Source organism: Malaclemys terrapin, chromosome 7 (assembly GCF_027887155.1).
Source record: "Malaclemys terrapin pileata isolate rMalTer1 chromosome 7, rMalTer1.hap1, whole genome shotgun sequence".
Classification (NCBI taxonomy): Eukaryota; Metazoa; Chordata; order Testudines; family Emydidae; genus Malaclemys; species Malaclemys terrapin.
Window position 1 is genome coordinate 111,027,084 of NC_071511.1, and position 265,917 is coordinate 111,293,000.

At 41.5% G+C, this 265,917-nt stretch overlaps 3 protein-coding genes across 5 annotated transcripts; 1 reads left to right on the forward strand and 2 right to left on the reverse strand.

Annotated features, from left to right (window-relative positions):
* Window positions 1-30,169: 30,169 nt before the first annotated feature.
* SEC23IP (SEC23 interacting protein) lies at window positions 30,170-73,566 on the reverse strand. The gene is given in 19 exon segments (XM_054035807.1): window positions 30,170-33,007; window positions 36,696-36,796; window positions 41,106-41,268; window positions 42,269-42,454; window positions 43,498-43,600; window positions 44,440-44,595; window positions 45,254-45,451; window positions 50,884-50,979; window positions 51,307-51,477; window positions 52,250-52,368; window positions 53,076-53,284; window positions 54,271-54,412; window positions 55,093-55,182; window positions 56,074-56,194; window positions 57,486-57,575; window positions 58,545-58,738; window positions 62,693-62,909; window positions 64,279-64,820; window positions 73,161-73,566. Coding segments are annotated over 18 exon segments (3,285 nt in total). The 3' UTR covers window positions 30,170-33,007; window positions 36,696-36,714.
* Window positions 73,462-108,380, forward strand: MCMBP (minichromosome maintenance complex binding protein). 2 transcript variants are annotated; one of them, XM_054035808.1, is made up of 16 exons: window positions 73,462-73,702; window positions 75,611-75,708; window positions 79,728-79,868; window positions 80,271-80,312; window positions 82,758-82,859; window positions 83,118-83,247; window positions 85,119-85,270; window positions 86,059-86,159; window positions 90,284-90,456; window positions 94,891-95,014; window positions 98,824-98,941; window positions 99,519-99,684; window positions 105,256-105,389; window positions 106,225-106,389; window positions 107,250-107,338; window positions 107,951-108,380. In XM_054035808.1, the coding sequence occupies exons 1-16, from the start codon at window positions 73,645-73,647 to the stop codon at window positions 108,075-108,077; spliced, it is 1,920 nt and encodes a 639-aa protein (XP_053891783.1). In that variant the 5' UTR covers window positions 73,462-73,644; the 3' UTR covers window positions 108,078-108,380. The 2 variants fall into 2 exon arrangements, with proteins under 2 accessions (XP_053891783.1, XP_053891784.1); XM_054035809.1 differs by having other exon boundaries at window positions 75,623-75,708.
* A 6,426-nt stretch (window positions 108,381-114,806) lies between these two features.
* Window positions 114,807-220,744, reverse strand: INPP5F (inositol polyphosphate-5-phosphatase F). 2 transcript variants are annotated; one of them, XM_054034309.1, is made up of 20 exons: window positions 219,402-220,744; window positions 190,079-190,159; window positions 167,928-168,064; window positions 161,089-161,217; window positions 154,755-154,922; window positions 154,336-154,392; window positions 151,262-151,460; window positions 149,585-149,764; window positions 145,739-145,806; window positions 144,880-145,004; window positions 143,586-143,663; window positions 141,752-141,872; window positions 138,579-138,707; window positions 136,205-136,322; window positions 135,113-135,311; window positions 133,449-133,520; window positions 133,203-133,276; window positions 129,563-129,691; window positions 128,669-128,756; window positions 114,807-117,533 (listed from the first exon to the last, which is right to left on the reverse strand). In XM_054034309.1, exons 1-20 carry the CDS (start codon window positions 219,496-219,498, stop codon window positions 116,384-116,386), a joined length of 3,399 nt encoding a protein of 1,132 aa, XP_053890284.1. In that variant the 5' UTR covers window positions 219,499-220,744; the 3' UTR covers window positions 114,807-116,383. The 2 variants fall into 2 exon arrangements, with proteins under 2 accessions (XP_053890284.1, XP_053890285.1); XM_054034310.1 differs by lacking the exon at window positions 219,402-220,744 and adding an exon at window positions 213,194-213,244.
* Between the last annotated feature and the right edge of the window lie 45,173 nt (window positions 220,745-265,917).

Consider the following 265,917-nt stretch of genomic DNA (forward strand, 5'->3'; position numbering starts at 1 on the left):
TTTGATTCCAAAATCAGGGTCTATCTTGCTATGTGTGCCACAAATATTTATTACCATGTAGATTGCATATTTTCACACATAACATAGGCACACGCAATTGAATGGACATAATTGCAAATGCTAAACTGTGATCATCTGACCTAGTATACGGGCCATTTGATTGACTAAAATCCTGTTACTGAATCACGATTTTAAAAGATTTCTTTGTCTACAATTCACCAATTATCTTTATTTAGGAACATTAATTTTAGTTCTTTAAGAAAAGCAATCAATACTAAAAGTATGCATCAATGTTTTAAAATAATTTGATATATACACAGGATGCATGTAATTATATAAAACATATGACAGAATAACTGATTTGACACTTGGATATACTGGCGTTTGTCTACACAGAGAAATTTACTGGCATAATTACACTGCTATAATTACACTGATATAAACCTCCCTTTGTGGACACTTTTACTCCAGAATAAGAGTCTCCATATGGGGAGTTATTTCCATATAGTTATAGCAGTATATTTTTGCTGGTATGCTTCTCTGCATTGACAAACTCTTACTAAATATTGTTGTTGGGTTTTGTTTGGTTAGAGATTAACTAGATTGCTTTGGTTTGGAACATAAAATGAGGCCAGCAGATGTCAATATTATGTGCCTGTTGTGGGCGCCACTCTGTTGAGTTTCTTACAGTGATCCATTGGATAAGTGTCAGGTTTTAAGAGATAAGAAATAACTGACTGTCTGGTTTACAGATACATGTGGAAGTGCTTGGAGGGGTTTACCTAGGCATTGGTACATAAACATTTTCTTTCGGGCTCATCTAAAGTTCTAGTACAGTGTGTGATAAGTTAAGATATTATAGTATCATGCTTGTGATGCCATCAGACCTTCCTATAAAACTCAATTTTTAAGTGTTCGTCTCTCAAACTTTTCAAATTGGCTCCACTGACAGCATAAATTGTAAGTGGTCCTTAAAGGGACCCTAACAGCTCATTTAAGTTTTCTGAAAAGACCTGATTTACACCTTTCATTATATTTTTTTCATTTCATTGAAAATTCTTTTCTGTTTCCACTTCTGCAACCCAAATATTGCAACTCTGATAATGCACAACAACCAGAAAGTGAAATTGACTAAGGTTATTTTTATTATCCAAGACAAAGAATGTGTGAACAGTAAATTGAGAGCATAATATAAAGGTGATGGATGAAAAGTAAATGAGATTTTTAAAATTATTTCAGATTTAATAACATAGGGTATTATTAGCAGTATAGGTAAGGATTTTGTTTTAATGAGATTTTTCACCTGACAATTAAAAAAAAACCATAAAATTTACAGATAGCATTTCAAACAGAAAATTTAATTTCCTAACACACATTTCATGTTTAGACCCATCCCTAGTAATGCTTAATTCAAACAAACATTCTTGTCTTGATTACAACTTATCAGTTAACCATAAAATATTTCCCTTTCATGAATCTGAGATTCTTTTGTCATGTTGTGTAACTGCTATTATTCACTGAAAACTCAGTGCCCATCAATCACTATTTTTTATTCTTGATTCCCCCCTCCCTTCCTTCTCCAGGGTTATTGGTTTCTTAGTGGATGTGGAATATTGCATGACAGTTCCATTTATATCTGATGTGTAACAAAAAATGTGAAATTTCTATTCTCTTGTAAGGCTTAAGGTACAGTACTTGCTACATATGCTTGCAGGACCAATACAACTAAACCCAGCTTCTTTCCAAACTCTTATATGGAAAAAATGTAGCTGATCTAATTAAGAGAACAAATTGAATTAATCTTAAAATTTGATGCATTTATTAGATTTTAGCTAGAAAAGCTTGAGCAAAATCCTCAAACCACCCAAACTGTTCACCAATATACAATTGCTGTGATGAGCCAACCACAGATTCTACTAGTACCAACAAGGTCAGTAAATTTTCACTCTACTACTGGTTGTAGGGTGACCAGATCACACAGGTGAAATATTGGGATGCGGGAGGAGGCGGAGCAAAAAAAACCCGGCTGCCGGAGCTCCAAGCCCCGCCCCCCCAACAGCTTGCCTCCGCTCCCTCTCCACCTCCCCCCTCCCTCCAGCACTTGCACCGCCATACAGCTGATCAGCGCAAGCCGGGGGGGGGGGGGGGGAGGAATGTGGCATGCTTGGGGAAGAGGCGGGGCCAGGGAGGGGATTTGGGGAGGGACCCAATGAGGGAAGGAGGGGGCGGAGTTGGGGCAGGGGGGGCGCGAGCCCCCTCCACTCCGCCTGTGAGCGGAGGCAAAATATCAGGACAAATCGTGTCCCAACCGAAGGTAGGTCGGGACGCGGGACAAATAAGCAAATATTGGGACAGTCCCGATAAAATCAGGACATCTGGTCACCCTAACTGGTTGACTCATACCTATGAACTTCTCTGTGCCAAGTAACTGTGCCAAAACTCACTTTCTAAACTGTCCAAATACTGTGATTGGATATAGAAAATGGTTAGGTAATTTTATCACTAATAGCAAAATGTGTAGTAAATCAAGCTCCAGTAATAAGGGCTAACCAAAATGCATTCTTCAATTAAGTCCACTGCCTATAAGGGGTTGGGGAATCAGGAAGGAATTGTTTCCTGTCCCATGTTCAGTATTGAACTACTGATTAGATGTGTTGGATTACTGGATGGGATGGACCAGTGGTCTGATCCACCATAGAAACTTCTTTTAGAAGTAGTATAGTATTAATGTAGAATGGGTAGATTAGAGCCAAAGACAGCTGTTTGTGCAAGCTATGTAAATGTTCTTTTCTAATGAATGGGTCACCACTAGAACTGGCCAGATAGTTAAAAGCATCAGGTATTTAAGTTAGGAGCACTTTTGTCTTGCAAACCAAACAGCCAAACAAGATAGCTAAACAGGTCAAAGTCCTCAGGCTGGTCTTTGCAAAAAACAAAACCAAAAAAACATCACTACCATCCCCCTTAATATCAATAACCTGTTCCTTTATTTTCTCTCTGATTTTCAGCATCATGAAAATTATCAAGGACTAAACTACAGTTCATTATGCTCTTAAATTGTCAGGACTGGCAGGAATTTTCTTGCAAAAATCTTAAAAGTTAGTAAAAGATCTTCATCGAACTGGAATAAAGAGAACCTTGACCCTGCGTCTTCTGTCCCTTGTGTTAGCAACCTTCCGCAATGTTAGAACAGCTGGTTGGCAGAGCTGCTATGTTGCTTTCAGGGTAATTGTGTATTCTGTGGCTATCTTTACAGCTACAGCTGGGATACTTTTTTTTGTCCTTTTGCTCCCAATTAATGTAACAAAATCGTCTGTGTGACTCTCGTCTGATCATTCATGTCCTTGCTATAGCTATTAAAAGTTGAAATCTCTCATCATTGTCTCCATGGTATGGGCAGAATTCCTGGTAGAAAAGAGGTAAAACAGGTATGGATCTACTGGAATCTGTCTTATTCTCCCTTCCCCGCTTTTGAATATGGCTGAAATATATTAAAATTCTAATAATATGCTTACATCCTCATTTCTGCTTATCTAGATGAGACAAATTAATATAATGGACCAAATCTTCAGCTGGTGTAACTCAGTGTAACTCACAGAGCTACGCTGATTTACACCAGATGAAGGATCCTGAATCAGATAGTAAGAGGAGAACAAACCTCCTAACTCCACCTGCATTCTTACAGCAAGTTTCCTTTTCTCCCAGGAAATGCAATCTAAGGTCCTATAACCAGCAATACACTATTCTTCCAGCACTGCACTATTCATTCAGATGCTGTGAAAAAGATATTTATTTCAATGGCTAGAGTGAACATTTTAGCACAGTTGATACCCTTGAGTGTATTTACACAAGGCCCATCGAGGTAGGCAATACTGCCTAGCGGATAGAGCACTGGACAAGGACTCAGGATGCCTGACTTCTACTCTGAGTTTTGTTGCTGGATTGCTGGGTGACCTTGGCAAGTCATTTCACCTCCTCATGCCTCAGTTTCCAGATCTTTCTAAAGGGAATAACAACGCTGGCCTCCTTTGTAAAGCACTTTGAGATCTATGTATGACAAGCACTATATGAGAGCTATGTATTTTTATTGTTATTATCCAAACCTTAGACTCAAGAAAGACCAGCTTGATAGCACTACTATTTGAAAATACCCACTTGGCAATTAAAGCCTCACTAACGAATGAGGTATTGACAGAACCTCTCACCACTGACAGCAAAATAAGGAGCCTAATCCTAGATTAGGGCAACCAACTTGAGCCTGAGAAGGAGCCAGAATTTACCAATGTTCATTGCCAAAGGGCCACACTAATATGTCAGCAGCCCTCCATCAACTCCCCCCAATCCAACCTGCAGGGCCTCCTGCCCACCGGCAGTCCCACCAATCAGTGCCTCCCGCTCCCTCCCCACTCCACCCCTTCCCCTCTCACCTGCCACGATCAGCTGTTACACAGTGCGCAGGAGGCTCTGGAGGGATGGGGGGGAAGAGCGAGGACGTGGCAGGCTTGGGGGAAGGGGTGGAGTGGGGGCAGGGCCTAGGGCAGAGCAGGGGGTTGAGTACTGAGCACTCCCTGGCATATTGGAAAGTTAGCATCGGGGCTGGACCTATAGGAGTCAGCGCCTATGCAAGGAGCCACATATTACCCTATGAAGAGCCGCATGTGGCTCCGGAGCCACAGGTTGGCCACCCTGTCCTAGATTTTACCAACAAATTAATCCCTAACCTAATTCCAACATAAATAATAACCAGGAGCTAGAATATGCCTAGCCATAGAGGAAGACACTGTCAAAAGCAGGAAACACCATGAGTGTCACCTGGCATAGTTTCAGGCTCCCAAAGGAAGGAGTTTGGGGACTAGCAGATCCCAAAGGAGCCTTAAGTGACACCCAGATCTATGAAGGCTGGAGCCATCCTACAGGGACAGATCTCCTCTGTGCTTTGACCCACCTCACCGTTGGCATCACAGCTCCTTCAGCAGGATGGAGACTCCCAGTCTCCATGGGGTTGGCAGGGGACAATGCCATGGAGAACACTGGTGCGCTGTTTCTGGCCCACCCCTACAGCTCTGCACAGAAAGATTCCATGGAGCACCAGCGCAGAGGTTTCCTCAATGGGAATGATGCTGCTGAAGAGATACTGCCCTCCACAGAGGGGTCTGCCTAGCTAGGATTCCCCCTTTGTGTAAGTCCCAGGGCGGATGAAAGCCCATGTAATGATCATGCTCCTTCATCAGTCACTGTGAATCAGACTGTGATACCCTTACACACAATAGGCAGTACCTTCCTCCACACGTAGCCCTGTTGATTCAGTGGGATTGCCTATGGTGTAAAGTAGTATTCATCACAAATACAGATGCTTCAAACTGGTCCTGTTAGCGTGTTTTTCCTGTGTTCCCTTCCCTTCCTAAACCTGGCACCCTTGTAAGGAAGCACTGAGAAATATCACATCCATGCAGTATCAGGGCTAATGAGCATGATGCACTAAGATATATAGTAACTGCACTCCAACCATTTCTTTAATCTATGTAGCACCTAGCCCAAAATTGGATCCCAGTAAAGTCAGTGGCAAAAACTCCCATCAACTTCGGCAGGGGCAGCATTTTCCCCAGTGTTGGGAACTCTTTCCACCTCTCATTTCAAAGAGCCCTATATGCTGCCGTAGCTGCTCTTGGACAGAGTCAGCTACTTTAGATACAATTCCCACGGTCAGCTGAATGTTGAGCACTAGAAAAAGCATAAAAGTGTCAAAACCCATGAAGCTACTCCAATGGCTGGTGATACTAGAAGAGATTAAAAACAAGCAGAACATCCTGGGTAAATATGCTGATGCATCATCATGTCAATAAAACTGAAAAAATGTAGGAGGCTAGCAAAGTGCTAAAACGCATGTTGTCACATCCGTAGCAATGCATACACCATCAGTGATGGCTCATTTTAAGTTCAATCTCTAAAATTCCTTCTAAACTCATCATAAAGTACATGCTCTGCTGCTGACATTTAAACCAGAGCAGCATACTAATAAATCCAGGAAAAGACACATGTTTTCAGTACCAGATTTGAAGCTTCTGTAGATTTAGCAAAACAACACTGATTTAATAGCCAGCTGCTTTGCCAACCTGTAGTCATAGAAGAATCTAGCAATTTGATTACTGGCATGGAGTTTGAGAAACAACTGTGTGGTGGCTCAGTTCCAAAATCATTTCATGTTTTTTTTTTTTCTATTGCTTCCTTTAACAAAATTGGCTATTAGGAAAATAATACATGATTAAAAACAGATTGGGCCAGATTCTCAGCTAGTTTAAATGAGCATAACTCCAGTGAAGTCAAAGCAGCTACACTAATTTGCACCTGACTCAGAATCTCCAGTTAGTTCATTTGCTTTATTTATTGACAATTCCACAGACACGCATGGGAAAGCATGCAGAGTTGTAATTCCGTGATCAGGTGGTTTCTGTGTCTCCTCCAAGCCCACAAATACGTCTCATTTGCAACAATTAACCACATAAACCAAATCTAATGTTCCTTAACAGCTGAAACTAATACAGGGTCGGGTGCAGGCTATGTATTACCACATTGCTTAAATAGAACATATAAATGGGTCTCTGTTGTGCCGTGTAGGTCAAGCCCTACAAGGGAAGTTGGTTGGAGCTGCACCACCACAGGAAGAGTTTTGGTCCCCCCAACCTGGGGCAGTGGGGCTCGGGCTGGCTCAGGCTTCGGTCCCCCCTGCTGGGGTCATGAAGTAATTTTTGTCAGAAGGGGGTCGTGGTGCAATAAAGTTAGAGCACCCCTGTGCTAGACACTATACAAACACGGAACAAAAGGGATGTTAATAGAGACTATACCCCCCAATCACATTCCCTTCTTAGCCCCACACTACTGACAACTCCAACAGACTCCAAAACAACAATATTAAGCTCCCTCGATCAACCACAGACACCCACCACCAAATAATCCTTCACTCATGGGAAAAGCCTGGGAGACCATACAGATCTTGCAGTGTGAACAGACGTGGACTCCGGAGGAAGCAAATTCTGCAGTTGAAGGTCCTTCACTCTTCAAAAATTCCCTGGCTCCATCAATCTCATGATTTAAACTAGTAGAGTTAAAGGGATTGCACAAGAACATTCATTCAAAATGATTTCAACTGCTGCAGAAGCACCCAGGCCATCCCTGGGGTAACCATAGACCAAACCCACTTAATGGGCCTGGAGTGTAGCACCAAATCCATGGCCCTCTGAACTTGGGGAAGTTTCATGTATGGGTGTGAGGTCGTAGCTCAAGCCATTTTCTCATGTTTAAACACCTGGTCTCAGTGTTGGCCCGATTAGCTCTTGCTTCTTGATATCTAGATTGTAGACGCATGGGCCTCATTAAAATATCAGCACGTACCATACTTGACTTTAACGTGTATTTGTGATATTCCTTATATTTAGAATGGGTAATACCACAAATATATTCTTGGTAAGTTTAACTACTACAGTTGGTAAATATTGATTTTTATAGTAGCCACTACAACTGTTGTTCATTTTAAAAATCCGATGCATCTTTGTTTTCTAAAAAGACTTGGTCATGGGGCATTTGGTTCACCCGCACAAGTGATTCAGGACCACAGAAGTAAATATTAAGTATGGATGTGGAAAATGGACTTTGCACATAGGAAACGCAGCAGAAACAGCTATGTATGAAGTTATAATCTTCATGGTTTGCAGGAAAGTGCCAAAAATCAAGTATAAATTGAGCAAATGAAAAAAGTTCTGATACCTAACACTATAGCTCCACCACCAAAATAGATTAGAAGTCCAGTCCTGAATTTTGACTTTAATGAGTTTCTCTGTTTTGCACTGAAATGCCTTTTTACCCTGTTTCCCCCTAAAACAGAAATCATGTCCCTTACTATAGTTATATAGACCCATGGGCCTAAAGCTAAATGCTGTATTTACCCAAAAAATCATAGGGTTTTTATCTGGGAAATCAGCCAAAAGCCAAATGTCTAGTGTTATTTCTAAATTGCATATAAATAACTGCCTATAACTGCTTTAATAATGTTAATGTTGCTGCTCCTGCCATGATATGTTATTATTTCAAGGTCGGTGTCTGATTTGAAAGGTTTTGATGTAAATCAGGAGCATCTGCCTTGTAGTTACTGGAGCGACTATAAATTTACACTCCCATAGGTGAGATCAGAATCTTGCCCCTTACGTTTTTGTAATGTACAGAGTTCTTCTGCGAATTATTTCCATTACCTTATCAAGACCCAGGAACCAAAATTCACAAACAACCCACTCTTATCATTATATCAGAAACTAGGTAATTCTTATCATCATCAAAGTGAACAAAGCAAAATTAACATTCTACAGCCAATTACAAAAATAATTACCATGCACTTTTGTCCAATTTGTGAGGAACAAGAAAGGATTTAAAACTATATATGCCAGTGTCCTAAATCCCAGAGCAAGATACTGTTATGTGATCCCCCAAATTCCTCTGCTTTTTTACATTTTCTTATTAACTTCCAATTTTCCATCCATTATGTTCCTCCTTATGCCAGCCTTGCACTTAGGTGACCCCTGTTGCAGGAGGAAAAGAGTGGATTTAACTCTGTGGGTTTCTAATTGCCAGCCTACAAACAGTGCAATGGATGGAAGTACACTGGCCTCCAGGTAGATAAACCCAGTTTTTACTCAGATGTGGGACTAAGCTATTAATCTTCCTAACCACAGAGCATAAAACACTCATCATCAACTGAGACTAATCTCTCTTGACTGTATTCAGGGCACCTCAGCTACTTGTGCTCAGGCTTTAAGATCAAAAACTGCTATGTTGTAGCTGCCAAGTTGGGATGTTAGCAGTGACTCTGCACTGCTTAAATCATCCCTCTGTCTGCTCTGGGTGCCTCCATCTGTCCTTTCACTCATTAGATCTCCCTGCAGAATTCTGAGACCAGAACAGTGCCAAGATTCTAGAGCAAGCAACACAGCGATGATCTACAGGAATGAAGGGGAAAGGGGACTGAGACCACGGCTGACGCTTGGAAGGATCTCGCCCTAAACATCTGCAGAGTTATCTCAATATCCTCCTTCAAAACCCTTCTTAAAAAACTGTCCTTTGCTATGATACCTACAAAAAATTTGACAATGGTGAGGCTGCCTGTGGCCTGAGGCCATTGCCTATCATTCTGACCAACAATGTCTCATTGTTTTCTCGTTTCTCCCATCTTTCTGTCTGCATCCTTTGGTTGTCTCGTCTTATATTTAGATTTAAGCTCTTTGGGGCAGGGACTACGTTTTTGTTCTGTGTTTGTACACCACCTAGCACAGTGAGGTCCTAGTCCATAGCTGCGGCTCCTACGCACTGCGGTAACACAACGACATAATAATAATGAGACTTAAAGAACAAAAGCACAGCAGGTGACAGAAACAGGAGACAAAAGTAATAGTTTCTGTGTGTTCATACACCAATAGGGGCCCCACACTCAGGGCCGGCTCCAGGCACCAGCTTACCAAGCAGGTGCTTGGGGCAGCCACTTCGGAGAGGGGCGGTACGTCCAGCTATTCAACGGCAATTCGGGGGACGGTCCCTCACTCCTGCTCGGAGCGAAGGACCTCCCGCCGAATTGCTGCCGCGGATCGCGATCGCAGCTTTTTTTTTTTTCCCCCCTTCTTTTTTTTTGTTTGGCTGCTTGGGGCGGCCAAAACCCAGGAGCCGGCCCTGCCCACACTCCCCGTTATACAAGCAGGTCTGCATGTTGAGTAGTACTATTTTGCAAGGAGCACACAGGGCAGTGGTAGAACTAAAATCTGAGTCCTCAGCATTCCCAGATACTGCCAGGTGCCCTCAAATGCCGCTGAAGTCAGGAGCTGCATCTCGTAAAATCCAGCTCTCAATCTGCCAGGGAGAAAATTCTTACGAATTGGCTGAGGAAGAGGAGCATGAGCTTCACTAAGGTAAATACAACTGAGGGGAAGAGAGAGGGCATCTGTTACAAGGTCATTTCGGTTAATATGCAGTAAAAGTCCAGGAGCCAAGAATTTCACCTGGGGCAGCACAAACACTAATGGAATCTAGGCAAAACTTGCTCTGCTTACTTATTAGTTAATATAGGGAGTAAGCCCACAGGAGAAATTATCAGAAGTATCCAAGGAGTTGGATATACATATTTAATGAGGAAAAAAACAGGGTGGAAATGCAGTTACTTATTCTATTAAAAAAAAGGGGTGTGCTCACCTGGGTCTTGTGAGCTTCCTTCAGTTCAGTGGGCCTAAGCTAAAGCCCATTACATTTAATGAGATGCTTTCCATTGACTTTAGTGGAGCTAGATTGAACCACACATTCCTTGGATGAAAGGTTTGTACAGTAATTTAGGCAGAGTTTGTTCTGAAGTCCCATATCTATTTTTCCCTTAAAAAAAAAGTAGTTTTCTTCTTAATCAAATTCTTATTCTTGTGTGGAAAGTATTCACACTTGGAGGAACACACGTATACCTCTCCTAATCAAAAGACCCAAGCACATAGCAAACCAATATCTTGTCCCTTCTCCAACATTTACATGTCTATTTCTATAGCTTAAAATGAATATCCTATGATGTGTCCTTTCTGTGCCGATGGGCTAGCCCTTAATTGTGTCCTCTTGTGATGGCTCTCAGGAGAATGGGGGAATTCCTGCAAGTGTGGCTTTATATTTATTAGCACTGAAAGACAGCTATTTTCAAAAAACATTCAAAGTATCTGCTCTTTGATGCACTTTAAATGGCGAGCTAATTAAAAGTTCTCAAGCAGACAGTGTTGGTTATAGTTAATCTCCATCTACTTTAAAATGCCCTTTTTTAGTATGGTCTTTTGCAAATGCTGAATTGGTTTTGTTTTATCTTGCTTTTTGCTTGCAGAAGAAATCCATTTAGACATTTTTAAAGGTCTAGTGACATTTTTGACAACACTGTGCATCTGAGCTGTATTACTGAATGGCAACTTTGCTTGGAGGAGGGAAAGAATCTTTACTGCACATCATTTTAACATTCACTATTTTATAAAAGGTGCATAAAAAAGTTAATGTCATTTTTACTTTGAGTTGCTAGCTCAGAGAGACGGGCCCAATTCGCAAAGCTCAGCTCCAGAACCAGCACTGATGGGGTTCAGATCTAGGGTTTTGGTTTGGGTCCCTTCATCTCTAGGATGTTTTGATTGAAAATACATTTATTTTACACATCTAGCTGATGAAGATCTTGGGAAGGGATTGTCTCTGCCTATTTTTCACTCATTAAAAAATTAAGGTTAACTTTGTGTCATAAATACTACATATTCCTCCTCTATTTCACCTGTGGGCACATTCAATATTAGCTATTTGGACCTGCTCCTGCGAAGCGCTGCTTAATGACTTCTTCCAGGTGCTATTGACTCCCTGTGACCCTCCAGTCTGAATTGAAGGTGCTTGGTATCTTGTAGGTTCAGGGCTTTGTAGCTTCATTGAGGGGGCATGATTCTGATCTTACTTGCACTTGTTTTACTCTGTTGTCATCATTGGAGTGACTCCTGATTTACATCAGCATTAGTGGGATCAGAATCAGGGAAGTTCTATGCTTCTTTTTTTTATTCAGATGCTTAAAGAAAGGGTCTGTTGTAGCAATTTACATTTTAAATCCCTATGCTTCAGGGTTACCCTAATTGATTCCAAAGATCTCACTAACAGAAAGCTTGACTCCCCCCGTCAAACTGGGGAAAACTTTGGTGGGCACTCTCTTTCATTATTTTCTTTGTCACAAGACTCTTATGCAACTTTTGCCTGGCTACTGGGTCAGGAGAGAAAGAGGAATGAATATATGGAGAGCAGAGACAAAACAGTCACAGAATAGGAAAATGACTAATAGGGAAATAGAAAACCACTCAAAGATGACAAGAAAATAACTACCACAGCCCTTGAAGCCTAACTGAAAAGAAACAAGAGATGAAGTGTAGATGTTATTAAGTATCAGGGGATAGCCGTGTTAGTCTGTATCTACAAAAACCACAGGGAGTCTGGTGGCACCTTAAAGACTAACACATTTATTTGGGCATAAGCTTTCGTGGGTAAAAACCTCACTTCAGATGCATAGCTATGCAGTAGGACACAGTACCTGACCCCAATAATGCATAGCTATGCATCTGAAGAAGTGAGGTTTTTACCCACGAACGCTTATGCCCAAATAAATCTGTTAGTCTTTAAGGTGCCACCAGACTCCTTGTGGTTTTTGTATATGTTATTGTTCTGATTATGGCAGGGAACGTTGGTATTTAGCAACTAAACTATTTTTATTTAATGTTTACATAACTAACACAATAGCAACCAGGGTCTTGTATAGACCGCAGCTCCATAATCTCTCCAGTTCAGAAGCCTGGCTTACAAAATGAAGAGTGATCTTTGGCCTCCGGAGCCACTACCTCCATCCTTATATAACGATATTAGCAGGCCTCAGATACATATCAGCAACAGAATCTCCTTTTTCTATTAACGGGCAGCTTTCTTATTTCCCTATCCCTTTTGAACAACGATTATTTATTGGTCTTAGTGCGGGAGCTTATAGATGCTGCCCCGAGAGTGGAGCCCCATTGTGCTAGGCACAGCACAAACACACAGTAGGACACAGTACCTGACCCCAATAATTTTACCATCTCAATAGACGAGGCAAAGGCTAGGAGGGGAGAGAGAGGCACAGAGAAGTGAGGTATCTTACCCAGAGTAACAGAGAAGGGCAATTGCCGAGTCGGGAATACAACCCATATTCCTGAGTCCCAATATAGTGCTCTATCCACTAGACCACATTGCTTCTCATAAGTAATTTCACTACCAATTATCAAAGAGGTGAAGGAGAAACTCAACCATTTAGATGATGCCCAAGGTGAACTTAGTGGTCACACTGCGCAGTAGTGAACTGCTTGGGTAAAGTGGAATGACTTGCCAGCACCACCAACATAATGTCTTAGCCTTGCTCTACAAACTTATGTTGATATTACTATGCTGCTCAGGGATCTGGAAAATCCACACCCCTGAGCAAAGCAAGTATAACAACTGAAATCCCAGCAGAGACAGCACTGTCACCGCTGTGTCAACAGGAGGGCTTCTCCTGTCGACAAAGCTACCGCCTCTCGGGGAGCTGGAGTACCTACACTGATGGAAAAACCTCTCCTATCAGCATACGTAGTATCTTCACTAAGCATTATAGCACCTTAGAGAAGGTGACCAGCTAGATTTATGTCTAAGGTTCCCCTTTTCTCTTCAAGGTGCACGAGTATCAAGGACAAAGACAACAACAAAGATCTCAATACTCTACGTCAGGGGTCGGCAACCTTTCAGAAGTGGTGTGCCGAGTCTTCATTTTTTCACTCTGATTTAAGGTTTCGCGTGCCAGTAATACATTTGAACGTTTTTAGAAGGTCTCTTTCTATAAGTTTATAATATATAGCTAAACTATTGTTGTATGTAAAGTAATTAAGGTTTTTAAAATGTTCAATAAGCTTCATTTAAAATTAAATTAAAATTCAGAACCCCCCAGACCGGTGGCCAGGACACAGGCAGTGTAAGTGCCACTGAAAATCAGCTCACATGCCAAAGACGGCACACCTGCCATAGGTTGCCTACCCCTGCTTTAAGTGCTTCTGATTAAAAAGCAATCAGTCAGTAAGGCTAGTGAAATCCATACTGTGACACTGACCATAGCAGAGCCACATGGAAAAGGCAAGTAAGCAAACCTGAGAGCAGGGCCAGCTCTAACTTTTTTGCTGCCCCAAGCAGCCAAACAAACAAAAAAGAAACCGCCCCGCCATAACAACCCCCCCTCAGCGCCGCCCCTCCCCACCAAAAACAACCCCCCCCCGCTCAATCAAAAACAACAACAGCGCCCCGCCACCCCAAGATTGGCCGCCCCTTACAAGGTGCCACCCCAAGCATGTGCTTGGTCGGCTGGTACCTGGAGCTGGCCCTGCCTGAGAAAGCAAAATTCTATAAAAGCTTCATTCTTGCGCAACACCTTGTATCCTCTCACAGGATGGAAGCTAGTGTAAAATTATGTACAAGTGATGCCTGTACAAACAGTTTCTTCTGTGACCACGGAAATGTTTCGTTTCTCTTCATTTGGAAGCTCTCAGTGCTGCTTTACCAAGCAATGGGGTACGACTCACTTTACAAAGGTAAGCAGCCCTAACAGCCACCCGGACAGTATAAGATGGAAAAGGTACTAATCCTGAATTTGGGTTGACAGGCGGTTCTGCTGAATTCTGTCTGAATTCAAGTAGTTTCCAAAAGGCTGTTGTTACCTTTTAGAATCCCCTTAGGCTTTAAAGGGCACTAACATCACCTTGGGCATTTGCTTCAACTCATTTTCCCTTCTTGCCATGCTAGCCTTGAGCTGACCTCCTGTCACGGGTTAAAGATTCCACACTAAGAGCTGCTCGCTATTTATTGCATGGATGAGCTTAAAATGTTAAAGCTTATTTCACTACCTAACTTTGAAACAATGCCGTCTTAGACGTCTCAGGATGCTTTTCTTTTCTTCATAAATAATCAAAAGGGAATATTTCTGGTCTCTACAAGGAATTGTTTGACATGCCTGGTCAGACTTCAGTAATTTCGTGTCAGGTTCTTACTTGGGAGCTTTCCAACTCTAGTAGACAAGATTCACATGCGGCTTTGTGACCTTCCAAACACAAAAGCGCAGACTTTTCTCTGAGCTTCTCTCCCTGGGTCGGGTTTAATTGGTCTCTACAGTAGCTGTCACTAAATGCAGCTGGGAGGGATACCATGGAGATTACTCATATGCGTTCATTAGCATGTGTGGAGAAAAAATTCTTTAGATACAAAGTAACAAATAGACACATTTGAAACATTTAGTACACATGCCTTCTGAGGGCCTGATTTTTTAGCATGTTGAAATCAATGGGCGTCCTTCCATTGACTTTGATGGATGTTGGATCTGGTCATTGGTTCCTTACTATACGCTCAACTAGCTCTGCATAGTTTAAAAAATAAATAAATGTGACCCTAAGAATCCCTCAATGCCAACTGGCAATAAGTTCACTCTTTTGTAACAGTAACTTCTGACAGTCCTAACTCACTACTCCCAGTACATTGCTTTCATAGTATTTATCCAAAGAGGGTCAAGTGACATCTCAAATGAAAGCTTATGTTGTTTCCAGTGTTTTCAGAACCCAAAGCAGTGGTAACTTCACTGTTTTTCTCCAGGTGGTGTTAGGAATAAATCAATGGGGACACAGTTCATCCGTCTGACATATGATTGGTACAAACCAGTCTTGCATCTGAAGAAGTGAGGTTCTTACCCACGAAAGCTTATGCTCCCAATACTTCTGTTAGTCTTAAAGGTGCCACAGGACCCTCTGTTGCTTGATACAAACCAGAGTGCTCTTACCTAAAATTACTTTTTATTAGATCTTAAGCACACACAAACGCTATCACAGTAGGTTCAGAGCACCTTATACCTTTATATTTACCAAAGTTAAAATGGTTTCAAGGAGTCAACAGCCAGGCTTCCAGGGGACCCCTCCTTCCATCTAGCTGCCTGGGAACGTAGGTGTCAAATCCTTGCTCAAAGAAAGTTTCCTCTGACTGCTCCAAAACACATGTTCTAACTAAACTTTTTATAAATTTTCTCCAAACAAAGTGCATAACTCATAAAAGCCCCTAATAGGCTAACAATTTCCCTAGCAACATCCAATAACAATTCATTATTTTACTTATCAGCAAAGCATTTCTAGTCATAACAATAGTAAAACTTACATGTCAAAGGCACTTAAAACCAAGGCTGTGCAAACATTCCTTCTGTTTTCATGAAACCTTAACTCCCTGCCACCAGCAGAAGGTTGATTTTCTCTTTTGGTGGGTTCGGGTTCTGTAGCTTCCACATCGGAGTGTTGCTCTTTTAAGACTTCTGAAACCATGATCCACACCTCGTCCCTCTCAGATTTTGGAAGGCACTTCAGATTTTTAAACCTTGGGTCAAGTGCTGTAGCTATTTTTAGAAATCTCACATTGACACCTTCTTTGAGTTTTGTCAAATTTGCAGCGAAAGTGTTCTTAAAATGAACAACATGTGCTGAGTCATCACCCAAGACTACTATAACATGAAATATACGGCAGAATGCAGATAAATAGAGCCGGAGACATACAATTCTCCCCCAAGGAGTTCTGTCACAAAATGTAATTAACGCATTTTTTTTTAACTAGCATCATTAGCATGGAAGCATGTCCTCTGCAATGGTGGTCAAAGCATGAAGGGGCATATGAATGTTTAGCACATCTGGCACGTAAATACCTTGCAATGCCAGCTACAAAAGTCCCATGCGAATACCTGTTCTCACTTTCTGGTGACATTTTGAATAAGAAGCGGGCAGTATTATCTCCCGTAAATGTAAACAAACTTGTTTGTCTTAGCGATTGGCTGAACAAGAAGTAGGACTGAGTGGACTTGTAGGCGCTGACGTTTTGCATTGTTTTATTTTTTAGTGCAGTTATGTAACAAAAAAATCTACATTTGTAAATTGCACTTTCACGATAGATTGCACTACGGTACTTGTATGAGCTGAATTGAAAAATACTATTTCTTTTGTTCATCATTTTTTACAATGCAAATATTTGTAATAAAAAATAATATAAATTGAGCAATGTACACTTTGTATTCTGTGTTGTAATTGAAATCAATATATTTGAAAATATAGAAAAACATCCAAAATATTTAATAAATTTCAATTGGTATTCTATTGTTTAATGATGCGATTAAAAAATTTGATTAATTGCAATTAAATTTTTTTAGTCAATCATGTGAGTTAACTGCGATTAATCAACAGCCCTTATATATATTTCCCAGCTGTGAACATTGTGGAAAGAGGGGAAGTAAAGGGAGTGATGCATACTGTAAATGGCTTATTTTGTCCATTCTATTGCAGCATCTTGGTCTCCTCATAAACATTAAAGGCTTGATCCAATGATCATCGGAGCCACCACGCAGCATGCCTCCCACAAGTTTTGTATAGAACATGGAAATTCTTGATCATAATCCCAGCAGGGAATAGCCATGGAATGGTGAAAAACAGTGTTAGTTACTGAACTGCAATAAAATTTAGAGAAAAGGTAAACTGCTGCTACCCTCTATGGTTGGGGCACTGCAACAGTTATTGTTTTCATACTATTAATTCCTGTAAACCATTTGACTTGGTAACCCACACATTTTGATTAAAAAACTAAAATTAACATGGCACATATTAAACAGATTAAAAACTGGCTAAATGATAGATCTCTAAAGGTAACTGCAAACAAAGAATCATCAAACAGATGCACTTCTATGTTAGTTAACATTTTTATCAATGACCTGGAAGAAAATATAAAACCATCACTGATCAAGCTTGCAAATGGTTCAAAGATTGGGGGAGTGATAAATAGTGAAGAGGACAGGTCACTAAAACAGAGCAATCTGGATTGCTTGGTGAGCTTGGTGCAAGCAGATAAAATGTGTTTTAATATGGCCAAATATAAAATCAGACATCTAGGAACAAAGGATAATTACAGGATGGGGGGTCTCTATCCTGGGAAGTAGTGACTGAAAAAAAAGTAGACATCATGGTGAATAATCAGCTGTGCTCCCATTGTGACACTGTGGCCAACACAGCTAACGCAGTCCTTGGGGATTAAATAGGGAAATCTTGAGTAGGAGTAGAGAGGTTATTTTACCTCTGTATTTGGCACTGGTGCGACCTCTGCTGGAATGCCATATCCAGTTCTGGTGTCCCAACAAGGATATTTTAAAATGGAAGAGGGTTCAGAGAAGAACCACAAGAATGATTAAAGGATTAGAAAATATGCCTTATACTGATAGCTTCAGCTCCTTGAGTCATTCTAGTTTAACAAAGATCACAGTCCATAAGTACCCTTCATGGGGAGCAGAAATTTGATAATAGAGGGCCCTTCAGCTATCAGCAAGATCCAATGGCTGAAAGTTGAAGGTAGACAAATTAGACTATCAGTAAGGCAGGCATTTTTAACAGTGAGGGTAATTAACCATTAGAACTATTTCGGGAAATTCTATGGCCTGTGTTACGCAGGAGGTCAGACTAAATGATCACCATGGTCCCTCTAGTCTTATAAACTGTCTTACAAATTGGTTGTAATTACTGGCAAGACATTAAAATAAAATACCAAGGGAATTTTAAGAGAAGGCATAAATCTCACTCATCCAGCAACATCATAAATTCTTATAGGCCATTTTGAGGGTCTCAAAAAAATTAACGTTAATAAATTAACCACACTTATATGTCTGAGACTTAAGTATTATCCACAGTTTATAGGTGAAAAAATTGAGGCTGGAGCTTTGGGTGACTTAACCAAGATGACCTAGTCTGTTGCAGAGCAGAGAACATAGCCAACTCCTGGTGAGTCCCCCGTAAGAATGCTGGTCTTCCCCTTCCTCTTTATTAACACAGTCAACTTAATCGTAATTCCAGATAAACAGCACTATTTGTTATGTCTTTGTACAGTGCATAGCCCAATGGGGTCCTGGCCTATGACTAGAGGTCCCATACACTATCGTAAAACAAATAATACCTTTATTTGTATTTATTATTTGTTTCTGATGTAATACTGTGCTGATCTCACCACCTGATAGGGGTTGTCAGGGCTTCCTCCTCACTCTGAACTCTGGGGTACAGATGTGGGGACCCACATAAAAGACCCCCTAAGATTATATTCCACCATCTTAGGTTAAAAACTTCCCCAAAGCACAAATTCCTTGCCCTGGGATGGTATCGCTGCCACCACCAAGTGAGTTAGACAAAGATTCAGGAAAAGGACCACTTGGAGTTCATGTTTCCCCAAAAATATCCCCCCAAGTCCCTTCACCCCGTTTCCTAGGAAGGCTTGAGAATAATATACCAACCAAATAGGTACCCAAGGTGAGCAGAGACCAGACCCTTGGGTTTTTAGGACACTAAGGGTATGTCTACACTTACCGGAGGGTCCGGCGGCAGGCAATCGATGTTCTGGGATTGATTTATCGCGTCTGGTTTAGACGTGATAAATCGATCCTGGAAGTGCTCGCTGTCGACGCCTGTACTCCAGCTCGGCGAGAGGAGTACGCGGCATCGACGGGGGAGCCTCCCTGCCGCAAGTTCAGACTAAGGTACTTCGAATTCAGCTATGTTATTAACGTAGCTGAATTTGCGTACCTTAGTCCAAAGTGGGGGTGTTAGCGGGGACCAGGCCTAAAAAACCAATTAGATTCTTAAATAGAGAAAGAAAAAAGTAAAAGAAGCACCTCTGTAAAATCAGGATGAAAGGTAATTTTACAGGGTAATCAGATTAAAAACCACAGAGGATTCCCTTCTAGGCAAAACTTTAATGTTACAAAAACAAAACAAACAAGAATAAATCTCCCTCTTAGCCTAGAGAAAATTCACAAGCTAAAATAAGAGAATCTAATGCATTTCCTTCCTATTACTTACAATTTGTAATCTTAGATGCTTAGTTCAAGTATGGCTTTAGGAGATGTATTTTCCTTGCCCTGGTTCCTCGCTGACCCGGAGAGTACAACAAAGAGAGACAAAACAAAAGCCTTCCCCCACAGATTTGAAAGTATCTTCTCCCCCCATTGGTCCTTTTGGTCAGGTGCCAACCAGGTTATTTGAGCTTCTTAACCCTTTACAGGTAAAGGAGGGATTTTATGCTACCCTTAGCTGTATGTTTATGACAGGGGTAGAAATTAGCATTTAAAAAGTATTTAGGAGGCTCCCAACTTCCACTGAAATCCCTGGAAGTATTTAGGCTCCTGAGGATCTGGGCCCTTGGTACTATTTCTGCCATCATTCCTCCTTCATTTCTCTCATCACAAGACAATGAAAATCAGTTAAAGTCAACTTCACTTTTGACATTATTCAGTTTTACTTTCAGGTTTTCAGCCCTGCCACCTTTAGATTATAGATCTGACAAGAAGAAGCCTGTTTAGAATTTAAATGCATCAGCACATTTCTATTGAGCTACAGTTTTGTAAAAACTTGTTTAAGTTTTAGACCAAGTTTAAAGGAACAATGTTCCCTTAACCCGAACTCCGCAACTGGAAGAGAGCAAAATAGAGAGACATGACAAATCTTTGAGGCATTTAGTTATAGAACCTTCACAAGCTTTTTATTCATCTAGAACAGTGAGACTCAGACTGAGACTCACGAGTGACAAGTGGCTCTTTGCAGCACATGATATTAAAACACTGATTTAATTATTAACCAATCTAAGTGATTAACCAATTAGGATGCTTTTACCATGTTATTAACCAACTGCAGTTGATAAAATAATACTGCTTGGGCAGTCATTTTGCTGTGAGAATAATATATACACACACTAAATATTTCCCCCATCATATTATTTAAATATGAATATATAGTACTATAGTAGAAACAATGAATTCACACTACTGCGGCTTTTTGGGGTAATGTGGTTCACTAATTAGGCTCCTGAACCACGGAGTGTGAGTAAAACAGATCTAAACATACTCTGTATTGCCCTCTTCACCTAAACAAAATGCAGATAGCTTTACTGTGGCTACGGTACTGTTTGGGGATACTTGGCACTACTGGAATTAAATAAGAAAGTAGAAAAATGTCCATTTATAAAAAAACAAAAATCTCTCATTCAACTGCTTCTTCAACTTCAAAAGGCATGCCACTTAGAGAACTTGAAATTGGCTCCCTGATCAATAGAGAGGAGTACAATGCGGAGCTCTACACCTGTTGTCTGACCAAAGAAACCAATTACAACCGTGGCTGTGCAGAAGCCACAGGAAGAATTGGGAATGACACACACTAATCAGCCCATTTCCCCTCTACTATTTACCTGCCAATCAAGAGGAGTTAGTGTTGCTAATTCTGAGAACCCATCCTCCACAAAAGCCAGAGCCGGTTGAGAACTATGTCACAAATGCTATCTGGACACAGCAATAATGAGCAAAGCAGGGAAAGAAAGAAAAGAAGCAATTAGTTTTAATAGTACCAAACGTGTAGGCAGAACTGCAACCCTATCCCCAATGCAATTTTTAAATTAAAGCTTCAAGAGGCAGCATGATCAAATAGAGTACTTGACTGGGACCCAGGATCGCTGGTTCCATTCTCAGTTCTTGGAGAGAGAGAGAGATTTACTCTACAGCCTTAGCTAACAGCCAGGGGCAATTGGCTTTTAGCTCATGAACTAAGCTCCAGACACCCCAGGTTCGATCCTGCCCACAGCTTTATAAAACCTCTCCTATTCCAATGCAAGTAAAATGCTACTTTGTTTTCTCCAATACTGGAATGTTTGCAGTGCAGGATGAAGTAACAGCCTTCCTCCTCCGGATAGTGTTAGATCTGTCACTGAATCATTAACTCCTCATTAAGAATATTTTAATGATTCCTTTGTTCTTACAGTGAGAGTTGTAAATGTTGTCTAGTAGTGTAGAAAATTCCTGGCACCTTCCACTATAATGGAAGCTATTCGCGTTGCTGAAGATAAAGTGACTTTAAGAAGGGACATGGCTGAGAGAATATTTCTGCAGTTGGTTCTCTAATTATTTGTATAAATCTAGAAGCACTACTAAAATGGCATTGTATGTTTATGCAGTTTCATCTAAGAGTGTTTGCTTTGACCCTGGCAGAGCGTTCTAGTACACAAAATACGGAGCACCAATGGATTATAAAATTGTGAATTAACCAGCATTGTGGAATTTAAGGTTGTGGCAGGAAGTAAGTATATTAGCATGTTTTAGCTCCAAAGCCTAATCTCATTTTAAGAACTCATGCAAGCATTCACTGGCTTTAAATGGCAAAGAAAACAGGCATCAAAACTGGAGTTTCACCAGAACATGTGATGCCAGAAGTTCACACAATTACAACCTATGTGGTATGTGTGACAGACAGGGTCCTGTAGATTACGCCTACTATTGGGTATTTTTGTGGTGTTCCGAATAAACTTTCCACAGCTGGCTTCCAACTCAGAAATTTTGGTATTTGGGAGAAAAATTCTTATCTGAAGAACAGACAAAAAATACATTTCTCATCTGCACTGTAGACGTTTTTGACATAATAGCAAAGCTCATAAATAACCCTAAACTTTGTAGCCTACTCAGACATCCATGGATACTTATTCAAACAATTATTACTAAATTTGAAAAAAGCATTTACTGTAAGCAAAATTTGTTAGGATGCCAAAAAAAAAAGTGTAGGGCTGAAGTCACCTGGAATAAGAATAGATTGCATATACTTAATGCACTTTCCATTTTTTGGGTACTTCTACATATATACACACACATATACACACACATATACACACACATATACACACACACACACAATATTAAATATGCCAGTTGCAAACTGCAAGTGTAAACTACGTAGAATACAAAAATAATTTACCCAAGGCTGGGCAAACAAATTAGCAAGATTTCCAATGAGAAAACTATTTTAAACCACTGAAATATGAAACAAATAGATACTGAAGAAAGGGTGACTATGGGTTCCTTTCTACCAACAACCTTACTCTGAATATTTTGATTATTCCACTGTATGGCCAAGATTTCATCAGAGCAGACAAATAATAAATTATGAATTGATGCATCGTATTTTGGCATCTACTGTAAATTCAGATGGGATCTTTCATGATGGTTTTCCAAAAGGCTGTGGCACCAATAAAATTAGACAGGATGCCAGCCATTAACAATAGGTTGCACTGATTGAGGGGATTAGAACTATATTCCTAATTCAAGTGAAACAATCTCAACAGCTATTGTTGAGGCAGTACAACAGCACAGCCCAAAAGGAAAAAAAAGTTGTTCTGAGATTTTCATTTAATTTCAATTTGATTGTGTGCACAACCCTTATTGGTGGCTTCCTAGGGTGAATAATCAAATTTTACTTGCATGAATTGTCATGAAATGCAGATTTAAGTCTGATGACTCAAATATTCAATACAAATAAATGTTGAACTGTGCATTCAGTTGGGATACTTGAAAATGTATGCTGTGCTGATTAGTTATGTATGTCATCTGGAAACAAAACCAAATACCATTGCTACAATTTACTGTACGTTACTAACCAGCAGTGCACATTTCAAAATCTAAATCCTGAATATCTAATTAAGTAAACAAATACTTACATTATAGGAATGCTTCAGACTACAAACTATTTTCAAACTATTTTTATTGGGGATGGGGTGGAGGGGAGGAAGACACCATCAAAAGTTAGAAAATTATTTTAATGAACAGATTCCAGAATTTCACAGGCTGCTCACAAACTTTTCAAGAACTGGAAAAGATGAAATTAGAGAGCAGCTTTTTTAGTGTGAGTTCTTAGCTCTAACCAATAGTTTCTCTTAATACTAAAAATCCTTGAAGAATTCCAGCCATGCATACTGAGAAAAACTGGTGGAATCTTACTTCTCATTAAAAGTGTTTAGCTTGTAAACGTCTTGGTTCAGGGACCTTCTTTACAAACTTCTCTTTAAACCATCATTCACATGCTTAGCACTATAGGCTACCAACTGTTCCACATCTGTTCCCCCCCCCCCCCCCCCAATATTGTCATTTCACATAGTTATTTGCCAGTTATTTTGTTCCAGTTGTGTCTTTTCTGGAACTGAAAATAAAGTTGGTTATACCTCCAGTGAACATTTTCAGCAATTTCTCCTTTCAGTTCAAGTTACAAACTTGAGTTCACTGAATTCTTTTTGGTTAGTCTTCTGCATTTCATTCCTTTTTAAAAATATTCTCTCATCTTCCCCACTTAAATTCCTTTACTGCTGAATGCCAATACCACCCTGACGATCATCCCTTTATTTCAGTACTGGGTTTCTTACATTGAATGCACTAATTAGCTTTTTACCATCTGACTTTCAGCTCTGCAGGATAGATCTTACTCCATTAAACCATCTTCTTCACTTTCTCCCCCTTTCCCATTTCTTCTGCCTAATATATTCCCTTCTCATTAGCCTTTTTCCCTTTTCAGTTTACCCTAGGCTGTCCATATAGATGGAAGACTATTTCAAAGTAACATATCACCCAACTTTACTTGCTATCTGGGGAAGTACCTTTCAAGACTAGTCACCAGATCCTCAGTTGCTATAAATTTGCTCTTAACTCCAAATGAGCTATGCAGATTTACGCCACATGAGGATTTGGCCCATGAATGCAGTTTCAGTTAGCTCTGTGCTTGCTGTACACTTCCCGCATTTATTTAGCATCTATCCTATTTACAGCCATTAACGTCCACTCAGGCTATTTTTTTAAAGCATGAGCTCATATGTAATCATTTGTATTTGAAACAGTCAGATTCATTATCTAAGAGCAACCGTAGGAATTTTTCAGCTGCTGAAAAAAAACCATCAGAGGTTTCATAAACAGTCTCCTTGGAATGTTAAAACACACTTGTAAAGGAAATAAGTGCCACTTTCAAATTAGTCACGTCACACCTTGCACGTTTGAGACTTACATGTCGGGGGTAAAGATGTAACCCTTTCTGAATATTTGTGATTCATTAGTGATTTAGCCCTGCTCCCACCTCCCAGTTTACTGAAGTAAGATCTGCATTTCATAGTGAGCATTTCAGACTATGTAGTCTGTTGATAAAAAGCAACATCATATGGATCTCACTCTTTTTAAAGTACATATCCATTTCCCTGGGTGCTTTCACAATAATTAAAAATGCAGAATATTAAAAAAAGATCAAGTTAATAATATAAGGAAACATCCACACTTAATTGTGACATATTGGCTGGATCCTGTAACATTTGGAACAAACCTTATGGAATTAAGACAGCTTTACTGAATTAAGTTAAATCTTATTGAATTTGGATTACATTGTATTAAAGATGCAGTTGTGTATGTGTTATTGTGACATTGTATGCATCTTCTCTAGGAGGAGAGGGATGCTAGGGTACTTCGTCCCTTATCAGCCATTGGAAGCCATCCCCCTGGAGAAGTACACAGGTACTAGTTCAAAATGGATTCTTCAGAGACCAACAGACAAAGAAAGGGTTTTTGGATAAAACAGCCTGGTTTTAAATTTTCTTCCTGTTCCAGCAAACAGACAGGACCTCTGGTCCACAGAGGGATCAGTCCTTAGGGTAGGGTCAGAAGAACTGGACCTGCTGAGGCCCCATAAGCCTGGATGCTTTTTTGTGAGCTGAAGTTGTGATGAACTTGTGACCACAAAGGAACACCCCACCTTTTGGGTTTCAAGGACTGCTCATGCCAGAGCTCATGTTAGATTTGGGGTGATAATAATAATAATAATTAATGGAGATATCCCATCTCCTAGAACTGGAAGGGACCTTGAAAGGTTGCCGAGTCCAGCCCCCTGCCTTCACTAGCAGGACCAAGTACTGATTTTGCCCCAGATCCCCAAGTGGCCCCTTCAAGGATTGAACTCACAACCCTGGGTTTAGCAGGCTAATGCTCAAACCACTGAGCTATCCCTCCCCCCATATCCAGTAAGGTTAAGTAGCATGTGTGTAGGTTATTGTATTTTGAATATGTTTTCTCTGTAGTGTTTTTACCTTAAGAATAAAATAGGGCTTGCACAGAAAGAGCTGTGTGCTAACTTATAACTGTTGACAATCACTTTCTCAGTCTCTGAAGGGAAAGCAACACAGTGAAGGCAGAGAACTGTGCAGTCTGGAAATATCTCAGTCAGAAGGGAGTGAGACATGGGTCTCCACCCAAGAAAGGCAACAGCTGGGGAGCTGGAAGCAGGTGCCCTTGCTGGACCAGAGAGAGGAAACAGGTGCAGTTGCCCTGAATTCTGATAATAGTATTAATCCTAAAATCCAGATCTCTTACTATCCACTTACCTTTAACTCACCTCCTTCTTCAAATGCCTGAATAAAAATACAGGCAGGCTTGACGGTTAACAAATCTGGGTTTCATCCCACTCCCCAAAGCATCCTTCCTTTCAATCCCCTTGGGGGAAAAAACAAACCACCACACACATTGCTATTTACCATTACCCTTTATTAGAGGCTTAAACTGGGTTTCGGTCCAGACTACTGTTGCGACTCAACTAAATCTGAATTAATTTTCCCTAGCTAGGATTGTGATACAGTTAAATCTGCATATACTACATCCACTGCATTCATCCCAACCACTAGTTTTGCAAATCAATCAGAAAAAGCAATGCAGTTTTCCTGGTTATTGATAGGGCCACTCTTTTCATTTTTGAAAATCAGGATTGCATGCGTTTCCCCTCGGTCTTCTGGTTTCTTCTCCAGCTGTCAGAAACTTTCCCTAAGAATATTTGTCAGCAGTTCAATAAATTTATTAGCCAACACCCTTAACAATATGCTCTTTTTCTTTGTAGCTATTTTAAAAAGATCTTCTAATTTTTCAGATTTCTATTCAGTTTTTCTGATCAAGCACAGACCAATGTGCTGGTGGTTGAACCCATGAACTGTGTGTTTGGGTGGGTTTTGTAGATCCAGGAGACTTACAGGTTTGCGATTTTGTACTGGAGATGTCACATGTGGTTTGACCTAGTAAAATTGGTGGTAGATAGCCTACCCACTGCTGCAAAGATAAAGTTGTCTGTGGACCCTTACCTATGCATTTCCTGGCATTCAAATGTTTATTTTAAAAGTAACTACAATATTCTGAGATGTACACTTTTTTACTATGGTAATCAGTGGAAATAAAAAACCCTACAATAGAGTCTATTTTTCTTCCTTAAATTGATAAGACTTTACAAGCCTTAAAATTTGTCTGGGAACTACCATAAAATTAGTTATTTCTATTTTTTTCCCCAACGCTATTTTTTAATAATAAAAAAAATTTGGTTACTTTTAAAATAGTACTCACCCAGAAGCCAGCACCACCCTAATTTGGGTGAAGAAAAAAACCCAATTAATGATTAGGCTTAGACACAAGTATATACTGTAGGAATGTGCTGGTGCAGAACAAAGACAGGACATGCCCGTAGCATTTTAGGAAACTTTTATAACAAGTCATATCTCTTTTTTTTTAATTTATCTCACACTTGCCTTATTCTATTATTCTAGCCCAAAACTCAAAATTCTAACTTGGCAGCACAGCACATGAGGAACGTATGACATTAAGGGGAGAGAGAGAGAGAGTCTCTCTCTCTCTCTCACACACACTTTAGGCTTTTACAAGAAAGCTAGTTGCAACCTTTACTATTAAGTTGCTACCTCTCCATGGTTGCATGGTAGTATAAGTCATTGAAAGCATATTATACCAGTTCATCAAGGGTAGTGGTTTCCTATTCACTTCTAGGTGCAATAGAAGGTGTTGACTTGTCATCTCTTAGGTGGCCAGGAAGGCTAAGTAAACCACTATCTCCTGTGTGCTGCCAGGATTATTGAGGGCACATGAAATGCTTAAGCTAACAAACCTCCCTTTTAAAAAATTCCAGGGGTTGGTGACCAGACATTCATTGTGGAGGATCCTGGCCTCTAGAATTCAATTCCTCCAGCAGTTTGACAGCATTTAAAAAAAAAATAAAAGCTGTAAGAGTGTTGCCTAGGGACTCAGGAGACCTTGGTTCTTTCCTAGCTCTGCCAATGGCCTGCTGGGTGATCTTGGGAAAGTCACATCACCACTGTGCCTCAGTTTCCCCATCTATAACAGGGATACTGACACTGACCTCCTTTGTAAAGCACTTTGAAATCTTCCGATGAAAAGCACGTATTAAGTTTTGTACTTTCATCCATGACATTGGTAATAGACAAATTTAAAATAAAAGAATCTAGGGACTTAAGGACCAGATTTTCAAATAAACTACGTATGCAAATTTGTCACATTTGCATGGACAAGTTACCATGACCGAGTGTGCCAGTATGAATACTGCATGATTTGCATGCAAAATTAAATGCCTAACTTGTTGGAAAATCTGGACTAAGAATTCTAACAAAGTTTATCACAGCAAGGCACCTGCTGTAGTGTTTTGGCCAAGATTTTTGCACTGTAAACCCCTGTGATTTAAAACCTATGGCTATACAGATTGGCCTGTTTAATCCATTAGATTGATATTTATATAAAAAAAGACTCAAAAAGGGTCAGGTGATAGGAGGGATTGAAGAAATCCATCATATGCTGTTTGTAACAGCAGAGAAACGTAGTCAAGGTCACGGATAATGGATAAGTAAACAAGAATATCATCCCTCGAAAGCTGAATATTTGTGCTTTGTGAGGAGGAGGTTAATCAGAAAGTGTTTTTGTAGATAAAGGAGGCCCAAAATAAATAGAAGATCGATCACAGTATATTTAAATTATTTAGACATGTAATGCAATAATAATGGACAGTTTTTAAAGAAGGAAACTACTTGAGAGTGACAGAGCTGGATTTCTTAATCTGCTGATCAACGCACAAGATCAGAAGATGTTTTAGGTTTAAGCTCAAGAAAGAACAGGAAGAAATAAGAGTAAATTTTCAGTACTATGTGAGACTCAGTAGTAATTCTCTGTTAGAGTTTAGCTACATGGACACTAATCCAAGTCACAGTGTTAGCTCCCTCCACTACTTGCCCTGGCAGTGGATTCTATATGCTGTGAACAGGTGGGACTTAGTGATTAGAGTATCGCACAAAGGGAACCTTTTTGCAGGTGCATTTACAATAGCAGGAAATGGTGAATACAAGACAGCAGACTAAAGGAACGTTACATACTATGCATGAAAAGAAATTGACTGGAATTGACTATTTTTCAAAAAAATCTATTTAAAAAGTGGTGTTATTTAAAGAAATATACCTGAATACAGAGCGGAGCTGTTCAGCAAAGATAGTAATAACAGAGAAGCAGACTGCATTACCTGGAAACCGGAAAAAAAAATTGAGGCCGAGTCTTAGCACTCCTTGTATCCTTTTCCTTGGGATTTTCATAGTAAAAATTGGGGATTTAAAAAAAATATATGCTGTAAAACTAGTAAATTTTGCTCCATTTTTCAACATCTTTGGAGACTGGAAATTATACAACTATATCATCACTTCAATATTAGGGCTCATATCCTCAATACTTAAATTCAAATTATTAAAGTCAATTTTTCCTCCCTTATCTTTTTGTAAAAATCCATGTCACCTTTTGTATTTTTAAACAAGTGCCTCGATGATCTTTAATCCACCCTCTATTATCAATCTCCTCTTGCTAACACATCCAGCATTCATGACCAATTTTAAGAAAATAAACATGGACACACAGTAGGGAAAAAAAAACAATAAAGGAAACTTTACAGTTCTGGCTTCCAGGTGAAAAGATATGTTAGTAACACCAGAAAAGCCTCAAAAGTCAGTAAGTCACCAAAACCAGACCACATACATCCAAGTCTCTTACCAGCACTACAGTTATTTCTAAGGAAAATTGCAACAGGCAAGTTCACACAGGTCAGATGAGATAGCTGAAAACTATACAGAGACCAACAGGCTTCATGTGACCCCAGAGAGTGTCAAGAAATTAAAGCCCAACTAGTTACAAAGCCTTTTTCTACAACTTTCTGTTTGACATCATCAAATGTTGTAACAAGCCCAGAGGTTTGGGGGAGGGGAGGGGGAACCATAATTTAGAAGGGTTGACATCATACCTTACTTAGTAAAATTCAGACACAGTACAGCCATAGGAAAGGGCCTTAATGAACTAAACACTAGGAAACAGAGACCAGTAAAAATAATTAATTAATTAAAAGGCTTAGGGATTACTATCAAGTATTCTAATATTAAAGTTTCAATATTACATGCTTTTGTGCCCTTTCTTGGTGCTAAATTATTTCTAAATTTAAGTAATGGTGCCCAGATACTTTGGTGATGGCCAACTTAGAAGCGTGTGTGATTTCTCTATCCTTTGTCAGATGCAAGTGGTACTTTTATCAGAAGACAATAGATACAGAATTAGGGGAACATTACTGAAATAGGTTAAATAATTAATACTTTCAGATTACAATGACAACCTTTGAATTATTAGATGGGTAGTTCAGTTCAAAGCTGATAATGGGATCTGAAGAAGTGAGAGTAGAGAAATCTAATTCAGGCTGACAAGACAAGTAATGTAATATGCTGAACTAGAGAATATTAGGAAGGGATTATGAGGTGGCAGATGTGTGTGTGAGCCGACTATGTAGATATAAAGAAGCAGTGAGGTGGTATAGTAGCACTGCACTAGGCTGCATGAAAGAAAAGAAAATCAATATGACAAGGTGAAGATGAATTTTATTCCATTGGGTAAAATATTTTGGAACAATAGTAGTGGAAAAGCAAACGGATTTGTATTTAAAGAAAAGTAAGTACATGGACCCCAATTCCTATCTCCATTTAAGTCCATGGAGTTTTGCCCTGGATTGAAATGGGAGCAGGACGAAGCCCATAATATAGGGTGCACCAAATATATTGTCTTGAGGATAACACTTTAATATTTATATAAACTTTTTAAATAGTTATATGTTTATTATTATTCTGAAGGAGATTTTCTATTTCAACAACTCGAGGTCCCAGTCAGGACCAAGGCCCCCACTGTGGTAGGCACCGTACACAGTCCCCACAAAAACGCCCCAAAAAGCTTACAGCCTATGTAGCTAATAATCCAGAGTTCTAAAGGAAAAACAAATATTACAGGAGTCAGCTATAAGGTAATAAAACGCCCTCTCTTGCCAGTGCCCTTTGTTCCCCATAGTGCATTTTCTAGTGGTCTGTTCTTGCCTAGATTTAAATGGCTGTTCTTCTCTGACATTATGGGGTTCCATGTTTATTGTGTCTCTGACTTCCAGATCTTTGTCCTTGGTTTACTTAGAAAGGATATTTTTGCCTCTAGAGAGTAACTCTGAAAATTGGATTTGAAAAATCAAGCTGGGTTTTCCCCTCTTCTTCTACATGATTAAAGTTTCTGCTGGCCAAATTATATCCCACTCCCTCCAAAAGTTTGTACTGTTGTGCATCACCAACAGAAATGTTTACTAAGTTACAAGATGGAACAGAATCCAGCTTGCTATTTCAGCCGAGCCAACAGGATTTAAAAGCAGAAACTTCTGTCACTGCAGTAAGCAGAAATGACTGAATACATATAAAAGAAAGCATACATACCAGATGATTAATGTGCAACTTTTAAAACAGTCACTTTTCAGAATATAATTCACATTTTAGGTGGTTCAAATGGTGGCTATTCCACATAAGTCTAAGATCCCAGTCAGAATTTTCCCCCCTGAAATAATTGCAAAAGGTGGAATTAAAAATAGTTAATGGATTTAAAATATCCAAGGTCAAAAATAACATCTATTTTAAGTGACTACCTGCTTAATCTGTTTTCAACAGTAATTTCCTTTCACAGTAATGAACAAATAATATACAAGCAAAAAGCAAGTTGAATTCCCAACAGCATCTTCCCTTAGATTCAGAGTGATAAGTCATATCAAACATCCTCTGTACATTTTTTTCATTAAATTTATTTGGTTTGCCTTTATGTACTCACTTCAACACAATGTACACATTCAACATTGTTGTAGATTCTTGAAAACCGATACGTCTTTCATTCTTTGGTATTTTATCCAGTACTATAGGCTACATGATCTGAATACCAATTATATAAAATCTGTTGGGAGACTTATCTTTAATACAGTATTTACTGAAGGGCTTGGGCTTTTCCACTCATTGTGCCATCAGCCAAGAGACCGGTCCATCTGATATATCTCGGCAAAATTTATTCTAGCTTAACAAAAAAAATTGAAGGGAAACTACTATACTAAATGTAATTCTGAATATTCAGAATGGGAGAAGTGACACCAAAAGCATCCAAGGTCCTTCTCATTAAGTGAGAGAAGGAATCATTCACGGTTGAGATAAGAACAAAAGCTTGCAGTAAAGATTCATTGGTATTACAGTATCTTTTAATTATACTAACCAAAATATACACAGAAAAATGTGTATTTTACATATACTCAAAAAAGTCACTGTGTTCCATAAGAACTTAGTATGTAAACATTAGCAAAATGTCCTTACTGCAGTAACAGAAGCAAATATTGTCAGCACTATAGGTTAGGTAATTGCATTAAAGATGCTGCCAGAAGAAAGCTACGGAAGCCCAGCGTTCAGAGAGACTAATCCAGAAGACCTCACCCCATACAACTCCACTGATTTCACTAGATGAAAATAGAATATGGATCACAGATTTTGATCTTGGCCTTGGCTGTTACATTTAGCTCCAATAAACTTGAAAGAGGCTCTACATTCACATGCCTGGGTGAGAGAAATTAATTTTCCGAGGTCAATGTCATGATTTTAGTTCTCAGGTAGAGCAGCCACTAGGCCGCATGAACAGTTAATTACCAAAATGAAACATTGTTCGACTCATCCCTCTTTGTTCTCTACATCAGTTACATTCCAAGAGATGTGAATGCTGAACTAGCTGTAACAAATCTCTATGTTTTCTATAACAAAAGATTATTTTATCTCCATTGCTAAGAAGTGAGAGGGCTAAAAAGCGTTTATAAAATCTCAGCACTGAACTCACAGTAGTAAGAAAGTCATTCTGGCTGCTGGTTTTAGCAAATACAAAAGGCTTGATGTAAAGCAGCTTATAACTAAAATTCACATTTTGTTTTTAAAAGTGGAAACGCATTTTTTAAAAGGAGCAGATTATTGCTGTGTCTCAACAAGTCCTTTCTTTAATAAAGAACATACTGCCTTCATAGAAAATACATGTTTGACACCTAACAGACAAGGTAGCTCGAGAAGAAAAATAATAATTTGCATGCCACGACTATTTCTTCATTGGTCAAAATTTGGCAACAGTACAACTATATTTCAGTAAGAAGGTTAAATGGTGTCATTCCAATTATGCTTCCAAAACTGTGGTGCTGATAATTTTAAAATTTGAAACACTCTTGAGTGAAACAAGAAGGCATTATCTAAATCAAAGAGTTCTGGACTGAAGAAAAAAATGCTGTTGTAATTCAGATTCTTGTCATGTGTGACTAAAAAAAATACTGGAGGTTCCTCAAAATGTGTTGTCAGCAAGCCTGTTGGAACATTAGATATGCTGTGCAGAGAAAAACAAAAACAAAAACAGGAAAGGTGAGACTGAACCTCGTCTTGCATTAGTACTACTATGTTAAAACTAAACACATTAATGGTCATTTTCAAAGAGAAAAAGATTAAAACTCCACACCCACTTCTCCTCATTTTATAAAAATGTAATACCCTAAGGTCTATTTCCTCGTCCTCCCAAAAGAATACCACTACCACCACCACCATGATCAGGATTCATTCTGGTGATGCGAGTTATGACTGCAAATTGGAGTGATGGGAGTACTGCAATGTTGCACTAATGGGAGATTTAGGTTAATTCCCCACAATGATGATTGAATTTATTCCTATCAAAAAAAATGAGCCTTTGATACTGGATCTTGATTTCTGATCATGGGATCATTGTACAGTTGGATTAGCTACTGTGCCCATATGTGTAAGCATACCCTTTAACTCATTTTATAGGATTTGCGGGGGCAGCTGAATACAAAGTTATATTAACTTAAGTATCGTGCACTTTGGAGGACCCATTACAAAAGAACTAAAAATACAAGTAGGGCATAAAGTTGCCTGCAAGAACTTTCTGATTACAAATATTTAGAGGACACAAAAATGACAAGCAAGTGCAAATAAACACCAAGCATACAGAGTAACATATTATGTAAAAATGATTAAATCTTAATGCAACATACATTTCTATTCAACCAGGCCATACCGGCTACACTTCTGTTATTCTAAGCATGCAAACATCCTACAAAAAATCCTGTGAACTTTACAATATTGTTTATCAAAGAGTAACTTCAAGAAGACAAAGCAGAATACTCATGTTAGATGAGAGGGCTGGAAGATTTTTTCCCATGGTTTAGATGACTTTGGTCACAGCTGACTGCCGGATCTTGGGAGCTATTCACTGATTATTATGGCAACCACTCCCAATAATAGCTAATATTTTTTATCACCAGCCCAGATAGAAGAAAAAACAAAAAACAAAAAAAACACTGGCCCAGCCTTGTCAAATAACAGCACACACAACTACACTCATACACTCACACCTCCTCGGACACTTCATACTAAACGCTCTCTTTCTACTCTCACAAACACTTCACACCAGCTGTATTGCACTGATCATTTCATAATTCACTTAATAATCACCTCCTACCTCAATCACCAACATCCTAAATTTAATTCACCCCCATTCATCCCTCTACCCACTGAGCATCATTCCACTTAATTCATCACTCTTTGCTCTCTCCATCTCTTGCAGTATCTTCCCTAATTTCCCCCCACACACACCACAATTCAGTTTCCCAAATCCACTGTCACTCAGCGGAGACTTTTCAAAACTATACTGGCCATCTCAGCCCCTTAGGCTCCTCACAGCTGCCTCAGCGCATTTCCCTAACATAGCAGTTACAGCACCAGTTGCACTCATCAGTACCTGTTTTAAGGGTTTTATTTTGCAACTATGAGAAGAATAACTGCTTAGATTCTGTAGAACATGACTGGTCATGCTGGCCTGGGAAAAATGCTTACTTTTCCTAGAGGAGCAGGATTTTGCAAAGACTTTTTAGATAGTGCAAGCAGAGAGATATTTCTTGTCTCTGAAATAAAAATAACAAATGTACCAGAGGGCCTGGACTGCTTTGCCATCCAGGACATTACTATTTGAAATGTGGTTTCATATGCTTGCTGGCTAGCCAAGCAAGGGATGGGAGAGCTTTGAGCAACTCCTGAAGCTGCTGCAACTGTACATACTCCTGACTTGCTCATTAGCAAACAGCAATAGACTGTGATATACTGTACATCCATGCTCTTTCCCATGAGTGATACTGTGCGTGCATCTTAATGAAAGAGTGTTCCAGCCTGCACACAAGAAACCAGGAATGAGTTTGTTGTAGAATGATTTGCCACTAAACAAACAAAATTATGTAGGGCTTAAAAACAACCATTCTGTAGCGAGAACAAGTGAGTAAGGATTTTAACCTATAAGGACATAATATAAGAGACAAAAGCCAAGAGTGCAACATTACAACTATGATGATATGAGATGCTGTAGATGGCATCTTGACAATTGATACAAGCAGTTGTGTTGCTAAGCAGTAGTTTCAAGTATGTTTTTCCTTTTTACTTTGGTACACTTAAAGTGCAGTCAATCAGCTCTGACATACTTCAGTGGAGCAGGACTGACATTAGGCTGGTACACTAGCCAGTTTAGCTGATTGCCAATGGGGGTATTTAGTACACTAGCAGCAGGAACATTCTGTTACAAAAATCTAGTAAGATTGTCTAGCAGCAGTACAGGCATCTGGGATACTCCTATAAAAGTTCATATACTCTCCCACAGATTGAATATTTTGACCCCCATCTGTGCTTTTAATAAGGAAGGATACTGTCCTCTCTTGATTTTCATGCACTTCTGAGAACAATGAAAGCGTCAAAAACAGCTGTCTAAAAGGGGTAGCTTTCCAGAACATTAATGCAGAATGTCAGCAAGTTTTCTGGGAGCAAAGATGATTTCTCTCTATCTATTTTAATACCTCCATATCCATAATAGTCAGTGCCTGACAATGGTATCATGTACTGCTACAGCTGTGTCGCTGTAAGGTTTCCTGTCTAGCCACTCTATGCTGACGAGAGACTGTTCTCCCATTGGCATAATTATACTACTCTCAACGACCAGCAGTAGCTATATTGGCAGGAGAGCATCACCCACCAACATAGCGCTGTCCACACTGGTGCTTTTGTCAGTGAAACTTATGCCAGTAAGGGGAGTGTTTTTTTTCCCCCCACAACCCTGACCAAAAAAAAGCTTTACAACAAAAGTGCCAGCGTAGACAGCCCGAGTCACTGCCAAAGAGAAAGAAACTATTTGTTTCATTAATTTCTACAGCTCTGTTATGTCTTGGTTGCTTTGCTTTTAACAATTAACACAGAAGCCAGGAAAAACAACAGGATGCTAACCAAAATGGTATTTCCATTATCACCTCGAATTCAGACTCTGGCTCCTAGCGCTCAGTGGAAGAAACTCTCAGAGTGAGGACCCTCATTTGGGATACTTACTACTTTCAGGTTTCAGAGTAGCAGCCGTGTTAGTCTGTATCCGCAAAAAGAAGAACAGGAGTACTTGTGGCACCTTAGAGACTAACAAATTTATTAGAGCATAAGCTTTCGTGGACTACAGCCCACTTCTTCGGATGCATCCGAAGAAGTGGGCTGTAGTCCACGAAAGCTTATGCTCTAATAAATTTGTTAGTCTCTAAGGTGCCACAAGTACTCCTGTTCTTCTTTTTACTACTTTCAAACTGTCATGTACTAAAGATATTTTTATTCTGAGATGCACAATATGCAATTTATTATTTTAGTTCCTTTTAAAATGAGCTAGTGTCTTTTGGGGAAATTATGCTGCAATTCTCAAGCTATATTGCTTGTATTTGCCAGGGCAGAACTCTTTAGAAGGTAAGTAATTCTACTCTCCCGATCCTCTCCAGACTACAAACATGCACAACTTTCATCAGTGGGTGGAGGATCATTATAGCCAGAACCACAATTCACACATTGCAACAACATTACACACTTTGTAACTGCCTTTTTTACACTGTAAGCTTGGATGGGAAAAGAAAAAGAAAATGGTCTCCAAAATCATGTTCACGAAATTATGCTGGGATTTAAGTGCATGCAGTTTATATGAAGGCAAAACTTACAAATTCAGGTGTCTCCACATCAGTGTTGAGGCTGTTCCGGACTGATATTCATAGTCCTATATATTTCTTTGAGAAGTAGCAAAGCTGTGTCTTCAGATTCCCTATGAATAAAAAGGGTCTGTTAGTTTTTTTTATAACCAACATTCTGTTGCTTGAGGCAAGTCCTAAGAGTTGTTCAAATATTGCACAAGCCCCTCTCATATCGTTTCAAACATGCCAGAAGGCAGCTGAGTGAGAGAGAGGTGTAATTATGACTATGATTATGATCTATATTAAAGGATGTTGCCCTCTAAGGAATGCTGTTTATATATTGCCAATACATAGTTAAAAATGCAACAGAAATGATGCAATTGCTCAAATATTTACAAAGAGATTCAGCATACAGGTAATAACCACATTATACCCTGATAAAATAAGCAACAACCTTTCAGGCAAAGGGATCAATGCCAGGGTTTCCTCCTCCTGAACGTTTGGCTCATTTCACTGATGTCTTCCTGAGGAAACTTTTTAATATGAATTCTTGTGTATTACCTGCTATATGCTGTGCTGATTAGGTACTTTAATATGGTTTAGTCTATTAGAGTAACAAATCTTTAGATAGAAAAAAATAACTACAGACTGCCACCTTGTGGAGAACACAAACTACACATAAATACTATTAAACAAAGGTAAAAAAATCTAGACAATGAGGGGTTGTGCAGAAGAACTCACCACTGGAATTTATATTATTATTGATTAGATTAGGGAAACTGAACCACCAGAGCAAACTGTTGATACGACTGGCATACATCAGGATTGGAGCCTTGATAAGAACACCTCCTATACAATCAACTATCAATTTACCACCATGTAAACATTATCAACATTAAAAAGCCCCATGAGATATTACTTCAAGTCCTGTGGTTTAACCACTGGACAACATTGCCTATTTCTAGACATAATTTACATTATTTCTATAGAGTTTTTACTTTCCAACAGTCAGAAGACGTTTCACTGTAGGGTGACCAGATGTCCCGATTTTTGGGTCTTTTTCTTATATAGGCTCCTATTAACCCCCACCCCCATCCCAATTTTTCATTTGCTGTCTGGTCACCCTATTTCAGTGGCACCTGATAAACTAGTGCAGTAAACTACTTGTGCTTCTACTATTATGAAAATTATAGTAAAACCACACAGTACTATGACAGGTTTCAGAGTAGCAGCCGTGTTAGTCTGTATCCGCAAAAAGAACAGGAGTACTTGTGGCACCTTAGAGACTAACAAACTTATTAGAGCATAAGCTTTCGTGGACTACAGCCCACTTCTTCGGATGCATCCGAGGTCTCTAAGGTGCCACAAGTACTCCTGTTCTTTCTTCACACAGTACTAGTTTTACTCAGCAAAAAAAAAAGGCCAATGTTTTGAAGGAACAATTTTAGTTTACTTTTGTTTTTCCAAATACCAACTGGTCTTTGCAACAAGAGAAAAAGATACAGTTAACTAATCATTTGGATGTTTGAGGATCAGTTGTTGTTCATGTTGTACACAAGTCATGTTAGCTATCACATGTGGTTTACATACATGTCAATGTCATCCCACACCCCATGTCTATTCAAATGTACTGTTTGTACTGTGGTAATAAAATGCATAAATCTAAGATACACAAAAGTGAGAAATTAAGTATGCGTAAGAGTGAACATAGATTGGCAGCTTTTTCCTTTCAACAGGTTATTGCTTCTCATGCAAGTCACTCTATATCCTGTACCATCTGAAATGCATGAAATTAGTTTTTGGTATTTTTACCTATTTTTTTACATTCGAAATCCAGATAAATTAATGGTGTTTTGCATGGCCAATTATATGATGGAATTGAAATTTCCCTTTTTATATCCTAAAAACCAGCTTTGAAACCATTGGGCACGTCAGCAGTAAAAATCATAACATATATCAAAGCTTTGAAGGAAGATGCATTTGTGGCAATTCTTTTTCTTTATGTTAAAATCTGATGACAGAGTATTAATATCCTGCAATTTCACTCCCACACAAAGTACAATAAAGTTTTGCTACTTATTGTGCTCTTTCATCATCTCTTCAGGAATGGTTTCATTTGAAAAGCTGGAGCTGTCAAAACAAATATGGTGTCCTTGCCTACCCTTGAAAATGATGTTTGCTACATTTATCTTTTTTGAGCACCAAGTTCAGAATAGGATGAAAGTCAAGGCAAAGCATTATGTGAGAGATAAGAATGTAAATTTGTTTCGTTGCAGAAAAATAGCAGTTCTTATTTCAAAAAAAAAAAAAGAAAAAAAAAAAAAAAAGATAATGCTACCTAGGTAGGTGCATACACTTTTGAGAGTGACATTCCAAGATAACCCCAGAGAAAAAGATTGGTTTCTAAAGAACTGGATGATTTCAGAATACCAAGGATCTCACACACATTCTAAAGTATCAGCTGAAATGCTAGGTGTAGTCAGTGCAAAACATGTCACCTGAAAAATAAGTCATACTAGAAATAGTACTATTCATCCAGGTACAACATGATGTCCAGAAAAAGAAGTGTTGGCCATTTAAATAGCAATGAAAACCATTCTCAGCTTGTGCAGGAGCAGAGGTGAGTGGAGGCCCATGGTGGCAGATGATTAAGGATGCTGTTATAAAAGGTTGAAGCTAAATTCATGCTATGAGATTTAATTGAAGTAGCAATGTCTTCAGAGAGACTAGCTAGATGACCTAGCAGCTGGATAACCTAAGTAGAATGTCTCTGAGCGATGTGTACAGAACTTCATGTGGCTGAACACAGCTAATACTCTAGGTTAGAAGAGTCTGTGGCTTGAAACAGAAGCTGACGCACCTCTGCTAGGGTGCTCATTAAATAGGACCTAGAAGTTGTGGGTCAGCCAAGAAGTAGCATCTTGAAGGCCTGATCTAACACCAGTGCCAAAAGAAACAAGAAACCGACAGGGGTTCTGCAGGGATTGGTCCTGGGTCTGTTCAATACCTTCAGAAATGATTTAGATAATAGCACAGAGAGTACACTTACAAAGTTTGCAGGTGATACCAAGCTGGGAGAGGTTGCAAGTGCTTTGGGGGATAGGTTTAAAATTCAAAATGATCTGGACAAACCGGAGAAATGGTCTGAAGTAAATAGAATGAAATTCAATAAGGACACATGCAAAGAATTCCACTTAGGACGGACCAATCATCTGCACACATACAAAATGGGAAATGACTCCCCAGAAAGAATTAAAGATATAGAAAATATGACCTACGAGGAAAGATTGAAAAATTTGGGTTTGTTTCATCTGGAGAAGAGAAGACAGAGGGGGCAACAGTTTAAGTACATAAAAGGTTGTTACAAGGAGGAAGGATAAAAATTGTTCTCCTTAACCTCTCAGGATAGGACAAGAAACAATGAGCTTAAATTGCAGCAAGGGAGGTTTAGGTTGGACATTAGGAAAAACTTCCGTCAGGGTAGTTAAACACTGGAACAAACTGCCTAGGGAGGTTATGGAGTCTTCATCATTGGAGGATTTTAAGAACAGGTTAGATAAAACATCTGTCAGGAATGGTTTAGTTATTACTTAGTCCTGCCTTGACAGCAGGGGACTGGACTAGATGACCTACTGAGGTCCCTTCCAGTCCTACACTTCTACAATTTTACTGTATTATCTGAGCACTGCATAATCTTTATTCCTCTTCACAACACCCCCTATAAGAAAGGGAAATGCTACTATCCCCATTTGACAAATGAGGAACTGAGGCAGAGACTAAGGGTAAAATTTTTAAAAGCACTTAACTGACTTCAGAGCCTAAGCTAATTTGTAAGAATCCCTTTGAGTTTTGTTTTGAAAATGGTTCTTTGGGACTTGCTCAAGTTCAGAAGCCTGTCTAGATTCACCAAACCCAGGTCCTCCCGAGTACCACGTTAGACTCTTAACAACTGGGCCATTCCTCCTCTTTGTAGTACTGTATCAAAGGCAACCTTTCTTTCACAACTGTGCACCAGCAAACCCATGCCAAAATTGAAGGTGCGTACTCATTAGTGAAAATCCAACATAGCTTGTATTGTTTCTAACCTACTCCAACAGATATCCCCCTTTCTACCACTCCTGGTAGAAGTATCATACTGAGGAAAAATCCTGTGTAGAACACTGCTATTTCTATCAAAAATAAAAAATAAAATAAAATTAAAAAAAAGCCTGGAAAATTAAGCTCTATAGCATGACATTTGTCAGAGTAATCTTCTGAATTTTCATAAAGAAAATGCTAGAAACAAGCAGCAGCATTCTTGTTATTGTCACGCTGGTCACAGATAAACCATACAAAATAAGACGAAGAGAACTGGTAATTAAGTAAATTGAATTAAATATATGTAACTACACTGGAAAAGCAAAATTTATGGAATTACAGAAAAGAATATATAATTCTTACCAATAACACAAGTGACTCTGTAGAGCAAAAAGGTATTCATTGAAACTTTCTATTGGTTTTTCCTGTAGAACATAGTCAATACGACGTCCTCCGTTTAGCATCCCGACCTTTACTAAGAAATCCTCTTCCTTCGAAAGATCTGGACTTTCGGCAGTCTTTTCAGCTAGAATTGATAGTTTTAACATTGAAGTCAGTCACAAGCTCAACCCTTTATTACTGCTTGATTCTATGACTATAAACGGATGTCACCATTTTCTATATTAGTTTCTGGGAAGACCGTAGTAGCCTCAACTCAACTGTGGAATAAAACACAAATAAGTCCTTTGCTGTTTTCTGTGTGGCTTATTATTACAAATGGGGGTCTCCGTTTCTTTTTTTTATAAATTTAAATAATAATGCAACCTTGAAGCAGAGTCTCTGCAAGACATTAGATAGGTAATTAAGAACTACGTCTCACTATCCATTCATATGGTTTCATTCTATCATAAAGCAGAGTGGCTAATAACCATAAAAATGAATTGTTTCAATCTGTTTCTGCAGCAGCAATGACCATCCTTAATTGATTGTGAGAGACTAAGGAAGTGTTTCTTCATTCTACCCAGAAATAAAAAAGCATACAATGGTAAATAATACCTGTCAGAAAAGTGATAGCAGGCAGGAATCAAGCCCCCAACCTCCAAGAGATTAATATTTGTAGAAGGCAATATCTATTACTTAGACACAGTGTTCATTTCAGTTTCTCTACATCCACTCTTTCTGACTCTTGTCTTATTACTCAGCTTGGCCTTCTAGGCAGTAGAGTTTAATTAAAAAGCAGAAATCCCACAGATGTTAAATATTTGTTTACTCATTTTTCTTACAGAAGAGTGAAGGCAAGACATTGAGAAACTTGCTCTTGACATCAAGCTCAATTGTAAGATTACACTAATCAAAGACTCCTTTGAAGTAGATGCTGTTAAAATTTAATTTAATAAGAGGCAAGGAAATATAGTACCAAATACAAAGTATAACATATTAGGAATCTGAAAAAGTATGTTTTTTCTAGACAAGATCAAATTGTAATTAACTAAAAATCTAACATTTCTAACGTTCATTTGAGCTTTGATGTTTCCACAAATCTGAGATTAGCGTACTAAGAAAATATCCGTGAAATGTCAACCTACCTTCTACCACTTGTTTTTCTTCTTCCTCTTTAATTTGATTAGCTACCTTTTCCAGTTCTGCTTGCAGCTGAGTTGAAGAGGTATGAGCACGTGCAAATTCATTAAGAGTCTGCCAAGCGCTCTTCAAAGAGCTGATAAAACCCTGTTTTAGATCTGATCCCATACGAGAGAGAGAATCTTTCAACTCTAAAAAGATCACAATATCAGAAGAATTATTAGTGAAAATGTTAAGTGAACACAATTTTTTTTAAGTAAGTACTAGCCAAAGGCACCAATTATTGGTGCATATGCGCCCAGGCCTCTTATTCCTCTTGATTAAAAGATGACATAGAACACAGCATCTTCACTATGAAAGCAGAATTTTGCCACCCATATTTGAAGTAGATGCTGTTAAAGTTTAATTTAATAAAAGGCAAGGAAATACAGTACCAAATACAAAGTATAACATGTTAAGAATCTGAAAAAGTATGTTGGAAATGACCACTTCATCCTAACCAGATGATTTCTTCCTAGAGCTCCACAGGAAGTCAGAACTCCCTCCAGGTCCCTGACAACCTAACTTGGGAAAAGTTCCTTACAATACTGAAATGTGTCAGTTTAACCAAGGGCATATGAGTTAGACACAAGAGTCAAGAATCCAATCCCATTGGATATTACTACTGTCCCAGTAAGCACTGTATCTTTTCTTGACTACTCCACAGTGACGCCAAGCAGAAAGGCTGGCTAGCTCAGTAGCATGAAGATCAACGTCCACCCAGGGTGGGTCTAATTTTTTAACTATATGTGGGAGTGGCAGAGTTGCAGGCATTGGGGGACAGAGTTGGGGATCCAGTTAACTTGGCTACTACTACTCATCCTCAGAATCTTAAGAAGTTAATATGAACAGGACCGTTACCTGCAACTATTAAAAATACACCTCCAATTAGTGAAGTTACTAGTTGATGACTGTTAGACAGACTTAATTAACAAAAGGGCTAATATTTTCAAAACTAAACAGAGACAGTAGGTGCTCAATTTGAGACACTTTAAACCAGCCTGATTTCAGAAAGTGCTGAGAACCTGCCCTTTGAAATTCAGCCCCCTTTAAAGCATCTCAAGTTGGGCCCACAAGAAGTAAGACACCAAAGATCATTAGTCCCTTTTGAAAATCTTGACCTACAATATTTGATGCATTAGAAAAATCATAGAATATACATATACAGTAAAATATACATATAAAAATATTTTACCGAGATGAAGTCTTTTTCTGCCTTTGTGGTGTGGAATGAGAACTGGTTTTATGTCCAAGTCTTGAATAATCATAGGTTCTACCCTATAAGCCACTGGGTCAAGCTGCAAATAAAGAGAAAGCCAGAATAACTAAAATTATTTAACGTTTAAAAATCCAAAATTTTAGTGACATTTCAGTTAAAGAAACCTGTAGATTCTGTCTTTTTCAGTTATCTCAAGTGTACTAATGTTTAGTTAAACTGTAAATCACTGCTGGTTCATTAACACAATGAATGTTTTCTTTCTTTTCGATTCAGAGACTCTAGGAGAGGGACATGACAGCAGAGATGAGCATTATTTTGCCCCAGCTCTTTAACATAATACATCCAGTGCACAAAGGATCTCTCTTGCTACAGAATTAGCAAATATCAGTAACCATTCAAAACACCACAAAATCTTGCAATACTCTACTCAACTATGTTGAAAGCAACAAAGTCAAGATAAAACTCAGATTTTCCCCAGTTTTCAGTATTTCATATAACTGGTATACTGGTTGGTAACATGACAAGATGGGGATGAAGAGAAGGATAAATCTATTGTATTTTACAATAACAATAAAGCGTTTCCAAATCTTGATGTGAACATCAGAAGTGGAGGAAGACAAAGAGCACGCTAAAAGTCAGATGATAGAAAACAGATTCTCAATAAGATTATTATTTTGGCTTTGGAAAGCGAAGACGGCAGGTGGCAAGGTAATCAGGCTAGGGATTAAGTACATGACTTGCAACCAGCTACTTATTTTCTGTAGAGGTTCAGAAATAACCACGCGTAATTGCAACATTCAGGGGATGATGACTGTTTTAAAATTACTTTTGGTGTGTTAAGAAGTTCAAATGCAATTTTCCCACCTTCCTTCCATCTAAATTACTAGAAATCCAATCTCACAGGTACTTCTCACTCACTGGATGATAAATATTGAAGAATCCTTTGCAGGTAGGAAGTCTATAGTTCTCATCAATCTTCTCCACTCCTCGTACAGAAAGGAACACACCAATTGGAGAACCCAGGGCAAAGAAATTCTCTGGTTCGAAGTCTAGCACGCTGTAAGCCACAGAAACCTAGCAGCACAAAGTAATCAAATAAAATAAATGCCACCTCAAATGTCAGGCAATTCACTTTAAGCCTAACTAAAAAGGGAAGATGGTGACTGACTCAGCAAACACCCAATAACCCGCTAGTTTACACTACAGGGTGGCAGATATTTGCTGGGATATTCTGCCCATATGGCTTACATGGAGAAGCCTTACAAAGACATCTTAAAAAACACACAGGAAAGTACATGAGGATAAGTCAAACTAACAGGAAACATTTCAATGTATATTTTTTAAATAAAACTTTAGATTAAGAACAGATCATTCAAATTTCAGGTCTACAATGATGCAGAACAAAGGTAATGTGTAAGCATCCAAAGAAAACCCAAATGACCATTCAACACCCTGGCTGTCCATGGTGCTGTGATTTAACGTAGGAGACCTTGATTTGGGAATGAAGCCAGCCCTAGCCACTCTGAAGGGGTGAAATTATTTGTGGTGGCCACATTACTGAAAGCAAAGCCTAATGCTAACTTTAACAAGCCCTCCCGCACTTATAAGGAAAAACAAGCAATACCCAAGTTCTTTTGCATGACTAGAATGAAATGGAATGTTTTTAATTTTTTTGTTTTGTTTTAGTATATAGCACTATTCTCAAACAAGATGTTTTAATTAACAATCTTACCTGGCCCGTACCAACTTCAAAATACTCATAGTCAATGTTCACAGAAGAAACGAAGGCACCAACAGGAAGTTTTCTCTTCGACCGCTCATGCAGGCTATCAGATTCTGAAGTGGCCACAGAAGTAACTGCTTCTTTTGCTTTCTGTGCAGCTTCCTGAGTTTGCACTGCTTTTATTTCTGCTAATGCTTTTTTCTTTTCCTATTGAAACAAAGTTATCAAAACCAGAAAAAGTTTATTGCTTTGGCAACTTTTCTCAGTCCCTATCTTGGGCTTTCAGATGTACCTTATGCATTTACAATTGGTCTGTTTCAGACGTCAGAAGCACACACACATCCCACCCCACACACCCTTGTTTGTTTGTTTTTTGCCTCTTTCTACCAACCTTCCTTATGGAGCACTGTGGGAACCTGCACAGAGGATTCTAGGGCACAACTAGCATGAACACTTGCAGGTAGCCAAATAAAGTACCACAGCTTGAAAACTCAGAATATGCGCCATATTACCCAATGAAGCAAACACCACATTCTTTGATTCTTCTAGTTGATGGTAACTGGTTGCCAAGTCACTGAACGTGTTAACATTTATTTTAAGTTTTTGTTAAGAATAGTGCCAGAAAACAGATGAAAGCATTCCTCCATCCATCAATCTTCAAAACAAGTATTGTTTATAGCATGAAATCCGTTCAATATTTGAATGAGGCAGTTTTGTTCATTCTCATTTACAAAAAGCACAGAAAGCGATTACTATGACAATACCAGCTTATAGTAGGAGTAATAGAAAACCTGAGAGTCTAAGTTATAAAATGATTAAACTGCAGACCACCTCATTCTGAATTAAGTGCTGTAAGAACTGATACTAATACTGAGCTACCTAGAATTAGTTGTTGGTGGCAATCTAGAATATTGTACTATAAATGGATTTTCACACTGATGATCAAGAGCTGTTCTCAAGAGTTGAAAAAAATCAACCATTTAAAGAAGGAAGTCATTTGGCATTGCTATTGAAAAGAAACACATTTTTCACAAGCACCAATTAAAACACAATCAGTAAATGAGGTTATATTTAGAACCAAGTATAAAAAAATTGAATGGCAAACAAGCAAAAAAGATACAAGCATTAATCAGGGGAGGGACTAGGGTAGAGAGAGAAACTTTCACCTCTAAGTCATACATTCAAATCTAGCTTTGACCAAGAATGACCACAAGACACTATCTGACTGCTGTTCTGTGGCCTACATTAATTTGGTGGTTCAGTCCAGCTCCCAGTCAACAGAGCAAAATCCACCACCACAACTGGCAACAAGTTTGGCAATTTGAGCAAGGATAAAATTGACAAAAGATGAAATATCCTTTCACCCTCCAAGTTAGGTATGAGGCATACTGCAGAGATGCCATGAAGAAGTTATGCACTGCAGCTACCTGTACTGTGCTTCACTCTCTCTTTTTTCCATACACTATTACATTTTATCATTGTAGAATCAAGTTAGGAAAGGATTTTCTCTATAAAATTCAGTTTTGCTTTATATTCAAAATGCCAAACCACATTATCCTGGTATAAACTCTACAGAAACATGTCATTTGTGCAGTGTGGAGATCTACAAATATAATAAAATAGATTTTTATTGCTAATACACAGAAATCAGTTTTTAAAAAATTCGATCACATTAACTCTTTCCCTTGTTAAAAATTATCACATTCCCAAGATGCTACAGATAAGACCTATAAATCTGGTATAATTAAAAAAAGATTATTTGGCATTTACTGGAAATTCTGCAGTGATTTCTTGCATTATTCTTTTGCTCATTGTTATTGAAGTTAGTGGGGGGAGGAGGGAAGGAAGGAAAAAAAATCAAAGATTCTGACAGACCCCACCTACAAGGAAAAAGCAAGAACTTGTTTTTCCCCAAAGGCTTTTAACTCATTGATCTATAGATTAGATCTTTACTTGGACAAATGAACTATAATTGTGTCTAATTTACTGAATATAAACAGGCAAAACAGTATTTAAAAATTAAGTTAGTCAGTTTCATTTCTGATAGGAGGGTGCAATATTTAAAGTCTCTCCCAACATTTAGGGCTTATCTTCCCAAAAAGGAGTTTCTTGTAGGATTCTATCCTGTCAAACCTCCTGCTTAGCAGCCACACATGTACAGTAGGAGAGATTGAGATGTTTTGAGCAGTAATATCAGCAGTATGCTGTTGAAATTTTTATTTCTACTTATCAAACTTATTTTTTGAGTCTCCTTGTTTTCTAGTTCCTGAATGAATTAGGATCCTGCATGAAAGCTAGCTGGCTTAGGATCAAACCACACAACACAGGTGATGATAGCGGACAGAGGGAAACACTTTGAAGAGTTGACAGAGGCTGCAGCTACTCCTTCATTTGAGGGGCACACCACACAGCCTGAATGGTTCACTATCTCAGGATCTTAGAGCCTTCACAGATTCTGGATTTTCAGATGATGGTGGCAGGCTTTGTACTTTTTAACCATTGTCAGTTGGTTACTACTAGAACTGTTAGAAATTTTGAGTTTAACAACATTTATAAATAATTCAGTTTCAGATGGAAAACTTGAAAATGTTTTTGTTGATGTTTTTTGAACAGTTTTACAGTTGGTTAAACTTTTTCAGATTGAATAGCTCAGCAAAATTTTGAAAAAGTTGAAATTGAAAAAACATTGCAGATTTCAAAAAATTCTCGTGCAATTCAAAGAGCTGATTGTCTACAATGCTCTATATGCTTACAAGACTGGGGTATCTGAGTCCACTTCTCTCCCCATGCCCACCCCACAGCATCTATAATCATCTCAAATCGTCTTGCTCCCTGTCAGAGTTGAATTCTTGGGAAGAGCACATTACTCTTGTTTAGTGTTTATAGCCAAAGGTTTGGCAACCTTTAGAGCACTAAATTACTATACAACAGCCAGGCACATGTACAAAAGTCAGTAATACTAAAGGCCAAATCATATCACCATATTAAAAATAGCTCCTGTTACCCTAGCCAGTGAATCCCCTACCAGATGAACAGCCTTCACCTGCTGGTCACCTATCCCTTGCTAACTAAAAAGATTGGTATGCATCAATCAATGCATCAATTCAGTGTAAAAAAATCGAAAACATGTGGGGCAAGATTTTCTGAAGTATCTAAATGACTTAGGCACTTCTGAATATTTTCTGTGATGACTAACATATTTCATATACTTTTCTGACAGTATAAAATATACGATTGTCAAGCGATTAAAAAAATTAATCACAATTAATTATAGTGTTAAACAATAATAGAATACCATTTATTTAAATGTTTTTGGATGTTTTCTACATTTTCAAATATATTAATTTCAATTACAACACAGAATACAACATGCACAGTGCTCACTTTATATTTATTTTTTATTACAAATATTTGCACAAAACAAAATAAATAGTATTTTTCAATTCACCTAATACAGGTGCTGCAGTGCAATCTCTTGATCATGGAATTTGAACTTACAAATGTAGAATTATGTACGAAAAGTAACTGCATTCAAAAATAAAACAATGTAAAACTTTGGAACCTACAAGTCCACTCAGTCCTACTTCTTGTTCAGCCAAGTTTGTTTACATTTGCAGGAGATAATGCTGCCCATGTCTTGTTTACATCACCTGAAAATAAGAACAAGCGTTTGCATGGCACTGTAGCCGGCATTGAAAGATATTTATGTGCCAGATGTGCTAAAGCAGGGGTCCTCAATGTGGTGCCCGCGGGTGCCATGGCGCCCACCGGAGCATCTAAGTGCGCCCGCGTACTGACTGGCAGACAAGCATCCGCCGAAATGCCGCTGAGAAGCAGCATCGTCCAGAGGCGTTGTCGCTGAAATGCCGCTAATTTTCAGCAGCAATGCCTCTGGATGACGCTGCTTGTCAGCGGCATTTTGGCGGTGACACCTATTGACATTGCCGCTTGTCGGCGGCATCTCGGCGGATGCTCGTCCGCCGCCACGGTCCTCCGTGGCTAGTTGTCTGGCGCCTGCTGGATGAAAAAGGTTGGGGACCACTGTGCTAAAGATTCATAACCACCATTCCAGAGGACGTGTCCATGCTGATAATGGGTTTTGCTTGATAACGATCCATAGCAGTGCATACCAGCGCATGTTCATTTTCGTCATCTGAGTCAGATGTCACCAGCAGAAGGCTGATTTCCTTTTTTGGTGGTTGGGGTTCTGTAGTTTCCGCATTAGAATGGTGCTCTTTTAAGACTTTTGAAAGCATGCTCCACACCTCATCCCTCTCAGATTTTGGATGGCACTTCAGATTCTTCAGAAACCTTGGGTTGAGTGCTCTAGCTATCTTTAGAAATCTCACATTGGTACCTTCTTTGCATTTTGTCAAATCTGTAGTGAAAGTGTTCTTAGAATGAACAACATGTGCTGGGTCATCATTTAAGACTGCTATAACATGAAATATATAGCAGAATGCAGGTAAAACAGCGCAGGAGACGTACACTTCTCCCCCAAGCAGTTCTGTCACAAATTTAATTAACACTTATTTTTTTTTTTTTTTAAACTAGCATCAGCAGCATGGAAACATGTTCTGGAATGGTGGCCAAAGTATGAAAGGGCATATGAATGTTTAGCATTTCTGGCATGTAAGTACCTTGCAATGCTGGCTACAAAAGTGCCATAAGAACAGTTGTTCTTTCTTTCAGGTGACATTGTAAATAAGAAGCAGGTAACATTATCACCCATAAATGTAAACAAACTTGTTTGTCTAAGCAATTGGCTAAACAAGAAGTAGGACTGAGTGGACTTGTAGGCTCTAAAGTTTTACATTGTTTTGTTTTTGAGTGCAGTTATGTAACAAAGAAAAATCTAAATTTGTAAATTGCACTTTCATGATAAAGAAATTACACTACAGTACTTATATGAAGTGAACTGAAAAATACTATTTCTTTTGTCATTTTTACAGTGCAAATATCTGTAATAAAAAATAGTAATACAAAGTGAGCACTGTACACTTTGTATTCTGTGCTGTAATTGAAATCAATATATTTGAAAATGTAGAAAAACACCCAAAAATATTTAATAAATTTCAACAGGTATTCTATTGTTTAACAATGTGATTAAAATGGTGATTAATTGCAACTATTTTTTTAAAATCGCAATTATTTTTTTTAGTTAATCACATGAGTTAACTGTGATTAATTGACAGCCCTAAAAAAAATATAGTTTGGCTCTAACTTTGTCTAGCATAGTACCTTTGGAAAGAAAGGAATTTACTATACCTGCATGAAGTATGGATTTAAAAAAATTGTCATACCTACTGAGTTAAGCAGTTTTAAAGCAGAGACGGGTTTTATACTATGCAGTATTGCAGTGAAAGATTCATTAATATTGCCCACAATGTCCTTCACACAGCTTTTAGGTATTTAATAGTTGAAGCAGAAGACTGTTTTTAGTGACATGCTGCATAACCCTCCTATATGCAGAGAGCTTCTGACAACCTCTAATGAGGCAATTTTATGCACTTTATATAGAGAAGTATTGAAATCATTTGGGCCATTACATAACAGTAGAGAATGGTACGTAATAGTAGAAAAACAAATAATGTTAAATAATGCCAATATAAATGCATTATAAAACCATGCGCATTTACCTGTTTGGCTGCTCTGTCTTTTACAAAGTTGGCAATTTTCTTTCTTGGTCCAAGAGGGATACCCATTTCCTTCAGGTCATCAACTGTACACATCAGCTGGAAAAAGATATATATATGCACTTCTTACTTCTTAGTGATTTACAGAAAATATGACTTAAAAATTAGTTAAGTAAACTCAAATAGTGCAGATTAAGATTTACACAGAATTTAATAAAGATCAAAGAGAGTGTAGGACAACAACAAACATACATAACAGGAGACCAACCTACTTAACTGGAAGTGTTATGGATTCACATAATATTTAATTTTAAGTATACAATACATACAATTAAAGTTTCAATTTAAAAAAGAGCTATTTTGACTAATCTCTAAAGCAAAAAAGATTGTCTGGCTCCCAATGTCAACTTAAACTGTTAACTGTACCAGAGATTCCATATCAATTCTCTCCTTTTCAAATGTGTCGATATATTCTGAGACACTGAGCATTTCCAGAGCCTTCTGTAAGGTTGGCACTTCATCCTCTACATCAGGATCACAGGGCTCCTCACCAGAAGGAGTTATCATGGGCGCCAAGGAGTTGGTATTCTCTATCACCTTGAGAGAAGATTAAAGCAGCACAATGAGATTGACAGATAGAGTGAGGAGTTAACAGCAAGCTTCAATGAACAAATATATGCTAAACCATATTTTTAAAATATCGGTAACATCTGAGCATTGTTAATCATCCTAGCCTAAGGGCTTTAAAAAAACATCAAATATCAACATCAAATTTTCAACCAATAAGAATGGACTGACGCTAAATTAAAATATTTAAAGGGAGACTAAAAGTGACAATGGGGTTCCTGGAGTTTTGAATCTCCATGGTTTACACATCAACTGCCTTTAAGGTTAAAAAAAAAAAAAAAAAAAAAAATCTACCTGCCCTCACTCCGAGACCTGAGAACTAAAGTAAACTGACTCCTCCTCATGTATATCCATCATTACTCACAAAGTTCTTCAAGCCAGTATTTTTTTACCTCTCTTTTGCAGACAGCTTTACCTCACTTTCCCTACTTGCTCAATGCCATATAATCTGTAACAGAGCCAATGTTTAGAACTTAAGAGTTTCTGGGTCCCGGCCCAATGCTTACATCCACTAGACAGAACCTCCACAGACCTTTAAGTTTATATGGTACAAGAAATCTCAAATATAGAGACTACAGAAACACAAACTGACTATTCTTAGATTGCATTTTTCCTAGTCAATTAAAATTTACTATCACATCAGGTACTGTGTTAAACTGATAAAAGTTCTGACAGCTTGAGAAACATCTCCAAAAAAATATCAGAGTGAATTCATCTCAAAATTCAGGTATGCAAGTAATACCTGCTTGTCACGAACAACCACATCATTCACAAGCCCATTAGCAGCAGTGGGAGGTCCAGATTTTCCTGATGAAGTAAAGTCTTTCTGGTTGGACAATATGTCAAATAAAATTAAGGCACCTGGAAATATAAATTGTTTTGAGTAAATATTCCAGTTTTCTTGATCCAAAAACTTAACAAATAGGACTTCTTGGGGATAGCAGTGGCTGGAGGTAGGGCGCAAGAAAGTTCACTTACATAATTTTACAGAAAAATTAAAAAACAAAAAGAAACAATGTTTAGATAGTACACTTATGTGAGAATTCCTAGCATATAGGAATTGCTTAAAGCTGGTTCACATGAACAGCAATTACAATAGCCAACATCGCCTTTACTCATTACCTCAGGTTATGGACTCTTCCTAGAGGCAGCACTGGAGGAACAGAGCCCAAACAACACAGCCAGGAATTCATAGCTTCATAATACCCATAAGGCACGCATAGTAGGATAGTATTATCCCCATTTTACAACTGGGGAAAGCAGGCACAGAAGATAAGTGACAAACCCATTGTCACAGGTCAAATTGATTTTTTAATACTAGACTAGACTAGAATGCAAGTCTTTTGACTCCCATCTCTATGCTCTAACCTCTAGATCATAATGCCTCTTAAGAATTGAGTATTATAACCTGACTATATTGACATTTTGCATGAGTAGCCAACAACACTCCAGAAAACCATTATGGTCTATCAGGCCAGCTTTCCCCATGCTTAAACGTAGTTTGCATTTTTCTCTATCTAGCAATGCTATTTTGTCCCAGAAAGTAAACAGATATGTTAGTAGATTACCTAAACTGTGCCCAGCAACAGAGACTCCTCCTTTAAAGTCTGGGTTGCGACTCATGAAAAGTGCATGTAGGCGGTTCATTTCCAGGCCTACTTTATCCACAATGGTCTGACAGTAGGTTGGGCTGTTGTAAAACAGTATATCAAGCAAGGTCTCATTGGTGAAGTGGCGCAGACGTCCAATGCTTGGCAAAGTGATTTTTTTAATATTCCTGGTGGTGCAAAAATTTTAGCTGTAGAATGATTATGTTAAAAGTCTTTATAAGAGCTTTGCAATTCCATTTTTCCATAGTTTTGAAGGTTTAACCATCTGGCAATCAATTCAGAGTACCCTAACCATAGCAGTCATGTTCTCCTCAAACCAAAATAAAACTTTCTGGTCTCATCTCAAACTCATACATTAGTGCTAATACCTTCTCTTTAAATTGTTAGTGTATTTATTTCTATGTTAAGGAATTTATATGTCTCTCAACCTTTTATGTCATGTTTATGTTTAAGGGAAAACCTGTGATATTACTTCATTATAATTTTGTCCTGTTGCCAAGGGTGTGGGGATGGGGAGAAACGACTGTGTATAAAAATAGGAGGTGAAATGAAGTACAGCCTCCTGACAGCCTGCACCAGAAAGGAAAGAGAGAGAGAGAATACAGCAAACAGGGAGGGAAGAGACAATAAGAATCGGACTACAAAGAGGGAGGTTACAAATGAAGGACAAGCAGTGACAAGAGGAGAGGTTAATATTTGAAAAGACAATACATATTAACCCTCTTTACTGCACTCAGCTGTAGAAATGATGAGTGAAATACCCATCAGGGAAATGGTTACCATATTTATTCATTATCTTCCTTCCTATTCATGATCACATAACATCTCTAACGACAACTAACACAATTGCTTATGTGGAAAAGAAACGTCAGGAAAATATTTAAGCTATTATCTTTTAATGAAGTCTAGCAGCTGGAAATAAGGGAAGTCAGCACTATGTGATCATCCAGCTTGTTCTATCACTCACTGTTTAGAAACTTCTCAACTAAAACATTACAGAAGAATCATTCTATTGTTATCAGACCATGTTTATCTACCTTGCCTTTATGATATGTAGTAATTTCTCATTCATTTTCCTTAACTCTATAAAGTACTGTATTATGCAATTTGTATGACAGACGCTGTGCATAGTGGTACCATACTGTATACAGACCTGTCTACACCTGTCGCATCCCCATGTAGAGAGCTATGCCAGTGAACCGGTAGGAATTCAACTCTGCTCACTTTAAGTTCCTCTAAAGACTTCTTAAAATGAGTCTGCAACAGTTTCAGAGACACGGTCCTAAAATCATCAACTTGGGAGGTGGTGGTGGGAGGGAAGTAACGGAAATCAGATATTAATGTTAATCAAACAAAGGCCTAACACAACAGGATTTCAAATATGTTTCTCAGCTATACTGAACATTTTTAAAGTCCTCTTTCCCCATTTAATGTTGGGGTTTTTTTTTTGTTTTTTTTTTTTAAGAAGTTACAACATTTCACAAAAACTACTTATGTAGGTATAAGAAAACTGTCAGGAAATAGTTAAATATCTAGTTCAAAGTTGTATTTGGTGTATCCCCAAATAAAACCATATTTAGTTCCATGATCAAATATATTTTTGTGGGTTTTTTTTGTTTTGATTAGAATAAATACGGAATATAAATTTATTAGGCAAAAGTCTTACCCTAAATGTTTAAGTTGTTTCAATCATTATACATGAACTTATAAAAATATGAGTTTAGTGTTGAGGGACTCATAGCAATAGCTAAAATTATCAATGACCGTTTTGAGGAAAAACCAATACTATTTTCCGTTTTTGGCTTCTTTCTCAAAATAAGGAAATATTTGCAGTTCTTAAAATTAACACATTGTTCAAATAACATTTCAAAAGCAATATAAAAACTGTCTAAACCACATTAAAGAATTCAATTAATGAAGAGAACTATAACCCAAGTTTAAATACTTAAGAATAAATCTATGATTAAAGACTTACCACATTCAACAATGCTTCTAAACCGTAAATCACACACAGGACCTATGCCATGAACCATGAACACTAAATGGTCTATTTGAGACATCTCCCCTATAAAAAGCAAAAGAACAAATAATATTAGTATCTGATTATGCTCACAGTGAGGCAGTTTAGTCATGTAGTTTCATATAACAAGTATTTAGGGGTTTAGGACAGGACAGTAATAATGTGGCCCAGGATACAATTTCACCTACAAATTTTCTTTTATAATTAAGAAAACCCATTTCTTGCCACCACTTCAATTTTACTTAACTTTTCCTGTCTTTATTATTTACAATGCCAGTGTCATTCCACATGCAAGAAAGTGTGGAATTATACAGTTATATATATATATTTATGCATGCCTCAGAACCTGCCCATCTATGGAAGTACAGTGCAAGTTCAAAGTACACAACACTTAAAAGCAATTCAAGTACCTGAGACTGATGACCATGTTGGGTCTTTCGTTCAAATGTGAAGGAAAAGTTGTAGTTCCAGCCAAAGCAGTATAAGATTTATACAATTAGCATAATACTACCATCAGTCAGATTATACTCTCACACGGTCTACATCTATTAGCAGAAAACTAAGTACTGTTAATTTTCAAAACTTTTCAGAATTATGGGATGGAGTAGCCTAAAAATCCCAGAGGCAGATTTAGGAAGCCAATTTAACTGTGAAAATGGAAGATTTATTTGTAGGCAAGGAGCAACTGACTGACCCTTACAAAAGCAAACAATGTTCTCCAATAATATGCAATGATGGTTGCACTGGTAACACTTGCTTTCCTCTTGGTTGTAAGAATGGCACTCTCCTGGAAACACTGCCTGTCTGACAAATATATTGGGGCAGAGCGCGATTGTTTTGCAAAGCTTTGATCAATCTGATTTATAAACCACAGGCAAAAAAAGAGGGATTCAGGAGGACTCTCCCACTGCAGTCCACATGTGCCCTGTCACATACCATCCGGAATTTCATCATGATCATCGTCAATGCCACGCTTTACAACCCTTGGCCTTGTCTGACCATCTTGTGTGGTCCCCCATTCATCTGGTACTGCAGAAGGTTGGAACTGAACTATAACCTGAAAAGAAATATATCGTCTAACTTTAAACAAGGAAAACTCATTTTCTAGTCTGTATACCTGAAAATTCTGGCCTTGGAATGTATGAAGGTACTGTATGTTTTAATATACTTCTCATTCACTAAATGTATCTCTTGTGACTGACTCCAATACATTTTCTGCTTTTCGCTATTATTCCTATGCTTTATTGGGTGAGTGGCTAGCCGACTAAAACTAAACTAAAACAAGACTTAAGTAATTCTTGCTGGTTTGGGGGAAGTAACTAGACAAAATAACCTTTACCAAGTTGTCTTCCATAACTGGGGGAAGTTGGCCTGCTGATTGGTTCAGGTTTGCAGTGCCCAAGAGTACCTTTCATACTTTGTCATGCCCACACTTGATTAGCATGTTAGATATTTTTCTGTCTGGAGACAGACCTTACAAAAAATCAGTCTCAAAGTGACAACATTATGATACACTTTTTCACATGGGGCAATATCTTAAGTCAATTCAGAAACCTGAGCTACTACAGAATTCAGCCATCTGCCTACTTACCTGAATTTTCAGCTAGAAGCATGTTACACCTGCATTCCACAATCTACATTGGTTTGGTGCAATTTAAGGTACAGGTTTTAAACTAAACAGCCCGTAATGGTTTGAGTGCTGCCTACCTGAAGGATTTACTAGCTGAAACGTCATAGCTTGTGTTATGTGCAGTGTTGTAGCCGTGTTGGTCCCAGGATATTAGAGAGACAAGGTGGGTGAGATAATATCTTTTATTGGACCAACTTCTGCTGGTGAGAGAGACAAGCTTTCAAGTTCACACAGAGCTCTTCTTCTAGCCTGTGTTATGCAGGAGTTCAAAGTACATGACGAGAGTGGTCCCTTCTGGCCTTAAAATCTATTGCATATCTCCTCACAGGATACCAAAATAGCCAAGGTCAGCTGAGCTGACAATCCCTCATTTAACCACTTGGGAGCTGCTGGCAGGTATTCACATCAAAAGGCCTTTGACTTTAAAAGTTGTCCCACCTCCCCAGTGGCCTAAGAACACCCAAATGTATTAACTTTGTGGTTACATTGCAAAATCTCTCAGGTTTTAGAAGAGAGGATGATTTTTATTATTTCTGATAGTTTGTTGGGGTAAGGAGAGTTTATCAACATTATTTTTAATGTACACATACCCACGGCAATGAATAAGTATATTTTTAAAACTCCACATGCTAAATTTGCATTCAACTTATGCTTTACATAAAAGCACTCAATTCCATGCTACACCGCAAAGACCTAACAATCAGATAGTTAGCATTACCTTAGGATTATGCATAACGATTGTTTCCCCATTTGGAAATTCAAGTCGCCGGTGCCACTGATTCGTAGTGACAGCTTTTTTATATTCTGCCTGCAACAATAGACAAGTTATGTAAAACCAGTATGTCTGTTTAGACTAACTACATGTAACATGCCAAGCCAAAAGTTAGGGCTTGCCTACATGATGCACTAGGGCACTCCAGCTGGGGTGTATATTCTCATGTGCACCAGTGTGTCACACATGACCTGGATGTGTGAACCCTGCTGGCACGCACTAAAAGTTCCCTATTGCACGGTGATGTAATCCTGTTTCAAACAGCACTATGTCAATGTGCACTAGGAAACTTTTAGTGCAGGACATGCTGGTGCATCCCCAGAATTTACAACCCAGTTGGTGTGCACTAATGCAGTATTTCTCAATGACTGGTCTGTGGACTGGCACCCGTGCCCGAGATCTCCCTGACACAGTTTAGGAAAGCAGAAAGCTAGTCTCTGGTATCAAAAAGGTTGAGAAACACTGCACTAATGCACCAGGTTGACAAGCTTTTAGAATATTCTAGGACACTATTCGCATAATTTTATTTACAGTAGGGAAAATGATAGGGATATACAGCACTATAATGTGACTCAAGTTATAATCTAGCAACTGCATAAATATAAATATATGAAGATATACCTATCTCATAGAACTGGAAGGGACCCTGAAAGGTCATTGAGTCCAGCCCCTGCCTTCACTAGCAGGACCAAATACTGATTTTGCCCCAGATCCCTAAGTGGCCCCCTCAAGGATTGAACTCACAACCCTAGGTTTAGCAGGTCAATGCTCAAACCACTGTTCTATCCCTCCCCTGAATATATTTTAGGCCAAAAGCACTAAGGGACAAAAGTGAGTCTTAAAGCATCTTACAAAGCCCCACTTTGTGCATTAGACAATACTAATTTAGCCCCTTTCTGTAATACAATTTCAACCAGGAATGTAAAAGCTTTCCTAGAAGAGAGATAATAGCTCAGAATTGTTAGGTTAAGTTCTTAGTTATGTTTACTTAAAAGTAATACTGACCTCTAGCTTCTCACTGAAATCCTCAGTATAAGGAATAAACCTGCTATCTTTGTCTCCCTTATAAAACCACGTACATCGTCTGACTTCAGATGGCTCTTCTTCCCAATATACAGCTTTTCTTAGTCTGTCATACAAGTAAACATCATAGCGCCCCCCATCAGTGCTCAAAACCACGCTCTCAGGATCAGGTTGAACTAGAATACAAAATTCATGCTTTGTCACAATAATAATGTGTGCTTTCCTCTTTGAAAGTTGTGAAAGTGATTAGCATTCTGACTGACATTAACCAATTAAAACAGTAATCTACGCTGTTTTGAACTCTGTTCAAAACCCCTGCTTTTATTGCTTTCCTCATAATTTATGTATTTCTCCACACTTTTAGATAAAGGAGTGAAAACATTTTCAGGAGTGACAGCTTGGAGGTACTTATTTTTTCTGTTGAACAAAGGATGTTAATGAAACACTAGTGGGGAAAGACCTGTTTGGACATACAGTGGTGTGCCACTTTCTCCAGTTGCTCCACTTCATTCCATTATGAAATTCAGTAGGCTGAGAGCAGAGTAAAATATGCCATTATCCTGATCTATGAAGTAAAGTGCCTCAAAGATAAGGATTCTACTCAGTTTCAGATGCGTGCTAGTACACTGAAATGAGTGGAGTCTGTGGAAAAGCACAGCACCACAGGATGGACAGAACAGAAAAATGAAAACAGACCACAAAAGGAAGGAGGGCAAACAGGAGGAGAAATCATATGAAAACTTGGAAGGCATTAGAACAACAGTGAACAGGCAAGTTCCTCAAACAACAGTCAAGTAGTTGCTAGAAATTCTCTACATATTGTACGCTGTATAACAATACTAATTCTGTATCCACCGCTCAGATTAAATTATCTTGCTTACTGTAGTGTGTAACACATTGAGCCCTGAAAGTTTACTCTCACTGCCTTGATTATGTGCAGCAGATCCCATTCGACTGAGTGATATTTTGCAGAATCACCAGGGCCGGGTCCAGGCACCAGCTCAGCAAGCAGGTGCTTGGGGTGGCCAAGAGGAAGGGGTGGCAAGTCGGGCTCTTCGGAGGCAATTCAGCAGCGGGTCCCTCTCAGAGGGAAGGACCTGCCGCTGAATTGCCGCCGAAGAAGAAAGCGGCTTTTTTTTTTTTTTTTCCCCGCCGCTTGGGGCCTCAAAAACCCTGGAGCCGGCCCTGAGAACCACCACCCCATTCCACCCTAATCTTCACCCAAACATACCTAGAATCAGCTAATCACTTCCATTTTTCATCAATAACTATCCTATAAAGTTGGGCCATCGGCCTGTAAAGGCTAAGATATCAAGATAAGTAAATCCATTTGAAGTCACACTCGTCTAGCATTGCTACTTTCTAATAAAAAGGTCTTTAGTGTGAGTGGAATGTTTTGCCATATTTCCCATTATAAATTTGTTTCTATCAGATCCTTGAAAATAAATTATAAACTTGACTGATTTCTTATCTCCAATTACTGGAAAAAATAAATTAGAGAGACATGGCTGTCAAGATGGATAGGGTTAATTGTTAGATCAACCATCTCTTTTCTGAAAGACCAATATGCGCTCTGCTCTATCATCTACAACAGGGTAGATAAAAATCAATGATTTAAAAATAAATAAATAAATAAAAATCAGAATTTTTTATTTAAATCGGATTTTTTTGATAAAATGCTTTTTGAGGAAAAACCTATTAAAATACATTATAGTTCAGAGATATCTTATCATGGAATAGGGATTATAAATTCTAATTCTATAGTATGAGACAATATATTAATGTAATGTTTAAGAAAGTTTTGTAAATATGTTCCAATATTATTGGATTCCAGGGGCATCTGTATAGATTATTTAGGTTAATCTTTCTATCTACCCAATTGGACTCACTGCTCAGTCTAGAAGATACCATCAGAGATGCTTAGTTTTGCAGTTCTCAAACTGTGGATTTGTGTCTCCAAAGATAACATGCTTGTTAACAGCAAAAATGTTTTTAAATAAATAAATAATGCATAGAGATGAGAAACAACAAATCTATGAATTTGTGTACACAGAGTCAATCCCGTACCTCTCTTTAAAAGTGCAAAGTTTCAAAAGGTTCAATGAATAGAAGGTTGTTGGGGGCGGAATAGATCTGGACAAGGAGAAGTCTGGAGATAAATGTGAGAAGGGAGGAACAGGCAGTAGAAACAAAAGAATATGCTGTTTGAGCAGCATATTTCAGAAGGCTTGAGGTCTTTCTGAGTGTAGCCTTCATTGATTTGAGATCTACCATACCATTCTCTCACTAGAAGGAAAAACCTATAATGGCAGCAGGCCGTAAAAAAGACCCAGTTTGGGAATGAGAACCATTCAAGAACTATATGTTTATTGATGATGTTTTAAAGAAAGTCACACCAATGAACTGATGGAAGTCACTTAAGCACTTGGATTCAAAGATTGTTAAAGTGATAATCTCACTTTCAACAGCAGAAGCTGCTTCTGCCAGTGTAGAAAGAATATTTTCTTCCTTTGGACTAATTCATTCCAAATTGAGAAATCGTTTGGGACCTGAAAAAGCAGGAAAGCTTGTTTTTCTCTTCCAGATTATGAACAAACAGGAAAATGAAGGTGAAGACGACTGACTGAGCTGCAGAAGCCAATATTTTAAGTTTCTCATGTTGACCTGGCTGACACAGTCGATTTCATTTTTGTGGGGTTTTTTTAATTTCATTTAACTATTTTAGTTAAAAACAATTTTAACAAAAACAAACCTGATTTTAAAAAAGCCTGAATGTTTAATTAAATTCAAAAATTCATATGCTTGTTTTGTTAAAATATTATGTGTTTGCTGTTGAAGAAAAAATCCAAAATACATAACGTTGTTGTTTTAGTTAAATAAAACAATTTAAATGTTTGCCTGGTGATGTTCTCCTCCTAATACAGCATGGCAAGAAATTCCTCCAAATATTAATGATTAACCTGTTGAATTGGAGATAGTTCACCTCCCAATGACTTCATAAATATCTGCTTCAATTACCATTCGTAAATAAAATAACCAAACAATCATTCATTTTCTGATATAGCTGTAAAACTGATCTGAAAAGTTTTCAAAATAAATCCCTTTAAAAATGTATAGTGTGTACCTTCTAAAAATGAAACCTACATCTATCTCTGAGTTCTGAAAAATATGTATTAAGGTTATAACAACCAACAAGAATGCACTTTTATGTAGAAATCCATGATTAAATCGAGTCTTCCTGACTAGTGATTTAAATGATTTACCGTATATACTCATTCATAAGCCGAATGTTTTTGGTAAAAAAGTGACGCATCAAAGAGTGGGGGGTCAGTTTATAAAAGGGACTACACCAAAATTTGATGATTTTAAACTCTATGGAATCATTGAGTTGAATATCCAATACATTGTTGTTTTGTTTACCTGGAGCGTCTGCAGGCACGGAGCCCCTCAGCTCCCTGTGGCCGCGGTCTGCCGCTCCCATTGGCTTGGAACGGCAAACCGCGGGCACAGGGAGCCGAGGGGCTCCGTGCCTGTGAACACTCCAGGTAAACAAAACGTCCCGACCCGGCGGCTTACCCTGACACACTGGGAGCCAAAGTTTTCCAACCCCTGAAATATAGGGTCAGTTTATGAAAGGGTCATACAGTTTTTGCTATTTTTATTTATATATCTTGGGGGGGAGTGGGGGTCGGCTTATAAACGAACGGGCTAATGAACGAGTATATATGGTAAATCAAATCCACCCTGATCTTCAACCCAAAAAGATTGATGTTTTGCCCACCCACAAGAATGAAGATGTAAGGCAGCGCTAAGAAAAAATATAGTGCATACAATCACAGAGAAATGCAGCACAGCAAGTTTGTTATCGTGGGATGGTTACATATGTATTAGACCCGAAGGCCTCAATAGTAATGATGCCAAGTAGCAAACGTCCAACCTAGTAAACTTCTGGATTAGTAGAAAAGATTGGTTCAAGTTTATCCTCTCAATATAAGCCAACACCCAACATTCTCACAGCATTCCTTCTTCATCCTTATAAATGAGCCACAGAACTCTTGCATTTATCTTCACATTCAATGGCAAGGAGCCACAATATAAGAATAAGATGTAAAGAAAGTTTCACTGCTTACCAGAGTTATAAACTTCTTCTAGTGTTACAGAATCTAGAATGCTGAATGGCATCCATATTTGCTTGTATTCCACCTCCTTGCAGTAAAACCAGTGAGGCTGAACTGGTTCATATTGGTTCTGTAGCAAAACAGGTGGTGCCTGCACCAGTGGACCTGCAGGTCTGGAAGTTTGCAGTGGTTGTGATGGTGATGGTAGTGCCGGCTGTGAATGAGGAAACTGAAAATACAGTAGTTTTATTACAGATGATTCAAGTATCTCAGTCTCAAATTATGTTTATTGAGTATATTTTATATTTCATTTAGGAGGTTTTTCTCACTTGTCATTCTCACATGCTCCCCTCTTTCCAAAATATTAACTTTTTGGCATACACCTTTTATATACAGGCTCTCTACCTGATGGCGTTTTAAAAATCTATATTATTTCAAGTTAAAGATCTGACTTTTTCCGTTCTCAGAAAAGATGGACAAGTAAAAATAGCAAAAACTGTATGATCCTTTTTCTCAGAAAAAGTAATCAACTAAAACTGCTGAAGTTTCAAACTTGTGATGGGCTAAGTGCTTTCCTTCATTTGAAAAAGTTGTTTTAAAATAAATGTTTGACGTTTGAAGATTCAGGCTCAGCATGTTTATCTTAAGTTTCTTTCCTATGGGCACCATATAAATATCTATACTCTGTTAGCTGCTCACTTAGACATGGATACACCAATGCAAGCGTTCACAGCTAACTTCAGTGAGTGGCTTGTACTTGTTGAGTTCAAAGAACACACAATCTGTGGCCCCAATCCTGCAAATGAATCTGGACAAGTGGATCCTTACCCCAGTGACTCAGGAAATTTAAGTCCTGATTCTGAGAAGCACTATGGTTCTAAACTCAGTTTAGACTTCATAGGAGTTGTGGATTCTGAAGACCTCGGAGGATCAGGCCCAAACTGCAAAAAAGGAGTTTTTCCCATTGCCATCAAGGGGACCAAAGATTTCAGCCTCATGTTAATGTGAGAAGAGGTGGCAAGATGAAGCACCCAAAAAGTCAAAATATTTCAAATTCCAAAAGTTACGGTTGTTCAGGCATCATTAGCTTGGCAATGTTACATATACCTTTCTATTCCTCTTTCCCTAGTGAGCAGAGGCAGGAAAATTTATGTAAGAAGATATGTTTAACCTAACATCATCCCTTTAAAACTGAAATCATTCTGACTACCACCAGCTTGTCTTCCAAAACCAAAGTATTTAAAAAAAAAAAGCTATCTTGAGAATCACAAGAGCTAGAAACTAATCTTTTCACCATATGAAACCCAGGCATTCAGGATTTTATCTGTTACATAGTCTAGTTGCTAAAATCATGTGGCTTTGAAGATGTCACTTAGTAGATCAGTAAACTTTCCCAAAGCACTGGTCCTAGATCAGTGAAGACATTTTGATATCAGAGGGCAAAAGGACTCAAGATTCTCTTACTCTGTTAAGGGGTAACATGAAGCAGAAATAAAACAGAGAAAATTAAGACTATGGTTAAGGAAAAATATAATTAAAATAGAACAATCTGAAATAATTCTATATTAACACCAAGAAATCAAAGATTATTTGCATACCGGTGACAATGATCCTGGAGGGGTCTGATACATGTGGATAGGTGGTACAGAGGGTGGTGGCTGCACAAGCTGGCTTGGTGTCTGACTCTGCTGCTGCAGCTGCGGTGGAGTTATGTAAGGATTAGCTCTACTGCTTAAGGTGGTATGGCGATATGGGTTATATCCTTGCTGCGACGTTCCATGGGGAGGAGTAGAAAAGTTTGCAAGTGGGGGACAACTCTCTGGAGGAGTCTGATAAGCACTGATTCCCACCAGGGAAGTAGGTGGTGCACTATAAGATGATTGTGACTTCGGAACACTTGCTGCAAAAGCATTCTGCCCCTCTTGTGATCCAGGCAAGAATGGGAGAGAAGTTAGAGCCTTGGAGAAGGCTGATGGCCCAACAGGTGGTGTCACTGTTGTTAAGGGTGGCTGCCCTATGCTTCCAAATGGATCACTGGTACTAGGTACCTGGGAGAAATAGCTAAAAGTCTGTGGTGGATTAGGAGTAGCAGAAGTCTGACCCAAGAAGCTGTCTTCTTCTCCAACATCTGTGGAATCATCTGCAATGAAACATACAGCAGTGGTTAATGGAGCTATTCTAAGGAATTCTATCATTTGCTCTATAGTCAGACACTGTGCTATAATAGTATAAACTATTTCCAATATTTTGCTTATCTTAAGTGTTTTGGCATAATTTAAGCACCACATTCATGAAGGTAGTAAGTCTCCAAAAACATTTGATTAATTTTATAGTCTATCTTAGAAACACACAGACAAAGCAGTCTGAGTTAATTAAAAATCCTAGATTGTTAGCCTTAGATTCGAATTCCTCTTATTTACAACGTGCTTATCATACCAACCCAGGTGTACTTGCACAATACAAAAAAAATTATTCAAGTAGTAAAGAAGTGACATTATAAGAACTTCACTCCCTTTTATTTTCTTCACCTGCAAAAAGAGGATCATTTGAACTCATTCCACTCCTAAGAAAAAGCCAGTATAAACAGATGTGCATGGAAGGATGACTTACTCCAATTCTATCGTATTCCAAGGGAAAGCAAGTTCCAAAGTACATGAACATTCTGGAGCAGCTTGGCAAAAGCTTCCCCTTCCCACAAGTCAACAACGTAACTTTGAGACAAGTTTCTAAACAATTAGTGACATGGTTGGCTCTAAATATGTTTAGTGTCCACACCACAACATGGTTTATACTCGATTAAGGGAAGTTGCTGCTAACTGCATGACACCCCTACCAATGTCCAATTGTTTTCCTGCAGCCAGGTCATAACATTTATTTTATTACATTAGACAAAGTTGCTTAACAGAGCTTGTATAACTGATTGGCTAGTCCTCCATCCTCCCAGCTTTCAACATAATGTTGATGGTGTTGCTTGGCCTCTGTGCACACAATCCATACTTTCCCATAAGCACAGATGCAAACTTGATTAAGTAGCTAAGGGCTAGTCTACACAACCCGCCCGGATCGGCCGGTAGAAATCGATCTCTCGGGGATCGATTTATCGTCTCATCTAGACGGATAAATCGATCCCCGAATCGATGCGCTTACTCCCACCTTGTCAGGAGGAGTAAGCGCCGTCGATGGGGGAGCCGCGGCGGTCGAGTTGCCGCCGTCCTCACAGCGGAGTAAGTCGAATAAGATATGCTATTCACGTAGCTGAATTTGTGTATCTTAAATCGATCCCCCCCCCTTAGTGTAGACCTAGCCTAAGTAGCTGTGGCCATGGAAACAAGGTCAATATAGGGTAGTCTTGTGAAACATTACGGCACAGATACAATTTAGCCATAATGAGCATGCTACAGCCTCATTACAAAAAGAACTGTAACACTACTGTAGTCATAGTCTAATCTGGGGGGTGATGAACTCAATCCTCCCAGTTTCCCAACTTTCTTTCAAGAAGCACTACAGACCAGAACATTACTCCCACCATTATTCATTACTCTGCTGCAGTCTTTGCTTGCCCGACTGATTTTTTGGAAAGGGCAAGGCTGCTAAACCCACCAAAGCAATTTTATAGTTTGTGGTTTTCATCTAAAATGCTACACACACTTTTTTTTTTTTTTTTAAATCCCCTTTACTTCACTGGCTATAGGGAGTCACCCCTTTGATGGTAGCTCCTTAGCTGTTTGTACACTTTCCTTGATTTCTTTAAACACATATTATATAAGTTGGTGTCTTATACTTTGGATTTTGGACATCATAGTCTGCAACTAAAAACTCCCTATTCCAAGAAAAATCCAGAACTTGCCTTTTCCGAGTATTTGATTATTTTAAAATAAGAAGGTCCATGCATCAGATATGTCCTTTGCCACTGAAATATGGCAATGTACTAGACTCACCCTTGGACTAAGCTATGCAATAGCTAAGGAAGGTGAGAGAAACCTTGATTTTGAAATATCAAAAGTCTGTAAAGTAACAGTACAACAGTACTAAGAGATGAAGCGGGACACCACTCTGCAGGGTATATTTGTTGGAGAGAGCTGTGGGAGAAAGAAGAGACACAAACATTCAGGTGAGTATTTGTTAATAGAGAAGCCTTAGCAGAGGGGTGAACAACATAAGGAACAAGAAGAGAGAAGGTAAAAAGGAGCAAAACAAGGGACATTTTTGCAATCTGGTTTCCTGTACGTTAGGCTGGCAGTTTTGAAGAAGCCCCTCTGCCTGAACTTGGTATGATACTGGCATGATAGGCTTTAAAATCAGAAGAATTATCATGCCCATACCCCACCTGATCTTTAGATTTTTCCCATTTTCCAGCTAATCAACGTCAACATCCTGGCAACCTCTCATTGGGAACAGGGCCCCCATGCACTCTGCTTTGTGCAAGTACCCAAGTTTCACTCTGTTTCTGTGGTCCAAAGCCAGGTTGTTGTTTTTTCAGGAATGATCCACCAATGACTTGCCCCATCTTAACCAACATCAACTCTAAATAGGATGTGTCTCAATTGGAAGGGTGAGAATTATCACATAAGCAGGAGATAAATGTGAGCATGCCTCAGATAGATAAAACGTATAGGACAAGTAAGTATATAAAGAACCTACAGTGAAAGACCACAGTAACCACCATACCAGATCAGGGCAGTTGGTCCACCTATTCAAGTATCTTATCTCTGAAAGTGACCAATACCAGTTAATTCTGAGGAAAGAACAAGGAACCTCACAGTAGCCAGTTATAGAATAAAGTATGATTGTGAAATCTTGCCTCTAGCTTCCTTATCTCCCTGCCTGCTACAAACAGAATCATTAATTTATTTACCTTTTCCTTCACTGTGTGGCATTGACCTTCAACCCAAGGCCACTTTTTTCCTTATTGGTAGGGTTTCAAGATCAACTCCAAAAGTAGCATTTAGGGACATTCCCTTAGAACAGGCCATGCCAGAAATTCATTCTGTCCCTGCCTTAAATACAAATCCTGAAGGGCTCCCACCTAACAAGTTAGCGTGTACAAAACTCACCAGTAATAGTCATTCAGTGCGTGACTGCATTTGCATAAAGCCTAAGCCATCTGGTTTTATGTGGGAGTTTGAGAAGATGGGAAGCAAAATCTCTTCGCCCCTGCACCCAAACACAGAGACAGAATGCAGATCTGTAGTCTCTCCACCCCATCAGTGCAGTGCAGTGAGGGCCCCCAGTTCTGTTTAAACCTTCTGTGCAAGACTGGTGCAGAAATTAGAGCTATGTTACAAAGGGAGTACAGGAGTCCCCACTCTGGGCAGCCCCAGCAGAGGGCTTAAGTAGCATGGAACCTTGTGCTGGTCCTCTGCATCATGTGAGTTTCATCTGCAGTGAGTACATAATAACTTTAGGGGGGAGAGTTTGCTCAGTGGTTTGAGTATTGGCCTGCTAAACCCAGGGTTGTGAGTTCAATCCTTGAGGGGGCCACTTAGGGATCTGGGGCAAAATCAGTACTTGGTCCTGCTAGTGAAGGCAGGGGACTGGACTTGATGTCCTTTCAGGGTCCCTTCCAGCTCTATGAGATAGGACACTGAAAACAATTATAAATCAAAGGCCAGACCTTCGTCCCCATAGCTCCTGCTTTGCATTGCTCCAGCAACACAAAACAGAGGAATTACCAGACACCCCAGAGCCATCTTAGCTAGCCCTCACGTGTGTGGAGAACATGTAGGGCATGGTCTCAGCATTGTTGCACTTCAGCAATCCCTTAGCAGCCAACACAATTTAGAGAAACAATGAGACTGTTCTAAGTTATACTGGGAGCTAAAAATGAGCCCCCCTTCCCCCTCCTGCAAGGCTGTGAGGAAAAATCATTCCATAAAGCCACTTTTGCTTCCGCTCCATTCAACCATAGACAAGAATGCAGCTCATATATCGGCAGCTGTTTGCAACCTCTAATAACATAGATCTATTTGCAGCCAAGAAAGGTCACAATACGATAGAGCACTGAGGGAATGGAGAGGACTCCACTGATAATCCAAAGAGAAAGAAGACTGGTTCTCAAAGGCAGCTGCCCTCATAATTTTTTAAAAAAAATACTACATGGTAACACAAACAATTGCCATCACTAAGGTAGGCTATACTGAAATGAGTTTCTTCCCCTTATAAAAGAGTGACATTATGTATTGTGGTTCCAAGCTACTTCATCTGTATTTGTGAGTTTCTCTCACCTTTGTCCATTATATTATGCGCTTCCAAAATGGAATTAAAACCAACCAAGTATGTGAACCACTATGTGGCAAAGGCCAAACTGCATTTTTAATTAAGGCGTAAGTCACGAAGTTATGCTTATATACTACTCTCAAACCATAAGTCAATACCCACTTATGCCAAACGAAGTTTACCAAAAGATCCAGGCCCTTAGTTATTGAAACTAACCATTACATTTAGCATCACTAAATCTCAATGGAAAAAGTGGTGCAGGGCACCTTCAGGTATGCGTTTCTATTCTTTCCATCCTCTTCTCCTCTGTTTTTCATCTCTTCTGTCTGAATTGGTGTGTCTGTCTCCTTTGTCATTATGCTGTACTCTTGAATTTTTATCCGTTTGTTAGCAAAGAAATGAACTTGAAAAATTCAATCCACGAGTTTCCCAGTAACTAGAACAGATTAGAAAGTTTCGCCTGTAATTTCCTGTTTTCCTCTAGCACTTTACAAGCATTGTCAATGAAGTGACACATTTCAGTATATTAACTTCCAATCCAGCCAAAAGGAACCAGGAACTCAACTATGATTACCAAGATAAGCACTATTTATGTGCAGTCTGTAGACGTGTAACTTTGTCTTTGAAAACTCCCATAACTGCTACATTTTTGATCTCTAGGTTATATTTTTAATTCCTTATCACAGGGGTGGGCAAACTTTTTGGCCTGAGGTCCACATCGGGAAATAGAAATCGTATGGCGGGCCATGAATGCTCACAAAATTGGGGTTGGGGTGCAGGAGGGGCTGCGGGCTCTGGGGATGGGGAGTTTGGGGTGTAGGAGGGTGCTCTGGGCTGGGACCGAGGGGCTCGGAGGGCGGAAGGAGGATCAGGGCTAGGGAAGGGGTGCAGGTTCCAGCTGGGGGTGCAGGCTCTGGGGTGGGGCTGGAGATGAGAGGTTTAGGGTGCAGGAGGGTGCTTCAGGCTGGGATCGAGGGGTTTGGAGAGCGGGAGGGAGATCAGGGCTGGGGCAGGGGGTTGGGGCATGGGGAGAGGCTTGGGGTGCAGGTTCCAAGCAACATTTATCTCAAGTGTGGTGCGGCCCAGTGCAAAATACAAAGTGCATCTTTGATCAGGCTTGTAGGGTTAGAAACCCATTATTAGTTTGATTCCTGGGTGGTGAGCTTCAAAATCTTACCCTGTTAGGCAAAATGGTTCAGTAGCTTGCGGTCCACCTGCAAATTTACTTGCATGACTGGGGTCTCAAAAGCGGCTGGTGCTTCAGAGGAAAACTTTGTGTAGCTGCACTGAAGTCAATAAGTATTGCACAGATGCAAGAGCCTGTCCACATGGATGCGCCAGGACCTTAGAATTTTGTGTATCCTCAATTTGTTCACACAACTCCTTATGATGGTTGAGAGGGTGTGGACCTCTTCAATATAAAAATGTTATTAGAGCTTATGTTAAAATTATATAATACACAGGTTAAGAAAGTATCAGAGGGGTAGCCGTGTTAGTCTGGATCTGTAAAAGCAGCAAAGAGTCCCGTGGCACCTTATAGACTAATGGATGTATTGGAGCATGAGCTTTCGTGGGTGAATACCCACTTCGTCGGATGCATGTAGTGGAAATGTCCAGAGGCAGGGATAAATATGCAAGCAAGAGCGAGTCAGGCTAGAGATAACAAGGTTAGTTCAATCAGGGAGGATGAGGCCCTCTTCTAGCAGTTGAGGTGTGAACACCAAGCGAGGAGAAACTGCTTCTGTAGTTGGCTAGCCATTCACAGTCTTTGTTTAATCCTGAGTGTGTATACATCTGGGTATAGTGCTTAATTTGTCCAAAAGTACAAAATTTGGTTTGAAAGTCAGAAGATACATATACAACAAGGAGTCTGGTGGCACCTTAAAGACTAACAGATTTTGTTGTTGAGGTTGATGGATTTCCACTTCATATGGCTAAATTTAGTGCCTTGCATGGTGGGCTACCCCCTGATACTTAAGATACATATAGTACATAATCTGCAGTATCCCAAATTAAGGTCAATAAATTCAGCAATACAGTTAAAGTAGTAGCATCTAAATATTTGGGTACATCACTCATAGAAGGTTATGCTTGTGGAAAGCAAATATAGCAATGAGTGAAGATTGTCCCTCACTAATTGAGAACTTAGGATAGGTTGTCCCTTAGAAAATACAATCCATCAGGGAAGTATTTCAGTTACTTTCCTGACTTTGCTGCTCTCCAACAAAAAGAGAGGACGCTAGGTTGTCTGTTAACGGAGTATGCCCAAGCCTGCCACATATATAAAATTAATCTAAACCATACCTAGGGCAAACCTCTCTTTCACAGAGTGGGGTTTTTGTAGTTCCTGAACATATGGTATTCACTTTAATACATTAATGAATATAGTGAGCTATAGTATTGTTGGAGCCAAATCTTAATCTTCTAACCCAAGTGCACTTAAACCCAATCACAACACTGCATGAATGTAATTTACAAATATTGATTTTCAGGGTATTTTTTAAAGAAAAGAATGAGTTTTGATTGATGACACTTTCAGAAGATCCATATACTACTGAAGTTATTTGAATACAAGATTTAAAAATCAAATAAATGCATTAAAGCACTTGATTGTGCAGATATTCATCTGGCACACTTTTAGGGGGCTATATAGGTAATAACAACAAAAAATAACTACAGCTCTCGTGCAGTTAATTTTGCAAGGAAATTAAAGTGTACATGCTGAGTGTGCTATTTTCACTGGTTTATAGCTTATTTCTCAACTGATTACATTCACACTTGTGGAGAAAGGGAAGATATGGGACAAGTGCCTGAGGACTACTTGTTGTACCAAGCTGGAACTTTTAAAGTAAAAACATTAGTTATTCTTGTGCATGAAAGCACCCAAACAATTTGTAATAGCTCAAACAAGCACTATTATTTTTAATTAGGTAACTGACAAAAGTGAAAAAAATGTTTCTTCCTCAAACAGCACCCTCCCAAAGCTACAGCAAAATGACACACTTCAGGGATGAGAATATGCATAAGACATTTCAGCCCAAAGAGAAGTTTTCCATAAAGTTTTTTAAGAAACTGAAAACAGGGGCTTGAAATGAAAGTTAGCACTGCAGCTCTACTACAACATAGAGAACCCGACTATGAGAAGGTGGTTAAGGCCAAACAACAACTCAGTTTCAGCAGGTCTGAAATATAGTGATTGAAGTCTGCCTTCTTGCTGTCCCTGAGGAAAGAGCAGGACATACAGTTCCGGGAACTACTACCACAGAGAGACTCTAAGTAGAAAAATGAAAGGAGAAACGGTGTCTCCCCTCTGACCACATATAAAGTGGTGCAATTTACCCTTAGTTCAGGATCACCCAGGAAAGCTTTCAACTGAAATACATACCACCACCACACCACCCCCATTTCTGCTCCTGGTGCTAACCCTAGCGAACACGGTAAGCACATATCTCTGAAGGAAATGAAGATCATCAAACTGAAAGATCCAGAGCAATTTTTAGGGAGCAGCTCTCCACGGGGTTTTTATTCATGGCACAAAAATCACATCTGTGTGTCACAGCGCAGGATGCTGCAGGACATCACTGTTGAAATAGGGGGAAAGGGCAGCAACCTGTACCAACACGGCACTAGACAACAAAAAAAGGGAGCGGAGTGGTCACCTCCCCACTCTGCTGCACCCCTGAGTCCATTAACCACAACCCCACCTACCCCTGACACTTACCCACATCTCCTACTCCTACCCACCACCCCGACACCATTTCTCCCACACGGGTCCCATCTCATCCGCCCTTCCCACCAGCTACCCCCAACTGCGTGTTCCCTCCACCAGGGCCCCCATCTCATCCCCCTAGGCACCCCCGACACTGTTCCCCCCACCAGGGCCCCCATCTCATCCCTCTAGGTACCCCCGACACCCTTCCCCCCACCGGGGCCCCAAGCTCATCTCCCCACTACCTCACCTGCTCCAATGCCTTCCCCCATCTCCTCCTCCTCCCCCCCCCACCACCCCCGGACACCATTTCTCCCACCATGGCCCCCATCTCATCCCCACCACCGCAGCTCCCCCCCCACCAGGGCCCCCATCTCTTCCCTGCTCCCCTCAGCTCCCCCCAACTCCGTATTCCCCCCCGCCAGAGCCCCCATCTCACCCCGACACTCTCCCCTCCAGCAATGCCCCGATCGGCCCCCCAACGATATGCGCCTCACCAGTATCCCCCGGCCGGCTCCTCCCTGGCAGCCCCCGCCCCCGCCAGGCCCCACGTACCTGCGCCGAGGAGAGCGGGCCCCGGGGGCGCAGCGGGGGCCTGGCTGACCGGGATGAAGGGCACAGTGAAATTGAACTCGGTAGCCGAGGAGGAGAAGAGCAGGTTGGTGCCGCTAGCGGAACCAGGCCCGGGCGGTTTCGTGGCGGCCATAGCTGCGGCTCTTCCACGTCTCCTCCCCGGGCAGCGGGAGCAGCCGGCCCGGCCCTTTCCGCCCGTAGCGCTGCCCGGCTCCAAGATGGCGGCGCCGGGACCCGCCCGCGCCTCACGCCGCAGCGTCAGGGGGAGAGGGGCGGGGCCGAGCCGGCCGCCGCCATTGCCGCCGCGGGAGGCGGCCTCGGCAGGAAGTTCGGGACCCATCTCCGGGAGCGGGCGAGCGTGTGGCTACGGCGGGGCGCAGGGCCCCATCTCCGGGAGCGGCAGGTCTGGGGAGTCCCGCCTCGCGCCTGCCCCGGCCCGCGCGGAGCCGCCCGCCTCGTCCGCAAGATGCCGTGTGTGGCCGACTGGCTGAACAGCCCCCTCAGCATCGTGCAGGGCATCTTCGGTGAGAGCCGGGCGCGGCGCCGCGGCTGCCGGGGGAAGATACAGCGGGGCGGGGCGGGGCGGGTCAGGGCTGGGCTCGCGGGAGGGAGCGCTGCATAATGGGGCGGCTGTGGGGAGGGGAATCAGTGGGGGGAGCGCCGGGCCGGGGAGGTGGGCCCCGAGGGGGGCTATGGTCACCAGGGGGAGCGGCAGTGGGGGGCGAGCTGCGGGGATTGGGGCGACTCTGCCCGCTTGGCGGGGCTCGGGGCGGTCTGTCGGCGCGCGGAAGGAGTCGAGTAACCCAGCAAGGGAGGGCAGGGGCCAAGCCGGCTGCAGCGATGGGTGTTTCTGGTGCAAGACCGAGTCTGGAAGCGGTTACAACACTGAGGTGCAGAATCGTGGTGAGGACTGTTTGGGGCCTTAAAATAACTAGAAATAGAGAAGTTGGGGAAGGGGTGTTAAAAGTGCCGGGCTAGGATTGTTGTGTGGGAGAGTTGCTGTCTGTAACTAAAGGGCTGTCAGGCAGCCGAGACAGCCTGCGTGAGACCGATTTCCAAAACGTCTCCTAACACAGCAAAATTATTTTCTCACCAAAGACTTTAAATACTACTTTCAATGAAGGAGTCTCCTTCCTAATGAGAGACCTGACAGGGCAAGACATGCACATTCACTTGTGCCCAAGGTGTGAATACACCATTACTTACAACAGTCTGTTCCTTTTGCATTAATAATCCCACTTTGCAACAATTCCTCCTCTCACAAAAAAGTCTCAAACTTACTCTGAAAAGATGCATTTGGAATGCAGTTTCTTCATGTTTATGTCTTGAATGAAACCTTTATAATGTTGAAAAAAGTATCACAAGGGTAAGAAGCGATGGCTGAAGTTCCTGAATCTGAGTCTGTTGTAATACTCCCCAAATTCTACCTTGGGCTTATCTCAAGGGGAAGGAGGAGGGATGCCTTTACCATACAGGAAAATAGGGCTATGCAATATAAAACTTTGCTGAAGAAGCAACTCAGGAAATCATTGGACACTAGGAGATATTTAGAGTGTGTACCAAGGTGAGGAGTGAGGGCAGCTAGAAGTAAAAAGGAATAATGAAGGCAGCTGAGGTGGCCTAGAAAGGATCTAATTTAATTAACCTTCCTAGTGAGGTGCATGTACATCATGTATAATCTGGGACCCTGTCTACACTGGACTCCAATTTAAGAAGTTATGCTTGTAATTATGTCCCAGCTAAGAAGGTATGTGTAACAGTTGAGTGAACTAGTATGGACAGAGCCAAAGCATGTTAGGTGTTTCTTAAATGTATTCTTGTCTAGAATTATAAACATTGTTATAATAAGCTCTAGCACCAGCCAATCAGTGTTAGAAACTGCATTTTGAAAAATGATACTTAAGCTCTGTTTGATGCCCAGCACTGCAAAGACCTTAAAATGAGGCAAAATTCTTATGAGGTTATATCCCCCTGCTGGTATCAGGTATATAGTTCTCAACTACCAGTACCACTACTTAAGGACGTACCAATGAAGCTCTTGATTTTAACCAAAACATAATTCCTGATTTCTTAATGACTGGAATAGGAGCTTGTGCAGAAATAAACACTTCCCAAAAGTCTGATCATGCATGCACAGTAAGTAGAAAGGGTAACAGATAATCCCCCATCTCTTCCCAATGGTCTCTAGTGTATTTGAAATCCATCTGTGCTTTTCCCCACCTACACAGTGGCTATATTTTCCTTATCTCTCTGTTAAGGTTGTAACAGAAAGATAAGAGGAGACAAATGGCATCAAGGTTGTTATAATATAATATACATTTGTGTAGGGTTAAAGTCCCATTAAAAATCAGTTCACATCAGCAGATTCAAAATGAGTGTCAGATTGCTGAATAAAAGTCCAGTGTACTGTACTATTGCTATTATTAATGCAGTTTGTTTTCTAGCTCAAAATGGTCCAAGTCCTGACTGGGAGAAGAAAGTAACTGAATACTTTACAGAGAAGCTAAAAGAAAATAATGCAACTAACTGGGTAAAATTAATTGAATTATTTGGTGTTTTTTTCTATCTTTACAACTCCTGCTTTCTTGTTCCTCTATTATAGTGACTTACTGCTTTTTGGCAAGTGTGTCCTTTAGAAATGCATTCGTGGAACTTGCTCATACTTATTTGAAAGGGACACTGTTGAGATTCTAGGCCAAAAAATTGGTTTATATTAAAGTTATTTAAATGTGAAAAACTGGTACACAAAGCAAAATATGTAAGGGTCTGATCCCAAGTGTGCTGAAGTCAATGGAAGTGATTTCAGTGCACTTTGAATCAGGATCTAAACTGCTGAATGCCACCTAAATGTGCTCCATTAGGTGGCAGTAGCTGACAAATGCTATCCTCTGTTGTATTTGTATAGGTATTAAAATCTGCCCTAACTAATTGTAAATTGGAGATACATTTTTGTACTCCAAATGTTTGTGGTTTCCTGCAGCATAGCATCTGATCATGATCTGTTACTGCAATACTTGACACTTGAACTGATTGGAGAACCAGCTGTTATGACCACTGCCTTTCAGTTTGGTTAGGTAAAAAAATAATTCACACCTCCCACTAACTGCAGCCTCTTGTGCCATCCAAATTCCTACGCTGTATTTGGAAATCTGATTACTACATTCTCCTCATCTGCAAATGTAAGGTGCAATACAACTTTATTCCTCAGAGTATGGTTCTTCTCTGAAAGGTGACTAAAATCAATACTACTTCTATATTTATTGGCCCTCAGGAACTTTCAGGTCAAATCTGCCCACTTGAATGATAGAAAAGATACTTTTCCCAGCCTGGAATCTGAAAATAGTTACTTTACTGTCTTATGCATCAAAAGATTTTGCAATTCGAAGTTAGTGAACAATTTTCTTGATAATACACAAGAAGGAATAGAATTCTTTCTCTCTTTCTCTATGTTGGTTCAGTAGAGTGAATATAGTAAAAGGATTAAAAGTAGTAAAACCTTATTTGCTTATTTTAAAGCAAGCAGGTCTGATTCCAAATAAACACCAGGCTTGATGTTTAGTACCATGTTTTACATGGTAACTTTTCTGATTATAACCATATTTTAATATGGTTACTTTTCCCCAATCTGGCAATCCATCCAAGACCTGATTTTTTTCAAAATCAAATAGACTTCCCGTATAGCTTGTGCTGCTGTCATTCAAGTCATGTGGAATTTGGTTTGCCTGGACAACCCATATTCTTCACTTTCCCATTGTCATGTCCTCCCATATGGAAAAGCCTCCCTTACCTTAAAGGAACCCTGTGTTTTGGCTGCCTTTTCTTGGCCATTTGGAATTGTGGATGTTTTGATAATCAGACGTGCTGTATGCAGTATCTTACTTGTTTTTGCAGTGACATGGCTGTATTCCCTTCATGTTTCCCATTACTCAGAGTTGTGCTTTTCCCCTATGAAAATGAATAAAAATAAAGATTTTTTTGTAAAAACCCCTCTGCGTGATAGGTGCAGCCCGCAGTATGTGAAACTTTATACTTGTGTTGCTTTAAAAAAAAAGGGGGGGGGGGGGCAGCCAGACCTGGTGAGATTGGAAAAAAGTCACTGCCTCATGGCATGGGGTGGCCTTGGAGTGTTTCTACTTCAGCTTACCTCTTTTCAGGGCTCCTCAGTAATTTTACTAAGGCTTTCTTGCGGCCAATAACTCTTACCAGGCTAGCTTCTTATCATAAACAAGTCCAAAATCAAGTCCTCAAAGCCAAAAGTTAAGTCAGCATATTGAAAGTTCATATATTAAAGTTTATGTATTCATCCGTTCCCATACTTCATCAATCCACTCCCAGGTCTTTCTACCTGAAGTCTTCCCTGCTTTGGCAGGCCACTCCCAGCCCTACCTTGCTGGAGTCTTTTCTCCCTTGGTGTCTCAGGGTCTCCTGCAGAATTCTTCTGCTCTCTGCATCCCTCAGCCTCTGCTCTCCTCCTGGTCTCTTGCTACTGAGGCTGCTTTCTTGTCTATCCCATAGCCTGGTTGGGTCACATGAGCTTCATTTTCCCAACCTAGGGAGGAGAGTTAGCTGTGTCACAGGTAGGGGAGAGACCCATCTCCTTCTAAAGGGCCAGCCTCCGGGTGACAGTGAGTTTTTACTATTTTAATTTTCTTATTAAATAAAATTCATAAAGTCTGATGCTTTAGAGGAGCTTCTACAAAGGATAGGTGATTGAAGATAGTGCAGGGATGGAATTAGTGTTATTCCTGAGGGCATTCTGTGCCAAAAAATTAAAAATACTGCACACCATATTTTAAAATTCTGCAAAATTTTGGAAATTTTATTTGTCAAATAAATGTGGCGGCTCCAGCATGGCATTGGGGAGCACAGGCCACTGTCTGCACAGAGGTGGGAGATCACTGCAGCTTCCTCCTACACCCCCTCTCCCCCTGGGACACGGACTCAGCGGTGAGGCTGCACCCAATCCTGACACAGCACAAGGACCAAGCCTGCCCCAGAAACACCCCAGGGCCCTGCCCCTCCCTGCCAAGTGCACCAGGTCTGAGAAGGCAGGATCCAAGTGTGGAGGGATCCAGGTGTGGAGGGGATATGGATGCACAGAGGCTTGTTGGGGGGGGGGGGTTCTGGGTACAATGGTAAAGGGACTGCATGTGGGTTCAGGTGAAGGTGGTTGGGGTTCGGTGGGGGTCTGTGTGAGTGTGGGGATAGAGCTTGGCAGGGGGGTCTGGGTGTGGGAGGCTCAGTTGGAGGTCTAGATGCTGGGGGAGTGGGGCTCATTGAGGGTGTTCTGAGTGCAGAGGGGTAAGGCTCAATGGGAGGGACTGGGTATGACGGGGTCTGGATGCCCAGGGGTTGGGCGGATGGGGGAGCAGCTCCCTGTACAGTGATCCCTCCCCCTGCAGCAGAGGAGCGAAAGGCACAAGAAGCAGGGTGGGGAGAGTTTGCCAAGATTCCTGCAATTGGGGGAGAAATCTTGGGGTGGATCTGACCTGTCCCCGGATGTCTTGCAGGGGAAGGGGAAGTCCTGTCCTCTCCAACCTAGCCACGACTAGCAGCTGAGCCCAGCGCAGGGTAGGAGCCACTAGCCGGGTCTTCCCAGTCTCGCCCTCTGCCCCACAGTGATTTACCTCTCTGTCTGCTTCCCTGAGCACCAAAACATACTGCTGGGGCGGGTCGCATCACTGCTCTTGTGGCTTCCCTTTGCTTCCCCATCAGAAAGTCATTTTTCTGCAGGGAAGCAAAGAAATCTGAAAGGGACATAAATTCTGCTCATGCGCAGTGGCGCAGAATTCCCCCAGGAGTAATAGTGTCAAGTGTGTCAAAAAGGGACATCAGTTGAAAGTGAAATCTGGTTCAAGAAACACTATCAACTTGAATTTTTTTATTTTAATTCAACAATTTAAAAAAAATGTTTTCTGATAAAATGCCTTTTAAACAGCATGTCTCTAAAATTCTGTAAAGTATTTCTACAGTGTTTTTCCTACGCCCCTGTTAAAGGTCCAAGAGCAGCACTACTAAAAATAGGCCCTCCTCCAATCCTTCCTTGTTCAGCTTCACTTTCAACTTTGCTCTTTCCCAGGCTTTGATGTAACAGCAGCAGGGTATAAGTGTAACTGACCCTCACCAAATCTGTGAAACTAATTATACACAAAGCTGTCAAATGGCCAACGTAAACAAACTGGAACAACATACAGAAATATGTTTTCTCTAATCTTTGAATTACAGTAATCTCAACTGTTACCTGTAACAACAGTAGGTACAAAAATTTCAGATGGAAATGTGATTTACACAGTTGGGTTAGGACAGATGAGCAAAAAATTACGTCTCATAACTACCTGGTGAGTAGACCAGGGTGCTTAATCTTGCTCACACTAATGAAGTGATTGAGGTGAATAATAAGGGGTGCTGGATAATCTGAGGGTAATAACTAATATATGGGATGGTATCACTACATTATCTGATTTCCTTCATGGTGCTTATGAGTATTTTATATATCGTATTTAAAATAAGGTCTAATATTAATTTAGTGTGTGTTTGTACTTTTTAAAGGTACCATCATTGAATGATGTCCCCCTACATTACCTGAAGCCCAACAGTTTAGTGAAATTCCGCTGCATGGTTCAAGATATGTTTGATCCTGAATTTTACATGGGAGTCTACGAAACAATTGACCCAAATACTAAAACACGTGTAAGTAAAACACTGATGAACTGTTAGGGTAAATGTTTGGGGTGAACTAACTTTTCTTCATTCATGTCTTTACCCTTCACTGAACTGAACCTCTTGAGTATTCAAAGGCTGCTCAACATTAGTTCAGTTTCAACAGACTCAAGTGGCAGTAGGGACATAACGTTTTACTATATTTTTATTTCTGATCTGCCACAAGTAGAGAAAATTGTGGAAATTATAACAAGTGTTTTGTGGGATCTGTGGGAATTGAAATGAATCCCTTCTCTGTTTAAATTCTGCAGACAGTAAAGTTTGCATAGTTATGTTATTGGAAGGACTTTAGCCTAATGATTTAGTTTCTATTATCAATAGTAATTCAAGATTTTGAAAGAAAGAGAATTATCATATTGCTTTTTTTGGCAGGTTTTGCATTTTGGTAAATTCAGAGATGTAGCAGAATGTGGGGTAAGTTGTGCACATGCTGTACAATGTAAGAACTAGCACTTAATTTAGTATATTAAATTTGAGTTTTTCATTCGCTCTTCTCCTCCTCCTCCTCCTCCATATGATGATCTCTAAGAAAATATGTAATGAGCCTTAAAATTAATTAAAATAAATCAGTTGATTTCCTTTTCCTTGCCAACAAGGTATCATCTCTGCCACTTTCAGTGTATTATTTTTAGAGAACAATGTGGACAAGACTTGTACCTACCTCTTTATCCTTCCCTTCTCTGCTTCCATTTTTCTGTCTTTAAAATTGTGGAAACCAGGAATGTTATAAAGATTGCTTGTCTGGAAAATGCAGTTAATATGAAAAGTATTGTATAAGTGCAGTATTAATAATTTTTTCAACCCTTCAGCTCAATTCCTGGAAATATACAGCTCTTGGGATTCAAAGTGAATTCCTGGTTTGGGGAGCATTCCTTGTTGCTCATAGGTCTTGAGCCGTCTCCATGCCACTTAAAATTAGTTTTGTGTACAGATGTTAGTTGTGGCCAAGAATTAAATTTTGGCCAGTAATCCTGTCAAGAAGTTAGGGCACTGGCAAAGCATGTTCCCTAAATGAATATACTCTTAGAACATTGATAGAGAAGTCAGTTTTAGTTTTTTTTTTTTAAATAGAACAACTTTATTAGTACTAGAATTGCAATCTCTGTTACAAAGCATTGAAAAAAATTGACTTACATTCTGCTTTACAAAATGTATCTGAATTTGCAGCTATAAGCAGCTTCTTCAGACTTAAGCCACTCTTAATGTTGAGGCACACAAGTGTGGTAGAGATACTCCTGGGGAATTCTGCGACACTGCACATGAGCAGAATTTATGTCCTCTGCAGGTTTCTTTGCTTCCCTGCAGAAAAATGACTTTCTGATGGGGAAGCAAAGGGAAGCCACAAGAGCAGTGATGCGACCCTCCCCAGCAGTATGTTTCAGGTGCTCAGGGAAGCAGACAGAGAGGTAAATCACTGTGGGGCAGAGGGGGAGACTGGGAAAACTCACCTTGTGGCTCCTTCCCTGCACCGGGCTCAGCTGCTAGTTGTGACTAGGCTCAGGAGGACAAGACTTCTTCTTCCCCTGCACAATATCCGGGGCCGGGTCAGACCCTCCACCAGTTGCAGGAATCTCTGCAATCTCCCCCCCGCCCTGCTTCCTGCACCCATCGCTCCTCCACTGCAGGGGGAAGGATCTCTGTACAGGGAGCTGCTCCCCCATTCGCCCAACCCCTGTGCTTCCAGACCCCGTCATACCCACTCCCTCCCACTGAGCCTCACTCCGCCGCACTCAGAACCCCCCTGACGAGCCCCACTCCCCCAGCATCTAGACCTCACACTGAGCCTTCCAACCCCCCCACCACCCCGCTGAGCTCTATCCCCACCCACACACAAACCCCCACCCCCGCTGAACTCCAACCACCTTCACCTGGACACCCTTGCAGAGTCCCATTACCATTGCACCCAGAATCTCCCAACAAGCCTCTGTACATCCAGATCCCCTCTGCACCCGGATCTCCCACTGAGCCGCCTGCACACAGATTGCCCCACACAGAATTCTCTCAACCCACACCTGGATCCCTCCACACTTGGATCCTGCTGTGCTGAGCCTGCCTGGTGCACCTGGCATGGAGGGACAGGACCCTGGCGTGTTTCTGGGGCAGGCCCCATCCTTGTGCTGTGTCAAGGTTGGGTGCAGCCTCACTGCTGAGTCCGGGGAGGGGGAAGCTTCAGTGATCTCCCACCTCTGTGCTCCCCAATGGCATGCTGGAGCCTCCACATTTATTTGACAACATTTGGAGAATTTTGAAGAATTTTTAATTTTTTGGCGCAGAATGCCCTCAGGAGTATAGGGAGTAACCAACTAATAATCACTCTTGCCATACGTTCTTGAATAAGAATGATTTTTAAAAATGTGAGTTTTTCGACATTGTTCATGCAATTGCATTGAGATTGCATTTGAGACCAAAGAATAAACCATTAAATTGTTGACCCATAGTAAGGGAATCCTTTAAAGAATGATTATTACTTTTGCCCACAGCGGTTAAAGTGGCTGAAAGCACCAAAAAATTTCCATTCATTTATTGAAAGAATGGAATAAATCATATCCCACTAAACTCCATGCAAAAATTGTAGAAGAATACCATTTTCTTATGGCACCAAAAATATGGTCTGGAAGATCAAACAAAATGTGGAAAACTTGTATGGAGTGCAGTTTAAAATTACCACTGGATTGTGTTTAGGTTTTCATAGTCTTAATTTTTGTGATTTAGATAGTAAATTGTTTCATTAGGAAGCTACTTCTTGTAACTCTTTATGGCTAAGTACATAATTCTACTGACAAAGTAAGGTAATGACTTAAAAACAAACATGTTCAATGTTAAAAACCTGAACCTCATGATTTATTATTGGTACCCTAGCCTCAGCAGGAAATTGATTTAAACTCATCACAAATGGTCACTTCGGAGAGACAGACCTTCTACTGTGTGCCAGTGCCTGGAGAGTCCGCGTGGGTGAAAGAAATATCCTTTGTTCAAGCTTGAAATATGTTAATTATGAAAAATGTATTTAAAGTACCTTGTACTGTGAGGGGATGAGAGGGTAATTCCTTAACTTAGATATGCCTCATCAAAGGACAGCACCATAGTACAATTTGCACACCTATTGTAATAGTGTCGTATCCAACAAGATAGCCAGGCTAATAATATTTGAATAATGCTACTTGTGCTGGTTGATTTTTTTCAAATTAGTATGATGATGTCCTTAATGCTTAATCTTACGCATATATTAGTGCAAGTCAGGCTCGAGTTAGCCCTTCAACATCCTACACTCCAAGTCGGCACAAGAGGAGTTATGAGGAAGATGAAGATATGGAGCTGCATCCATCTAAACAGAAAGAGCAGCATATGGGTAACATTTGATGATTGGTTATTTCATTACCATTCTGAACTATTTATGTATCAGGGTGAGTCAGTAGTGTTATCCCAGTGTTGATCACTATGCTGGTTGAACTGTGAATGGAAACAAATGGGAAAACCAGCAGTTTAACTTGTAAATTAGCCCAGGATAAATGTTGCATGTATAACATACCATTTGTTTTCTACTGCTTTACAAAATGCTAGTATTTTTTGGTTGCTGCAGTAGTGTGCTGTAGCTGCTGTGTGAATGGCTCCAGGCACTGAATTTAATTTCCAGTTCTGTCACAAACTTCCTGTGTGACCTTCAGAAAGTCACCTCATCTCAGTATCTCTATTCCCTATCCATAGAAAGGGGATAAAACAGACAATGGAATTGTCAGTTTAAATTGTAAACTCTTTGGGGGTAGGGATTGTCTCTTATTACATGTAGCACTCAGCAAAATGGGGCCTAAATATCAGTTGGGTCTGCTTTACTACGAACAATAATTTAGATGTCAAGAACTATCCCACCTTGCCTCTCTATCTCCAGTGACAGCCCCCCTGCCCCTCCCCCCACCCAGCTTTTTAAAGGAATATAATTGACTTGCAGTACCTGTAACTGTCTTTTGCCCTCCGAGGTTGGAAGGGAAAATGAGGAATACCAGGCATTTGTAGTCCTCTGAAAAAAGACCTAAAATCCTTTGATTTTCTGAAAGGATGGTATTTCCAAAATTGGCAAATGTTAGCATGAGGCAAATCAGGTGTGTGTGCACATCCTGCGCATTCACAAACTGATGAGAAAGTTGCCTGCCCTAGTTAATGTATTGTTTTGAGCAGGAGGGGGTTAGTTTAAAAATAAGTCCTTCATGGGCTTTATAAAAGTACTGCAGAAGCTGTTAATTAAAGCTTTGTTTGGTGTTCTATTTCAGTCAGTTGAACTGTCAGATTTTAAGGTTTTAAATATTTTTCTAATAGTTTACAGTTTAAAATACACCTTTTTCTTGTATCTGTATTAGATTTCAAAGTAAATACTCATATTGTTTTACCTTCATATGTAGCCTAAAGCAGCAATTCTCAAACTTCATTGCACCATGACCCGCTTCTGACAACAAAAATTACTATATGACCCCAGGAGGGGTGACCAAAGCCCAAGCCCCCCATACCCCAGGCAGGGGGATAGGGAGGTACAAAGCTGCCCCAGGGCTTCTACCTTGGGCAGGGGGCATGTAATCTTAGCCCTCTTGCCCAGGGCTGAAGCCCTTGGGCTTCGGCTTGGGCCCCGGGCGGTGGGACTCAGGCTTCAGCTTGGGCCCCTGCAAGTCTAACACCAGCCTTGGTGACCCCATTAAAATGGGATCGCGACCACTTTGGGGTCCCAGTTCACAGTTTGAGAACTCCTGGCCTAAAGTAAGCAGTTACAGAATGGCATTTTATCTTTGCATTAGAAAATCAAATCTAAAGAGATTCTTAAGAGATAAAGTGTATTATTTCTGTTTAACTTGTTTTTAAACACAAGATGCAGAATTTCCACAGTTCTACACAAATGATAGGTTGACTTGCAGATGACAGTGTGATGTTTAAAGATAAATTGAGTCAAGACAAACCTCCTTGGCTATATTTAGGTCTCCAAGATCAACAGATTTTCATGCCTAAAATCCTACATATTTCTCATGGTGTTAATTTTTGGTGATAGACCTATAAATATTTTATTTCTGTGAGGGACAATAAAGTAATAGTTGGTAGAAACCACTGCTTTGTTGTTCTTCCAGGATCCCTTTTTAATTCAGCATGCTTCTGTATTGCTTTCTGAAGGAAGGAAATTTGTTTGGATTTGCTGTTATGCTTAAGTAAACTGTAGAAGGCTGTCATTCCTTTATGTTGCAGGGAATATAGGTGATATCCATGGATGTGGCGAGCCAAAGCGATTAGAAACTGAAGCTTCTGCAGGACATCAGCTAATCTCCCCAAACTGCTCCCCTCCACTTGATCTAAACTTTCCACTGCCGGGAGAGAAGGGTCCTGCATGTCTTGTAAAGGTAACCAGACTATGGAGATGATGACCAAAATATGATTGCCTCACTGAGGGGATAGATTAGGGGTGGGAGAGAGAATCCTGAACCCGGAGCAGTTACAGTAAAACCTATATTATCTTGAATGTGTCCTCAAATAACAGCTCTCCTGTTTTCCTCTTCACTGCCCATGGGGATATTAGAATTGCTAACATCAGTGCTAGTAGGTGTTAAAGCATATATATTCATAGCTGTACTTGGCAAAAAGGGTTCTGTCAGTTCAAGACACCCAAGTGTAAGGATGATGTTGGCTCATGGACTCTTGAGTAAGTTGAAGATGTGCTCTTCTAGCGGAAAAAGGTGTGATGAAGCAAGAGGGAAACAATGCAATGTTTGTTTTCACTTCATATTTGAAATAGTTTCCTGTTGATTAATACCTAATGCTGACTAGGAAACTGAAAGCAAGGAAAACTCATCTATTCTGTTTCTATATTTAATATCCCATTCTTCAGCAATCTTCTTCTACATTTAGAATTTCATCCTTTAATGAACAAGTGTAGAATATGGTTGTTTACCACTTTGGCAGAAGAAGGCAGATAATGTAAATCCTACAAAAGTAGCAAGTAATTTTTCCAATCTCAGCTTCTTAAAAACTTATTTGGACAGCCTCCCAGTACAGAATCTCTTTAATCTACAGTTGTCTACTGAGATTTCTGCTCTTGTCCGATGAATGACAATCCATGCTGTCCTTGTTCTTGCAGTACATCATTCTGTTCTGTCTGCCTCCTTGTTTTATCATGCTGTCTCTGTGGCAGGTCTATGAGAGATGGGATAATTTCAAAGTCAACGATACTCTTGAGGTGTATGGCGTTTTGTCTGTGGATCCTGTGCTCAGCTTAGTGAACAATGAAGACAGGTAAGGCTTAGGCTGTGATTCTGATCTGCAGGGATTTATGAAGTTAAAAAGCAAAATGTGTTTGAATGCTTGTGCCCTAAAAATTAAGAAAGTGTCTAACCATTTGTCTGAGCATTATTCTAAAAATGCTTTTTGCCTAAATCAAAGGTAATGCTTGTGAAAGGTACTGGATTGACAGCCCTGGCAGTTGAAGTCCTTTGTCCACAGAACAGGTACCGCATGAGCAATGGCTGTACATATTTTCCAGACTGCCCCAGTATCAAACAGAGTGTTAGTGTTAGTGCTGGAACAAATTTATAAAGAGGACAGGACCAAGAGATTTGAAGAAACTTCAGAATGATGTGTGGGAGTTAATGACACATTACAATTGGCTTCTATAACAAAGGACAGCAAATGTACCTATTTTTTTTTTCAAGTGCTGGATAATTCTTGGGATTAGATTAGAGAAATTTACTTCAGGACCAGGTAAATTGGTTGGAAAAAATTAAAAATAGTTATAGACTATCTATAAAAGTATAGCAAAAGAGAGATGGTCCTGTAGACAGGCAGTGAAAATGATTGGTGGCATGGAAAGTCTTCCATATGAAAATATGAAATAATTAGGACTGTTTACTTTACAGAGGAAATAAATAGGGGCATGATAGATGTATACAAAATACTGAATTGTGTAAAGAAGTAGTATCAGATGTTCTTATTTACCTTCTCCGAATACAAGAACAAGGGAACCTCCAATTAAATTAAAACAGGTTCAAAACTGATAAAGGAAAATACTTTCTTTCAATGTAATGTACCATTAATCTGTACATATTACTGCCAGATTAGGTAGGTAGAGAGACCAAGAGGTTAGTAAAATCTAAAAAATTGATTAGACATCTAAAAATAGAAGGCATATAAAGCCTGGTATCATGGTGCAAGCCAACCACTAACTGATGAGATTTAGGAGGAAATTTCCCTAAAGGACATGTTATTTTATGATTGTCCACTTGGGTTCCTAGTGCCTTTCTCTGAATTATACTGTATTAGTCAATTTTGGAGATAAAATATCTTATTCCTGGGGGAATTCTGTGCCAAAAAAATTAAAATCCTGTGCACAATGTTATAAAATTCTGCAAAATTTTACATATACAACGCTACCTCGATATAACGTGGTAAAGCAGTGCTCGGGGGGGTGGGGCTGCACACTCTGGTGGATCAAAGCAAGTTCAATATAATGTGGTTTTACCTATAATGCGGTAAGATTTTTTGGCTCCCAAGGACAGCGTTATATCAAGGTAGAGGTGTATTATTTGTCAAAATAACACAATATAATTATGTCCCTTTCAACTATTTTGATAATTTATTTCAAAATACCTGTCAGCAAGTATGTCTGTAACAATACAGACAACACACAAGATTCAGGAAATGTTTTTTGACAAATAGATTCCGTACTAAGCCTATTAATACAGAAATTTGAGTAATAATTTAAACGACAATACTGAAACAAATTTCTGCACCCCTCAGAAGCAGCCCAAAAGCTTGGGGAAGTCTGGGGTAATGGAGGAGCTGAGGGAGAGGGAAGGAGCCTGGGAGTGAACCTTGCGGGTTGTTGGATGTGGATGGAAGAGGCATGGAACAGTTTTTTTGAGGGAGAGGGAAAGGTGGGGAGGGATTGTTAGGGATTTGGGGAGCCTCCCCCATGTCACCCTTGGATGATCCTTGCCCCTCCCATTCATTCAAGCACATGTGCCCCAATGAGTCCCTTCAGTCCCACTCCCCATTCAGCCAGGCATATATGCACATGTCCCCATGTGGCCTGTACCCCCACTCCCTTGTTACCATGTGACCCTGCATCTCCCCTCCCCCTGTATCCTGCATCCCTCATTCTCCATTCAGCCAGGCATAGCTGTCCCTATCCGCATTTGTCCTGCACCCCCACTCAGCCACCCCTTCTCCCTCCACTCCCATTCAACCCCTGGTTCAGTGTTGTCATGCCACTAGTTCCTGTGCCTCCGCCCCAGTCTGTCCCCCCATTAGCCCTTCTGAACCCCAGTCTGTGACACACACACACCCCAGCAGTCCCATGTACCCCGCTCTGTCCATTCCCCCCATATCCCATGCTTCCTCACCTGGCAACAAAGCAGGGTGCTGTGAGGAAGGCATCCTCTTTCCCTCTCCCTCTCTGCGGCTGCTGCTCTGGCCTGTGAGCCAGCTGCCCTCTCTTCTGGTGCCACGTGAGCCCCTGGTGTAATTGCAGCTTCCCTTTGTCTCCCCATCAGAATCAATTATTTGGCGGGGGGGGGTGTGAAATCTCTGGGGAACATTAATTCTGTGCTTGAGCAGTGCACAGAATTCCCCCAGGATTAGATATTGGAGTGCATGGATCACAGGCTTCATCCAATATGTCAGTTCCTGTAGTATTGATGCAGGTGTTCGGAATCTTGATCCTTTGAAAATTTTCTTTTTGGTATGTTACAGCCTTGATTTTTGAATCCTTGTGTAGAGCCAGACAAGCTTGTAAAGGTAACCCAGCAAAGCCAGCTGTTTTTACTTATAATCTGCCCAACAGTAGGCGAAGGCCAGAGTGGTGGCTCAATATGCCTAATTAAATGTATTTGATTGTTGACAGTCATATTACGGATAGAGAAAATGGTGGAATTCAGCAAGGACTTTGAACTTTAAATTTGTTGCCTGAAGTAGAAAGAGAAAAGGATGGTTACAGTCCTTTTAATGAAGAACAGATATTGCGCAAAAGGAGGAAGAGAGGCTTAGAAGATTAGTAGGACCCCACCAAATTCACAGCTCTGAAAAACATGTCGGGGACAGTGAAATCAGACCACTCCCGGGAAATCTAGCTATTGGAGTGGTTGGGGGAGAGTCAGGGCTGGGGCTGCCTCAGCCAGGTGTTCCTACTGTTCACTGGGCTCCAGCTGCTAGTCTGCTGGACTGGGGAGGGACTTGACTTCCTCTTCCCCTACACAGCCGCTCTCAGGGGAAGGGAAGGGGGCGCCAAGGAGAGATCAGACTCACCTCCAGGGACCTCCCCAGGCTGCAGGAAGGTCCGCAGCTGTGCTGCCTACAGAGTCCAGCTCTGAAGGCAGTGCAGAAGTGAGGGTGGCAGTCCTGCAACAACCCCCACCCCCCCCACCCCACACACACTCACACCAGCTTTGTGACCCCCTACAACCCTCTTTGGATCCCCACCCTTGCAAGACCATCTGAAAATGTGAAATTGACCAATTTCTGGCCAAGAAATTGATCAAAATAGACTCTGAATTTGGTAGGGTCCTAAAGATTAATAAGAAGTTATAGAGCCTTTCACTTCTGTCTTTGGTGCAAATCCAATCCAAGTCAGTAGTGACTGAAGTTTGTTGCCATCTGATGTCTGTCTCTTTGTTCCAATGTCCACATAAAAATAAAAAAACTAAAATTAAAAACCTGGGGCTACTTTTGGAAGGCCTCAGAGACTGAGAATTGAAGTGTCATGAGGTCTGACCTGTTTTCTCACCTCAAAGGGTGGTTTCTCCAAGTTAGGGTTGAAGCACACTAATGGGAATTTTTGACTGCATCTGCACTACATGTTCTGTAGCTATATAGAAAAGTTAAGTGTCCAAGACTTATAATCTGGCAACCTTCTGGAACTCTGTATCTACACAGGATAGACTTTACTTTACAAAGTTGCTTTATTTTCTCAAATGTTACAATGTCTACATTGAATACCTGCTGAAAAGAAACCTGTTACCACAAAGAATACTTAACATCTCTCATTTAAATGGTGGAATGATTTAGGGATTTGCTTCCTTTACAAAACTAAAGCCTCTATACTCCAAGTATTTTCAGAAATATAGACTACAGCCTATATTGTATAAATCCAGTTTAGTAGTTTTATATTGTCAGTGTATAGGATTTTCATGTATTTTGTATTTATAGTCTTTTTATAAATACCTAAACTCTTTCAATTAAGCTTTTATAATTAAAATTGATAAATTATATTAGTTTAAATGTAGTTTTAAGTAAACTGAAGCCGGGAATGGATGCTGCTTGTGTTTGTGTGTAACATTATTGGAATAGATTCCAGATTCATTTTGACAACAGCAGGGGAATTTGCATAGAATGTCTTTAAGCTCAGTTTAATTGACATTTACTAGGGAGAACTCATCACCACTTGATCCTATGGAGTGCATGGACACAGTAGAAGAACAAAGAGTACACAGTCCTCCTGCCTCATTAGTCCCCAGAATCCATGTGATTTTGGCACAGAAATTACAGCACATTAATCCATTATTGCCTGCCTGCCTTAATGAAGAGGAGAGTAAAAGCTGTAAGTATCTGAACTGCTGAATGGAACCTTACATTATCACAGATTAGTTCACTCTGGACTGCATTGTACTACTCCTTACTACAAAGAAGTAATTGTTTGTTGGCAGGAAAATGCAGCAATGGTAGTCTATTTAAAGCGGACTTAGAAGGGATCGGGCAGCTGCATTACTTTATACTGAGTTGCCTCAGACATGGTGATAAGTGTTTGTTTTAGGAAAAGTTACTTCTGAAGTAGTCATGATTAGAGATTTCATTCTGTAAGTCTGAAAACCCAATCTACTATTGAACAAATTGCAAGATTTATTCATTTTCAAATGAGGAATCACTTTATTTTTTAAAATTTTACTTTTATTAAAGCTTAGCTAAGCAAGTAAATCTGAAGTATGTAGACACAGGATTACCTTGTGGATATAAAATATATAATGAATGTCTCTACTGTCAAGGAGCTTAAAGGGAGATAAGTTTAAAAAAAAAAATTATGCAATTAGTTGCCCATTTGATTGTTTTTAAACATTCACCACAAACTGTGGTACATGCTTCTGTTTTTCTCTTGTTGGTATTTTTCCTCTCCATCTATGTGTGTTTCTTGGACTCTATCTGTGAACTTCCACAGCTCCTAAAATGACGGTCAAATGGAGTCCTGTATAGATATTATGTTTGACTCACCTTAAACCTTTAGGAAGTTGTAGAAGGCAGTTGGTTTTGGAACCAAATGTATAATACAGTTTTCAATTAAAAATCTGAAAGGGTTTCCAAGGAAATGTTGAGCAGATCATACTATTCCCAAGTCAGCAGTTTTTCAACAAATGGATGAGTGGGTTTTTAATTCCTACTCATATTGCTGTTTTAATTTTAAAACTTCCTACTTTTGTTATGCAGCTGTTATGTTGCATCCATCTGAGATGGAGGGCAGCTTCTTAAATATCATTAATAATAAAACTCTTGCTTATTTCCCAATAATATTTGAGGGTAACCTGGCATTTCTAACCAGAGCTAATTTTTTTTAGGCCTTGTTTTATGAACTATATTTTCTTCTACATAGACCACTTTTCTATTTTATCATTAAAAATCTTGACATTCCATGAAATTAACATGCAAAATAAGTTACTTAAATATTTATATAAAGGTGGCGATTAACATTATTGAACATCATTGAACATTGAATGTTATATCAGAAAAACAGTTTGGGAGTTAGAGCAAAAAAGCAATGGGGAGCTAAATTGGATCATCCTTTGACTTACCACATTTCAGTTTTTGTTTGACAGAATATAGCTCCTGTTCTTATTTTCATTATCTTCTCCCCCAGGAGTCTGTGGCATGGATTGGAGGAGGGTTTTCTTTATGATCATATTGAAATAATTGCACTGAACTTATGAACTGGGCTGGAAAAAAAATGCATAATTCTGAAAGACACACTTACCAAAATGAGTACATGAATGTAGCAGCGACATAGATCTATGAATCCGTTTTCTGAGTGAGTAACTGCTGATTCAGACAGTATGATCTGCTCAGCATCATCTTGGAAACCTTTCCGATTTTTAATTGAAAGGTGTATTGTACATTTGGCTTCAAAACCTGCAGCCTTCCACAGCTTTCCGAGTGTTTTAAGATGTTTCATGTATGTCTATATAGAACTCCACTTGATAGTAATTTTAAGAGCTGTGGAAACTCACAGATAGCAGAGCCCAAGGAATAAACAGAACACACACACACACACACACACAGTAGAGCCTATAGATCTATGAATCTACTCTGCTGCTACATTCACCTACTAATTTTGATAAGTGTCTTGAGATTTGTCTATTGTTTTTTCCAGCACAGTTCACATGTGGGAAAGCTGCAGAAATAATTTGCCGTCTGCCAAAAGTGGCAAGCGTTATTTTGTTTTATGAGTCACTCTAATGGAATTTTAAAAAAAAAAAAGTCTTGGATGCTAATAAACTCCTGGTTTAAAACCAAAAAATGAGAGTTGGGGAGTCAACTGGTCCAGGAGTCTCCCAGCCTTGAGGGTTCTCAGGGTCTAGGCTCTGTGGCAGGGAGCCTGGCAGCCCAGGCTTGATCAGGCTTCTCAGGGTCTAGGCTCCTAGCTCTGCAGCAGAGAACCTGGAAGCCCTAAGAGCACCCATCTGGGTCTGGGGAACCAGCTGCCCGGAGTTAGAGAGCCCCGGAACCAGCGTGCCTGGGATTCTGGAAGCCCTGGAGTCCCCGATCCTGGGTCACTCAGCATGGCAAGGCAGGCAGCATAACTGCCTTGGAGCCGCAAACCCTGGAAGTCCTGGGTTTCTGACCCTAAGGAAATCAGCATATTGGGGGAAATCAGCACATTCCCCAGCCCTAGAAGTTTAGCTGCTGGTGGCTAAAATTGACATGATTCCTGTCAGTTTTACCTATGAAATTTACCAGACTGGTCAGTTTTAGGGCTGCTGCCAGATCCCGAGGAGCATATTTGGTGTCACAAACTCCAAATGTTCATGTGGTGCCAAAATGAACACTTTATGGAATTTGTGTCCTGGGTAGATTTCAAAACAGCTGTTTTTTTATTTTTTTTGGAATGAAACCAAATATTGAAATTTCCCCACAATATGGAAAGTCTGAGTTGTGACCAGCTCTGCTTATGGCCAACCCTGGTATGCCTGTGACTTGCTTTCTTGGCTGGTAGACTTTGGAGATCTGTTGCAAAGCTGCTTAATTTGGTCTTTTGGGAGAGTCTTTACAACTTTGTCTCCCCTTAAATCCTGATCCGTAAAGCACTGCCATCTTCAGTCCTGAGAGAGGCTGTGTACACCAAATGTTTGGCTGCAGTGAAGGCGTACGGAAGGGAAATGGGAATGAACCGCATCCTTGGTATTTTGTGTTCCCAATTCTTGCTGAGGGGCTATACTTGGATACACTGGTGCTTGCTGCAAAAATTCTAAGAAGCAGAAATATTAAAATTTTCTTTTGGTAACACTTTAAAACATAGCTTTGGCCTCTGCATTGAGAGGATTGTGGATTGGTAAATGATTACTTGTCTCCCTTTGTTTTTGAGTATTCTCTAATGTTTAAAATCACCTTTGATTCCTTATTTGTTGAAAATAGCTTGTTCCATATTGGTAAGCATAGTAAACCCAGGAGTGCAAATGCTGCCAGAGGAGATTAGACAGCATTCAAGCTGAACTCTGTTTGTATCAGTGTGAGATACACCTTGATAAAATAAAAATAACTTTCTCTGAATGTGAGAATGTATATGCTCCTGTAATTCCCAAGGAGACAATATATCACTTCCTCACAACTCACTTTTTTCATAACTGTTATGAGCTTTAGGTACCTTTAAATACTTCAAATGGAAAATAACAGTCAAATATTTTGGTTGTGATGCAGGAGTACACGATAATAATTCAGAATTAGTCTATTGTAATTGGGCACAGGTAACAGAGGCTGACAATGTCAGGTGGAACTTCTATAGAAGTCACCTCTCAGTTTGTATAATATACCTTAGGATCTTCTAAATAAAATGTTCAAAACAAAATCAAGTAATGGCATTCAGATATTAAAGTGGGTGTGAGGGGGAAGATAGGCGTGCCATAGAAATCTGTATAATAAGTGAGGCAATAGTTTAGCGCTTCATAGCTCGGATGTGACTGTTTCTGTGGCAAGCAAGGATAATCGAGACCATTAATGTCTCATTTATTGTTATGACAAAAGACTTGGGCCAAGACTTTCAAAAAACAGGAGTCTAAAAGTCAGTGAGTTGCTGTTTACTTGGTTCTACAGATAGTCGGCCCACTTGTTTAGGAACCTGATTTCAGCTTTTGAAAATCTTGGCCCAAACTTGTAAATTGTGCATATAGCTGGTATCTGTAACTATACTATTGCCTTCCTGCTTCCCCCTCCCGTTTGTTTGTTTATTACATCCCCTTATTCAGGTTAATTTAGATTGTTAGCTATTTGGGGCAGGAGCTGTCTTAGCACTGCAGATCACCTAGCACACTGAGCTCTGCTCTGATGGAGGCCTCAGGGCACCACTCTAAGACGAAACAATTAAGTTGCATAAAGTTATGGTCACCAGAGTTCAGGAATGATGTGACAAAAAGCAAGATACAAAAAAGCACAACCATGGAGCGTAAAACAACATCGTGAAAAAGACTGAGTTGAATTTGCGTAGTCTAGGAAAGAAGACCCATTTGGGTAAGATCACTCTTAATTAGATACACTAAGTCTAAATAGAGGGCATTATTCCATCTCAAATCTGCAGGGCAAGGAACAGTGTCCTGAATCTAAAAAAGGTAGGAAAAGTCTAAGTAAATGAGGAAACTTCACTCGCAGAGTAAAGTGCTGTTCTTTTCCACTCACCATTCCCAATGTGTGATATTGCAACGTAAAGTAAGCCTCATTTGGAGAGGAGAGGGAACAGATGCGGAGTATTTCTGACACTTGTCTTCTGCTTTCTTGTCAGTCGTTTCTAGTTTTATGATGGAACTTTCGCCACTTAGAGCAGAGCTGCTTGGATTCCTCACTCATGCACTCTTAGGAGACAGCTTGGCTGCTGAGTACCTTATATTGCATCTCATCTCCACAGTGTAAGTACGTAGATGCCTGCTGAGAACACTTAATGTATTTGTTCTAAAAAATATTATCTGCTTGTTTTTGCCAGTCTATCAGAGTCTATGAATAACTTTTCAGCAGAGATGGTATTAGTATTTATATTCCAGTAGTGCCCAGAGAGGCTCCAACTGAGGGGACCCATTGTATTAGGCACAAATGCAGAGATTATTGTCCACAGTCCAAATAGATTTTTTAAAAGGCTAATTTCAAAGCTTAGTATCTTCCTAGCATTTGAGATGACAAAGTCCCTCCCACTTCTGTTCTCTCTCCATCTTTTTTTTTTTTAAATTCTGTCCTTAGATTAGACTAAAATCCTCAAGTGATATAACCTCTGCATTGGTTTCATATAGGTTTCCTATCTAATCTCTTCTCTGTGTGTGAGCAGGACATGCTATTACTACATTTCCATTAATAGTTTAGAGCAGTGGTTCTCAACCTATTTACCGTTGTGGGCCGCATATGCAGCTCTGTGTGTTATGTGGGCCCATCCACACAATATATATATACTACCTGTACATCTATTAAAAATAGTAATAATAAGGTTTAGGATTTGTTATGACGCCAATACCATTCATTTCAACACTGGCAAATGTCTACCAAGAGCATTTTAAATTAGCAAAATAAGTCAAAACATTAACTGTTAAAATTAATTAATTTACTGTAAGGTAGGCATGGCATATTGCCACCCTCATTTCCATGCTGCTGTGGAGCCTGTCTGCAAAGATGGGGAGCCCTGCCTGGTGTGGGGTGCCTCCTTAGCCAGGGACTGTCTCCCATTCACCCAGTCCCTCCTCATACTGCCCCCCCCAACAAGGGAATGCCCCCCATCACCCAACCCCCCTGGGACTGTCCTTCCAGCATCCAGAGACAGACACACACACACACCCCCCACAACACTGGACTGGCCCTATCCAGGGAAGAACGACCCACACAGGGACTGCTCCCAGTCCCCCATCCAGGGACTGCACCCAGTCCCCCTACTTAAGAGTCTGTCTCCCATACACTGGTAGCACCCCCTCCTAGAGTTGCCAGGTGTCCGTTTTTTTTTACCCGAAAATCGGGTTGAAGAGGGAACCTGGCAGTGTCTGGTCAGCACTGCTGACTGGACACTAAAAATCCAGCTACCAGCCTGCATCACCAGGGGGCAGGAAGAGCAGCAGCAAGAATTACAGCCTAGAACAGTGATTCTCAACCTATTTACCACTGTGGGTTGCATATGCAGCTCTCTGTGTTAGGTGGGCCGCATCCATGCAATATACAACCTGTATGGCCCTGAGGATGTCACATGGGCTGCAGCTGTGTGCTGACTAGGCCACAAGCAGCCCATGGGCTGCAGGTTGAGAACCATTGGCCTAGAGGAACTGCGCTCTGCTCAGCTGCTGACTCCTTGTGGAGAGAACTGGCTGACTCTGGGACCTGGCTCCAGCCTCTCCAGTGAAGAAGAAGGTGGCGGCGGGGAGAGCGGGAATCCTGTCTGCCCCACCGTGCTCCAATTTCCCCAGCCCCTCGCTCTGGGGACCAATAACCCCCCTCAACCCCATCATGCTCGTGCTTTCTCCTGGTATCCCACTTACCTCCGGGCTTTGGCCTCCTTCCCCCAGTGAACCTAGTTTAAAGGCCTCCTCACTAGATTAGCCAGCCTGCTTGCGAAGATGCTCTTCCCTCTCTCCATTAGGTGGCGCCCATCTCTGCCTAACACTCCTTTTTCTTGGAACACCATCCCATGGTCAAAGAATCCAAAGCCTTCTCTCCGACACCACCTGCATAGCCAGACACCACCTGCATAGCCATTCGTTGACTACCACAGTTCGACAGTCTCTGCCTGGGCCTTTTCCTTCCACAGGGAGGATGGACAAGAACACCATTTGCGCCTCAAACTCCTTTATCCTTCTTCCCAGAGCCACGTAGTCTACAGTTATCCGCTCAAGGTCATTCTTGGCAGTATCATTGGTGCCCACGTGGAGAAGCAGAAAGGGGCAGTGATGCGAGGGCTTGATGAGTCTCGGCAGTCTCTCTGTCACATCGTGAATCCTAGCTCCTGGCAAGCAGCACATTTCTCGGTTTTCCCGGTCAGGCAGCAGATAGATGACTCAGTCCCCCTTAGGAGGGAGTCCCCGACCACCACCACCCGCCTCCTTCTCTTGGGAGTGGCGATCGTGGAACTGCCATCCCTAGAGGACAGTGCATCTCATGCCTTCCAATGGGTGGAGTCTCCTTCTGTTCCCTTCCCTCAGATGTATCATCCAGTCCACTCTCCGCATTAGTACCTGTGGAGAGAACATGAAAACGGCTGCTCACCTGTATCTGTATTGCGGGTACATGGACGCTCCTCTTTCTTCTTCTGGAGGTCACATGCTGCCAATTTTCTTAACCATCCTTCTGTCCCCGCTGTGCAGCCTGCTCTGATTCCTCAGAATGTTGTGCCCGTAGAAGCATACACTGACGTCTGTCCAGGAAATCTTCATTTTCTCTTATGCAACGCAGGGTTGATGCTTGTTTCTCCAGACCTTGAACCTTCTCTTCTGATATGGAGAGCAGCTTGCTCTTTGTACAGTCAAAGTCGCTTCTGTCCTGTGGAAGAAAGACAAACATGGCACATCCTGTGCAGGTCACAACAGCCGATTGCTCACCATCCATATTCTCTTCCTTCGAAGAGCTTCCTCAGCTGGTGCAGTAACTACTCAGGTTATGGCTACACTGGCGCTTTACAGCGCTGCAACTTTCTCGCTCAGGGGTGTGAAAAAACACCCCTCTGAGCGCAGCAAGTTACAGCGCTGTAAAGCACCAGTGTAAACAGTGCCCCAGCTAATCCCCTCGTGGAGGTGGAGTACCTGCAGCGCTGGGAGAGCTCTCTCCCAGCGCTGACGCGTGACCACACTCGAACTTCAAAGCACTGCCGTGGGAGCGTTCCCACAGCAGCGCTTTGAAGTTTTGAGTGTAGCCACGGCCTCAGAGAAGCCTGCAAGATGAAAGCCTCAGTGGTTCTCCCCAGGCGAACTCCCTCTGTTAGCCTCTCTGCTGTTCGCTGCTCAGCTGGATCACAACTGGCTGCCTTTCTATAACAATCAGGCCCAATCAAGACCCACCTGGAACAAAGTACTCCCAATTCACACTTTTCAAACAATCAAGCACACGGTCAAACTGACACTGTCCCCACAACAGACACTCAGATACTCGCCAACAAAGCCCCCCCAGGCGCCCCTTTGTGACATTTTGGGGTCAAGCAGGCATTCAGCCTCAGTTTTCCAGCCAGTCTTCTGACGGTCTGCCCAGCCTGCAGTGTCTTCTGAGTTGCAGAAACGACTGCTACATCTGCGGTCTCTGTCTGTCATTTCCAACTGAGCAGGACTTTTTAAGCTCCTTAGCCCCTTTCTGCCTTGTGTGGAAGAGGGTGTGCCCCATGACGTTAGTCATAGTTAGTCCAATCTGTCCTAAATCTCTCATGGTTCGGCCACTGATCTAGTGTTAAAGGTCATAGATAAGTTGATGTGAGATTCATTTTTACATGTGCCAGCCACCATCTGTTTATAGTGCAGTAGCACCCCGTATGTTCTAGTCCTGTGTAGACACACAGGAAAACAGTCACTGTCCCCAAGAAAGAAAACAAAGATGTGAGAAAAGGAATGACGTATAAGCAAAGTGATGAGGGTTATGGTTCATACACAGCTTGTGGCTCTTTTTATGGGTGTATTTTGATTATAGAAAGTTTTTTGGACTTACCAGGGGAGCAGTCCCTGCATCAAGTGTTCAGCTGATCCATCTTTTTTTTTTTTTTTTTTTCTAGCTATGCGAGAAGAGATGTGCTTCCTCTGGGAAAATTCACAGTCAACTTGAGTGGCTGTCCAAGAAATAGTATCTTCACAGAGCACATATACCGCATTATCCAGCAGCTTGTTCCAGCAGTAAGAATGGCATTAATATACTTTAATGGATTTATGATTGGGCAGTGATTTTGGCTGTAATGTTAACTGTATTTTTGAAACAAAACTTAAGTTCAGTTTGAGGCAGGTTCCTGGTGCCTGGTTAAAGGATAGCCCAACAACTAAAATGAGGGTGGAACTTTCATCCTAGAGAGATCCTAGATTTCTCCCTCCTCTCTCCCCCAGTGACCACAAATTCCTGGAGGGTATTTCTGCAGAGAAAACACAGTAACTTGAACAGGGACCATATTGACTGGTAACTTGCAGTACTGCAGCACATTCTTCTGATATTCCCATAGCTATATATAACTATATTTTAAAAAATTTAACTCGCCATAAAATTGTTTTGCCTTTGAAATCCTCTTTCCCTTTAGGAGCTTTGGAACTTGTGGTTACATATATCTACCGTGTATTTCATTTAATTGTCCTTATAATTTTGTACGTATTATGGAATTCTAAACTTAATGATCCCATTAAAGCAGGATACTTTTACCTAACAAGGCAGGTGGAGGAGTGGGGATTTGCCTACCTAGCTAATAATTTTCTTTGTTCTTGGCAGTCCTATCGTCTGCAGATGACCATCGAAAACATGAATCACTCACGATTTATCCCACACAAGGACTACACGGCTAACCGCCTAGTCAGTGGAGTATTGCAACTGGCCAGTAACACTTCCCTTGTGATAGACGAGACCCTGCTTGAGCAAGGACAGCTGGACACAACAGGTAGGCAATGCTGTGTGTTCCTGTCTTCCCTGTAAAACTTTGACCAATACTGTGACGGGTTGGATCACAGAAACCCCCTTGGGAGCTGCCACCAGATGTGCAAAGACTACCCCTGCTTCTGTTTTCCCTGCCAGCTGAGGACTCCAGCACCCTGTCTTGCTGAGCCAGACACTCCCGTCTGGCTCCAGACACAGTCCCAGGGTCTGAATCACTTGTCCCAAAGCTGCAAGTTTACCTGAAAACAGCTCGCAGTAGCGCGCTTGTCTTTAGCACTCAGATGCCCAACTCCCAATGGGGTCTAAACCCAGATAAATCCGTTTTACCCTGCATAAAGCTTATGCAGGGCAAACTCATAAATTGTTCGCCCTCTATAACACTGATAGAGAGATATGCACAGTTGTTTGCTCCCCCAGGTATTAATACATACTCTGAGTAAATTACTAAATAAAAAGTGATTTTATTAAATACAGACAGTAGGATTTAAGTGGTTCAAAGTAGTAACAGACAGAACAAAGTAAGTCACCAAGCAAAATAAAATAAAATGCGCAGATCTATGCCTAATCAAACTGAATACAGATAATTTCCTCACCAGTTCCAGAGTGCTCCCTTTTACAGGCTAAGCTCCTTTTAGCCTGGGTCCAGCAATCACTCACACCCCCTGTAGTTACTGTCCTTTGTTTCAGTCTCCTTCAAGTATCCTGGGGGGGGTGGAGAGGCTCCTTCTTTAGCCAGCTGAAGACAAAATGGAGGGGTCTCCCACAGGTTTAAGTAGACTCTCTCTTGTGGGTGGAGACCTCCCTCCTATGCAAAGCCCAGCTCCAAGATGGAGTTTTGGAGTCACCTGGGCAAGTCACATGCCCCTGCGTGACTCAGACTTTGCAGGCCAACGCCATTGTTCACATGGCATCTTGCATGTCTCCAGGAAGACTTCTCATGTGGATTGGAGCATTCCAAGATGCATTGTTCCCTAAGTGTCTCCTGATCAGGTACTTAACCTGGCAAATTCCTTCCCAAAGAAGCTGACCAAATGCCTCACAAAACTTACTTAGAAATCAGGCAAGCATACAGCCCATATTCTTAACCTCGAGTAGAAAATGATATATATGTACAAATAGGATGAATAGATATAGTAGACCGTAACCCTTACGGAGATATGTTACATGGCACAGGCAGCACAAAACATATTCCAGTTATGTCATACGTACATTTATAAGCACCCCCTCCCCATAAAGCCTTATGGGGTACACTGTCACAAATACATTTATAGTAGACTGAATTAGTGCATTTCAAGACACGGTGATGTTAATTATGTGCCAATAGTTCAACCTTTTAATACAGTTTAAGCTATGTGGGGAAAAACCACTTTGTCCATGGATATCACAACTGATTCATGTCTCAGACTAGCTTGCTGTCAGTCTGTGGCCTTGTTATATGGAGTTGCATGCCTGATCACTGTTCAACAAGGCAGTTGTATTTTATTTCTCTTATTACTGCTTTACTGTTAGGAAGCATCTGGATATTTTGTTTTAGTTAAAATATTAAATTTAAAATATGCTATGTTTCAGGTAAAAACTGGTAGCTTTAAATAGAGCTCCTAGAGAGGTGAGAAGAGGTAGGTAATTAGGAATCTTTTCACCTGTAGGTGAGCAGTTAAAATCTAGGAGAGGGTGCAACTGACCATTGTGAAAGGCTGGTACTGCTCAGTGTGATTTCTTAGTTTCATTGGTATTTGCATTGCAAAGAACACCTGGACAACTGACTGCTTTGACACTCTCAATAGAAAAGGCCAGAAATTAAATGAAGCTGTAGCCTGAGCTATTGTCTTGTCCCATAGAAGTGGTCTTTTCAGGTCTTGGGTTAGTCACAAGTGGAGCAGTGTGGGGAACCTTACGTTTCTGCCCTTTGTATAGCACCTTTCCTATAGAAAACAGAACAACCCCGGCTGCATAGCTGACACCTTTGAGCACTGAAGTCACGTAAGGGTTTTTGTTTTTTTGTTGTTGGTTTTTTTCCCATTTGAAAAGTGAATGCTGTGTGGGAGCAAGTAGTTTTCATTTGTTATTATGGATTTCCAAAATTCATCTTGTAAACCGTGACTTGTTCTGTGTATCAAAGAAATGTAGGAGTGGAAGGGACCTTAATAAATCATTTAGTCCAGTCCCCTGCACTGAGGCAGGACTAAGTATTATCTAGATCCTCCGGACAGGTATTTGTGTAACCTGTTCTTAAAATCCTCCGATGGAGATTCCACAACCTCCCTAGGTAATTTGTTCCAGTGCTTAACTACCCTGACAGTTAGGAAGTTTTTCCTAATCTCTAATTTAAATCTCCCTTGCTGCAATTTAAAACCATTACTTCTTATCCTGTCCTCAATGGATAAGGAGAGAAACTTATCACCCTCCTCTTTATAACAGCCTTTTATGTATTTTGAAGACTGTGATCATGTCCCCCTTCAGTCTTCTCTTCTTCAGACTAAACAAACCCAATTTTTTCTTCACAGATCATATTTTCTAGACCTTTAATCCTTTTTATTGCTCTCCTCTGGACTTTCTCCAGTTTGTCCACATCTTTCCTGAAGTGTGGTGCCCAGAGCTGGACACAAGTCCAGTTGAGGCTGAGTAGAGTGGAAGAATTATTTCTTGTCTTGCTTACAACACTCCTTTGTACAAAGCAATGAATCATAACCTAGACTGAGAGGGAAGACTTAAGGTGAGCTTTGAAGAAAAGTAATTTGATAGCTGGGAGTGAGGCAGGAGGATGGGGTTCAGGTAGCTGGGCCATACAGTTGGGGTGCTTATTCACTTTTCTCCCCCCTCCATCTTCCAGGTTCAGGTAGGAGACATCAGGTTGGACCACAAGGTCAGATAAGTGAAGTGAGCAAAAACAATGTGTCTACAAACCCAAGGGGGCCAATTTTGAATTGAAATACAGATGAATAGGAAGCCAGTGAAGGTGATTATATTACAATAAAAGAAGCATCCTAATCAGCCTTATATAACAAGGGTACCTTGTCCCTCCTGGAGCTTGTGACATCAAAAACAGTCCTGATGCATGATCTTCAGTTTCACTGTTGAGATGCTCTAGTGAGTCCATACCTATTACAGATCTCTTTTCATCTTCTTTACAAGCATTAACGGTGGAATAACCAGGAACCTTAAGTGTTAATTTGTATATTTTGAACAGTTGAGACCAAAGGCCAGACACAATGTAGACAATTTTAAAACTGCAGAAGTAGCCAATTTTAGATTTCAAGTTGATACTGTGTTGCTGTAATTAACTAAGGAAATGAGAGGGGAAAGAGTCCCAAAAGAAGGAAATTATACACAGCTTGCCATCCTTTATAAAGAGTAGTTAATGACTGTCTGTCTGCTGGACTGAAAGATACAAAGCATTTGGCACAGGTGGTGGTGTTCAGGAGAAATCTGATTTTTATCAGCTAGATTTCACTATTTCAACAAACTATCTTTAAACTAGAAGTTTCAATTCCAATTTTTTTTTACTTTTTTTAGTCTATTCTAGATTGGGTTTTTCTGTTTTTGCAGGAACTTACTGTAATTTTTAAAATAAATGGGTTTGTTTGATTTTAATGACTCTAGCAGAAGTCTGGGATAACTAAACAGGTTATTCAATTCCTCTCTCCCATTTAATCTTTCTGCTGTACCTCATTTTAGTTGGCCAGCCTAATGCACCTTTTACGCAGTGAGGCGTTCTTCTCTGCTTGGGTTCTAAAAAGTGATTTGTTCTCTTATCCCCAAATGTAAAGTGGCAGTGTATTGCCATTTTAAAAGTAATATACAAACAAATAGAGGGGAGTGCTGTAGAGAATCTGTCAAAAGCTGGTTTGTTTTTTAATTTAAATGTGTAGTGCTGGTTTGACAGCCCTGCAGAGTGAAGTTGTACTTAGAATTGGAGCAACAGGGTCAGCTACAGTGGAAGCTATCCCACAACTACGAATGGGCCTGAGGCCAGAAGAGTATTCCACTTTAGGGTGAGAGAATAGTTCATGCGTGGTGAGTTGTGGTAGTGTGTTTATGATATGGTATCAGTTCTTTAGGATCTGGTCCAAAATCACCAATTATTTCATGTAAGCCCTTGGATCTGTGTGTTCACATTGCACTATTCCTCATGGTATCTGAAGATCTTGACTATTCTGGTCACTAAAGACCTTCAGGTGTAGAATCTAACCAGTGACGGAGTAAAAAGGCTCTAAAGCTCATCACCAATCCCCTAAGCCATGTGGTCTTCCAGAACTTCCCAAGGGACAAGAACACCGTCATGCTAGGCTTCTCTAATTGACGTTTTCATTTTAGCGAGTGATTTGTAATAATAGATTAACATTGTTCCCTGTTTCATTTGGCAAACAATGGATTATTCTGCCGTTCCTAATGCAGTTTAAAAGTAACATGATGACTTAGTTTGAGCAGCAGCAATATCAGAGATGCCTACTTGCTTATAATTTACTGCAATTATACAGCCAGTGGCAGAGAACAAATTGTGGTTTATGAATGTCTCATGAAAAGGTCTGTTAAATTCACTCGCCAGCTCAGCTGTTTAGGGCCAGTACAAGTGCACTATGATGCACATGATCAGCATTTGGATCCCAAAGCTTGCTGGGTTTCCTTGATGCTATGGAATGTCACTCCAGCAAACACTGCCACCTCCTTCCATGCTAAAAGCTTCTTCTGTCTGGCTAATATGATATTCATGAATGTTAGAAAGGAAGTTCTTCCATCTAAACCTGCTGGAGAGGGTTGCCTCAGCATATGGCCTTTTGAAGCTAGGAAAAATGGGTGTCTTCCTCAGCCAGTTCAATTATTTCTATACATTAAAAGTCCAGTATCTCACCTCTCCTTGGCTAGAAACTGGAGCTTGATGCCTTTGCTGGTAGTGCTGGATAAGCACTTCTGGTCTTGCATGGTCCTGGGATATGACTTGAAAGATTTGTGTGTGTGTGTGTGGTTTGTTTGGGGGGTGAGGGAACAGGGTGGTACAGAAAAGGTATGGTTCTGAGCCTCGTATATTTAAACTCCAGGGCCCTGATCCTGCACCCTTCAAGTCAATGCATTGGAGAGCTGAGCGAGCAGTGTCTATCGTCTCTAGACTTTATAGCCATAAGGATACCAAAAAGTCAGAACTTTTAAGCACATTTCTAAAATATACAGAATGCACGCTGGTGCAGTTTGGAATAAAGCATTAGCCATATTCATTTGGGATGGCTTGAATTACTCACTTGTGAGTAAAGTACCCATTCCAATCTCATGCTTAACTCTTTTTGATAACCACAGCCTTATTCCCTCTAGCAAATTTTGCATAAATATTTCTACATGTTTATAATCTGACCTTTCCATAAACTACACTCATATTAGGGCAGGTCATCTTTTATACCTGAAATCCTTCAAAGGCGCTTGATTTTGTTTAGCACCTCAGGTTATTTTAGTAACCAAGCTGTTTCCACTGTGACCAAGTAATAGTTTCTGCTAACTGCTAATTAAAACCTGAATGAAAAATCAATTTCAACTCTGGCGATTATTTACATCCAGCTGTCAGCATCTGTTTTCTTGCTTTTTCTAGGTGTACATAATGTGACTGCACTGGGTAACCTGATAACTTGGCAGAAGGTGGATTATGACTTCAGTTACCACCAGATGGAATTCCCGTGCAATATTAATGTACTTATCACTTCAGAAGGCAGATCACTCCTACCGGTATGGCAAGGTCTTCTTGAATTGGGGGATAATTACAGTTGATAGCTGCTTAATGAAAACCGAGCATGCCATTTCCAGAAATGAGTGATGTCCGGGAATTGATCTTGTTGCCCTGAGCTGCATGGGCAAACTGCTGACATGGGTTAGTGTTCCAGCTAGTGCACCTAGAAAACCTGTATTTAGTGATACTGGCCTGCAAAAAAAATTATTCAGTGAAAGGAAAAACTGACATTTCTCTCTGTGACTGCATGCTGTAGAAATGATAGCAAGAGGATGAAAAATGATTAGAGTATATGGGTATTTCTGGTAATGGAAAAGGTTGTAGACGCAGATTTATTATAAAGCAATCTCATTCCAGCGCAATAACTGCCCTTTCCTGTTTATGGTGGAGAGAGATCCCGCTTACATTCAGACTGAAAAGACTATGAATTCGGCTTGTATTTATGTATGATGGATTATGTAGATGTCTCCAGCTGTTTGAACAACTAATCATACTGTGTACTAACTACTTGTCTTCACCCTCTATGCACTGAGCCTTTGCTCTCTTGGCGGTTTTAAAATTGTGATATTGATGCCTGTTCAAAGCAAAAGTGTTCCCTTCCAAAGAGGGAGATTAAAACAGCAATAGTGAGACTTCAGACAGGGAGTTCTTCAGGAAAGAGATTTTTCATTTGTTATTAAATTGTTGATATTAAACTGATTTTATCCTGTCTTCATCGATAACATTGGGTGACACGGACGTCCACCATTGTACTGGAATCATAAATGTGTCTGACTGGAATAGAACAGACGTGAATGGGGAAAGGGATGATGTGCAACCCTTCTTGTTTTTCAGTCAGATTGCCAGGTCCACTTACAGCCACAGATAATTCCACCGAACATGGAGGAGTACATGACCAGCCTTCTCACAGCTGTGCTGCCATCCATGCTGAACAAATTCCGCATCTATTTAAGCTTGCTGAGGCTGTTGGATTACAGCATATCTGATGAAGTGACCAAGGTATGGAAGGCTTCTCTTATCCTAACACACATTATATCAACTTTACCCTCCACTAGGGAGAAGTAATTCTGTAGCGGTTGGAACAGCTGAAGTGGTACTTTCCTATCAGTAATTGTACTTAACTCCATGTGGTATTGGACGCCTTTGCAAGGGACAGGGGCTGCATTTTGTTTTGGGTGGACTTCTATCCCTAAGAAGGGTTGCTGATGCTCAGAGCACTTCAGCAAAAGGCACAAAACTATGGCTTATAAAATTGGTAATTGTAAAACTTTACCCCCTTTGAAAGATCAGAGACTTGATGCTAAGACAGGGGGTTCTCAACCTTTTTCTTTCTGAGGCCCCCCTCCCCCCCCAACATGCTGTAAAAACTCCACGGCCCACAACAACTGGTCTTTTGCATATAAAAACCAGGGCCAGCATTAGGGGGTAGCAAGCAGAGCAGTTGCCCCACAAAGCTAAATTACCCAGGCTTTGGCTTGAGCCCTGGGTGGTGAGGTTCAGGGCCCCCGAGAGTCTAACAGATCTGCTTGGCAGACCCCCTGAAATCTGCTCTCAGCGCCCCAGGGGGCCCTAACCCCCTGCTTGAGAACTGCTGTTCTAAGGCACCTTCTGAAGTACAGAGAGCAACCATTTTACTGCCTTTTAGGCAGAAGTAGCTCTGTAGCGTCCCCAGCAAGCAAGGCTGAACCTAGTCTCCCTACCTGGAGTTATACAAGTCTTACAAGAATTTTATAATCTCAGGAAACTAGGATTATTCTTCATGTAGCGCTAGGGCTGTAGCTTTTTTGAAGTTTCTCCTCTATTGCACTATGTTGTGTTCACTGCAAGAACTTAAATCCCAATGTATTGTCTTAATTCAGGCAGTAGAGGAAGACTTTGTAGAAATGCGTAAGAATGACCCTGAGAGCATAACAGCTGATGACCTTCACAGAACTCTGCTTGTAGCAAGGTGAGTAGCCTTATAACTAGTGAATCTGCTTTTTCACTAGTGACAGCTGCATGTAATCTCCTCCCAATGACACTTGTATAATTGTTTGCCTGCCTCTTCAAACGATTTCAATATATGGGAGTGTTGAAGAAAACAGCATAGGCAGGAAGAGCAGGGACAAGTTAAGTCCATTCCCATCGAGGGAACGGTCACTTATACAGGCAGAACTATTCTGTGGCTACTGAACAGTGAGGCAGACTCTTCTGCTCTACTCCCATGTCAAGGACTTCTGCTTACTTCCCATTTGGGGCTTTGCTACCTTTGAGTGTCCCAGCCTGCTCCCAGTATCTCACTGGAAGGTTGAAATGAGAATGGGGGAGACTTTACTGCCAGTAAGAGAAATTATTAAATACCTCTTCCTATTTTAGCTTAATAAGAGGTTCTAAAGCACTGACTGCTGGGATAAAGTGTGGGGGTGGGGAATGGGTGTTAGTTCATAACGACTGCTGACAGCTGCTTGACAGTTCTGTAACTTCCTGTTGTAGTGGGCTATTTCCTCTTAAGCTTTGCCATGAGAAAAAAGGTATTTGTATGAATTTTGCTATTTAACTTATACTACTTTTGCCTACCCAGGTTTCTCTCTCTCAGTGCTGGGCAGACAACACTGTCCAGAGAGCGGTGGCTAAGAGCAAAACAGCTGGAAGCATTACGTAAAGCCAGGCTCCAGCAACAGAAGTGTGTCAATGGAAACGAACTTTAATAATTCCTCCTACTATTTTGCTTACTTGTGACTATGAAAATGAGATTTGTCCTACTCCTAAGTGGAGCCAGCACTCAGAATGGGATACTGTTTATATCACAGTTTCTTGTAGATAATTTATACCAAAAAATTATGGACACTTACCCTTGAAACCTGAACCCATTTAGTTTATATGGGGTTCAGAAAGCTAATGCTGAAACTTACTGATTTTATGAAACTTTTTGGAGCTTGTTTTGTAATTGAGAATTAATAACAATGAGCAAATTGTTTGATATTAAAAGTTTAATACTGAAATTGTGTAAAGTCAAGTCTGATCACAGGTTCTAGCGCTCCAGTGGGGTTGACTACGTCACCTTACTGTACCAGCTGCAGGTCATTCCACTCACAGCCGTGGCTCATGCACTGCAGCAGGCTTGTGTATTTAAATCATGGGAAAAGAACAAACCAGTATTTTCTACACCCCGAGGAAAAAACCCTCAGATGTTGATTGCAACTACCAGGGTCGCTGCCTGAACTAATAGGCTTATTCTATGATAAATATCTGTAAAACACCCTCCACAGGAGAGTAAGAACTTTCAGAAGATGACTATGACTGAATAATACCTCTGTATTTCAACCTTTACATAACTTACCCAACTCAAGCACATCCTGTAAAAAGGGCAGAGTTGAAAACAAATGGTAGAACAGGGCAGTAGTATGCCCTTTCCATTTTCTGCTGATAAAGATAGCATTACTTTCTAGTCCACCTGGAGAAGCCAGAACCCCTTGGTCCCTCTGGGCCTAGTAATAAAGTTCTAATTTTTGCAAAGGGCATATCAAATGCATGACACCCAGATGGTGGTGCAAGTTATACTTGTTATTCTTGCACAACCAATCCTGTGTTTAAAAAAACTGGCATAACTACCTCACAGATAATCTTACAAGATGGGACAGGACTTCATTTTGAAACCTTAACTGGCAAATTGGGGTCTCTTGTAGCACTCATGTGAGACAGATTAATTCAAAGGGCTGCTTTTCACTTAACTAAACTTGTAAGCACCACTCAACCATCAATAAGTGCTAAATTTCATTAAGTTTAACAAGAGGGGCTAGTACTGCCCAAGAAGTATATCCTACATCGTCCATTTGCCTTTGGGAATACAAAGAGTGAAACATAGCTTAACTGCAATGCTATTGCTAGTGTATATAAAGAATAACTGTATACCTAATCTATAACTCTGTTGGGTTTAACCATGAAGCTTCCAAGCCACGAGATGAAGGAATTGGAGGTCTGGGTGAAGGAGGCGACCATGGTCCATGTGATCAGATCTGGGTAAAGTGGCAGTGCTATCGGGCTGTCCACAGACCTCTCCAGAAGCATGGAGTACCAATGTTATTGTGGACACACTGGGGCCAGCATGATCACATCTGCTTGGTCTCTGCGGCTCTTGAGCATCACCTTGTGGCTGAGTGGGACTGGCGGGAAAGCATTCGTGAGGTGGTTCCCCCCAAGGTAGCTGGAACATGTCCGACAAAGCCTGGACTTCCTGGTGGCGAATAGGTCCACCTGGGGAAAGCCCCATCTTTGGAAGACAGAATGTAAGCTGTCCAGACAGACTGACCACTCATGGTTGAGAAACGACCTGCTGAGATGGTCTGCAATCTCATTCTGCAGGCCTGGGAGAGAAGATGCAGAGAGTGGAGGAGTAGGCTCCACCCTGTTTATGTAAAACATGGCAGTGGTATGGTCGGACAACACCACCATGCAGTGACCTTGAAGTCTGTTCTCGAAGGTCTGACAGACTAGTCTTACTGCTCTGAGCTCCTTTATACTGACGTGGAGCAGGATCTCTGATTACAACCACCTGCCCTGTGTCTGTAGATTTCCTAGGTGGGCCCCCCAACCCAGGTCTGATGCATCCATTACCAAGGTCATGGACGGCTAAGGAGTGCTGAATGGGACTCCCTCGCAGTTCAGCCACCAGTGTAGAGTGTCTAGGATTCATCCCGACACTGTTACTACTGAGTCCAAATTGTGTCCGCCTGGGTGATAAACTAAGGCGAGCCAAGCCTGCAGTGGCCTGAGTCTCACTCACTGATTAGACAGCCTACACCAGGGATTGGTAACCTTTGGCACTCAGCTCACCAGGATAAGCAACGTGGTGGGCCGGGCCACTTTGTTTACCTGCTGCATCTGCCGGTTTGGCCGACTGTGGCTCCCACTGGCCATGGTTTACCACTCCAGGCCAATGGGGGCTAAGGGATGTGCTGGCTGCCGCTTCCAGCCACCCCCATTGGCCGAACTTGCGGACACGGCAAGTAAAGCGCCACGGTACTTACCCTGACAAGCCGTATACCAAAGGTTGCCGATCCCTGGCCTATGCCTATTATTCCTGCCTTGGGTGGGATTGATAATGCCTCTGCTGCTGCTGGGGTGAGGCTTGAAAGGTTTTCTGAGTAGCAAGCATATGCATCCCCAGAGACTTCAGTGTTGTCCATGAATCTTTGAGGGTATGGAGCCTCGAGTCTGTCAAGTCTGAAAACAGTCCAGTGCCCTCAAAGGGAAGGTCCTGCAGGGGCTGTTGGACCTCTGGGGAAGACCCAGAGCCAGGAGGTTCTCATGACCACTCCTGAGGAGATGGTTCATGCTGCCGAGTCAGCCGCGTCAAGGGAGGCCTGAAGGGATGTCCTGGCCCCCGCCTGCCCCTTCTAGACCAGAGCTTAAGAATTCCGCTCTTAACTCCACAGGGAACATCTCTTTGTATTTGGACATAGTGTCCCAAGAGTTAGTCATACCTGCTGAGGATAGCCTGCTGGTTGGCTATCCTCAGCTGTAGGCCCGCAGCAGCATACACTTTCCTGCCAAAGGAGGTCTATATGTTTGGCCTCCTTAGCCTTGGGAGCCGGCGCTTATTGCTCCTGGCACTCTTTTTCATTCACCACCGTGACCACCAGGGAGCAGGGGTATGGGTGAGAGAATAAAAACTCATATGCCTTGGAGGGGACAAAGTACTTTCTCCCACGCCCCTGGCGGTTGGCGGAATGGAGTCTGCAGTCTGCCACTGGATCTTATTATTTGGGATCATTTTAATTATTGGCAGTGCCAGTCTGGAAGGACCCTCCAGAGCGAGGATGTCCACCATTGGGTCCTCCAATTCAGTTACCTCCTCTGCCTGTAGCCCTATATTAGGGGCAATGCGTCAGCATAGGTCCTGGTGAGCCCTGTGGTCAATGGGCAGAGGACCTGAGGTTGACGCTCCTGCCACTGCTTCACCAGGCGAGGAGGATGATGAGGCAATCGGCGGTACAGAGTCGTCATGGCCCTCAAGCTGCCCTGGTGGTCCTGGACTGTGCTAGGTTCCCCTGTTGTTCCAACCCGGTCAGGAATGTCCTGGGCTACAGGTGGCACTGGAGCCACAACCCTCACTGCTCTGCAGTTTGAGGCAGCAGCCTGGTGAGAGTGGCTTCCATCACTGGAGGGGCAGGGGTGATGTCCCGAGGCCACCGACCTGGAAGCCCTCGACGGGGTACCCTGGGCCTGCGGGTAAACCTAGGGGGGCCAGAAGGGCCATTGTGCGGGGGTGGCCATTGCGGTTGCCAGGCCGTTTGGACGTGCCTCTGGCACTTCCCAGACCTATGCCTAGTGCACCTTGAATAAAACGATTCGGCCTCAGAGTCCGAGGGCGACGACCAAGGCAGTGCCAGCGGTCAGTGCTGTGAAGAAGAGGTTGGGGGACCAGTGTCATGACTACGAAGTCTAGGATTGGTACTGGCTGTCCCTTGATCGAGACCATTGCTGCACATACGGTGCCACGAAATGGCTTCTGGGGATTTCCGGTGCTGAGGATCTCTCCTGCCAGAGTCCTTCCTCAGCATAGAGTCGTAGACTGAGACCGGGATAGTCCACACCAACAAACTTGGGCCCGGGGCTGGGCCATCCAGTGCGGTGGGACAGAGTACTGCTTCCATCAATAGTTGTTTTAAATGAAGTCCCGCTCCTCCTTGGTTCTAGGCTTGAAAGCCTTGCAAATCTTACAATGCTCCGATTGATACACCTCACCTAAGGCATGAGTCGTGGGGTCACTATTGGGTATAGGCTTCCAGCAAACACCACAACACTTAAGCCCCTGGGCTTGCAGCATGCCCCGCAGCCCAAGGTGGGTGACTGGATACAATCGATCCCGGTTCCCAATCACTACTACTAACAACAAAAACTAAAACTACGAAGAACTAGACTCTAGGCTAAGGGAGCACTTGCAAGCAAGTGAATGCAGTCCCAGCGCTGCCACAGACAGTAAGAAGGAACTGAAGGGGGGTCGGGTCCGCAGGGTCATATTGAGCATCATGAAGGCACCACTCCAGGGGGCTCCCTAGACAGCCCAACAGGAGATGCTAAGGGAAAAGTTTCCAGCAACCGTGCATGCAGTGTGCACACACCTGATTGGAATCGATGTGAACAAGTACTCGAAGAACTACACTTCTCAGGAAAGACAGATTACCCCTTTATGGGAGGTTGTCAGGTAGACAGAATGCAAATACTGCCCATTCTATCTGCATTAGTGAAAGTTTGTATTCAGGGTAACTGCATGTTTTCCAGATAGTTTGACTCCAGCCTCCTCACCCCGATTACTGTTGTTGTTGATCTAATTTAAAATTGAATCTTCAGCGACAGACATCTTTCCTTAAAAAGGATTATGCTGTGGTTCAGTTGCTGAAGGCATGCGATCAAAGCACATCCAATCTAAGCAGAGCTGGTTATCCTTAGGACAAACAAGAGTTTCAATTGCAGCCCTTTTAATGCAATCTAATCCATGGAGCTTACACAGCAATGGTGTAACCTACATCCAATTAAAGTTCGGGTTGTACAGTAAAGGTAAATACTGAACAGACATTAGTTTGACAGCATGCAGCTATTCAAGAATGACAACAATCTACATAGTTCTAGCATGCAGCAAGTATAAGACAGAGGCTAAGTTCTCTTACTGTCTATCTACAGAGATATGTAGCAATACACCCTCAGTAAGCAAGAGCTTTTCAGGAGAAGCAACTATAACAATATAGAATTTACTCAAGCCACCTCTTGAGAAGGAGAAATGCTACTTAGCACATTTACTCTCCATGTTTCTAAAACAATGTACATCTCATGCAGCAAGTTTAACAAAAGGCCCTTTTTCCCCTTAAGGGACATGATACTTCTCCCCATTTTCTTTACAACTGCTATGTCACAATCTTTGATGGCTGTATTTTCAGTTTCAATTTACCTATTATTTCTAAGAGAAATTTGCTACTGTATAAATACTATTCTCAATTATTCTGGACACAGTTCTTGAAATAATACTGTCTGCAGCTGCACTTACCCTTTTTATGTTTTAGCCCTGTTTAACATTAACCCTAACGTTATACTTCTGAGAGAAAAACACATTCCTTCTAAGCTAGCTGAGAAATAAGTTGTTCTGATGATGCTTTTGCTAGTCTAACTAAAGACATTTTAGATAGCAAAATTTTTGAACAAAGCTTGTTGAGTCGGGGGATGGAGGGCGGAGAGAGAGACTAGCTAGACAGGGAGCCTTCAGCTGTTTTCCTGACAGCACAATGAGGTCATTCTTATTCCATTGGGCTAATACATACTCAAGTCTTCACAAAAAGGCTTAATACAATCAGTTCAGTTATGACCAGCTCCAGCATTTCACAATATATACACTTACCATGTAATCAAACAAACTCTTCTTGAATTCTCTGCTCAGAGATGACCCAGCTTTGGACCAGTGAACATGCTGTAAGTCTGAATGAAGTGCAGCTGGTAGCGCTCTGAGGAAAAGTTTGTACATCATCTAAACTGAACCTTCCAAGTAATGCTGTTCATTCAGAGCTCTTCATCTGAAATCCCTGAGCTTTAAAGTGGCTTGCCAGGATCACTAGAGGATTCCTGCCATGTAGCAGACAGTAACAGTCTTTAAGTTGCATGATGTAAGCATTGATAACTTTTCAAAGTGCTTTGTGCAAACAGTAAAGTCGTGAGTAATATACAAGTATTCTAAAAGGGGAAAACCCTGATGAACAACAGATCTTCAGTGTTTCACTCCTTCCTCCACCCACCCAAACTCTAAATATGCCTCTGCTCTATGCATTCTTTATACACATAAGCATCAGAAGCTTATTGATCCCTCCAAATTTCCCAAGCTCATTCTGTCTACCATGGGTGGCAATGCTTTGCCTCTTACTACACACATTAAACACACTTAGTTGTTATTGGGTGTGTCACTATTTGTAAATTAGTTCCTCCTTCGCTTTGTACCAACGCCATAGCACACCATCCTGAAGGCATCCTGCACTCTTTGCATTGCTTTAAGTGTTACTGGTTTTTTCAAATGTTGCAGGAAAATTTAGAACCTTGACAGAGTAAATGATGATTCATGATCTGACCTGTATAACACAGGCTAGAGAATAGCATCCAGTTTCTCCTGTGTTGAGCCTAGTAACTTCTTTGGCTCAAACATATTTTCAAGGAGATGGAGAATCCACCACTCCCTTTGGTGAAGGAATTAGGGTTTTTTAGATGTCTTACTGAAAGCACTTATAGGACTAAAACGTGGGAGCCAAGGGGTAGACAGTACAGTTCAGGAAAAGCAGATGAAAAGGAGACATAAAACACTGCCTTCCCTGACCCTGGGCTAAATTGGTAAGATGGCTCCTTTGGTTTGAAACGTGAACTGAAGTCCAATATCCTTTCAAATATGAAGAACCAGAAAGCCTCTTTGGGTTCTTTATTTTTTTTTAATTAAAATATTTCTCATGTTCATCCCTCACCTTAAAATACAATGCATTTTATTTTTAAATATAGTCACAAATGTATATAGACACACTCCACAAAACAAACTGCATCACTGTAATAAAACAAATAAATAACAAAGTTGAAATTGTTTATCAAAGACCAGACAGTAATTACTTCGGTTACACTAGAGAGGTTCTAAGACACTTTGCTACCATCATGACACTTGTTAATTGCTTAGAACACCATGTGTGATCTATCTACAGTACATGTACTAAAACACGGAGGCACTGGCTCTATAATAGTGGTGGTTATAGTTATGAACCACTGTATAGCAAGATCCTGCTTTATGCTATAATTTCTATAGATGATATCCTACAACAGAACAGTGTTGGAAGGCCAATTCTGGGAAAAAATCAAGAATCTAAAGATTTAATTCCTTAAACATACATTTATTGGTACCCAGTTCCCTGCACAGGTATAAGTTCAGCCTCATCCATGCAAATATCACAAAGGTTGAGTTGGTTTAAACTAAATGAACTGTTTTGATACGTGTTACTATAATCGGATTTTAAAAATCACCAGACTAATCTCATGAATGACTACACTTTTCTTCTATGGTTTGCTAGCTTAATCACTTGCTGCTTTTGGCTAAAGGACAGTTACAATTTCTAATAAAATGAACAGAACATCAGGATGTACCCTGATACACTAAGCACTTAGTTCTAGATGTAGAATACCCTGTTTGTTTTACCTTATTATAGGGGACAAAGAAATTATAGATCAGTGTGTTTAGTAGAACAGAATGGGGAAAAGGATAACTTTAACACCAGCAAGATAATTAAAAGAACATTAGTTCCCATTGGTTTTACACAAACCCCCCACACAAACTTTAAGAAGTTGCACTTCAGGCAATTGGATATTATAGATTGTTGTAACCTGTCTTATCCTTTAATTGAGGTAGGACAGACAAGAGTGGTGGTAGGGAAGAGTCTAAACTTCTAGTTAATGTAACTATATGTATAGCAAAATGTATCAATTTCCATTGCAAAGACACCATTTCTTGAGGAATGTGTCGAGAATTCAATGGAAACCACACAAAAAATTAAGTAAAAAAAAAAAAGTAGTTCAAAAATAAATAGAATAAATGTAATTTGTCAGTAAAATATGTTGCTGGTGCAGTGCAAGATTAGTAAGGTAACAAAAGAAGTGCAGTACCAGCCCCTTTTACTATAAATATTCTACACAAATCAGAAGACCTACAAAATTTGTCTCAAAAAGATAACTGTGCAATCTATTTAAAATGAACAGCGTACTTACTAAATACCAGTGTATAGGCTACCTGTTCAGTATGGTATGTCTTTCTATCATCTCGGCTGCTTGAGGGAATTCTGAAACCTATTCAGAACCAAAATCAACTTGCATCAAAAACACTTCCTGTAAACATAATTATTGGTATTTTATCCCAGTGTTCAGTGGCAATTCATGTTACATGGGTCTTCCAGTATGAATTTTTAAGAATATGTACAAGCCACAAGAGTACTTTCTAAGTTAGCAACTAAATCTGAATTATTCGGGTCTGGCACTGTGTAAACATTTCTATCAGTTCATTTTGTTGGACTTCATTTACAGTCTCTGGTTCTGCTGGGCTCTTCTGCACCTTTGCAACTGCAAAGTTTATCCCTTGGGTTAATCCAGCTTGTGTAATATTAGCAACTTGGACCATAGAACTGCGGATCTTAGCAAAGGGGGAGACTGCTCTGCTGCCGTTACTGTCTGCGGGAGAAGGAGTCATATGAAGTCCTGTCTCAACTTCAAGAATACTGGATGCAGATCCTGGGCTCTTATGAGATCTATTGCAGAAAACTTCCTCAACAGCTAAGAACTGAGAACCTGACTCAGAAAATGGTACATCCAATTTAGATGGCCTTGAAGGGATGTCTCTGTTTGTTTCTGACCAGGTTTCGGTTTTCTGAGAAGCATTATTGCTGGTTTGATCTACTCCTTGGCAGGGCTTCTGAGGAGCAGTCTCTGCCACTGAATCTTCTGTCATCTTGTTTTGAGCATCTTGTACAAATCTGTGGCAGTATGCATCGATGGGTTTAGTGAACTCCATCGCCACGTTGTCAGCAAAAGGACTTCCCTGCATAGGTCTGTCTTCACACTCAGGCCTGCTAGCCTGGGTAACATGGATCTCTGAAGGAATGTGAATGCTAATGTTGATGTCAGTGCTATTTATAGACTGGGACCGACTACCCAATCGAGGAGCTGATGCAATGATACCACAGCTGGGCAAAACATAGTCTATCTGTCCCACATTCTCTAAAGAGCCAGTTAACTGATGGTCCTCATCAGATTTAGAATTTGTCAGGAAGTCATCGGAATGAAAAGAGTCATCATCTGATATTTCAATATCTGATTCAGCACGAATTTTAGTATCTGCCATTGGATTTTCCAAAGTTTCAAGGCTACTGTCTGATTTCCAAAGATTAACTTTCAAGTTGGGTTTTAAAAAATTGACTTTCATTTCAGGCTTGGTAAAATTCCCTAACTTGCGAAGACTGCCAATGTTAACATTGGATTTGGTTTGTTTGACTTTCTGATTAAGAGATGAAAACTTGCTCATTAAGAAATTCTTGCCTTGGGCCAGGGATCCTCGATTCTGGGATCTAATGCCAATGATGTCCTCATGAGGTTTACTGCTCTTCCTGAAAAATTAAAGAGAAAATAATGTCTTTTCTTGTACAGTTAATCAAGTAGTTATACTTCTAAATCACAAGTTTCACAATATCCCAGTTAATATTGTTTTAATATTTTAACAGATGCAGATACAAGCAAATGAAATGTATTTTTAGAACCATTCCAAAAGAATGACCAGTGAGATATTACGACGAACTGTTCACTTAGTATAACCTGACCAAACCAAAAAACCTTAAGATTTGAAAGTTGTTTTTCTGCTGATCTTTAAATAAATGGGATTAATCAAGGAAAAAAGGGAAACAGTTGTATGAAATGGCAAACATTTACTGAAAAGACTAAATTTACCCAAGACTAAACCTCTACCCCGATATAACGCTGTCCTCAGGAGCCAAAAAAATCTTACCGCATTATAGGTGAAACTGCGTTATATTGAACTTGCTTTGATCCGCCAGAGTGCGCAGTCCCGCCCCCCCGGAGCACTGCTTTACAGCGTTATATCCGAATCCGTGTTATATCGGGTCGCATTATATCGTGGTAGAGGTGTATTTCAATAATACAGCTATTATGGGCAAGTTTATGACCACAGATTGAAATCAGTACCTAGACTTCTGTTCAGGACAGAATTACATCACATCTGACACTCTAAATGTAAGAAACAGAATATTCATAGTTTGCTGCTTTAGCAAACAGTACACATAAATAACAATATTACCAAGAGGGGAAGTACAGGAGAAAACAACAGATAGTAGTAATAGGTGAACTGGGTGATCTCTTTCCCTGGCAATGTAGGATTGTTCTATAGAATATATGGGAAAGTCCCACTTGATGGGAGACCCTAGATTCTTCAACTGTCAACGTTTTTTTTCGTGAATCTAGCCTAAAAGTTTTACTCTATCCTCCCTACACCTATATTTATCACTAAATAATTTACCTTCTTAGTATTAACACCTTTCATTGTCTCATTCATTCTCTTCTCTCCTTGATTACCTTTTCTTTTCTGAACTTCCAGTCTGATGTGCCAATATCTTTATGGTAATATGATTCCTGGAACTGAATGAAACATTCCACATGCAGCTTAACCAGTGCTACAGAACGGCATTATTACTTCCCTGAAAAAGGGGGGCCTCTTTTTTGAGCCAATTTCACATTGAAAACTTCAATATAATTAGTTGTCGATTATCACTCCTTGTTCTCCTTCAGCATTACTGTTTTCTGATTTTCTTTTTTATTGAGCATGTTACAGATGGTTTCAATCCTTCCAACCACCCAAATGACTTAGCTTGCATTTTTTTCGCAGGAAAATCTCTTATTTTCTGTCCATGTTCATACTTTCTAGGTCCTTTTCTTATTTCTCTGTCCTCGTTAGTACTTGCACTTCCCTCCAATTTATTCTCATCAGCAAGGTTCATTACAGACTACTTACTATTCTTCTAGATTTTAAGCAAAATGTTAAATACAACCAGTCTTACTACTGATCTGTGGTACCCCAGCAGACATGCTCCCTTCCTTGCTCAATACATTACCATCCATCACCTTTTACTTAGGACCATTTTAGCTTTTTCTTTCATTCTTCTGTTTCAAAAGTACTATTGTCTGCTGTGCCTTAATATGCAAATCCTTTAGAAGTCTTCACCTTCTTGTACTCTTGTGGATATGGGGACTCTAAATCGCAGTGATCTGCTTTCATGAAATACAATATGCATACATTCCTGGGTTCTGGGTACCCATTCCTACCTGAGTGGGAAGTAGCTTGTAGTCACTTGTTCAGAGCTTCTCTGTTATTCATCCAAATCCAATCAGTTTCTCCCTGTGTCACCTTCTCTATTTTGTATCACACTGTTATTTTCTACATAACTTTGGAAGTTTGTTGCTATTGTTGCCTGCTTGGATTTCTTTGAAACCTCACTGATATCTGAAACTTATGATTACAGTATTCTGCAGCTTATAAACAATGAATTGGTCTAGGAAGCCTTCTCTTCCTGTCCTGGTGGTATATAAACAAATGTCTACGTAAGTTTCCTCTTTGTTATTCATTTCTTGTATCCTTAAGGAGGGAATTTCTCTACCACACACTCAACAAGTTGCAGCTCCCTAGCATTAAAAAAAAAAGTTGGGAGTACCCACCACTCTAGTAGTCAATGCAAGTGATGTGCTCTCAGAACCTCTAAAATAAGGCAACTGAAATAGCACAACCCATCTATCTTCCTTCTACTCTGAAGTAGATAATTACAGAATAACCTGTCCATAGGCAAGTGTCTTCTTTACTCCTTCAGTACAAGACTGACTTACACCTGAAGCATGAGGGTTTATATCCCTTCCAAAATTATACTAAGTATTGACATTTCAGATATGAGAAACATCTCAATAAGCTTCCAGTTTCCATCATACTGTTCTTGATGAGAAAAATCTAATTCTTAAAGACGAGTATATATTTACAGCTACAAGGAAATTTGTCAATTGAGAAAACATTAAAAAAAAAAAGTACAGAAGGTAAGTATTTCATTATATGGGTAATTACACCTCAAGAACAACTTTCATTTACAAGTATCCTTCAACTACTTACTTATGAATAAAGATGGCAATACAAGACTAACAAACTAGTAAAGAAAAAAACAAATTGGTGAGAGATACTGACGTATCTGGTTTAGATACCAGTTCTATACAAACACCAAAAATATTGGCCATTTAGACTTTTCAGTATCTCATCGACGCCAAGTGAAAATATCCTGAAACAAGATTATCTGAAGTATCAGGGGGTAGCCGTGTTAGTCTGTATCTACAAAAACAACAAAGAGTCTGGTGGCACCTTAAAGACTAACAGATTTATTTGGGCATAAGCTTTCGTGAGTATAAACCTCACTTCTTCGGATGCATAGAGTGAAAGCTACAGATGCAGGCATTATATACAGACACATGGAGAGCAGGGAGTTACTTCACAAGTGGTTAACCGGTGTTGACAAGGCCAATTCAATCAGGGTGGATGTAGTCCACTCCCAATAATAGATGAGGAGGTGTCAATTCCAGGAGAGAAAAAGCTGCTTCTGTAGTGAGCCAGCCACTCCCAATCCCTATTCAAGCCCAGATTAATGGTGTTGAATTTGCAAATGAATTTTAGTTCTGCTGTTTCTCTTTGAAGTCTGTTTCTGAAGTTTTTTTGTTCAATGACAGTGACTTTTAAATCTGTGATAGAATGACCAGGGAGATTGAAGTGTTCACTTACTGGCTTGTGTATGTTACCATTCCTGATGTCCGATTTGTGTCCATTTATTCTTTTGCGGAGGGACTGTCCGGTTTGGCCAATGTACATGGCAACCTACATGCCTCCAGCTTCCATCCAAGACACATCATACGATCCATTGTCTACAGCCAAGCCCTAAGATACAACCGAATTTGCTCCAACCCCTCAGACAGAGACAAACACCTACAAGATCTTTATCAAGCATTCGTAAAACTACAATACCCACCTGGGGAAGTGAGGAAACAGATTGACAGAGCAAGACGGGTACCCAGAAATCACCTACTACAGGACAGGCCCAACAAGGACAATAACAGAACACCACTGGCCATCACATACAGCCCCCAGCTAAAACCTCTCCAGCGCATTATCCACGACCTACAACCTATCCTGGAAAATGATCCCTCACTCTCACAGACCTTGGGAGGCAGGCCAGTCCTTGCTTACAGACAACCCCCCAACCTGAAGCAAATACTCACCAGCAACTACACACCACACCACAGAAACACCAACCCAGGAACCTATCCCTGTAGCAAACCTCGTTGCCTACTCTGTCCCCATGTCTACTCTGGCAACAGCATCAGAGGACCCAACCACATCAGCCACACCATCAGGGGCTCATTCACCTGCACATCCACTAATGTCATATATGCCATCATGTGCCAGCAATGCCCCTCTGCCATGTACATTGGCCAAACCGGACAGTCCCTCCGCAAAAGAATGGACACAAATCGGACATCAGGAATGGTAACATACACAAGCCAGTAAGTGAACACTTCAATCTCCCTGGTCATTCTATCACAGATTTAAAAGTCACTGTCATTGAACAAAAAAACTTCAGAAACAGACTTCAAAGAGAAACAGCAGAACTAAAATTCATTTGCAAATTCAACACCATTAATCTGGGCTTGAATAGGGATTGGGAGTGGCTGGCTCACTACAGAAGCAGCTTTTCCTCTCCTGGAATTGACACCTCCTCATCTATTATTGGGAGTGGACTACATCCACCCTGATTGAATTGGCCTTGTCAACACTGGTTAACCACTTGTGAAGTAACTCCCTGCTCTCCATGTGTCTGTATATAATGCCTGCATCTGTAGCTTTCACTCTATGCATCCGAAGAAGTGAGGTTTATACTCACGAAAGCTTATGCCCAAATAAATCTGTTAGTCTTTAAGGTGCCACCAGACTCTTTGTTGTTTTTGTAGATACAGACTAACACGGCTACCCCCTGATACTTGACAACATGCAAGGCACTAAATTTAGCCGTATGGAGTGGAAATCCATCAACCTCAACAAAAAACTTGCACAGATACAGACAGACATCATCTTCCTCTCCAAATGCAAACAGATGGACATCATACCAAAAGGACTGAAGGTAAAAAATCCATTGCAATCAACATACTACACTGAGTATAGTGAGAGACTGTGCCACACACTCTCAAAGAAACTGAGGAACCACCTGATCAGCATCCTGTACAGCAGACAGGAGAAGATCAAGAATGAGCTCTCAGAACTGGAGACTCTCATACAATACCAGCCTTCTACACAAACTCCAACGTGGCTGGACTTTACAAAAATGAGACAAGCCATTTACAATGCACATTTCACTTCTCTACAGAGGAAAAAGGACTGTAAGCTATCTAAACTAATACCTGCCACTGGGGGCTATAACAATGGTACCCTCAACTCATCTAACAACATTGTCAATCTTTCCAACCACACACTTAGCCCAGCAGAAGAGTCTGTCCTATCTCGGGGACTCTCTTTCTGTCCCACCATCCCCACGAACATGATACAGTTCTGCGGTGATTTGGAAGCCTACTTTCGTCGTCTCCGACTCAAGGAATATTTTCAACGCACCACTGAACAGTGCACTGACCCACAGGAACCTTCCTACCAACACTACAAGAAGAGGAACTCTGCGTGGACTCCTCCTGATGGTCGAAATGACAGACTGGACCTCTACATAGAGTGTTTCCGCAGACGTGCACAGGCTGAAATTGTGGACAAACAACATCACTTGTCCCATAACGCTCAGCCGTACAGAACGCAATGCCATCCACAGCCTCAGAAACAACTCTGACATTATCATCAAAGGGGCTGACAAAGGAGGTGCTGTAGTCATAATGAACAGGTCAGATTATGAACAGGAGGCTGCCAGGCAACTCTCCAAGACCACATTCTACAGGCCACTATCCTCTGATCCTACTGAGGAATACCAAAAGAAACTACACCATCTGCTCAAGAAACTCCCAGCTACAGTACGGGAACAAATCTACATGGACACACCCCCAGAACCCCGACCAGGGGTATTCTATCTGCTACCCAAGATCCATAAACCCGGAAACCCTGGACGCCCCATCATCTCAGGCATTGGTACTCTGACAGCAGGATTATCTGGCTATTTGGACACTCTCCTCAGACCCTATGCTACCAGCACTCCCAGCTATCTTCGAGACACCACCGACTTCCTGAGGAAACTACAGTGCATTGACGTTCTTCCTGAAAACACCATCCTGGCCACCATGGATGTAGAAGCACTTTATACCAATATTCCACATGAGGATGGACTACAAGCTGTCAGGAACAGTATCCCTGATGAGGCCACAGCAAGCCTGGTGGCTGAGCTTTGTGACTTTGTCCTCACCCACAACCACTTCAGATTTGGGGACAACTTATACCTTCAAGTCAGTGGCACTGCTATGGGTACCCGCATGGCCCCACAGTATGCCAACATTTTTATGGCTGACTTAGAACAACGCTTCCTCAGCTCTCGTCCCCTAGTGCCCCTCCTCTACTTGCGCTACATTGATGACATCTTCATCATATGGACCCACGGAAAGGAGGCCCTTGAAGAATTCCACCTGGACTTCAACAATTTCCACCCCACCATCAACCTCAGCCTGGACCAGTCCACACAAGAGATCCACTTCCTGGACACTACAGTACAAATAAGTGATGGTCACATAAACACCACCCTATACCGGAAACCTACTGACCGCTATACGTACCTACATGCCTCCAGCTTCCATCCAAGACACATCATACGATCCATTGTCTACAGCCAAGCCCTAAGATACAACCGAATTTGCTCCAACCCCTCAGACAGAGACAAACACCTACAAGATCTTTATCAAGCATTCGTAAAACTACAATACCCACCTGGGGAAGTGAGGAAACAGATTGACAGAGCAAGACGGGTACCCAGAAATCACCTACTACAGGACAGGCCCAACAAGGACAATAACAGAACACCACTGGCCATCACATACAGCCCCCAGCTAAAACCTCTCCAGCGCATTATCCACGACCTACAACCTATCCTGGAAAATGATCCCTCACTCTCACAGACCTTGGGAGGCAGGCCAGTCCTTGCTTACAGACAACCCCCCAACCTGAAGCAAATACTCACCAGCAACTACACACCACACCACAGAAACACCAACCCAGGAACCTATCCCTGTAGCAAACCTCGTTGCCTACTCTGTCCCCATGTCTACTCTGGCAACAGCATCAGAGGACCCAACCACATCAGCCACACCATCAGGGGCTCATTCACCTGCACATCCACTAATGTCATATATGCCATCATGTGCCAGCAATGCCCCTCTGCCATGTACATTGGCCAAACCGGACAGTCCCTCCGCAAAAGAATAAATGGACACAAATCGGACATCAGGAATGGTAACATACACAAGCCAGTAAGTGAACACTTCAATCTCCCTGGTCATTCTATCACAGATTTAAAAGTCACTGTCATTGAACAAAAAAACTTCAGAAACAGACTTCAAAGAGAAACAGCAGAACTAAAATTCATTTGCAAATTCAACACCATTAATCTGGGCTTGAATAGGGATTGGGAGTGGGAGTGGCTGGCTCACTACAGAAGCAGCTTTTCCTCTCCTGGAATTGACACCTCCTCATCTATTATTGGGAGTGAACTACATCCACCCTGATTGAATTGGCCTTGTCAACACTGGTTAACCACTTGTGAAGTAACTCCCTGCTCTCCATGTGTCTGTATATAATGCCTGCATCTGTAGCTTTCACTCTATGCATCCGAAGAAGTGAGGTTTATACTCACGAAAGCTTATGCCAAGATTATCTGAAGTCTATTAAATGCAGGCCTTGTCTGCAATTAACCTGAATTCTGACCTCGAAAAACACTGCCTCTTACACAGTGGGTATTTTCATCACACATTCAGTCTCTAATCTTTGTGAAGAAACTCTAGTGAAATATCTGTGAGCAGCTGATATGAAACCTCATTGTATTTTTCCAGAGAATAATAAGGATTTTTAAACACCCAAGAGTTCAAATCATTTTTTAAACTTATTCTCAACATGACAACATTCCCCTTCCCAATTTACCATACAATCCATTTTGCAGCATATAAATGTGGGGTACTTATAATAAAATCTTCACTTCATACATTTAAAGTGGTTTACAATTAATTTGAAGAATCCCATGCACTGCTACAGAGTAGGGACTGAGTGACTAGGCAGCAGTTCTGCAGAAAAGGATCTAGGGGTTACAGTGGACAAGAAGCTGGATATGAGTCAACAGTGTGCCCTTGTTGCCAAGAAGGCTAATGGCATTTTGGGCTCTATAAATTGGAGCATTGCCAGCAGATTGATGGACGTGATCATTCCCCTGTATTCGGCATTGGTGATGCCTCATCTGGAGTACTATGTCCAGTTTTGGGCCCCACACTACAAGGAGGATATGGAAAAATTGGAAAGAGTCCAGCGGAGGGCAACAAAAATGATTAGGGGGCTGGAGCACATGACTTATGAGGAGAAGCTGAGGGAACTGGGATTGTTTAGTCTTCAGAAGAGAAGAATGAGGGGGAATTTGATAGCTGCTTTCAAATACCTGAAAGCGGGTCCCAAAGAAGATGGATCTAAACTGTTCTCAGTGGTACCAGACGACAGAACAAGGAGAAATGGTCTCAAGTTGCAGTGTGGGAGGTTTAGGTTGGATATTAGGAAAAACTTTTTCACTAGGAAGGTGGTGAAGCACTGGAAGGGTTACCTAGGGAGGTGGTAGAATCTCCTTCCTTAGAGGTTTTTAAGGTCAGGCTTGACGAAGCCCTGGCTGGGATGATTTAGTTGGGGATTGGTCCTGCTTTGAGGGATGATTTAGTTGAGGGGGTTGGACTAAATGACCTCCTGAGGTCCCTTCCAACCCTGATATTCTATGATTCTATGATAAACCTGAAATCTCACCCCTCTTTGGATAGTTTGTAGTCATTTCTACAGCAATCAATGCTGATGTAGCACACCAAGGCTGCAACACCAGATGAGAAGAAACCAATAAATGAAGATGAACTTTTCAAAACAGGAAGATCTGTATTAAAAATCCTAAAAGTAATCAAGAAAACTTAACAAAAATATCAAATATGGATACTAAATTATTCCACCAATTATCAATTGCTCTGAAATACACACCACACAGGCACTTCTTGAGGGCTCTATACATTTTCTCCCATATGCAAGATATTGTTCCCTTGCAAAATCTCTACCTTCTAGTCGTCTTTTTTTGTTGATCCAAGGGAATCTCAATAATCTCTCTATGGGCTTTTGTGCCCCCCAATTTCAACTGTTGTTTGCTTTTAATATTTCAGATGATCCTTTGTCTTTTCCCTCCTTTGTCTTTTTATAACAACTATGATTTACAAGGACTGTTTGTTCCACTACAGCTAAAACTTTAAACACACTCACAGGACATTCAAAGCTTACGGGTTCCATAGCAACTGAAACTCTAGCAAATGTTGCAAGACAGAGATAAAGACAAGGTTATGTAATGAAAGTTTTACATAGGCACAACAGAAACAGTTACGGCTGCTGTGAAAATAGTCTTGAATTTTCTGATTTGTGCTTTTAAAATATCTTCCATCAGGTTATCCAAAGTTAATCACTTGCATTTAACTTCTTAATGGTTCTAGGTATTCTGTAAAATCAACTTTTTCCAAATAAAAAAATCACTGATTTAACTACACTTGATGTCGCATCGCCACCTTCACTAAGCTTGAGTGTATACTTGCTTCATTATGTATCTGCACGTTCTTCTAATACCATTTACCACAACTATGTTTGTTGTTGGTAGCAAGCAAGGCAGAATCAACAGCCTGGAGCAATTAGCCATATTTCAGAGATAATTTAGAGACACTTTCCCATTGTTTATTGGGTACACAGTATGTTGCTTTTCTAATGAATTATGTTTTAAGTTTATTTTGCTTGGCCTTCAGAGGCATCGACTTTCCTAGAAATAAATTTAAATTAATCCTATCCATCAATCAGTTATAAAATAAAGCTGTTTATCTTGTTTAGCTTGGCTATTTTAATACAATATCCATATCTGTTCTTAATTATTTTTGACAGTTCTTTCATAGATAGGAAACAGTGAATTATAACTTCTGAATACTTGCCCTTAACATGTCTTGGGGCAGTGAGATTGGATACATGAATCTTCTAGACATGTCAGACACCAGGGGAAAAAAAAAAAATCAAACTGACAGAGCACTTAAGTGATAGTTTAGGGTCCAATAGCACATACACAAAAATCATTCACCTTGAAGAAATACTGAAGTTGATTTTAAGAGTCCATTCCCTCTCTCCCAATAGCATTTTTAATAAAGTCTATCTGAGTAAGCATAAATTGTTTCTTGTTTATCAGATTAAACTTCTGTAAAATTGAGCTGAATTTAGAAGCAGTTTTTCAATCAATATAGCAACACACATATGCTGACAGTCTACCTTCACACATACACCTTTCTCCTCATTCATGCAGAGTAGCTTCTAGAAGATTTCAACAGATTATAGCTCTCTCCCAGGAGTTTCATGCAGAACACAGTGGGGCAATGTTTTCTTCCCAGGATATTGCTCTTCAAGATTTCAACTTAAATTGTCATATACAAACATTGTGTCTAATGGTCATGTGGCACATTTTTTTAAAAATAGTGGGGAATATTGCACTCAATGCCCCTCATATGCCTTAGAGTATTTCAGCATGTCACTTGAAGGTACCTTCAAGCTTTTGTAGTTTGTGAAGTCCAGTCCCTCACCATCAATGAGAGATGTCTGTTGAGGTGAAGTAGGACTCTTCCTCAACCCATATTGAGTGGTTCCATAAAGGTTACCTTTAATATTAAGTTGTGTTTTGTAGTATATAAAATACTGAACACATTTCAGAACCACTGAATATTGGGAGAGGGAACAGAACCATGCCTGCCTTACTCTACGCAGTTTTCCTACTCTAGTACCGACAAGTGGGCATTAAAATAAGGGAAAAGTCAAATTATGTTTTAATACACATTGCAAAATACTACTTATTTTTAGTTGTTAAAGGAACAAACAGCATGGCACCAGCTTCGAGAGGGGCTTTCATTTTAAAGACAGCCTATATGAACACAGTACATGCGTTTGTTCAAACATAAGATAACAAAGGACACCTGAAAAGGGATATCAGAGATGAACACACAGTCTTATATTCAAATAGTGTCCTTAAAAGAAAAGTGGTTGCCATCTTAGAAGACCTTGTGTAGCAAGGATTCATGGCTTCCAAGATGGTCTCACTTTTAAAGTGATAATGCTATATGCATGTGTACAAACAAGGCCAGACCCCAACTCCACTGGAATCACTGGAAATCTTTCCATTGGCTTTCATGGGCTTTGATCAGTCCCATATACTATTTTAAATTCTATCCTTAGATAAATGTTTACAGAATGTAGGTGCTGAGAGCTGTATAGAAATCAGGTCATTCTTAGCACAGTAGCTAAAATGGGGACACAGTTGCTGTGAGAATCCCATGCAGAAATAACTTGGTGTCTCTAAAAAGAGTTATTTAAATTGTGGCTTTGAGGATTCAGGGCAGGGGGTGAAGAAAAAAAAAAAAAAACACTCACCTCTCCAGCTTTTTCTCAATAATGGGCACATCTAATCCCATAGCTTGCTTCGTGATTCGCAGCATCTCTGCAATACACTGAAGGGTGTCTGAAATCCAGTTAGCAGACTGTCAGATTCTCCTAAATATAAACTTTTTAAAATCCCACATTTTAGCAAATCTAATTTTAGAGGCAGTTTGTCAATTAATTAAATGTGTTAAATCTCTCAATTTTTTTAAACTGTTATACCCCAAAAGTTGTGATTTCCTGATGTAAAGCTCAAAGTGGGAGTAGACGATCCTCTTCCCTTCCCATGTCCTGGTACTGATAGGTTAGAAAAGCATTCAGAAAGGAATCTTTACTGTAACTACTCAATTTAGGGAGAGGGAGGGAAGGGGAGAAAGTATATGGATTATATTGACAGACACGGATATTTATTTTAATTCTCATTGACATCAAATTTGGAGTTACGGGTAAGAAGTAAGATTTTTCGGCTGATAAGTGTTCTGTTAACCAAGTTAAACAAAATACCAAGGACTTTAGTCATGGATTACACTGATTTAATCCATACTCATCAGCATCAGTGACCTTGTTTAACATTCATCCTATCCTAAACATGAATAGCAGAACAAACTCAGACAGCCATTGTCCAGACCCTAGAAGGAAAATTGCTGTTTTAAGCTAACCAAATCTGAATTTACCCTGTCATTTTTTAGTAAGTGAGGTGGCATCACAATTTAGTATCCACACAGTGAACCACTGTAAGACACATTCTCTTTCCACCTGTAAAATGGGAATATAATTAAAAACTTACCCTCCTTTGCGAACTGGTCTGAGATCGAAAAGGGTTATATAAAAGATAAGCTTTAGTATATTGAACATGATTGTGTGTTATGGAAAATGTATATTTGTTACCTTTTCCATCTTCTTCAGGGTTGCGCATCACAGCTCTGAGAGTATGAAAATATCCACTTGTTTCATTGTATTTATAATGCAACCTCATGCAAGAGAACTTGGGCTTTCCAAAAAGGGTGGGTTCAGGACCTGAGAAATAAGCCAGACATCCACATTTTTGGGAGTGCGAGGAGTGTTCTTTCATGAAATAGTGGAACAAATATTGCAAAATTGTCAGCATATATATTATAAATATCCATTAGCTACTCTATCTCTGGGATATAAAGAAGAGAATTTGATTCTAGGTGAAGATACTATCTGGAATAATTTTTCTGGTAGAATGATGGAAACACAGCAGGTTTTCTATAGAGATAACTTGCTGCTTTTCCATCATTCTACCAGAAAAATTATTCCAGATAGTATCTTCACCTAGAACCAAATTCTCTTCTTAATATCCATTAGCTACTCTATCTCTAGGACAAATACTAGCAAGAATGAAAGGGAAGAGAAAGAAAATTAACCCTATCCCAAGTCACTCAGCAAAAACAAGCACTTTAAGAATACATGTCTCTGGTTCCAGTAAGAATGTAAGAAATTTTAACGTATTGCATTGTGGGTCATCAACACTAAACCCTGCCTTTGCAAAGATGTGGCTAAAACAAAGCCATTTTATCCAGAGTTCGAATTAAACCTTGCAAATATTGAGTCTCAACCCAAACCATCTCACTCTTCAGATCCACATTTTATAATAGGCTCTGGAAAAAGTTCTTCCCGAGATGTGCATATTATATGAGCCTATGAAAGTTCACAGAAATTACAGTACATGCTCATATAAAGAATGGAAACTCAGAATCGCGATAAAGAGAAACTAGCATCCTCATGAAGAATGAGATTGCTGGCCAGGTCACTGGTGCAAAAGAACATTCATATATCTCCTTCACATCATATATCTGCCTCCACATTGAAGATGAAGTGATGAAATGACAATAAGCAAAAGAGCACAATACAGGACTTAAAGTCAAGATGACTGAATCTATCCTACTACACAATGCCTCCTGATTTCATTCTCTCCAGGGAAACAATATAAAAAGATCTCAGCAACTATGGTGAAAATACAGATAACATTTAGGCTAGTGGCATCCATAACTAGAAACTCTGGATTCAGTCCTTTAGACATTACTTCCTTTAGCAGCCAACTAAATTCTCATATAACTGTTTACTTGGCGCTCTAATCTGGCTAACTCTTAACTAGAGACAGGGATTACATTTTCAGCCAACAACTTCAAAAAGCACAAGAACAACAATAAAAAGCTGAATGGATAATATGTCTTTGGAGCACAGTTTTGGAAGATGTCCAATTGTGAGCAGTCCCTACCAATTACAATGAATGCATTTAAAGAGTTTCTAGCATTTTGAAAGAAAACTAAATGATTTTAACAATATTCCCCTTTTAAGTAGAAGGAATCTCTCTTGAATTGTTAAAATCTTTCAAAACAGAAGAGACTGTTTGAAGTGCAACCATTGTATCTCTGCTATTTACCACAGGCCTTATGAAAGAAAGAATACAAGAGCAGAAACATGAACCTGAAAACTCCGCAGAAAGGCATCTAATCAAGCAGTCCTCTCAGAACAGACCATGACACCTTTGAAACTTTTCAGCATGTGATGCAACTGGCCATAGAATATATTTTGTTTTTGATTTGGTTCAGACATCTAATTGCTGAAATAATTTGACAAAATTAAGCAAATACTTAAATTTGTTTCAATAAAGTTTCTTTGAAAACCATGTACTCAAAAATTGTTCCTTTTCTACTATGCATTATTATGTGAGCTCACTGGAAACAGAGAGAGGTATACCCTGGAATTGACTATTATTGTAAACTTAGAGGAATCTGAAATGTGTTCTCAAAGAATACTGGGTATGGAACATAGAGGTTATGATCTGAAACCCTGACCAGCATTGGAGACATTGCCATTTTCCTTTTCAAATAGTACTGCAAGTAATCTGACAGAATCCAGGGTGGGCAAAGGGAAGAGAAAAACTACTTAAAGGATGCTCAGTCTGGTTATACACCACCAGCAAGACAGAAAACTTCTGCTCGAGTCCTAACTACATGAAAGTTTTAAAAATCATCTGAAAGATATTGCAACTGCATGCATTATCTGTGGGGACCATTTTGTGTTAAGAGTATTAACGCTTTATGTAACACTGTGGGACGGGGATTATAGAATCATAAAAATGGAGGGCCAGAAGGGACCTCAAGAGTCCAGTCCCCTGCGCTCCAGGCAAGACTAAGTAATAACAAGACCATTCCTAACAGGTGTTTGTCCAACCTGTTCTTAAAATCCTCCATTGATGGAGATTCTACTCCAGTAGAAGCCTATTCCAGAGCTTAACTATCCTTATACACCTCTACGCCGATATAACGCGACCCGATATAACACAAATTCTGATATAACGCAGTAAAGCAGTGCTCTGGGGGTAGGGGGCTGCGCACTCCGGCGGATTAAAGCAAGTTCGATATAACGCGGTTTCACCTATAACGCGGTAAGATTTTTTGGCTCCCGAGGACAGCGTTATATCAAGGTAGAGGTATAATTAGAATTTTTTTCCAAGATCTAATCTAGATCCTTCTAGCTGCAGATTAAGCCCATTACTTCTTGTTCTATCTTCAATGGACATGGAGAACAATTAATCATAGTCTTCTTTATAACAGCCCTTAACATATCTGAAGACTGTTATTAAGTCTCCTCTCAGCCTTCTTTTCTCAAGACTAAACATGTCCAGTTTTTTTAACCTTTCCTCATAAGTCTGTTTTTCTAAACCTCTTATCATTTTTGTTGCCCCCCTCTGGACTCTATTTTCAACTTGTCCACACCTTTCCTAAAGTGTGGTGCCCAGAGCTGGACACAGTACTCCAGCAGAGGCCTCAGCAGTGCTGAGTAGAGCGGGACAACTCCTGTGTCCAACATACAACACTCCTATCAATCTCCAGAATGTATTTCACAACTGCATCACACTGCTAACTCATTCACACTGCTGGATCCCCAGATCCATTTCAGCAGTATTACCACCTAGCTAGTTATTCCTATTTGTAGCTGTGCATTTGATTTTTCCTTCCTAAGTGAAGTACTTTGCACTTGTCATTATTGAATTTCATCTAGTTAATTTCAGATCAATTCTCCAAATTTGTCCAGATCATTTTGAATTCTAATCCTCTCCTCTAAAGTGCTTGTAACCCCACCCAGCTTGGTGTTATCCACAAATTTTATAAGCATACTCTCCACTCCATTATCCAAGACATTAATGTGAAACTGGATTATTAGGGATGTCACAGTGAAGGCAAGGAATTGTGCAGCCTTAAAACCCCCCCAACCAGAAAGGGGCAAGACAAGGGCCCCTACCCAGAGACAGGTGATGACTGGAGACCTGACTTGGCACTTCCGGAGAGGACCACAGGAAGGTGTGAGGGAGGGGGGAATATATAGATGCAATTACCCTGAAACTGTGACCCCATCTAGAGATACCTACTGTACAGTGAGGAAATAGCCTTCGTACTCATAGCATCGTTTGGCAACAAGTGTGAAACCCTACCTAAGAGAGTATCTTCAAGGAACAGGGCCAACATGTAATGAAGTGTAGTTTTTTTTCAATTCTTACCTATTTCTATTTTCTCCAAGGCTTCGAGGCTTAGTCTTTGATACTGATTTACTTTGTCAACTTCATCATCATAACTAGACAGAGAAAACAGTCAATGTCCAAAGTTAGATATCTATTTACTCACATCTAAAAACAATTATTGTGTAGCACAAAGCTGTTAAAAGTAAAGTGATTCTGCATATAAATAGGGTATGTTTATTAACAGAATACAGCATATGAAGAATGAAGAAAAAAACAGTGACTTACTACGCCACATAGTAGGAAGAGTTCGAAAGCAGCAGTAGAACATCCACATCTTTGTGAGTAGCATCAATGAGGCTATAAAACAAGTAGGCAAATATACACAATTGTTTAGTGATACAGCTGCAACTGATAGGCATTTTGCAGACATTATGTTTTAGATGGAAAAAGATATGACCACAATACCAAAATAAAAAAGGAATTCAAGTAATTATAACTGTGAATGGGCTAGATGTAATTACTGCATAATATGCTGTGTGTTTATCTGTCCATGTTACAGTTTTCAACAAAAATACACCAGCACAATACAAATATAATTTTGAAGAGCAAAATATTCTGTGAGGTATATAAATAAAGTGCATCAATAACACCAAGACAAATTTGCCTGGCTGAAGCTACAAATGAGGTTGGGTAGGATCATGCAACTGGGCTTGTGGAAGAGGCAATGTTCATTCCCACCTGAAGGTGTTGGACATTCTTAAGGATTGGTAAGGGGATATGAAGCTTTCACCTTGAGGTCAGCAGTAAGTCATGTCCACATATTTATTAATGTTAGACTGCTGTTTCATGGCTTTTTTTTAACAAAGCTATGACAGTCCAAAGTTAATTTCTTTTGTAGACTCAGCTCAGTTCCTAGGAGATACTTTTTTTTTTTTTTTTTTTTTTTGCTGTGAATAACTATCATAATTGAATTGACTTTTTCCTGACAGTCTCAGACGCTAAAGGTTAACCTAGTAGGAGACAGAACCACCCTTTTATATTTATAGGTCACCTCACCTGAACAAGTTTGAGGCACATTGGCACAATGGAAGTCTGCACTCCTACTGTCCTTGTGTGCCTACTCTGTGGTTAACAAGAGGACACCAGGCTTTCACAAATCTTAAATTCACTTAATCAGATATAGCTCCATTACACTGCAAGTTATAGGTATACAGCATACCTCAGCTTGAAAGCGATAAGGGTAACATACCTACTTTCAATATCCACAAATGGCTGAGAATTCTCTTTATGGTGCCTGCCACACTTAAAAATCAAACAGACTTAGGGCTTGTCTACATTACCCCTGGATTGACGGGCAGCGATCGATCCAGCGGGGGTCAATTTATCGCATCTACTCTAGATGCGATAAATCGACCGCTGAGCGCTCTCCCGTCGATTCTGGTACTCCACCAGAGCGAGAGGCGCAGGCAGAGTCAACGGGAGAGCATCAGCCATCAACTTACCATGGTAAGTAGATCTAAGTACATCAACTTCAGCTACATTATTCACGTAGCTGAAGTTGCGTAACTTAGATCAATCCCGCCCCAGTGTAGACCAGGCCTAAGAATGGCTACATGGCCAGGTGATGTCTCCCAGAACTAGTTATATTACGCACCCATTTTAAGGGTACTTAAGAGAATACATTTAAGAAATTGTTACCACATTAATCCCCTTCTGCATTCAGTATAAATCACATTTTAAAGTGATTTGTAGGATACACATATTACCTGAGGACATGGTCACTTTCTGTAAAAGTCTTCATTTGCAACATGCTTAGAGTATGGATGTATCAACTATCAAAGCTACAAATAAATTTAAGTAATTTAACAGGTTATTTAATAATTGTGAAAGACTCCATGTTGGCAGATGACCAACAGAAAATCAATAAATTGTAATCTTGTTCTGCACACCTTGGGTCACAATCAATAAGTGCCCATCCACCATGGAATTTTTCATCATCTGGTAAGAGTAGTTTCATGTAACTTTGCAATAGCTGGCTGATCAGTTCCTGATGGCTTCTCAGTGTCTCCTTGTGCAGTGCTTCATGCTCTTTCTCTTTTGTAAATATGGAATAAAGATCCTCAGTCACAGGGATACCTTGCATCAAATCTAGACAGCAAATATAGAAGATAAATATGAGGAACAAATATAAATAACTAGAGACATACATACAGAAGCAGTCTCTCAACACCTTAGCGTACGGCTTTGAATAAACTTTATGCTCCAAAACTTGGGGGTTTACAATACAGTAGAACCCTTATTTTAAAAGCTAATTTGGGGACTGAGGAGTTCATAAATTTAAGAAGTTCAAAAACATCTCAAAGTTACAGGAGACAGGGTGTATGACACTTTCTTCTTGTCCTCCAAACCACTGCAAAGTGATTTCCAATGTATTGAAGGCATCAGAATGTGAAAGGATATTGACTTGTTCTTTACAGACATCACTTAAGTTATGTGATTTTTTTCCCCCATTTTAAAAACTGGTTTGTATAACTGGTTGTTCGGAGGGTTGGTATGTATAAAAATCGAGGTTATACTGTATGGTGGATCTGAAGGACTGTACCGTCACTCAACATCTCCTAAATATATGCTTGTCTTAATATCATACAATGAAGTATCAACAAGGTTATTTTACTCAGAAAAATTTAGCTATAACCATTTCTTTAAAAACAAATAATTACTAGAAACAGTTTCCAAGAAGAAAGTTTATTCTAATTATATTGTACGAATGGGATAAATGGATAAAGTCAAACTGCTGGTACATCTTAAGTCACCTAGACAAAATGAGGTTATGGCCATATAATCCTACTCAGTGAACTGGCATCTACTACAATGCACTTAAGCCATGTTGCATAAAGTGTAAGTCACACACAGACTGTGATAACATATATTTGCTTACCTTTTTGAAAGCACAAGTCACAGGAAGACAAGATATTTTCAGTCACAAAAGCAGACAAATGTGCAACAATTCAGCTGAAAATAGATTTATACTTTCCCCTTACCTATGACTGCTTGCCTATAAGCATCCCTGAAGCGATTCAAGTAGTATCTATTTGCAGAATTGACTCCATCTTTCATTACTCCTGCCAGTTTCCTTTCGCCAGTTCTTGTGAAGTCACCCTGTTACACAGAAACACTCCTTTGAACATTTAATTAGCCAAGTGTGTGGCATTTAAATAACAACCCTCTCAGTTCTCAAAAAGCCGTTTTGGAGGTTAGTGTACATACTGCATAACTGAATGAGTGAAATTTCAGGTAATTAAATTTAAGTTGCTATTCTGTATATACAAAATAAAGATATATTGAGAATAATAGAAAGAGTATTTCCTTTACCTGCAAAACATAAAAATAGATTTACAAATATAATTCAAGGAATGTTTGAATCTGGAGAATCTTAAAAAATGCTGTTGACAACCAGGTTCATAGCATTTTAACATAAATTATACCTACCAAGAAATCATTTCTATCAATTCATAGAATAAATGTCTCGGACACAAGTTCAAAGTAATATGAATCAAGGTCGCACTTAGACTGCATGGATTGTACATGCACAACAATAAGTTTCAAGTCTTAAGAGAGACTAAAAGAAAGGATAAATATTGAGCCTACTGATTTCTATCTGTTAATATTAGGATAGGTCACCTAGGATTTTTTTTTAATTAAAATCAATAAAGGCATCACTATTCTTCAGGCTTGTTTGACAAACACCATTCTCCATCATTGGAGATTTTTAAGAGCAGGTTAGACAAACACCGGTCAGGGATGGTCTAGATAATACTTAGTCCTGCCATGAGTGAAGGGGACTGAACTAGATGACTTCTTGAGGTACCTTCCAGTCCTATGAGTCTAGGATTCTTTTTTGGGGCATTGCTCAAAGTGAGGCTTAGAATCTTTTGGCTTCTATTGTTAATATGAGCCAAGCACCATGCATGGAGGGACAATAAGCGCCCTTTAAGTCAGTCATCTACCTCCAAATAGCAGCCCTCATAACCATGCTCCTCAGTAAGCAGTTGACTTGTCTAGGGCCTGCAGCATCAGGAGTTAAAATTCTTTAGAGCAAAGAGTTTTGCCAGTGTCACTCCTAGATCTTACTTCATGAGAGGATCCTCGCAGAAAATTGCCCTGATTTTCAGAGCTGCTGTGCACCCACAAAGCCAACAGGAACTAGTGGTGTGCTGCACCTCTGAAAATCAGGTCAGTTATCTTTAAAGAAAAATATGTTTCAAGAGTATTTAATTTTTAGGATCCTAAGAAATTTAACCATTGGAAGATTGCTTAAATTGGTTTCCAGGTGAATAACTTGACTCTCAAAATACAAGCATCTTTGTGTAAACTAACTGAAAACAAACCAATCTTTGTACTCCAATCTATTTGCTTGACAGGCACAAATTAAAGATATGATAGAGGGAAAAAACAAATCAATAGTTTATTCAATGAAGGCTCTAGCCAGGCAGCCTTATTAATTTATTAAGTGACTACAAAGTGCTGTAGCAAACAAAAATAAAGACCATTCCTACCCTGAGGAGCATACAGTTACAGAAGATTGGCTAATAACAGTGCAATCTGCTGACAAAATACAGGCCCCACAATACCAGGGGCTGGGAGCACTGGAAAGATTTCACCAGTGTTTGTGTGTCTTAAGAGCAATTTGTTTAGCTCTTTAATGATCCCTTGTAAAAATAAATGGAGCAGCCTCTACCAGCTGTGAGAAGTACAGAACCCGCAATTCTAGTGTTGGCAGGTAAAAAGCATTTCAAGTTCACCTACAACATTAAAAAACAAATACTTTATGGATTATTTTTCTATTATTTAATGATAGCTGGTTGATTCTTCTCACCGTAGCTAGAAAGGCAGACTATCATCTGCTATCTATCAAGTTCTTCAGCACATGTGTTTTGAAATACTATGAATGTATTCTGCTGAAATGTAACTCAAAAGGTTGTTAAAACAGATTTTCAGTTTCAATATTAATTCAATTCTTACACTTTTCTTCTCTTTAAAACAGAGTCAAGCTATTTAACAACAGCAGTGTCATGAGCTGAAGAATACTGGCAATTTGGGCAAAACTAGACATTCACTCCATGGGTCCAAGAAGTGTTTATCCAATTTTCTAATATCATTCTGTAGAAACCCCCAAGAGTCCACAGGTCTCTAAGAATTGTATAGAAGGAATCACACACTTCAGCTGATTTTACTGGTCATTTTTATGTGCATCTTTTAAAACCAATGAACTAAATGACTCCTACTGCATATTGCATAATAATTCAGATCATGAAACTTAACAAGGTACGCATTACACTATGTTTTTGTTTGGCTGGTTTGGGGAGGGGTTATTTTTTGGGTTTTGTTTCTTTTTTGTTTGGCTGTTTTTTTTACCTTTAAAGCTGCTGTTCCAGCATACTGTCTGCTTATGGAATCTCCATTGTTTGCCCACATTATCTGGTAGATTCTGTTGCATTTCATTGGCAAAGGCTGTTCTGGTGGCATCACACCCAACTTTTTCAGCTGGAATTTGACACATTTATTAGTGGATAAGGTCAAAATGACATTCATTCTCAAACTATATAAATTCAATAAAGAAAAAAGTAATATGGTAGACATCATTTTAGTAATAACACAATTTACTAAATTTTCTTAGTTATTTCATTTTACAATTAGAGCCAAAGGTTATAAACCTCTACCCCGATATAACACCACCCGATATAACACGAATTCGGATATAACGCGGTAAAGCAGTGCTCCGGGGGGGCGGGGCTGCACACTCCGGTGGATCAAAGCAAGTTCAATATAACGCGGTTTCACCTATAACACGGTAAGATTTTTTGGCTCCCGAGGACAGTGTTATATCAGGGTAGAGGTGTACTGTAAAAACAAACCAACATCCTTAATTTTTAGGATTTATCCTTAAATATTTGCAGATATCAAATATTCAATCTATTTGGTTTGTCTTCAAAGGTGACATTTTTTTGAGCACAAAAAACGACGGTTTATTTTTTAGTGATCTAAGCAGAGAAAACTCCTAATTTTTACCCCAGGCAGCCAGCCATAGGTCAAGTTTTTGTTTTTCCTCCTCTGAGCATGCCATGAGGAAAGCCAAAAGGCACAAAGGAGAAAGACCACTTCTAGATAGAGGTCTTACACTGAACCAAAGGAACAGCTGATTCTAATACTGCTAATCCAATGTAATTAGCAGGTGCCACATGGAAAATAAATGCATTTGTTGAGCCAGGTGGAAGCTACTGACCTAGCATTAATGAGAAAGTAAGGAACTAGAAAAGCAAGAAAAACAAAGCAAGCTTTAAGATTTCAAGCTAGTTGGCTAAAGATGGTCTCAGAGAGGAGCTGTTTTTCAGCCCAGTACCCATTAAGATAGCTCTGGTACTGGTGAGGATTTTGTTTTAGGCCATTTGCTGACATGTTGAAGAAAAGAATAGTTACTCACTTACTCGTAACTTGTTCTTTGAGATGCATACATATGTCCATTACACTATGTGTGCGCATGTCTTGTGCGCTAGTGTCAGAGTTTTCCCTAGTGATACCTACAGGGCACTGATGCCTGAGCCTTAAGCTCCTCATGCTCAAAGGAGGAGAATATAAAATGTGGAACTGCTCTGCCCTTCCTTCAGTTCCTTCACACCAGACCCCATGTTGGGGAAGGAAGGTGAGTCATGTAATGGACATATGCAACACACCTCAAAAAGAGCAACTGAGATAATAATTCTGGTGACCCTAATGTCAGTCTCTTCTCCCGAAAATGTTAAGGACATGCCTCCCAATCCAAGAACTATTCAGAAGTTTAAACATTTAGGGGCATATGCACATTCCCAGGCTCCAGAAGATCCTGTTGCCTTCATAACTTAACAAGTTCTAGGTTATTTTCCAATGAGCTTCGCTGGGTTAAATCACAAGTGTGACTTTTTCCTTTAGACTATTTTCTTACAGTCTAAATGCTAAAATGTCATTTGTGGACAAGAATAGAATTTGTATTAAAAATTCTTTATCGATTTGAGAAGTGTTATCAAATTTCCAGCATAAAGACAATGAGTCATATGCTCCTGGGAAATGTGACAAGTTTACAGGCAACTGGAGTTCTCTGAATACCGTGCTTCTGCGGGTCTGTACTGTAGGAGTCATACCGTGCCTAACAACCGTAGAACAATTCTAAAGTATATTAACTGCGGGGCTGGATGGGGGCAGGGAGACAGTGTCACAGATCTACTGTTCCAATGTTATCGCAGAAGGCCCCACTCCATAACTCAATCTCAAGCAGTATGTCTACACTGCAATTAGACACCCGCAGCTGGCTCATGCCAGCTGACTCGGGCTCGTGCGGCTCAGACTAAGGGACTTTTTTTACACTGTTTAATTGCAGTGTAGATGTTAGGGCTAGGGCTGCAGCCTGACCCCGGGACCCTCCCACCTTGCAGGGTCCTAGAGCCCACACTCCGAATGCTACACCACAATTAAACAGCCCCTTAGCCCAAGCTCCACAAGCTAAAGTTAACTGGCATGGATCAGCTACAGGTTTTTAACTGCAGCGCAGACATATCCCAGGACTCTAACCTAAGATTTCTTGAAAGATTATCTTGCTTTGATTATCTGGAGACAGAAGAGTCCAAGAATCAGAGGCAAGATGCTAGAAGTAAAAATCAAATCAATCCTTGTTGAACAACCAGAATCATATGGTCAGGATTCCTTGCTGCAGATGACATTGGAAACTGGCAGCACCTGTTTTCATAGTCAGATCAATTCATTATTTATACAAAGGGCCAGCTTGCCTTTATCCTTTAACTCAAGCACATCACAGAGCTTTTTCACCTCTTCCTGCACTGCATGTTGAATTTTCAAGGCTACATGCACCATCATCTACTTAACATCCTCTTCAGGCTGAAGATATAACCAAGGTTGAGGTTCCAAAGGAGGAAGCAGATGATTGTTGAACTATAAGAAAGCTCCTCAATCATCTCCTCCTCCTCCTCCTATTTGGAAATGCCATCTCTGCAAGGACAGATTCATTCCAGAAGAGAATGATCTGTCAACTATCTGTTTAGGATACCTGGAAAGATGGAGAATGATTGTTTCTCTATGGTCAAGGAGAATGAGCTCTTAGGCACAGCAAGCACTTAAAATGCTGTTCGATGAGATATTTTATTCTCAAGTGCCTGAAACTAAAGTGCATCTCTGGACCCACTCATTTTTCTACCTATACCTAATTTTGTAAAAGAAAAAAAGTATACACCAGTGATAGTCACTGCCTATGAAGTAATGAACAACTACAAATCTACACAATAAAACTGAGATAATAGTTCTGATGATCCTAATGCCAGTCTCTTTTCCTGAAAATGTTAAGGACATGCCTCCCAATCCAAGAACTATTCAGACGTTTAAACATTGGGAATGTGCATATGCCCCCAAGTTTCAAGAAGATCCTGTTACCTTCATAACTTAACAAGTTCTAGGTTATTTTCACTCACAACAACGCTGATAATCTTTTCATTAAAAAAATATCTAAGATATTTAGCACTTTAAAATTTACAAGTCATACGTGCCTGCTGTTCCATGACCACTCTTGCAATAGCAGCCTGGACTACATTGGTCCGATCCAGACAGTCCATACAGTTAACACGAAAAATTCCTTCTTGTTTACAAATCACACCAGCTTGATCAACCCTTTCAAAGGTGGCAAAAAAATAGAAGAGGTAAAATGCTTATTGAGAGATCTTAAAAGAACTGATCCATCTATGCAAATAAAATAGAAAATTTATGTTAGAAAACATGTTTCTACTAGACTAAACCATGGAATATTCATTTCAGTTTCATTCAAACATCCCAGCTACACTCCATTAGAACTGTGTGAAGTTTTTCAGATGAATAGTTTATTCGCTGAAAAATGCAATTTGTCTACCTGAAGCTTCCTGCAAATTTGTCAAAAACTTTGGGTTGGGGGAAGAACATACGAACCATCATCAAACAAAACAGTCAGAGGAGGTGGTAGTAGTGGTGTCCACCTTAACTTTTAGCCCAGTAGTTAGGGCTGGGATGTGGGAGACCCAGACCCAATTCTCCCCTCTGCCTGATGTGGAAGCAGAAACCTGAACTTGGTTGGGTCTCTCACATTACAGGAGTGTGCCCTAACTACCAGGCTATCGTCACTCACTTTTTCTCTCTAGCCCAATGGATTATTCAAGTATTTTATACATAGGAAAGAGCAGGAGATTCACCCCAGAATATCCCACAGTCTACTGGCTACGGCACTCTCCTGCAACGGGGAGACCCATGTTCAAATTCCTGCTGCACATCAGACAGAGAGGATGAACAGAACCCGTCTCCCATAAGCCAGATGAGTGCCCTAACTATTTGGCTAACAGTTAGAAGGCGAGCACCGGCACCATCACTATCCACCCATTCTAGACCTTTATTTCTTTTAATGTGAAAGAGTGCAAGTTTCATTCAACCCAAAATGAAATTCATCCACTTTTTTTGATTCATCGAAACTTTTTGGAATTTTCAGATTCTGTTTGAGACAAACCAATTTTTTTCTTTCAATTTTTCAGAACTACCAGCAAACCCAAGTCAGACTAGCTGACATGAGCCCCCTTTTCAGAATAGCTACCTCCGCCTCCATTCCCCTTTGCCCACATTTCTCCACCATTATCCTGAACATGAAAGGAAGCCCATTTATACTAAAAGTTCAATATTCTAGTACATGCACACAAATTTAATTCTTAAATGTCTATATAAAAACAATGCCAGCTTTAGAACAATCACTAACATATAGGACAATCATTCACAAAATTTCTTAAGTGTTGCAGAAAAACATCTCCGAGACACCAGTGACAATCTGACAGCACACTTCATTTATTTACACACACCAATACGAAACAATGTACTGAATCATATACAATGTAATTCATGAAAGCCACATCAACCATATATCAAAATGCATAAACATATAACCAATATACCTGGCTGGAGGTCAAGGATTTTCACTGGCTGTTCAGGGTAAGGTTGGAGCTCTATGGGTGGGGGAAATGCATGATATTTCATACATAATTTCTTTAGGGTTTTTTTTTTTTTTTTTTTTTTCAAATTAACAACAGTGAACCTCAGGGAAGGGACAATGTTATTGGGAATTCTTTTGTTGTTAAAAGGATAGAACCGTAAGTAGAATACGTCACAACACTGACTCCAAGATGCTGATTAGTTAACCAGGAACTAGTGTTCAAGACAGGATAAGACGGGAGGGAAAAGATAATCATTGGAGAAATGTAAGGCCATAAAAATCCATCTAAACAAATATTGTTTAAAACAGTTTTTCCCCTACTCTTTCATTCACATTTTTCTGTAAACATTGCATACCAGCCTGAGCATGCTAATACCTACCAACACCACTTCATATCAAGGATGATATCATGAATGGCATCAGTTAATGTTTGAACATTTTCAAACTTCATTCCTCTGCTAAAATAAAAAAAGAGTTCACAAAAGTAAATTAAGTTTCAACTAGAAAAATGATGCAACACCACACAAGTCAAGTACAGACAAATATAAACTGATATCTAGCTAAATTTGAAGCAGGATTTATTCACAGCAGTTCTCGGGCAGTGTACAAAGTTTAGGAAAATCTTTTCAAATGTCAGTTGCAAATTAAACCATTTTAAATATACTCAAACAGCTACATTGTAGCATTGCCTATCTTCCCTCTAGCCTCTCAAGAAATCTCTTTCGATGCATTCACCTATACATGAGAGAGGATTTGGGGGGCAATTATAGTATGGTGCTAAAGCATGAACCAAAAGCAAAACAAAAAAGTGACAAATGATAAAATCTTTACATTCATGTCATTTTCATCCTGAGGGTGCTCAACAAGCCTGACAGACAATATATGTAGAGATCATATTACCCATCACCAGAATGCAGCCGCCTCAGTACTGAAATGTAGTAGGCAATCTGCTCCAGCAACATCATAATAGGATCGAACATCCTCCTGTGTGCCCTCTGCTCTTCCCCAGCCATTTGATCCAGAAAAGGGGACCAGAGGAGTTTTTATTAATCATAGGTATTATGGAGGTGCTTAAGGGCCAACCAAGAACAGGATCACATTGTGCTAGGCTCTGTACAATGTAGTAGACCTTTCCTGCCCTGAAGAACTTACAATTTAAATGGACAGTACAGACAAGGGGTGCGGGGAACTCTATAACACAAAGGCAGAGTGAACAATGTGATGGCAAAAACAGTCCTGTTATTTCCATGATTTTCGTGAGTGGAGGTGGATTAGTTCAGAGGGAATGAGCTAAATGGAAAGAAAAGGGAAGGGTAAGAGGGCGCTGAAAGGAACAGGGTTAGAGGAACAGAGCAGGAAAGGATAGATTACAAGGGGCAGGTTAGTTGAAGAAACTGTGAGGAAAGAGAAAAGGATTGGAGCAAACAACCAAAACACTAATGATGCTTTTTGAAACACCAAAACTGTCCAGCAGAAAACAATGGCAAGCTAAGCTATGAAAAACCCAAGTTATATTATCTTCATTTACAAGAAGCAATATTGCTCTCTCTCTCTCTCTTTGTGAAAATCAATGCATTTCACACACTATTAGACAATGGTTTCCCCTCCCCTCAACAACATTTCTCTCATTTTAGCAAATACTACAAGATGACATTTTAGAAAAAGTCTTCTTACCAGTGCTCATGGAAGTCAAAGGAAACATAAGTAAGGTTTGAATTGTTGTATAGTAGTACTTGTTTAAGGTAAGCATCTCCAATAATCTTCTCTCGTCCAGTCTGATCCACCAAGTTAATAATAACCTGTTCAAAAATTAAATGATTTAATAGTTTGGTAATCTTAGGGCAGGTCTACACTACCCGCCTGAATCGGCGGGTAGAAATCGATCTCTCGGGGATCGAATTATCGCGTCTCGGCGGGATGCAACAATCGATCCCCGAATCGACACTTCTACTCCACCAGTGGAGGTAGGAGTAAGCGCCATCGACGGGGGAGCCGCGGAGGTCGATTTGCCGCCGTCCTCACAGCGGGGTAAGTCGGCTCCGATATGTCGAATTCAGCTACACTATTTGCGTAGCTGAATTTGCGTATTTTAAATCGACTCCCTTCCTCCCCCCCGTAGTGAAGACGTAGCCTTAGTGAAGATACTTGCAGAATTACACTCTCTCTAGAGTGTACAAAAACATGAAACAGTAAAAAAAAAAAAATAAGATTTATAAATAATTGTGCTTAGCTTATCTAACACAAGGTTCTCTTCAGACACCATTTTTCCCCATTTTTGTTTTGGAACCCAAGTGATCAGGTTATGCTGATTTGACAAGCCCAATTTAAAAATTACCAAAAAGGTGGGTTTAATTACTATTTCTGGAAACTGCTGTATAATTCAGAAAATCAAGTGCTATACCTAAAGTTCTAATTTTTGATTGTCCTTTTAAAGTACTCAGATTGTTTATAAAGTATTTTTAAACTATTCACACTAGTTAAGTTTTAGTAATAAATACACTCATAAAAGAAGAAGTGCAAGCCTAAAACATACCTGTTTCTTGTAAATTTTCAGTTGTTCTTCAAAGTGTGCACAGAAATAAGGTATAGTTTCCTTTTCACCTACAAAGTAGAAGGACATTGTGAAGAACTAATAATTTCCTTTCACTTGATTCATATTTAAGGTATTAACTCATATTCAAGTTCACAGTATTAGGTACCTTGGGTTAAGAAAAACCTGCATGTGCATGCAGGTAGCATGATACATTCTACAGGATCATATTAATGGACTATACGTTCTGATGTCTAACATTGACATGGTGGAGATCCAATTAATTGATATTCCACATTACTACTGTGCTACTTACTTACCATCATAGTGCAGAGGTGAGTGAGTATCTTAAACTAAAACATTCTCTTTTATACTTTGGATGCAAGCCAATCTACTCTTTCCTTTTCTTAAACACACCTTTTTATGCCAGCTCCATACTTCATATGAACCTCCTTCACCTCAGAAGTATCTTAAATGTTTAAATAATCTTGTAAAAGTATGTAGAGCTGGTTTAAATATAAACATTAGAATAGGATAGCACAGAGCCTGCTAAAGAATAAAAAAGTTCACAAAGTGTCCAAGGCTGAAAGTAGACTATATTCTTAAAGATGTAATGGCACAGACTAGGAGAAACTATCTGGAATACATTTAACTAATGAGGTAGGATTTTATATCTTTGACATTAAAACTGATCCCGACAGATGCTATAACCTACCTATAAATCTCCCAAATTAATTGAAATCCTCTTCAAATTTCCCACCAATTTTACTAGGAATTCAGAAGCGCCAATCACCACAGTACTGAATTGCATAGCCCCACGAACAAATGCCACACACAGAGTGTCTTCAGCATTTCAAACTGTTGATATATGATGGGGGTGGGGAGGGATCTTCCTATGTTTTTAATGGTCACTGTTTTTTCTCATCTTTAGTGCAAATTCATTTACACTTTACTCTTCTAGGATCTGGCAAGAGATCCTTTTTCAGCTATTTCAAGGATTTTAGCAAACTCTTCACAAGACATTGGAATCTGTTAGTGCTTTACAAGAACTTGAACCTGACAGGATTATGCTGGCAAAAATATTGACCTTAACTAACACAGCCAAAAGCTAAGCATTACCACAAAGATATACCTTTACTTTTTGTTTTATGGTAGCATTAAGGACATGTCTAGACTGCCCTGCAGTTCAGACTCTGGAGGTGCAAACAGCACTGTGCACCAAAATGCTATGCTGTAACTCCCCTGTGTGGATGCTGCAGCCACAAACTAAAAGGTTCCTACTTCAAATTAATGGAATCTTGTCTGAAGAGAACTATGTTAATGTGAAGTAGAAAACTTTGTTTGCACCCACAGCATTCACATGGGGGAGTTACAGTGCAACACTTTGGTGTGCATTGCTATTCATGCCCCTCCAGTCCAAACTGCAGAACAGTGTAGACATGTCCCTAGAGACCCAATCAGGATCAAGGCCCCATTCAGCTAGATCGGGGGTCGGGAACCTATGGCACACGTGCCAAAGGTGGCACGCGAGCTGATTTACTGTGGCACACTGCTGCCAGCCTGGGGTCCCGGTCGCCAGCCCCACTCAGCCCGCTGCCAGCCTGGATGGACGGAACCCCGGGCTGGCAGCGGGCTGAGCAGCTCAATCTGCTGCCGGCCTGGGATCCCAGCCACCAGTCCGCTCAGCCCACTGCCAGTCTAGGGTTCCATCCGCCGGCCCCTGTAAATGTAAAATGTATTATCGGCACGTGAAACCTTAAATTACCGCGAATAAATGAAGACTTGGCACACCACTTCCGAAAGGCTGCCGACCCCTGAGCTAGATGCTGTGCAAACATATAGAAAAAGACAATCCTCCCTTTAAGAGAAAACGCCTAAAACAAAATAAGGAAGTCCCTCTCCTGAAGAGTTTACAGTCTAACATTAACTTTTAGCCCTAAATCAGCAACTAACTTTAAATGCCGATTGTTCAAAATAGTCTGTATTATCAGAAATAGGAGACAGTAAATATCACACACGTACAAATCCTAGTCTTGCTGAACTACATGTTTGTGTTGTGGTGGGTTTATACCACATCAATGGACTTCTGAACCCTGTCTGTTTCTCTGATCCTATGACAGTACTGTCAAACACTTTTCCCTTTGAGTATTTTTCTCTTTGCGATAATGAATATGCTGTACTCCTGGGGGAACCCTGCACCAAAAAATTAAAATTCTGCATATTTTATTTGTCAAAATAACAATCACACCAGTTTCAATTATTTTGGTAATTTATTTCAAAATGCCTTTCAGCAAGTATGTCTATAACAATACAGACAACAACAAAGATTCAGGAAATGTTTTTTGATAAACAGATTCCTTACTAGGCATATTAATACAGAATTCTGAGTAGTAATTCATTTTAAACTACAATATAGAACCGCATTTCCCATACCCCTCCGAAGCAGTGCAAAGGCTTGAGGGAGTCAGGGGTAATGAAGGAGCTGAGGGAGAGGGAAGTAACTGCTGGGAAGGAGAACTTGGACAGTTGGTGGGTATGAATGGAAAAAGTGTGGAACAGGTTTTGGGTTGTTGGTTTTTTATTTTGGGGGGGGGCGGGAGCTGTTAGGGAGCTTCCTCCATGCAGACTCTGGCTGATCCCTAGCCTCTCCCATTCAGTCAGGCACATCTGCCCCATTCCCATGTGTCCCTCCCCCCTCACTCAGACACCCAATCCCCATGGCACCCCCCCAACCACCCGTGGCCCTGCACCTCCACTCCCATTCAGCCCCTGCCCCAATCTGTCCTCCCTCACTAGTCCTTATGAACCCCTGTCTGTGACCACCCCCCAGCAGCCCTATGTGCCCCATGTTGTCTGTCTCCCCATATCCCCTGTCTCCTAACCTGGCCTGACTGGCACTGTGAAGAAGGCGTAGGCAGTTTCTTTCTCGTCCCTATGATAGCTGGGGCTGGCCGGGAGCAGCTGCTCTGTTCTAGCACCACAGCACCCCCTGGTGAGAAAAGGCAGGAGCAACTTCCAGAGAAGTTATTTTCTGCAGGAGCGGGGGGGGGGAGGGGGAGAGAGAGGGGCAAAAAATATGCACGGCCCATGAATTCTGCACTGTCACATAATTTCCCTAGGAGTACTGTTGGGATACAAAGCACTGGCAAATCTCAACTTTTAGAATTTCATTCTGGGAAAAAATCCAGAAGCCTGGGTGCTAATCTAAACTTGATGCCCATGACCAGCCCAGACTCTCTCCAACTCAGAATTCTTCTATTTTTTGTGCCATCTCAGTGGCGGAGAGAGAGACCAATTAGCATACTTCAAATTTGATGTAACAGGAACTTCTTGGTTTCATTTAAATTCAGAAGAAAGTCTAGAAAATGCATGTCCCAGAACTCACTGTAGTATTGTGTTGTAAATTTTCATTCCTACCAGATTAGAAGAAATTCTTAAAAAGCAGAGGGAAGAATCTTATCAGTGAACTCTGTGGTATAAGTTTCATACTGCCTCCAAAGGCTTTAGCATTTCCATTTCCAAAGTAGACCAGACTCCCCCTCCCCAACCCTGAAGACCTGCCACTGCATAAAAATGTCTGGGGCATGAAAGAGAGGTGGAAGTGCATACGGTTATGTTGGGAACTCAATTATCCTCCTGTTTCTGGGAGACATGGGGACTCCTTAATCAAGTATTGAGTTCAACTCAAGGACAGAGAAGTTATTTTAAATTCGATCAACTCATCATCACTACTTTGTTTAAATAAAAAAGTGTTGATAAGAGGTCAATAGAATAACTAAATGTTCAAAGTCAATTATTTTTAAGTGATCTGGGTATATTTTACAAGCTCCACAGATTACTAATACTTACTCTTGTCCAGTCGTGGTCGTGGGTTGTACCTGTATCCAACCTGACTCCAGAACACTGGCACAGAGCCTCGTGTTTGGATAAATGAGAGAGTATGATTATGGACATGAATCAATTGCTCTGTCTCCACATAATTTGCCACATTCCCATTTTTATCAACACCTCTTCGCTTATACCGCATCCCTAGAAGACAAAGAGAAAGATATTGATCAGTTTATTCAAGAAAGCTGTGTAATTTTTTTAAAAATTAATCCTAAATATGGATATTCTGTACCCTTTTGGAAAGAGTTTTTGGTGGTGAGGAAGTAAATTATGTGAAATACAAGACAAATCAGACAGGCTATCCCAACTGACAACACTGACGTCTGGTTCCTTTTCTGGCTCCCATCTCCAGTTTTATTTTAATTTGGCAGAGATGAAACAAGGCTTTGGTTTTAGTCCTTATCCTCCCCTGCAACTATTCCCAAGGGTTGCTTTTGTCTATCCAGCCTATACACCTGTACTGAAGCAGAATCTTAGCTGTAAGAACAATACTACCATTAGGACAGTACTTCCTGGACAAACCACAGTGGTAATGTCACTTGGATAACATCACTTTCATCCTTCCCTTCCCTTTCTATCCCTAAACACTGTTGCAGCAAGTGTTACCTTCATATTAGCACAGGAACAAGATTAAGAGTCAAGTGCTGATTTGTGAGTGTTGTGTGCTACTACTGGAGCAGCCCTATAGCAGGAGTTAACTATATGAAAAAAATGTTAGGGCGGGGGTGGGGGGGCCTGACGGTAATCCAGATCACACCGTTTAGTTATCACAACTCTATAAAATAATTAATCCGTTCCAAAAGGCATATAACCTTGATAGAGCAGATTTCTACCAAATGAACATGTACAAGCAAAACCTGAATACTAAAAGCCAAAATACTAAATTGAAAGTCAAACTACAGATCATCTTTGACTGACAGATGCTCCAGTTTACAGAACAGTGATGAAGAAAGCTCCATGAGCACCTTCAAGATTTGGAATATAGGCAGAATGGTTCATTAACAAATGAAAGCAATTAAATTGCCATCTATATACCTAGTTCTGTGCATTTTAAACATTTCTTGCTGCTGTGGCTATTATACTTTGTTTTTCCATCCAGGGTCCTCTGGCCTGATCGCCAAGTACAGAAGTTTGGAAAAGTTTATAATGGTTTACATCAGTATTCCAAAGGCAAGAAAGTTAGTCAGTTCGTGTAATTACACTCATATTAAGTAGGAAACTAAATTTATATAGAACATGGAAATGTAATTCCACAATATTAGAATAAGAATCAATCCCTGAAGCAGCACTGAACTTCTGAACTACAGAGCATTAGCTAAACAATACTATGTGGTGGGGGTGTCGGAAGGACGTTATGTAACTAACAGTATCTAAACTTTAAATCACCACTTTTTCCTCAAAATTTCTAAGGCACCTAGAGGATGGCAAGGTCTAAAAACAAAGCTTAAGTTTATTTTTCTGTACAGATTTGGAGGAACTAATTTTACAAAACATTAGAGCTTAGTGCTTCAGTTGTTTCTCACTTATCAGTGAATTTTGGAGTGTGGTTCTGGACTGTACCATGGAGCACTATTATTTTTGAAGTTTTATCCTTCACATCCCTTTTGACATGGTTAATATCTTGGACACTCTGCTTACCAGCTCTGTGCCGACTTCGGCGTGAGATAAGCGCTACCAGAAATCGCGGGTGAATATCATCTACGCAAATTGGCTCCTGAGGAGGCGTCTCTGGACTGCTTTTCTCATCATCAGAGGCATCACTGTAATTAACTACAAGTTCTTCAATCTGTACAAAGCCCTGGATGATGGGTATAACCCAAGAGTCCACTTCTGCGTTCTGTAAATTACAAAAAACATTTACATCTATACCAGTTTTAACAGTTACTTTTAAACTATCTACAGAGGTTTTTGATATTATTGCTATTTCTGCAGGTGTTCTTGGTGTTACTCTGGCTTTTAGAGAAGTCTTCTCAAAACTCAGGTCCAATCCCACAAAAATTCCCAGAATGCCCTGCCTCTTCATTTTGTACGAACACCTTTTTTGCCTTCTCTTCTGATAGCGATGGTGCTTTTATTTTAATCAGTGGAGCCAGAGAGGTTTTTTTGGGAAGATTGGTGAAAAATAAAACCAAAGAGCTCCCCTGGTGCATTACAATGTAACCTAAAAGTTTCATCATATTGCTCACTTTATTAATTAAAAAAAGTTACATTCTTTAAGGATTTCATTTGCATTTTACAGACAGCATCCAAATAATTTAAACTCTTCTTTAAAAAAAAAAAAAAAAAAGGTTTGATCACTGACCGTTAATAGTCGACTTAAAACACAAGAGTCAAGTGTTCTGTCAAATGGAAGAGATCTGTTGGGTAAATAATATCCTTCCAAACAAGAAGCAAAGAGCTTTAGAATATTCAGATTGGATTTTTTTTTTTTTTTAAACATCCACAATAAGTATCCCTGTTGGAATGTTGAAAGATTAAATCATCCTTGCTAAAATGTCAGATCAGTACCAAAGTCTACTCAAGAATTTCCAGAACGCTTTCAGAAAAGAACTCTCTTTTATCAGTCTTTTCAGGAGGGAGAAAGCAGTTCTTTCCTTCTTTGTGGAATTCCCCTCTAGTTGCTTTTTATGTTACACTGCTTTTTGTCTGGCTCATCAGAATCTCTGTTAAAGTCACTTTCAAAATACACCTCTACCTCGATAGAACGCTGTCCTTGGGAGCCAAAAAATCTTACCGCGTTATAGGTGAAACCACGTTATATTGAACTTGCTTTGATCCACCGGAGTGCGCAGCCTCGCCTTCCCCCCCACCCCAACCCCGGAGCACTGCTTTACCGTGTTATAGCCGAATTCATGTTATATCGGGTCGCGTTACAGCGAGGTAGCAGTGTAGTGCAAGTAAAGAATAGTGCATCTGATCCCGGCAACATCGTGTCACAAGAATTACACATTCCATTTATCTTTTTAAATTAGTTGCCATAAATGGAAGAAGTTCATCAGATCAAATGCACAGAGATCAAAATTAATGTCAGCGATAACCACTATTTCTACTTTGAAGAGCCTCACATGTTTGTGGAAAGTCAGGCATCACACATGCAGCAATTAACCACACAGTATACAAGAATAACCAAAATGTTCAAATCTTAAATGATGCATATATGGTTTAGATTAGTTTCCCCTTAAATATAAATGTTAAACAGAAATAAATTTCTTATGTTCTAAATGTACACATAAAACAAGAAAATGTAATAAAGATAAGAGACATATACTATGCTTGATATTAGTTGTATTCTCTAAAACAGTGGTTCCTAAACTGTGGTGAGTATCCCCTAGGAGGGCACGGAGGAATGTGGCGGAGGGCAGAGCAGGATCCGAGCCAGCCCCCGTGGGGGACGGAGACAGAGCGCCACCCAGTCCTGCTCTGCCCTAAGCCCCGCCCTGGCCCCAGCCGCAACTCCACCCCACCCTGGCCCCAGCTCTGTGCCCTGCTCCGCCCACATCCACAGCTTCACTCTACCCCCAGCTTCACCCCCAACACAGCTCTGTCCTCATTCCCTCTCCACCCCCAGGCCAGCACCACCTCCAGCCCATCCCCCATCCGCAGTTCTGCCCCAAGCCCTGCCTTCAGCCCAAGCTCCTCTGCTGAGTCAACTGTGCAGTATTGGAAGGGGGGCGCGGACAAATTCCATTACTGGTAAAGAGTGGGGTTACAGGAAAAGTTTGGGCACCACAGCTCTAAAAGGAAGCCTCTACTGAAATTAGCTGTGAGTTGTGTCATAAGTCATCAAGTTTCTTATTCTCCTACAAATTGTCATGTGAATTTGCCCCAAACTATCCTCTTTTTGGCTCAAAATCAGAAACTGTCATATTTGTGATATTTCCATTAGTTGTAAACTAATTTTCTACATTTTTCACCTTGTGGACAAAACCTTTATATATTTAGGCCCTGGTCTTGCAATTCTCAACAAACGAGAAGACTCCCACAGAAAGATGGCACATTTAATGGCCAAGTTTTATTTTTTAAAACCACAAATGACAGAAGGCAAGTGTTAAACTTTGTTTTGAAGTTTCTAGTGAGCCCAACTGGTTAGTTTTAACCTTTAAATCATTGTGATATATTACACTATGTTCATCTATGAGCTTGAAAATTTAGAAGACAGTCTTAATGAAGCATTTCTAATTCATATTTATATTTAAGGAAAAGTTAAAGTGGGTTGTTTGCTGCTTTATCACTTATATATCAGCCATACATACTATACTAACAAAAGCTCAGAATACTTTGATGCACAGTACCACTTTGTACACTGAATAGTATTACTATTACTTAGCTGTATTACTATAGCACAAAGGAGCCCTCACCAAGGGCTAGGATGCCACTGTGCTAAGTATTGCACAGACATAACCAACCTGGGCAGCCAGCCAACCAGGGAAAGAGGCACCCCTATACTGCGAAGGTGCCTAGAAGTCCTCTCAAGTCCCCTACCAGGCAGATGGCCAAGGTGCTGGGGAGCCTAGCACATGAGCTACCAGGAAAACAGGCAGGTTTCTGTGGAAAGTTTAGTTAAAATCAACATAATCCCACAGAATATTTCCATTGCAACAAACCTGTATTTTCCTTTGGACAACTATGTTAGAAAATTTCTGACCACCTCTACTGAATTGTGCTCAGCTTTAACACATTTAGGATACACTTTTTAGAAAACAATTACTCACATCAGTATTGATGAGATCTTGAATCATGTGTTTGTTCCAAAAGAATCTGTCATCAACCTATAAGAGAATAAAAATGGCAGTATTTTAAACAAGGTTTTTCAGAGCCTCTCAGTAAAGAGACAGATGTGATCCCAAACATGAATTAAACTACCCAATAACTCCAATTGGTTATCCAACCCTTCGCTGCTCACTCTTTTTTTTTTTCTCCCCCTTAATCCAAAACATTTTGAACAGATCTCAGACCAAGACATGTTCTTGGTAGTTTTTAATTTTGTTTTCATTATGTAGAAACCTAATGTAGGGCCAGTTGGTGATCTGGCCTTTAAAAGTGTCAAAATCAATACCACTAGGACTCAGAACAAATACAGTATGTTGAAAACACAGACTGGGCAGTCCTCTTCTGACATATAAATACTTACTTTCCTCCACAGTGGCAAGTTAGTCTTCTCACATGAGCTTTGCTTCTGGACAGAGTTTGTTAGGTCATAAGTCAGACTGTAGTAAAAGGAGTCTGAATCCATGAACATTTTGAAGAGTTCTTCTAATAATCTCCTCTCCAGTTTCTCCTTCTCCTTACTTTCTTTTATCTGCAAGACAGAAGAATATTATTACCTTTTTAGTGGAGCTAAATAAAAATCAGGTAAGGACACTTGCAGACCAGCATGCACACTCTAACAAAAACAAATTTTCCTGATGAAGAGGCCCATGTAGATGTAGGCAAGATCAAATTTAATATAAAACAAAGTAGTAGTAGTAGTAGATTCTTAGAGGTGCTGGGCACAAATGCAATTTTCCTTGTGCATCTCATGTATCGCAAAGCATTTTTTCCAAGAACAGTATCCAGAAGGTGGTGCAAGCAAGCTGGATATGAACATATTTTATAAACCATTTGGGGAATTTTATGAAAACTATTGGCCTAACAAAATGTTTTGCTAAATTACTCAGGTTTATTCAATTTAACTTCATTCAAGATTTCAACCTACTGAATATTACCATGGAGATTTCAATCTAGAATTGGAAGACTAATAGAAGAATTTTGCTAGAGTCGAGTCTCTCTGAGTAGACTTGAGCCCCAAGTCTTCTTTTTAACTTCAACACTATGAAGACAACCACAGGCACTTATCAAGCAAGCAGTCACAGTCACATCTATAAAAGTTAGGGATCTCACCTGGAATAATTTTGGTGATTTAAGCTATTTTATTAGTGATTCTTCAGAAGGATGTTCAAAGTCAAAACTGACTGAAGGAGAGAGATGCATGTGAAAGATTCTTCCTCTCATGATCATGAACAGAACAAAAATAAACGGATAGGATGGATAAGGATCTCTTGCACTTAGAAAGGCCTTGTTGCTACAGAAAAATGCTGCAGATGCTGAGGTAATATTACATCGCTGTCTGTAATAAAACCAGCAAGTTAGAAGTGACTATAGTAAATGAAAATTCCCTATGCCCCTTGGATTTATTCAGCAGAGATAAATTGGATTCTGAGCCAAAGTGGGAATCATTCCACAATGTTGATTTCAACATATTTCAGCTGAAATGAAAAAGATCTAGAAATGCACCACAATGTAAATTTGTAACAATGCCTATTATTGTCTTTGTAAGAGAGGAATGCTACTCCAATCTGGGTGCCTTCTGGGGCTGTGTGGCCACATAGGCAAATGGGCTGACGAAGGGGGCTGACGAATTGTTCTAAAAGAACTATCTTGAGAACACGAGGAAGCAGTTTTCAGCTGAGGTCTTTAAATCAAGAAGAAACAGATGAGTTTAGGGCCACACATAGCAGCCATCTTTCGCTCTTACTGCATAGTTCCCTGGCTGGGATGATTTGCCCTGGCTGGGATGATTTAGTTGGGAATTGGTCGTGATTTGAGCCGGGGGTTGGACTAGATGACCTCCTGAGGTCCCTTCCAACCCTGATATTCTATGATTCTAAGCCATGCAGAAGTAGTAGATGGTAACCATCTCCACTTCAGCCTCTTCTGCCCACAATTCTGAGAAAAAGACCAGTTGAGCAGGTCACTCATTTTTGCTACGTTGAATTGCCAGCGAAGTCCCTCTTGCTGCCTCCCATTCTCATTTTAAGGGCAGCAGACAAGGAATCCACTGAACCCATCTTGTAAGAAGGGAATGTCCAGAAAAACAGTAGCAAGGCAAAACAGCAAGTGGACAATCTTAATGACAGCAAGAAATTGGACATTTGTTAGTTTGATTCAGAGAACACAAATATGTGGCATCTAGCCAAACTGAAATTATGGGGTCACTTGCACTACTGCAGAGTCATACATGGGGTCTTGTATGTGCAACAGAGCTAGAAGTTATCAAATGAAATTTTTCTATGATTTACACTTATCAGTAACCAGTGTTCTTCAGATATTAGTCCCAAACAAAAATGGAAATTTGGTATTTTCAATCAAATTTTTCTAGAGCAAACCTATGACAAAATCCACGATTTACTGTACTCTGGAAATAAACGTGTGTTAAAGTATCCAAATATTGTGAAGTGGTGGCTTTCAGCTACCATACAAAGCCACCAACAGAAGTGGCCCACATCATTATTGATGTACATCTTTACATTCCACCATTTGGTTCTTCTAAATATTTAAACTCAATGTTAACACCTAGGCTTATAAAAATACTAATTTTTATTATGTTACTCAAAGGAACAGAGAGCAGGACTTAAAAAACTGAACGTTCAACTGAGGAGAAATACTTTACCAGTAGAATCTCACCTTCAGTTGAAAGTTAGTGCTAAGCAGGGGGCCTAAACTCTCCCTCTTGAGTGTTTCAGCCAGGTAAGCCAGACTGAGCTCTGGGAGTGGGGGTGTGAAACATTGTGAATTCTCCACCCACCCACACACTCCCCTTTGCTATAGCCATTCTGAGCAGCAGTGCCGCCTTCAACAAGAAGAGGGAGTGGGGACTTACTTCCATGACAAATTAAATACATTTGCTGCTGACTGAAGGTGGGGAATGGCTGCAAGAGAGAGGAGAGGACAGACTACAGACAAAAAAAATTGCCCGATTTTTACACTGGAGATTATAAAGTGTTTTCTAACGACCAATCAAACTATCACCTTCAATTAGATTAGCATCTAAAAGACTCAAAATAAACTATCATTTATCTCGCCTTCCCAGACAGAATATGAAATTAAAAGGAAAAAGAAATGTATGCATGTAAAGCTGCTTGCCAGACTATGGCAGCTCCAGGATAGGTGCAGCTCTGATATGGTTTCAGGAGAGAAGACACTCACTTGTCACCTTAACAGGTAGTATACCCAGGAAAAGAAAGTCAAGAAAATGACTGAAGAAACTTCTTAACTTGTAATTAGGCTTGGAGAATTTGATTTTCATTTTGTTATCATTTTGACGCTAACATAAATGTTTATTTTTAAGCTTTTTTATTTATCAATTTAAGTTTTCACAGTTGCTGGAAATTATCGGGGTCAGACAATTATTTAATCATAGTAGACTTAAGAAGTTAAAGCTTTATAACTGTTAAAACACAAACTGTCAACATCAAATGTCAAAGGAAATATCCTTACCTCAAACTCTAGTAAATTCTCAAGCCACATTTTTCTTACTTCGCCTGCCTGTAAATTGCAGTCATCATCCACGGGAATTTTTTTGTTTGTTTGTGTGTATAGTGAAATCGACATTTACAATAAAAAAATCAAATCCTTCCATGCCTACCTATAATGGTGACACTGAAGTCTTGTGCCCTAATGCATGTGACCATAGAGGTAAATTAAATGCAACACCTGAATGACTTCTTTAGAAATACTCTTCCCTTTTACTGATTGGCTGCTTGCAGCTCCCTCCTCTACCCCCCCAACACACAGTCTCTTAACCCCACTTCCCTCCATGCCACTCTCAGTCCTTCCCTCCCTCTATATGTGGGTTTTATACTGCCACACATCTCCACAGTATCCAAGCATCTTCCGTTTAAAACCAACAGCAGCAAAACCCCTTGCAGATTTCATGGAATTCCCCACTCCTCTTCTCGTTTCCCCTTCCTTTGCCTCTCTGTTTAGGTATTCCACTCCTACCATCCCCTGCCCAACTCCACCTCCAACATTTTTTTTCCCCCATTATGGAACTAACTCAAGGCTTGTAAACCATTATTTTGTATGTTATAAACCTTCCCCTCCTCCCCATCCCCTTTACTTTTCTTGTCTATTTAGACTGGCCATGAGTAAATTTAGGCTGGAAATTAGAAGACTGTTTCTAACCATCAACAGAGAGAGGTTCTGGAATAGCCTTCCAATAGGAGTAGTGAGGGCCCGAAACCTAACCCGTTTTAAGATGGAGCTTAATATGTTTATGAACAGGATTATATAACATGATTGCCTGCGATAGCAGGGACTGAACTTGATGATCCAGGAGGTCCCTTCCAGTCCTATGTTCTTATTGTTAACTATTTGGGGCAACAGGGTGCAAGTTGTTGGGGCTACCAGATACTACAGCAATACAAAACTAATAATATTTAAAGTATATCCCAATCAGTATCAAGAATGACAAGTGTATTAAAAATATGTATTTAACGTTACTGGAAAAAATGCACAAGGGAGGAAAAGGTAGAGGACATTATAGATAAAATGTCATAGTATCAAGCTATGATTGTTTATCAAACATCTTCAGAAATAAACTTTTTAAAGAGGTTTACATTATAAAAATCAAACACTGTCAACTCATCTGTTCTTTGACAAAACATTTTTCTATTTTACATGTGACAACTGTTTAACTTAGATAACATCATCCATGAATCAACCAGTTCTCCACTGGTGCCTCAAAAATGCTACCCCCAAAATATATCAAGTACAGTGCTTTCAAAAGCACAATTTGCCACAAGGAAAATCTTCCTAGAGATCACACTCAAAACATTAAGTGTTTTATGAAGAGTCTCTTCTTTTATTTGCTCTTTACGTATTGTTACTATCAATAACTGGATGATTACATTATCAAGCTTCAAAGTGCTAACACCTTGTTCAATAAAAGTGATTAAAAAATACCAATCCCATAGATTCAAGTGCCAAACCAAAATCTTTAATAGAAAAAAAGTGGCTTAGAGGTACTTATATTAAACAGTGAACACATACTATAAGTTAAAAAAAAAAATATTGATTCAAGATTAAGCCTCCATCTAGTTCCCCTAACAACTGTTGGATGTGTATATGCACTTCATTACAGGACAGAATTCAACCGAAAATTCTTTGTAGCATTATCTCTATGAGAGTTTAACATCAGCATGAGCCTAAAAGCATACCTCCAACTATCACAAAATATTGTTCTGCAATCTCCTCAAAATATAAAAAAAAAATGGAACCACTTGTTTTTAAATCAGAAGTTTTCAAGTTATCAAAATTTATCAGTAACATGGGAGGACTTGGACACACCTACCACAAATACATAGGGGAACCTCCCTTTAAGTCAATCCTATCATCTGGATTCTATGGAAGGACCCCAACATTTAGGAAGAATTATTGGGAGAAACCACATACCAAGTCAGACTGCAGAGACCTTGCAATAAATAACAGGTGGTCACAAAAATAAATGCATTAATAACCACACTGTCCCTTTAGACTGTACATGTTATTTAAAAGCATAAAGAAGATATTTTACTTTGTGTGAGGTCAGTCTACTTTTTTAAAAGTCTCAAACTAATTCAGCATTGGTTTATTCTACTCCATTGAGGATTTAAAAACAAAAAACTAAAAAGCACCAGATACACCTCTACCTCAATAGAACGCGGTCCTTGGGAGCCAAAAAATCTTGCCGCGTTATAGGTGACACCGCGTTATATTGAACTAGCTTTGATCCACCGGACTGCACAGCCCCACCTCCCTGCAGAACTGCTTTACCACGTTATATACGAAATCATGTTATATCAGGTCGCATTATATCAAGGTAGCAGTGTACAACAGTGGATGTAGAAATTACAGTTTTAGTAGATCATGGGGATCATCTAGAGAAGTGTTCTGAAGTGCTGAAATCATTGAAACTAGCTTGTTTGTATTGCATACAGTATGTACACATGTGCTATTGTTGGTTAGATTTAGCTCCTGAGTGTCACTTACGGTTTCTTACTACAGAGTTTGGAAAAACCTTCATCTCTCATCCACTAGGTACACAAATCCAAAAATAATTTGAAGTGTTTGTATCCTTTTCAGGCTACTTTCCAGGTAAAAAGTTGAATTGTTTTTCTACTTTGCTGGAAACTGAAATTAGTCCTGAAATTAATTAGGCAGTATCTACAGATCTCTGCTCTGTTCCATCCTCGTGGATTTTGTTTCAAGATGTTGACTTTATGATTAGGGTTATAAGATAGAAGAATGTTTTGTATGCACAATTTTTCTCCTTATTACAGAGTTAGCAACTAGTTTTATAACTAGCAAATTGTTTTATAAAGATGAAAAATATCTCTATTAACTCCACTTCATCAGGAGAACTCTTCAAATGTACTTTCCATTCCAAGTGAATATAATTCTGTAACAGTTGAACATTTAATGCTATGGGCCCACCTTCTGCAAATCTATATTACATAAAATCAAATGAACGAGCATGAGGACTAAAATGAAATACTCAGGATGGAAGTCAATTTGTTTTCTTTGTGTTATATACTACATAATTCTAGGTCTTTTACTGGTTTTCTTTACAGGGTGTATTATGTTACTCTGGTTATTCACCACAGCCTTCAAATCACTAAATTAAAAATGCTTTGAAAAACCACACAAATTAAATAGTAAATCCTCACCTTCTTTTTATTTGATGCAGACACATTTGATTTAATTTGAGTAAAGGTCTTGAGTAGAAATTTAGAGTCATCTGGAGACTGTGTAATCTTCTCTGGCTTATTTATCCCAAAGTGATGCTTTTTACAGAGCTAAATAATAAAAAATACTGTGTCAGTTAAAGTTGATACTTAACATTTGTCCCAACAGCAATTTTTATTTACTACCTTTTAAATAAAATTAAATTTCATTAACATGTACTTAAACTCTCAGTAAGATTAAAAATAATGCTAATATCTTCATCAGAGTTCAATAATAAAAAGTATTTACATCTTTCCATCTACTTCTTGCAGTGTTAATTGCATGATTTATAATGTGTTCTTTATTCACTGCAGTAACTACTTAGACACACAAAAAAAAAGGTGACAAAAATCAAACCAAGTATTTTGACATGTACAGTACAAGCATGCTCCACCAAAGAATGCTTGTCAATACTGAACTACCACTAAACAATACAAACGTGGATTATAAAAAGCTCTGTTAATTGTAATGCTAGTCTTTGGAAGTCACATTGATATTTTAAATTGCTGAATAAATTTTTTTTTTAAAGAGGGAATTACTGGTTAATAGCAGTACTTCCATAGATAATTCTGCAAGATTCAAATCATTCACTCCAAAGCTCAAATCTTACTTACTTATGACCATACCAGTGCACAATTCTACAGTTCTGTCCTAATTTCTCTTCTGTTTGGTAGATAAAACAGAAGTCACTTTTTTTCCCTGTTAAGTGCACTCACCTTTTCAGATTGTGTCTTCAGAAAAGACTGCAGATTATGTCTTATTTTAAAAATGATACAGTTAAAGAATTGTGAATACAATACATGAGAGTTTCATTTTCTATTTATACACAAATATTTTTAATCCTAAAATACCAATGTATATCAGTAAAGAGAGGAACTACACTTATGGTGCCTTGTACACCTTAGTTCCTTCATCCAACGCTGAACCATTCTGAGACACTCTCCCCCGTCTCCTCATCTTTGCCTTTGACATGGCACACTAGCAATTACTTTTACTTCTCTCTGCCTCCCCAAAGGGCAGAATGTAAATCTGTCCATAGGCATCAGTAAGTAATTACCAAAGATTCGTTAGTTCAGATCTTCAATTCTATTTACCTTGAACAAACCAAAAGGTACTAATCACCATGTTACAGAAAGAGAAAAAGCAGAAAGTAAAAGGATGGTAAGTTCATACACCTTCTAGCATATCCGTTTAATTGTATCTTTAGACTGGCAATAAGTTTAAAGTTATAAAAATCCAGGATTATCTAGATTTACAGCATTATTATAATTAGTTGGCTTTTTCCCCAACCTCCTACAGGGAGCAACAGTGTGACAGGTACTGATCAGTTGTGAGCTAGAGAAGCTCCCTTATGGCTAAATGATGGGGTTTTTATCTGTACATAGGTATATACAGTATTACATGTTCATCATGTGCTGCAATGTTGTCAAGTCTTGCGATTTCATCAAAAGTCATGATATTTGATATTTTTTTCTAAAGCCCCAGTTCCCCATTTAGAGTCAGGTGATTATGTGAGAATCTCAGCTTTCATTTGTAAAAAAGTTTTACACCTCCATGCATGTGAAGAGAGACTGAGAACATGAACCCTAAAGGCACAAAAATATAGAAGATGAATAAAAATACAACTTTAAAAATCTTGTCATCTTTAAACCAAATAATGATTTTGGGGGCCTGATTCATGTTTACTGAAGAATCAGGTTTGGCAATACTGAGGCACTGACTATTGGAAAACACTGCAAGGACAGACCAAGGCAGTGCCACGTGAGCCCTGCAATCAAGAACTAAATTAAGGCCCTCCAAGTTAGCGATAAGGTACACATTAGCATTGTTTACCCTTTGGGCAAAGTACAATTATATCTTCCTTGTGATCAAGTGACGTTGTCTAGAATTTATTCCAAATATACCACAATATGTAATTTCACTTCCTTCCATGTATTAATATAGGGTATATTCATCTATCTTTTCAGAAGTAATTCAAGTCTGCCTCCCCATTTCAAGTTAGTCACACTTAAGATTGGAAAAAGATGCTAAATGAGGATGTTTGACCATTATTACATAACACCACTAAATTCCTAGCCCATAAACATATATTCCCCTGGTTTTGCACATCATTCTCTTTTAGCAAGCAACTTTAGAATCCCGCACCAATGACAAACTATAGCATCTGTTAAATCTCATTGTGAGGATAGAATACCAATGCAAAGTAATCAAGCTATATACATTTCACTGAAGTTATTTCAATTTACTGGGGCTATAATAATTACACTATTTCACATGCTGTAATTTGTTTTCTCACTATGATCTCTGTATACCTAGTTTATACAGGTATAAACTAGAAGCTTCCGCTTCTCACCGCGGTGGCGTACAGGAGTCGATGGCAGAGCGATTGAGGATCGATCACTACCCACCAATCCAGCGGGTAGTGTAGACGTACCCTTAGAAGCGACATATTAATGACATTACCTCAAACACAACATTGTTTGTGTACGTGAGAGAGATAAAAGCAACAGCAATATGCCAAGTCTTACTATCTTTACAAAAGGTTTACCATTGAACTAAAGTTCAAAAATGCTCCATAAAAATTTGGAATCTATAAATACTTCTCTCAATCACTGGGCAATCAGTAAGAGATTATTTATTAGACTTTTTCCACAACTCTCCCCAGTTGCTTAAGCACACCCCATCTAGAGCTCTACTCTTGTGTGCACTAAGGTTCACAGCTGAACCCTTCGGGAACATTGTGACAGCTAGAACAAGTAACAGACTTTGCGAAGGCACTTCTGAACTACAAATACTTTACTCTGACAAAACATAAGCGATATACAGATCTATGGACAAATAATACTTGCATGCAAGACACTCCCTTGGTTTCCTCAGCCCTACTGAGGGCCCTTTGGGTGTTAGCATCCTACCAGGAAGGTCTAGTCCTACACCCTGTGAAGGTTGTCCCCCGCCTTTAAGATGCCACCTGATGTGCTGAGATACCACTGAGCCAGCCTGCTCTGCCAGTCTGGACACCCTTTTTACCGGTCTTGCTGAGACAGGCTATTAAGCCTCCTCCAGCACACACACAGGCAGGGCCACACCCAACTGCAGAATGACACAGACACTGAGGGTATGTCTATACTACCCGTCGGATCGGCGGGCAGCGATCGATCCAGCGGGGGTCAATTTATTGCGTCCAGTCTAGACACAATAAATCGACCCCCAAGTACTCTCCCATCGACTCCTGTACTCCATCGACACGAGAGGCGCAGGCAGAGTCGACAGGGGAGTGGCAGCAGTCGACTCACCGCAGTGAAGACACCGCAGTGAGTAGATCCAAGTACGTCGACTTCAGCTACGTTATTCACGTAGCTGAAGTTGCGTAATTTAGATTGATCCCCCTCCCCCAGTGTAGACCAGGCCCGAGAAGACTCAGCTTAAGTGATTTGCCCCAGCACTCAGGTGTCCACCCAAAGGGATATTATGAAATCCGGCTCCTCCCTCAATGTGGAGGAAGGTATGCACAGCCTCTTTACCCCCCGCCCCAAATTATAAATTGCACAAACTGGGTTATATTATAAACAAGAAATAAAATTTATTAACTACAAAAGGTGAATTTTAAATGAATATAAGAGATAACAGACCGAAGCAGAGTACCGAGCAAATAAAACAAAATATGGAAGCTAAGCTCAATATACTTAAGAAACAGGAAACAGGTTAGTCTATAAAGTGCCACAGGACTCTTTGCTGAGGTTACAAAATGTAATTTCTTACCCTAAATGTTATTTCAGGCAGGTTGCAAAGTTTCTGTAACTTAGAGTTCTAGTTATATTTCTTTTCAGACTGGACCCCCGTCTCAATGTGGACTCCCCACTTGCCTGCCCTTTCAGGTGTCTTTAGCAGTCTTTCTTCTTGGGCAGACAGACCATGGAGTAGAGTCCCCTTTGCCTTCCTCCCCGCCCTTAAATAAGATTTACATAAGGCGGGGATCCTTTGTTTCCCAAACTTGACCCCCCTCTTTCCTTTTAATGGAAAGTTACAAGAAGTCCAAGATAGTGTTTAGTATCAAGTGACAAGACCACCTGACCTAGTAGTGTCAGAGTTATGTCCCATGACATAACTCCCAGGAAGGAGAGAGATTACTATCTTCACAGTCTTGTTGTTCCTTCCTAATGGCCCATCAAATCTGATGGCGTGTCATGGTGGGTGGGTGCCTTCCCAATACACACCCAGTTGTAATTGTTATCTAGCCATATTCCTAACTTTAGATACAGAAATGATACAGGCACACAAGTTGGATAATTACATTCAGTAAATCATAACCTTTCCAATGATATCTTACATGAGACATCTTGCATAAAGTACATCTCACTTATGTCATATTCAGATCATAAGTATATGGAGTGCAACATCACAACCCCTACCACTACCGTCCCCCCGTACACACAAGTCTCTTTTTAACAGCAGATTCTAAACACCTTGTCTATTCCTGTCCTTCCCCTGCGTTTTTTTCCATTTTCTACTCCTCTGCATTCATTACAGCAGTTAAGAATAATTAGCAAGCCTACAGTCTTTAGCCAATAGTCTCCACTGTCGCCCCCCTCCCCCCCGGACAGGGACAAAAACCTGGTGTCTTGACACCCATATTGTTTAAGCATCAGTGATTAGGCTATCTAGAACTATTGCCTGTCTTCCTGCACGTGTGTAAAAACCTCCAGGACTACATTAACTCCTGGCACCCGTGTAGCAGACAATATCATAATAATTTAATAGAGCTATACATCATAATAAAAAAAATGCAGATGTCCCCCAAGTTCATCACAAAGTTGTTTCCCCGTTAGATGTGAACTGTTCCACTGGGACAGAGATATTTTGTATAGGGTTTTCAAACTAAGTTTCTCTCATCACAGCTTACACTTACATCATGATAAGGCAAAGAAGATATCTACAGTTCCTCATGAAATCTAGTGGACTATTGCTTTGGGTACCATGTTGCAGCACTACATTTCAAAGCCACCGTTTTCTAAGCATTTGAATAATCAACATCCAATCTAAAATTAAACACTTTATAACACATTTATGTCTGACAGGTAGTTATGACTGAATCAAAGGCTTACAAACTCAGTCCTTTATTTTGCAGACCATAAAATTACCATCTGTTAACGGTCATCCGTGCACTAATTATTCATGCTACAAGTCAGAATGAAATCACTAAACCTCAGATTATTTCAGAGAATTGTTATTAACAGAACTTTTTTACAGAAATCTTAATTTAAACATCAGGAAGGCCAAAAATAAAAAAGTTTTCATAACTAGATGTGAGAGCAATATCACTTATTCAAGTAGGAACATAAAAACCATAGTTTAATTTCCAGTTGACATACGCCATTTTGCAGTTCAGTGATTAGTGACGTCTGCCAGATTAAAACCCTGTCCTAAATATGAAAGGCTCTATATATTTCAATGAGCCATCCAGTCCACCTACCTTTTTTTTTTTTTTTTTTTTTTTTTAAACAAACGTCCTGGTCCAGTTTATGTAGACTAGGTCTTGTAAAATTCAGTAAATCTGTGTCTTTTCAGGGATTTTCTGCTAGTTAGCAATTAGTTATTTCCATAATCTCTTGTTTAGAACGGAGGTAAATAACATGATCATTTTATTTCTAATGAAATTTCACCAAGGAGAAAAAAGACTATAGAGTTTTATTATTAATCTTCAAGTCTCCACTACAGATTACCAGGAACCTGAATAAGCTATATAGATTCCTTGACAATTATCTGGGTGTTTTCTTCCACAAATTTTTGTGACAGAAGAGTGAAATTTTGATTTTTGATGGGTGATTATTAATAATATAGTTACCAGATACTATCCTAGTGGGAGGTTTGTCAGCAACACTGGATGCACATATTCATGCAGTTCTACTCCTATTTCTGCACAACTTGCTAGAAGACCATGGGCAGGCAGGAGCTAATAATGTAGAAGTAACACACTCAGACCCCAAAAGGGGGTCTGACAGAAAGAGTGCTTTGCCACACAACAGCAACTTCCCATAATTGTTGAATGAATAATTCTTTAGAAGATTTCATTTCCCAGTTAGTTATAAACCTTAAATGTCAATACACCTTAATTGTAATGACATTTAAAGAATACATTCTGGATTTGTTAGACTGGAGCATTTCTTACTAACAAGATTAGCTCTATAGTGCTGAAGATATCCTATTGAAAACCACAAAATAAGCATGAACATACACACTAAATAAAAGTGGGGGTCAGTCATTTCCCACTGAAGCTCCTGATGATCTTACCTTCATAGGTACTATCCTCCCCTCTGTATCTCTGCAGTGAGGGTAGCCTGAGCCTAAAGGTGGTGTGAATTTCCCCTCTGTGGCTTACACAAAAGCCCCCACAATAGCTTCAACCTCTGCAGAATTTGCAGAGACTGACCATCTGATCAGATTACTCTGTATTCTTTTCCTTCCAACCTACAGTGAAAGTTAATACAGTCTGAGGGTGCATTTAATTTGTACAGTTTTCCCTCGTTTCTGTGAAGTCTCCTTTAGAAAAGTCCTGGGGCAGACATAGTAAGAGATGTTTGTGTATGAAGGACTCCTACAGGAGTCATGATCACAAAAGCAAGTAGGACTGCATGTCAGAGTGGAGGCAATGGGCATCCATGCCAACATCTGTCACCTCCTATGCATCCCAGGGGATATGTTGGTCCAATAAAAAAGATAGAGACAAGGTGTGTGAGGTACTAAGACTTTCAAATTAGAAGTTTTCAAGATTTTAAAATCATACCTCCAACTCCAGATCCTGAGGGTCTGTTTCAGAGAGTGGAATCACTGCAATTTTGGTTATTTTGCATACTTCATGGCCTTCTGGAAGCTTGCCAATCAATGCTTTCTGGCGAATGAGAAGTAGCCACCATGGTAGATCTGGAAAACATCAGCAAAATCTGTTAGTGTCACAACAGAAAATAATTAAACCATATTCACTGAGAGGACACTTAATCATATTAAACCAAAGCCTTAGTCCTACCTTAAAAATGTTATCTCATAGGCCAATTCCCTCCAGATTATCCTGATCTTTGTGGGAAGAAAAAACCCTCTGCTACTCTACCACTGAAATATTAAGGAAAGTCACCATGTTGTGGGATAAGCTATTAAGGGAGAGGGCACCACTGCTTCACCGACAGCAATTAAAATGATCCCAGAGTTATGCACATTCCTGCCAACATCAATAATGCTAGTGCACATTCAAAAACAAGGTCAGCCAATTTGATTTCTGTATCATTAGAAACAGAAAAGGAAGAAAATTGGAGTTCACCGCATGGAAAAGTCAGCCAGCAGGGAAAAACTCTCCCACGAAGCTGTATCACACAAAAATGGAAAGTAAATAAAACATTTAAACACAGCTGCTGTGTCCATTTTAAATGGTCTTAATGTGAACAGATCATTTTAGTACCCAGACATGAAATGTCTGACATAAAATCAGGTTTAATCAAATTATAGAGCCTGTATTTTTAATGTGCATGTTAACCATGGGGATTAAGAGACAAAAGCTTAGTTTTGTAATGAGGGAAATGTTAGTTATACTGGCACCTAAATAATCTTTGTAACAAAGAACTGTGTAATACCTGACACCCATGTGTAGCAGACAGGTTTATCATACCCTCAACAATTCAAAAAGAGATCGGGAACTAGACAGAAGTTAAGTGGTATACACAGGCCTCCTAAATTCCTGACCATGGTTAATCCATAAAACTATATTGTTACTGTTTTAACAACAAACCAAAAATATCAGACTAACTCCATTCTCTTGTCCAATATGCTGGGTTTTGTTGTTTGTTTTTTATAAACACACACCCTCGCTATTTGTTGGACTCGGCAATCTCTAGTTCTTAAACTCAACAGTTAGCAATCGTAACAAGACCAGAAAAGGCAAAGTATCATACACAATAACATAGAAACGTTAAAGACCCATTATTGTAAATGGACAGTTCCACATTTGGAAAACATAACACCTGAATGTTGGCAACCTATTTAGCAACTTTATTGCTATTGAATTTCTTTCCTTTCTTAGATATATTTGGCATCTCCCATGTTTTCTCCTTAGCTAAACAGCTACTTTTTTTTTTTCCCAAGCACTATGGAACAAAAAGGATACATCAAAATTAAACAAGAAGATTATCAATGGTATTTTTTTCCGGTTTCTAGAGCATGTTTTCAATGCAGAATTCAGGATTTATTCCAGAGCTGTGTGCAGTTTTCCAGTAGCTGCCATTAAAAATACCCTACCACATCCCAAAACCAGGATGATATATTTACTGTTATCTAACCCCTATGTCTGAATGGTAGGAGAAGAACTGAGGTAAAAACCCATGAAGTTTATTAACGTTAACCTTAAATGGGAATCAAGTATCTACGTTCCTTCTCTTTCTATTGCATTATCTCCTGTACCATAGTAGTATTTAATCATTTTCCTTTCCAGCAGACAGCATCAGGCTGCCAGCATCTTCACTGGTAATACTGGATAACTCAATAAGTCAGGCAGCATCTCTTTTCTTCCCATCATTAAATGGAAATTTATCACTGATGTCACTGAAAGATGGGATAGACAAAGCACTTGGGTGTGGGGATGTATCATCCCTACACCAACCTAATGAAAAGTTCCATGAGGAGGTAAGGGTCACGATGGGACACTTGCAAGGTAATAAATCATGGCCTTATGTAAGGCCCCCCTGGTGGTCTAGGATTATATAAAATGATCATGGCCTTATGTAAGACCCCCTGGTGGTCTAGGATTATATAAGATGATCATGGCCTTATGTAAGACCCCCTGGTGGTCTAGGATTATATAAAATGATCATGGCCTTATGTAAGGCCCCCTGGTGGTCTAGTATTATATAAGATGAGGTAAACAAATCATGGCCTTATGTAAGGAATGGTTGAACCAATCGGAGTGGGGCTATACATGTGATAAACACATGATTCTCCTTCTTGTCCAATCCGTAAATGTGTTATTATAGCCTAATTGTGTTATGTAATGTTGAGAAAAACTATAAAAGAAAGCTTGTAATAAACAGAATTGGATTCAGCTTGCAACCACATTGGTCGTGTGCTTTATCCGCTCCGCATGGAACCCCACACTTGGGAATGTTCTGTAGTAAAAACTCTTTCTGGGAAGAGATGATCCAATTGGGGTTTTTTTTGTTTCTTCTGTAAGGAAATGAAGTTTTCCTTTTAAAAGACCATGTAGTAACCCTCTCCCCCCATACACATAAAAACACAGAACAATTAAGGTATTGCATTTAATGAATGTTACCATTACCAAAAAGATGGTAGAGGTTTTTTCTGTTATTTTTAAAAATTTGGTTTGGTCAGCTCAGTGTTTTAAAAGAGGGACTGAGTGGTTAAAAACAGTCTAAAGGAAGTTGAGCTTGCTTAAGACAACATTAATAAATCCTATGTAATACCCAAGAGAACAAGATATACTGCTGAATTTAAAATTATATCCTGATCACAATGATATGCACCTCACTTTGAAGGTTATAAAACTAGAGGCTGTGTACGGCACCTCCTAAGTAAACACACTGACTAACAAAATAGCAGGAACAGATTATTTAATGACAGACCACAGCAGACAAAGCAGAAATTGTTTTGTGCACTGAAGTTTGTCATGGCTGTACAAATGTCATCTTTATAAAGTATTTTATCAATGTTTTTCTGGTATTATTTATCTCCAAAAGTAATTGTGTAATTGTGCAATAGAGAGAGAGGGGATTAAACAAACTACCAACACAGGGGAGATTTATCACTTTCCTATTTAGAGATAGCCAAACTATTGATTATTATATTCTACTCTTACATTCCATCCTTATTAAGTTAACCTACTATCTTTACCTTCGAAAACAAGTTTCTTGGTTCCCAACAAGAATAAATATCAGAGAGTACTGTTTCCCAGAATTAGTATGAGCGTGATGTGAAAACTATGGCTCCATAGACATCAGAATCTCTGTCTAGACCCTACACAAGTGGCATAGGGAAGGAATCCACCCTCTAAGGCAGAGGTTCTCAAAGGGGGGGGGGGGGGGGGGGGAGAGAAAAAGTATTCGGGGGGGTGGGGGGAGAAGCTTGGAGGCTTATTGCACGTTTTACCCACAGCTAGGGTTACCATATTTCAACAAGCAAAAAAGAGGACGGGAGGAGCCCCGCCCTAGCCCCGCCCCTGCCCCTCCCACTTCCCGCCCCCCCAGAACCCCCAACCCTCCCCCCGTTCCTTGTCCCCTGACTGCCCCCTCCTGGGACCCCTGCCCCTAACTGCCCCCCGGGACTCCACTCCCTATCTAAGCCTCCTTGCCTCTTGTCCCCTGACTGCCCCAACCCTTATCCACACCCCCACCCCCAGACAGACCCCTGGGACTCCCACGCCCCATCCAACCACTCCCCACCCCCTGACAGCCCCCCCCAGAACTCCCAACCCATCTAAACCCCTCTGCTCCCTGTCCCCTGACTGCTCCGATCCCTCTCCCCACTCCTGCCCCCTGACAGCTCCCCCCCAGAACTCCCAGCCCCCTACCCCCCGCTCCTTGTCCCCTGACTGCCCCCTCCTGGGACCCCTGCTCCTAACTGCCCTCCAGAACCCCACCCCCTACCTAAGACTCCCTGTTCCTTGGCCCCTAACTGCCCCCTCCTAAGACCCCCCCCAACTGCCCCCCAGGACCCTACCCCCTACCTGTACCCTGACTGCCCAAAACTTTCTCCACTCCCCTCCAAAAGCCCCCCCCCGTTTCTTGACTGCCCCCTCCAGAACCTCCCTGTCCCTTCTCCTGCCCCCCCTTACCCTGCTGCTCAGAACAGGGTGTTGGGCTCTGTGCCAGCCGGACACATGGCTGAGCTCCCCAGCACAACACAAAACCCGGTCCCTGGCCCTGCACAGGGCTGCCGGAGCGGGCTGCAGGAGGAGGAGCTGCCGGCCGGCTCAGAATGCAGGGAGGGGGGGGTGGGAGGAGGAAGCTGCTCCGGAGTCCAGCCCGGGACTTTCCTGCAGCCCTCCCAGCCGCTCGCTCTGCCGGGGGAGGGGGAAATCCCGGACATTGTGAGTGCTTTACAAATTCCCCCCGGACGCTATTTTTAGCACACAAAAGGAGGACATGTCCGGGTAAATCCGGACGAATGGTAACCCTACCCACAGCAATGAATAACTAGCAAAGCTGATTCCTCCAGATATACTAGGTCCTCAGGTGGTGCTGTGCATTTGACTCTAGATGGCGTTGTGCATTTTGATGGATTTTTGTATAATGCTATGCAAGCTTAACAAAGTCGTTGACATCTCTATGTTAATACATTTGCTACAACGCAGTGTGCACATTTAATTGTAAGCAAGGACCACAGTCACAGTTTTGCTTTTGCGCTTATTACAATGGATCATTGGCTAATTCGTGCAATAGAAAAAACCCAACCAAAATGAAACACAAAGAAGTCTAAACTGAGTTAGTTAAGTGAAGCACCACCATAGCACATATCAGCATATGTACTTGTGTGGTGGTGGGGGAGGGAGGGCAGGCAGTGGGGAAGGGAGGAAAGACAAACTAGTACAGATACAAAGAAGGGGGGCATAATCAAATAAGTTTGAGAAGCACTGCTCGAAGGCTTGAACTAAAGGATAAGGATAAATTGGAAGCACTTTTAGGACTTCTATTTTCTCTTAGGCCTTCGACTAAAGGGTAGACCAGGGCAGAAAAAACACTCGAACAATGCTACAGGCATTTTAAAAAATGCAAAGGAAGAAAACAAATTACTTTGCAGGGAAATCATTTAATTAAAGGTATTTATACAGAATAAGTATTTAAGGGGGGGGCAGAAATAATTTTGGGCATTGTACATTGTTAAAGATATTGAACAAAAGTCAATGTTTGAGGTCCAAAATTTGATCTACTGCACAAGTGTCTTCCAGATTCAAAATCTAGATGCGTTTGGGTAGATTAAACTTTTTTCATAGAAAAGCATGTTTAGAAACTCCTAGCATAGAGTTTTGTAGATTCCCATGTACAGAAAAGAAAGTTGACTTCCTGGCCAATTTCTATGAGATACTGTATGTATGCCAGTCTTGCTGTCTATTGATTGAAGAGGAAGGCACCATAGAACTGTCAAAGCAAAGATACTCCTATAAGCCAGATATAGCCCAAAACTTCTGGAAGTGGTGTTGTATTATATCAGTACTGCTGTTGGAGTGAGTTTAAAAAGCAATCAAGGATGAGGGATGGTCACAACCACTGAAGAGGCTCTCCTAAGAGTTACTGACACAAAGAACAGATCTGTTTGCACAAGGCTGGAGCTAAGCACTGACTAGACCTGAAGAGCACTTCCTTTTGCCTGTGCTGTTCCGCATTAGCAGCCTCTGGAGAAGTGGCTATACCCCACACGGCCTCCCAAAAAAGATGAAGAGTAGCAAAAAAAATTTACACTTTTTAAAAAAAAAAACTGAACTGCTATAAGACAAAATTAACATTAGACACTTCAAACAGGGATAGAATTTCCACTTAAAATGGAAGCTCTGTCACTCTAGTAAAAAAAGCTGTACACTGGAGACATGAGCCAGGCCAGATCTTAGAAATAGATCTGCATTGTAATGGATAGCCCTGCACCACCTTAGTCTCTGGGCAACTGTACATGCAGCCATGCCCATAGCAGCACTCCCCCACCCACTCACAAAGTGCGTCATGCTCGCAGCAGCCTCCCACCCACGCACACGCCTGGGCGTCCCCTGGAGTCGCACCTTCATGGCGCCCAATATAGGATCCTGCCGACCTGCCACCCCCTCAGTTCCTTCTTGCTGGCTACTCTGACAGAGGGTTAGGAGGGTAGGTATTGGAATGGACATGAACAACACATCTCGAAGAACAACAGTTACGAGAAGGTGAATAATCATTTTTTCTTCTTCGAGTGCTTGTTCATCTCAATTCCAATCAGGTGACTCACAAGCCCAAGTTCAGGAGGTGGGGTCGGAGTCCTCCGCTGATTGGAGCACCGCTCTTCCAAAGGCTGCATCGTCTCTGGCCTGCTGGGTGATCGCATAGTGTGTGGTCAAAGTGTGCACGGAGGACCATGTCGCTGCTCTGCAGATTTCCTGGGTGGGAAGCTGCGCCAGGAACACCGTTGAAAAGGCCTGAGCCCTGGTGACGTATACAGTGATCGAAGGAGCAGGCACCCTTGCCAAGTTGTAGCACTCATGAATGCAGGATGTGATCCATGATGAGATACGTTGAGAGGAGACAGGAAGACCTTTCTGTCCGCCACTGCCACAAATACCTGGATGGACTTTCGAAACGGTTTCGTTCTCTCAATGTAGAAGTCAAGCACTCTGCGGACATCCAATGAGTGCTTTGCTCCCTGCCACTCAAGTGCAGCTTAGGGTAGAATACAGGGAGGAAGATGTCCTGGTTGATGTGGAACTGGGAGACAACCTTCAGGAGAAAAGCCGGGTGAGGCCTGCTCCTGGATGGAAGGCAGAGATGGCAGTCCCATGAACTCTTATTGACGACACAGACAATCTCTTCTGCTTGAGGTGGAGAAAATAGTCCAGTATTAGTGGAACTGAGATGAGTGTCGGAGCCGAATGGTGGTGAGCCGACCAGATTGAAAATCTCTTCCACTTGGCAAGGCAGGTAGCTCTCGTGGAGGGTTTCCTGCTGCCCAGGAGAACTTTTCTGACTTGATCAGAGCAAGAAAGTGCCATGGGTTCAGCCATGGTACTAACATGGCATGAGGTGGAGCGACTCGAGGTTCGGACGTTGGTGACGAATGTGATCCTGAGTTATTAAGTCCAGGAAGAGCAGCAGGTGACTGGAGCTTCCACGGACATTTCCAAGTGTGATGTGTACCAATGCGGGCAGGGCCAGGCTGGAACTATCAATATCATATCACCAAAGTTCATTCCCTCCAAATTTTGAGGAGCACCTTGTGAATGAAAGGGACAGGCAGGAACGTGTATAGGAGACAGCCTCCCAATGGGACGAGGAATGTGCCTGTGATGGAGCCCAGGCTGTGATTCAGGAAGGAGCAGAACAGCTGACACTTCCTGTTGTATAGCGTGGCAAACAGGTCTATCTGGGGAAAGCCCCACTGATGAAAGACTGAGTTCACTATGTCTGGGTGAAGGGACCAGTTGTGGCCATGGAACAAACTACTGAGATGGTCCGCCAACTCGTTCTATACTCCAGGGAGGTATGATGCTTGCAGGTGTATTGAGTGCTCTACACAGAAGTCCCAGACCACGAGGGCTTCCTGGCAAAGGGGAGAGGAGCTTGCACCCCCGTTTGTTGATACAGAACATCACCACGGAGTTGTCTCTCATGACTGATACATATTTCCTTGCTAGGTGGGCTCAGAAAGTCTGGCATGCCAGGCATACTGCTCTCAGCTCTCTGACCTTGATGTGTAGATCAAGAGCCGCCTGAGACCAGAGGCCTTGCATTCTGAGGTCTCCCAAATGTGCCCCCCAGCCCAAGTCTGACGTGTCTGTCACTAGTGAGAGGGATGGCTGAGGGCTGGTGAAGGGGATCCTTGCACATACTACCTGCAGGTCGAGTGAGTTGAGTAGCGGGCAAGGCAGGGTTACAATCCTGTCCAAACTGTCCTGGGCTGGCCGATACACTGATACTAGCCATGATTGAAGGTACAAGTAGCTATGTGTCCTAGAAGTTTCAGGCAGTTCCATGCTGCGGTGGCAGGGAACCACCTGAGACCTCGAATGATGTCGCCGAGGGCTTGAAATCTCGCTTTGGGAAGGAACGTCCTGGCCTGCAGAGTCGTAACTAGTTATTTTTGCGCCCGAGGCAAGAATATAAAATTGTGCCCTCCCCCAGGGCCGGCTCTTCAGTGGCAATTCAGCCCTGGGTCGCTCAGTCCCTCTCGGAGGGAAGGGCCTGCCACTGAATTGCCGCTGAAGAATGAATGAAGTGGTGGCGGTAGAGCCTGTGATTTTGAGGGGTCTAACTCATGATTTTTGACTGCTTGGGCTGGTAATGTTGCTTCCAAGATGGTCTTTGTTTCCAGTCCAGTTCCAATCCAGAGAGGGACTCACAGGTTAAGAGAGGAAGGAGGTGCTGGATATCAGCAGTGGCCACTAGGGATCAGCATGTGTCCTGAGAATGCTGGGAGTTCAGGTTTGCAGGGCAGGATCAGGGGTGGCAGGTTTGTAGAAATTTTGGTGGTGCCCAGAACCCGCCCCCCCCCCCAACTCTGCCCCCTCCCCAACCCGCCCAAGGCTCTGGGAGGGAGTTTGGGTGAGGGAGGAGGTCTGAGGTGCAGGCCCTAGGCTGGGGCAGGAGATTGGGGTGCAGATTCTGGGAGGGAGTTTGGGGATGGGAGAGGTGCAGAGGGATGGGGTGCAGGGGTGAGGGCTGTGGCTGCAGATGAGGGGTTTGGAGTGTGGGAGGGGCTCAGGGCGAGAGTAGGAGTGTGGGGGGTGAGGGCACTGGCTGGGGATGGGAATGGGAGGTTTGGGGTGTGGGAGAGGATCAGGCTGAGGCAGAGGGTTGGGGGATGAGGGATCTGGCTGGAACTGGGGATAAGGTGTTTGGGGTGCAGGAGGGGCTCAGGGCTTGGGCAGAGGATTCGGGTGTGGGGGGGATGAGGGCTCTGGCTGGGACTGAGGATAAGGTGTTTGGGGTGCCGGAGGGGCTACGGTAGAGGGTTGAGGGTATGGTGTGGTGGTGAAAGCTCTGACTGGGGGTGTGGGCTCTGGGGTGGGGCAGAGCTGGGGATGAGTTTGGGGTGCAGGCAGGCTGCTCCAGGACAGGGGCCAGAGAGGAGGACTCCCCCCAGCCCTTTCCCTGCCAGCAGCAGCGAGCTCTGCGGGAGGAGCCCCCCTTTCCTACCCCCCCAGCAGCACATTCACCCCCACCACTCTCACTGCATGTGCTCCTAGGGCCCCTCTTAGGTCCAGGAATCTCCCTCGCCTCCCCTGTGGTGGGTGCCGAGTGGTGCTGCGTGCGCCTCCTCCCCTGCAGTTGTTCCTGACTGTAGCCTCACTGGGGGTGAGGGATGGGGCTGCATCCTTGCCCAGCATGGGGCAGGAGCGGTGACTGTGGGCGGAGGGTGCCCCTGTGCTGATGGAGGGTCTGGCCGGTAAAAGGGAAGGGCCTGAGGGGGAAGGGCAGGCTCAGAGTCAGTCTGCCCTGGCAGTTGAGTTGGGGGGCACTAGGACCCTGCAGCAGCAGTTGTTGCAGGGAGGTAATATGAAGCAGCTCTGCTCCGGGGCCGGGAAGGGGGGGGGGGAAGCAAGTCGGGGTCGGGGAACACTCGGGGGAGGCCACAGGTGGGGCTGGGAGGGAGGGGAGATCACCTGGGTTATAAATATCTCCGTGCCAGCAGCTTTTTTTTTTCCCCCCGCTCCACCACTTTCTGCGCCCCTCCCGCAACTTTGTGTACCCGAGACAAGTGCCTCTGCTAGATGGTCTGCTAGACTTCATGAGGTAGACCAGAGACCTGGAGCCAAGAGGACCTCCTCATGGCCACCCCCATAGCCATCAAGAGCCGCCTGCAAGGAGGCCCTAGAAATGAGTTTGCCTTCCTCCACCAAGGCCTTAAATTCAGAATGGGAGTCTGATGGTAGCAGCTCGGAAAACTTGGCCATCACTCCACAGGTATCTGCTAATGATGGCCTGTTGGCTTGCAATTCGTAGCTGCAAACCACTGGTGGAGTACATTTTCCTCCTGAATAAGTCAAGCTTTTTGACCTTCCGGTTTTTAGGAGAGGGTCCCTGGAACCCCTGGCGCTCCCCGTGGTTCGCAGCATCCACCTCCACGGAGTCAGGAGGAGGGTGAGTGTACAAGGGCTCGGACTCCTTTAAAGGGGACAAAATAGCATATTTCATTCCTCCTTGCTGTGGGAGGCAAGGAGGCCGGGGTCTGCCACAAAGTTTTTGTGGTTTCACTTATATTTTTAATAAATGGCAGAGTAATACGCGAGGGTCCAGAGGGGGCGAGGATGTCCACCGTGGGATCCGCATCCTCTACCACCTCCTCTGCCTGGATCCCCAGGTTCTGGGCCACCCTGCACAACAACTGTTGCGGGACCCTGCTGTCCTCCAAGGCAGGGGCCATTGACGTGCCCGCAACAGCCTCATCTGGGGAGGACAAAGACAAAAACACTGGCCCATGACCCTGGTTACTGCCCTTGGTGCCCACGGGGGTTAGGGTTAGGGTTGCTCATGGGGCTGGCATGCCGATGGTGCTGAGGCTGCTGGTGCCGGGATTGTCAGTGCAGAACCCAAAGCAGCAGGCGGGGGCACAGGAGTCGTTGCCAGAGATGGATCCGGTGCCAGTAGCTGCACATGGGGGACAGATGCCGACGCGATCGATGCCGATCTGGATCTCGATGCCTGGCTCTGACCCTGGGCCTGATGGTAAGCCCAGGGAGTCCAAAAGGGCCACTGAGTCGGTGGCTGCCATTGAGGTGGCCACTGCGCTGGAGGAGGCTGGCGGTGTTGCCTAGATCTAGACCTCCTGCTGCTGGATCTGTCCAAACGATAGGACTCTGCTTCAGACTCCGAGGTCTCTGAAAAAGTAGACCACGGAGGAGTGGTGGTGCCAAGCCTCTGGAGACTGATGTAGTTCCCCCCCCTTGGGCAGTCTGCGCCAGGGAGTGGCGCGCCAGAGATGGGGAGCAGCGCGACATCATCGCCGGCTTGCCCCTAGATGGAATAGGCGGCATGGCTAAAACCAGTGCCTCTTCCCTCCTTGGGGAAGGCAGAGCCGTCAAGCAGATAAGGTCCTGCACCGCCTCAGAAGTTGCCAGAGTGGAGAGGAGTTGAACGTCCTGGCCATGACAATCCAGAGAGTGGTAGTGGGCCTGACTCGACTGGACCCCTTGCGGGGCAGGAGTCGACGAGCCCCTTGAAGCTGCCGGCCCGAAGTAGGCTGGGTGGGTGGAGCTCTCCCTGCTGCTGTCTCCTTAGATTTGGGGGGGTGGGGGAAGAGCACCCTCTCCCTTGCCTCTTTTTCTTGTGGGGCACCGGAGATACAGATCAGTGCCTACCAGAAGTCTTATGTTTGGTACCGTGTCAGTGCCAGGAGTCCTTAGTCTCCTTTCTAGGAGCCGACTCGCACGCCGTTGGCACCGGTGTGCCACGCACGGAGGAGGTGGCGATCAGCACGGGCTCCGCCGACCCGGGGTCAGATTGTAAGCGGAGGGCTGCCTCCATGAGGATAGGCCTGAGTCTCTGCTCACGATCCTTAAGGGTCTTCGGCTAAAACCCTTTACAAATGCAGCACTTGTCCTTTTGGTGACTCTCGCCAAGGCACTTCAAACAAGAAGTGTGTGGGTCACTTTTGGCATCAACTTTCCGCAGCCTTCACACAGATTGAACCCCAGCAACCAAGGCATGCCCCGGAGAGAAAAAAGTGGGGGGAACCCCCACAATGAAAACTTAGCCTTCTACTACTACTATTTAAGACAAAAACTACTAACTATATACAAATTACAACGGGACACTGCTAAAGGCATTTGGAAAAGCAAGAGCAAGGGAAGTTCCAGCTAGGCATCACTGGCGGTAAGAAGGAACTAAGGGAGTGGCGGGTCGGCAGGGCCCTATATTGGGCACCATGAAGGCGCGACTCCAGGGGGGCACCCAGGCTGACCTTATGGATGCTGCTAGGGGAAAAATCTTCTGGCTGTCGTGTCACACACCTGATTGGAATTGACATGAACAAGCACTCAAAGAAGAAGCAAGCTTAATGAAGTCAAGAGTGATTTTTGGCCATTCCCCACAATGGAGTATAAAACCTCCTATAATGCTGAACAAGAACTAAAGAGATTAATTTACTTAGCGCTATTATTAAATGCAAGAATCCAGACATTTAAGTTGCAAAATGTGTACAGAAAACATGCTTGGGTGTATTAAATATATATGCTTGTACTGTAATTCGGATCCCCGAGTCAAAATAATAGAAATGAAGCTTACATCTCAGGGCAGGATGAGAATGCAGATCAGGAAGTGATTATGCAGATAAAGTATGACCTGGAGGAAAAACTAGAACAATGACCAGGAAAGGCTCTCAATTATTCAGATATTGCTTGCAATTGTAATAAGGAATCCCTAGATTGGATGTGTGCTCTTATGGATAAGGTAAGAACAGTTTCCTAAAACAGCTTTTGGACAACACATTCAATTGGAATTTTTTCCTACTCATGTATGCACGCTAACTCCTGCCTTCAGGGAAATCACAGCTTCCTGTCATTTTAGAAGTGTACATTTTAGTTGTCTGCCTCATTTTTCACTGATTTAATTATTGTGTTTTTTCTGCATTATAAGCTAGGGAAGAACAGATGGCAACAACTAATTTAAAGCACTGTATCTGTTAAAATAACCTACCACTTCAGATTCTTCCACTGTAACAGGAATTTAGTTCAGATTTTTGCTCCAACTACCACCCAGTACCACTTAAGTGTTTTTCTAACACTTCCTAAAACACCCAGTGTACAGCAACATCTCAAGTAACAAATTATGCATACTGTCAAGTCACACTTTTCTCCCCTGGACAAGGTGACATTGCAGGTTTAGAACTTGTAATACTATAGCAATCACATGGCCTACCTCTATAAACACTGCTGCTTGAGTTTGCTCAGAAATAGACCAGAAAACATTGCCACTTCCTTATTGTCACATTGGGATTGTTGTCTGAGCTAAATAGCAAATTCCTTGTTAAGTGCCAAAATGATGCATATTTTATTTCTTGCAAATTTCTACCTATGCTTTTGATTGGGTGGAGGAGAGGCAGATAGCTCATATCTTCAATAGGAGATGACTATCTACTTTCAAGTTTTTTGGTTTCAACAAATCAACATTTTCCAACAAACAACAACAAAAAGCATTCCTTCAAAAAAATTTCCCAGCCATTCTGCTAATGAGATGTACATTAACTCAAAGAGCTTTCCGGTGCTTCATCTATCGTATCTTACGGGGCACCCTTCCCAAGCCATGCCAACTTCAACTTTTATATATTCTCATCATCTAACATGAATACCAGAAACACTACTAGGTTCAGCTATTAACTTTCAGTGAAAGCAGGCAACATGAACTTTCATATCTGATGGGATAATTATTCTGCTGCATTCAGCTGGTTAGCTATTTATATACGATAAAGACTATGCCATGGCTTATTACAATTTTATCTTGACTGGTAGCACTGAGGGATATTTGATATATCTTTTCATTGACTGTAGACTTCCTTCAGGTGCAAGTCAGGGTATATTCAACATTAGTGAAATCTGCACAGCACTGGTGTAGTGCGTTGCCTATGATCAGCCTTCCTACCTAAGCAGGACACTATACCATCTTCTAACTACAGTTTCCAAGTGATCTTCAAGGGAAGCCCCAAGTAAAGTGTATTAAAATAATCCACACTGGCAATCAGAAACACATAGCAAAGTTCACATCAGAGAAGTAGTCAGACAGATGAATTAAAGGATGCTTCTATCCACCAAAACCATCTGGTATTCCAGAAATAGCTTGGGAGGGGGCAGGTTGGTATTGGGCTTCACAAACTGCAAACATTACTCTCCTCCCCATAGGGCCTTCGCACATCAAGTAATTAAGGTCAAAGACAAAATCCTCTACAAGTCTAGGATAAGTCAACACAAAGCTCCATTACCCCAATCCCTGCCATAAATCAAAAGAGTCTCCCCATATCTTCCCCACCTTTCTCCAGAGAAATACAGATAGAAGCCCTTTAATAAAACCAATCAGAGAGATCGCTGGCCAACAGGAGAACTGAATTTAAACAGCTCCTCCAACCCCACATGATTGTACTGAAAGACAGGCTCAGCTCTTATGTCGAAATGGCCAGCTGCACACAATAGAATATTCAAAGCAACATACCTTGCTATATCAGAAAAAACACATTTTATTCACATTTCAGCTCCCTCTAACCATTTACTTTTTTTTCCCTTCATTCTACTGGTTTTCTCTACAGCAACTCATACATATTCTATACTATAGAAGCGATTTCTGAAAACACAGGCGATTATTAAGGATTGCACAGAAAAGTGTAATGGAGACCTGGTTAAAGAATCTCTAAAAGGTAAACGCTCTGGGATGGTAGGGGGTCTGAGTGTCTGGGCTAGGGGGGCCATGGCTGGACTCTGGGGACCAGAGAAACAGGAACTGGGTTGTCATAGGAGTTTAACTCTCTACTCCTGGGGGAATTTTTGTGTGTGTCTGTATTGTTACAGACATACTTGCTGACGGGTATTTTTAAATAAATTACCAAAATAATTGAAACTGGCATGATTCTATAGGTGATTTTGACAAATAAAATTTGCAGAATTTTAAAATATCATGCGCATCATTTTTAATTTTTTGGCGCAGAATTCCCCCAGGAGTAACATGCAAAGCAAGGGATGCTCAACTGAAGCTTCCAGTGCAAAGGAAATTTTGTATCATGAAATGATGAAGCACGAACACATGCAAGATCACAAAACATCCATATAATGTGAAATGGCTATCAGAATTTATATTCATATCCTTGAATATGCATATGAGATTACTTGTCACAAACCCTCCCCTGGCTTTTAACGAGACTTTCTACAACCTCTTCTCCCCACTACCTGCTCAGTGACACTCAATGTTTTAGTTTCTCTTTTACTAAAAGGACAAAGAAATAGACTACCAAGAAACATGACAGAAATAGGGCCCAAAACCGCAGAGACAAAGACCATGTTACCAAGAGTTTTAATGCGTGAAAGGATTTCAGCAAAACAGAAAAACATAAAGCTCTCGAACAAAGAGTGAGTGAGACATTCCCCAGGGTACAATCCGGACTGTTGAACAGCAGTGTCCCTTTAATTCGATGGCACCCTAGGGTCTAGGATGCCTTTTACACTGCTTTGCTGTCAGAACAGCCACACCTGGCCTGCTCACACAGCCTTCAGCATGCAAATTCACTCCCAGCTAAATACATAAGCACTCTGACCAGTCACTCATGAATTACATACAGGGCAACACCCACAAATTCTTAGTCTCAGCCTTGTTCCCCCAGAAATGTGCATCTTGTACTGACCAGCACACTACTGAACAATGCAAGCTCATAGAAACTCCAGCATTTAATTAAAGGAAATGATATCTGCACCAGCCTTGTTATCCTAAATGGAGTTTCCAACAAACTTTAATCCAAACAGAGAGGTTAAGATAAAACTATAAGATAAAATCTATCTTTCTGTAGTTAATAAACTTAAGTGATTATAAGTGATGATCTATAAAAATCAGGATTGGTTATAAAAGAAAATGAGTAATACACAAGCTAATACCTACTTAACAAGCTAGGTGAACTTAAAAACACCATACATTGTCTCAGCATACATTGTTGGAAATTTCACAGGCTGGGTCTCCTTCCAGCCTGGGACCACTCCCGCCTCAGTAGTTCTTTGAGAGTAGTTGATGTCATGAACAGAGACATGGAAGGACGAGAGGTGAGTTGGAGGTCACTGTCTCTCATATTTATATCCCTCTCCCTTCAAAGATTACTCCCTGCTGGGATGTAGGCAACAAGCTATCTCTTGTGGATGTGAGGTTTAAAACATTCCTAGGATGTAATGTACATTTCTTGTTTACATCTCCCCCTTGCTGGGGGATGTCCACTTAAGTAGGTGATGGCCCTTTAACACCTGTCTGGGATGCTAGTGTGCCTTTGTCTCTGAAAAACTGTTTTGTGGGTGTTACCCAGAATTACAACATATTTCAGTAACAATCATGCAGTAGAAGCTTATAATTTAGCATGAAGTGTCACTACGCATATTTTAACAGGATAATTATATTCAGCAGATTATGACTTTTCAAATGATACCTCACAAGGTGTACTTTGTACAAAATTTATCTTGTAAAAGTGGTGATCATAATAGTATAGTCTGTATCTGAATCAAATCAATATGGACAATGCTGAGATTGGTTATATGACTCATTTCCTGATGCAGTCATTTCATTCCTTCTCAGTGTATGCCAAAAGTTAATTCCCTTCCCTCCCTTCCGAGCACCCAACGCTTTCCTTCCAAAAGAAACTGCAGGTGTCAACACCTCTGAAAATTAATTAATTTAACGTAGTTATGTTCCTGAAAAATTCTACTTTAAGTGAGATTATGTCAAGTGAATCCAATTTCTCCATAAGAACTAATGTAAATGGGGGTGGGGGGGCTAGGTTCCAGGGAAATTTTTTTCGCCAAACAAGATTATATCTATATACACACAATGATGATTGTGAAGCTTGGTTGAGGTGGTGGAGTCAGAGGGTGGAAGAGGGAGGGATATTTCCTAGGGAATGCCTTACTGCTAAATGGTGAACTAGCACTCCACTGAGTTCTCAAAGGTTAACACGTTGTTGTTAATGTCACCTCACACTCTACAAGGCAGCACGAACGGAGGGAGGGGAGACAGCATGGCACAGAGAGAGATAGACACACCGTGTGTGTGTGAGAGAGAGATATGCATTGCCCCTTTAAGTACGCTGACCCCAGTAAGTACACTGCCTTTTTAAGTAGATCAGCAAGTTGAGACAGCAGCTGCTGCCTGCAAGCTCCCTCCATCCTGAGCCCTGTCGTGCCCCCTCCACGCGGAGATAGGGTAAAGGAGCGGGGGGGAAAGGGACACCCTGACATTAGCACCCCTCTCTGCCCCCCCCTTTGCACAGCAAGCAGGAAGCTCCCAGGAGCAGCTCCAAGGCAGAGGGCAGGAGCAGCACATGGCAGTGGGGGGAGGGACAGCTGAACTGCCCAGCAATTGATAGCCTGCTGGGCTGCTGCCACACAGGGAACTTAGGGGAGCCGGGAAGCTGATGGGGGGGCTGCCAGTCCACCCTGGTTCCAAGCCCCCACCAGCTAGCTCCAACACGCTGCTCTTCCTGCAAGCAGTGAACAAAGCATGTGGGTCCTGGCTCCTCCTCCTCCCTCCCCTCCCTTCTAAATGCCGCAAGCCAGCTGATTGCCGCGTTCCGGGGGCAGGGGAGGAAGGGGGAGCCTGCGCGCCGAATCCTTGCTCCTCCCCCCGCCTCCTGCCCACGGCAATCAGCTGGCTTGCGGCATTTTGGAGCCAGGAGGGAGGGGGAGAAGCGAGGACTCGGCGCGCAGGCTCCCCCTACCTCCCCTGCCTCCCGAACACGGCAAGCCAGCTGATTGCCCCGGGCAGGAGGGAAGGGGGAGGAGCGAGGACTCGGCGCACCTTCCCCCTCCATCCCCTGCCTCCCGAACGCAGCAATCAGCTGGCTTGCGGCGTTTAAAAGGGAGGGGAGGGAGGGGGAAGGAGCCAGAACGCAGCCTGCAAAGTAAAGGGGGAGGAGGTGGGGGGGAGAAGAGGTGGGTCAAGGGTGGGTGCTTGGGGGAAGGGGTGGAGTGGGCGGGCTGAGGGTTGAGCTCCCCGCCCCTGGTGCTTGCAGAGTAGGGGAAGCTGCCCTGGAACCTAACCCCTATTTACATTAATTCTTATGGGGAAATTGGATTCGCTTAACATTGTTTCACTTAAAGCCGCATTTTTCAGGAACATAACTACAACGTTAAGTGAGGAGTTACTGTAGTTATCTTCTGCCCATACGGAAAAGGCATCTTCATCTCTAGACGCGTTATTTTATTGTCATTTCCTGGATTGCAGCAAGATGCTCTGCACTCTTGCAGAACATGTCAAGTCAGAAGTAGTTATGTCCTATAATCAAAATAAGGAGGCAAAATTACTCTGGATTTAGACAGTCTTCACTTAATGATCACCAGTAGAATATGACTGATTGAAAAGCTTATAGTAGATCTCTGCTCCAGTCCAATAGGAGCATATCTGATGGAGACTGTCGTAGTTTGTGGCAGAGCTCTAAGAAAAGAACGTTCTGAACTGAAGGTCCATCACAGACTGCTTCAGAAATTTCTCATGCTGGTTTTGTGGCTTCTGACTTAAGATACCAGCAAAGAAAGCACATTGTTTGACAAGGTTAGGGGCCATAGACTGCATCCAACAAAGCCGGACATCAGTCCTACAGGTATCTCGCTTCAACAGAGAAACTGAGAGCGAGAGCACCATTCTGCTTGACTAGAGAGAACTCTGATGACATGTTGCCCCTCATCAATTTCACAAAACAGCACTTAAGTAGCAGCAAAATTTACTTTAGAGCACATTTAATGGCCTGCTGCTTCAAAAGGTTTGTAGGTTTGTATAATGAAGGGCTTGATAGTTTCTATGCTGGTCTATACAGACAGAAAACACCAGAAGGTCTCAACTAGCTCAGTCTGCATAAGACTCAGCCTATGAAAGGGTTGTAAAACTAAAAGGGATCCCCTTTGGAAAATTACTACTACTTAGGGATGTTTAAGCCATTAGTGATGTTACTATTAAATACAATAAACAAGTGTATGCTGCTATTTTAAATCCATGTCAAATCCTAGAAATGAAGGCTGAGTGTCACATCGAAGTTCTCCTAACTCTTTTTATAATCATATACAACATTGCTAATTAAATATTAAACCAAAGATAATGAAATAGAGCTTGAAATACCTATTAGTTACAGCAGGTACTAAAGGACAGATTTTGAGGAGGACGTTTATTCGCACCATTAAAGAATTTACTGGAAGCATCCCAACTGAAAAAAAAACAAAACAGGCAGGCATCTCTGGCACAGTTCCATCATTTATAGCTTTGACCTGTGATGGGGGCTAGAAATTTAGAGCTACTGAGTTGCGCACCCACACTAGCACGAACAGAACAATTACCAGACATCAATGGCAATCAAAATTATGACATTTCAAATCCTTTATAAAGCACTACTAAACTCTTATGTAGCAAGTAACACTCAAATTTCAGGCACACATGGGTATCAACCCATAAACTAATTGTCCATGAGCCTAAGAATAGAATTCCACAGGTTAGCTAGTAGAAGATAGAGACACGCTAGTACACGTTAAATCTTTTGTTTCAAATTTACAATAAAAGCACTGTTTTATTTAAAACCCACCATGGGTGTTATTAACATGCTAAGGAATTCTTTGAACTGATCATTGCAGTAATTCTTAAGCAATGGCTAATCTTCTTTAAATGGCTCACTAACGTCTCAACCCATTATTAAACTTTGTTTAACGTTACCTTCACTTTCTTTGCATAGGCTAGTTACAACTTCCATCTTCATATTCTGGGTCACTTTTGGAGAGATTAGAGATTAAAACCCTTGCATTTGTTGCCATTCTACTTCCAAAATTTTCTTTTGAAGTGATTGGTGCTTTCTTCTAACTTTTTTTATTAGTCACATACCAAATCTGGTCATCTGTATTGCTCTTTTCTCGAGAAATAGGTTCTTCTTAATGGAGAAAGCTCAACACAAATATTGTGCTTTAGGATAAGTGTATTCTCACCTCAAAATTTATACATATAATAGGTGAACCTCACAAACTCATTTCCTTTTTGTATAAATAAGGAATTAAAAGTAGGGTTTCAGCTGTCCAGCAACAATGCAACATGCTGTTATGCCATTCTGGACTGTTCAGGATCCACCCTTGGACATACGTTTGAAGCAGAGGCAGCACACTCAACCCCTCGATGATGGAGCATTAATGCTGTCTAGCAGCCTCTCTGGCCTCTGTTTACTTGTTCCAGAAAGAGCACCATTTGCTAAAGCTTAGCAATAATGCAACATCCTTAAGGGGAGCCAGAAACTCCATGACAAAAGATCTTTGAGTTGTGTAAGAGGTTCAACTGTCAAAGACATCCCACTCTCATATTGTCAGCCAATATTTTATAATATATCTAATTTCCTTGGATACGTATAAATGCAAACATTAAGCACAAATAAAAATAAGCCAGCCTGAAAGGATAGCATGAAGATGGCATTTCGTGCCTTACTAGATCAAATGTCAATCCAAAATAATTCAAACAAATAGGCAATAACTATTTTGATCCCTACATCAATGTTTTTCCCAGTTTAAAAGAAAATTGATTTAGTTAATTTTTAAGAAAAGTAAAAGTCAAGAATATTTTTTATCTGAAGTAGGGATTAGAGATTCTTCACCCACTCTCCAGAGCTGTGCATCCATTATCACAATGCAGGCAGCCGCATTTCCTGTGCTCTTGCCCTATAACAGCACTGGCAGTGCTCTATTTCAGCATCTATAATACTGCAGCGTATCCATTTCTTATTTTGACAGGCAGCAAGAGTCTGATCCATTTTACTACTTAATCTATCCTAGTGTTCTGATAACTTATTTGAAACTTTACCTACACAGACCAGGTTGCCAAAAAATCACTCTTTTAAATGCTGTGTTAAGCACTCATGAAAATTTAAAAATAGCATTGAGAACAATAATGTAAACAGAGGTTATGCAAGCTTTCCTAGTTTTAACAATGCACTTTTATCCAGACCTCTATCAGCATAGAGACTCTTCTAAACAGAGAATAGAGTGCAGTCAGAACACATGCTCATTGTGAGGGTTTTGCATTTTAAGTTATAATCTGCATTTCATTGTCCTGACTGTCAAGAATGTGCAAGTTGTAGTTGTAAAACAGCACCATGGAGTTGGTGAGGTACTAGTTTTCATTCATGGTTCAGGGTATTTGTAGGAAAGTCGTGTTCTGTGTTTCCACCAAAAGGAGGAAATGACGTAAGGAACTTAAACCGGAAGTTGCAATTATCCACTATTTGTTGCTTTGCTAAGAAAAACAACACTCAACTTAGTTAAGTAAACTATCCTACTGGGAAAGGAATTTGCAAGTCTTGTGTCAACTCGTCATCAGTGGAGATAGATTAAAATCATTCACAGACACTTCACCGTTTCATAATATTATGACAGGGGTATGACACACTGCTTCACTGGGAAAAAGTTTTGATGGACAACTAGATGACAAGGATTACTACTACAAACCTATCAGGAAAAAAAGAAATTATCAGGAACCTAATTAATGCTGATCTGAATTTTGTATTCCTGTACCACATAGCTGGCAGTCTGTGTCCATGGCAGACATTCCACTGAGGGAGCCAGGGTGCCTAAATTCTCCTATATTGGCTTGCAAAAGCAAGCATTTGAAGGAGGAACATGAGAAGAAACGAGTTTTTGAATTCACTCAGAAAAAATATACTGAAAAAAGGGAATTCCTCCCCATTCCCCCCACCTAATTTTTATTCCATCAGCCTCATTCGTGAGCCAACAGTAACTCCTTAACTACCACAACTGTCTCAGGGCTTGTCTACACAAACCTTCCATATGGCTCAGATTTTAAAATGTTCGAACAGCTTCCTCATCTTACATATTTCCTAATTGTTACGTAAAGTTTTCTGATGCTATTCATTTCACTCAATCACACTAGAATAGCATTTATCAGATATGCCTAGAGTTCCATAGGTGCCAGTGGATCAGTGTATTTTTATGATCAAACTCTTACACACACACACACACACTTGACAGAATAAAGTGATTAATGTAATAATTCTGGGAGAAGCACTTCTCCAATTGTTTGCAGATGAAGTACTACAATCTGAAGCTTTCCCCCTTCACTCCTGTCCCACAAAAAAATACATATTGTAGCAGAGATCAACTCAGCTACACCAAGAACCTAGGTCTGCAGGTCTGATAGCCATTTTTAGCTTTCTGATAGCAACTCTAGTTGTGATACGCTGAATACGGCAAACAGACAACAGTACAGCCAGTGAGCTTAGAAACCTAGACAAGAATCTGTTTCCATACAGCCCCAATTCTTGGACTATAATTTGCCTCCTTCATCAAAATTTACAGAAAACTCTACCAGGACTATTCTTCCCACCCAGAGAGAAACTAGACCAGGAAAAGAAGACAAAGCAGCACAGTCCAGATCCTCTTTTCTACCCACCAGTGATACGGAGGATTGATCATTTCAGATTGGTACACAGAACACTGCAAAGCTTCTTTTTTAATACACAATCACATTACAATATAAAACATGTTTAAACAAATCATACCTGTATGAAGCTGAACTTTCCCAATCACTCCCTCTACCAGGCCCAGACAGACAGGATTCCAGGCCAGAAGAAGATCAGTGGCTGCAAGAAAAATTGAGGCTTATAAGAAAATCTGAAATGTAACAATAGACGCACTTACATTAAAAACAGAACACTTTACTTTTCAGGAATTTCTGATGCACTGTGTAAAGAGTTGTTTTCATCATCATAATCTGAAAGTATTCTAAAAGACATAAGTTACTAACCCTTAATCAGCACTAGTAATTACTGTTCTGGATGAAACTCAGTTTTGTGACTTCTATCCAAGCCTCATGGATTCCCAGTAAATCTCAAGTTACTAAGACAAGCTTAGTGTAAAAACTAGTCCTGTTCACTATAGCATATTTATCATTTGAAACATGCCTCATCCAAGTGTCCAAGAGAGGGGAATGCCACAGCAATGACCGGCGCTCTTTAGTCTCAATCATGTAATAGCAAAAATTATCACCTTCCCTCGCAACACCCATCCAAGCTATGCTTTGATACAGACTATGAAATAAAATCCAATTCATCCAATAGGGACATGGTGCATAAAGAATATAATGAGATTACCATTTGGGGGTAGGCCTATCACCCTGAACTTTATGATCGGTGCTAGAATGATGCAGAGCCAGCTCCTTCCAAAAGGTGTCATTGTCACAAGCCAGCATAGTACAGTAATAAGTATGAAGGTTAGTTTGTACCTCAAGTGAGATGCTCAAGATGCACGCTTACTAACACTTTCTTGAAGTTTAGAAAACATCCTTTGAAACCATTTCTACCTCATTAAAGTGAAATTATTTGATTAAGGAAGACTACTTATTCCCAGGGTTTTATAGACAAGGAAAAACTCCACAAATCCTCCTCATGGTAGAACAAAGCAATGTGTATTAAATGTTTTATTCAAGTCTCCACTTACAGCTTCAAAATGTATCTGATAATAACGGATCACAATAATACTGTATGTACTAAATCATCCAGGGAACACGGCACACTGAAAAAAGAATCATTCATCCAGAACACTATGGGGAAATAAGATTTGGCATTTCTGTTTTCTATAGTAAGTTTTTTATTCCAATATTGTTTCCTCCCCACTTCAGAAGTCTTCAGTTTAATCATCAAGACGTCATGGTCTTTTGTGTTCCCAGTTAACACAGTCAGATTTGTGTCCATTTATTCTTTTGCATGGACACAAATCTGACATCAGGAATCACAACATTCAAAAACCAGTAGAACACTTCAACCTCTCTGGTCACTCTGTAACAGACTTAAAGGTGGCAATTTTGCAACAGAAAAGCTTCAAAAACAGACTCCAACGAGATAGTGTTGAACTGGAATTAATTTGAAAAATAGATACCATTAACTTGGGCTTGACTAGAGACTGGGAGTGGCTGGGTCATTACACAAATTGAACCTATTTCCCCATGTCAAGTATCCTCACACTTTCTTGTCAGTCTGAAATGGGCTATCTTGATTATCATTACAAACATTTTTTTATTCCTGCTGATAATAGCTCATCTTAATTAATTAGAGTTGGTATGGCAACTTCCACCTTTTCATGTTCTCTGTATGTATATGTATTTTCTTACTATATGTTCCATTCTATGCATCTGATGAAGTGGGCTGTAGCCCACAAAAGCTTATGCTCAAATAAATTTGTTAGTCTCTAAGGTGCCACAAGTACTCCTGTTCTTTTTGTAGATTCACTGAGAGATTCTCATATACTTTCCTTAGCAGCTACCAAAAAGACATGTCAATCAAGTAACTTCAGCCATTCCCACTGGGAATTTTAATCTTGACAAAGCAGAAGGTCTTACTTGACTGCTATCCCTAGTCTTAATACACAAGCGTTTCACTAACGAGGGATAAATTGTTGAACTGATGCCTTTAAGACAAGGACGGAAGCCTGACCCCATTTGACCTCTAGTGTATAATAGTACTAGGCCAAAGTTATTTAACAAAAAACTCTGCACTGTAACAAGTTCAGGGTTATGTTGTGAGCTTTTGTTTGTTTACTTGCTTTTTGCAGGGAAAGCAGGTGTTTGTTTTTGTGGTTTTTCTCTCTCTCTTTTTTTTTTTTTTTTTAGAAGCAGCTTATGCATGCAAATTGTTATTTTACAAATTTTTCCATTTTTGTTTTCAAATCCAAAGCAAGAGAAACTAAGTGCAAAGGCATGAAAAGATGGCTCCCATTTTGACAACAACCTCTTGGTTCCTATTTCCGCATAAGAACCGCTATCACAGTGGTGAAAAACAGGGCTTGTAAATATGAGCTTTTAAAAGAGATGTGTGAAAGTTAATTTATTTGCAACGGAACAGAAATGCAGCTGGTAACCAGTGAGAACTGTTCCACTTTGTTTTCACTTTCAGCTACTTTCTGAGCAGCTAGAGCATCAGTTTGCAGATCAGGTCTCATACTTTAAACTAGAAAGAGATACTGTAGTAACAAGATTTTGTAAATCTTCCCTCCTTTCTACTCACCTTACCCATCCAAAGCAATTCAGAGATCAAGCTGGCTTGTGCATTTCAACCAGATATTCACCAACAATCTCTAGGAGCCAGAGTTCTCCTTTATAAATGTTCATGTTATAGTGGAACCTCACTAACTCATTACGTGATAGGAAACAAATTGTGAGTTACTGAATTTTGGAAGCAAACATTAATCAAGGATTGGTCATTCACAGTAGTGAACAGATAGTCCAAGAATTATCTTAAAGGCCTATGCTGCCTCTATGCACCACAAAGTTTTGGCAGATTTGTATTAACAGGTACAATCTTTGTAAATATATATTAACTGTTTAAAGCCCCTGAAGGTTTACTTTTGAATAAAAATGAGTCCAGACTCAAAATTTGAAGCTGAAATGTGGGTAGTGTTATTCCCCTACACCATTGGCAGAACTCTTAAAAGTAATCCAAAAGAGATGATTAACTCCAGGGTTTTGAAGAAGGCAGTCAAAGTAATCCAAGATGATAATGCAACCAGAACTAACTGAAAATTCTTGGAGCCGGACCGATGTAACGAATTTATAGATTATTCTTTTATTGGGGCAGGGGGAGGAGGGTTGTGATTACAGACTCCGTTTTGTTATTGTTTTCACAGTAGTCATGGATTCCATCATTTTCATATTTTATTTACAAATATGGATATAGATCTTGACATTTGGCAATTCTGCACACTTAGTGCCTGGGACTAAAACTGACTTAAATGAGAACCTTGGGAACTGCCAAGATAAAACCTGGGATGCCTGACAGGCTAATAGAACAGAACTTCATTTAGCAAGTGATTTGTTGTAGTTCACCAATCTGCAGTTTCTCTGCTTTGGGGAGGGGTAGGGGAAGGCAGAGCTTACATAACTTGTTTAAAAGGATCGGTGCAAAGCAGATGCTTCTGTTTTTGTAGAGGCTGAGGCAGAAAAGCTGCACTGAAAACAAACAAGCAGCAGCTCTCTTCTACTAACATTCCCTAATTGCAGCAAAGCCAACTGGGAGGCACCAAGATAAGTATTTTCTATGTTATGTAATGGCTTGAAAGATTTCACTGTGAACTAAAGCATAGTTTTTCTGAAATCCTGCAATGATGACTATCATACACTCATGGTTTTATTCCTCCTTCTCCCCATGATTTTCCATATAAATTTACCATGAGAAACACTATTAACCTTAATTACAATTCTTATTCCAAGATTATATGCATGCACTCTAGGAAATAAGTTTGCTGTATTGGGTGAATGTACTTTGTGAGTGCTTGCAAGACAACAAGAACCTGTCTACATTATTCCTTCTTCTAGCAGAGAGTTCTCTAACAAAATCAGAAGTGCAGAGTTATTGCTCATTCCAGAGAGAATATCCACCCTCATTCCCTTAGATTTATAATAGATCAACAACTGATGAAATACTAATTAGTTTGTGAGTAGCAGAAATTTTAGTCACTGAAATTGATAAAGTTGTTCGTAAAACAACTCATATGAGATTACTGCAACAAGAGACTATATATCAAAGGTCTCTACAGTGATTTAAGAACATAAGGCTGTGTCTACACTAGACTTTTTTCTTAAAGTTAAAAATCTGCTGATTCTAGCAATGGTAACATAGACCAGCTAGCGTTTTAACCACCACACTGCCCAAAACCTGCCAGAACAGGGCTATACAATATGAGGATTAAAATGCGAGCAGCGAACAGCACCTTATTTGATCAATAACTCCCACTGCTGCTACTACCAATGAAAGCTTTGAAAATAGTCTAGACGAAAAGGCTTGAGTGTCCTGCAAGTGATTTTCAGGGTGAACCGACACTCTGGTCACATACAGTTTTCTGCCTGTGTGTGCACACGCCATAAGCAATGTCTTTCGGAAGAGATCTTTCAAAAACAGCCTGCCGGTACCACATCGGTACTGATGATCTTATTACACTTATCAGAATGTTAGGGGCCAAAGTGTGTCCTGGACCAAAGTTCCCCTCCCCTGCAGGGGTGCAGAAAGATGGGCATCAACCATCTTCTTGGTTACATTTAACTTTCAATAGTGTGTGAAAGAGTTTTATCTAGATATCTAATTTGTGAACCACCTTCAGACACTTCTGAGACAAGTTTACCTAGCTTCTTATACCCTATCCCTGAGTATGTAAGCATCTCCCAAGAATGACAGTTCTTGCTCTTCTTACTGAATAAAGAGTGGGAGTGTTGGTGAATAACAATTATGGCAGGAAAGCTTAAGCAAATAGATGGATTTTGCATTTAGTTCTGAATCCTTGTGAAGTTAAAAGTCACTTGTCACATCTGGCAACAAATCTTTGTTCTGCTGCTGTGAAGACTCCATTTCCCACTGTCTATGTGAATGTGAAATATTAATTATATATAACGCCTAATACATATAATGCTCAAAATTGTTAAGCAGCATTGTATGAAATAAGTCTGCAAAATTTGTATACAAGTCCTAGGATTTATATTAACAAGAGACAACAGCTGGAAACTGAAGCCAGACAAATTCAAATTGGAAATAAGGCACAAATTTTTAACAGTCCCGGTGATTAACCATTGGAACAAACTCCCAAGAGAAATGGCATGGATTCTCCATCTCTATCAGACTGTTAACTTGAACAAAGCTGAAATAGCCCTAACTACAGAGCTGCTAACAGGGCCTCAGTAATTAGTAATGTGAGGTGAAGCAGTCCTCTCACAGTTTGATTAGTATTTGCAGAGTACATATGGTATGCTCTCCATCCACACCTGCTAATCTTCCCTACTCTTTCCACCCAAAGAGCTGTCAGTCTACAGCTAATGCTGCTCAAATTGAATTTCCTACCAATGCATTCATAAAGAGTGTAGGAAAATCACCACATCAGCTATAACTCACATGCCTTGTCACCCCAGACCCAAACAGACTCCATTCTTGTGCTCCAAAAACACAGACCTTTTTTCAATTCCAACATGCCAAACAAGGTACAGTTTCACACAATCATACTGGAACACAACTGTCTCCTACTGTTCAACGCCAACTCTTCAGGGCAAGAACAGTGTCTCTACAGTTCTTAAAAGAGTAGGGTCCCCAATTCTAATAAGGTTTTCATATTCCCATAAAAAAATGGAGCTGTTTAATGCCTATTTTGTTTCAGTCTTCACTAAATAGGTTAATAGTAACCAGTTACTCAACACAATATTAAAGGAGGAAGGAATGCAAGCCAAAAAGAGGGAAAGAACGGGTTAAATTAACCTCCCCTTCTTCGAGTGATGGTCCCTATTATATTCCACTGAGGGTGATTAACAAACAGTACTTAGCTAAGAGGAGCGTGCAAGGGTGCAATGGAGGACCACTGTGCAGAACGAGGCATCTGTTGCAAAATCATGCACTACATAAATGAGAAGGAAAAATAGGGTTACCATCCGTCCGGGTTTCCCCGGACACGTCCGGCTTTTTCAGCGTTAAATGGCCGTCCGGGGGGGATTTCTAATCAAGTAGAAATGTCCGGGATTTCCCCCTTCCCCTCATGCAGAGTACGGCTCGGCTGATTGGATGGCGGGACCTGATTGAAAGCTGCTCGCAGCCACTGGGGCCTCTAGCAGCCAGAGTCCTTCCCCCACCCCGCTCCCTCCGCCCCCGCAGAGCAGCACAGAACAGTGTTTGAGTCCATGTGGAGCCTGCAGCTCTCCCTCTGCCAGGTGAGTGGTGGAGCAGAGGCTGCAGGGAGGAGGAGGATCAGGGCAGGCAGGGGCATAGAGGCTGCAGGGCAGGCAGGGGGTGCAAAGGCTGCAGGGGCAGGGGGGTGCATGGGCTGCGGGGTGCAGGGGCTGCAGGGTGAGTGGGGAGCAGGGGGCACAGAGGCTGCAGGGATGGGGGGTGCAGAGGCTGCAGGGCAAGGAGGACCAGGGCAGGCAGGGCATAGAGGCTGCAGGGGCAGGGGAGGGTGCAGGGACTGCAGGGCGAGTGGGGAGCAGGGAAGCACTTAACAACCCCCAACCAAGATCAGAGTGGGAGGGAGGAGGGGGAATGCGGGGTGCTCAGAGGAGGGGGCAAAGTTGGGGCAGGGACTTTGGGGAAAGGGTTGGAGAAGGGGCAGGGTTGGGGCGGGGCCAGGGCCGGGGGCAGGACCGGGGCCCCATGGAGTGTCCTCTTTTTTAAATGTTTGAATATGGTAACCCTAGGAAAAAGTGTGTACTAAACTCCACATACCCCCTTGCAGACATATGTAAGGGGATATGTGGAGTTTAGTACACACTTTTTCCACTTTTTTTAAGCACATCATGGAGCCCGGCAGTAGTTGAGGTCCCTGATCGGAGTTCCCCAGTAACCAAAAATGTCCACGATTACCCTGCTGTGCAACTTGCATTCATGGTCGGTTGCAAAGTTCCTGCTGAGAGCATCAGCAATCACGTTCTGGGTTCCTGCCAGGTAGGCTGCCGACAAAAAGATATGCCATTCAATGCACCATTTCCAGAGGCATACCGATTCCGCAAACACCACTTGGGGGCCTTGTGCCCCCTTGCTTGTTTATGTAGTAAACCATAATGGTGTTGTCTGAGGCAGAGCAAGGGCTCATAAGCAGACTGACGGATGTTACTACTTTGAAATGCTCCAGGAACGTGGTGCATAAGTCTCAGTGGAATACAATAGGGACCATCACTCAAAGAAGAAAGAGCTGAAGCCATCTCAAAACTGTTAGTAATTATCTCTGAGAACTCATGGGGGACAGGTGAGGTTCCAGAAGATTGGAAAAGGGCAAACATAGTACTTATCTTTAAAGAGGGGAACAGAGAGGACCTGGGAATTATAGACCAGTCAACCTAACTTCGATACCTGGAAAGATACTGAAACAAATTATTAAACAATGCATTTTTAAGTACCTAGAGGATAATAGGGTTATAAGGAACAGTCACCATGGATTTGTCAAGAACAGATCATGCCAAACCAACCTAATTTGTGTCTTTGACTAGGTCACTGGCCTACTGGATGCAGGGAAGCAGTAGCTGTGATCTATCTTATTTTAGTAAGGCTTTTGACACAGTCCCACTTGACAGTCTCATATGCCAACTAGGAAAATGAGGTCTAGATGAAATTACTATAAAGGTGGGTGAACAACTGATTGAAGGATCATACTCAAAGAGTAGTTTTCAATGGTTTGCTGTCAAACTGGGAGGAGTTATCTGCAGGGGTCAGTCCTGGGTCCAGTATTATTCAATATTTTCATTGATGACTTGAATAACTGAGAGGAGAGTATGCTTATAAAAATCTACGGATAACAGCAAGCTGGGAAGAATTGCAAGCACTTTGGAGGACAGGATCGGAATTCAAAATGACCTGGAGAAATGGTCTGAATTCAACAAGATGAAATTAAATAAAGACAAGTGCAAAGTACTTCACTTAGAAAGGAAAAAAATCAAATTCACAACTACACACTGGGCAATAACTGGCTAGGCAGTAAAGCTGCTGAAAAGGATTGGGGAAAAGGGGGTTTATAGTGGGTCACAAATTGAATCAACAATGTGATGCAGCAGCTAAAAAGGTTAATATTCTGGGGTGTTTTAACAGGATTGCTCTAAATAAGACACAGGAGGTAGTTGTCCCACTCGATTTAGTGCTGGCGAAACCTGAGCTGGAGTAGTGTGTCCAGTTCTGGGTCCACACTTTAGGAAACTTAGGGATAAATTGGAGAAAGTCCAGAGGAGAATAACAAAAATGATAAAAGGTTCAGGAAACCTGACCTATGAAGAAAGGTTAAAAAACTAGGCATATTTAGTCTTGAGAGAAAATGCCTGAGGGTTGGGGGGACCAGAAAAGAGTCTTCAAAGATGTTAAGGACTGTTATAAAAAGGATTGTGATCTATTGTTCTCCATGACCACTGAAGATAAGACAAGAAGAAATTAGCTCAATCTGCAGCAAGGGAGATTTAGGTTAGATACTAGGGGGAAAGATTTAACTATAAGGATAGTTAAGATCTGAAAAGGCTTCCAAGGGAGACTGTGAAATCCCCATCACTGGAGATTTTTAAAGACAGATTAGACCATCTCTGATAGGTGTATGTCCAAGTTTACTTGGTCCTGCCACAGTACAGTGGGCTGGACTAGGTGACTTCTTGAAGCCAGTCCTACATTTCTAGGATTCTATGGAGTCTATAATGAAAATACAACTCTGTAAAGAAGAAGTTACCAATAACTTATAGCAAATATTAATGAGAAATAAATAGAGTTTAACTCAACTGTCATATTTACTGTTAACATTCCAGTTATTAAAGAAATGGCAATTACTGTAGATGATAATTTGTTTCCAAAAATTTCATCAATAAGCTGTTAGATAAAAAAATTAGTTTGCTTAGATAAAACAACAAGATCTAATTGACTATTAAGGTCAATTGAACCTGCTATTTCCCTTGAAAACCCACAAAAGGAACAGTCTACTTTTCAGTTTCAGTCCATTTCAGCTCCTTCTTTAAAGATGTTATGCATGACTGAGAACTACAGCTGAAAGGATGAATTAGAAGTACTGCCCTTTTTATTTCCTATGAAAGAATAACATGAATGCCTGCAGCAAATGTAATATGCCACTTTTAAACTGGATCTTAAGTGCAGGTTTCGTAACCTATATACGTGTTGCTCTTTTACCCCTGCTTGCTTCAGCCTGGACACCACTAAAAGTTAGTTTAACTATAAACCTAATCTAACACTTTACTTATCACTAGCAGCAATACATACAGCTGAGGTTGCGAACTATTAACCTCTTTCATGGGCTCTTTACTTTCTACAAGATTCATTTTGCAAGCTCTCTCTGCCCAAAGTAGAGTTTGTTTTTTTAAAGATGGAAATGGAGTATAAACAAATTCAAATTGTGCAGATGTTGAAAACATTTTGGGGGTACTGTAATAAAAATAGGAATCACTTTTTAAAAGGGCAGGCTCGAAAGTATCAGAGCTTTGAAAAGTAATACATACACCAACCCAAAACTAGGGTTCCAGGAAAAAACAGTATGTGATCATGTAATTAAAGACCACCTTAAAGCAGATGTACAATGAGAATGCTTCACAAGCATAATTGACATTTTATTGTTTTTGAATACTGTTCGACCCTAGCAAAGTATCCAAAATAATATATGAATACCTAGAATTCCCATCATGCAGGAGTGGTATTTTTCAGTCACTTGCATCAAACTACAACAGAAAAATTGCTTACATTTAAAATCAAAAATGTTCAAGTTCTGATAATAAGTGCAGAGACTAGGATTCCTTCCACTTATTTTTAAATTTACTTTCCATTCTTTATACTATTTAGTTTTGCATTTCTTAGCTTGGTAACAAAAGTAGGTCAGTCAGTCAGTCCCAGTCACTTGTCTCTAGTTAATTTGACTTTGCAGTAGTCATGCAGTCACACAATAATGCAATGCTTGGGTTCCAGGCACTACCGACAAAACACTGGCTTTAAAAGCTTTCCATCATGTGCTTTTTTTTTTTTTTTTTTTTTTTTTTTTAAGTACTATTTTTTTTAAGGGACAAATATTTTTAGTCCTAGGTTTTGTTAAAAAAAAAAAAAAAAAAATTACTTTTCGTAGAGCTTAAAACTGGGGCCTGGTATCACCCAAGTGTTCTTATGTCCTGGAAAGATTTTTAAAAATATCCTTGACCTGGTTAGCTACACTTTTGTCTTCTCCTTAGAATCCTAGAATATCAGGGTTGGAAGGGACCTCTGGAGGTCATCTAGTCCAACCCCCTGCTCAAAGTAGGACCAATTCCCAACTAAATCATCCCAGCCAGGGCTTCGTCTAGCCTGACCTTAAAAACCACTAAGGGAGGAGATTCCACCACCTCCCTAGGTAACCCATTCCAGTGCTTCCCCACCCTCCTAGTGAAAAAGTTTTTCCTAATATCCAACCTAAACCTCCCCAACTGCAACTTGAGACCATTACTCCTTGTTCTGTCATCAGGTACCACTGAGAACAGTCTAGATCCATCCTCTTTGGAACCTCCTTTCAGGTAGTTAAAAGCAGCTATCAAATCCCCCCTCATTCTTCTCTTCTGCAGACTAAACAATCCCAGTTCCCTCAGCCTCTCCTCATAAGTCATGTGCTCCAGCCCCCCTCCTTCTTGACTTTCTATTGAAAAAGGCATTTCCTCCAAAGACTACTAACCTAGCTGCCCCTCCTCATCCTGAGAGGTGGGTTAGCTAATGAAAGCCACAACCGCAGAAACGCTAATAGTGTAAAAAAGAAGTTGTGGAAGTAATATGAATATTTAACCTCACTATTTGTCTGCATTCTTTTTTGCCTCCCATTTTCCCTCGTCTGTACACTATTTAGACTAAACTATTTCCAGTGGGACCCTTTCTTCATTCTGTAATGTACCTAGCAAACTATTAGCACAATACAAATAGTTCAGATTAAAAAAAAGCTATTTCCAAAAGCACTGAAGTCAGTGGAAGTTTACCTTGACTAAGGAGTGCTGACAAGGGCCCCTAGAGAAGGAACGTTGACTTCTGCTTATTTCATTGCTAACTATAGCCCTTTTTAATTTCGGGTGGAGGGGGGAGAGAAGAGAAACAAGCCAACTAACATGGTAAAATAGAAATACAACCATTTCCATTTTCTTGGGTGTGGCTGAGCAATCTCTCTATAGAAGCACAGAGCACAAGCAGGTACACGTCCTCACAGTCTGTATCTAGGCAAGTGACAGTATTAACTAAATGCAATTCTTTTATAACCCAACTACGATGGTTACTTGTGGAATTTTCCTTCAGTATTTGAGATGTGAAGCCTTTGGATGAAAAGCATATATTTAAAATAATCTTATTACATACAACTCATAATGGGTGAGAGTGAACAGGGATTTCTGTCATTTGCAGCAGCAGGAACATATTAAATCCACCAATAAGATTTTAAGTTTCCTTGTTACTATAACCAGTACTCAAATCTCAAAGCAACTAATTCTCCAGAAACAATTAACCTTTTCCTGATCATCTGTCACTGTCTGTTTTTCCCCCACCAGTTACAGTTTCTTACAGGAGTTTTAATATCCTTTGTACACAGTAATGAAATGAAGCTTTGCAGCTTGCACTGAAACAAAGGAATGCAATCTACTGTGGCAATAAAGGTTCCCTCCAAGTCAGCAAGGTACAACACAACTCAAACTGAGCTTTCAAAGAAGTATATCATAATTACCATTTGTGGCAGGACCCGGGTCTGAGCATCAGAAAATTCACAGGAGGCCCAGTTAAGCAACAATTCTTTAAGGATGCCAGTTTAATTTCCAGAGCTCTTACTGAGCACACACCACTGCCAGAGAAGCATCTGGCCACACTCCCTTCATACATACATCTTACCAAGCCATCCTAACACAAAAAGACAACTGTTAGGTCTGTACAGTTCCCTATCTTCATCTTACAAAAGTATGCCAGCCCCCTTTAAATGTTACAAGCTTTCAAAGGTGCAGATACATACCAATGGCTTCATTTCAAGGAAGCACTCCCTCCCAACAAAAAAGAGTGGAGGGTGGGGGGGGACTTGGCGGGGCAAAGTCCTAGCAGTAACACTAAGGCATAAAACAAGAGGTTGCAAGAATCCCTTCAGGAGTCACGGCCAAAGTGTACTACACATCAAACCCTTTATGGCAAGAAACAGAACAGAAATTTTACGTGCATCTTCTTCCCCATCCCTGACCAGTCCTAACATCCTCTGAACACAAAAGGCTCAGAAATACTTTGTTAACTTACTCCTTAATGAAATTAATATAATTACATCATCAAGAGATATTTACCATCTTATATATAAATTTTCTTGGAATAGGAAGACAATTACATTTCTCAAGGAAGAGACTAGGTTTTAAATATGTAGCAAGACTAGTGAAGAATCTTGTGTGCTTACTTTGTATTCCCAAAAATGGTTTCTACCACTAAAAAACTTCAAATAGCAAAGCCACATAAGAACACAGACTGCATCACAAATACATATAAAAATCAAAATTCTGAGTTGTAGACAACTTTATTTTGTAAAGAGTCCTACATACAAACTGTATAACGATAAAAAAAAGACAACACACAGTTTAAGTAACTGAAAGCAATAGTGTAAAATGACACTGATGAATAAATTAAAGTAATCATAAGATGGAGAAAGGAAAAGAAAACAGCATAGGAAAATTAGCTTTTTACAAATAAGTGAGTCAGCAAGAGACAGCAACTCAGACAGCTAAAGGAAGGATGCTCTTGATTTCCTATATAGATTCTGCTGAGTCAAGGGTGACAAGAGAAAGGGAGAGGACCTTTTTGTTTTTGTTTTTTTAAGTTGGACATGGAGAAGAAAGAGGGAATTACAGAAAAACCGTGTGAGAGGTAGTTCACACACTATTTTGAACCAAATCCTATGAAAGTGGGGAGCCAGAGTAGCCTTAGGGCAGAGTAATGGTTATCTTTCTTAAAGTTAAGAGCAGCATTTTCCATACGCAATCTAGGACACTGGATGTTTGATTCCACAATGAAGGAAGCTGAAGATATTGGCTTGGTGCAGAAAGCTGCTCACTTCCAGACCATGCAGGCCTTCCCAAGCCCATGGGGCACATATTTCAGTCTCTGTAGTGGCTTCTTTATTGCTTTGAGATGTAATTGGAGATGCTAGTGATTATATAAGAAAACATAGGGTTGGGCATTTGACCAGACCAAAAATAATTGTTCAACTGACCTGTCATATTATTAAATAATGTCAAATGGTCAAATATTTTAAAATAGTAATTTATTACAACAGTAACAAAAAACAGCAAGACTTTATGGCCTCCCACAAACTTATCCTTACATAGACACTTATGCCTGATTACAAAAAACAAGTTACTTAACTGAGTTATTTTAACTCAGAAAAATGTGAAACAATGAAATGAAGTTCTAAAAATAAAAAAATATTATTGCTACCAACTTTATTTTGTGCATTGCTTGGTTAGCATTTGAGTGAGAATGTTATTCAAGACTGAATGGTTACAAAATAAAATTAAGCAGAAATAAACTATATAAGAAAAAATATTTTTTTAAATACCACTTATGCTAAATAGGCAACAGGCCAACTCTGAAAGCATCTTATTGACTTTGCATCTTTTCCCTTTGTGTTGGTGAAGGAGAATGATTGAACCTTCCTCCCACACCCCTACACCCTGAGTTAATTTCTGTATGTTTGTCTAGTCAGTTTAGATTGTAAACTCTTTGGGGCACAGAACAGGTCTTTTAACTTGATTAATATGCTTTGTAAACTGTCACATACATTGATAGCCTGGTATACAAATAAAGATATACATACAATGTTTGTTCCTGAAGATTCTAGCCAATCAAGATGCTCAACTTTCAATTAGTTCACCTTTGTCCCAATAGGTGGCAATATCATATAATAAAAAGGGAGTGATCTAAACATTGAAGTAGGAGTGCTAACAGATTACACCATGATGCAACCAAAAAGGTAGGTTATGGCCTAAATCAGGTCCCAGATACTCTTGCTGCAATATCTGAAAATATTTGACCAAGGTCAAATAATAGGCAGTCAACTGACTGGCTTGCCAAGTCTAAACAGGCATTATACTTTTTATATTATTCTCCATCCCTTTACTTCTATATCCTAACATCGTATTTGCAGGGCCAGTGCAAGGAAGTTTTGCGCCCTAGGTGAAACTTCCACCTTGTGCCCCCCCCCCCCCACCCTGCGGCAGCTCTCTCCCCCCCCCCCCGCCCTGAGGCACCCCCGTGGCAGCTCCCCACCCCCCCCCGGCCTGGAGAGCCGTGCGGCAGCTCCCCACCCCAGCTCACCTCTGCTCCGCCTCCTCCCTGAGCACGCCGCCCCCGCTCTAATTCTCCTCCCCTCCCAGGCTTGCGGCGCCCAACAGCTGATTGGCGCTGCAAGCCTGGGAGGCGGGAGAAGTGGAGTGGCGACCGCGTGCTCGGGGAGGGGGCATAGGAACGCTGTTAAAAAAAGGGGGGACTTCTTTTTGGCGCCCCCAAATCTTGGTGCCCCCAAATCTTGGTGCCAAATACGGCCCTGTGTATTTGCCCTTTTAAGCACAGCTGCACATGAGCAGCCCTGGATGACCTGGGAGACACAGGTATCTGACATCTGTGGTAGCAGTTAAGATCAGTTAGGAGATTACTACGGTCAGTTCTTCATCTGACCACTGACTTGGCTCCTTTTGAGAGAGCCCTGAATCTTTGTTTTTCCCCCAACCCCCCACAACAGCAGTCCAGACAACCTAGACAGTAGTGAACTTCCAAATTAACAGAGCTCTGACTTTTCATTTTGTTCCCTCCCCCACCCACTCACCCACCCAGCACAAGCACATCCAGTTTTTAATTTAATCTTTAATTACAGCAGCTACTAAAGGAATTAATAGCCATAATATACTAATATAGCATGCTATTTTCATTAATCTAGGCTTGCGAAGAATCAATATTCAAAAATCATTCCTGTACTTGATACATGATCATTTGTATTTATATTAGATGTCAGATTGCACACTGATAATGAGCAGTTTTTTAAACAATGAACAAATTTTTGTTTCAAGTACACTTATTTTTATTTTTCTATCTGGGTGCCTGAATTTGGCAGAAAGTCCTGGGTATCATGCTTTTTCCAGCTCCCTCTATATGTCGGAATTCTCTAGGGATAATCCTATCTATAGCACTGCTCTTGTGCATACAATATGCACAGTAACATAATAGGAGCAGCAAGGTGAAGCTGATTAAATCTTCATCATTTTCAGCCTTTTCCATTTCCTGATACACGGTCTGGCACATGCTGTGTTCTTGGGGAAGAGGAAAGTGATGAAAATGTAGACAGAAAAAGGAGAACTTGTCCAGCTGGTCTAGCTAAAGTGCAGTTCAGACACAGGTATGTTCCATTTGATGAAGGGAAAGTAAAAAAAGGAAGAGGTTGGAAGAGATAACCAATGTGACACTGTAAAACAATTCTTGAAGAATACATTTAAAATATTTTGAACACCAGTTTGAAAGTTGCACTCTGCATGTGAAGATGTAGGTGTTATACATAACAGCATATTTGTAATGTATCAAAAAAGAGTTATGTTAAAAAGCTAGAAATATTTTGCCTTTCAAAAAGTTGATATGCGATGTAATTCACAATTTTTTTTTTTTTTTAAAGAACCAAAAGTGTGCATAGAACTTAGACATAGGGTAATATCCTGGCCATACTGAAGTCAGTGAAAGCTTTACAACTGACTTTAACAGGGTCAGGGTTTCACCCATGGTCCCCCGCACTGAAGAATTCAAGCTAAATTAGACAACATACAAAGAAAAGAAAAATGGGTTTACAAAAGTCATTTCACATGTATCTCCAAGTTCCAGGTTATAGATTTAATATGCTATAGTTATTTTTATATATGCATGCACATATACGGCAGACGAGAGAAAAAAAAAAAAAAGAGAGAGAGAGACTCAGCAGAAGTAATGAGTTTTTTGGAAGGGCTTTGAAAGCAAGGTTGCTTGGTTCAAAGAATATTCCAGGCATTAGACAGCATGAAAACAGGTAGGGAGACATGAATCAAGAAAAGGGACAGGGATCAGTAAAGCAAGAGCAGCTGATAGAGCACAGCTCACAAACAGTACCATAGTAAGAAGTTAGTATAGAGATGGAGGTGGAAAAGCAATGTGCAGGGGCACCTTGGAGATAAGAATGAGGAGATTCAGCATGATTTAGAATTTAAAAAAAAAACTAACAACATGATCAGAACTTACTGAAGTGCTTGCAGGATCAGGCCCCAAGATGGTAAGATCTTTGGGACAGACCTGATCTCTATACATTCCGAAATGCCAGTCTCGTTACTGAAGCTACACAAATCAGTTAGAAAGAGCTGGACAAAGAAGAGAATGGACCTCTGGCAAAGGCAGGCATGACAAAAAATGTTGCCAGTGGTGAAGGGAAAGAAAAAATATTTTTCTTGTACAATGTTTTAATAAGCCTTTCTTTAAAAAAAATAATAGTATAGCCTTTAAACATATAGTAAGTTAACTTTGTTTAAAAATTCCCCTACTGTCCTGCTATGCAGTGGCAAGACAGCTTCTCCTTTAAACTTGCATAAAGCATGAGTCATTCATTTCAAGTTAATGATTAACGTGTAGGTGTCACACCCTGAACCAAGCATGTACAGCACATTATTCTTTAGCTCTGAGTAAATAATTTCATCATATTTGGGAAATTCTTTTTTGTATATCCAAGTCAAACTCTAGAAGAGTATACTGTGAATGCAGAAAGGTCCAATGCTGCAAGAATTAAAACACTAAACATAGCATCAGAAGTATGCTAGGAACTATGAAGACAGTGAGACTATTATACCTTCACCCCAGAGATGAAGGGAATATGAGATACTAAAGTGATAGGAGTGAAGTTTGGCATACATAATTAGCTCCACAATTTTAATGCAGTTTTAATCCACTTGGGACTAGCATTTTTATGCTCCTGGGAGATATGTTAGAAAGTCTTGAAAGAGAGGCAGTGCTAGTCGGATATTAATTTTCATATTCGAACATACCAAGATTCCCATTGTCAGGGTCAATTCCAAAGTGTAGGATTATGCCACTGACTCAATATCCCACAATTATGTTCCATCTCCTCACAAGCTGGCATGTTCACACTTAGGGCTCGTCTACACCAGTGGTTCTCAACCAGGGGTACATGTACCCCTGGGGTACTCCGAGGTCTTCCAGGGGGTATATCAACACATCTAGATATTTGCCTAGTTTTACAACAGGCTACATAAAAAGCTCTAGCAAAGTTAGTGCAAACTAAAATTTCATACAGACAAAATGAGAAAGTAAGCAATTTTATGCCAACAATAAAGTGCTCGCCCGTTGGCATAGCGTGTCTTCACCAGACACAACGCAGTTGCACCGATGTAACGCATTAGTGTAGACTACCCCTCAGTGTCACTGGCACACAGCACTTCCTGCACTGTGGCAGTGGACAGAGGATTCATGGAGGGTACAGTATTAACAACTGAATCCTCTGGGTTTTGCTGATAATCATTGTTGCCAACAAGGTAAGTCTGCATAACTGTCTGTTACCAACCTCTATTTTCAGACTCCTAACTTTCACTTTTCAGGATAAAGGGTTACAAGACTTCACTTGCATCCAAATGTCTTTTTGATGAAGCTAAAACAAAAAACTGTTCAGCCACTTAGTAAAAAGGAAGGATGAAAAAATATATGCTACATACTGTGGCGTGACACTCCATAGTCTTCATAGAAATATTGTTATGATATGAATATGGCCTAAGATATATTTTATGCAAGATGGGTCTTGTAAGGTATCATTGGAAAGGTTATCATTTACTGAATGTGATTATCCAATTTGTATGCATGCATCATTTCTGTATCTAAAGTTAGGAATATTGACTATGTGACAATTACAACTGTGTTTAATTGGGAGACACGCACTAGACAATAGGTCATCAGCTTTGATGGGCCATTAGGAAGAAACAATAAGACTTGGGAGATATTAATCTCTCTTCTTCCTGAGAGGCGTTCTGGAAAGTAGCTGTGACACTAGTAGGTCAGGTAGTCCTGTCACCTGGGACTAAACACCTAAGCTCCTCCTAAGGCTGAAGGGCAGCATGGAAGAAAGCATGAAGGTGCCTGTGAAAATTTAACAAGGGGGCAATGAAAGCCAGCATTATTGGCCAGAGATGGAAATTTACTATCGAGATTTCAACAAGAGATGATAGATAGGGTGGGAAGGGCCTTGAAAGTGAAGACAAGTACCTTATATTTGATGTGACAGAGAAAGGGGAGCCAGTGGAGGAATGCAAATGAGTGACATGGTCAAAGCAATGAGCTAGGAACACAATCCCTGCAGCAGTATTTTGAATGATATTAGTTGGGCAAGACTGTATTTGTCAAGACCAAAGAAGAAGAGGTGCGGTAATCAAGCCATGATGAGGAAAGCCTTGACAAAAGCTTTAGCTGTGTGGATGATGGGAAAGGCCATATCTTAAAGAGGTTATGACAGATATAACAATATCCTGGACAACCATACTAAATTAAAGTTTAATCTTATTAAATTAAGTTTAAGTATTTCAGGAGTTCATTGTACTACTGAGGGACAGTATGTGTTTTCATGAAGGAGGGGGAACAAAGCCCTGCAGGAAATAAGAACAGTGGGGGGAGGGGGAGGATGTCTCTGACCTGCTCTAGTTGTACCCTTGGGCCAAGTCTCAGTCTCTCTGTGCCTCAGTTCCCATCTGTAAAACAAGGGTATCAGTACTTTCCTACCTCACAGCATTGTTTCAAGTATAAATACATTAAAAATTGATGCGCCCAGATAAGTACATAAATGGCCCCCATTTCTTCAGTGAGACAAAGAAACCAGTCACTTGCAAACTGCTAACTGTGCAAATAAATCTTGATAAGTCACTTTTAAAAAAAAATTTATACATTGGCACAATAGCCAAACATAAGTTTCACCATCTATCTATTCCAACATGCAACAGATACAGCACTTCCCCAAAAATTCTTGCAGGTGATGATGTGAACAGAGAGTCTGGAAAGTTTTCAGAAATACTTTTCTCTCCCAGTCTTCTCCTCACTGCATAGGATGGGAAAGGAAAACGCCTGGAGATTACAAAGGACTGATGAGTAGGGGAGGGTGGGGAAAGGAGAAAGAAGGGATGAACAGTCAGTAGGATTTGTGGAAATAGTTATTTAGCACAAAAGCTTCTGAGACAAAGAAAGACATTTGTGTAGAAAAACAGGGATTTAAAACGTAGAGTAAAAAACTGAATAGTCTCCGAAGACTGAAAGCAGTCTGTTTTTGTCAATGGAAGAGAACCCATATATGCATAAATAAATTCATATATTTGCTTATGAATGAAAGACTGTAGCTCCATCCAGGGTCTCTCAGCAACCAGCAAGTGAGTCAGGGATGAGGATGTGAGTCTAAAATTACAAGAGTCAGAGCTTTTGACGTACTAGATCCATTTTTATCTGCCCAGGCCTACTGAATTAATTCCTTGCTCATAAAGCTATCCTGAAAGTTCATTTAAGACAGGCAGCATTCCTTAATCATTAACAAGGAAATAATTTTGGTCTCATACTTTGAAGTTTCACTCACTCAATCTCTTTTTCTAAAGACTGTTTATTTAGTTTCCATACAGATTTAGGCAAAAAGGTACTACACACGGTTGTGAAAGGTTTATGCTGACAAATGGAGAAATCCATCATTAGTTTCTAATAAACTGAAGTAGCAAGTCACAGTTAAAATTTCAGTGGAGCTTGACAACTGTTTCAAATCTTCAATTATATCAGTCACATGAATGCAGTCAGCACTACTTGCTCTCTTTCAATTAAATTCTAAAAAAGATAGCAGCCAACCAGCTTAATTATCCTAGTGCCATTTTATGTCATCATATGCTTTGTTCTGGACCTCTGGTCTCTGGAAGTGAGCACACTTTTGTACCCCACGGTCGGGGGGGGAAGGAAGGGAGAGAAGAAAATCCTATAGTAATACCTCCCATATTTTCAGGTCCCTGTACAGTAACAGCTGACTGCATGACATCAATATCAGAAATGCTAGTGTTCATTTTCTCTTAAGATGCAATTTCCCTCTCATCTAAGTGAAGAGGGAAATTTTCACAAACTAGAACGTAGATCCCCATTTATAGGGCTTGTCTATATTTGAAATGCTGTAGTGCTTCAGTGTAGACCAAGGGTCGGCAACCTTTCAGAAGTGGTGTGCCGAGTCTTCATTTATTCACTCTAATTTAAGGTTTCACGTGCCAGTAATACATTTTAACGTTTTTAGAAGGTCTCTTTCTAGAAGTCTATAATATATACCTAAACTATTGTTGTATGTAAAGTAAATAAGGTTTTAAAAAGGTTTTTAAGAAGCTTCATTTAAAAAAAAAATTAAAATGCAGAGCCCCCCCGGACCGGTGACCAGGACCTGGGCAATGTGAGTGCCACTGAAAATCAGCTCGCGTGCCACCTTCGGCACACGTGCCATAGGTTGCCTACCCCTAGGGTAGACACTCCCTACAGCAACGGGAATTCTCCGGTTGACATAGGTAATCCACCTCCCTGAGAGGCAGTAGCTAGGTCGAATGTGATATATGCCATCATGTGCCAGCAATGCCCCTCTGCCATGTACATTGGCCAAACCGGACAGTCTCTACGCAAAAGAATAAATGGACACAAATCTGACATCAGGAATTATAACATTCAAAGACCAGTAGGAGAACACTTCAATCTCCCTGGTCACTCAATAACAGACCTAAAAGTCACAATTCTTCAACAACAAAAACTTCAAAAACAGACTCCAACATGAAACTGCAGAACTGGAATTAATTTGCAAACTGGACACCATCAAATGAGGCCTGAATAAAGACTGGGAGTGGTTGGGTCATTAAAAACCTAATTTCCCCCATACTAATTTCCTACTACTGTTACTCACACCTTCTTGTCAACTGTTTGAAATGGGCCACTCTCATTACCACTACAAAAGTGATTTTTCCTCCCTTGGTATCCTGTTAATTGAATTGTCTCGTTAGACTGACCTCCCACTTGATATGGCAACTCCCATCTTTTCATGTGCTGTGTATTTATACCTGCTACTGTATTTTCCACTCCATGCACCTGATGAACTGGGTTCTAGCCAACAAAAGCTTATGCCCAAATAAATTTGTTAGTCTCTAAGGTGCCACAAGGACTCCTTGTTGTTTTTGCTGATACAGACTAACACGGCTACCACTCTGAAACTCAGTATCAAAACATCATACATTCCCTACTCTATTCAGCATAGTCATACCATTCCCACTTCTCCACTCAAAAAGGGGTTGGGGTACAGAAGAATTATAACAAGACAAAGTTACCTGACACCAGCAAACAAAGAGCAACACATGAAAGAAGCCCAGGCTGGCCAACCCCTCCAATCAAACCAAGCTGCTGAGATTTGTACCAGGATGTTGTTCCTTGATCCTGCTTCAGTACCTCATCTTTTCTACCAGCCTTTGGTGCTAGGCAGAGCTACTAAGAGCAGCTCTAGTCTCGAGCTGCTTCTAGACTAGAAAAGAAATACTGGATAAGGTTACTTTCTGAAAATTATTTCAGAAACCATGAGGTCTAGAAATATTTTTAAGAGTTGTGCCGTAATTACGAGAATTGATTGCTTCAGCGTCCACTCTCAGTAAAGAAAATTTCGTATTCATTGCTAGCATGTTGATTTTTCAAGTTCAGCGATATTAATCTGACAATCAGAACTTCATTCTGTGATGTGCTCTCAGTGGACTATATTATGTAGCTTATGAGTGGCTCTTATTATGAAGGGGTCTGTGATATCTAGACCACTAACCCCTAAAGTTAAACTAGTTCCTTTTGGGATATTCCAAATGTAGGCCTTTACATATTCATAAGTATACATTACCTTTGTATACTACATGTTTAAGTAGTTTGCTTGGCTTTTATTTATCTGAATATCTACTTTTAGAAAACAAAAAATGTTGGCAAATTAAATCTAACTGTTCATAAAAAGTAAAGTTCCTCTATGTATTAGGCCACTTCCAAACAAAACTATTTCACCTTTAGAAAGCATCAGGTTTTATCTGAAATTGCTTAAGTTTTGGGATTCAATGCCAATGGATAACAAAATTGGGCCCTACTGCTGCAAAGACTGAAGCACATATTTAGCTTTATTCATGGCAAGTAGTTCCAGCTGCTTCAATGGAACTGCTCACAGTGTCTAAAGTTAACCATGTGTTTAAGTCTTTGCAGAATCAGAGCCCTTCCTGGCAGGAACCATGAACACCGCTTATAGTTTTTTAAAAGTGAAAAGAGACCGTTACAATGATCTCCTACACAACACAGGCCAAAAAACCTCATCCAATAATTTTTTGATCAAGCCCATATCTTCTTTGAGCTATGCATATCTTCTAGAAAGATAGAAACAAAGAAATTGAAAGTCCACCACTTCCTTAGGTAAGCTGATCCAATTGTTAAATTACCCTCACTGTTAAAATATGTGCCTTATTTAATCCGATCTGACTATGCCTTTTTCTGCTTGATTAGAGAGCTATTATCAAAAATCTCTTCTCCATGTAGATATTCTATAAACACTTGAATCCAAAGGGAGTTATAAAAGGGTATATTCCATTGCAGGGAATTACTTCAACTGCTGATATGCATCTATCTCCTCCACAGAAACAGGAGCCTTTCTGCAGCACCAATATTATAATACCATATATACTCGATCATAAGCCAGTTCGTTTATGAGCTGACCCCCTGCCCCCCCCCCCAAGACGGATAAGTAAAAATGGAAAATTTTTATAACCCATTCATGAGCTGACCCTATAATTCAGGGGTCAGCAAACTTTGGCTCCCAGGCCATCAGGATAAGCCACTGGTGGTCCGAGATGGTTTGTTTACCTCGAGCATTCGCAGGCACGGAGGTAAACCTAAGCAAACAAAGTGTCCTGGCGCTCCAGCTGCTTACCCTGATAGGCCGGGACAGCAACTGGTGGGGAAATTTGGGAGGGGGGGAGGGGAAGAAGCTGGGAGTCAGGGGAGTAACCCCTGTGACCATCCCCAGCCCGGGACCCCCCCACTCTCCCCATCCCTTCCCACCTTATCTGGGGAGGGCCAAGGGAGGATGTCTCTGACCTGGCTGGAGCTGCTCCGGCGGGCCAGACCTGGCGGCGCAACCACAGCATGTTCCAGCGGGCTGGGCGGTGTGGCCACAGCATGCTCTGGTGCCTGGGCAGCGCGGCCACAGCCTGCTCTGGGGGGTGGGGCCGAGCGGCACGGCTGCAGCCTGCCAGCCCCGGAGCTGCAGCTGCTTTGGAGGCTGGGGGGAGAGCAGCGTGGCCAGAGGTGGAGAGACTCTGGCCCCACCTCTTCCCTTCTGTCTCTGCTGCCTCTCCTTGCCCCCTCTGTTGGGGGGAAGGGCTGTGTCCCACCTCTCCCTCTCTATACCCATTCTTAAGCCGACCCCCACCTCTGGTGCTTCCCTTTTTTACTAAAAAAAATAAAAAAGAAAATTGGCTTATGAACGAGTATATACGGTAGTTTGTTTCCTAGGAAAGTGCCCTTTTTTGTTAATTCACATTTGCTCCTATAGATTCAATTACAGGGTAGTTCTAAAAACACCTCTGCTCTTGAAAAAAGGTATGGGGTGTTTGGTGACACCAACCAGTTAGAAGTTGTGTTAGATTGAATATTTTCTGAGTGAAATGTAAGACATTTTATATTTACCTTGAAAATACTGGCTCAGTACTAACAGCAGGAAAAACATCACCTAAAGTCAAAACCCTTTCTGGACACCCGTTTCTCCCCTCACAAATGTCTGATCCAAGAAGTAACTACAATCTTGTTCAGTTTGAGAGATCACAGTCCAAAACATTATGGTTGCTGGTGCCGTGTGTGTTTTATCCTTCAAAATTACTGGTCACACAATTCCTCTTAGCTGAAAAAGCTCTTTATAGCTTTCTCTCCCCGCCCCCTTTGAAGAAGACCACCTGGTTAAGGTTCTCTTGTCATCTCATGTTTTTAACTGATCAGTTAGTACCAAGGAGTTCCTCAGCTTCTACTAAGATATATCCTTGTAGTAAGAGTCATTAAATCCATATTTGTAATCTGCATGGTGATACATGCCAGGAAATCCTAGGTAAGATGTAAACAAGAACTGCTAACAATTTATTTTAGAACAAGTCAATAAATATTTACAACATATTAAAACAAAGTATGTTTTGATCACCCAGTAAGATTTTCATGCTGAAGACATATCATGGACAGTTAAGAATCTAGCATATAGTGCCAGAGTAATCTAAAGATTCTATATAGAGATTCAATAATGCTTTAAATCCACAAAAAAGGAAACAGCTACGATTAGAGAAAGCCTGTGTAAACACAAGCAGCTATCTCTCAGATTAAGGCATAATGTCAGCCTTCTTGTGAAGTCAAACAACTGAAATACATTCATTGCAATAAAGCCAATCCAGTTAAGTTGTTCTCTCCGCTATCTAAGAGATTAGTCAGGAATTTAAATTTCTATTGGTCCAAAACTTGCTATATATTCAGACCTGAAGAAATATCAAAAAGACATTTACTCTTAATACCTCATGCCCTGACAGTTTTAGGAACACTTTTACACACAGTACAGCTGTTTTGAAGCTCTCCCTCTCATCTCCACAAATTTACTGGTCCAGGACCAGTAACAAGTTTTGTTTCCTGTTAATGGATATACATTTTTAGACATCCTTAAAAAAAAATAATTAAGGAGCCAATTTTAATTTTTAAAATTTTAATAGATTTCCTTTTCCAAGACTACATACCAAGTTAAATAATTCACTGTTTAAAATCAATTTATTTTGATATCAAGTACTACACTTGACCTGAGTGTCTCTGCCACTTTGGGGTTTTCATATTTCTTTCCCTGTTGCTGTGTGCAAAAACATACACACAACAGAAACTGAATGCAGTTAAAAAAAATGAATATACTCAATACTCAAGCGGGCTGTCAAATGCACACAGTAAGCTAAGAGACATACTGCTGGCCCTGCCTGGGGCCCAGTCTTTCACTTATAGTAATCCCAAGTATTACTTTCAACAATAGTAGGTAAAGAGTTTCTAACATATGGCTGTGTTCCTTTAAATATATGAAATAGAGAAATCATTGTTTATTTGTAAAGGAACTAGGTATTTGAGAGCAGAATTCTAATAAAAGCTCTCCCACAGGATTTGTGTGATTTTGACCTGAGATAGTTTCTCAATTTCCTTCATCCATAAAATGGATATGACATCTCTAAGGATGTCAAGAGGCTTACATTCAGTAGTGTTGGCAAATTAATTTGAGCTCTTCAAATGGAAGGCCTCAGATACATACACATTAATATTTTGCATGGCTTATCACCCACCTGAGATTCAGTCCAAACCATACACATGTATTGTTTAAACAGAATGAAACTGCAAAACAGAATGAAACTGAAGCGTCTTTAAAAAAAAAAAACAATACATATTCCACGTGTAACATTTTGACAACTTATACAATTATGAAACATTTCAATGCACATAGATTATAGCTCTACTGTTTACTAACTGATAAAACACTGACATATAATCTGATTACTCACGTCATTGGGGAATACTGACCATTATAATGGCCACAGAACAAAGTACACTATTAACTTAAACAAAATTCAGACAAGTGCAGTGTTTTTTTTCCATGTATTATTACTAAAAGAAATAGCTAGTTACAGAAATACACTTCTTTTTTTCAGATCTACTTTACACATTTGAAAGTATTTTGTGTATGATCAGTTTCACTACTATCATTTTCTCCTGTTTGCAAAGGTTACACAGCAAGAAACAAGAAAGAAAAAAACTTTTAAAAATAAGGAATGCGCTGTAACCACAACAAAAATTGGCAAGAAGGCAAAGGGGCAGATGTAGCATCAAATTACTTTTCACTTACTCATTATTTTAAACTGAGTAGAGTTCAGATTTACAGCATTCCTTTAAATTTTCAGTCAGTAAGAATCCAATCCTGCAATTGTCAGCGTGCAAACAGACTGCTGCACTCTCACAAGGCCCCCCCTGAAGTAAATGGGTTCCACGAAACCACAGTAATCCCTGCAACGGACAGCATACAGATGATTAAAAGCCTTTAGGCCCCAAGAACATCAATCTCAAAGACTAGTGTGTGCAAGTTTGTTATTTTACTACTCATGTGCAGAGTAATAGCTTTCTACCCATCTGTAGAAAATTATAACTATATCAATTTAAAATTAGATTTTTTGTATGAACATTTATTCAATTAAACTATCCTTTAGACCAGCTTTTGTCAGCAGACATTTTATAAGTGGTAGTTATAAGCTAGTTATAGTGTGGTTTGTAAATTAAGATGGTCAGACCCTAAACTATAAATAAAGCTCCTGGACAAAATGTAATAAATAAATGATGCTAGAACAACATTACAACCCATCTCAAGTGAGCTGAAGCATGCAAATTAAAGTGGCAAGAGGGACACACTTTAATGCATACACACATAAGCCTGGCCAAATATTAAAGTTGTTTGGGGTGGATTTTATTTAAATGAGAATATGAGAGAATAATTATTTTGATACATGAAGATTGATAGTATTTGAGATTACGTATTTTGTTGCTAGAAATATTCTAGACATTTTTACATCTTTATAGACTAGGGTACTCAAGAGATGGTAATAGATTTGATTATACACATGCTTATAAAAATTTTCCTCAGTTTTCCATGGACTCACATTTTAGACAGGTATAGGTAGTAAGATTGAGAAGTAGCTAGAGTCCATGAGCAGCTGCCACCCTCTTCAGTGAAATATCCCAGCTATTTGAAAGTACCCAAAGTATTTATACCATACTAAAAACTAGTCAGGGGCAAAATATTTCCTTAATTTTAAGCCTATGTCTATTACTCAAGGATAGAAGGTTACTTCTTAGAATAGTACTGTATTTAGTAATATCTAAAATGACTACCCTATTACTGGGGGAAAGGGGTGTTGCCTATTTTTTTTTCCCTTCTCTCTCCTTTTCTCAGTATTTGAGTCTGAGTCCCCATGCTTCTTTACTTTTATGGACTGTATCTTTGAATATGATTAAGTGACACACAAAAAGTTGGTACTTGCTTCAAAATAGACTCAGTCATCACAGGAGTGAGTCTGATGAGAACAACATGCACAAAAGTACAAACCTGCCTGATTGCTCATAAAAAGAAAATCAGGAGAAGGGAGAGGGAATTGTTTACCCTATGTAACAGATAATATGCCAGATAACCAGCCTGTATTAAGATCAATAGCAAAGAACTGTTTATTTTGCACACTGTTTCAGTCACACAAGAGGCCTTCCTCATTTTCATGATGGTCCAAGAGGGACAGGAATCATATACCAGACTATTTCAATGGCACACATACAATTTAAAGAGAGAACACAATCTATAAACAGCTGGCAGTCACACTTTGAGTTTATTTTTACAGGGGGAAAAAATTCACAGGGAAAACAAAGACAGCTTTTAAACTGATTTAGACTATTAGTGACACCTCAACACCATCATGTGTGTGAACTGATGCATGATGTTTTACCCTGCCTATACTAGATTATATACAAGTGTTCTGTCTTGTTCTGTATTTTGTGAATGACTAGTTCTCTAAAACCATTGTTGAGGCTGCTACTCTAATAATTTATCAACAGCAAAACCTGACTGAAGCCAATTCCTGTCAACAGCAGGAAGGATTAAGAAATTCACCACTGGAATGAGATCTATCCTTGATGTACAATCCTTCATCGGTACAAGAATAAAAAATAGGTTGTAGAGACTGTCAACGATTACACAGCCATTTCAGCATAATGACCAGATGACAAAGCCCCCATTTCACTGGGCAATCAGCAGAGCCCACAACAACACATATCCCAGACCCCCAGGTACAGGGTTGTCTATCCAGCTCCCCTCATGGTGCTTCGATTCAGACTGCTGGCTGCAGCAGCATAATGAGGAAAGGTGACTGTAAATATTGGGTTATATTTTGCTAAGCAGGGGTAGCAAACCATCACAACCCTATTGCTTCAGGAGTGGAGAATAACTGATCCCTACAGCATTGTCAGGCTGCAGAGGAAAGAAGGAATGAAAACTCATGTTTATCCAAAGCCAGTGCTAGGCATAAACAGACAAAGCAATTTCTTAGGGCCCCAAACAGGTCAACGGAACCCCCTATTCCCTTTTCATTATGTGTTCGGGGGGTGGGGGAGGATATTCCTGCTTAGGGCCCCCAATGGACTAGCACCACCTCTGTGTTTATTAGTGCCTCAAGGCTTTCAAGATTCTCATCTCCCACCCTGTAAGCCCTCCAGCACTCAAAAGTACTAGCAGCCTGCCTGAATGGATCTCCTGCCATCCTCTGTCACCTCTCCACCCATTCCAGCCTGCCTGCCCGCCCCAAGTGGGTCTGCCATCCTCCTCAACACCTCCACACTCACCAGCCTACCCCAGTGGGTCAGCTACCCACTTTGTAGTCATCACCACCACCCTGCAGGTGCCCAAGTGGATCTGCCATCCTCAAGCACCTCCCCATAACCCCCACTCAGCATCCCATCTGCCAACCTCCCCATCACCCCACTCGCTACCCTGCCCCCCACATCCTCATCATCCCCCACTCATCACCCTACTCCCCCCCTCCACAGGGCTGCCTTTCCTCTTGTCACTCCCCCCAACCCTACCTGCCTCCCCAGTGGGTCCATGATCCCTCTCACCACCACCGCCGCCCCCCCCCATCAGTGCGTCCACCATCCCCCCCTGCTCTCCATCACCCCCCCCCCCGCTCCCCAGCCTGCCCACCCCAGCGGGTCCACCATGTCACCCCCTCCCCCAGTCACCACCCTTCTCATCACTAGCCCCACTCACCACCCTACCCCCCCCGAGCAGGTCCGCCCCCCTCCTGGTCACCCCCTGTTCACCACTCCCAGCGGGTCCGCCATCCTCCTTGTCACCCCCCGCTCGTCCCGCCATCCCCCCCATCACATACACACTCCCGCTTGCCACCGCGCCCACCCTTCTCTTCTCCTCCCCTCTCCAACGGGTCCGCCATCCTCCTTGCCCCACCCCCGCCCCTCCCCAGCGGGTCCGCCATCCCCCTCGTCACCCCCCGCTCGTCCCGCCCCCGGGGGAGCCGCCATCCCCCTTCTCACTCCCCAGCCTGCCCACCCCGTGTCCTAGCCTGAGCGGGTCTGTCGGCCATGTCCTCCCACCGCCCGCCCCCCGCCAGTCTCCTCACCCCACCTGTCCCCAGCCCAGCCCGCCTGTCCCCGGGTGCCGGAGACTCTCCCCTCCAAGCCGCCTCTGACTCACCGGGTCGCAGCTGCAGGGTACCGTCCCTCCGGCTGCACCAGAGCGCCCGCTCCCCGCGCTGCAGGATGTAGTGATCCTTAGCTTGGAACAGCTCCATGCTCCGGAGCCCGGCGGCGGGGCCGGACCCGGCGAGAGAAGCGGGAGGGCAGCGAGGAACGCCGCCCCGCGCAGCGGATCGCGGACTCCTGCTCCGAGCTGGGGATCCACAGCCCGGCCGCGCGCGAGACGGCCGGGAGGGGGGGGGGGCGGAGGGAGGGAGTGAGAGCGCGCGCGCGCAACCCCTGCCTCACTGGTCCACGCCCCACAGCCTCACCGCTGTCTGACGCTTCCCAGCCCGGCCGGGTTCCGGCTCCAGCCTCGGGCCACGTGATCCCACCCGTCAGCCGCTCACCGGCCTCTTAAAGGGGCCGCGCGGTCTCACCCAGCCCCGGGGGGGCTCCCGTCGTCCTATATCAGCGCTCCCGTGCGCGTGGCCGGCACCCCTCCACCAGCCACGGCCGCGTCGCGCCCCTTTAACTGTGGGGGTAAAGACCCCGGCTGCTGGTGGGGCCACCTCTGCAGCCACCGGCCCCTGCCCTGCAGCATATTATGACCCTCCCGCAGCTCAGCGGGCAGCAGCTCCGAGCCCCTGGTGAGGAAGCAGCAGCCCACCGCCAATCTAGGCCGGGTGCTCGATGGACACCGACAGCAGCACGCCCGTAAGCACAAAACGCGCCTCGCTGCGACCGAGGCTGCTAAACATCCCTGCGCGGAAGCATCACCCAGCGGCGGCAGATTGTGCGAGCGCGATGAAAAGCGCCTCTGGACAGCAGCCGCTCACCAAACACAGGACCAGTGACCTCAAGCTAGAGGTGGAAACAGGTAGACACCAGCCAGCCCGAAGCCCGAAAGGAGCAATGGTGCGATCATAAAAGAGAGATGGACGCAGAGAGGCACTGTCTCTGCCAATGGGTGAAATGCAGGAGAGTGCAAGAAAATGTTTCCCTCAGGTGATCAGCAAAGTCGTTTAATCAAAAAGCATTACAAAAAAAAAAAAAAAAAACCCTAAAACTTTACATGGACCTGAGAAAAAGGAGAGAGACCGCAAAGATGCAATGCACTCTGCAGCAACCTGAGTCAGGAATGGACTCTTACAACAAATGGGCACAGGATATAAACCTCCAAAGGAGTGAGCAAATTTTGGCTTAGATCAGGGGTCAGCAACCTTTCAGAAGTGGTGTGCTGAGTCTTCACTTATTCACTTTAACTTAAGGTTTTGCATTCCGGTAATACATTTTAACGTTTTTTAGAAGCTCTCTCTCTGTAAGTCTATATTATATAACTAAACTATTGTTGTATGTAAAATAAACACAGTTTTAAAAATGTTTAAGAAGCTTAATTTAAAATTTAAATTAAAATGCTGATCTTACGCCGCCGGCCTGGGGTTCCATTCACCTAGTTCAGCAGCAGGCTGAGTAGGGCCTGTGGGACCCCGGCTGGCAAGGGGTCGGCAGCCAGGACCCAGGGGTGCAGGTGGGAATGGGGTGGGTGGGTGCAGGAGCTGCCATTTGGTGCTCAGGGTGGGGGTGGGGATGTGGGGGGGGGTGCAAGAGTCAGGACATGGGGTGTGGGGGGGCTGGGTGTGTGTGGGAGGTGCAGGGGTCAGGGCAGAAGGCTGTCTGTGGGGGTGTTCAGGGGTCCGGGCAGAAGGCTGGGTGTGTGGGGGGGGTTAGGGGTCAGGGCAGAGGGCTGGGGTGCTCACAGCAGGGGGCTGGAGGGTATATGCCCCATTCCCACCCCTTTCCTGAGGGCCCCGTCACCACCTCTTCTCTGCTTCCTCCCCGGAGCAGTGAGCATGCTGCGGCTTGGCTCCGCTCCCCCTCTCCCTTGCAAGGGTGATCAGCTGATCGGCGGCAGGGAGGGGGAGGGGCAGGAAAGCACCACGCTGGGGGAAGAAGCAGGGGAATATTGGCTGAAAGATGACCAAGCTTCTGCCTCCTGCCCCCGCAGGAGAAATCAGTGGGCGGGGGGGCTGAGTGGGGCGAGGACCCTGGCAGGCAGCAGCGTGCCATCAAAAATTGGCTCGCGTGCCATCTTTGGCACGTGTGCCACAGGTTGCCAACCCCTGGCTTAGATCCACAAAAGTACTTAGGCACCTAACTTCCATTTATTAATTGATTTCAATGTGAGTTAGGTGCCTAAATACCTCTGAGGATCTGGGCTATTATATCTGTTTCTGACAGGCAGAAGTTTATCTCTTTTTTTTATAGTTTGGCACCATTTGTATAGCAGCAGCTTGTGTGCCAATAAGATATTGTTATGAGGTAGGTGAAACTTTGGTATGGGTTGAGTTAAAACCTCGTTGAGATTGATGGGTGGGACTGCACTCTTCAATTAACATAACCGTAAGGATAAATTAATCACAACCCCCCATATAAGACAAAAGGGTTATGTAAACCTGCCCAAGAGTTTTGAGTTATGTGGGTGGAAGGATTTTGTTTGTTTTGTTTTTCTTCTGAGTATTGTGAGTAATTTTGGGGATAAGAGAAATAAAAAGAGTGCATGGAAGGCAGAACAGAGAACCAGAGAGAGAAGGGGAAAAAAAACAGCCTGAAAAAAAAATCCAAGCAGAAGCATGTAAGCAAAGTGTGACTCTGAGAAAAACCTAGAGAAAGGTTCTGGGTTGGGGCTGTCTGAAAAGAAGCAAAGAATGACCATACTGGGTCAGACCAAAGGTCCATCTAGCCCAGTATCCTGTCTTCCAGCAGTGGTCAATGCCAGGTGCCCCAGAGGGAATGAACAGAACAGGTAATCAAGTGATTCATCCCCTGTCGCCCATTCCCAGCTTCTGGCAAACAGAGACTAGGGACACCATCCCTGCCCATCCTGGCTAATAGCCATGAATTTATCCTCCATGAATTTATCTGTTATAGTCAATACTTCCTTTTGTTTGTTTTAAACCTGCTGCCTGTTAATTTCATTTGGTGACCCCCTAGTTATGAGAAGGAGTAAATAACACTTCCTTATTTACTTTCTCCACACCACTCATGATTTCATAGACCTTTATCATATACCCCCTTAGTCGTCTCTTTTCTAAGATGAAAAGTCCCAGTCTTATTAATCTCCTCATACGGAAGCCGCTCCATACCCCTAAGCTTGGGCCTGTTAACTAAGAAACTACTTTTTTTGCCTTCGATTCCTCTTGCATTTGGAGAAACAGGATTCTGTACATTTCTTTTTTTTTTTTTTTTTTTTAAAAGGAAAATAAATCAAAGAAAAAAGCAGACCCCATCATCAGATTCTGCTCCCAATTGGAACATTTCCAGACCCTGAATTTTGACTAGCTGCTGAGGTCAAAAATGGGTAACACTAGTGTGAAAGTAGGCTCTAGTGTCCAAGGAGAGAGACTGTAAGCTGGTATTCCTGTTGAACCACAATGGAACTGTGAAAGAATGTAATAGATTTTAAAAAAAAAAAAAAAAAAAAAAAAAGTACTACCCCTTTAAGGGTTCAGGCTGGAGCCTACAACTTGCAGACTAGTATAATCAAGGAGAACTTGATCCTGCCCTGGAGGTGAACCAGGTAAATAGGAACAGGAAATAGAGTGGAGAAGAGAAGGCAGGAAGATTGCAGTGGGGCAAGATAGTTGTTCTGTCAGATATCAGATGAACCTTCTGAGTCAGAGACTTGGGTGTGGACTGTAAGTTTAGGAAGCCTGGTCCAGAGTCCTGATGAATTGTTTGTTACAATGATTCCTGTCTTGAAGTGTAATTTTAAAAGGGTTTATGGTATTCTATGAACATATGTTGGTGTCTCCGTGCTCTGGATGGTTAAAGTGAATCTATTGCTGTTCCACTTGAAGAAATTAAGGTGAGGGACGCCTGTAGTATCACCCTAGGGCTCTAGGAGTGTGTGGTGACTGCATATACCTTTTAGGAACAAGTAATGGAAGTGCTTGCAGAAATCAAAAATAGCCAGCAGTTAAAACTAAATGGAATTAAAACATGACTTAAAACAGGAGCTGGAGGTATTCCAAAAGGAACTAAAGCAGCATCTAGAGGCTTCCCAGAAAGAGCTAAGGATTGACTTGCAGGGAGAGGTCAAATCTCTGTTAGAGCAGCAACTACAAGGTGTTTGAATAGTTTTGGGAAACTCAACTGCAAAACTCCCAGGCTGGAATGGTAAAATGAATTGATGAGGTGGCCATCAATTTGACTGCTGGAAACTAGAAGTTCCTCCATGAAAGACTGAAGACTAAGCAAACTTTAGTCAACTTGGAGCTTGCCAACAGAGATGAGCTGCAGCAAGGACTTAAGTTGCTGAAAATTTAGCTCCAGAAGGAAAGGTCACAGACTACAGGGAAAAGCAGCTACCTGGCTGAGGAATTGAACGAGCCAACTTTGGGTAAGACTGGGCACTTAACAACACTTTTCTTCCCTCTGTGGGTTACAAACGGAGTAGAGGTTGGGTTTTTCCAGCTCAAATAATACAAAAGCCCACTGTCTCCCTGTGAGGCTTATTTGGATCAATTTAACATTATAGCTCAACTGAATGCCTGGGAAGAAAAACAGAAAGGGATGTTAACAAGAAGCCAATGTGGGTGGCCCAGCTGTGATTGTATTGCAGAATTTACCGACTGAAAAGAGACTGAGTTATCCAGACCTGATACAAGCCCTTGACATGTGGTTTGGAGCTAGCCATCAATCTGAACTGGACAGGGTACAGCTAAGAGCTAGAAGGAGAGGGAAAGAAGAAACCTCACCTGAACTGGCAGTGGACCTGCAGAGACTTGTGTTCCTGAAATACCCAGATACCCACTGCCTTGTGGGCAGTGGTGTATATGTGCATTTGGTGCAATCAGCTCATGACTCTCTGAGACCAGTTACAGGCTGTTGGGTCAGCATGGCTGAACTGGAGCAGCTAAGGGAGACCAAGATACATAGATGAGACTTTCCAGGCAGAGTAGAATGGTGACACCCTGATTCTGACAGCCTCTGTGTTACTGAGGACGATGAAAGTGGAGCTAAGGGAAACGATCCCATAGTTGGGACCCTGCTTCCAGCAAATCAAGTGTAAGAGCATAATTAGGCAGGCCAAAAAGGAATTTGAAGAGCACCTAGCAAAGGAGACAAAAATTAACAGCAAAAAAATGTGAGCACATCAGAAGCAGGAAGCCTGCCAAACGATCAGAGGGGGCCACTGGACGATCGAGGTGCTAAAGGAGCACTCCAGAAAGACACGACATTGCTGAGAAGCTAAATTAACTCTTTGCGTTGGTCTTCACTGTAGAGAATGTGAGGGAGATTCCCATACCTGAGACATTCTTTTTAGGTGACATATGAGGACTGTCGCAGATTGAGGTGTCCATAGAGGAGGTTTTGGAACAAATTGATAAACTAAACATAGGGTTACCACACGTCCAGATTTTCCCGGACATGTCTGGCTTTTTGGGCTCCAAATCCCCGTCCGGGGGGAAAGCCCAAAAAGCCGGACATGTCCGGGAAAATCGGGACATGCCAGGCCGGCCGTGTGGGTGCTCGGGAGCCGGGGGCTTGGGGGCCGGACGGGCCGGCGGAGCGGGGCTGGGACGGGGGCTCCGGGGCCGGGCTGGCGGTGCGGTGCCGGGCCGGGGGCTTAGGGGCTCCGCCGGAGCCGGACCGGGGACTTGGGGGCCGGGCCGGCGCCGGCGGCTTGGGGGCCGGGCCGGCAGTGCCAGGCCGGGCCGGGGGCTCGGGGGACGGGCCGGCGGTGCCGGGGGCTGGGGGTGCTCGGCCGGGGGCCCGGGGGCCGGGGACCGCAGTGCTGGGCGGGCCGGGGGTGGTCGGCCAGGGGCCGGGGCCAGCCTGGGCCGCGCCTCCTCCCCCCACACTCCCCCTTACCTGCTTCAGGCTTCCCGCGAATCAAATGTTCGCGGGAAGCAGGGGAGGTGGCGGAGACTTTGGGGGAAGGGGCGGAGTTGGGGGGGAAGCGGGGGCGGGGGCGGGGCCGGGGCCCTGTGGAGTGTCCTCCTTTGGGAGGCACAAAATATGGTAACCCTACTAAACAGTATGAAGTCACCAGGACCAAATGGGTTTCACCCAAGAGTTCTGAAGGAACTCGAGTATGAAATTGCAGAGTGTGGTATGTAACCTATCACTTCAAATCAGCCTCTGTTCCAGATGACTGGAGGATAGCTAATATAACACTGTTATTTGTTTTGTTTTGTCTTTTTTGTTTAAAGGCTCCAGAGGTAATCCTGGCACTTACCAGGCCGGTAAGCCTAACTTCAGAACTAGGCAAATTGTTCTTTACTATAGTTTCTATCAGAATTATCAGACGCATAGATGAACATAATTTGTTGGGGGAAGAATCAACATGGCTTTCGTTAGAATCTGTTAGAATTCCTTGAGGAGGGCCAAACATGAGGAGAAGGGTAATTCAGTTGATATAGCATACATAGACTTTCAGAAAGCCACTGAAAAGGTCCCACCCCAAAGGCTCATAAGTAAGGAGTTATGGAATAAAAGAGAAGGTCCTCTCATGGATCAGTAACTGTTAAGAGACAGGAAACAAAGGGTAGGAAATAATGGTCAGTTTTCACAGTGGTGAGAGGTAGATAGCTGGGTCCCCCAAGGATTGATACTGGAACCAGTGCTGCTCAACATCCATAAATGATCTAGAAAAAGGGGTGAACAGTGAGGTGACAAAGTTTGCAGATCAGACAAAATTATTCAAGCAAGTTAAGTCTAAAGCAGGCTGTGAAGGGTTATAAAGGGATTTCACTAAAATGGGTGATTGGACAATACAATGGCAGATGAAATTGTGTTGATAAGTGCAAAGTAATGCACCCTGGAAAACATAATCTCAACTAGACATACAAAATGATGGGGGTCTCCGCTGTTACCACTCCAGAAAGAGATGTTTGAGTCATTCTCGATAGTACTCTGAAAACATCTGTTCAATGTGCAGCAGCAGTCAAAATAGCTAACAGAATGTTAGGAACCGTTAGGAAAGGGATAGATAATAAGACAGAAAAATCATAATGTCACTATATAAATCCCTGGTATGCTCCCACTTTGAATACTGATTTCCCCCATCTCAAAAAAGATACATGAGAATTGGAAAAGGTACATAGAAGGTCAACAAAAAATGATTATGTGAATGGAACAGCTTCCATGTAAAGAGAGAGTAAAAAGGTTGGGACTTGTTCAGCTTGGCAAAGAGACAATGAAGGGCGGCTATGACAGAGGTCCACAAAATCATGAATGGTGTGGAGAAAGTGAAAAAGTTATGTGGAGGGGTAAATAACACAAGAACCAGTGGTCACCTGATGAAATTAATAGACAGCAGGTTTAAAACAAACAAAAGGTAGTACTTCACAAAACACAAACTCAACCTGTGGAACTCATTGCCTGGGGATGAATTGAATGCCAAAAGCAAAAAAGAATGAAATAAGTTCATTAAGGATAGGGTCTATCAATGGCTATTAGCCAAGATGGCTAAGTCTCTGACTGCCAGATGGATCATTGGGCTAGATGGACCATTGGCCTGACCCACTATGGCCATTCTCTTATATTCACTCTGGCCTTCCAGGGTAAGTTGGAAATGAACTAATTTATACATGCTCAGCAGGACTTGAACTTGCAGCTCAAGATCAGTGGAAGGAGACCATATACATGCAGAAAGGGTGTGCAATCTGTCACCGAACTTGAATCTTTCCTTGCAGCAGTGTACCAGAATAGGAAGTAGCCACTAGCAAGAAGGATGGAGCCTGATCACCAGGAGTCTTGTGACTACAGCTCTGCATCTAATATATACGAGAGGAAAGGGGATTCTAAGCTGATTCATGACCTTTATTGAACAATTAGACAAACTGATAAATTCAGTTTGTAAAACAAGGAAAGCTGACAATACAGGATATTCAGATGTATCCAAAACCCTGTTATCTAAACCTTTGCATTAGCCACATCCCTTCCCTGTCGCTGTCAGGTATCTCATGCTGGGGATCAAGAAAGGAATCTGGATGACACAGAGGTTCAGATAATAAAGAAGAAACGCCTGGGCAGGACTACAAAGAGGAGTACGAGCGAGCCCCTGGCTTCGGGGGAGGGCATACCCTCTGCACCCACCCACCCCATCCCATCCCACCCCACCCCCCGACTTGGGAGTGAGGCCGTGACAGCAGAGCTGGGACATCCAGTCCATTCAGGGGCAAGATGCTGGTGAGAGCTGCCGTCCTGATGGGACAGAGCAAAGACACTCAGCCAAGCCTCTGCTCTGCCCTGCCAAGCCAGCATCCGTGCCTCTAGGGATTGGGTGTGACCAGCCCTGTGACAGCATAGGGAGCCCTCTGCAGCCCCACTGTCATGGGAGTAAGTGAATGGGGCAGAGACCCCTGGCCAGGACTGGGAGGAAGATGAGCCCTTGTCTGCAGGGGAGGCTACCTCGTTGATGAATGGCTGCTACCCTCTCGATTATCGAAACTCCTGATTATCCAACTAAAATCAATGTCCCCCATGCTATTTGGATAATCGGTAGTATACTGTAATGCAGAAATTAAAGGAAACAGTTTAGTTAAATGCTGGTTCTATGACAAAATTGGCACAAAAAGGATTGTTATAAACTTAATGCAGGCCAAGACAACATGTCACATGTGTCTGGTGAAAGCCCCTCTCCCAGTTTAGGAAATGGGGGAACACCAGGCTGAGGGGGCAAAGTTTGGTGGAGGTACAAGGAGCAGCTCCACAGTATTGGTGTAGATCTGGGTAATTAAGTAAGATTAATGGTTGTTTGGCTATTGAGTGTGTAATAGAATTTGGTAAAATGCTCAGCAGTGACTAACTAGCTTGAACACAACAGTTATTAAACTATACAGGCTAAAAAAAGCTAGGAAATCAGGGTTCCCAAATTGAACCACCTACTGTATCTGATTTCAAGTGGAGACAATGACTGGGGCAAGGGCATCTGTCTGAAAATTACATTTAAAGACTGGACTTCCTGGAATTTGCATAAGAAGTCTGGGTGGCTGCAATAGGGGATGACTTGATAATTGGTCTGGATTTTCTTATGGTTAATAACTGTGTAGTTAATGCCAGGAAAGGTGTCTTACAAATTCAGTCTATGGACATTCCCTTTAAAAATATGGCCTGCATGAGACAAATGGTTTGTAGACAATTAGTTTGCAGTAAATGAGTTCTGCCTTCAGGGGCAGAAACCATTGTAACAACTATATGCTATGGAAGGGAAAGGTGGAGAGCGGTTCAAAACTCTTTTCAGACCTAGGATCGGGGTGGGGGAGGGGGATTTTATCTGCTAAAGTTTTAGTGGATCTGAAACAGGAACTGATACCTGTTCATTTGCTGAATGTTTCTGACAAGTAGCAAATATTTGAAAAGAACCACAGTTGCAAAATATGAACCAGTATATCTGGCATATGCTGGCGGCACACAGGAAGACTGACAAAAAGAAACTTGAGGCTATACAGATCAACTACCTAGACATCCACTGAGGGGCTGTGTTCCTATTATAGAAGATTTATTTGTGGGTTTGTAAAAAACACTGTATAGATTGGATGAGAAAGGCAAACCATTTCAGCAGTGAGGCAAAGTATGATATAGTATTCTCAGAGCTGAAAAAGGCCCTGTATTTGTGCGTGTTTCAAAACCCCTTTCATATTGGCCACAGATGCTAGTGCTTATGGTGTGAGGGGCAGTACTGACACAAGAACACAAAGGACTTTACATATTGGTGGCTTATTACTGCAAAAGTTTAGGTTGTCTTGAGAGAAATTATTGAAAAAGCTGTATAATGTAAGGGCACATGGGGACACTCTTTAAAGAGGTGATCTCATATGGTTCCACAAACCTAAGGATGTATCCAGGGTATGGGATTTCAGCATGGTTGCCCCCCAAATCTGATAACATAGCTGTGTAAGCTGAGGCTGCAAAAGTTGTTACAGAGGTGAATTCCCCATTCCCCAAATGGGCAAAGTCTGCCTCAGCCAGCAAATTCTACAGAAACAATAGGCATTTCTCAAGGGCAGATTGAAAGGTACCCCTCCTTGGTGACTGGCAGAAAGTCTATCAGGGAGCAAAAAGTTCCACAGAAATTTGGGTGGGAATAAAAATCTATTTGGGATGGTGATGCAAAAACATCTTGACAGACACTGCATATATGTAAATAGTTAGCCGTGTGTCATTTTAATTTGTTTGATTTGTCAAATTATTTCTTTTCTGGGAGGAATGGGGTGTTGAATGCCACCATTTTTTAGGCCCCATTTGGGATGATGAGTGAAATGGTGTTGGGGTGGGGGGGTTTACGTGCTGGGTGAAACCTTGTGATGCATTGGGTTAAAATCTAATTGAGAATTTAAGGGTATGTACTGTTAGGTCCAAGGAAAATGGAGTATAGAACAGGTTGTTTGGCCAGCTTAGCCAAAGTTAGGCTAACAGTAGTTGCTGGGCCATTCCTGTCTCTCTGTGAAACATGAGGACATGCTTGCTTGGGCTACAAAGAATTAGATAAAGGGCGGGGGACCGTATTCTTGAACCAAATGTACTAGGAACGGTTTGTTTGGACATATGGAGACTTGCAGTCCCCACTCCCTGTTTCTGTTCTTAACTCCCTCCTTTCTCCTAGTTTCTAGTGCATGACGAAAAGCTGATAAGAAGCTGCTAAGGCATCATGAACTGTTTGTACTGTCAAAGAACATAGATATGCATGAATATTAGAAGCTTTTAACTAGTAAAGGGGGGGATTGGGTTGCTTTAACTATGACGTGACGGAACTGTCTATATAATCTCACTAGTTATTGTAATCGTGGCTGGTTCTCTCAGGAGACGGGCCGCTCTCTATTGTTGTGTGCACTCTTCAATAAAGAGCTTGTATTGGACCTTGCTGGTGTTGCCTGTCTCTCACTCTGCGGTCAGACAACGAACCTTGCCGTCTGGGTTAAAAAGTCCCCGACAAATTTGGCGACTCCGCCGGGACTCGTCTGACTCTCCGGTGCGGGATCAGACTCCGAAGCAACGCAGCGCGCATCCTCTGGCTTCAAGGAGCCTTGCCCGGTAACCTGATCCCTGCATCGGTGATAAGGCGAGTTCTGTGAACCAGCTGAAGCCCGTAGAAACCCAGCAATGTCCACCTACCCGTTGAGTAGGATCCAGGTCTTCAGGGTTCGAGTCCCTGGGGAGGTCAGGTCTTCGGGGTTCGAGTCCCTGAATAAGGTAAGCGATCGCCATAAAGGGGTTAGAGTCCCCGGGAAAGGGGTTAGAGTCCCCGAGAAAGGGGTTAGAGTCCCCAGAGAGGGGTTAGAGTCCCTACAGGCTAAATGGGACAAGTCGGCAGTAAATGCCCGGGGGACGCCCCGTTGTCTCTGGTACTTAGAAATTGGAAGGAAATCTCTGGAACAACCGGTTTGACTAAATCTAAATGAGAAACTTATGCCAAATTCAATGGCCTTCCTTTACTACTCATTTGTCCCCGACTAAAGACTGGCCAAGGTGCGGAACCTTTTCTGTTGACAGGATGGATTCCCTCAGGAATATCCTGGTTGATCTTAGACCGGGACAAATGGATTATTTATTTGTATGGTATAACTATAAACCAAAAAAAACCTGCTTTCGGCCCCAGCTGGCTGTGAAAAAAATATAGACAGAGGCAAACCAAAGGCAGTACAAGTTACAGTGCTGAGATTACATTTGCAAAGCTTAACTATCCAGTGAGATCCAACAGTCTGCCTTTGAGACCCTGGAGCTGGTGTGGTTTGGGGAAGCCCCAGGCAGCCGGCCTGGACTGGAATCTCTGAAAGAGACCCCAGGGTGTAAAAGAACAGCCCTCCCAAGAGTGAGAAGTTAACTCTATAGTTGCTAGAAGGAATTAAGCAGTGAAACTTGGTAAGAATTTCTGTAAGTAATCCAGGCAAGAAGTTATTTAAGTGGAATTATTCAACTATGAATACGTTAGTCTAATTTGCTAAAGAACACTCCTTCTGTGTACAATCTGTATTTTATAAGTTTAAGATGAATTGGTATTGTTTAAAGTTGCAAAAACCGAGAATACTTTTGCCAGGCACAGGAAACTAGTGTTGTTTAAGGTATTTAGCATTTAATCCTTAAGGTGACTTAATGCTACAAAATTTAAAATGTTTTAAATAAAGACCAAAAGTTGTGGCTGCAGCAGGGTAGTCAAAGCCAGAAGAATATAAGATTTAAATTTGTTTTTGGGTAACAAAATAGCAGATAAAAGATCTGGTAAAGAGAGAGAAGGACAGTGCCCCTGGCTCTGTGTGGTCGAGCTGTCACTTTGCTGTGGGTGCATGGAGATTTTGTAAGCATAAAAGAAACAGTTACACCTTGTGTAGAAATTGATGTGGCTAGTGTTGTAGAAATTGAATTGTGGAGAGGATGTGCATTTTCCCCAGAACATGTGCAGTGTATATTGAAGCAGAGGTAAAAGAAATGCAAACTTGCCAATATAGGTTGTGTTGTCTTTTTCAGATCACTGTGTGTTTGAAAGCAGAAGTTAGAAGTAAAATGCAATCAAAAGTCTAGGAAAGTTAATTGTGTCCTTTTTTAAAGTAAGAATCTTTAAGCTGTGGATAGCTTTGGATCTGGAAGCAAGCTAAAAAGCATCTGTATTAATGCAATTTTCTAACTAATAAGGTAGAAGCCACTGAAACCTGGGCTGCCTATGAAACAAATACAAGGAAATATGGGGTAATTCCTCTGTTTTGCCTAAAATCAACAAGAGTATGTGTATATAAAGGAAATATTTTAAGTAATTAATGTCTTTCAAATCATCAGAGAAAACGGATGCCAGCTAAACAGCATTCAAGGTACCATGCATTTACTAGTACAACAGAAATTATTTTTGTGTTCTATGTCCTGTCTTGTGAAGTTTGTCTAGTGGCCAGAATTGTTGTGTTTAATATTTTCATAAGACAGTCGAGTTCAAAATTAAATAAAAGAGTTAAATAAAAAAGCAGATACTTGTTTTATTCAACTTAGAATACAAAGTGTTTAAATAAATAAAAAAAAATGTAATATACTAAAGTCTAATACATTTGCTTAAGTAAAAAAAAAAGGCTTCATTGGTCAAATCTTTTAATTAAAAAAAATGTTGTTAAAATTTGCATATCAACAGTCTTTGGAAGCAAGGACATGGAAGGTTAACCCACTCCCCATATTGCCCATGGGATCCTTCTGGCTACCTCAGATTTCTAGCTAGAGGGCTGGGGAGGGAGGAAAGCTATTGGACACAAGAGGTTGTACCGAGTGGACTCCTCAAAGGTGGGTGTGCTTGTCCTGGTTTGTTGCTCCAAAGCTCTGTATAGAAGTTATTTTACTGGGAAGGGTGTACATGGCATACATTGAATAATAAGACTAATGTACTGTATAATAGCAATGTGTATGTGTTCATTGTTGAAAAAAGGTGTATGAGTGAAAAGTGAAAGTTTCCTTTGTAGGTTAAAAGAAGCCAAGAAGGGGAGAAGGAAAAAGAACAGAACGAGTTAACTGGAAAAAAAAATAGCTAGCAAGCTCAGTCTAAAGATAAGATGCTGGCCCATCCAAGGGCACTGCCCACAGCTAAGACTTGGCTGACAGCCAAGAAAAAGGGGGGCCTGAATGTGCCCAAGCAGCTGGAAAATCTGCAAAACACTGCCAGGCATTAATGAAATGTGTTAGGTTTTTCTCACAGGTAAAGAAGTGCTACCTAAAGACCGTAGCAGCCCTGCCATTCATTGAAACCAGGAGACTGAGTCTACGTAAAGTCCATCAACGAAAGACTGCTTTGACTCCATGCTAGAAAGGCCCTTTCCAAGTGCTGTTAACCAGCGACACTGCTGTGAAGTGCCAAGGACTACCTACCTGGACTCATGTTTCTTACTGCAAAAAGACCCCTCCACCTCGGGAGGACTCTCCGACTGATGATCAGCCTATTCCTCCTTCTAACTCTGCTGTGCCTTCTGGACAGCAGGGAAAAGAAAAAAAAGACAAGGTGAAGTGCTAGTAACCTCTCCCTTGTCCACTGACAGACCTACTGTGCCTTTGGATTTGTTCCTAAAAGAAGCAAAACCCATTACAGGGTGATGTGCTAGTAACCTCTCCCCTGTATGATGCTGAACCATGACTGTTTCAGAAAAAGAGAAGAAGGAACACTTGCTCCATTGAAACCACCAAAGTTCAGGAATTCCTGATTACAAAAAAAAAAATTAAGAACTGACCCTGGTGAAGAAACAAAGAATTACACACTGGCAGGAAGAAACTTGTGGGACCCATGCTTGGGAATGTGGTTTTGATTGGATTTTGGGGTTTATTCTACAGGCTGCGCCCTGTGTTTTGAATAAGTCCTTCAGCATGTATTGCCCTCCCTAATTGGATTTTAAATGCAAAAAGGGCTGCTATTAGATTAGCACAATAGAGGGTTTGGGTTATTTCCTCTAGAAAGAAGAGAGACTTGACCGGATCCCTATGGGATAGGGCCAATAGTACAGCAGCAGTTTAAAATATTTTAAGAACCAAAAACATGATAAGAAATTAGGGCAACTAAAGAAGGCCACAAGCCTTATTTGTGGAGCACAGCTAACCCAGGTACAGGCTGGAATTGGTGAGTTACATGTTATCTCCGCCCTTAGTACTATGACCCAGAAGTTGCTGATAGAGATGGTATTGAATATCACTGAGGCTGGGAAGGCATTGCAGTGGGATCTAGCATGTTCAGGCTTGGCCCACTGCCCTTACAGACACATCAGGAGTACCATCTGATCTGTGGCCATGGAGAAATACTTGGAGACTTTCCTGGTGGAAGTGCGGACATTCTCAATGCTCCTTCCAAGCATATGGACCGGTTAGGGAGGTGTGGGCTCCCACATACCGAATCCTGCCGGGTCCATGGGGAGGATGCATGTGGGATTGGGTAATTCACCGAGACATCTGGGAAATTAGACTAACGCTGATGCCCTGGTGGACTTGGCAACTGCACAGAGAAAACTAAGGCAGATGGTTCTCCAGAACCACTTGGCTCTAGATATTTTACTGGCCTCTCAGAGAGGAACATGTGCATTAATTGGACAAGAATGCTGTGTGTATGTCCCAGATGTTTATAATGCCACTTGGGAAAGAGCAAACCACCTTATGGAGGTAGCAAAGGACCACGGAGGGAAGCGAATTGAATCCTGGTGGAGTAACCTGTTCAATTGGATTCCAGATATAGGTGGTTGGCTCCATAATGTACTCCGAAGCGCCGTTGTAATTATATGCGGCTTACTGGCCTTGTATGTTATAATAAAAGTTGAAAGTTGGATGGGCGCCAAGGTGTGTTCTGCCCAAAAGTAACCAACCCCAGTCTTTCTGCTCAGTAGTTGTCCCAGGAGTCCCTTCGAGGTACTCCAGGGACAAAGGGGGGACTGTTAGGTCCAAGGAAAATGGAGTATAGAACAGGTTGTTTGGCCAGCTTAGCCAAAGTTAGGCTAACAGTAGTTGCTGGGCCATTCCTGTCTCTCTGTGAAACATGAGGACATGCTTGCTTGGGCTACAAAGAATTAGATAAAGGGCGGGGGACCGTATTCTTGAACCAAATGTACTAGGAACGGTTTGTTTGGACATATGGAGACTTGCAGTCCCCACTCCCTGTTTCTGTTCTTAACTCCCTCCTTTCTCCTAGTTTCTAGTGCATGACGAAAAGCTGATAAGAAGCTGCTAAGGCATCATGAACTGTTTGTACTGTCAAAGAACATAGATATGCATGAATATTAGAAGCTTTTAACTAGTAAAGGGGGGGATTGGGTTGCTTTAACTATGACGTGACGGAACTGTCTATATAATCTCACTAGTTATTGTAATCGTGGCTGGTTCTCTCAGGAGACGGGCCGCTCTCTATTGTTGTGTGCACTCTTCAATAAAGAGCTTGTATTGGACCTTGCTGGTGTTGCCTGTCTCTCACTCTGCGGTCAGACAACGAACCTTGCCGTCTGGGTTAAAAAGTCCCCGACAGTATGCACCCTTCAATTAACATAATTGTAAGGATAAATTCATCACAATGCCCCACCTATGACAAACGTGTAATGTGAACTGCCCAGCACTATGTGAACAGTGGGGTTTTTGGTGTGGATGGGGGTGTGGACATGAGCAGAACAGAGAGATAGACAGACAGTCTGAGGAAATCCAAGCAGAATGCTGTAAGCACAGTGTGACCCTGAGAGAAACCTACAAAGAGGTCAGGGATGCTGACTGAAAAGAAGGTTGTCCTGTAAGCGAAGAGACTACCCCTTTTGCCTTTGGTTCCTCCTGCATTTAGAGAAGCAGGATTCTTTGTTCCTTGTTTAAAATAAAAACGACATTAAAGAAAATAACATATTCGATCATCAGTTTCTGCTCCCAATTGAAACATCCCCAGAGCTCTGAAAAGGTGCAACAATATTACTGAACTGAATGCTTTTTCAGCTGACACACTCTGAATGTGAGTGCTCCCTCACCGACACATGCTACCAAACATCAGACCCAGTCCTGCTCCTGCTAAAAGCTGGATCGGACTTCTTTTTTTTTCTCTTTTTTTTCAATTTGTCCTAGGCCCCACAAGGGTGTCAGCATAAGCCTCAAGGTTGCAACTGGTTATTCTCAGTCACCACAAATTAAATGAATGGGAACTGTATTCAGAACAAAACTATATTTAAATACATCATTTAAATTGCCAGGCACTGGGAATGGGCGAAAGGGGATGGATCACTTGATGATTACCTGTTCTGTTCATTCCCTCTGAAGCACCTGACATTGACCACTGTCAGAGGACAGGATACTGGGCTAGATGGACCTTTGGTCTGACCAAGTATGGCCGTTCTTATGTTCTATGTTCTTACCATCCCCACACTCCTTCCTCCCCAAAAGTATGTGAAGAAAAAGTTTGATTGATCAGGCATTAGTTGGAATATTATATCAAGGGGTGGTTTAAGGGAAATTTTCAAAAAAACCTTGATTTCAATTGATACCATAACTCAGTCTTCATTTATACTTTACATTTTACATAGACCAGAGCTGGCAGTTGCTGAGTTGATGTGTTTGGGGTGTTGTCTGTGTCTACCCCAGACTGGATGTGATCCTAAGGGCTTGTCTACACTGAAATGCTACAGCAGCACAGCTGCAGCGTAAATGCTATTTACACTAACGAGGGGGTTCTCCTAGCAGTGTGACTAATCCACCTCTGTCAGAGGCACTAGCTAGGTGAGGGAAGAATTCTTCTGTCAACCTAGCGCTGTCTGCACTAGGAGTTAGGTCGTCTTAACTACATTGCTTAGCGGTGTAAGATTTTTCACACCTTTGAGTGACATAGCTGTGTCAACCTAACTTTTTAGTGTAGACCAGAACTCAGAAGTGTCAGATGGAACTGTCAAACTCCAGCTGTCAGAACCTTCTCACCCCAGCATTCTCTAACTGCCTCTTGGTCATAGGCTTGAAAGTTTTCATTTTCTATTTAAAAGGTTACATGGGACCCCAAATCCCTGAACTGAAACCACTGCTTCTTATACCAATTAAATAAAATCCCATATCCAGGCTTTGCTGAAGCTTGGCTTCTGATCTGAACTCTGCCTCTGGTATACTTCTAAAATTAATGGTGCATATAATTCCTGATAATTCCTTTGAGATCCACATCCACTAATGCGGAATCAGGCTCTGGCTGGTCCCATGAGGTCGGGGGGTTGACAAAGATTCCAGCTTGAAACCCTGAGGCCTCATATAAAGAACTTTCAAGTGGTCAAAATGCGGGGTCTCTGTGGAGACAGGAGACAGAGAGTCTGCAAAAAAGCAGGCTGCAACTCGATTCCTAAGAGAATGGGGTGCTAAGTCAGAGCTACCTACTTCCAGGAGGCAAATGTGACAACATGCTTTTAGGCTTTTGTTACTTTAATCCCTTTTCTCTCTGCTTGTGATGTTCTTATGGGTACATAAATATGTTGTTTTGAACAAACCATTCTGTCTGTGTATTTTCAAACTGGTCACAATTCCCAAGAGAAGTCAATAGCAGGGTTCAAAGCCACTTGCACCTGCTCAGGTCATACAGCTGGTAAATGGAGGTACTATAGCCTGCAGGTCAGTCTAAATGTGGATGGACTCATAGGATTCCACTCCAAGAAATACAGGCACAGGCCTGTAACTTGGAAAGTGAGCCCATGGAGACACTGGGTGAGGGTTCAAAAGTCCAGCTTACTCTGAACCATAACAGAAGTCTGGAGTCAGGTACCAAAAGGTCAGAGTCTGAGATGGGTGAGTGGGCAGACCAAGAATCAAGCATCAGGAGGCATGGTCAGGTGAACAGGGTTGGGCACCAGGTTACAGGCAGCAATCAGATAGTGAAGTCAAGGACAAACCAAGGTCAGAAGCCAGAATCTAATGTATAGTTCCTGGAAGATAAGTCCACCAATGGCTATTGGTCAGGAGAGGCAGGGCTGCAATATCATGCTCTGAGTGTCCCTAGCCTCTGTTTGCCAGAAGTTGGGAGTGGATGGATCATTTGATGATTGCCTGTTCTGTTCATTCCATCTGAAGCAGCTGGTATTGGCCAATGTCAGAAGACAGGATACTGGGCTAGATGGACTATTGGTCTGACCCAGTATGGCAGTTTGTATGGTCTTATGGCAAGCAGGGTCTGGAGCAGAGATAGGCAGGCAGTCTGTGTTGTTGCTGAGATAACTTGCCTTCACTTCTTCCTGGTTTAAGTACTAGTACTGGCCAATCAGTGGGCTGTGAGGGTCTGCCACTCAGGTCCTACTGGGCAGTACTTCCTGTCAAGCCCAGCCTTGGCAGGTCCTCCCCATGGAAGCCCAGCCTAGGCCTCCAGCCACAATGCGGAGGTGTCAGTGGCCCAGAACCCCCATGGTCCCAGGTTCTAGCCTTGCAGATGCTCACAATACATATAAGAATTGATAGGTTGGGTGGGCCCATACCATAAAGAGCCTTGAAAGTGAATGTGAGTACTTCGTGTTTGATGGAATGCAGGATGAGGACCCAGCAGATAGACCAGGGATCTCAAACTCAAATCACCACGAGGGCCACATGAGGACTAGTATATTGGCCCGAGGGCTGCACCACTGACACCTTTTCATATAAAGATACAAAAGCTCCCGACTCTGCCCCTGGCCCTGCCCTCACTCCACCTCTTCCATGAGGCCCCACCCCTGCCCTGCCTCTTTCCACCCCTTCCTCACCCCTATTCCAACCCCTTCCCCAAATCCCTGCCCCACCTTTTCTCCACCTCCTCCCCTGAGCGCGCGGCTCCGTGCTCCTCTCTCCCCAGCCCCCATCCTGAAAAGCACTAAGTGCTGCCAAAACAGCTGTTTGGTGGTGGAAGTGCCTGGAGGTAGGCAGAGGAGCAGGGACGCGGCGTGCTGGGGGGATTGGGGGGAGGCAGCGGGTGAGGGGAGCTTGGCGGCCAGAGGAAATAACTCCACTGGGGTGGGGAGCTTGGCAGGCCGCAGCAAATAACTTGTTTAGATCCAAAAATTGATATACCTTATAAATAGTCTGCTAAGAAAAGTCATGCATTATATATATATATATATATATATATATATATATATATAAAATATATCAATCAATCATTTAAAAAATTCCACCACTCCAGCAAGAAAGACAGGCAGACAAACAAGAAAGTCAGCATTTATATACTATTCATAGATTCTTGCAAAGAATCCCTGGTATTAGGACTCTGTCCTTGGCTCCTCTATACCCTGTCTCTGGATGATCTCATCTACATTGTGTTAACTATCATCCTCATGCTGTTGACTTGCAGATCTCTCGCTCCATTCCAGCTCTGTCTCTTCCCAGACAGACTAATATCTCAGCCTGTCTCTCTGACATTGTCACATGGATAGCCAGCTTATGTTCAATACAGCCAAAACTGAGCACTTAATCTTTCTCGCCAAGACCTACCCCCTTAATGAATCATGGGACATAATCACCATCTTTCCTGTAACCTGGCTGTTGTCTTTGACTCAACCCTCTCCCTTGACCAATGTCTAAATTTTGCTGCTTCTTCCTGCACAACATCTCTGAGATCTGGCCTTTCCTCTCCATCCACACAGCTACATCTCTGGTCTGGGCCTTAATCTCACATCTCAACTAATGAAACCTCCTCCCCACCAGCTTTGACAAAACCCATTTTGTCCCACTTTATATTTGTTCAGAAGACTGCTGTAAATATCATCTTTCTGGCTTGTCACTTTGACCACACCATCCTTTCTTTAATGTCTATCTCAGGGGTCTCAAACACGTGGCCTGATTATTATTAATAGATGATATTCATATATATCACCTTTCATTCCTATGATGTGAGTTCTCTTGTGTATTTTTTTCTCTTTATATCTATATGTGAAAAGAAAATAATTCAGAGGATGGAAATGAATCTGAACTCTGTTACATTTGATACAATAGACTTTACTAGCTCTCAATGTTTCACTTGTGGCAATTGTATAAAGAAGACTTGTTATGCTTTCTTGGCCATACATCCTTCAAAAATATTAAGCTACTATTTTTTAACTATACCATTCTACCTTTTTCAGCTGACCTCATCTCTTGTCGGATCCCTAGATGCAGAGCTCAATGTCACAGGCAGAACTGCGCTATTAATTTGTCACCCCTGCAGATACCAGGCAAAAGAGTTTAAATGGCTACTCAGCATTTTCGTTAACGTGATATCTTTCTCAACTTCCTTCTCATCACTTTTCCCATAAGCACATAGTCATTTTCAAAGGCATATCAGATGTGCACAGAAATGCAGTACAATAATGGTTTGTTCCATATAGGTAATATTAGAAGTTCTGTCTTTGAAGGGATAGGTCCAAAAGAATAAATGTAAAGATACATAAACAATCTAAAGCTCCTCTCAGTGTAACCCACACACCAGTACTACCGAGGACAGAGTATGTGACTGTCAAACTTGTTATAATACAGTACTACCCTTTCATTTCACTAGATATCAAATTTACGCAGTACTGCATTCTTTCTTAAAAAAAGATTATTTTATATTGATGTCAATTGTTGTACCAATATAACTACTTCACAGGGGTGTTATGAAGATTGGATAATATTTATGTAGTGTTTTGAAGATATAAGGCCTGATTCTCCATAGTGATACACCAGTATGATTCCCTTGACCATGATGCCTTAAAAGAGAGATGGGGTATTTTTGATTAAAAGAATGCAAACCCATGATTTGCATACATTGGTAGAAGTTATTGGGTTTTTTGGCTGAAAGGTGATATATATGAATATCATCTATTAATAATCAGATTGTAAGAAAATTAAATGTATTCACATCTGATTTTTCTGAACTATTTAAAAATTACAGCAAGTTCTACTATGGATATTGAATACAAGAACAATTTAAAAGCAGAAAATAATTGAACTTTCATAATTGTTACTGTATTTGATGGAAAGTGTTGAAACACTTTCCTTTTGTTACCACAAAGAACAACATTGGTTTATGGGCCTACAATTACAGAGGTATTTTTAATGGGAATGTAGTTACTCAACTGAACCTTACCCAGGAAACCAGTGTAACATCACTGGTCTTGCAAAAAGTACTATGGGATTTTTTTTTAAATAACCACAAATGGTCAGAACCGCAGTTGAAAGACAGCAGCCCAATGCTCAATAAGGCCCCTAGTTCAGTAAACCACTTCAGGACTTACTTCACTGTACTCAGTCTACTTGTGATAAGCAACGTACTTAAATACATGTTTAAGTCCCTGTGATGCAGTGTTCACCCCACACCAGCCCTGATGGGGATAAGGTGACTCAGAAGGGGCCAATTAACCTTATAGGTTGCAACTGGAGGAGAATCAGGCTTGAGAATCGTGATTGAGATTCACTAACTGAAGATGAAGCCAGGCTGGGCTTGTTTAAAGCCAGGCAATTGAAAGCAGTAAAGCGCTATAGGGAGAGAGTCTGCATTTGCTGTCTGTGCCCGAGAGCTAGGTAGGAGGAAACCCATGGTGGCAGCAAAAGTCCTGAGATCCTGTCCCCGATGGAAGAGGTTTACCCAGAGGAGTTGCAGGGAAGAAAGCATGTGGAAGTCAGAGTAGGAAGAAGCCCAGGGAAAATGCAGTGAGGATTGAGAATGTATAGACCTTGGCTGCTGATTATAGGGTTCTTAGGGCATGGCTACACTTGCAGATGTAGAGCGCTGTGAGTTAAACCCACCTTCATAGAGCGCAGTAGGGAAAGCGCTGCAGTCTGTCCACACTGACAGCTTCAAGCACGCTGGCGTGGCCACATTTGCGGCACTTGTGCATTGGGAGCGGTGCATTATGGGCCGCTATCCCAGCATGCAAGTGACTGCAACATGCTTTTCAAATGAGTGGTGGGGTAGAGTGTGTTGTGTGTATGTGGGGGGAGAGAGAGTGGGATTTGGGGGTGCTGAGATGCTGTCTTGTAAGTTCAGACCCTCTTTCCCCCTCGCCTCTCTCTCACTCATTCAAAGCAAACAGTAAATGTTTGCTTTTTCTCGGAGCTGATAAGCAGACGGCTTCTCCAAAATGGAGCTTTGAAAGGGCATTTCCGCATTCCTGCAGCCGATTTCACAGCAATGAAAAGAGTGGACACTTGACTTAAGGGGATTATGGGACGTTTCTGGAGGCTGATCTCAGCGCAGTAACACAACACCTCGTTCACACTGGCGCCCCGGCGCTCCAGTGGGGGCACAGCAAACGTTATTCCACTCGCCGAGGTGGAGTACGAGCAGTGCTGTAGCCACGGAGTCAGAGTGCTCTACGTACCTTGCCAGTGTGAACAGGGAGTGAGCTAGGGCACCCAGGGCCGCTTTATTGCACTGTAACTCGCAAGTGTAGCCCAGACCTTAGGCTGGAAACAGGAGTAGTGGGAGGGCCTGAGTTCCCCTACCAGCCAGTAGGGAAGTGGCACAGACTGGGAATTCACTCAGAGGACTGTCTGGGACAATTGGTCTAGAAAGCTTTTGATAACCTGGAAGGGCAAGACTATATAGTGACTTAGCTGGCGGGCTGAGTCATAAAGAGGGAGTGCTGTGAAATACAGGAGGAGAGGCCACTGCAGTGATGGAGTGGCCACTGGAAGGAGGGGCCAAACTGGTCCTTCTTGGATACAACGTGAGTATTATAAAAAATCTACAAAAATGTAACCTATTTTTATGAACAAAAGTAACATTAAGCACAGTTACAGTATGTAATTCATGTTCTTCAGAAAGCAACTGGAGCAGTAGCTGTCTTAGGTCCTGGCTCATTTGAGAGTGGCAAGTAATCTGACTATCCAACATAATTAGCATTTTCTTCACAGTTTCCAGAGACCAGGAAGCTAAAGACATATATCCAATTTACATTCACTCTTCATCAACTGTAGCAAATGAAGACAAACCTATTTGTGGTTTGCATCTGAAGAAGTGAGGTTCTTACCCACAAAAGCTTATGCTCCCAATACTTCTGATAGTCTCAAAGGTGCCACAGGACCCTCTGTTGCTTTTTACAGATACAGACTAACATGGCTACCCCTCTAATACTATTTGTGGAAGACATTGAACTGATCGTTATCAATGCTTGTCTCTTGGTGATGGAGAAGGTTGATTGACTAGTTTTATAATTAAGCTTTTTCCAGGTGAGAGGCTAAAGGCAGTATTTCCTCAAAGATAACCAGTCCTTTCCCAATTGCAGTTTTCTCTTCTTTGATGAGCTCTCAGGATCTCCCAAGTGTCAGCTGCAATGTTAGCATCATTAAGCAAACACGCCAAGATATCTTTTGAATAGAGATTTTGGTCTTCCATAACTAGGCATAGAATACTTTCTTCGAAAGTATTGAAGAAGTATTGCTATTCAGGGACATTTGAAGAATGTGCCTCGTTCAACTGAAAATCCCTAAGAACAGCAGCACCTTGAAGCTTTGGTTACAAATTTTAAAACAGGAGACATTCAGAGGATGAACTAGATAGTGCTGAGAATCTTTGTAAAGCAACATATAAGGCATCAATCCTTCTGTTTTGACACAAGCAAGGTAGTTTATGCAACAGCTTAATATATTTATTTAAACATACTCTAAGTGTTATAAAATCCGTGGTCTTTCCAAACACATTTAGTGCTGCTTTTGACAAGTTTGGTTACTTTGTTAGTTTGGATAGTGATTTCAGCATCCACAGTACATCATTTGTTATAACAGACACTCCCAAGATAAGTAAACGGTGACACTACTGGATACATTTGGCCACAGAAATATTGCTGGTTTAGCATAAGGGTGGCGAGGAGGAGGTCAGCAGAGAATGTCTATCTTGTTTATTCCGTCAGTGAGACCCATGTCCATTGCTACTATTCAGACTGTAGCTCCTACAGCAGTGATTCGCACATTTGGGGGGCAACTGTAACAGTTTACCAGGCTACAAGTTCAGCTGTACCAGCTAGTGTCAGCCAACTCATTCAGTTTTGTGCTTTCTTCTGCGCAGTAAAGCAGGGATTACGCCAAACCTCAGGCTACTCTGTGGATTATAACCTGCCCCACAGCAAACAGAAATGTAACGATCTTAGAAGATGTCACTGTGTACATTTCTGGAAGAAACCAACATCCCAGAACTCTCCCTGAATGCAGAAGAAAGGATGTCAGTCAAAGGAAGGATTCTTCTTCTTCCCTTTAATCTCTCTCCTTTTATTTTTCTCTTTTTTTCCTAATTTACCGTCTTTCCCTTCCATATGTGTATCTTCAGAAAATATGCAGGAATGTGATACTTGGGCTTAAATGTTTGTATTTCATACCATATGTTCAGTTTATTATACAGAAGCTAAGCTGCAGTTGCTCACTGTTGGGCTAAAGCATATATTTCTTTTATTTATCATTTAGCTTTAGTTTCTTCTTAGTTTCCCACTTTCTTGACTCCCTTTTGCCAGCTTCTTCCTCTCTTTTCCTCTTCTTTCTGTTTTTCCTCCCCCCATTCTCTCTTGCCTGTTTTGTCTGGATTCAGGAAGTATCTCCTCAGCCTATTTTTGGTCATTTCTTTCTTTTGTTGCTGAGCAAAGAGAGACTCAGGGCATGGTGCCACTGCAGCTGTAAAAGGAAAAATGTTTGGAAGAGTGAACATTTTATTTCTGGTGCCTGAATATTATACGTAGTGGTGTTTATGCAGGGGGCTTATGGAACGTCACTACGTTCAAGCTCCACTTGGAGTTGGGGGGGAGGAGGGTGTATCAAGGAGCTGATTACAGCTTCCTGATTCTGTGAGGGGTGAGTGTCAAGGAGTAGGTTACAGCCTGAAACTATGGGTCATTATGCTACCCATGGCCTCAACAACTTTAGTTAGAGCAGCATTAGTTAGGGGCTGCTCTAATTTATGCCACATGTGTATGGTCCTTATAGAATATCACAGCAGTGGAAGATTAGCAGAATGGCATTTCACCACACCCCTTCCTAATACTACCTCTTTCCGTCCCTCTTTTGACAGGCCCCCTATACTGGGCTGGTGCAGGAGGCTAGCTCCTCTGGCGTTACACTAGCACTGCGACTTGTGCAATTCGCCCTTGGTCAGTGGCTGCTGGAATCATTCTGACCCCTTTTTACTGATTGAATGATGCAAAGGAACAGGTTGTGATTTAAAATGAGAAAAATGTCTCTACATGATGTGGCTTTGCAAAGGTGAATTTAATTAAGTGAGTGTGACGTTGCACGCCATATGTTTATGGAAATATGCTTATGAGTGTGAATATAATGTAACTGGAATATGCTTTATGCAAAAGGTCTCTTGTAAGGTATCATTATAAAGCTTATAATCTACTGAGTGTGTTCATTCTATTTGTATGTATGTGTCATTCTTGTTTCTAAAGCTAGAAATATGAAGTTTTACTCTGAAGTCCTATTGTAACTATGCAAAGTGTGGGCCATTAATGGTGGCTTGAAATCTTGATGGCTCCCATTAAGTAGGATAATTGGTAGTAAATGGCTCTGTTTACTTGTAAGCCTTCCTGTATATGTGTGTGCTGGCAAGTGGGTAATGAAGTCTCACAGGACATGTGAATATATCACATGATATTGGAATCCATCTTAAACCTGGTGCTTTTCCATTTAGAAGGAGGGGTGGGACCCAGAGAGACAAAAGATTCCTGCCTTGGGCCAAAGCTATAAAAGGGGGTGGAACAGAACAAAGTGTGCTGCCAGTCATGAGAAATCCCCTAGTTACCACCTGAGCTGGAACTAAGAAGAACTGTACCAGGGGAAAGGATTGGGCCCAGAGTAGGAAGGAATCTAGTCTGTGAAAGAAGCTTATTGGAACATCTCTGTGGGTGAGATTTACCTGTATTCAGTTTCTTAATGTATTAGGCTTAAACATGTGTGGTTTTGCTTTATTTTGCTTGGTAACTTACTTTGTTCTGTCTGTTATTACTTGAAACCACTTAAATCCTACTTTTTATTCTTAATAAAATCACTTTTGTTTATTATTAAACCCAGAGTAAGTGATTAATATCTGGGGGAGCAAACAACTGTGCGTATCTCTCTATCAGTGTTATAGAGGGCGGACAATTTATGAGTTTACCCTGTATAAGTTTTATACAGAGTAAAACGGATTTATTTGGGGTTTGAATCCCATTGGGAACTGGGTGTCTGGGTGCTGGAGACAGGAGTACTTGCTGAGCTGTTTTCAGTTAAGTCTGCAGCTTTGGGGACATGGTTCGACCCTGGGTCTGTGTTGCAGTAGGCTAGCATGTCTGGCTCAACAAGACAGGGTTCTGGAGTCCCAAGCTGGCAAAGAAAATGGGCTCAGAGGTAGTTTCAGCACATCAGGTGACTGTGCTAAGGGGGTCTCTGTGACTGAACCCATCACAGTGAGGATAAAATTAAATAAAAATAGAAGGCAGGACAGGAGATTCTGGTAAAGTACAGCAAAATCTGAATTCAATCAGAGCAAAGGAAGGAAGTGCAATCAGCTATCATAAAAATCATGGATGAGCTATTGTATTTTTGCTTCATTAATACACAATAATCTGAAATAAAATACAGAAGGCAAGCAAATAAATAGATGCAGTCAGTTGGGATGGGGGAGGGATGGAAAGAGACAGACTGAAAGATGCATACAGCTTCAGTGCAGTAGAACAAGGGTACTGCTAGCAACATTCTCACTTGTACTTGTTTCACTCAATCAACAGCAGAGAGATGAACTGTGAAACTTAAAATCTAATTAATAGACAGTAGATCCATGATTAGAGGGGGTGGAGAGACATCTCCCACCCCACCCACCCCCAGCAAAAAGTTGTGCAGGACATTCAGGGACATCCTTAGGATTTATGGGGCCCTATGCAGTATTATTAAACTGGTGCCTCTATGCCTGACAGCAGCCTAGGCTCGCAACCCGGGGTCGGGGAGGGACGAGGCAGCAAAGGATAACGAGCTGCCCAGCCTGCCTCACGGCAGCGGAGAATCACAGTTCCCTACAGAGAGCCCCATATCTCTCCCTCACTCAGAATGCACGGCACCGGTGCATTCGGCTCTGTAAAAATGGCCCTTGTCTAAGGACACTGCAGCACGCGCTGGGTGTGTGGGAGTCAACCTGCTCTTACCTGCTGTCATGGGTAGTGGGTGAAGCAGCCGCTTAGGGAGGTTAGCTCCCCAGCCCACCTGTGGCCCCTCCCATACTCCACCCCTGCTCTGCCCCAGGCCCCGCACCCATTCTGCCCAGGCCCCATCCTCTCCCCACTGTCTCCCTCCTCTCTTCTCTCCCCTTCTCTGATCACCTCCTTCCAGCCATATCCCTGAACCCAAATGAAGCGAATGACATTTGAAAAAACCACTCTTCTGCACTTTCTTTCTAAAGAAAATGGACCATGTTTTCCACTGCATGCTAGAAGGTGAAGACTGGACCTACAGAAGGTACCTAATTAAAAGCACTAAATTTGGGAATAAAAAATGTCAGTCACAGGTTTTTTGATATACCCTGAAGTTTGTCAGAGATTTATTTGCAAAGACTTTGTAGTAAGGGCAAGTCAGCTGTCCTGCTGAATGCAACATTAAATATTATGGAATACATGATGCAGCTCTTCTCTGTTTTATATTTTCTTAATCAGTATTTCTAAGCTGATTTTATATTTTAAATGTACTCTTAAGCCTTCATAAAGTAATTATTCCAGATTACTACATGTTTAACTCATTGAAACAAAGACATAGTTTAAATTAATCAGTTTTAGTGTGTTCATAACAATGTTCATTGCTTTTAGAAAAAGGGAACACTATTTACTTTGTGTGATCTCCATAACAATAGACATGTTTATGAAATTTCACCAACTTTAAAAAATATGTTTTCAAACATTTTAGGCATAACAAAGGATTTTATATCTTACTAAGGTACTGATTTTGCTAGAGGTTCTCTTAAAACTAGTTCTTCAAATAGTCAGAAGTAAAGAAAGGGAAACTCGTTTGTCCAGCTATCTGGCAGGAAAGAAGTGTTGTCCCTTTAAGAAGAACAGGAGTACTTGTGGCACCTTAGAGACTAACAAATTTATTAGAGCATAAGCTTTCGTGGGCTACAACCCACTTCTGAAGTGGGTTGTAGCCCACGAAAGCTTATGCTCTAATAAATTTGTTAGTCTCTAAGGTGCCACAAGTACTCCTGTTCTTTTTGAGGATACAGACTAACACGGCTGCTACCCTGAAACTTGTCCCTTTAAGGGCTCTCTTCAAGGATTTTTTAGAGATGGGATGTTATCATCTTCAGCAACACACTAATGAAATATTTTTAAAGCAAATTTTAAACTAAGGTCCTGTAGACTAACATGTTCTGAGTAAATATTACAGTAATGCACAACTGTTTTTGTCAGTAAATTCAGAAACTGACATTATATACCCTGGGGGTTGGCAAATGCCTGTTAAATGGCTTCATTACTACTTGAAGAAGAACAGGAGTACTTGTGGCACCTTAGAGACTAACAAATTTATTAGAGCATAAGCTTTCGTGGACTACAGCCCACTTCTTCGGATGCATATAGAATGGAACATATATAACACTTTAACCTGTCTGGTCATTCAGTGACAGACCTGCGGGTGGCTATATTACAACAGAAAAACTTCAAAAACAGACTCCAAAGAGAGACTACAGAGCTAGAATTGATATGCAAACTAGACACAATCAACTCCGGTTTGAATAAGGACTGGGAATGGCTGAGCCATTACAAACGTTGACTATCTCCCCTTGTAAGTACTCTCACACTTCTTATCACACTGTCTGTACTCTGCTAGCTTGATTATCACTTCAAAAGTTTTTTTTTTTTTTTTTTTTTTTTTTTTTCCTCTTAATTAATTGGCCTCTCAGAGTTGGTAAGACAACTCCCACCTGTTTATGCTCTCTGTATGTGTGTATATATATCTCCTCATTATATGTTCCATTCTATATGCATCCGAAGAAGTGGGCTGTAGTCCACGAAAGCTTATGCTCTAATAAATTTGTTAGTCTCTAAGGTGCCACAAGTACTCCTGTTCTTCTTTTTGCGGATACAGACTAACACGGCTGTTACTCTGAAACTTGTCATTACTACTTGAATGGCTCTTTAACAGTTTCAATGTTGTGCTAATAGGTCTGGCAGGCTGGAAAGCTTTTTCAATTTTGAGTTACTAGATCCCCTACGGAATAAGATTCAGAGTAACAGCCGTGTTAGTCTGTATCCGCAAAAAGAAGAACAGGAGTACTTGTGGCACCTTAGAGACTAACAAATTTATTAGAGCATAAGCTTTCGTGGACTACAGCCCACTTCTTCGGATGCATATAGAATGGAACATATAATGAGGAGATATATATACACACATACAGAGAGCATAAACAGGTGGGAGTTGTCTTACCAACTCTGAGAGGCCAATTAATTAAGAGGGAAAAAAAAAAAAAAAAAAAAAAACTTCAAAAGTTTTTTTTTTTTTTTTCCTCTTAATTAATTGGCCTCTCAGAGTTGGTAAGACAACTCCCACCTGTTTATGCTCTCTGTATGTGTGTATATATATCTCCTCATTATATGTTCCATTCTATATGCATCCGAAGAAGTGGGCTGTAGTCCACGAAAGCTTATGCTCTAATAAATTTGTTAGTCTCTAAGGTGCCACAAGTACTCCTGTTCTTCTTTTTACGGAATAAGAGTCACCAGGCTGCAGCAGCTAGCTGTGGGAGCCTGCAGGAAGGGTCAGAACAGGGATAGGAAGAGGTGGGCGGGTGAACACTAAGACCCAGGGATGCCCCAAATTTTTGGGTGCCCTGCTGCATATGCCTAAGGATGGCCCTGGAGACAATGATGTCTTCCTCTCATTTTTGGCTGGCTAAGGTGGGAAGCAGCAAAGAGCTTCTGAGGTTCTTTAGAGGCTGGTCTCATCAGAAGCCTCACAGCAGCCTTCTAGCAAAAGGGTCTGCTCTGCCTCCCTGCAGGCAGAGAGAATCTGAAACCAGCTTAGCTTCTTCCCTGTCCTGCCCAGGCCTACCCTGCTGCCCCCTTTGCCCTTCTGACTTATGGGGTCTTACATCGGGGAGAGGAGATATCTGAGGAAGTAAGGAGGGGTCTGTATTCAGCTGGGAAGGAGTCACAGCCAGTCGCCTCCCAACTAGCAGCACCTGAAGCTTCTCCTCCCCCTTAGAGACTGGTTGAGGAAAGGGAATAGGAGCCGAGGGTTGGGGGCCAGAGGGGACAAAGACCCTTAGGGGTAAAGGAAATGTGGGGGATGAGCTAGGAAGCTTTGGGGGGAAGGGGGAGTTAATCCTTGGTGAGGGTTGGAGAGGTCTGAGGAGGGGGGTGATGAAGAAAGGAATCTTGGGGGCAGGAACAGAGGGCTGCTCAGGGAGAAAGGAATCTTGGAGGAGGGGAGAGACCATAGGATCACCTTGAGGACAGGGACAGAGGGAAATGAGGAGGGGTATCAGGGATGAGAGGACATTGGGGAGGGCAATGCTTGCACAGTGGGGGACAGAAAGAGACCATAGGGACCAGGGATGAAGAAGAGAGCATTATTGCCACCCCAAGACACTCCAAATTCAGGACTAAAAATATTAACATTGGATCTCTTTTTATTCACCCCCGTCTATGAGCCTTTGGGGTGCACTCAGGCCACATTTTCAAACTTTTCTCCACAGCCATTCAAACTAGCAAGTTCCCTTTTTGAGGAAAGCTGAGGTTCTCACATTATATTATACTATTCCAGCCTGTGATCTAGTACAAATAAGAATGTGATAAATTCATTAGGACTTTTGCAAAAAGTTCAACAGAAAATAATAAAATGTCTATAGAACATTTCAGCTAGCCTGTAGAATTCTGGATGAGGGTTGTAATTCTCTATTCCATTTGTGACCCAGTGTGCCTGGGGCAGCCCTCACAAGAAATGCCAAGGTCAGGACAGGCTGCAAAAGGGAAAGCAGATACTCCCAAGACTGGTGGGTAACACTGAAGATAAACTCCTCAATCAGTCACAAACTGTACTTCTGATCCCCCACACTTATCAAGAAGCAAAAAAGAAATCACACGTTTTTATTGCATTCCAGTCCTCTGGCTCCCACACAGCACATAGGTCTGGTACAGTGAGAAGTTATTTAAAAACTCTGCTCACTATACAAAATGTTCTTCTGACCCCAAAGGGTCAGCCATGTTACCAGGTCAGTATAGGTTTGGATCTTACCCAAAATACCACGCTGCCAGCCAATCCTTTAGTATCTAAAACTAAAGGTTTATTATAAAGAAAAGAGAACAAGAAGAGAGATGTTAAATGGTAAAACAGTCACATACATACAAAGACTTCAAAGTCCATCAGGTTCCTAGCAGTACTGGTGAGTTTGCTGGCTTGAAAGTCCCTCTGGAACACATCCACAGCTTGGATGGGTCATTCCATCCTTTGTTCAGAGCTTCAGTTTGTAGCAAAGTTCCTCCAGATGTAAGAAACAGGACTGAAGACAAGAAGCAGGACTGAAGACAAAATGGAGAAGATGCAGCTGTCTGTTATAGTCTTTTGCCATGTGGCTTGGAGGAAGTTTGTTTCAAACACAAGTTGCCCAGCACATGGCTTGGAAGGCTTTTCTCTCCATAGGCATGCCCTTGCATGCCTTGCTGAGTCATAAGGTGTATCCCTTGCCTTCTCTCAATGGGTCAGTTGTATAGCTGATGGTCCTTAATGGGCCACCAAGCAGGCTAGGCAGTGCTGATACCAAACTGTCTGGGGGGTGTCACCCAGAAGCATAGCATAGGTAATACAGACCAACATACATATCTATAGCCCAAAATACAAAGGTGATACAAACATATAAAAGAGATTATCATATCCGGCAAATTATAATATGTTTGCAGATATCTTACATGGCATATCTGGCATAACTCACTGCAATTTTACAATATTGGTATTCATAATATCCTAAAGTGTCCCCCAGATTCCATACAGTGTCACACGATTTTATATGGTTTTAGAATAACTTCCATGGAATCTTTTTATTTTTCTTTAGATCCCTATTAGCTTAATTTATATTAAATTCTATGAGGCTCACAAACATCCCAATTGCTGAGTGATTCTGGGCCTGACTTTCACTGGTGTTGTAAAACAGGATTAACTCTACCGAAATTAATGGCGCTACGGCTGCTCCAAAACAGATGTGAGATAAGCATTGAACCCATTGGGTCTTAACTTCTGCTGAAAGTATCTTTAAATCCATTTCTAAGAGCTAGTGTCTGGCCTGTCATTCAAAGCCACCACTCCCAATCATCTGACCAGGTGTTATTCAACATCCCTTCACTCCCAATCTGTTGGCTGCTAGACTACATGGGGTAGCCTGATTACCCAGAAAGGTACTATTTGTAGCTCACACAAAAACAATTCTCCATTCTGCTGATTACATCTTAAAGAAACCTCTGCTTTTCAGACAATTAGTGCAAGTAAACACCCGATCCTACTGTAACACTGGGGTAGTCTACACTGCAGTCAAAGGTGTGATTGCAGCTCAGGTAGGCATACCTGTGCCAGGTTTAATCTAGTTAGCACGGCTAGCAATAGCAGCATGGACCCCAGCATGGGCTAGCAATAGGAGTACATATCCAGTGTGCTGGGTGGGCTTGTACAGCCTGCATTGAACCTGCGCTGCCACAATTTCACTGCTATTTTTAGCCATGCTAGCTAAATTAAAGCTAGCTGGCGGGCAGAGGGAGGAAGGCAGTATGCTTACCCAAGCTGCAGTCACACCTCTGATTGGGTAGACATACCAGTTGTGCCTCAGTGAAATAAATGTAAGCATTTGCCCATCTTAGTTGGCTGGGAGGCCTGCAGTGATTTTTATTTTCACCTTTTCTCTGAAGAGACTGAAATAGCTAAAATATAGTATCTCTCCATTGATGCAGCATCTATCTGGTGATAGATTTGTTCTACGGTACATGTGATAGGACAGTCAGAGGGGGAAATCTCCTTGTTAAATAGTACCATTCATGACCTGGTCTGAAAAGTACTGAGTACCCAACAAAGCACTTAAGCGCTTAACTTTTAGCTCATTGACGTCCAGCAGGCGTCAAGTTAAGTACATGTTTCAGTGCTTTCCTGGGCTAGGGCCAATGTTCAGAACCTTCTTACATCCTGCTTCCTATTTTCTCAACTAGGATTTTGTGTATTTTCCTTCTTCTATGTTTTTCCATCGTTTGTACTAAGATCTGCCACATATGTTATGAGGTGCTACACTCTGTCAATAGCTTCATCTTTGTTGTATGGCTTCCCTCATCCATGAACGTTACAAATAATTCACTGATGTAGTGCAATATGCACAAGTAGCACTCCGAAGGAAGTAATTCAGTGCCCCACACATGCATTCAAGGACAGAACTTGTTTCGATCTTTAGTGTTCAGGGTTCCCCCCCCCCTTGGGTATTTCTCTATTGACTTTCACTGTGCTGTCCTTGGAGTCACAGTTTGGCAGGCTTTTCATGGTCCTATCAGCTCTAGTTAGCACAAAACCGGGGCATTTTTGCAGTTCATTGACAGTGGCTGGCGGAGAGGAAGTGTGTGGGCTAATAATATGCAAATACTGCTGTGGTATAGTTATTCATTCTTTCGAAATATAACCTGATAGCTTTGTTTTTGATTTTCAATTCATATTTTGACTAATGGGAAGTGGTTCGATCTGATTTAGCAGCAGCCGTTGGATAGATGCGCAGCTCTAGCTAAGGTGAATAATGTCATTGAAATAAAATGCTGACTGTGTAAAAACCATGGGAACATCTTTCCTTGTATTTTCTGGTAACTAAGAAACAATATTATTTGCTCATGAAATGTTCTGGCTTGACAGCCAGGGAGACAAGTCCCCTATCTGCAGATCAAGTAGAGCACAGAAGGATCAGAGCAAACTTCTTCACACCACCGTCTGGCCAACGTGACTCTACCGTCTTTCCAGGCAGCCCCCTTTACAGGTAGAAGGTTTCCTCGCTTTTCCTGAAAAGGGTATTAGTGCTAAACGTGATGGCAGTTTTGTTTACCTCCTCTGAACTGAGAATGCAAGCTAGGTTTTCATAGACACCAAACAACCATAAGGTGCAATAATTTTTGGTCACCAAACTACTGACTTAGGGTACACTTACATTGGTAATGTACTGTAGAGGTAAAATGCCATATATCTTATTGCCCATCTGTGACACTGGCAGACCAGGTGCCAGCTCTTGCCAAAGCTTTAGGCCTCAGCCGAGCACGAACAAATTCATTGCTGGAAACCAGTCTATTTCACCTGTGTATTAGTATGGTTAAGAGGAGTATTGGACTTATACCAATGTGTTTAGTGTTTTGACTTTATGAAATGTTTGTAAGATGCTGCATGCATTAATCTCACTTATAATACCTATATCACATGCTATAAGGTAATATTTCAGTTTTTGCTTTGTATCTTTAAAAAATGTTTGCTCTGAAACTGTGAACCTAGCAGGAGTGATCATGTCCTGCCCATCAAGAAGGCCTGTCTAAACTAAATGGGCCACTGTGGGACATCACAATACAAAGACTTTGTTAATTACCCCTTCATCCCATGAAGAAGCTATATGCCAAATTGCAGGCCCCATCAGCTTGAATTCTGAGAGAAGGGAATAAAAATAGCTGACAAAAAACTTTTTCATCTATTTTGCTGTTTGGACTCTCCCAGGGCTGGAGCTATGAAACAGAAACAGAGATCTCTAGAGTCAAGCTGGGTTATCCCTAAAACACATTCAGAGCTATGACAACTCCATTATCTTTTGAAACCATAGACTGTAACTCATTTGTGTGTATGCCAGCTTTAACCTAGTAATAACTCATTTATTTTCTTAATTAATAAATCCTGAGATAGGATTGGCTACAAACATTGTCTTTGGTGTGAGATCTAGGGTGCAAATTGACCTGGGCACCAACATTCCCTGTCTTTTTCCGTGGCTCCCTGCAGCAAATCCAGCCAAGCCAAACTCCTGTGCCCCTTGAAGGCAGGAAGCTGGTAGAAATAAACTTAGGGGGTCTTTCATGCAGGTCCCCACATCTGTACCCCAGAGTTCAGAGTAGGGAGGGAACCCTGACAGCCCCTTCTTCCATACACCTGACACCTCTGCTTTCCAGCAGCTCATGAATCCCGCCGGCTGAGGTTTCCTGCTCTTAGCTGTTGATAGTTCAGTCTTTGGAGTATCCTTGTGTCTTGCTGGACCCTCTGTTGACTTCGGCCAGTTTCAGTCAGTTCTTTAATGATCCTATATCTCCCCCACTTCCCTCAGCAAGGTCACACACACCCCTCCTGCCTCCTCTGCTGTTCCAGGAATAGTGTTAACTCATTTGCACCCACTGGTTAGCAATGCCACGGTCAGAGGGAAACTGAGGCATGGATTCGTACAAGTATTGCAGAAAATTCCCCCTTTGTCACATATGCATTAAATAGACATTCTGCAAAGTCTGTCTTTAAACAAGAACGTCCTGTGAAGAAAAGTAACACTGTAGGCTGTCCTGATTAACAAATCTCTTTTCCTCTGCTTGCTTGTCAAAGTTATTCAAAGTATTTAGGTTACAGCCATAAAACATACTTTTTAAGCATTTGTAAAGGGGTATCTTAAATATTTAATGCTGTGAATATCTGTTGAATTTCAATGTTTTATATCAGAATAATACTAAAGCATTAGTATCAACATCAGCACTTGACAACAACACAAAACCTTGCTCAACAAAAGGAGAAAAGTGTTAGATGTGAGACTCTTGCTCTGAAGTTTATCTGTTGCTTATTTCCATTTAAATGTTTTGAAATGTCAGGGATCAGAAACATTATTAAATAAAGGTGAAAAATCCACATTTTTCCTTCCTTCCTCCCTCCCTCTCTACCAAACCTTTGTAATGTCCCCACTCAAAGCCAATGGGAGTTTCCATTGTCTTCAGGGGGCTTTGGATCAATGCCTAGAGAAACAAGGTAACTTTTACATGTATGAAATGACTTTCCCAACTATTTTATTCCTTAAAAGTAATATGCATATTACTAACATTTGTGGAGTATTGTGTGGATTGGTTTCCATGTGTTGTATTCAGTTACTCAAATATTATTTAAAAGGAAAACATATAATATTAAGCTTAAGTCAATGTGTCAGTTTGCACAAATAAGTGAGAAGGATTTGGCCCTGTATGATCTGCTTCATGCTCTCTTTCTACAGTCTAAAATTACCAGACTCTTGCAAACTCTGCTATCCAGTGTATTCACAGGCATAATGATTACTTGGTTTAATTATGAATATTGGTCTTAGTTCGGCATCCTTGACACACACATAAAGGACTACCGGCAGGAGTAAGATACTGCCAGCAATACTTGAGGGACTACGCATGTGTGGAAGGGTTTCAGGATTGGTCCTTTATCTGGATGGTGGAATGTACTACTGGACAGAAAAGATGCAAATAACTTATCTCACGAAAAAAGATTCAACAATGTAGTTTCATATGGTACAGTAAGGCCAGGGCAGCTGGCATTTTGTGGAGCTTGATGTCAACTTTAATTGACTGCATAGGGCTGGGTTTTTCTTCAGTCTTACTGCAATAAAGTTCACAGAGAACTTACACTAGAAAGTCATCTGTTTTTCCTAAATGGGTTACCCAGGGAATACAAAATAGTACAATACAAAACAGTAAGCTGATGAGTAGCTCATCTCGTCTAGCAACGAACACAAAGTCCTTTATGAAGTGAGAACTAATTGTTTGATCAATAGCCCTGCCTCATTATTCTTTCTTTAACACCTGCATTAGGGTTGAGTAGGGCATTCATGCCTTGATTATTGCTGGAAATCAAGTAGGGCCTCTGCACTCTTTCATAGAGACATCCCTGGTTTAATAGTAGCTCTGTAACTGCTTCTCCCTACACTATAAAGAACAGGAGTACTTGTAGCACCTTACAGACTAACAAATTTATTTGAGCATAAGCTTTCATGGACTAGAGCCCACTTCTTCAGATGCATAGAATGGAACATATAGTAAGGAGATATATATACATACAGAACATGAAAAGGTAGAAGTAGCCATATCAACTCTAAGAGGCTAATTAATTAAGATGAGCTATTATCAGCAGGAGAAAATAAACCTTTGTAGTGATAATCAAGATGGCCCATTTCAGACAGTTGACAAGAGGTATGGGGATACTTAACATGGGGAAATAGATTAAATCTGTGTAATGACTCAGCCATTCCCAGTCTCTATTCAAGCCTAAATTAATGGTATCTAGTTTGCATATTAATTCAAGTTCAGCAATTTCTCATTGGAGTCTGTTTTTGAAGCTTTTCTGTTGCAAAATTGCCACCTTGAAGTCTGTTACTGAGTGACCAGAGAGGTTGAAGTGTTCTCCTACTGGTTTTTGAATGTTGTGATTCCTGATGTCAGATTTGTGTCCATTTATTCTTTTGCGTAGAGACTGTCTGGTTTGGCCAATGTACATGGCAGAGGGGCATTGCTGGCACATGATGGCATATATCACATTGGTAGATGTGCAGGTGAACAAGCCCCTGATGGTGTGGCTGATGTGATTAGATCCTATGATGGTGTCACTTGAATGGATATGTGGACAGAGTTGGCATCGGGCTTTGTTGCAAGGATAGGTTCCTGGGTTAGTGTTTTTGTTGTGAGGTGTGTGGTTGCTGGTATGTATACCCTTACACACTTGCCTGATTAACATACCTTTGTACTAAGAGCCTCACACACACCACCCCTTCTACATTAAAGGCCTGAGGTCTTGTCTACACTACCAAGTTTTGTTGACAAAACTTATGTCGACACCCAAGAGTCGACAAAACAAAAATCGCCAAACGGTGTTCACACTTGCTCCCTCTGTTGACAGATCATGTCCACATTGGGGACACCATCATCGACAGGGTGAGCAATACACTGTGGGTATGTATCCCACAGTGCAGTGTTGTGGAAAGGAAGAGCTGATCGCTGCGCGACTTCTCCAGAGCCCCCTTAGCTGTGGAGAGTAGCCAGTAGCGGAGCTGGGGGGGAGCAGGGGGAGCGGCCACTCCCACACTGAGCACACTCCCAAAGTGGCGCCCTTTTTAATTTTTACACTCACGCGGACGACGTGGTGAGGTGAGACCTTGGAAGGGCCTCTTTGCTCGCAGTTGTCAGCTCGCGGCGCAGCGGCCGCGCCTGTCCCTTTAAACCGCGCGGGAGGGGGTATTCCCATGTTGCCTAGCGGCAGGCAGCCTGGATCCTAGCAACCAATGGGGAGCGCGCTGGGGGCTTGTAACGCTCCCGCTTGAGGTTTGAAATTGTTACAGTGTCAGAGCGGCCGGCGGTGAGAACGGGACCCGGAGCAGCCGGACGAGGGCAGCGCAGGAGCTGCGCGGGGAGCCGGGCAGGGTGCGGAAGCCGCGGGCAGGAGTGAGTGTTAGGTAAAAAGCAAGTCCTTACTCACCTCTCCAGCACCCGAGTTCGTGCGGAGTTGGTATGGGGCTCACAATCTGTCAGAGACCAGACACCAATTTGTTGATCAACGGACTCACACTATCCTTAGCTTGAAAAGCTTCAGAGTAAGTGTGGCAAGTTTATTAGGGGTGAGCATCAATATTTATACACAGAAGTAAACAAAGTGATTAACAGATCATAATGGTCATGTATAATCAATCAAGATTCTACAGGATAAAACAGGTTAAAATGTAAATTCAAAAAGAGAAAAGGGGAGATGGCTACTTAAGGGGAGGGGGGTGTCATGAGTAGTTCGCAGGTCAGAGCTTTGATTAAAAGTTCAGACAGAGACATCAAGTCTGGGTTAAGTTTAAGCTCATCAAAAGTTCAGACTCAACATGAGCATGAGTGCCGTGGCTGGGAAGGGGGTGAAGCCGGTGGGCGCCGCGGAGCCCGGGAAGGCAGCCGGGGCCGGCACGGGGGCCAGGGTGGCGGCAGCCAAGGAGATCCCCAAGGTGCTGGTGGATCCGCGCACCCGCCGCAGCTACATGCGCGGGCGCTTCCTGGGCAAGGGTGGCTTCGCCAAGTATTACTAGAGATCACGGAGCTGGAGAGCCAGCAGGTGTTCGCGGGCAAGAACGTGCCCAAGTCGCTGCTGGTGAAGCTCTGCCACCGGAGGGTGAGGGGACCGCGGGGGGAGGGGGGCAGCTCGTGGCTGGAGGAGCAAGGGGGGGGCGCAGCAGGGCAGCCTGCAGCGCGGCCGGCAGCCAATGGGGGGGCGGCGGGCACGGCCGGAAGAGGCAGAGCGAGGGGGGGGTGCAGCAAGGCAGCCTGCAGCGTGGCCGGCAGCCGTGGCCGGAGGAGCAAGTGGGGGCACAGCATGGTAGCCAGCAGCCAATGGGAGGGGTGGCACAGCCGGAGGAGCCAGCCAAGGGGGGGGGCGTGGAGTGGCTGGAGGAGGAGCCAAGGGGGGCGTGGCCAGAGGAGGAGCCAAGGCGGGGGCGCCTTTTTTATGTTTGCTCCCCCTGCTCTTAGATCCTGGCTATGCCACTGAGAGCAGCATCATGAGTAGCTCTGTGAGCTCTCCGTGCTGAGGAATGGCAAAGCAGCACAGCAGTCTGTCCCCCTCCCCCTGCAGCAGCAGTCGGCCTGCTGCTGTGTTCCTAGTGCCGGGCAGAACAGGAGCATTCCAATGAGTTGCTCTTTGTTTGCTCTCCAAACAGAGCGCACACAGATACTTCCCAGAGCTTTGAAAGGGGAGGGGCGCATGCCTGCAGGGCAGCAGAGATCAAAACACAGAGCAGAGCAATCAGGGCAGGCATTGTGGGATACTGGCAGAAGCCAGTTCTGTGGACAAAAAAATCAGCAGTATCTACACAGGAAGGGGAAAAGACAAAAGTCTCTTGTAGGAGTGGAAGTTTTTTGTCGCCAAAATTGGGCATTTTTTGCGACAAAAGTCCCATTGTAGTGTGTACGCGCTTGCTGGTTTGTCGTCAAAAGGCAGTTTTTGACGACAAAACTTGGTAGTGTAGACAAGGCCTGAGTTTAACTAGTGTAGGCCCTTCTGCGGAGAAGGTGTGTCCACAGTTACGTCTCTCTTTAGTGGGGTTACACTGAATAGCTAAGGTCAGAATTTGGCCTTTTATTGGTAAATAAAATGCTCCAAAGCTTTTTAGATGATTGGGTCTGGCTGTGAAAGCCTGGTGAAACTTGAACAATATGTATCAAGATATTTTTCATCACTGTTGCTAGTTGTTTTCCTTGGACTTTAAAGTACTTCAGAGCTTCTGTTTCTCTATTATTAGTTTGATTAACAAGAATAATTTATAGTTTCAAGCAGTGTAGGAGCTCCGGGGAAGTACAAGCCACCATAAATAGAAAACAGTGTGTGTATTTCCTTTCTTGGCAGAAAATTCCTGTCTTTAAGTGCCATGAGTTCTGTTGGGACTTGGCATAAAATACCTCACAAAAAACAGCATGGGTTGCCAAAAACTGGAGCAACATCACAGCTCTCTTCATCGGTTGTTTACAATTATGTTGGCTGCTCCCTGGTGGAACATGATGTAAACAACCATCAAGAAATTCTAATCTTGCTTTCTTTCTTTCTTGTCACTTTTCTCCTGATTCCCCTTCTCAAGCCACGCTTAACTGGGTCTTTCCTACGATATGAGCATTTTTCAGTCCCGCTGACATATATACAATGTACTTGGGTATTCTGTGAAAATAGTAACATTAGTGTATAGAATACTTTATACCTTTTCCCCAGCTAACACTTATTCATATCCTGATATTGAGCAGTGTTGTCAAAAGTTTTAACAGCTGTAGATAGTGGTAGCAGTAACCTGCGTCAAGTCAATTTAGGGTCAGAGTCTCATACTCTTACTTATACTGAGTAGTACTTTACTCAGTGGGTGGCCCCACTGAAGTCAGTGGGACTTTGTTGAGTAAGATACTGTATGTGTAATGGTATCAGAATCTGGACCTCAATGAATAGAAGGAGCCTGGTTTTCTGTTGTTCTGCACCTAGTGTAATCATCGACATAAGTGCAAAATGAGTGTAAAACACTACCATTCTGATCTGGTAATATTTTACATAGGGTTACCATACGTCCGGTTTTTCCCGGACATGTCCGGCTTTTTGGCAATCAAACCCCTGTCCGGGAGGAATTGCCAAAAAGCCGAACATGTCCGGGAAAAATACCGCCGGCCGGGCACTTCCCTTCCCGCGGCTGCTGTGCTCCTCCCCTGACTCTTCTGCTCTGTTTAAGAGCTGAGCTGCCCGAGCGCTACCGGCTTCGGGCAGACCCCATGCCTCCAGACCCTGAGCCGCCGGCCGGGCACTTCCCCTCCCGGGCTCCAGGGGGCGCAGGGTCCGGAGGCCTGGGGGCTGCCCGAAGCCGGTAGCACTCGGGCAGCTCGGCTCTTAACAGAGCCGAAGAGTCAGGGGAGGAGCACAGCAACCGGAGCCCAGGAGGGGAAGTGCCCGGCCAGGGGCGCAGGGTCCGGAGGCATGGGGGCTGCCCGAAGCCCGAGCGCTACCGGCTTCACGGTTTGCCGGGCAGCCTCCAGACCTTGCGCCCCCGGCTGGGCGCTTCCCCTCCCGGGCTCCAGCTGCGCTGGGGAAGCGCCGGCCGGGGGCACAGGGTCTGGGGGCTGCCCGGCAAACTGTGAAGCCGGTAGCACTCAGGTAGCCCTTTTCACGTGGCTGGGAGGGAGGAGGGGGAATGCAGGGCGCTCAGGGGAGGGGGCGGAGTTAGGGCGGGGACTTTGGGGAAGGGGCGGGGAATGGGCAGAGTTGGGCAGGGAAGGGGTGGAGTTTGGGCAGGGCCGGGGGTGGGAAAGGGGCGGGGCCAGGGCCCGTGGAGTGTCCTCTTTTTTTATTTTTTAAATATGGTAACCCTATTTTACATGCATTTGACACTCACTTGGTATGGGTGTGCGTGACTACACAAGGTGTAGGGCAACAGAATCAGGCTGAGGAGCTGCTCAGAAGATTATTGCTGCCTCACGAATACACACACACTGCCCTCTAGCAGAAATCACAGTTACAGAACCTCAACATTCATTTAGCAAACAAACACATCAACATTTGGCAAGACAAATACAGACTGTATAAAAGTTCCAAGAGGAACACTAGACCTCCTCTCTAAAAGTGGAATCTCTACAGCTGTAAGTGCTGTTTAATGTCAATTGTTTTCCATCAGCTTTTCCCCCCATAGTGCATAAAAAGCCATGTCTGAGAGCTGTGACTGTTGGAACACTTGCTACAGAATTGAGTCAAAGGACTAAACCAAAAGGTTAAAAGAACAGTGTTTTCCTCAGAGATGAAATGTTTTGTACTTGCATAATTAGAATAGAGGATCATTGCTATATGGAGACTAACATTATTTGTTGCTGGTCTCTGCATTTCTTGTGCTATTATATGTAAGTTATTATGCAATGTAGGGAAAGAAAATGGTCTTGTGTTTAAGATGGAGGGCTGAGAGTCAGAAATTTTTAGTTCTATTCTTGGCTGTGTGACCTTGGACAACTCACTTAACTGTTCTGTACATCAATTTCCATAGTATACAAGATAAAAACCAGGGGTATCCTTTAAGGACATGAACAGATCCCTTCACCCACACAGAGCCTCCTGGAAGTCAGTGGTACTAGACATAGGTGCAGAAGACTGCCTGCAGGGAGTCAGTTAAAGAATCAAGGCCTGTATAACACTTTTGTTTAAATATATAAATCATAGTCTTTTGCCTTATGCCTATTGTCAGGCAGTCTAGAGCAGCTCACAACTGAGAGTGCCAGTCTCAGGTCAGGCTGTCAGAAAACAGGGCAGACACCCTAAACTGGAGATATTCTATCATTAAATTTTACCAAGCCAGTAACAAATGTGTGCTCCTGGATTACTATAGTCTCCAGGAGCTACAAACAGTCCACTTAGGCTTTCCAGTGCATCTTGCTGCCCAGACAAACTAGACTTTGATGAGAGGTTATTAAAACCAAAATCACTTCACATTAGGTTACTCTCAATCCCAAAGGATCAGTCACTTACCCTGGTCAATGGATACTCTTGATCTTAGACCAAAAACAACACTGGCAGCCAATTTTTCTAGTAAATTAGAGCTTATTAGCTAAGACAAAGAAATGAGGTAAAATTTATTAGTAAGAAAAAGAAATGAGAGTTAGAGAGGTTAAAGCAGGTAAAATATATCAACAGATGAATCCAAGTGTGTTAATCCAAAGTGGTAGCAGAAATATAATAATCTGATAGTTTTCCATAAATCTCTCAGGATTACCTAAAATAACTTTGGGGAGCTCTGTCTTACATCTGGAATGCTTCCTGAAAGTGTCCAAAGAACTCAGAGATACAGGATTGATCCCTGGATCCATTCTTCTAGCTGCTTTCCATGCAGAGCAATCTGGCAAGTGTTTTCATCACAGCATAGGCTCTTCCTTTGTTGATTAAATGCAAACTGAGTTTGTGAAATTCCATTGTCGAACACAGTGACCTATGCTTTGAAAAAAGAACAGAAGTACTTGTGGCACCTTTATCCCCACTTTGAACTTTAGGGTACAAATGTAGGGGCCTGCATGAAAACTTCTAAGCTTAACTACCAGCTTAGCTCTGGTCCGCTGCCACCATCCCCAGAATTCCCATGCCTGGGAAGCCTTGAGAAACCTTCACCAATTCCCTGGTGAATACAGATCCAACCCCCTTGGATCTTAAAACAAGGAGAAATTAACCATTCCCCTCCTTCCTCCCACCAACTCCTGGTGAATCAAGATCCAAACCCCTTGGATCTTAAAACAAGGAAAAATCAATCAGGTTCTTAAAAAGAAGGCTTTTAATTAAAGAAAAAGGTAAAAATCATCTCTGTAAAATCAGTATGGAAATTAACCTTACAGGGTAATCAAACTTAAAGAGCTCAGAGGACTCCCCTCTTAATGTGTTAGTCTCTAAGGTGCCACAAGTACTCCTGTTCTTTTTGCGGATACAGACTAACACGGCTGCTACTCTGAAACCTGTCACTATGCTTTGAAGTTAGCAACCTTCTTCATTTACATTTCCAAGGCTTCAATTGCATTTGATGGACAAATGTAAATTGTAATTACATTTGTCCATAACATATATCCCAGTAATTCACCCACGAAAGCTTATGTTCCAATATGTCTGTTAGTCTATAAGGTGCCAAAGGACTCTTTGTCGCTTTATCCCAGTAATGTAACCACATAAAACAATCCTTCATTATTTTTCATGAAGTTCACACATTAAGTAAATTTTCATCTTAATGCTAACACACACTTTTGATCTAGGGTTGTGGTTTGAGTATTGGCCTGCTAAACCTAGGGTCATGAGTTCAATCCTTGAGGGAGCCACTTAGGGATCTGGGGCAAAAATCTGTCTGGGAATTGGTCCTGCTTTGAACAGGGGATTGGACTAGATGACTTCCTGAGGTCCCTTCCAACCCGGATATTCTATGATTCTAAGTACAGGGATATAAATAATGTAAATTGATAGCAATCAACAGGTTGAGACAATACATTTGCATTTCCTTTGAACTAAATTAACACACACTTAACATTCCTTTGATATGCACACATAAGTTAATTGGCCTGTTGCTCTGACCTGAGCTGGCCTGTCAGTGTCACACATATTTTTTTGCATACCTTTCCCTCCATCTATCAGTTCAATTCGGCCACAATACCACCCATCTACATTACCTATACCTTCCAGATCCATCACACAGAAACTAGAGGTAATTATAAAACCTGATTTGTCTCTACAGTCTGTGCGATAAAGCTGGGAGTACTTTGTTATTTTAGCAGCCTGAGTCAACCTTACCATGGAGGATGTTTTAGAGACAAGGTCAAAGACATCCCTGAGCAAAATTTAAAAGATATGAATAGACTTGTTTGTCCAAGAAACTATTGTCATTTTCTTCCTGGGAAAGAGAGAGACAAAGTATTTAGGTTACAGCCATAAAACATACTTTTGAAGCATTTGTAAAGGGGTATCTTAAATATTTAATGCTATGAATAATATCTGTTGAATTTCAATGGTTTATATCAGAATAATACTAAAGCATTAGTATCAGCACTAGACGACAACACAAAATCTTGCTCAACAAAAGGTGAAAAGTGTTAGATGTGAGACTCTTGCTCTGAAGTTTATCTGTTGCTTATTTCCATTTAAATGTTTTGAAATGTCAGGGATCAGAAACATTATTAAATAAAGGTGAAAAACCTACATTTTTCCTTCCTTCCTCCCTCCCGCTCTACCAAACCTTTTTAGCATCCCCACTCAAAACCAATGGGAGTTTCCGTTGTCTTCAGGGGGCTTTGGATCAATGCCTAGAGAAACAAGGTCACTTTTACATATAGGAAATTACTTGCCCAACTATTTTATTAAATATAATTTAAAACTCCCTTTATGGTTCCCTGTTCCTCAGGCTACCAAGCATATTTTATTAGGTACAAGCTAGGACTCCTTTAAGCAGGATGGCCAGATCAATCTAATGAGCTCCCATAACCCCAACATTTTGTGTGCTTTTCCTTCCACATGTTCTCTCTGTATATGCTCCAACCTTCTCATCTGACAGAGCTCACTCTTTGTCCAGTCCAGCTCTGCTTCTCCTCCCCCATCCACCTCTCCCCGATCTACTTCTTTGTTCCCCTCCCATCAGATCACGCCCCTCTCCTCCACTGTGCATAGCCAGCAAATGGACACAGCTCCTCCCCTAGGCAGGCCAATGCACTTGGGTGGCTAAATACCTCTTAGCCAGCCAGATGCTCAAAGTCCTTCTGCCTAGAAGGCAGGCAGCCTAATTACTCTTGTTGCTGCTACTTGCTTGCCTGCTTGACTGACTCTAAAATGCACTTCCTGACATCATAGGCCCAGGACTTTTGAGGCTGACTTGCTAGGTGTTTCTAGCATATGACCTATTTATAGACCAAAACATGCAAACTTGCGTGCCTGAAGTTAGGCAGACAAATCAGTGGCCTGATCTTCAGAAGAGCTGAAATCAGTGAAATTTGCTACTTCTGAGTACTTCTGAAAATCAGACAAGTTCTTAAAGCCTTTACCTATGGATTTAGCTATTTAATTCAGAAGCACCTAGTTTTAAAAGTTGGGCCATGTTGTCTTAATTTATTGACCTCTTTCAAGCCTTCGTGAAAGTTATATTTATTGCTGAGCTCAGTTCACTGGCCCTTTCCTTTTGG

Bases quoted from the DNA above. Each gene is read 5' to 3' on its own strand.
- MCMBP (XM_054035808.1), top strand. From the start codon at position 73,645: ATGCCGTGTGTGGCCGACTGGCTGAACAGCCCCCTCAGCATCGTGCAG. The intron at 79,869-80,270 runs GTAAGTAAAACA...TTTTTTTGGCAG, and splicing joins ACCCAAATACTAAAACACGT to GTTTTGCATTTTGGTAAATT. The intron at 82,860-83,117 runs ATATCCTTTGTT...GCTTAATCTTAC, and splicing joins AGTCCGCGTGGGTGAAAGAA to GCATATATTAGTGCAAGTCA.
- INPP5F (XM_054034309.1), bottom strand. From the start codon at position 219,498: ATGGAGCTGTTCCAAGCTAAGGATCACTACATCCTGCAGCGCGGGGAG. The intron at 149,765-151,261 runs GTAAGCAGAGTG...TTTGTCTTCTAG, and splicing joins CCGAAGTCGGCACAGAGCTG to GGATGCGGTATAAGCGAAGA. The intron at 133,277-133,448 runs GTAAGTCACTGT...TTCTCTGTCTAG, and splicing joins TCTTCCTACTATGTGGCGTA to TTATGATGATGAAGTTGACA.